At 39.1% G+C, this 288,358-nt stretch overlaps 12 protein-coding genes across 26 annotated transcripts in view; 6 read left to right on the plus strand and 6 right to left on the minus strand.

Annotated features, from left to right (window-relative positions):
- Window positions 1-278: 278 nt before the first annotated feature.
- Window positions 279-13,900, minus strand: LOC121904723 (outer dense fiber protein 2-like). 3 transcript variants are annotated; one of them, XM_042422605.1, is made up of 17 exons: window positions 13,429-13,898; window positions 12,391-12,507; window positions 10,950-11,089; window positions 10,117-10,246; window positions 9,870-10,001; window positions 9,703-9,777; window positions 9,550-9,621; window positions 9,303-9,419; window positions 8,166-8,366; window positions 6,677-6,786; window positions 5,784-5,919; window positions 5,372-5,482; window positions 4,130-4,393; window positions 2,552-2,652; window positions 2,277-2,439; window positions 1,596-1,721; window positions 279-1,352 (listed from the first exon to the last, which is right to left on the minus strand). In XM_042422605.1, the coding sequence occupies exons 1-17, from the start codon at window positions 13,531-13,533 to the stop codon at window positions 1,206-1,208; spliced, it is 2,247 nt and encodes a 748-aa protein (XP_042278539.1). In that variant the 5' UTR covers window positions 13,534-13,898; the 3' UTR covers window positions 279-1,205. The 3 variants fall into 3 exon arrangements, with proteins under 3 accessions (XP_042278539.1, XP_042278540.1, XP_042278541.1); XM_042422606.1 differs by having other exon boundaries at window positions 12,412-12,507; window positions 13,429-13,896; XM_042422607.1 differs by lacking the exons at window positions 279-1,352; window positions 1,596-1,721 and having other exon boundaries at window positions 2,331-2,435; window positions 13,429-13,900.
- An 86-nt stretch (window positions 13,901-13,986) lies between these two features.
- Window positions 13,987-16,056, plus strand: si:ch211-51h9.7 (uncharacterized protein LOC558400 homolog). The gene is made up of 2 exons (XM_042422612.1): window positions 13,987-14,786; window positions 15,803-16,056. The coding sequence occupies exons 1-2, from the start codon at window positions 14,366-14,368 to the stop codon at window positions 15,955-15,957; spliced, it is 576 nt and encodes a 191-aa protein (XP_042278546.1). The 5' UTR covers window positions 13,987-14,365; the 3' UTR covers window positions 15,958-16,056.
- A 6-nt stretch (window positions 16,057-16,062) lies between these two features.
- seta (SET nuclear proto-oncogene a) lies at window positions 16,063-20,016 on the minus strand. The gene is made up of 8 exons (XM_042422611.1): window positions 19,783-20,016; window positions 18,626-18,683; window positions 18,304-18,446; window positions 18,065-18,168; window positions 17,862-17,975; window positions 17,388-17,558; window positions 17,069-17,200; window positions 16,063-16,986 (listed from the first exon to the last, which is right to left on the minus strand). Exons 1-8 carry the CDS (start codon window positions 19,853-19,855, stop codon window positions 16,963-16,965), a joined length of 819 nt encoding a protein of 272 aa, XP_042278545.1. The 5' UTR covers window positions 19,856-20,016; the 3' UTR covers window positions 16,063-16,962.
- Window positions 20,017-20,161: 145 nt separating this feature from the next.
- On the plus strand, window positions 20,162-45,388 carry LOC121904722 (serine/threonine-protein kinase N2-like). 5 transcript variants are annotated; one of them, XR_006098286.1, is made up of 23 exons: window positions 20,162-20,404; window positions 20,636-20,769; window positions 20,893-21,721; window positions 22,020-22,179; window positions 25,488-25,639; window positions 27,212-27,428; window positions 28,410-28,538; window positions 30,067-30,176; window positions 33,272-33,415; window positions 34,109-34,184; window positions 34,279-34,471; window positions 34,563-34,698; window positions 35,210-35,262; window positions 35,379-35,436; window positions 35,517-35,608; window positions 36,935-37,111; window positions 37,270-37,332; window positions 37,413-37,489; window positions 37,920-38,062; window positions 38,736-38,843; window positions 39,784-39,864; window positions 40,128-40,389; window positions 45,372-45,388. XR_006098286.1 is itself a non-coding variant. In XM_042422602.1 (23 exons), the coding sequence occupies exons 5-23, from the start codon at window positions 22,026-22,028 to the stop codon at window positions 40,329-40,331; spliced, it is 2,367 nt and encodes a 788-aa protein (XP_042278536.1). In that variant the 5' UTR covers window positions 20,162-20,404; window positions 20,636-20,769; window positions 20,893-20,962; window positions 21,144-21,721; window positions 22,020-22,025; the 3' UTR covers window positions 40,332-41,231. The 5 variants fall into 5 exon arrangements, 3 of the variants coding, with proteins under 3 accessions (XP_042278536.1, XP_042278537.1, XP_042278538.1); XR_006098285.1 differs by lacking the exon at window positions 45,372-45,388 and adding an exon at window positions 41,124-41,231; XM_042422602.1 differs by lacking the exon at window positions 45,372-45,388 and having other exon boundaries at window positions 20,893-20,962; window positions 21,144-21,721; window positions 40,128-41,231.
- A 1,068-nt stretch (window positions 45,389-46,456) lies between these two features.
- LOC121904724 (palmitoyltransferase ZDHHC12-B-like) lies at window positions 46,457-53,494 on the minus strand. Of its 2 annotated transcripts, none has more exons than XM_042422610.1 (5): window positions 53,148-53,494; window positions 50,610-50,743; window positions 48,936-49,025; window positions 47,838-48,004; window positions 46,457-47,016 (listed from the first exon to the last, which is right to left on the minus strand). In XM_042422610.1, exons 1-5 carry the CDS (start codon window positions 53,263-53,265, stop codon window positions 46,701-46,703), a joined length of 825 nt encoding a protein of 274 aa, XP_042278544.1. In that variant the 5' UTR covers window positions 53,266-53,494; the 3' UTR covers window positions 46,457-46,700. The 2 variants fall into 2 exon arrangements, with proteins under 2 accessions (XP_042278544.1, XP_042278543.1); XM_042422609.1 differs by having other exon boundaries at window positions 47,838-48,007.
- Window positions 53,495-55,296: 1,802 nt separating this feature from the next.
- Window positions 55,297-64,692, minus strand: slc25a25a (solute carrier family 25 member 25a). Its single transcript, XM_042422240.1, has 10 exons — window positions 64,434-64,692; window positions 61,724-61,850; window positions 61,497-61,584; window positions 61,290-61,401; window positions 59,594-59,752; window positions 58,636-58,788; window positions 58,441-58,548; window positions 58,130-58,297; window positions 57,548-57,698; window positions 55,297-56,813 (listed from the first exon to the last, which is right to left on the minus strand). The coding sequence occupies exons 1-10, from the start codon at window positions 64,593-64,595 to the stop codon at window positions 56,629-56,631; spliced, it is 1,413 nt and encodes a 470-aa protein (XP_042278174.1). The 5' UTR covers window positions 64,596-64,692; the 3' UTR covers window positions 55,297-56,628.
- Window positions 64,693-70,074: 5,382 nt separating this feature from the next.
- Window positions 70,075-76,971, minus strand: LOC121904365 (zinc finger protein 568-like). 2 transcript variants are annotated; one of them, XM_042422070.1, is made up of 4 exons: window positions 76,540-76,971; window positions 76,291-76,386; window positions 74,859-75,242; window positions 70,075-71,753 (listed from the first exon to the last, which is right to left on the minus strand). In XM_042422070.1, the coding sequence occupies exons 1-4, from the start codon at window positions 76,709-76,711 to the stop codon at window positions 70,918-70,920; spliced, it is 1,488 nt and encodes a 495-aa protein (XP_042278004.1). In that variant the 5' UTR covers window positions 76,712-76,971; the 3' UTR covers window positions 70,075-70,917. The 2 variants fall into 2 exon arrangements, with proteins under 2 accessions (XP_042278004.1, XP_042278003.1); XM_042422069.1 differs by lacking the exon at window positions 70,075-71,753 and having other exon boundaries at window positions 73,620-75,242; window positions 76,540-76,953.
- Window positions 76,972-80,972: 4,001 nt separating this feature from the next.
- fam102aa (family with sequence similarity 102 member Aa) lies at window positions 80,973-118,226 on the plus strand. Of its 3 annotated transcripts, XM_042422430.1 has the most exons (12): window positions 80,973-81,107; window positions 81,200-81,510; window positions 104,206-104,326; window positions 106,595-106,624; window positions 108,058-108,174; window positions 110,249-110,295; window positions 111,533-111,684; window positions 113,106-113,210; window positions 114,203-114,398; window positions 114,531-114,652; window positions 115,733-115,802; window positions 116,784-118,226. In XM_042422430.1, the coding sequence occupies exons 2-12, from the start codon at window positions 81,368-81,370 to the stop codon at window positions 116,827-116,829; spliced, it is 1,149 nt and encodes a 382-aa protein (XP_042278364.1). In that variant the 5' UTR covers window positions 80,973-81,107; window positions 81,200-81,367; the 3' UTR covers window positions 116,830-118,226. The 3 variants fall into 3 exon arrangements, with proteins under 3 accessions (XP_042278364.1, XP_042278366.1, XP_042278365.1); XM_042422432.1 differs by lacking the exons at window positions 80,973-81,107; window positions 81,200-81,510; window positions 104,206-104,326 and adding an exon at window positions 105,121-105,154; XM_042422431.1 differs by lacking the exons at window positions 80,973-81,107; window positions 81,200-81,510; window positions 104,206-104,326 and adding an exon at window positions 105,135-105,161.
- Window positions 118,227-135,749: 17,523 nt separating this feature from the next.
- On the plus strand, window positions 135,750-139,974 carry LOC121904491 (C-X-C motif chemokine 10). 2 transcript variants are annotated; one of them, XM_042422265.1, is made up of 5 exons: window positions 135,750-135,958; window positions 136,834-136,948; window positions 138,396-138,476; window positions 139,244-139,303; window positions 139,466-139,554. In XM_042422265.1, the coding sequence occupies exons 1-4, from the start codon at window positions 135,892-135,894 to the stop codon at window positions 139,299-139,301; spliced, it is 321 nt and encodes a 106-aa protein (XP_042278199.1). In that variant the 5' UTR covers window positions 135,750-135,891; the 3' UTR covers window positions 139,302-139,303; window positions 139,466-139,554. The 2 variants fall into 2 exon arrangements, with proteins under 2 accessions (XP_042278199.1, XP_042278198.1); XM_042422264.1 differs by lacking the exon at window positions 139,244-139,303 and having other exon boundaries at window positions 135,790-135,958; window positions 139,466-139,974.
- A 6,347-nt stretch (window positions 139,975-146,321) lies between these two features.
- cnot6l (CCR4-NOT transcription complex, subunit 6-like) lies at window positions 146,322-166,681 on the minus strand. 2 transcript variants are annotated; one of them, XM_042422046.1, is made up of 12 exons: window positions 166,544-166,681; window positions 162,844-162,965; window positions 160,596-160,782; window positions 160,013-160,098; window positions 159,828-159,917; window positions 159,581-159,649; window positions 156,555-156,712; window positions 155,090-155,244; window positions 154,814-154,965; window positions 152,539-152,766; window positions 150,400-150,602; window positions 146,323-146,708 (listed from the first exon to the last, which is right to left on the minus strand). In XM_042422046.1, exons 2-12 carry the CDS (start codon window positions 162,953-162,955, stop codon window positions 146,487-146,489), a joined length of 1,662 nt encoding a protein of 553 aa, XP_042277980.1. In that variant the 5' UTR covers window positions 162,956-162,965; window positions 166,544-166,681; the 3' UTR covers window positions 146,323-146,486. The 2 variants fall into 2 exon arrangements, with proteins under 2 accessions (XP_042277981.1, XP_042277980.1); XM_042422047.1 differs by lacking the exon at window positions 166,544-166,681 and having other exon boundaries at window positions 146,322-146,708; window positions 162,844-162,961.
- mrpl1 (mitochondrial ribosomal protein L1) lies at window positions 165,756-180,116 on the plus strand. The gene is made up of 10 exons (XM_042421174.1): window positions 165,756-165,760; window positions 167,912-168,039; window positions 169,710-169,818; window positions 169,989-170,256; window positions 171,194-171,277; window positions 171,644-171,715; window positions 172,928-173,039; window positions 173,133-173,233; window positions 173,867-173,948; window positions 179,962-180,116. Exons 1-10 carry the CDS (start codon window positions 165,756-165,758, stop codon window positions 180,063-180,065), a joined length of 1,065 nt encoding a protein of 354 aa, XP_042277108.1. The 3' UTR covers window positions 180,066-180,116.
- A 7,059-nt stretch (window positions 180,117-187,175) lies between these two features.
- Window positions 187,176-288,358, plus strand: part of fras1 (Fraser extracellular matrix complex subunit 1) — a 294,733-nt gene continuing 193,550 nt past the window's right edge. For 2 of the 3 annotated variants that reach the window (XM_042420806.1, XM_042420807.1), the window contains exons 1-5: window positions 187,176-187,624; window positions 192,887-192,918; window positions 277,803-277,910; window positions 283,297-283,389; window positions 286,874-287,033. In XM_042420806.1, coding sequence (XP_042276740.1) covers window positions 187,558-187,624; window positions 192,887-192,918; window positions 277,803-277,910; window positions 283,297-283,389; window positions 286,874-287,033 — 460 coding nt within the window. In that variant the 5' untranslated portion in view covers window positions 187,176-187,557. Of the gene's footprint in view, window positions 187,625-192,886; window positions 192,919-277,642; window positions 277,683-277,802; window positions 277,911-283,296; window positions 283,390-286,873; window positions 287,034-288,358 lie in introns of those variants that run through there. The other variant, XM_042420808.1, reaches the window with a different exon arrangement.

Here is a 288,358-nt window from a genome sequence, read left to right on the forward strand (position 1 = left end):
TTTAGCCGGTAATACTTCTACACTTTTAATGCAGGATTTTTACTTGTAATGAAGTGTTTTTACATCGTGTTATTGATACATCTTAGTACTTCTTCCAACACTGCAGGTCACAGAATCTGATGGGTCACGAAATACAATGTAACACCGGCCCTGACTATGGTGGTACCCAAGGCGAGATTTTAGATTGGAGCAAAATAGATGATTAAATAATACACAAAATAAATTATAATTAAGCAGTAAAATGTTAATAAAATATAATACAACAAACCACACGTACATTAAAGTTATACACATGTTTTATTTGAGGTGACAGAGGTCCATCAGTCCTTTTTAAACACATTTTACAGACACGTGCAAGGTTACATACAGTGCTTCATATGGGATCAGGCTTTTGACTCTTATTATAACTTGTTTTGTTCTTGGTTTAATAATCTCACAAAATGTTATTTTGTGATAAAAATGAAAACTATCTAATTACAGTTGGGTTTCTTTAGCTTCTGAGAGTCTTTCTGGCATTAACATTTGCTCCACATTATAATATAACACTCCCTTAAACTCTCTTTTTTTAAAAATCTGCCTGTTTATTATTTATTTGCTCAATTTGTACAAATACACACTTCTCATCCAAAAACTTCAAATCTAATTCCAATATGAGACATTGCAAAATTCAGCATTAAAGCCACCAGCTGGCTTTTTAATTGTCATTTCACATGCTATATATATATATACTAAATTGAAGAACAGACCTGAGTTATTTAAAAAATATCTTAGTTTATCTCCTATAAGGTTTTTATGAGAAAGAATATCTTGAATTACCAAACTGGTTAAGGGGATTTGGTGGGAGTAAGTCTATATTCTATCTAAAATATTCATATTTATTTAATATAGTATTTTAAACCTATGGTATTCATATAGGAATTACATGTGGGCCATTCAGTTTGGCTGCGTTGAATGCTAAATATGTTTATATTTATTATGTAGTTATTTTTTATTTTCTGTACATTTGAAAGGAAAGTAAAATTCAGAGACATAAAGTGTCAAATCTCATCAGAATCAACAACTGTGCAGAAAGGTTTTTTTATTCAAAATCATATAAATACATTCCAATCAACTAAAACGTAAAAACTTTCATTTTAAAATTCACTTTATTCATTTCATAGAGGTTATAAGGCTCGGATGCCTGTTCGAACTGGACGATTTAGTGGTCAGCTTGCGAGCAAAGAGTCACCAAACACGTTTCCGTATGAGGTTTTGAGAAAATGAACGTAGTTCTGCAGACTGCGGTTCGTAGCGTCCGACTGCTCCAGTCTGTCCTTCAGGTTCTGCAGCTGACTCTGGAAACGACGCTCCATCTGAAGAACAGAAACACACAGAAACAAAACATCTGTAAGATTTTTAATTTCCCTTTTTTCAGCTCTTCAACGTTTGTTTGTGGGCCACAGATTCACACGTGTGTCCAACATGAGAACCAGTGGATAACAGATAAGTTTATATATTCATTTCTCCACTAATTTAATCCTGTTCAGAGTTTGAATCTGTCTAAACAGTCACTGACTAGTAATGGAAGCATTTTGCAGAGATGCACAGTGACGTACCTCCTGCTTGCTTCGCTGCAGTTGACTCATCTCTGATTTGGCTCGGCTCAGCTGACTCTGCAGGTCCAACGCTTTCGACTGAGACGCTCTCTCTTTGGCCAAAACTCTCTGCATGCTGTCGTCCACCTGCGGGGCCGATATTAAACGATAAGTTAGCAGTTTTTCAAATCGGTCTTCAAACAAGAGTCAGGTGCCCGTTTGTGTATCGACACAGAATAATTACAGAAAGCAAAAACTGTTTCAATGTACATCCTGTACGTAAACGTGCATGTGAGTAATTATTGTGGCCTTTTGCAGATTTGTATAAACGTGACACAAAGGTTTGAACTCTGTTTTCTTGTTGCTCCTCATTTCTGATCATCTCTCTACTGTCAGCTGTCTACTGGAGCCAGAAAATGCTCCAAAAATAATTTTAAAAGTTTTAAAAGCAACGCATTTTAAGGTATTTAAGGGGTCATGATAACATGACTTCAGGCCTTTTCTGCATTGACAAAATACAAGCAGGATGAATAGTGGAGGAAATGAAAAGGGAAGGGGAAAGGGCCCAGACAGTAGCAGGTATAACAGAATCCAAACATGTGTAAACCATCAGACTGACAATATCCTATACTATATCTCAGCAGCTGCTCTGTCACTCTTAAGATTTGAATCAGGTAAAGATGTGACTTCATAGTTTCAGACCTGTCGCTGTGCGTCATCCAGAGTATGTTGCAGCTTCCTGGACAGGACGTTGCACTCGCAGACCTTCTCCTCCAGCTGCTGTTGAACACTGCGGATGGTCGCTTCCTTTGCAATGAGAGTGTCAGACATCTCTTTGTTTTCTACCTTGAAGTCCTCCAACTTCCTTCACAAGCAGACAAATCAACAGAAAATGTAAACACGTCTGTGATTATTTCAAATCACAGAAGTGTTTTGATGCTCCAGCGATCGATTTGCAACCGATAAAAGTACACTACCTCTCTAAGTTGTACATTTTCTCTTTGTGAACGTTGTTCTCCTCCTGCAGCAGCGTGTTCCTCTGCTGAAACATCTCCAGCTGAGAGCCCTGCTGCTCCACCTGTGGATGAACACAATCAACAGATAACACAGTGTCAGTCATGATAGAAATCCACCTCCGCTGACCATCCAGGAGTCTAAAACGCTGACCGTATAATCCCAACGTCCAGTTCAATTTATTTATTCATATAGCACCAAATCATAACAAAAGTAATCTCAGGGCACTTTTCACATAGAGCAGGTCTGGACTGGACTCTTTAATTTACAGAGACTCAATATTCCCCCCATGAGCAGCACTTGGCGACAGCGGAAAGGAAAAACTCCCCTTTAACTGGAAGAAACCTCAAGCAGAACTGGACTCTAGGTGGGCGGCCATCTGCCTCCACCGGTTGGGTTGAGAGAGAAAGAAAGAGGGAAGGAGAGAGACAGAGAGAACCATAATAACAACATAAATAACAATAACAACAATAATAATAATAGAAATATGACTAGTAATAGTAATACCCCAGAGTCCAGCATGTTAAAAGCTGCACATCCTATCAACTCTCACATTTCTCATTTCACGCAACGGTGCAGTGACAAAACAAAAGAACCGGTCATTAACACATTAAACACACCTGACACAGGACTGAACACAACCTCCATCCACAGCAGTAGAACAGGTCAACAACTTCACATGTTTTGGACCCACTTTAGACAGTAAACCCAGCTTTGATTGATTGATTCCAAACCATCCTGCTGTACTGTTCCCCCTGTTTCTTTATCACGTTAGACATCTCCGACAACAACAACAACAACAACAAAAAACTTACCAGGATCACACATGCTGACGTGCGTCTCAAACCCCTCGTGTTTTACAGAAGCGTAATGTGCACAGATAGCTGTTTATATCACACAAATATCCTGCTGTATATATGTATAAGCCTTTCAATCAAGGCTCCCAGTCTGTCTGTGAGCTGCCTGTTTCACTACAGGTTCCCCTCACTCGCTACGGTGGGCGGGGAAATAAAATCAATGAATCAATTAATACAAACACTGTCGATTTCTTCCCGCGGAGCCGACATGAAAACTATTTTTTTCAGTCAATTTCTGCTGTCAGTCAGTCTGGTGGAGGCAGTTTGTCCGGCTGCTGTCCTCTCAGCTGAACGCAGGTCGGAGTTGGTGTAGATTAAACAGTTAAAATGCTCACGTCTCACTTCATATGTGGATTCCCAGTGAGGGTGAGTGAGTGTAAAGGAAAGGGATGCGCTGGATTTATAACACAAGACAAAACGAGGTCATCATTGCGAAACGGAGCGCGGCACAATAATCATTTTATCTCGATTATCTTGTTTTCATAATCGTTTGAAGCCAAAATCGTAATTGAAAATAACAGAGGACTTTGAAAAGGAGAAGAGCTCAGTTTGGCAGAAGTTCTGTCCCTTCTGCCATAGCAACACTGAACAACCTGCTCGCTGACTCATCTGTGGGTGTGCGTGCAGATACGTGTGTTGGGATACAGGCGGGAGGAACGAGAGGTTTATAACAGCTGTCAGTACCTTGTGTCTAACTTCAGAGAGGGTGGCGCTATGCTCTACGTTCCTCCTCTTGTGGACGTCGGCCTCCTCCTGGACGTCTCGCAGCTGCTGCTCGGCCCTCCTCAGTTTGTCGGGCAGCGTCTCGAGTCCTCTGAGTCGGTCCAGCAGCTCCCTCTTCACCTGGTCCTTCTCCCTCTCCAGGCTCACCGTCACCTCCCGCGCCTCCTTCTGCGTCGCCTCCAGCTTCAGGCAGCACTCCTCCGATTCCAGACGAGCCTGCTGGACCTGCACAAGACAGGAAACAGCAAACTTCAAGTGTCTCTGTGTTTCCATGTAGAGATTATTATTTCTTAATGTGTGCAGATAGACATGCATGGATAAATACCATAAAAGCTCTTTTTCTTTTGTGATTTGAGTGTATTAAACCTTTAAAGAGTGAAAAGTATAATATATGTATAAAAGGTCCGACTCATTGGCTGACACAGTATGGGGTTTTTTGTTGTTTTTTTTTTACATACAAAAGCACATAAATCATGCAGATTTTTAGCTAAGATAATTTTTTTTTTTAGGGGTATAACAGTGATTCCCAACTGGTGGGTCGCAGTCCAAAAGTGGACCCGGGGCTCATTCTGAGCTTTTGGGTCAAAAAATTCACTTTTAAATATATCACAAATTTCTGGAGCAACATTTTTTATTTTAAAGAACCATTTCCTGCTTCCTATTTAGCAGCGGCACTACAACCTGCAACTTTACAGTGAAGTTCGTGGGTCACATGACCGTCGCCTTGCACGTCTGTTGACTGTAGTGCGCTTTTCAGAGACGGAGAAGACTTGGTTTTACTACACTGAACAAAAAAAAAAGAAGAAGAAGAGAAAAATATTTTATGCAGTGAAGTTCTGAAAAGCTTGAAAGCAACTTTTCTTCTCTTTATCATTTGCAGCTGCAGTCGTTGTGCTTCTTTGTATTTGTCTTGTTTACATGTTATAACTGCTGTTGCAAAGCTCCTAATGTTTTTAAATGTTTTTTTTGTCTTGCTGTAATACTTCATATCTGATTGAGCTTTAAGCCTCAGTTGTACTTCAGTTATCTCAGTTTTCAGGTGGTGAAGCTGCAGCAGTGGTTAACTCTGCCTCCTCCGCTGACAGGAGAGATGGATGGACGGGTGTGAAGATGGTCAATGTGTGAACCGTGACCTGATGTCTGAGGGTAAAATCTGGACCCTGACGTTAGACTGAGGTTAGTCAGGAACTAGTCTCTCTGTACCTTCTTCTTGTATTTCTCCACCAGGTTTTCATGCTTTTTGATGGTTGATTTCAGCCGCCTGGCTTCAGACTGCAAACCTCTGAGCTTCTCCTCAGACGACGTCAACTGGACCTAAATATGATGCATGTTTATAATAAATGTCACCATAAAACACAAGAATTATGACATGACTCCACATTTCATAATTACGCAAAGTATTATAATACTGCAATTATATTAATAACAAAAAAAGAGCTCTAATAGTGATAATAAGTAATAACAGCAGAAGAAAAAGCAGTGAAATACCAGAAATGAAGATAATTTCAACAAGATTTTGTGTAATAACCACATACGCTTTCTAAAAACAGCCGATTCTTCTCATATATATAAATAAGGAGCTACTGTTTGTTGATGTAGATTTGTATGAAGGTACCGTGAGTCTTTGGTTGTCCAGCTTGGTGGAGGCGTTTTCAGCGCTGACGTGTTGAAACTGATCCCTGAGCTCCTCCCTCTCCGTCCGACTCTTGTCCTCCGCCGAGCGAAGCTGGGAGCTCAGCTCGGCCACCTGCCTGTGAGGGCGGCAGGAACGTAAAGACTGTGTTATGTTGTCATCACAGTCCCCAAAAATCACTTTATAGTCACATTATTCCGGTTTTTCTAAACCGTTTTACTGCAATGAATTTAATGACATTGAAAATTTGTTGTGTTTTACTCTCACAGCGATCGTTTTAACCTCCTCATTTTTTGTCTTTTCTTTAAAACTGGTTTAGTTCATTTAATTGTTTATTTGTTGTATGAATTACAGAATCAAAATAAATGTATCACACTTTCTCTGACCTTCTTTGTCTGGTAAATGTAAACATTTAATGATATTTTAGAAATTCAATGAAACTACAGTGGAAATTTAGGCTTCGCTTTGCAGACTTTTCTCTTTGCTTTTTATTAAATTAAATTTAGGCTTTTTATTCATATCATGCAGTGCAATTTTTATTCTTCTGTTTTACTCGTCTCGTCTATACTCGTCTATTCTATTTCAGCTTGTTTTTATTTTCTATTTAACTTTTTAAACTTCTATTTAAATGTGTCTTTTTTATGATGTCTTGGGTTTCTTTCACATTTTTGCATTTATGCCTTTTATGTTTTATGCAAAACACTTTGATTTGCCTTGTTGTTGAAAAGGTGCTATTCAAATAAACTTGCCTCGCCTTCACAATAACAAAATATTGACATATACGATAATGACTCTACTACTGTTATCTGTACTGTTAGTGATGTGATGCGCTAGCGATGTGTTAAAGCATCAAACTGGACTGAATGCGCACTCACAATTTGAGAGCAGATACTTCTTCTTCTAGCTGTCCTTTAGCTGTCGCCTCTTTAGAGTGGCGGAGGCACCAGTCGCTGGATGTGGACAGAGCTTGAGCCAGCTGGGTTTCCTGAAAGATAAAACACAAACACACGCACACACACACACACACACACACACACACACACACACACACACACACACACACACACACACACGCACACACACACACACACACACACCGTCTTATTATTATTGTTCATGTTTTAGCCTTTTAAGAAATTAATTTAAATTTTGAGGAAGTCTGTCCAGTCTGTACTGCAGCCTGCTGTATGTCGTAAACAAGCTCAGCCACTCTGCAGCTTCACCTCTGTGTTTGCTGCTGGTTGAATGTTTGACTAGAATTCTGCCACTGAAGCAAAAAGGCCGGCTGGACTTCCTTTGAACTTGATTTGCATAAAAGCCAATGATCAGACGAGGAGCCGTCACTGCTGCACACCGCAGTGTCTGTGGATGATCCTGAATAACAACGACTTTATAGAAAGACATGATGTGTGTAATATTTTAATGCTGTGTGAAGCAGAGAACTCAGAGGGAAAATATGTTTGTTTATAACATATAATGCGAAGAAACCTTTTATTAGATGGTAAAAAACTTTTTTTTTTTACCACCATTTACCAAAAGTCCAACTGAAATCACATTTAATCATCTCTCTTCAAAAATAATGTCAGCATATTTGTATTCAGTGTATTGTTAATAGTTTTGCATTATTAGAATGAAGAAAAAAGGTCTTCAGGAAAATATCAGAAATGTTTTTTTTTGTGTCGGTGTCTGTGTTTGATTGACAGCAGCTGGCAGGCTACCAGTGTTAACCTGTACAGAGAAGAGACAAAGTAAACAAACTGCTGTAGCTACAAGTCAGACAGACGGCATGTCGCTAACAGAGATTTTGAAGAGCAACGACCAAACCAGCATCTAACGTGTCCGAAGCGACGTTTGTTTAGATGCTAGTTTAATGCTAATTAGATATCTTTCCCCACACTTCTCCCCAGTGAGTGTTTGTTAGGCTGCAGGGCGACACGTGTGTTCATGTTTGAAAGTTAGATAAGAAGGAGACTTTAGCAGGTTGTTGTTCAGAGTCTGTGGCTCTTGTGTTGTGTAGCAGGATGCAATCAGGCTCAGTGTGACTTTAAGCAAGATTTGATTTGCTGTATCGACTCCAGTAACATAGATTAATAACATAACGGTATTTCATCAAATTAATAAAACTAGGGGGCACCATCATGAATTTCAAAAATAAATTTCCCCCTTTTAGTTTCAGATTTTTTTCCAAAGGAGAACACGGGACAAGTGATTTATGAAGCAGATATGTTGCTGTAGTAGTTGGACATTAAGACAATAATAAACAGCCACTGTTAAATTATTACAATGTAGAGTAACATATTGGCTGTTGATGGATCTAACAAGCACTTGTCATGTTACAGGAGAGTACCTCTGCTCTAAACAAACCTTCTCCTGCAGTTTGGCGGCGAGCTGCCTGGCCGATTCCTCGGCTCGCTCGGCCTGCTGGGTCAGCAGGGCCAGGGCCTCCCGGTCTTGCTGGTCGTGCTCCTGGTCCTCCTCCTTCCTCTGCTGCTGCTTCACAGTCTGCAGCTCCTTCTGCAGAGCCTGGAGCTCCTTGTACTGTTGGTCGTAGCTCTGCTGCATCCTCTGCTCCACACAAACATTCACAAACCACGTTTAAGATGTAATGAAGATACGTTATTTATAATTTGTAGACTGATTCTCTTCAGTTTCTTCAGTTACAACAGAGACCCAGTTCTTATAAAATAAAAATATCACCGTCTTATTTCTTTGGTAAAATATGGAAGTAAATCATTGCCATAATAATTTGAATTATGTCAACAACTGAACACCAAATTTTGAAATTTAATCACTTCTGAATTTATTGAACTGAAATATTTGACTTTGAAAACAATCTTTCTGAATTGATATGGTCACAATACTTACTTTCAAGTTGTGCAATTTCAAAAACTTAATTCCCAGTATATATTTATTTTAGGGTTCTCAAATTCAGAAAGTGTCTGATAATCAAAAACTATATTTAAGTTGCTCTTTTTCAATAAGCTCAATTCAGATCTAAAAATTCAAGTCTCAGGTTGCTCAAACACACTTGGTCAAATTCAGACGCTAAAATTCAAGATATGAAATTCAGACCTGAACATGAGGAGCACAAAAGAAAAGCAATCGAGCCTGAACGCAGTCGATCCGAGCTCTGGCCTATTGGCTTACCAAACGTCACTGGGTGCATTTCACACCAACTGGTAGCGATGGCAGAGATTTTAGCCACGCTAAAAATATTTTTGTCCTCAGATTGCTGTCATTTCTTTAAGTTTTGACATTTTTCCAGGTGAGAAAGCAACCATTTAGATCAGTTTATCCAAATAACGCCTATTTGAAAATTTGCTCCACCGTTTTTGGAGATATGAGGAGCCAGGAATTTGGGTAAACTAGTCCTTTAAGGATTAGGGTTTATAGCCCACATCTGAAATTTGTTGCGACACCGACGGTAGCGCTCATTTCAAACGGTCAGTATGATGTGCTGATGTATGTGCGTTTTTCTGTATTTTCTTTATGTTCACAAACCTGAATCTGAGCATTCAGATGTCTTTTTTCAGTCTCTGCTCTGCTCAGCTGAGACTCCAGATGGTCGCGGGTGGACTCCAGAATTTTTGAAAGCTCCTCTGTCGTCTTTACATTTTCCTGCAACGACAGAATGAAGCAGAGGATGAATGGGATCACCTTTACTGTACATGAACCGGTAAATGACCGTGTGAGAAATATCAAACTTTTTCTACCAAGCTTTATGTTTAAATACAGGTAAGGTTTTAACCTTTTCAAAATCCAAATGCTTAGCAAGCTTGAAAGCCTCTTTCTCTTTGTTGGTGAATTTGGCTAAAAGTCGCTGTAAGAGAAGAAAAAAACAACATCAGATGTTATTTGGCAGCAAAACAACACTGTATGTGACCTGGTGATAGTTACTCACAGTGTTCTCTGCTTCACTGTCGGCCAATCTAATCTTCAAGGCATCTTTCTGTTCTGACCACACCAGCGATTCTCTCTGTCGACAACACAGCATTTTAAACAAACAGTCAGAAGAGAATTATTGCATGTTGACACTGAGTTTTTCTTTGGCGCGTAAACTTCCCGTACCTCGTGTTCACTCCACTCTCTGAGGAGCTCTCGAAGGCTGTGGTTCGTGTGGTCAAACATCTCTATCTTCTCTATCAACAACTCCTGCTGCCGTCTGAGTGAAGCTGTGTGTAGCTTAGATAGCCGCTTGTCCTAAAAAAAGTGATCGAAAATAAAGAAACGTGATCATCCATCCTGCATTTATTCATCATCTTTCTGACCAGCTGTGTTCTCAAAATGATGACCTGGTGGACCGGTGTCTGATTACCTTAGCAAGGCTGTCGATAGTTTCCTTCAGGGCTGTCAGCTGATTGGCTACCGCTACGCCATCGATCTCTGCTTCTACGAGCGCTCTCAGGAGCACATCCACCTTTCTGCCTTCAGCTCCAGCATCCGCCCTGAAAGCAAGAGAAGAAGAGACATTTCAGTCTTTACAGACATCTACAAGGATGATATGAAGCACTACCTGTGTTTCAGCTGTCATCACATATGGAGTGTTTGCAACCTGCACTTTTTCGGTTGGTTGGAGCAGAAAAGCATCTCTTCCACACAAAGAGTTGGTGTTTCATCTTTATAAATGACAAAGCATTTAAACCCAACAGTGCGTTTTACCACAATCAGAAGGTTTTATGTCATACAGCTGTTCTCAAAGAGAAACTGCAGCGCTCAAATAAAACAGCACATTTACAACTGTTTTTCAAAGAGTGAACATAAAGCACATGTCCAGTAACAATTTATCAAACACACTGTATTGCTTTCTGGTCTATTTGCAGCAACAGGTGATAAATAAATCTATGTTTGTGCCTCATCTGTGACAGATTTCTCCCTGTATGATGTTTAACGACAATGAGAAACAGTGACCCAGGAGAGTAGCCCTTGCTTTTTTAATTTTGAGGGGACCTGACATATATCACTGCTACAATAGTTGCAGCTGTTAAAACTGTCTGGATGGGATTTCTTGTTGTCTAAATTTGGGCTGTTAACCACCTAAAGATAACGAAATGTCTCCAGAAATGAAAAGTAGATCATCTAAAGTCGTTTTGAACTCTAAGACATTAATACAAAGCTTTGTAGTTTCCCAGCTGCCGAAGCGTCTCTTACTTCTTTGATCGACGGTTGCTTTCTTGCTCTCTGAGCAGGACGCTGAGGTTTTTAGATACTGCATCCAGCTCTTCTTCCTGCTCCTCTGCGTCACGCTGGAGGCCAGTCCCACCTTCTGACTGATGCTGAACTCTGCTCCTCTGGTTATAAAGACACAAACAAAGAGAACCCATGTTCAATGAACACACACAAATAAGGCTGAACTTGATTGAAGGATTTTTCAATAAAGTGTAGATATCTGTGCTGAGCTCTGCAATTAAACCAGGTGCTGGAATATTTTCTTACATGAAAAGATTCAAGTTATGAAGAAGGGTTGCAACTTATGATTATTTTCATTATCCATTAATATGCTGATTTATTTTCCTTATAAATCAATGAAGCGTTTGTCTATAAAATGTGAGAAAATTGTAAAAAATGTCCGTAATTATTTCTTAGAGCCCACGGTGACGTCTTCAAACGTCTTGTTTGATCTAATTAACAGACCAAACTCCCCCCAAAAATTCATTTACCATCATGTATGACACAGAAAAGCTTCAATCTTTACATTTGAGACGCTGCAACAAGCAAATATTTGGCATTTTTGTTTAAAAAATGAGTGTGTTTAAACGCACACCGGTATCCTGGTTATGATCAGGTTTTTGGAGTATCCCGGTTAGGTGTAGAGCACGTACAAACACCATATCCTGGTTTCAGAAACCTTTTAAGAAACCTGGATATGATACCTGGAATACTCCAATAGAAACTGTGACATACTGTAGAAACACCTCATGCAGGTGTCTAAACATTCTCTGTTGGTAGAGAAATGAGTGACTGAGATGAGGAAACAGGGAGCTGAATGACCACGTTTCTCATGTTCAATGTAAACACCATCTCCAGGATTCTCTTGTGTATGGAAACGCTGTCAATCATTAAAACAATTATTAAATTATCAAAATAGTCGACGATTGTCTATCGCTAATTGTTGAAGCACTATTCTGAAGTATTCAAAGTGCTACCAATAAAATGTGCTGTGTATCAGTGTATATTTTTCATTTCATTCAGTTGGAGCTTTAAAATCCTTTAAATTTTTTTGGTAACTTTTTAGGTGCTTAATTATTTGCAAAATATGCAATCACTCTGCTAAAGTGCTGCAACAACATTCACTGAATTAGGTGATTCCCTGCCCATCATCAGTCTGTCTATTTTACTGCAGGGTTTCTCACAGGAGTCAATTATCTGCTCGGTGTGTTGCACTTAAAAATAAAATTAGCATTCTTATTCTTTATTACATTCAATTTGGTTTGTATTTTATTAAGTACTTTCAGCACTAAGTGTAAAATACTTCTCTAACAGTGAAATCTTGTCAAAGAAGCTTTGTGTGTATGTGTGTGTTCAGTAGCATATTTGTTGGTTTTGATTGAAAGTATAGCATGACAGTGAGAGATAAACACTATAAAGAGACCTGACACATGTATGAACCCACATCTCTTCTGGAGGACAGTATTCCTGGAGGAATCCAAGGCGCCCGACTCTTTGACCTCCCTCCTTCTCCCTTCGCCTGGGCATCTTTTGTCCTGTTCTGCAGGGAAAAAAAGAGGAATTCACAAGTAAAATATCATCTTCCAATCTTTATAATTTAGTCTATTTAATTGTAAACTATTGCTTGGTTTTAGCGTGTTAAAGGGGAACAATTACAATGTGCTGTGAAGAAGCTAACACATCAGTACTTGAAGGATAGGTTCACAATTTTACAAGTGTGTCTTAAACCAGCAGTCAGGTGTCCGTATGAACAGTGAAAGAGGTTTTCCTCGCTGTAATCATTCCTCCTGTTCATACTGGATATTAAAAGATCCTTCCAATGTACTTTCAATGGAAGTGATGGAGGCCAAAACCACAGTGTGTCCACACAGTCATTTAAAAGTTGATGTGAAGCTTATATGAGGCTTCATCAGTCTGAGTTAGTCATATCAAGTGGATATCTGACACATTTACAGTCTTTTTAGCATGAAATTCCCTCTTTGTGTTTCCTCGGACAGTGTTTCCCTGTTGAGCTGCGGTGGAAGTATAGTAACAAAAAGAGGGACTTTGGCACTAAAAAGACTGTGACGTTGAAAGATATCTACTTGATTTGGCTTATTAGGACAGCTGAAGCTTCATATTAGCTTCAGATAAACTTTTAAATACATTTTTTGCACAAAAGTGCATTATGAAGGGATCTTCTAATGGTCAGTATGAACAGGAGGAATGATTACAGCAAGAAAAACATGTTTCAATGTTTATTTGGGCTCTTGACAGTTGTTTTAAGACAGACCTGAAATATTCTGAACCTGTCCTTTAAGACAGGTGATGCATTTCACACATTTGTTTACATTTTACATTACAAACGTACTATGCATGTGGGATATTTAAAATGTCAATCAAAAAGTGACCTATGACAACGTAACATAGTATTTCCACTTTAATGAACCAGTGTAACTCATGGTGTAACTGTGTTGTTTACCTGCGGGGTCTTGCTGGGACTCCTTCTCATATGAACGTGTACAGGTGTGGTCTCCGGTACATGGACATGAACCGGCGGTGGCGGCGGTGAATCCCGGGTTTTCATTCTTCCCCCAACGTTAAAACTGCCCTCAGAACGCTTTTAGGGCCAATAAATGCCCGAAACAATGAATATAAACAAACGACAGCTCATTATTAGCGTGTTAAGTTACATGTTCCCAAGATAAATCTCTACTTGTGTCTGCGTGGAACGGACGGTTGTTTGGGGAACGACAAACGAGCCCGCTGATTGGCTCGTTTGCAAGATCTCGTTCTGTGATTGGTGGAAGGGAATTTTTGATAAGCGTTGCCCGTGGTTACCATAGAAAGTAACGGTTAATGTTTAAATCGACTGTTAAAAACGCATTTAGCTTATAAAGCTATTTCCTTTAAAAAAAAAAGAGAGAGAATTTAATTTTCAAACGAAAGACTTTCTGTCCGTCTTACTATTGTTTTTTTTTATTAGAAAAATACCAAAAAAAGAAAGAAAATAAAAACACAAAAATTAATCTCAAAATGACGGTGACACCACTAAAATGTATTTTGTAGTTGAAATGAGACTAATGTAAAGCTTAAATTCATTTTAATGGTTTAGTTATGTAACTGTTCAGTACGCAGTTAAAAAGTAGGAAATGGTTGAGATGACTGTATTTCCTGTTTTTCTGCACGGCACTTCCGAATATTCGCTATTAGTCGCTGCCTAAGTTCACTAATCACCATAATAGCGGTATATACATATCCAACAAGTCTGTACTTCGACGAGTTAAAGGCGAAACTGTTGAATCTTGGGTATTTTCGATTGGTATTTCGATAACCAAACGGCACTGATCGATGTTTCAGTCGACGCGCTGTCTCGGGTAAAAACAAAGCTAGTTAGTTTGCAGGTCCATGTGCGTGCAATGAGATGCAAACGGGGCCTGCTGCTGCTCGTAAAGCAGCTGGAGAGGTTCATAATAATCCAGTACATTTCCTTTGTACTGCTGTTTTACCCTGCTGCATACCGGCCCGGTGAGGCGTGTGCTACCGGGACCAGCGCCGACACGCTGCTGCTGTGCAGGGCGTGCGGACACGAGCTGGCTGTCGGGACGGACATCCACTTCGTCCCCAGCCGGTTGGCGCTCTCCAGCCGCAACGACACGCTGCTCGGGGGCCGGAGGGTTAATGTCCAGCTTTTCGAAAACCCCCACGGACACCGGTTTGAGGTGATCACGTTCAGAAAAGCGGACGTTACCCAGCACTGGCCGGCAGATAAGCGCTTCTCCTGGTTCCCGGGCTATTCATGGACGGTGGCCACCTGTCCTCGGTGTAATTCTCATTTAGGTGGGTATAAACCCGTAAACATCCTGAAGTACAGTACACATCTTCAGAAACTTTCAAACTTATAAACAAGTTTGCGTAAACTTAAAAGTTTCAAGAACTTTTAGGTTAAGTCGTGTGTACTCTGCTATGACACATCACTTCTACAATTAAGACATAACGCAAAACAAATCTATGAAAGCCTTTTCGGCCACATGCCATTTTTTCCCAAATATTCATAATCATGACAAAGCATAAAAAACTCTTAGAGTCATTCTTTCTTATAAAATACTCGTATCTATATTTAAATTTGATATAATCCGGATGTAGTATATCCCAATTAAAACTAACTGTCTCAATTATGGAGAAATACTTTAAATATTGAGCCAAAAATAATTTGAAGTCAAAGGGCTCAAAAGTTTGCCACATTAAATTAACTGTGGAAAAGTATTCTTATGAAATACTTTCATGTAGAGCTGAAACTATTATCAGCAGATTGACAGAGCATCAATCAGTTACATTTTTGAAACTATTTGCTGGTTTTCTTCACATTTAATAATAGTAATATGAATATTTTGCAGTTTAGGACTGTTAGTCGGACAAAATAGAAATTTTAATATGTAATAATTTATTTTTTTTACCAAGATATTGTGTAGTAAGTTCATTGGAGCAAGTAATAAATAAATCAAGTAATAATAAATTATTACTTGCTTACTATGTTGTTACTAATAACTTCAGTGTTAAATCAGTCTACATAAAGATTTTAATCTCAAATTATGCACATTCATGTAATTTAGTTTTATGAAATACTATTAGTGTGTATCATATTGACATCCAGTATTTGGCATCACATAATTTACAAGCAAAATAGAGGAAAATTATACTCGCCGAACAAGCTTTCTTTGTAATCCCATTCTACAGACTTTCCACTTGAGTTTAGAGACCCTGTTTCGCATTGCTTTAAGTGATATATAGTGTGGTGCCCATTAAAACATCTTAACATGTGTTTTAGCTATTGATTTGTTTCTTTCTCACTCCAGGTTGGGCCTTCCAGCCCATCGATTGGCCAGACACGATCACAAAAACCAGATTTGAGGAGTCGGAGCACACCTTCCTGGCTTTAATCACCCATCAACTGTTAAGAGAAGATTTTGCCTCGAGCCTGCTCATAACCCCAAAATCCTTTGTGAGCTGATGTGCGTTGACTGTACGATTTAACCCAGGCGCCTTTGCTGCTACCTAAATCTATTTTTTAAATAAATTTCTATGCACCTACTTGGTTTGAAGACTCCCACACATGTATACACAGTAAGTTTTATTATTGTAACAAAGCAAGTTGTACACCTCAAATTTAAAACAGTTTCTTCCCCCCCCAGCGGAAAAGGAAAGTGTGATTAAATGTAAATTCTGTGAGATAACAGGTTTGTTTTTTTTTTTAAACCCATGAAGCAGTGGGGGCCAAAATTTACAAGCTTGTTTTTTTTTCCATTTTGTTCTTTATTAGAAATGTCATTCAATTTTCATGGATATCTGTAAAACAATACAATGAAAAAAAAAAAAAAAGTCCCATAGAAATGGTGTCAAAATAACCACTCTCCCCAATAGCCAACATACTCCTGCCCCTCCCCAGCTTACCCCACCCCCCTCCCCCTAAACATTACAAGTCAAAGGAATGAGCTGGTACTTGTTAACCACATAGGGGAAAATAACAGTTTTTTCAAGGGATCAAACGCCCAACTGAAAAAAAAAGGAAAAAAAAAAAATTATGGTAAAAAAAAAAAAAAAAAAAAATAGAGGTCTGCTAGAGCTAGGTCACTACACCATGGCTTTAGTCAATTTACCACACAACCTTTAACAGGAGGAAATATGTGTGAATTGTCTTCAAATTCTACTCAGGATGCCGTGCTGATTCTATTTTTATACTTTTTTTATTATTATTTTTTGAGATGACTTTGGGGGATGGTACTCACAATTCAGGGCAAAGTGCCATTGGCCTTAGATGAGTCAAAGGAGAACATAACATGGCACCAACAGGTGAAGAGGCTTCAGAATGTAAAATGAAGCACACACGGATTTAAAAAAAAAAAAAAAAAAAAAAAAAAAAGTTTAAAAAAAAAAGTAAAACCTTTGCTCCCGAACATGAGTGGAAAAACAAAATAGGGAATAGAAGGTTGAGGGTTTGGGTAGGTGATGTTTTATCTTAGTCGTCTTCTCCCTCGTCATCCTGAAAGATCAAAGACAGACAGTCAGTGGATGTTGAAAACACAACTGCTGCAACACTACTTCTTTTCTTAACTTTGCTTTACCTCTCCATCTTCTCCATCATCCTCTTCATCCTCCTCTCCGTCTTCATCACCCTCCTCATCTATGTCCTCCAGACCCTCCTCGTCTTCTTCGTCATCCTCACCTTCACCCTCTTCATCATCCATGTCAGGAACCTATGGATGAGAATCACTTAGTGTTTGCTTTTCAGTTTAAAAACAGACAAAGTTAAGTGTCCTGCTTTGGTTGATCCTTAAAATAATTTCTGCCCACTGAGGGAAGTGAGAAGGTAGATAAACATGCCACAAGCAGAGCCACATCGACCAAAGTAGCAACCATTCAGTTTGCTGGCAGTTAACATACCAGGTAGTACTGCAGCGGGTTTGGCCAGATGTCGTCCTTGATGACCTCCCCAAGCTCATCAGCGCCGGCATCGGCGTGATCAGTGAACCAAGTGAAGAAGCTCTCTGGCTCTTCATGTTGCCTCTTCCTTCCTGCTTTGTTCTGTGTCTGGCTGGAGCGCTTGGTCAGGTCCTACGAACAAACGGAGGACAATTAAGTGTCAGGTTATTTAAAACTTCTCAGTATGCAACCTCTGGAGTTAGGTCAGGTCAGGCTGCTATAATGTCAGTTAAGAACCTAAGGCTTGCAAAGCAATTCTGGAAAAAAAGACGGGAACTCGATATATTAAGAAAAAACTAAACAAAAAAAAAAAAAAAGGTACATATGTGAAGTGGATTTTAAGAATGCTACATAACTGGTTACAGGTTGTTAAAAAAAAAAAAAGTTCCAGTTTACTTTACTGACAACACAAAAACTTAAAAAACACACACATACCTTTCCTGATTTCCATTTGATTTCTGTTGACTTTGAAGATGGGTCTCCGCTCTCGTTCAGATGGAATTCTTTGGAAAGTACTTTGTTTTCGAAGTACGGATTTTCATCGAAATACTGTAACACAGAATATACCCAGGTAAGAACACATACACAAAAACAACCTGCACCTCCTCCTTGTCATATGTGCAGCAAACAATACTTACAAAATCTATTCTGTAGCCTGACTTGATGTCTTCAAACTCTGTCACCTCCACTCGGCTCAGGTAATGAAGTGCTTCTTCATCTTCCTCCCCCAGTAGGGCAGATACTGTGGAAAAGATTTTGAAGATAAAACTTTAACTCCATATACGGTCGGAATCATACAAAAAAAAAAAGAAAAAAAGCTTTCATTATTTCCATTGGCCAGACTACAGCAACGTAGACCTAAAGTTGAATTGCTTACCTTGTGGATGGTTGACAAACGTGGTGACCCAGAAGTTGGGGATTTTGGCGATCAGTTCTGACCTCTTCTGAAAGAATGGCTGACGGAGTTTGTTGTATTTCTGTTCTACTTTGAGGATCTCCTCACTGGCTTGCTCGTTCAACCTGAGGGAGGAAAAAAAAAAAGGTTTTCATGCAAGCAAGTTCCCCTTTCTGTCAAAGATGTGCTAATCACCTGTAGTTTTCTGATGGACATAAAATCTCAGGCATACTTTAAAAACAACAACAACAAAAAAACAGTCTCTCACAACCCTGACTTAAATCAATGTCACAAATTTTCTTACCTGTCAATTTCATTTTGAACTTCGTCAATGTGTTCAATAGCTTCTTGCTGCTCTTTCTCTGCAGAGAAAAAATAACAAAAAACAAGATTTAATACAAATTAATTCTGTGACGAAGACAGATTTTTTTTAAAAATAAAAAAACGTATTTTTTTTAATCTAAACTGAAAACATAGCGTACCACCTCATGTCCACATACAAAATTAAGAAAATATAAATAAGTTTTGTTTTTTTCTTGCTAATCCGAAGTTGCTTTTAATACCCGCAACTAGTTTTTACTGTGATCTGAAAATCCACCGGAGCAGCAAGGGCGGTTTTGCGGCACTTTCGGTGTTTACAGCAGCTTAAGCCTCCGGTCCTCCGGAGGTTAGTGCACTGTGAACGGCCAATGGCAGCAGCTCTAGCGGCTCAGACACTCACCGTTTCCTGCCGGCTGCGACTGACGAGGCCGCGTGGTTTAAATGTGGGACATCTGACTGCACACACACACACGGAGCCGCGATAACGTGAGACACCAAGCGAGGACACACGCCAGAACAGACCCCAAACTGTCAAACTCCTGCTCATAAAAGGCCTGTATTCAGCTGCCTAAATACATAAAACAAGTGGCAGGTGGATTTAAATGCATCTTGATGACTAACAAAACATAACGTCGTCAGCTAGCGTTAGGTAACGTTACAACAACAACACTAGCTTGCTAAATGCTAACGCCTAACGTTAAATGAAACGGCCAACTTTTCCGGGTATTAAACTTCATAATTAATAAAGTAAGCATGAATTGCCAGATTTTAGGTCATATTACACCAGCACACTGAAGAATGATCCTCCAGCATCGCGCACGGCCACTCAGTCAGTATCCATCGACACAACTGGCCACGCTGATGATGCTAAATGAGCTAACATGGCCTCTCAGCACCGGTGTGAATTGAACAACAGCAGCGGCATGCTAACCAACGAGCTAGCTGCTGCGAGCTAAATGTGAATACACGCAGCAAAACACTGAGGTGAGCCACAAAGCAGGTCCCGGAGCGTTAAGCAAAATCAAAGCAACACACACAATAATTATTAACAATATTGCACCCCGGTGGTAGCAATGCAAATTATGTTAAGAGAAGAAAGTGAAAAATGGCGGTGAACGGTGAGGCCGCCATTCCCCTTACCGGAGGTTTCGTCCGCTCCGTCATGGTTCGAGTTCAGCTCCTTTTTACTCACTTTTGCCGCCGAGGCCGACATGTTTTCGCAAGCTGGGGTAACTTACAGACGTCTGAGAGAATAGCTGGTGGCTCTGAATCTGGTTTCTCCTTGAACAGGAGAACGTTAATTCGGCGTAAAGTTCAGCGTTCAGAAGCCAACAACGTGCTGCTTTCCGCACAATGTAGCTGCCGATGAGCGAGGAAGTCACAGCAACCGCCGCTCACGCGCTCCTTTCATTACGAACGCGCCTCGCCGAGTGGAGCAGAGACGAGCTCCGCCTCTCAAAGTAGGTCTCACTACTCCGCTCCAATTTGCTGATTTACTACTCTCTCCTTTCTCAAAACGACACCCAAATTGATCCAAACCTCAAATTGTGAAATACATTCAAAACATTACTGTTTTCCAAATAAAATTTCGCCCACAAAAAAATGCGTTTATTCAGGCCAGGCCAAACCTTCAGTTGGACCGACTCTCCGCACTTGCGCACTTATAAAAAAAGATGCTGAATGTCAGTTGGAAGTAGGAGTCTCATTTGGTGGTGGTCAGTGCTAATTAGCCCGTTAGGCCCGAGCGAATTGTTTATTTTAGGTAAGAAAAAAGCCGAATATACAAGACGTTTATGTCGAGTATATGTCCAGTTGGCTGGCGTACTCATTCATTGTGTTTATCAACAAAGCCACGTTCGCCTATTTTGTGAGGAAAACCGAAGTAGCCTACCTTTGTAGTTAAAGGACGGGTTTACAACTCTTCAAAATGAACATTGAAATAGTTTTTTTTTCTTGCTATAGTCATTCCTGTTTTTCATACTGACCATTACAGGATCCCTCCATAATGCACTTACAATGTAAGTGATGGGGGGGACAAAATCCACAGTCGTGCCAGCAAGGCTAAGACGGTCGCTTAACGGGTTAAAGCTAGTGGACGTGTAATAGCTTAATTACGACAAGTGCACGGTGAGAAATTACAGTCTGTTCAAGTGTGTCTTTTCATGTCGACATGTAACTCATATTAATGGCTTTCAATCAATCAATCGCTCGTCAACTTGAGCTCACCGGTCTCCACTCTCATTTAAACAGGACAACACACAGCTGACAAGAAGAGGACAACAGCAGCCACAAAAGCTGTCATGTAGTCATGCTGACAAGGGTACATACATGTACATGCAGAGCTTGGAAAAAAAATCACACTGTGTTTGTCAGTAAACCCATATGTCCAAGATCATGTTCAGGACACCAGCAGTTACTCTTACATTCCCCCACCTCCTGTATATATGTTGACTGCTATCATTATGGTTATTATTTATGTCTCTCACACCCCTCCTTGTCAGAGCATGTTAAACAAACCTCCTAGACCCTGCAGGCTGGTTTCTGCCTTGTCCCGAAGAGAGCAGCAGCAGCAGCTCTGTGTTTGTCTTTTGGTTGGTGACAGCACAGGAGCATGTGGTCATGCAGCGGCCAATGCCGAGCCCAGAGCAGGCGATCAACACTATCAGACTAGCAGCAGCAGCAGTGCTGGCACCGGAGAGGAACTCTGCCGTCCCCCTGCAGAAAACCCCCCCATAAAAGAGAGAGAGAGAGAGAGAGAGAGGGAGAGAGGGATTTGGTTACAGAGCGGATGATGAGGATGCAGCGGGAAGGGGATGTTGCAGAGCAGGCTGCAGGGAGGCAAAAACAAACAGGAGGACAGGCTGTGTGATCCAGGACCTCAAGATGTAGGAGCCGCATCAGAAGAGCTCTCAGTCAGAGTGTGTGTGTGTGTGTGTGAACGCACCATAACATCAGGGGACTTGTTGTGTTTCAAGGATAGTGAAGGTGGAGAGGCGCAACCTGAGAAGTCCCCGCTCCACCTCCACAGAGGATGACAAATTAGTCCTTATTCAGCAAGGAGTACGAGCATCACCCTGAGGTTAGTGAAGTGCAAAGTCATACTGTTTCCAGCTGATGTGAACATGTTGTTCTCACTTATTCCATCTTCTCTTTGGCACTTGTTTTTGTCCCGTATGAAAATGAGTTGTGTTTGCACGTAGCCCAGCTCTGTTGCCGGTGATTTCCTCATGTTCTGCCACTTGTTATGATAAACTATGGCTCAGTCAGTGTGTTGTTTGTGAATGTGCTCCCATCCCAGCTGACCTGTCCATGGGGGGGGTGGAAAGCGCGGTGTTGAAGTGGGGCTTATTGTCTCTTGATGTGATGTCGTTATCCAGGATCAGATGTTGTCCACAGCTCAGCAGATGCTGCAGGATAGCCGCTCCAAGATCGAGCTGATCCGACTGCAGATTATCAAAGTCACCCAGGCTGGTAGCAGCAGCAGCAGCGGCGGCGGCGGAGATGATGGCAGTAACCAAAACAGCTCCACTCATGGAGGTCAGAATCATTGGGCCAAGAGTCCCTAAGAGGGTCACTGGATGTGAAAAAGCACATTTTGAAAAGGACATTAATTGTCAGAATTTCTTTTACATTCTCTCCTTCTAAAATTATGGATATGCACAGCCTCTGAGCATCTCCTAGTATGTAAATTAGCTTGAAAGAGACATGAAATCATTTATTACAGTCATCAAATTCTGTCTGTCACCAGTAGCAACTGCAACAACATCGACACATCTGTGATACAATTTATGGCTTTTTAGTTACAGTTAGATTTTCTAAATGTGAGTGAGTTGACTGGCTCATTAAAACAGAAATCTACCAGAAATAAGAAGTGAAAACATAATAGACAACAACATATTGGAATAATAAAACTCTTGTTGGCTTGAAAAAAAGACTTTTGAACCTCCAAAGCTCATTAAATCATTACAAATGTGTTGGGAGTTCGAGCTGGAAGAAGCCTCAGCATCTGGCTAAGAAATCAGAAATCAAATCAGCCCTCCAGCACATACTGTATGTCTCTGTACATGTTATTTTATTTGCTTTGGGGGAGTAAAAACCTCCCTTGTTTCTCTTAGAAAATGACTGTCTGCTGTCAGAGGTCACTGTCCTCTTTCTGTTTTGGAGGACCATAACTTACGAATATGAATACTTGGTGAAATTGAAACAGTGAGACCCCTAAATAACAGTTTTCAAGCTTTTACAGTTGATGTATCTCGAGGACCTTTGCCCAACAACACCAGTCTTAATCTTGTTTACTTCCTGCCGGTGTTAATCCTAATATGTTGTTTGAAAATGAATCATTCAGTTATTATTGGGTATAAACATGCCCGAGCTTTCCTCTAACTGACTAGGTGTGGTGGTATGGGTCGACCTGTTGTAACAAGCTGCAAAATAATTTGGTTTCAGTGTAGAGTTTAACTGTCACAAAACTCCAAAAAGATGGTCTTTGATTTGTGAAAAAAAAAAACAAAAAAAAAAAACAGTCAAGTTCAAAGATACTGAGTAACAGAGGAAAATATCGCCTATTAGCAACTTCAGTTCACAAATATCAGAGCTAGTATCAAAAAGCCACATTGGTTGAAACTACGCTTCCTGCCAACTGCCATCTTCGTGGGTGTTATTTGTATAATGCGGAAAGTGAAACCATTCTGGCAGCATTAACAGAGACAGAGAGTAAATGTGACATTTAACCCTAAAATGAAATATGTGCCATGTGAAAGCTCTGAAACTAAAAAAAATGACAAAAGGAGTCCTGGCTTGAAAGTAAAACGATATGAAATACGAGTCCAGTAACTCTTGTACCTCATTTCCTCGGCTCATATTTCCGTTCCCTGACCCCCGACCTCCTTTCCTCATGATTGATTCTTTATGATGTTGTTTGATCTGCAGGAAGCTTAAGCTTTCTCAACCATTGCAGGCAGTTTAATTCACCGTATCCAAGTGTCAGCTATACATGAAAATGCAAATGTTAATTCATTAAGGCCTCATTACACTCATTGCTACTCACTGCTTCGTTCACATATTTATCACCTCTACTCAGGAAAAGTAACACAATCAAAAAGAGGTTTAATAGAGGACTGCTTTGTCAGAAAATAGTGGAAATGGGCATTATAATTAAGATAAAAGTTAATATAATTTCATCTTTATGTGTTGTTTTGTCCGACCAAAAGTCTGAAAACAAAAGATAGCTAGTTTGCTATCATGTGTGACAAAAAAAGGCTTTAAATTCTTAAACTTATGTTTGACATTTTTGCCTATAGATGACTAAAACAATGATTCGATTATCAAAATGGTTGCCTTAATCTTTCTCAAATATAAACTGTTCCTAAAATAATTATTTGTTAATAAATAATTCAATTAATCTACTAATCTTTGCAGCTCTAGGTGAAATAACTGCTGTTTTTGCCTGTAGTGAGCAGCACCGCTAAAACTTTGCGCTCACTTTAAGCAGATGCATAACCTGACTACAAATGTTGAGAAATTAGGTAGAGAATTAATGCTATTTACCACATAAACAAGACTAAGGGTCTGCAGCCATGCTAGCGGCTGTGTGAGGCTGTAGTTAGGTGCAGTGACCTTGAGCTAAATGCTAATGTCAGCTTGCTAACATGCTCACAATGACAATGCAAGTATGCTGATGTTTAGCAGGTCTAATGTTTGTAAACCGTGTTTACCATCTTAGTTTAGTCTGTTAGTGTTCTAACATTTAGTTTAGAGCTGCAATGATTAGTCAATCAACTAAAAAAAATTAATCAGCAACTATTTTGATAATCAGTTAATCGTTTTGAGTAATTTTTAAAGAAAAAATACTAAAATTCTATGATTCTAGCTTCTTAAATGTGAATATTTTCTGATTTCTTTAGTCTTCTATGATAAAAAAACTGAATATCTTTGAGTTGGGACTGTTGGTCGGGACAAAAAAAGACGTTACATCTTGGACTTTGGGAAACAGCCATTGACATTTTTCTGACATTTTGTAGACCAAACTACTAATCGATCGTTGCAATCCCGATTGTGTTAGCATGCTAACATTTGCTAAGTAGCTAATTAGGATAAGTACATCTGAGGTTTTGGGGAATGTTATCAGTTTTGCAGGTATTTGGTTGTTTAAAGAAATACTGGACAAATAAAATTTTAGACCTGATGATGACGCTAAATGAAAAGTCAGGGGAAAATCAAAGTGTTTGATCCTTAGGAGGAAACATAAATGTCCAAATTTCATGGCAATCCATTTAATAGTTGAGACATTTCACTTAAAACCACAAATATAAACTTCACCGTGGTGATGGAGGAACACCAAAGTCAGTAAGATTCTCTGGGGACCATGAACGTCTGCACAAAATTTCATGGCAATCCATCCAATAGTTGCTGAGCTATTTCAGCCTGGAGCAAAGTGGAGGACTGACCGATGGACACTTGCATCTCTAGAGCTACGATAGCATTGCAAAAAACCATGCAAACATGCTCAGAAAATGTTAATTGGTGTCTTGTTATATTAACTTTGCAACATGTGAAATTTTCATCTCGCTATTTAGGGCTTTTATATATTTTAGATAAGTGTCACATAAATGCCAGAAAGGTAACAAATGTAATATTAAGACGTTTGCCTGGAGCACAGTGACATTTTAGAGAAAAAGGACTCACTTCAGCTCTATAAATATTGATTGCGGGAATGAAAAGAGTTTCAGTGAGGCTCTATGAGGATCTGTAGCTCTTCTGAAATGAATGCCTTCATACTGAAATGGGTTGAAGTGCTTTTACAGCCTCTCTCACCCTCCCTCTCTCTCTCTCTCTCTCTCTCTCAGGGATCTCTCCACTCGCTGTCAGTCCTGTGGACGCCCGATTAGCGGAGTTGCAGCACTACATGCAGAGAGAGAAGGATGCGTTGGTGCTGGCCAAAGATGTGGTGAAGCAGCTGGTGGGAATCTCATCGCTTGACCAGAAGGCACTGGCTGAGGTAGTCATCTCAATCAGTTTTCAAGTAGCTCTAGATCAGAGGAGCCATCATGTTGATTTGACTTAAAAATAGATACAGACTGGCAGTAGTGTATGCAGGCGTGTAATGTTATGGTTTATGATTGTTACCAAGTTTGGAAATTGTGTAAAACTTTGGAAACATTTGCAGATATTTGACTTCTAACACTGGCCTTTTCAACCAGCTAAAGAAAAGACGTCGATACAGATATTTAGGGATTTGAGCTCATATTCAATATTTAAAAACTGCTCATTTTCATGTCAGAAACTTCAACAAGAATTCATTTTTTTTCCTAAACTGGATTACTGTCAGGGTGGAAAAAGCCTCTGAAACAGCCTTTAGGTCATCTTGGGGCATAAAAACTCTAAACTGAAACCAGAATGATGAACTTCTCTTAGTGTTATCAGCTCTTCAAAACCAGAGGAAGGAAAATATATTTAACCTAAAATGACCACAATGGTTCAGCCCTCATTTTTTTTTGTTAAATGCTGTTTCCAAGGTCGAGAATGACCGTCTATGCTCAGCTGTTTTTAAAATGTTTTTCCGTCTTTTCAGGGAACCAATAGTTTCCATTTATTTTAATGTATAAAAATAATTTAGTAGACTCTTGCTTGAGTTGTGTAATCTATCACATTTAACATCAAGTCTGCATTCATTATTGTTCCCTGGTTTAGCAGTTTAACTGTTAAATGACATGACATCATGCTGTGCAGCCAAACTCTGTTAAAACCCACAAAATTTAAATTTTTAATATTAGTACCAAAGTCCCAAAATCTATTAGAACTGAATTTCATGGTAATACATATTTCCATAAAAGGTCAACTGATGGTGACACTACAGGAAAAGCCAAGTGATCACCAAAGGTATTGATTAATTGTCTGGGAACCATGAATTTTGGCAGAAAAACTGGTGCCAGTCCATTAAGTAGAAGTTGAGCTATTTCACTGTATAAGTAAAAACTTATGTAGCAATCTATCTAATACTTGTTAAGGTATTTCACCTTGAATCACAAATGTCAACCTGCTGGTGGCGCTAGAGGAAAACTCAAGAGAATCACTGAAGTCCAAAGGATTCATCATCTGGGGACCATGAATGTTTGTACAGACTTTCCTGGCAGTAAACAAAAGTTGATGAGTTGTTTGAATCTGGACCAAAGTGGAGGCCTGAGAGCCATGTCGCTTGCGTGGATCAAAAATAAATATAAACAAATATGAAAGGCTACATTATGCTTTCAGAAATAGTCAGCAGTAATGTTAAGTTTTTGTATTAAATGAGCTAAAATCTGCAAAATCCCTTTTAAGGTCCCAAGGAAGTAACTGAAAACATAAAATATGCAAAGAAAATAAAGTTTTTGTAAGGTTTGGTCATGATTAATCTATGTATCATACAAGTATGAAACTGTTTAGCTAAAATACTGATATTTGATAAAAAGCCGAAAATATGTTTATGTCTGACAGGGAAACTGGAGCAATACTAATCCTGTCCCAAAATACCAAACAACTGTGTGTTTTAAAAAGACCAAATATAACAACACATTGTTTATCCTCCCGCCAGGCTCAGTCCCGGGTGCAGGAGTCCTCCCAGAAGCTGGATCTTCTGCGGTTGTCCCTGGACAAATGCCTGAAGGAAAAGAGCCAGGAGTCTCAAGAGCAGCCTGGCGGAGAGGTCGACTCATCATTGGGACCACCCAAGTCTCCCCAAAACCCCAGATCCGGATGCCCCCTGTCCACATCCCCGTCCATCTTCTCCATTAGACCGGCCTCTTTAACTGGTAGAGATTGTGCTGCTTTTGAACAGTGCTGACATAAAAAAACATCAGGCTGAAAATGTTTTTTAAATGTGTCTGGAAATGAATTTTTCCACATGGGTGAGTTTTCAGACACTTAAAATATTTAAATAAGTCTGTCTGTGTGAGAAAGAAGGCCATGCTGATACTTAAAATGTGTTCAAATCTAATTAAGTATAACATTGTCTCTCATATTCAGCCTAATTTGTAGGTCAGGGATTCTGCACAGCAGCAGTTTACCTTGTTCAGTAATTACCAAAACAATGTTTTCCCTCTAAAAACACATTGCAAGTTGATTTTTTTTCGCAGGCTTTTCTCTGTAGTATCACAGATCCCCTAGTGTTTGAACGTGATTTATCATACGCTGACTTCTGGCACTATATAATCAGCACATGTAATCTGTTGGTTTTGGATGGTTCAGTTGTAAGTCAGTTTCTCTCCCCTGCATGAGGTGGAGGAAAAAAAGAAAAAAAAAAAGGTGAAAAAAGCCTTTTGATGATGTAACAAGGAGACAAATCCCGGAGTTGCTCTGTTGGCAGCGAATAATGAGAGCGAGTCTCAGAGCGGTGAAAACACTCGGGGTGATTTTCTGCTCCACAGCTGTTAGCACTACAGCGAAATGAAGAAAATGAGGATGTGAATACTCAGTGTGCAGCTCCAGACAGCGATGATTAGAGACTTTGAGTCTGGAAGATTTATTCATGCTGACAAATCAAAGGTTTTATTTTAAAATGCTGTGTTCGCTCGGTTCAACTGTCTTAACGGAGATTCATTACTGTTTACCATTTAGAAAGACACATAGTTTCATGCTGTAAGGTTTAACTATTCACTGTAGTAAGAAAAAATGCTGCAGAATCCTGCTTTTACACTTGATATAATTTAATTTAGTAGACGTCCTCATTGTAAATTGAGAGTGGAATATTCTATTATTTAAGTGGAAATGAACTTTTCTTCATTATTTTTCAGGGAAACTTGAAGTGAAGCTTCTTGGATGTGAAGATTTACTGAAACCTCTGACAGACTTGGAGCAGGAAAACCCTCCGAGTCCCTCTGAGGACGGTTCACCAGCTGCTCACAGGATGGACGGACCCTGTGGTCAGTGGCCATTTTGCATTTTTAAGCCATTTTGATTTTTTTTTTGAGTTGTTTCCCAGTCGTGTTTTCTACTGAACATACAGTAACATGAAATATTATTGATCACTCAAGCAAAATCTGATTCTTGCAGCTGCAAAACGTGCATGAATAATGAATATGAATGATATTATAGTAACAGTAAGACTTTAAAAATGACATTTAATAAAATAGTAAAACACTAAAAAGAAAGGAAGTATAACTAATGAAGTATAAACACACGCTTGTTCATTTGACAGTATGTGAACATGAGTTTAAGTGAATTAAAAGCATGTTTAGACGTGAATAGAAGTTTGATAAAATAATCTAAACTCAATGTCCATATACGAGCTGTTTCCAGGGCTTTCAATAGCAACTTAAGTTCTTCATCGGTGCATAGAGTTTGCTTAGTTGCACGCTGTTATTTTGACAAACGTTGGATTAGTTTGACTACAATTGTAACATACGCTTGTTATAAAGTCTGAAATACATGTATAAAGGTTAATCTAATATTACTAATAGTATACTTACATTTTATTACATTATATCTTCTGCCCTCGATGGTGGAAGGAGGCTATGTCATCTCAAAAAGTCATTTACTAAATGGCATGACATTTCCTAGCTATTTCCTCTAGATTGAGCAGAAAACATTATACTCGATTAACAAGTATAAACTCAATATGCGTCTCTGCGTCGGAAGCAGGACGATTGTTCAAAACAGGAAAGAAAATCCAAGGCGCTCTGAGTCCTGAGTACTTTGTTTGTTTCTCTTTAAAAAATGACTATTTGCTGTCACCGTACTCCCTTTGATCACAACTTAAAAAGATGTTTTTTGGGAGTCAGAAGCTAAAACGGTTGAGTACTACTTAGTAGAGGTAAAAGGAAGGTTATGGGTGTGAATACTTGGTGATATTGTAGCGGTTTAACCTCTAAATAACACATTTTCAACTTTTATATTTGTGTTAATCCACATATGTAGTTTGAAAATGATTGATTCAATTCATTTTATGAGTTGATAATCACCAACCTTATTTAATATTATTCAACTGACACCGAGGCCTACACACGCTCACTTGAGGATTTAGCTCGAACCTTAAATATTCCCTCCAGACATGTTTTAAGACATATAAAAATATGATTCGTGTCTTGTTTTTCCACAAAAATAATCTATGAATATGCAAATATTTTTAGTTTCAAAGGTTAAAATAGTAGACATAAAATATTCATCACACTTGTGTAAGTTGCATACTGGACCGTGATTGGCTCCAAACTAGTTGTGATGTCACAAAATCAGAGCACAGAGAAACTTTCCAGTTTGAACAAACGAATGCGAAAACAAACTGCGACATCATTCTGCACAGAGAAGAGAACGACGTCCAATTAAAGGGACAGTAAGCAAAAACACATGTTTGAGTGGACGGGGGGGGGGGGACTGAAAGTTCAGCCTCACAGAGACTCTTTATGTCATCGGTTTCACGACGGTCTCGGTCACGTGTTACTTTATGTCCCACAGCAGAGATCAACGCCGTTCTCAGGCTGGACGGCCGAGTGGTTGGCCGGACACGCTGGGCGGCCGTCAGCAGACTGAGCTGGGATCAGACGTTCTGCATCCAGCTGGAGCGGGTGAGTTCAGCCGCAGACGTGCAGTCAGCCAGTGAGTCAATCGACGGAAAATTTATCTGCAACTATTCTGATAATCGATTCATCGTTTTAAGTCGTTTCTTCAAGAAAAATGCCAAAACATTTGATGGTTCCAGGTTTTTAATTATGAGAATATGATTCTTTTCAGCGTCCTACATTGTAGTGAACTGATTTTCTTTGGGTTTTAGTCTGTCAGGGAGACAAAAAAATATATTTGATGACATTACCTTGGGCTGTAGGAAAGGATTATTTTCACATTTTTTCAGTGTTTTACATTATTTTCATTATAAATTAATCTGTCGATTATTTTCTTGATTAGTCCATTACTTGTTTTGTCCAAAAAAATGGTGAAAAATCTCGATCACTGTTTCCAAAAGCCCAAGATGATGTCTTCAAAGGTCTCGTTTTGTCCCGGCCAACAGTCCACAAACCAAAGATATTCAGTTTACTTTGGAGGACTGAAGAAACCAGAAAATATTCACATTAGAGAAGCTGGAACCAGAGAATTCAGACTTTTTTTTTTTAAAGAATTACTCAAAATTATCAAAAGAGTTGGCGATTAATGTAATAGTTTACAGCTAACAGATTAATTGTTGGAGCTCTAAACAGCTCCAACAATTAATCTAGAAAATAATCTGCAGATTAATCAATAATGAAAACAGTTGTTGGAGTTTGAGCCCTAGTTGAAACACATCCTAGTTTTAATTTATTCAGTATACAGTGTTTACATGGAACATAATGAATCCAGCTCCTGTAATCAGTCTTTGACTCGTTCACATCTCGATCACTTTCTGTCACTTTCCCCTGCAGTCGACGATAAACCCAAATTTGGCTTCTGGCCATTCTGGTCTATATAACTTCATCAGTGTTACCATTGTCGCACTTGAACTTTTATATCAGCACGCAGATCATTATTACATTGTTTATGATCATAGCTTTTGAGCATATAACTTTATTCTTGACCTTTGGAAACATTTATGTTGCAAAGTACTTTGGAGCTTTTCTGACCTTTGAAATGCATATCACAGTCTTCTTCTGCAAGTGAAGGAGGCTCAGGTGTCAAACTGTTCACTGTAGAAGACTGTAAGATGTGTTTGTAAGCTCTTGTTACACATAATATTTTGGGTTTTATTGACTAAATGCTACTGTATATCACTCAGGACATACTTGCAGACACCAGGATGTTTTCATGCACAAAAACATATTCCAAAAACCGAATGTTTTTACGTCCCTCGCCCCTCCAATCATCCCTGAACCTGAAATTAGTCGAATTACAGAAATAAGTCGCCATCGCAATATTGTTCCCTCCCCCGCAGCGGTGCTCCTGGCAGGCTAGAGGAAACAAGATCAAAGTCGACATGTTCTCCTTGTATGATAAATGTACATGCCGCCTCAGTGACATTGGCGCAGATACAAACAGCATCAGCAGCTTACAGGCTGTAGTAATACTGTATATGCTGACACACATAATACAGCAACCACAGGACCTTATAGACTGTACAAAGGCACAGAGCAGGACAGACAGGAAACACACACACACACATATGAAGAGTTACATTTGTAAAAGATATCCCGCTGTATCAGATCAATAGAAAATTGCAGGTAGTTTGACTGAATACTGTCTCCAAACATATCAGCGTATAACTCAGTCACGGGAGAACCTTAAAGTTTCTTAGATAGAATATAACCTGACACACCAGATGGTTTGTTACACAGAACCATCTGAGAAGTCGTCCTGGGACGCTGTTTGGGAAAAGGGAAGGCACTTTCACAAAATACCTCGCAGGTGATTGGATGAACCATCTGTCTATCACCGTCTTACCTGGCGAGGCAGCTGGATTCACGAGATCAGATTAGGACGCTGATTGAAGCCTGACGAGATGGATTCTTGCGTGATCTCTCGAATCCTGCTGCCTCGCAAAGTAAAATAGAATTAATGAAGAAGTTTAGTCTTTTTTTATTTACAGAAAAAAATGTTTTGAATAAATGTTTGAAAAGCAAAACCTGCTTGAAATTTTCCTACAACTGTGTCTGTCAACTACAGAGTAATAAAATGTTATATCTCTGCACCAATGCAGTTGAAAATGACCTCAATGACATGAAAATTAAAATATGACAACCTAATCAATTCATACATACAGCATATTATATGTTCATAGTCATGTGACCAGGTAGAACAGTAGGTTTAAAACATTTTTTTTTTTACAACAATTGTAATAATTGAGTAATTGTTTAGGTCGTTTATTAAGCAAAAATGCCACAACCAAAACATTTTGTACCTAGCTTCTCAAATGTGAGAATTTTCCTCCTTTTATCTATTTTACATTAAGTTTTCAACTGCTAGTCTGACAAAATTTGAAGACGTCACCTTAAAATAACAGATTTCTCAATAAAGATATTCACAAATATGGTCGCAGTCCTATTCTGCTCTAACAAAGAGGTTACTGTCAGCGCTGTAGAAGTGACTGCTGAAAAATAGATGAAGAGACAGTTGTTTCAGGAAGAATCTGTTAGCAGGAGGAGCTGTTGTACAACATTTTGTGGCAGGGATACTTTGGTGGTTTATTATTGTTGTAGTTCTGCCTTCGACCAGCAGGTGGCTCCCTCATACCTGCAGATTCATCACAGAATCTCAGACTTATTTCAACAAAGTACAATAAATGTTCAAGAGGGTTACAAACAAATAAAAGTATGTTCAGTGCTTAGAGAGCGCAGGGTTTCACTCAGTTAAAACTGGTGATCCAATTTCAGAGTTTACTGAAGTTTATTGTCTCTGAGTGGAGAAATCTGTTTTAAATTTGGGAACCTACACAACAAAAACAAATTGTGAGATCTAGTAAAGCAGTGAGATTGAGTTTATTTCTGAAGAGATGCAAGATATGCGTCAAATCTAAGAAGTGAGCTGCGTTGATGTTTATTGGAATATTACAGGCAAAATGAAAAAAGTCATACTGAAGACCAGCTGGAATCCTCAAAGCAAATCAAACCAAACTGGTATCAAAAACTCACCGGCTCAGTCACTTTCTATGTGCGGGTAACTTCCTGTAATGGTTCTTCTATCCGCTGGTTTCCGACAGTCTCGAGAGCTGGAGATCAGCGTCTTCTGGCGGGACCGGAGGGCGATGTGTGCCGTCACGTTCCTGCGACTGGAGGAGATGTTGGACAACCCGAACCGCTCCGAGGGTTTGAGTCTGGAGCCGCAGGGCCTCATCTATGCCAAGGTACACACACACACACCGCCCCGCTGGAGGTTTCATAACAGAGATTACTATACAATCAAGCTTTAATTCTAAAAGGTAATTTTATTTCAGTGGAAATTCTCAAAAAGTACGACAAAATGAGTTTCCAGAACTTTAAACCTGATTTTTCTGTCTTCATGAGTGGACTGAGTTGAGCAAAAAGCCTCTTAAAGAACCTTGACTTAAGACTTTTATTATTAGATTATTATTTCCATCATCAAAAATTGAGTTTATAAAGGTTAGATTTTAAAAAATTAGGAAAATGTTTAAACTACCTGGAAAATAATGTGGAAAATCCACCTGTTACACATTTAATGAAGCAGTGAACCTGTTTTCATTTTACACTCCACAGTTTAGAGGAATAATACTCAGCTTTAATTTTATATCACCTAGTTGTCATATTCTAATTTTTAAGCACTGAAACATTTACTCATATTTTTCTTTTCCTTAATGTTTTTTTTATTCAATATCACATTTAAAAAATGTATTTTTTTTCTCTAACAAACCATCTCAGTGTCATTTTGTGAACCTCATGCCCTAAATATGTTTTTCTCTTTTTTCTAGGTAGTTTTTACTTGTACTGTCACAATATCACATGTTTTTTACTGGAAGTCTTGACTATAAACAACTGTAAAAAACTATAAAACAACTTTCTTCTTGGTCTTGATTTTAAAGCTTCAGTTCATCGCCACTGTCGTCGAGCGGCAGCCGAAACTGAGACGTCAGCGATGCATCTTCACTAAAGAGAGAGGTACTGACAGAGTTTCATTAGTACAACTCGTGTTTGTGTTCATCGCTCCGTCTACTCTTCGTCGGTTGATTTGTTTGTTTACTTCCTTCGTCAGGGAAGAACTTCCTCAGAGCCGCCCAGATGAACATGAATTTTGCCACGTGGGGTCATGTGATGATGAGCATCGTCCCTCGCTACAGCTCCTTCACCACGTTCAGCTCGTCTCTCTGTACGACCCCCAACCTGGTGGCCAATGACACCCCGCATCCCACCGAGAAGGAGCCTCAAAACACCACTCCACTGCCAAGGTCACACGTCATCTTCAGCGTTATAATTTAATTGAATCAAGTTTAAACTGAACAGTAACCTTATTTTGTTTTTCTCTTTGCACGTCTGCAGTGAAGCTCCAGTAATCAGACTCAGCATCACTGAGGATCAGCCGTCTCCCACCAGCCTCGACCAGGGAGAGGACGTTCCCACCATCATCACCACAGCACACAAACCATCATCCGTGCCTGCGCTGCAAGAAGATCTGGTGAATAATATGATCATAAATCTGCCAGCATACAGTTTAGATACATTTTAAAATGATGTATTTTCTCTTTACTTTCATCCAAAGTGAATTTAAACAAGTGAAACAGTCGCAGAAGCTCCTTCAAACATTTGCTTTGATTGCCAACATTATAAGAAATATAATAAAAATGTGATACTATTTGATAAAGCAAATGTTTGAAGATGGTTGGAAGATGGACAAATCTCACCTGCCGGCCAAAATTACTGCCGTAGACCAAGCAAAACAATTCCTAAATGTTCCCAAATGAGGTTTGCATTTCGGTGAAGATGAACATAATCTACCTCAAACATAAAAATGGACATTTTATAGACTTTATAGAGTTTATATAGTGATTTTATTTAATAAAGGCCGATAAATACTAGAATACTAATATACTACACTAGAAATAGAGAAGAACATTTGTAAAAGTATTGTCATCAATGTTGGGATGTGATTTATGTATTTATGTTCCAAACTTTGTTTCTGTTTGCAGTCATCCATAAACAATACAGAAGAAAATGAAGATCAGCCTGTATCTGCTCTGAAGTACACACACACACACACACACACACACACACACACGTGCACTCTCCATCATACAGTAAATGTCGAGTTGAGTCGAGAGGTAAAGCTTCATTTTTCTGTTTTTGTCTTGTCATAAGGATGCAGATGGAAGATTTGAAGTATATTTCGGTTCTGGGCAGAGGACACTTTGGGAAGGTAACAGTTTCATAGTTTTTCATTTGAGCTCCATCAAAACTTTTTTCAGTGTTGGTTGCAAATGTTTTTTTTTTGTCCAGGTCCTGCTAGCAGAGGTTAGGAAGACGGGAAAACTGTATGCCATCAAAGCCTTGAAAAAAAGAGACATAGTGACTCGAGATGAAGTGGACAGGTGAGTGAAAGGATTTGGAAAGTTTTAAAGGGTCAGTTCACTCAATGTACAAAAAAAACTAGACCTGACAGCAGGTATACCAGAGTTTATGCAAACTACACAACGTTGAGCTGCATAAATTCCCTTCACCTCTATTTCAGTGTTTGAACCACGGCATGTAATACAGACTCTCCATGGCTAAAATATATCAACATGTTAATTTGGTTGAACTGACCCTTTAAACTTAACTTATTTAAATTAACTAGAACTGTTATTTATTCTGTGATCTGTTATGTCTGCCTGTTTTATTCTGTGCACAGAGTGTTTTTGAAGCAAAGTGAAAATAATAAAATTAAAACAAATCAATAACAGACTAACACACACACACACACACACACACACACACACACACACACACACACACACACACACACACACACACACAGGTAAAAAAAGCACATTTTTCTTCCAGTTGTGCTTTTTTCAATCTCAACATATGTGTCAGTTTTTTCCATCATGGTCATTTCTTTAACACCTGCCAGCCGTTGGTATTTTTAAATTTCTTATAATTGCTTTTTTACTTGCTGTTAAGAGCATTTTAATCAAGTATCTGCCCCATTAATGCATTTTACTTCATTAAAGTCTATTTAACAGAGTGAAGAAACTTTATTGGATTCTCTATTAACCAATTAGTGATTCTACTACAGCATAATAAGGACAAATTAAACACTTGCTGCGACTTAAATGAGTCTGAACATAAATGGAGACAGAGGTGTGGATGTACCAGGAAGAAGTGGGCACCTGCCCAACAGTATAACGGTTTGTTATAATTTGATTAATTAATAATTAGTTTGGAAATATGAACACAATATTAATTGAAAATCTTAAAATATGATCTAATCTTGTTTTGTTACAGCTTGTTTTTGTGCTTTTATTGTGCCTGTTTTCGTAATAAATGTGTGTTTAATCAAATTATCTCAATCAACTTGACACATATCAAACCTTGAGCCGTGTTAGTTTGAAGATGCCATGTTTATTCTTCTGTTTGCACTCTATATAATAGGCACTTGAAGGCCCCAGCAGGTTAATCTGGCTCTGGGTTTAGGGGCCCATTTTTGTTTGAGCAAAGAATTTAAACCAGTCAGAGTAAATTCACCTGTAGACCGAAGGTCACGCTGAAGCAGAAATGGGACTAGAGGTTTCTCAACATGAGACAAAACTTAAAGAAACAGTAATATCACCGTAACACATTCAAGCAACATCTAATAATCTAAATGTAGCAGACAAATCTATGAAATATATAAAATCAAAAGCAGCTTGTGTTAATCTGAGGCGTTCACTCTGCAGCCTTATGAGTGAGAAGAGGATCTTTGAGATGATCAACGCGTCCAGACATCCGTTCCTGGTGAACCTCCACGGCTGCTTCCAGACCAGCGACCACGTCTGCTTCGTCATGGAGTATTTACCAGGCGGAGACCTCATGATCCACATCCACAACAACGTCTTCACCGAGGCCCAGACCAGGTCAGTCTGTTCTCCTGTTCTTTAAAGACGCTTTGAGCTTTGATCTGAAAGCCAAATACCTGACAGCTACTTCCTGTCGTCATATCTGCTGGTATCTAAAGGCTCCACGAACTTGATTCTGTCCAGTATTATAACCTTAAATCTGTTGTTGTCTGCAGGTTTTATTCAGCATGTGTCCTGCTGGGTTTAGAGTTCCTGCATCTTAATAAAATCATCTACCGGTAAGTTCTGTAACATTTCAGCTGAGCAGCAGCTTTTCCTCTTCTTATCATCTCAGTGTCATTATTATTATTTCACACAGAGATCTGAAGCTGGACAACCTGCTGATGGATGCAGATGGATTTGTGAAAATCACGGACTTTGGACTTTGTAAAGAAGGTGATATAACTTTGCACGTTGTACATCATTCAGGTTCATCTTCTTTCTTGCCAAAATACAACTGATGCAACTTTATTTCTGTTTCATTCACCGCTTCAACTCAGTAAACTCCTGGAAGATAAACCTGCTGATTACTCAAAATAATTATTCTTCATTTTAATTTATGTTGAACTGTGATATAATTCTTCTTTCACAGCACATGTAGATTTTATTGGATGCTTAACATCAACGTATGAGAGCATTGTGTGTTTAATTTTTTAACTTATATTCAATATAAGCTGTTTGACATGTGTATACATTACCTTATATTGGTTTGCTTTCCTTTTCTTCTGTTCTTCTTGCCTCTATAGGTAATATCAGTCGAGTCTTGTAAGCCCGGCTACCTTAAAATAAAATATTCATTTTAATGGAGCTGTTATCATTTCGGCAGGGATGGGTCATGGAGATCGGACCTCGACTTTCTGCGGGACTCCAGAGTTTCTGGCTCCTGAGGTCCTGACAGACGACAACTACACCCGAGCAGTGGACTGGTGGGGGATGGGCGTCCTCATCTTCGAGATGCTTGTGGGAGAGGTTATTATCACATATTCAGTTCTTCATAGACAGAGTTGAAGGCCCACACTCTCTCCGGAAGTACACTAGCATCTTTAAAGCTGCTATAATTGATATTTTTTTATAATAACCGTGTGTGTGTGTGTGTGTTACACGTTGATTGTGACAGACACAGTTAGTTGTAGACTAGCTGGTGAACATAGTGGAGCATTTAGCAGCTAAAGAGCCAGATATTTCCCTCAGGAGTTGGTGGAGAACAGAAACAGAGCTTAAAGAGAGTGAATATTGGACTTACATTCACCAGGTGGACAGAAACACGACTCCACATGAATGATAATGTTGCTCCGTACCTGCTGGATGTGGAAATAAGCAACTGTTTGCTAACAAGTTCAACATATAAAAGATGATGATGTGTCAGTGTTGTGTTCACTACTTTCCGTTGATACCAAGTGGATGAAAAATCAGTTAATGCAGGTTTAAGTGAGTCTATTTTGTTGTTTTTTTTCCATAATTTTCTGTTCATATTCTAAGATAATCAAATTATCTTAGTTTAATTTTCTGTCTAATACAGTTGTAAATCAAGCAAGTCAATTATAAATGTTAAAATCAAATATCTACCATCGTTAAGATATTGTCTGGTCTTGATTTCCACCTGTGGAAACACTAACTGAGCATCTTTCTGCCCCGCTGTTAGTCCCCGTTCCCTGGTGAGGATGAAGAGGAGGTGTTCGACAGCATCGTCAACGATGATGTGCAGTATCCAGGGTCTCTTCCTCCAGATGCTGTCTCCATCATCCAGAAAGTAATTATGATCTCTAATCTGTTGTTCTCAAGTCACCAAAACATGCTGAATACACACAATATCAGGGATAAAACTCTTTACATGAAGTATGATGATGAGGTGAATCCAGGTGTGTTTCCTCTTTTTAAATATCTGCTAATTACTGCTGATTTTATCCGTTAATTTCCTATTTACCAAGTTTTAGAAAAAGATTATTTCCTCACTGTATGACCACTTAATTTAAACTATATGATGTTATATATTACATTACATTTCTCCTTTACTTCAGCAGAAAATGCAGATATTTGGTATCTTTGGAAATGTTGATATCTTGAGTAAAATATAAGATCATGTTTAGGGTTGAAAAGCTAAAACTAAATATCAAAAATCAAAACCTGAATATCAGGATTATGTGTAATATTTGTTCTTTCAGTGCACACTGTATGTTGGATATGTGTATTTTATTTTATTTTTGGCTGGTAGAAGTTCTTCCAAACTTGGAGTTTAAACTCTTGATACATTTTTCTGTTGAAGTCCAGCCTTATAAAATATATTCTGCTCAGAGCTGCAACGATCAGTCGATTAATCGATTGACAGAAAATGTATCGGCAACTATTTTAATAATTAATATTGATGAAAAATACAGCATATATATAATACAGTAAAAATGCCGATAATTTTCTGGTTCCAGCTTCTTACATGTGAGAAAATAAGAAATGTCATCTTCAACTGTGGAAAATTATAATGAGCTTTTTTTTTTACAATTTTCCTTCATTTTACAGACAAAATGATTAATCAATTAATCCAGAAAATAATTGTCAAAATAGATGATAATCGAAATAATTGTTAGTTGCAGCCCTAGAATACATTTGACGGTTTGTTCCTTTAGCCGGTCGTTAAATCCACCAGATTATCATCTAAAAAAAAAAACAACAAAAACAAACCGACCGTCTCTCTACAGCTGCTGAAGAAGAACCCGCTGAAAAGACTCGGAGCTGGAGAGAGAGACGCTAACGAGCTGAAAGGAGAGAAATTCTTTGAGGTAAAACACTTTCTCTCACTTTCTTTGACATCATGTTCTCTCTACAAACATGTTTCACTATTAATCCTAAAATAAAAAATACCACAATCCCTTCAGAGTATTGATTGTTGATCTCCTCGTGATTGAAGACTGTTGATATTTATTTATGTATATTACATTTTTGTTCAAAATTACACAAATTTGGGGTCAGCAGTTCATAAAAACATATGAAAGTGCAGCAACACTTTATTACTGTGATAACTATGTTGAACTTTGTCTCGTAGACCATCGACTGGGAAGCCCTGCTGGCCAAGAAAGTAAAACCGCCGTTCCTGCCGTCGATCAAAGAGTCCGTGGACGTCAGCAACTTCGACAGCGAGTTCACTCGACTCCAGCCGGTCCTGTCGCCTCCCTCCAAACCTTTCAGCCTCTCCGCCGAGCAGCAGGAAGCCTTCGCCGACTTCGACTTCTGCGCCTTGCACGGATGACAGACGAGATAAAAAAAAAGACCAGGGTGGGAAATGAATCACCACCAGCCAAACATTGGTAATTAACCGTCATTATTTATATTCATACCCCCCCTTCTGGCAAGAAAAATACTTCTTAGTATACTTAAACGTATACTTATACCACAAGCTACTTTATTTATAATGTTTTGGATAAAATCATTCATCATTAATAATCAATAAGTCCTGTTTAACTGTGAGTTAAACAGTACAGATGGCAAGTATATTGATAGGATTTCATGAAACTTAAATGCTGAATTACTTGATTAATTATTATTATATATTCTAAAAAAATAATAATTAACAATTTTCATGATTTTAGTACTTTATCGAATACAAATACCAAATATTTGCTGATTACAGACACAAATTTGAGGGTTTTCTCCCTTTAATTTACTGTTTCATATAATTTTATGTGAATACTTTTTGCAGCTGTTGGTAAAAAGATTTTTTGGAGTTGTAGTTTGTTTCAGAACAGAAAAACAGGTTAGAAAGTGAGTTTTGTAAGCCAGATATCTGAACTGCGGAGCTATTTATATTGATCAAAAAAACCTGCAGATATACAGTACATGGTCACGTTTATCGTCCACTCGACTGCCACTTAAAGAACATTTCCTGCCCTGGTCTTGAAGTAGTTACAACCAGACGAATGCAGCTCATTTATTTTCAAACAGGACAATGCATACGATCCCATGGCTGATTTTGCTGACTGTTTGCAAATCGTTGATCAAATAACCAGGCAGCATCTTTTTTTTTTTTCTTTTTTTTTCACAGAGTAAAGAAAAGTGATTGTAGCCCTTTATATTCTCTGTGGAGAGTCGATATTTTCTGACTGTTTGAGCGCAGTGTCAACCTGCAGCAGTAATACAACTGTACCTTCAACTGCTCCTGCTATGAGATTTTATTTATGAGACTTTATGTGCAGTTTTGTGCAAACAGGTGAGACAGAGTTGATGGAGGCTGGATACAGAATGCTTGGAGAATTTACAACATTATCACCTCTTTCTTCCACAACTTTATTGATATTTGTAGTTTAATTTCAGTACTCTGCAGTTATTAAATAATTGGCTACGTAATGATTGATTGGAAGTAGTAAAAACCAGTTTGTTGAAGCCCATGAAGCTGGATTTTTAAGACATCATATGAGATATTGAGTCAATTAAGTCTTGAGGTTATAGTTTGTCATGTTGTTAAGAAATACTGGTCGTTGCCAGTCCTGTTTTCCTGTTTGACGCCATCGTTGTCTGCCACTTTTCCTCTTGCCACATCAAATAATTTTGCAGTTTTTGCACCAGATGTTGAGGCAGCGACTGTGACTGGCCTCTGAACCCTCTGCAACCTGCCTTATGTTGCCTCAAAAAACTGTATAAAATGATTGTCGTTACGTCCCGTCTATCAGAGCTAACATATAAAGCTGACTGGTACTCAGTTTAATGATTCAGTTGTTTAGCAGCATTTGGCTTCCTCAATCGCTGGTGCACCAGTCACAAACGTGGCACGATTATGTAAGGTGGCAAGAGGAAATGCCTCATAAATCATGATGACATTTTATCAAACAGGAAAACTACAACAGCAAAGAGGAACATTTAGCAGACTGAACTTTACTTTGTGAAAGACACTTAAAAGGATACATTAAGCAATGGAAAATTACAAGTGCATTTACTGCAGGTTCGAGGTGTATTTAACTGAAATATTTCCATTCTATGCCACCTAATACTTCTGATCTACTACTTTCAGAGGGAAATATTGTACTTTTTACTACACAACTTTTGTCTAAAATGAACCTTCGGATTAAAATTAGCATCTGAAGATTCATTCAGAAGCTTGAGTCAAAGTGAACAGTCTCATAAGTTAGATTTTAATTTGTCTTTAGCCCAAAATAACAACTCATAAAAGTTAACCTGAACCAAATATTAGTGCTACCTAATCTAGCTAACCTGCTGCTAGCTAGTTAGCTAACTAGCCTGTAGCCTCATTTAACCAAACAAGGACACAGATGTTAATATGCTAACGCAAGTGCTAATCAAGACTAATAATAGTAATAGAAAGCTAACAGATTAATGTGGTTTGCTTGTTAACTAGCTAATTAGATAATTAAATCTGAAACATATCTGCTAACATTGGGCTTTGAAAATCCGGGAGATTTTCCAGGACCCACTTTCAGATACAGTTGTGGTGAAAAACAAGCAGATTTTGATGTGTTCTTTGTGGCTTCTTGGGCGCGCTTAACAGAGCTAGCATGCTAGTAACATCATTTTTCCAAGTGCATGCAAACTTGCTTTTTGTCAGGAATTGGAAATAGTCTCCCAAGTATTCAAATATTTACACAGATCTTTTGTTTTCTTTTTTGCTGGCGTCTCACCAATTTCGTTACCCATTTTTCACGATGTCCGTCATGACTAAAAGAAGACAGGAACACAGATGCTGCTTGCTGTACGCTGCCACCTGCTGGACAGGTGTGGATATACTGGAATATACCGTATATCCAAGTCTGTGGATCTCACTGAAACGACTTGATGAAGCCAGTTGGGATTCTGTATAACTGTAAAAATTTAAAAAAGGAAAATATGGGAGATTTACAAAAACGGGAGTATGGTAGGAGAAAGAATGAAAATACCAGAGAAACCCGGGAAAAACCGGAGAGTTTACAGGTGTGTGAAACGATTTGGTTAGCCAATAAAAAATGGACAATTTTGATTATTGGTTAATCTTTTAAGTGATTAATTAGCGAAAATGCCAAATATTGTCTTGCTTCTGCTTTGTAAATATTGTTGTAAATTGAATATATTTTGGTTATGTTTTGTTGTCAATCCGAAGACAACAGCTTCGGCTCTGGGAAATTACGACGGACATTTTTCACATTTTATCGACTTAACAACTAATTAAAAAGGATTCAGACGACTAATCAATAAGAAAAACTGTTGTAGGTAATACCTAAACACAAATTCAGTGTCTGGACTGGTGCTTAAAAGCACATTTATAAGCATTTCGTGTTTTATTTTGTCAGGGAAGAAGGTGACGATAATGTTTTATTTTAGTGCTTTTTTTTTTTTTTTTAAATTCTTCCAACATGGCGGAGTGTTGCTGTTAACCAGTTGTAGCCTCCTCGAGCATCCTGTGTGCTGGAGACAGATTCAGCTTGCTTTGTGGCCTTTGCTTATTATATTTATTTATTACATTTCTCCTTCAGAGAGGTACAGTATGTGCTGCCGTTTCTATGCATCACTGTGACAGGCTTCGCCCACTGCCTTGACCTAACAAATGAAACAAGCTAACCCGATTTATGAGTGTTCTTTTTAAAAAAAAGATATTAAATCCAAACATGGAAATGTTACATGTTAATCGTCAAGTCATTCCCTCGTAGCAGAGACGTGCGTATTCAGACATGAGTTTCCTCTTGACCAACAGTTTTCTGTTACAACAGTAGAAGTGCATGGCACCGTGGTGAACTTGTGCACTAGGAATCCTGTAATCGCTAGCAGTGTAAAAGAAGCCATAGAGAATCTAATATAGCCATAATAGTAGGAAAATATCTGTATTTTGAATTTAGCAAATCATATTCTGTGATACTGAGCTCTAATGATGTCAGTGCAATATAAGAAGAGGAAGAAGAGGAGCAGCAGTTTAAAGATACAGACAAACAGATACTGGATTTCGAAACTTGGGAGTTTAAACAAGCTGATAATATATTGGCCAATAGTATTTTTTTTTTTTAACATAAACAAACAACCTTGATAAAGATTCCATAGATATTAGTTGATTTTTTTACTGTCACCATTTTTTTACAGTTGAAAAATCAACTTGTTAGCGCTCTGGGTGGACAAACCTGTTTCTATATTACCTTTAACTTAGTACAGTTGTACAGTAGTGCAGTATATTTCTGTACTGCAGTTTCTTACTACTTATACACCAAAACCGATATATCTGCAATATATATATATACAATTATATATATGCAATAATATCGGCTAATATTGGCTGATTTATCAGTCTAACCATACTTATAGGTACCTAAAAATCCCTAAATTTAATTCCAGTTCATTGTTGATGCTTTGAAACTCATATTTTAAGAGGAGACTATTTGTTGATATGGATGAACTATTGGTCACTATTTCAAAATCAGATAGGGGACTTTAAAGAGCAACATAACACCAGATCCACTATTTCAAGTCAACAGTAGTGTACAGTAGTGTCCCTTCATGATGCTATAAACTGATTCTGGTCCCAGTCTTTAGTCTTCATAACAGAAGTTGTTTTTTTTTTGTTGAGAAAAATCAAATAATTTTTCCCTCAAAACTAAATAAATCTGAAATATATGTGACCTCGCTTTGCACTCACGGCCAGATGAACCCCCAGAATTTGCTGTTGGGCCCCTCTGCCCCCCCCCCCCCCACCTACCGCCCTCTGTGCAATGTATATGTACCCTGTCCCCATCAAGTTCCCAGTAAGTCCAGTGCAACCAGTACTCCTCCTGCTGTAGACTGGCGTAATACTTCAAACACAACTTTATTAGGAATTTGCATCATGTGACCACATTATAAACTAAAATAATAAAACTCTTGAAACTAGATTTTGACATATGTGGTTCTGCTAAATGACACGACCACAACTTTAGTGGTGAATATTCCCCCGATAAATCTACAGTTAATTAAATTATCATAACCAGTTGACATGCGGTGGACCTACGGGCTTCTGGGACAGGTGGAATTAATAACATTAACTGCATTTCATTACGGTGAGCTTGTCCTGCTGTGAAAACTCTCCTTAAAGAGGCTTAAAACTAGATTTGAACTTGAGCCAATTAAGAAAACTCTGAGACTACAGATAGAAAGGAGAGGAAGTATGTACATGTTAGAGAAAGCGGTAGGTTGCCGCTAGGGGTTGGTGGGTGCCATACTCTCAATTTTAACACAATTTATTTGTAAATGTGGGTGTTAAGTTTCTCTTTAAAGAAAAACAATCACTATCCTGCACTTGAAAGGTCACAAGAGTGAATCTCCTCAAATGTCCATCCATCCATAGATATCTGTGTCCTGCTGAAGTGTCCCTGAGTACGACACTGAGCCCCCCCCCCCCGCCTGCTCTGGATGTCAGCTACATAAGAAAACTGTAACACAACAACCAGCCGTTGTTGATTTAGCTGCTGTAGCACTTTAAGTTCATGCTGCTGAATATTACATGTTACTGTATGTGTCCCGTTACTGTATGTGTCCGTATGTATGTGATGCTTCCTGACCAGGAATGTTAGTCTGTACAGATAATAACAACATGCATATCATCAGTGTTTTAATGTATTCTTGTTGTCAATAAATACAAACAGAACAAAGTAAAAAAAAAAAAAAAAAAGTTTGTTCAATGTTTGACTCTGAATGTGCAAATTATCTCAAAGTTAAATACATTTTTAACAGTAAAGCAGTTACATCAAACCAAAAGGTACAGTACATGAACCATCAGCTCTCATCAACAGTAAAAAACATTTACAACATTAACATTTTTAATGTATTTCCGTGATTGTGGACGAACGATCATCACAAGACTATTCGTGTTTGGTCTTGTTACCTCGATTGAACTGAACCCTGCGTTATTCAAGACATACTGCGATCAGAAAAGGATCTGTAGTGAGTAAAGTGAGTGTAATAGCACCCAGAAATAGCTCCCTTTAAACTATTTTTACTAACTTTTTGCTTATTCTTTTGAACAGATACGTTTTGGATCATAAATCTGTTCTTTTTAACTGTAACTGTAAAGGGCAACACAGGTGATTGGCTTCATTTGTTAAAAGAAAAGTTTTATTTAATTGTAGAAAAATGTGTTTGTACTCAAAAGTTAGCAAAAATTAAGATATCAAAAAAAAGAAATCTTGTTATCTGTACCAAAGTTCAGGCACAGTATTTGCATCAATAATGAACGAGGTGCTAAAAACTGTTATTAGTTTTGTCCATAAACAGAAAATTATTGCCAACAAGTTTGATAATTGATAATAATTGAAGTCATATGTGTAGCAAAAATGTCTGATTTGCTATTTTTCATTGTATTATTATTGTAAATTGAATATATTTGAGTTTTATAAGGTCAGTCGGATAAAACGAGACATTTGAAGACACCACCTATAATTTTCTGCCATTTTATAGAGTTAACTAATTAATTAATTGATAAGAAAAATCATGTTTAGTTGCAGCCCTTGTGTTTAAAGATTTATAAGCTTTAACCAGCTTAATGTGCATCTGCTCTTCTAGACAACAACGTTTGCAGGTGCTGAAAATCATTTTATGGTCCAATTCAGTTTATAAAGATTTCAAAACCTCTGGAATTAAGGATGAAAAGTTATCTCGTATGTCATGTGGTTGGAGGTCAGACTGGATTCGGGGTGTTTCTGTGGTAGACCTGCTCCCACATCACCGTGCCGCAGATGCAGAAGAAGTCCCAGAGGTTGCAGAAGACTCCGCGGTCGAAAGGGTTCTCCTCGTCCCCGCAGTGCTTCAGGTAGGAGATCCTGTGCCGCGACATGAACTCCCAGGTGGTGCAGTTGATGGAGACCAGGTAGAGGTGGCAGCCCAGCAGCAGCGCCACCACCACGGAGAAAACCCCGATCACGCCAAGCGCCGCCAGCAGGAAGCCGTTCACTCTGAACCAAAGCTCCCACGTCACGCTGGGTGAGACGCCTGACCTGGAAGATCAACATCAAGGTAGATAAATTAACAATAAATTAACAAACGGAAGAGGAAGCACACAAGACAATGAGAACACACAAACATAAAACCGGTAGCACACATCATGACGCCAACAATCATAAAATAGAAAGTAGTAAAGTAAAAAGTAAACTAATGTTAACGAGCAACTGGTGATGATGTTCATTTTCATCATTACAAACCGCCCGAATGATATAAAAAGTAGCCAAAAATGATCCCAACACGCCTGCGAAAGCATTTTAATCCACCTAATTAAACAATAAGAAGCCCAGTCTGGCAGCAGTGATTATGAGTCCTCCCACAAATTAAACTGTAATGTTCCACCACAAAGGATATTTTTATTTTTAACTATGTGTTACGTCCCAGTTTGCTTTCTATGTCTTGTTCTTACACTACAGCACTTTGCTTGACTTAACTACACTTTACAGAGAGGGCTTTTTAATTTGTTTTAGATCATTTAGACTCTAATTAGTTCTTTCTTTGTCATTCAAGTCCGACATTTGGTCTAATTTGACTCAACTGTCGTTCTTTGACTCTGCTCATTGAGGTTTAAACCCGAACAGTGAGATGATTTCTGCCTCCTATAATCTACAACACATTTCACAGCAGTTTAAGGCATCTGCTAAAAAGTTGCTAAATCACTTGAACTTTGAAATAGTACTTGAGCAACACATTAAAGTAAACAAAGATAAGTCTAATCAACGTTGCTGCTATTCTCAGAAACTCACAATGTTACCGAATTAGGCCCTAATGTTGCAGAGATAAACACACACACATAGATCACGTTCAGCAGACGTACAGAGCGATGTGAAGGGCCCACAGCAGAGCCAGCAGCTGCACCAGCAGGTAGACGATGAACCAGCGGTGGTTCCTCTCCCCGACGCAGTTCTCGATCCAGGGACAGTGATGGTCGAAGCGACGCACGCAGTGTTTACACGTCTGACAGTGCTTCGCTCTCATTGGCTGCTGCTTGAAACGGAAACAGGAAGAGAGAAAAGGCCGATGAAGATAAACCGGGACTGATCAGACATCGATGTCAGTCGTTCTGCTGTTTCAAGCCACTAAAAATGCATTTCATCTTTTAAAGTTTAGAGCTGCAACGATGAGCTGATCAACAGAAAATTAATCTGCAAATATTTTGATGATCAAATAATTGTTTTAGTCATTTTTTTAAGTAAAAATGTCTTTGTGTGTGTTTGTGTGTGTTTGTGTAGCAGTAGGTAGACCGGAGAGTCTCTCTAACTATGTCTTGTTTGCACCACATGGTGGCGATAACACATAGCTCATAACACACAGCACTGAAACATTTTTATTGTTTGCAGTGTTCACTGTATGCATTTAATCTCCTCTTTGATTGGATTAAAATGTAAATATCCTTCCTGTTTTATGTTAACCTCATGTCTTAGAGTGGAGGGAATGATTGAAAAGTGTTTTTACTGTAACTGATGCAATATAAGGACATTTGCAGGGAAACAGTGATTCATGACTCAATAAGAAGAATGTGGGAGGAGGGTAAAGCGGGAACTGAAAACAATGAGATGTGGTTCACATGGAGTCAAAGTTATTTTGTCAAATGACCATGACATTCTCATAAATTACTCAGTAATGTTTATAATTATATGCAACATGTCATATTTCTGTTGTTGTCTTAAAAAAAAAAGAGTTAGATCTCCTCTTCAGGTGGACTGATTGCTCTGATCTGAATCACACTGTTGTGGTGACAAAATGTTCCATCACATGCTGTCTGACTGTACTGTATGTTTGGCAAAGTTGCATTATTGTTGCACATCAAGGGGGGGGGGGGGGGGGGGGGAGAAAACCTGTGTTTGAGCTTTAGAAACATTAGAGAGGAAACAGAGTATAAATCACTGAGTGTAAGTTAGCAGCAGCTGGTTACCTGCAGCAGACAGTATCCGCAACGCCGCAGCCGAGGGGTCGAAGACTGAGGAATCATGGACTCCATTTCCTCATTTGAACCCTGAACGCCCTGCGCAACACACACACTGATGTGGGTCACACATATACACACACACGTCATCAACTGTGACCTTCACTTAAAAAGACTAAACACATGTTTTTCCATGTTTTAGCTCATTTAGTACAAAGTCTCGACACTTTACATCACTGATGACCGTTTTTCTAAAGTATACAGTTGGTTTCTAGTTCAGTTCCTGCACAAAAACAACTTCTTTTATTGATATGTTTATTTATGTGTGAGCTTTTAATCAGGTTTATAAGAACATATTGATGAACATTTTAATGAGAAACTACATGTTTCGCATGATAAACATCAGTAACTAAGTAAAAATAGAACTTGATATTAAATAAGGGAATAAGAATAACATTAAACAACATAAAGCAACAACAGGGTGATAAGATGTTCCGTCGCAGCGAACATCTTGTCTGCTTGTATTTTTGTCAATGTTTCATTATTGTTGCTCAGTCATGTTGCTGAAAGCACAAACTGCCTTCATGTGCTAATGGAAAGTATTTTTAGAGACCAGCGAGCCGACTCGGTTGTATTTTTTCTTTTTAATTATATATGATTTGAAGTGAAAATGGACTAAATGCAAAAAATGAAGATGCTTTAAGTTGATTAATGCCTTTAAAATCAGATCAAGACAAACAAAACAGCACTGAGATAAAACTAGATTTGAATATTAACATGAGTCTGTGACATGATGCGTCTTCTTTATGTTAAATATACACCAAACATATCTTTATACTGTTCTACAGTATCTAACTGCTTTACAAGAAACCATTTTCATTATATTTAAATGTCATTTAGGTTTATATTATGTGCTACATTTACTTTAAGTCTAAGAGCATCATATACAAACAAACAATAATGTTTCTGTACAAGTTATATTTATTCTCTTGTGTTGTTTTCAATGTTTTTCTGACTTTGATTTGATCAATAAAGTACTAAAAAAAAACTAGAAAAGTTCTTTACTTCATCCGACGCCCTTTTTGAACATTGAAAGGTTTTTATTTGTGCTGCTTACTGAAAGTTTGCTGTTATTTTTGTTTTGTTTTGCTGCCTATATTATTTATTTTGTTATTTTAACAGGTTTGAAATAAAAATAACCTAAAATCTATAAATCTAAATCTAATCTAATGCAGCTACTATTAATTTACTTTTTCAAGTCTACAGTACATGTAGCTGCAAAATTAACATCTGCAAACTGAAATATAAATGTGAAGAAAAAATATGTAGTTATTTTAAAGATTTTTAACTTAACATACAATAAAACAGCCATTTATACGAGGCATTTTAAGTCGATTTTGTCATGTTTTGTTTGATTTATGCTTCAGTTTCCTACCGTGATAAATACAGTGGAAGTGAATATTGTGGTTGGAAGCTCATAGATTGAGTTTAATAATGAATCAATTCAGTGACTTGTGGATTGCAAAATGTAATTTAAATCCAAAGTTCAGTCCGATCAGGTTCAGCAGGTCGTAGAGTGGTGAGAAGTTCATTTTTCAACAGTAAAACGTTCGACTCTGCAGCATCAATATCAGAATCGGTGTCAAAAGCTCCTTTTAAATTCTTCCTCTTAACGAATCTCACCTTGACAGCGTCGCTGAGGACGAAGCCGGGATCCATTAAAGAAACTGCAAAGTATAAAAGCACCGACAGAACGACCAGCAGGAAGAACAGAACCGGCAGCAGCAGCTCTCCTCGCTCCTCACACTTCCGCAGATCTACACACACACACACACAACAACACACAACAACACACAACAACAGACAACAACACACAACAACAGACAACAACACACATCGTATCAGACGGAAAACTTCATAAGAAACAAGCTTATACATACAGAGTAGAGTTAGGCTTTATTAACAATATTAAATATAATGTTTTGTCTCAGTACATTGATACTGAAGTGATAATATATTGACTATCAGTCCCTCCGGACAGTAATATCAGTAAACTATGTTTGGGTCACAGAAATGCAGATATGATGCTTCAGTGTTAAACTGTAACAGACGCTGTTTGTTCGCTGCTCTTGTCTTGTTTTGGTTCACTAGTTTCTATTTATGAATTCATTTCTTGTAAAACTGGTTTTACTGGTTTCTGCCTTTTGTTTTCATTCCTGTGTCTTTGTTTTTATTGCTTGTTGCGTGTAAAGCACTTTGTAACATTGGTTTTGAAATGTGCTACACAAATAATCATTATTATTAATAATAATAATTACATATATACCCTGAGGCCTCTAATCTCATGATCTATTCAGTTAGTAGAAAAAGGCCTAAACAATTATTAAACGGCATTTGCGGAGTGAAATTGTGCTTCTGCTCTTTTTCTTTAAGGGATAATATATTATTTCATAGAAGTTTGTAATTTTTTTGGAGGATAACAGGGGTAGAGCTGCAACGATTAGTCAATTAATCGATAAGTTGTCAACTATTAAATTAATCGCCAACTATTTTGATAATTGATTAATTGTTTGTCATTTTTTGAAGACAAAATATCTAAAAGTTTCTGATTCCAGCTTCTGAAATGTGAATATTTTCTGGTTTCTTTAGTCTTCTATGACAGTAAACGGTTGGTTGAGACTAAACAAGACGTCATCTTGGGCTTTGGAAACAGCGACTGACATGTTTCACCATTTTCTGACATTTTATGGGCCAAACAATTAATCGATTAATCAAAAAAATAATCAAAATATGAGATAATGATGGAAAAAAATTGATAGTTGCAGCTCTAAACTATCAGTCCCTCCAGACAGTAATATCAGTAAACTATGTTTGGGTCACAGAGATGCAGATATGATGGTTCAGTGTTGAACTGTAACAGACGCTGTTTATTCGCTGCTCTTGTTTTGTCTGGTTCACTAGTTTCTGTTTCTGTATTCAATTCTTGTAAAACACTTTGTAGCACTGGTTTTACTGGTTTCTGCCTTTTGTTTTCATTCCTGTATCTTTGTTTTTGTTGTTTGTTGTGTGTAAAAGCGATGTATCATTATATATCCCAAGGCCTTTAGTCTCATGATTAATTCAGTTAGTGGAAGAAGACGTAAACAACTGACAATTATCATGCAGCGTTTGCAGCATGAAATGTTGTTTCTGCTCTTTTCTCTAAAGAATATTATATTATTTCATACAAGTTCATGTGTTTTTTTTAAGGAAGATAACGGACGTATTCTTCATTTCAAAACACGTGATATTGAGGGGAGAAATATCTCACTTCTAAGCACAATTTGATGCTGCTTGCAGGTAATAATAATAATAATAATAATAATAATGATGATGATGAAGTTTATCCATATTAGGGCTGCAACTAACAATTATTTTCATTATCAATTAATCTGTCAATAATTTTCTCAATTAACCTCTCTCCCTTTCTAGTGTTTATTCTCAGGAAGACTTCATGTTTACAAAAATATGAAGTCCTTTTTGGAAATCCACCTGCACCTTTTCATGAGTGAGACACCATAGAGCCACATGCTGCCCTTCACCTTCACAGACAAAATCACAAACAGTTATTTGGACTGAAAAGCATTCAGGTGGATTTCAAAGACCTTCTGCTCTGTTTCTGAATCACCTCGAGTGTTTCTGACGCTTTCACGTGAAACTTTGGGAGGTTTCCTTTCCGGCAACATCAGAGTTATGCAGACAGTCACTGTGGTTGAAGAGTCATAGGAGCTACAGTAATTCAAATTTGGGTGTATCATTTTTTGTATTTGCTCCAAATCAAGGGTGGAGTGGAAGAGAGAGAGTTATTGAGGTTGATGAAAAGAATTGTTAGTTGCAGCCCTACTATAAATAAACTTAATTATTATTATTTAAAAAACACAGAAAAAGAAACTAGTGAACCAAACATAAGATAAATATATAAAAAGTGTAGGCTCAAAATGATTAATTGATTATCAAAATAGTCGATTAATTCAATAGTTGGCAACTAATCAATTGACTAATTGTTGCAGCTCTAACAAGAACAAAGTATCAAATACATATATTGCCACATATGTAATATTTTAAAAACATATAAAAATAAGAAAAAGCACAAATAAATCTCAATGAAGTTCTTTCCACTTTCCTGGTTTCCAGCCTCTCTCCTCATTAAACAGGTAAAACGTCCCAGTTTGAAAGACTTACCGGTGTTGTGCAGGAACAGTATGAGAGTTATGACCCAGGTTAGCAGGGTGTGTGTGGCCCGAACCAGAAACCCGGTCCGGAACATGTTCTGAACCATTTTTATAACAAAATCTTTCATTAGCACCGCTGCTAACTAGCAAGCTAACTGATAGCTTCGTTAGCTGTATTTAAAAAACATAACTATCCAGCTATGGCTTTAAAAAAAATTATAACTTTTAACTATGCTAGGAAAGTAAAGTGTCATTTATAAGCCAAATATGTAGCAAGTTACAGCAGTAAAGACGCATTTTTATCAAATTTTGACTGATTCTATTTATCAACCTGGTCGCCGCTTCCTTGTTTTGATACGGAAATCTGCGAGGACAAAATACGCGAAGTTAACCTTGTGTGAAAAAGCCAAACGAGTAATAATAATGGCAAATCTACGTCCAGTGATGGAAATGTATTCAGAGTCTTTACTTAGTCTTAACTAAGTATATTTAATCATGTACAGTGGAGTAAAAAGTACAAAGTAACACAAAATGTAAATAATAAAGTAAAGTACAAGTACCTAAAATATGTACTGAAGTACAGTACTTGAGTAAATGTACTTAGTTATTTTCCACCATTGCCTGCGTCAATTACTGTTATATAACATGTTGACTGTTACACTTTAATCCCGTCCCAAGAATCAGACTTTGTTTGCTTTACATTTAATCTAAACCTACGTAATCCCCATATATGTAATAATGTTTTAAAACCTCAAGGACACAAACACACACACAAATATTCACTGAACGCAACATCTTTACTAAAATGTCTGTTGTGTCAATAACATACCAACATATCCCTTTACACAGTGTCAGCCAATTTAATTGTGTCTTTTAGAGTACAGAGCAACTAATTTGACTTTTATCTCTCTCTGCCAGGTCACAGTAGTTTGTGGAAACCTCCTGACACTTCTAGGAACAGCTGAACCCTCCCTGAACCCCCCCACCCCCACCGTCAATTTAGTTGTAAACTTGCCAGTGTGGAAACAAGCAAGTTTATACTCTGACTATATCTTTGTGTAGTTATATTGGACAATATTATCATGAGACAAGTTGAGGTAAAGTAGAATTATAATAATTTAATTGTAAAACTCTTAACTCCTCTTTTGCTCTTAAAGGATTGGTTCACCCAAATTACAAAAAAAATAAAATGTTTTATTTACAACTGCTGATATCAAGAAAAATGCAGCTAATCTTGGTTTTGCTTTATCTTAAATTTGTAGAAAAGAGTTTATCCACAGAACACACTGTTGATAGTTTTCATTAGAAATTCTTATTACCAGACAAAAAGCCCTCATGAAACTGTCCTGGGCTTTAATCCAGAGTAACACTGTTTCTGGACGGAGATGTTGCTGTTAAATTTGCAATTTTGGCAATAAAGTTAATGCTGTGACCTGCACAGCTGCCTCCATTGTGTTAAGTGTAAATAATAAAAAATAATCCTTATTTATAGAGGACTTTTAAAAACCCACAAAACAAAGTGTTTCATAAATAGCAGCAAATTAAATACAGACAAATCATAAAATATAGTTTTTATGTTCTAATAAATAAAATCTAGCTCCATAATGTAAGATAAAACAAAAGAAATAAAAACGGAAATAAGACAGTTCAAACTAAATAAAATCAGGAAACATTCTCTGATAAAAGCATGTTTTAAAAAGAGATTTTTAAAAAAAAAGTTGCTACAAATAATATAATCAATTTGTAAGATTCACTATCACTGATATTTTTGTAATTTGTTTGATCCGACCGTCTAGTTCAGCTCAACAATGAGCCTCGATTGCAAACCGATTTCTCAGTATCACAAGCTGTAAAATATGATGGTGAGAAAACTTGTTGTCTATAATCCAGCCTGCAGCAGCAGCATACATGGCTTCATTAAAATACTTTAGTTTCAAATACTTTAATTATTCACCTGAACTGTTTATGGAGAAAAACTGAAACACTTGTATTTCCAAGACAGACAAGTTTGACTTAAAACTACAGCTGTTGATTAAATCAGCTGCTTTAGTTTTTGGTCGTCTGTGACATTTTAACACTGATCTTAACTCGATTACCTTTTAAATTCATTAACCACACACAGGATTATGCAGATTAAGAGAGACATGACACTCAGAATAAACAAGAATTTGCATTTATTTGCATCAAAATGGTCCATTAAAACAATACTAAAAACTGATTCTTTACAAAAGAATTATTACCTGCATTGATATGACATTCAGAGGCTCTTCCAGCTTTGATTAAAGTGCATTATGTTGCTCATCTTTTTAAAGCCCTTTTTTTACTTCCCCCTCTGAGTATAAATGTGAAAAGAAAACCCACGAGTGCTCTTCTGTGAATTAAATAATTATCTAACCTGAGGTGAACATGATCTAACCTGAGGTGAACATTAAGACATTTATACTTTTTCTCTTTTTAAAAAGGGCAAAAAACATCCTACATCTACATGCAGACATCTGTTTGCACTGAAAAACGTCATCCTTCAGTCGATTAAGTATCAACCAAAGTGACTAACGGATACAAACTCCAACACCCCTTTTATAGCATTTTACCAGACAACTACATTTAGTGTTTGACAGCCACTCAATAAGGCTGTTGCCTGGTGTTAACTTTCACACCCTGAATAGAGTCAAACTGCATTTTTTAAAACTGTTAGCAATCACACATTTGGCTACTCAGACAGGAAACATGCAGCATTTATCTCCTCCTCTAGACAATAAAAATCAATAAATACAGAACAGATGGAAATAAATAATCTGCAGCCAGTCGTTCGTTCGTTCATTCATTCATTCATTCAGGACAGGGGTGGAGAGAGATCAAACTCACATGTGCAAAACCCTCTCTCTCTTTTTCCAGGAACACAATCTCTTTTTCTTCCTTACAGGCAGAACCGTTAAAGAATAAAACTTCTTAAGAGCTTATTAATGCTGTATCTGCCATGTAAAACGTGCTCCATCTTCAGTAGATTTATATAAAAAGGGGGGGAGGGGGGAGGAGGTGGTGCATGTTTAACGGATGCTGACTGACCAAAGCTTGCAATGTCACACCAACATGAAAAAAACAAAAACAAAAACATAACTGAACACTTCCTCAGGCACCATAATACAAAGTGGCAGGAAGAGCATTTGGTCCTCGATTTACAGTCTCTTACATTCCACGTGTTTCTCGTTTCCAAGCTCCTGATACTTTAAAACATAAATAGCAGCGGTCACTGTCCCGACAACCTGAGCTCACAGAGTCCATATCCTCCATCTTTCCAACGTTCAGTGTCCTTTCTCGTCTTTCGTCAGCTGACATTCACAGAATGAGATCGCTCCACGAACCCCAACAGGTCCCTGGGATTCCCTTAGCATGAGTCCTTGACTGGAGGAGGTGAGGTGAGGGGAGGGGGGGGGGGGGGTTTGGGTATGTAGGGGTCACTTGTCATATGACAATGAGAAGGGGGGTGAGTTTCAGCGTGAGGTCACTCCCAGCTGTGTCTTCATGTTCTCGTACACTACGTAGCTAATGCTCACAGCGGGGATGACTTTTAGGAAGTTGGGGGCCAGGCCTCTGTAGAGCCCCGCGGGGCCCTCGGTCTGCAAGATCTGCTTGAAGAGACCCGTCATCGTCATCTGCTGGCTGCCTCCTGACGCCGCTACAAAAGATAACAAAGATTACACTCAGGAGGATGTCGCAATAGAGGATGTTGCAATAAAGAGATAAAGATTATGAGCCTCCTAGTTTGTTTAAAACTCTCTGGACTTAAAATCACTTTGGGTTTGATGGTCAAATAAACTTTTAAACTTGTATTTTGTCTGAACTTCACTAGTTGGATTTGATGAAGTTTCACTTTTTTAAAAAGTCTAGTATTAAATGTGTCAGTTCAGCGTTTGCTGCTTTATTGAGCAACAGCATCACTGATTCATGTCTGACATGAACTTTCCTCCCTCTGACTGACAACAGCTGTGGAGGCTTTTCACAGAAATAAAGTAGGTGCGGTGCCTTAAAGAGCAGCTGACTACATTTCCAATTAATGTCTAATATAGTTTTACAACAGCGTATTGATGCAACCGTGACGAAATATTTACTCAGTGTCACATTTTAACAAGATACTTTTCACATTAAGTTTCTCATTATGAGAAGAAACTGAGCAAATATTTTTTAATCATGGTGGCTGTGATACACTGCTGTACAATTTGATGCATTTTCCCTGTAAGAATAATACAATTCTCCAGGAAAAACTCAATATTTGGAATGTCTTAATAGGAAAAATGGTCAAATTTAAGACGTAAATCTCCTCTCAATGCATTTGTGACACGCAAAGTCCGTTTTCTACACCTGAAGTAGTCAGATTACTACGAACTGGTATTTCGGGAACTAAGGCCTCACCTTGTGCTTGCATGCGGGTGCGGATGAGAGCGAGGGGGTAACTGGCGAGCTGACCGCAGCCGCTGGACACGGTGCCGCAGGCCAGCAGGACGAGCACGCCGGGGTCGTGGCTGTTGATGCCGTACTGCTGCAGGTAGCTGTTCTTCAAGGTCTGACGAGAAGAAGAAGAAGGACAGGATTGATTAATCATGTTCGTGTATTTGACCGTTTTTCCCCCCCCCACACACACAGTATTATGTCATTTAGATTCTGTTATATAATCCAGTCATGTGTTTGCTCGCCATCTCAAGTTTTATTCATGTCGAGGTAAGATGTTGTAATAAAACCTTTTGGCTTTTTAAATAAACACTTCTCTTGTATTTTATATTTGGTTTCATACTCATGTTTTATCAGTGTGCAAAGTTCACAAAAAGAGAAGAAAGAAAGTGTAAATGTGGTGAATTTTCAGCCTGAAGATTAACATTCCTACCACAGCGATACTAAAAAACACAACTCGATACTACTGACAGGAATGTGAGAAAACTAAAAATAGACTGGAGGGAGTTTGATAGGATAAGAGTCGGTGTAGTGGCGACGTCTCACCTCGTACACCGCCAGGTCGATGCCTGCGTAGGGGATGATGCCCAACATGTTGGGGACGTAACCTTTGTAAAACGCTCCGAGTCCTTCTTTCCTGAAAATCTGCTTCGCACAGTCTGCGATACCCGAGTACTGACCCGTCGTCCTCAGAGCCAGACGGGTTTTCAGCACCTGGAGACAGAAAAAGAAGATAAATTAGTGCATTGATACCAGGAATGTAGGCTGTGTTCTAAACTTTATTATACATATAAACAAAAAGTCAATTTATTAATTCTATGAAACTTGGAGAGGAAGTTTCCTGAACTGATAATCACCTCCATGGGGTAGATTGTACTCTGGGCGGTCAATCCAGCCAGAGATCCAGCGACAAGTCTCTCCAGGATGCTCAGAGTCTCCTTATCGCTGCCGATCAAACGTTTGATCTGGAGAAATCAATCGAGATGAAAGATGTTATTAAACTGCCATCAGGAAGTGTTTCATTTACCGGTGTATGTGTGTTTGTGACGTACCTGCTCATACGCCATGAACTTCAGCGCCGACTCGGGGGCGATTTTGATGATGTTCACTCCGTTGCCTCGCCACAACGACCTCGTGCCGCCTTCTTTGATCATCTGCATCAACCCGCTCATGATGCACATGTTGTTGGTTCGGGATCCATAAACCTGAAGACCAACAAAAAAAAACAACAACCAATCAATAAATGTGATGGGAACGTTTGACAAACCCAAAGCTGGCAAATTCTGGCCGCGTCCGGCAGCTCAATCTTGGAATTTTGGGATGAATTTGGATCGGCGCCATGTGGGCCACGAATGTTTTTTTTGGTAAATAACCCAAATGCATCATTAACAAATCAATAGGGCACACGGTTGTTTCAAAGTCGACCTTTACACGCGACAGCTGACGCAAATCGGGGCCGTTGACACAGATTCTGACTCTGCCTACAGTTAAGACCTTCAGCCCGTCGTTGACGGTGGATCTGACACAGGATTACGCAGTCAAGGGTGTTACGGACGTTTGTGAGCCGCCATTGGTCGGTCAGGTGGCCTGGCTCTGATAGACAATCAGCCCCTGGACTCCGCCCCCCCCCCCTGCTCTCTATTAAACATTAACTTGTTTATGGGATTAGGTAACTTAGGCTCTTGAGCAATTTCTTTCAAGTTTCTCCTTGTTTAACTGATTGTGCCACCTGGAGTTACAAAAGAGGTTCAGATTATTCCCTCTAGGAGAGTCTTATACTATTAAAAATTTTAAAAAAAACAAGTTAATCTCTAGATTGGACTTTAACATGATGCCTCACTGAGCCAAACAGCTGACAACTGGGTCACAGCACCCAAAAGCTGATGATTATTCTCCTCTGCAGCAAATAACAAGCGAGATAAGAGTTTCCACAGTTTCCTCTGCACACTGTTCTGCTCCCAAACTTTCCCCGTCTATTTAAAAAAAAAACTCCCTGCAGACTTGTCTTACCTGCATCATGACTTTGACTCTGTCAAGCGGAGCGGTGCAGGTCCTGGAAACGGCTCCGGCTCCTCCACCTGCGACCAGGTGCCTCCACCACATTCCAGTCATTTTCTCCTCGTGGGTGAACTCATCAGGCACCAACAGGTTATCACCCACATCGAATATCTACCAGGAAGAGAGAGACATGAATTATTAGATTTACAGAATTTCAGAGGTGGCTTCCTGTCCTATCTGGTAGATATTTTTAGTAGAATAGTTTTTGCTAGTTAAAAAAACTTGACAGAAGACACTTAAAACTGCATCTCTGCACGTGTCCTGTTCAGAACATTTTTCTCGTTAGCAGCGCGTGCTTGACAGCGGTCGCATGACTGAGTATACATCACGGGCCTCCACCGCCACAGTAAAAAAGGTCAAACTGTGCGACTGTCACGGTGCACCGGGTTTCTTTTCCACAGGTGTTGCAGTTCGTGTCAAGTTAATTGATTTCAGTAGATCGTCGTGGACATAGTGTGCTTCTTTGAAATCAGATCTTAATGAAGATCCCCCCCTCGGCAAAAGGTCAAAGAGTGCGAGTGTGTAAGGAGAAAAGTTTCCAGACGATCTGGGTCAGCAGACACGGCTTACAGCTGGATCGGTGTAAAGCTGCAGCGGTGGATTGGTGCCAACTGTGGTCACCATGTCTAAATTTAAAAAAGACTACCCCCCAAAAAAAGCAGTTTTGGACGGTCATAGAACAGCAAGATTCAAGAAAACTACTCTATGTGAAAAAAGGTCTTAATCTGTGAGATCTTTACTGCATCATTGTTATATAATTTTAGTGAGTCAATAAAATTTGCCATTTACCGCCCTGTCCTAATCAGAAGACATCAATCACCTCCTGCTCATATCTGGTAGCAGGTACAGAGCTCCAGTGTCACTCAGGGACACCAGCTTTGCATTCTGGCTCTGCTGCATGGATTGAACCCATGACCTCCCAGAGCATTCAACATCTTTTTTTTTTTTTTTTTTTTGCTTGCAAACTGGTATGACCCAGCAGCTCCAGTTTCATCAGTAACTTAGCTGCAATTTGCTTGGCCTCTTGGGGAGGACAGGAGAGTTAAACTCTAGCTGTATTCTTGGCCCTGGTTCAGTCTTTACTCAGTGCCAAGTTGAAGCTGCTTCTCATTAGCTGAATAGCAGTAAAACACTCGAACATCAATCAAGATCAGGCCGTTCTCCCGTGGGAGCTGTGCTACATCACTCAAGTCGCCACCGGCTCTGATTGACTGCTGCTCCTTTTACATAACAGCAAATCCTTCTGACATAATCCTCCCCGAATGGGAACAATTCCATTCACGGCCTAATGGAGCTTAATTGCTGACGCACGACTTGAGCCTTTTATGTAGTTTGCTTTCCAACTGACCTGTTTGTTTCAGACAGGAGGGAGGTATAATGCCTTAAATACTTAGATTAGGTTGAGTTTAAGTGATACTATTATTGGATCTGAAACTGGGTGAAAATATGACATCAGAAAATTTACGCAACACCAACTCCTAATAATAAAAGGAGGGAGTTTTCTGGAAGTTTGCACATTCGTGATTCATGATTCAGAACTTCCTTGTTGGCTGTTGGCGGTGAAAGGTCAGCATTGTTGCGGCTCAGCTGTCTGTACAGTTTCCTCCTTTTGGGGGAAAAACGTTTCAGTGCAGACGGCAAAACTAACCGTGGAGTGTTTCCAGTAGAGGATGATCTCAGGAATGCTCTCAGCCTTCTCCTCCATGGGATAGTTGCTCCATTCTTTACTGCTGATTGTAATCATTCCATTCTTATCCATGCTTTTAAAAAAAAGGAAAGATAAAAAATGTAAGATATTGAGCCCCTGAAACCAAAACATCAAAAATTCCAGAGTATGAAACATCAATAAAATTACCTCTGAAGGGCTTTCTCCGCATGCTGCGGGGAAATATGCACCCCGAGTTCCCAAAGAGACTGCATTAACTCCTTAGGATCAACGCGACCTTTAAGACAAAGGATATAAAGACAAGTTGTACGTTATTCTGACTCGAAAAAAATGACACAAAGTGAGAAATGAAAGGAGCACAGAGACGTGTGCAAGGAAACCGAAACCTTAAATTTGCAAGGCATCTGCTTTCGCACCTGCATGCTTCCTGTCAAGGCTCTTCACCACAAGTTTGAGGTCTTTCTCGTAATCTTGAAGATAGTGAACAAACTCCTCAAAGTCCAGCTGTCCGTCTGAGTCATGTTCTTCCCTATGTAAGGTTTTCTGCAAGAAATAATAAAAAAAAAATACAGGCAATAAGAAAATATTGTCTTGTAATGTCTGATAATAGTATAGTTTTATTGAAGCAATGAAGGAAAACAGCAGCACTCCGCTGCATCAGACTGTTTTTACTTAGTTTCAGGTAAAAACATTAGTTTCAGCAGTGGGTGACACTTTACAGGGTGCAGAGGAGTCACCTGTGTTGATACAGCAAACCATTTTTTTTACAGCCAAGATTATGAAACCGGTACAACAAGTTCTGATATGTACTCTATGTTTAAAATTAGCATCCATGTTTAAATTTAGCATCTAAATCCGCCAAATAACGAACGCCAAGAACATTTAGCTACAGCCTTGAATGTTAAAAAGGTGTGCCATCTTGTGTTTCATGGCCCCACGGGAAGCCACTGTGACCCATTTGCCAAGTTTCTCTGCTCTTGGCATTCTTGAATGACAGTGATGACATTGGTTTTTTCAGGACAGCCAGGTCTATCTTTGACCTCAACTGCTAACTGACCTGCCAACTGCTTTAATCCTGTCTAAGCTCAGGGCCTCCGGGGAGGTAAAACAAGACGAGGACAGAGACTGACCCGCTGCCCACAGCGCAGGCATATGACTGTCACGCAGTAATCTATACCTCAAGACAATCCTGCGGCCTCTCCTCCTGTAGCTCATGCCAACCTGCCTGCACAAGTACATAAATGTGACTTACAGCATGTTTAAAAAGGGGGAATGCCACGTGACCAATTTCAAGTATTTACATTTCTCTACATGCACTCAGTCCTCCAGCGTTTGTGTGCTTGTACTTTACCTTTTTTGTCCAACGGCCAACTGGCTAGTGAATGTTTAAATTTTTATCAGCCTTTCAATAGATTACCATAGTTGTTTTGCCTGGTGAGTGAAGCATATCCACCAGCAACTTGCAGATTTTACCAGCATTTTGCTGGTGCTAATTTTGTGGCCTGTACTGCCCTTCTCCAAAAAGGTCTGAAATTCAAGTGAGAAGGCTGTAAGCTGTTGTAACTGCTCTATTGAACACAAACAGGACAATGACAGTTCAAGTGAACCCCCGCTGAGTGCAAGAACTGCACAATCTGACAGGTTACAAATGGGCCCGTGTCCTATTGATTGTTGATGGAGCAAGAGCTCCAAGTACAGCAAAACCTTTAAATACAAGAATCAAGGTTCAGGTTTCAAGTTTACACCATCAGGAATGTTTACAAGTAATACATGAGCGATTAGAAGATGACATTTCATTTGCACTACTTGAAATCTGATTTCCAACTGAGAAGGAGCGTGATGGGGGCCAAAGTCCAGGAGCATCCCTGTGTACAAAAAAATGTATTTAAAAGTTTATCTGAAGTTTTGAGTCAAATCAAGAAGATATCTTTCAACATTACAGTCTTTTTAGTGCCAAAGTTCCTCTTTTTGTTACTGTACTTCGATCACAGCTAAACAGGGAAACACTGTCTGAGGAAACACAAAGAGGGAATTTGATGCTAAAAAAGACTATAAATGTGTCAGATATCCACTTGATATGACTAACTCAGACTGCTGAAGCCTCATGTAAACTTCACATCTACTTTTAAATGTATTTTTGCACTAAATGACTGTGTGGCCTCCATCACTTCCATTGAAAGCACATTTGAAGACCTTTTAATAGCCACTATGAACAGGAGGAATGATTACAGTGAGGACAACCTCTTTCATTGTTCATATGGACACCTGATTGTTGTTTTAAGACAGAGTTGAACAATTGTGAACTTGTCCTTTAAAAGGAATAAGGCATGAAGTCCCTGCAGGAAAATCTGACATTTTTTTAAAAAACAAACAAAAAAACTATTATGTTTTATTTCCAGTGTTACTGTGCATAATCTGTTGTCATATCTGTCTATTTCACTTTTTAAATATCGTTTTACTGTTATGTATTTATTTTCTAGTCTTGTAATGTCTGATAAGAGAATTGTTTTATTGATGAGAATTGTTTTATTGAAGCAATGAAGGAGCACAGTAGCACTCCACCGCACTACATTTGCTTTTATCTAATTTTAATGCCGAAATGATTTAATCTAATGTTGTCATGCAAAGTACTTTGTTTATATCGCAAAATTACAAAGTTTCATACTTTCGTTATGACATCAGATGCTGGCTTTCTCCTCCAAACCAAAAAAATGCACCAGACTGCAGCCTACATTCCTTTTTAGGGTGGATTTTCTCTGCTAAATGAATGACGCCGGCTTCAGGCGGTGCTGGCTCGTTCGCCGGTTTTTAAAAATGAGCGGTAGCATTAGTTTTTTAATAAACAAAAACAGTGTAAAGTTAAACATGTGTTCAGTGGTTACATCCAAGTATTCTCAAAAGACAGAAATATTCTCGTGGTGACTTTTCTGGAAGCCGGGCAGCTGTGCGGCCTAGTCGTAGAGGCTTTTTTTTACTACAGCGCTAATCTTTCCGGCGCCCGGAAAGAAAGGATTTAGTGGCGGTCAAAGTAAGTTAACTGGATTTAAAGAAGTAGGTAATAGTACATGCTGAGCCAGGATGTGTTTTGACATTTAAAAAAGTTGACTTTGAGTGTTTTCTTCTTACCTTTCGCCACCTTTGATACGTTGTGAACTCTTGCGACGGCAGAAGCACGCTCAATTTGTTGAAGAGAGACTTCAGCTCCGACGGCAGACCATTAGACTCGAAATACTCCACCTCAACGGGGTCTGAGTTAGACACGGGGACGTAAAGGCACAGGCTGAGCATGTTTGGCTCCGTAAAATTTAAAAAGTTCTACAATAAATAAATAAATAGCACAGCGAGATGTTAGCCCGCCGCGGGTGAGAACTGAAATGCCGGTAAAGAAACGCCGGCTCCTAAAAGAATCTCTGGAAGTCACGCCCCTTTACGGAGTATCGCTACGTCATTGGCTGTTGGGAACGTTGTGGACGTCATTTTACTACCGGCCAATCGCAGAGCTCGCCCATTGATGGGCCCGGCTCGGTCCCGCCTTCTTCTTTGTCAAAGAAAGGAGGCCTAATCGACCAATCCCGTCCTTTTATTTCGTCCGGCTCGTGAAATTTTGACCAATCTCATTCAAACCGTGGCAGAGGCGGACACGGAGGGGCGGGTTGGCGGCACATGTGCTACTGCGAGCTCAAACATCCACAACAAAATCCTTCAACCTTATAAAGCAAGAAACAGATACTGATTAAAAACAAACCTGGTGAATAGTAACAGCTGGTAGATAACCTCAGTGACACAAAAATAGATCCAAAAACAAACTCGTAAAGAGAAAATACGAACATTTATATTGTTATACTAATATAATAATATTAGTTCAAATATCAAGCACACTAATTATGAAAGCAAGCACTACTTGGTTTAATAACAACAATAATAATATTAATAATGATTTATTTGATTTTACTCTGTCATAAAATAACGTGCACATGACATTAAACTGAGAAAATGAAAGGAAAACCAAAACATGAAAGACAAATTCAATTCAACATTGGACATGGGCATGACAGATAAAATGTAAATACAATAAAATAACGTGCACATGACATTAAACCAAGAAAATGAAAGGAAAACCAAAACATAAAAGACTAATTCAATTCAACATTGGACATGGGCATGACAGATAAAATGTAAATATAATAAAAACTATAAATAGCATGCATAATGAACATAATAAGTAGTCGAAGCAGAAGCTGAGCAAGTCTTTATTTGTGCAACACCTTTAAAAACAAAGCAAGCAATGGAATTTATAACAGGACAAGTCAAAATAAATCAAATCTGTCTTGAAATTTGTTTACCATCATGACATCTCATTAAAAATCAGCTGCTTTCAAGTGTCCTGCAGGCTCATTTTGCACAAGAATACCTAAAACATACTGTAACAGTCAGATGACCTTGTCAGGGATCCCGAGCCAAAGATTAGTTGTTGGGACGTCGTTGATCCTGCCTCTGCAATACAGGGCTGCAACATTAGCTCATAGGCCACAAGGCCATGCCTTAGCTGATTTTGTACTTTAGTGGTGCAAGTTTTCCTAACAAATTTGCAATTAATCGCCAAGCACAGAATAAAACACACAGTAAACATGGAGCAATGCTGCTTTCAAAGGCTAACAGGGTGCAAAAAAAATACATTCAGATAAGTTTTTTAATCTTGAATATCTGCAAAATGTGTAAAGTTCATGCACTAGTAATAACAATTTAGCAACTTTAACTTGAACCTTATCATTATCTAGAAGAAAGTTTGATTTTCAGCCCAGCATTAAACACAGATTACAAAAAACACAACAACGACAGACATTAATCATGAGGGCTTTACTCTAGTTTCAGTTCAATCTTCACTGTCCTGCATGAGAAATTTGTCTTGCAGCATGTCAAAAACAAAACAGACTCTCCTGCAGTAAAACAGAAGAAAAAGAAATGTCAGTTAGAAAAAGTAACAGACAATATAAGTGAGTGAGTTTTATAAAACCTCTTGTTCAGTTTGTTCCCTTGTTTGATTTCTGTCACTGAAGTTCTTAGTTTAACATTTTCTACTTATATGTTTTACTTATTTAGTATTTATTCTCTGCCAAAATGCTCTGTGGTTTTGAACTTTGTTGTCACTGACCCTGCAGCCGACAGCATTGCGTCATGTTGGCATCTGCTAGTGCAGTAACTACATCTTGTTCTCTGTAAAAACCACCTTGAGGGATGAAGGCTGTAGAAATAAACTGGGACAAGGATGAGTGCCAAAATCCAAAAAAAGCACTGAAGGAACGTCAAGACCTGCAAGAAGCCCCGAGGCCATCAGCTGATCCTGTCTGGGTTTACATACAACACACACACACACGCACTCACACAGACCTTTGCGTGTGGATTAACTGTCAGCCAGAGCAAAGTTCTGTGTCTTCTTGGTACTGATGCAGTCTTCACTAATTTACTTATTTGTCTGTTTCCTTCAAGTTGGTTTAACTTGAACCTATAAAAGAAGTTTCCATGCAGGTTTTTGAAGTTCTGGATTGAACCTGTAGGCAGATAATACATGACGGCCAAAAAGTATGTGGAGATAAAGAGAAAGAAATCTATACGCATGTTTTTGTGTTAAAGCATGAGTTTGCACCTTTTCTTATCTGTCTTATAACAACAGTCAGGAGCTAAAATAAACATTGAAACATGTTTTTCTTGCTGTAATAATTCCTCCTGTTCATACTGGCCATTAGAAGATCCCTTCATAATGCACTTCTGTGCAAAAAATGTATTAGTATAGTTTATCTGAAGCCAATATGAAGCTTCAGCTGTCAAATCAAGTAGATATCTTTCAACGTTACAGTCTTTTTAGTGCCAAAGTCCCTTTTTTTGTTACTATACTTCCACCTGCAGCTCAACAGGGAAACACTGTCAGGGGAAACACAAAGAGAGAATTTGATGCTATAAAGACTGTAAATGTGTCAGATATCCACTTGATATGACTAACTCAGACTGCTGAAGACTCATATAAGCTTCACAGAGACTTTTAAATGACTGTGTGGACACACTGTGGGTTTTGGCCTCCATCACTTACATTGAAAGCACATTTGAAGGATCTTTAAACAGCCAGTATGAACAGGAGGAATGATACAGCGAGGAAAACCTCTTTCACTGTTCATACAGACACCTGACTGATGTTTAAAGGCAGAAGGCTAATTGTGAACCTGTCCTTTTATTTACTTTGGGGCTGTTTCTCTGGTTTGGTTTTTGTTTTATCAGTTAGAATTTTATTTTTTCATGTCTGCTGTTTTTATTTTCTTCTAAGTTGCTGTTTATTAATGTTTTTTTGTGACTTGTTTGCTTTTATTACTGTTCTTTTGCCATGTTTTTTGTCTTTTCTCTGTAAGGTGAGCTTGAGTAACCTGAAAGGTGCTTTGAATTAAAATTAATTATTATTATAATGTTTAAATCTGATCATTTTCAAGCCAGAATGCTCATATTCAGTGTTACTATCAGAATGTATTAATTGAAATTAAACTTGACATTCAGGTATCTTGAAAGTGATATTGGTCCAAAAACATATTATTATGTCAGTTATCAGTTATATAAAGTATATTTTATTAAAACATATATAACTATATCTGTTATTCATTGTAAGGTGTGTCTTAATTGTCAAATCAAAGTCTAAGAGTGAATTAAATCTTAGAAACAAAGTTAGTGTTGAAAAATGTGGTAAAATAATTTTATTAGTGCTCTTTAAAAACAGTTTTTTGTATTTTTAAAGACCTCTTTTATGCATTAGATCAGAGATATATTCTTCTTCTTCTTAAAACTGGAGATTAGATCCAACGTGCAGAGTCGACATGATAAATTTGTCAAGATGTGACTTTTTATTTCTTATTTAACAAACCAGAGAGTCTGCTGTATACAATAATATAATCAACACTGTACCAACCTTTTCTTTTTTGTTTTAAAGCATATATTTGCACATGGAGTTTATTTCCTTGTTTAACTTGAAACACCAGCTCTAAAAGTGATTCTGAAATACTCACTGGTGTCCTGAAAAAACAGAAATATGAGTAGTAAAGTCGTTTGAAGGAGAAACAAACAACCTTTGAGTTTAACAAAACATGCTTGTATGAAATCTTATCTTATGTCTTTTCTATTCAGGTAGAATTTCTCCCCACAGGTGTTGCAGTTATTTGGCTTCTCATCTGTGTGTTATCGAGTCACCTTTAACACAGAAATCTCACCCATATATTTTGCAATTATATGGCCTCTCATCTGTGTCGGCTCTCGTACTGTATGTTCATTCAATTTGGACTTTTGACCTGTGTGAGTATTCAGGTGAATCTTTGACATAGTACGGTTACATACATTAACTGTTATCAGTGTCTATTTTGCGGTTTTATCTCTTCATTTCTAGTCGATCCTGAGTCTCTGTGTCTGTCTCATTTGTGATCTTTGCTCTCGGCTACATGAGAGTTGTGAGAGAGCAGCTGCTCGTCACGGTTCGGTTCTGGTACCACGGAGCTTTTAGCTGACATGCTGACAACATGCTCTCCCTCATGTTATGAAACCTCATCTGTATGAATTCTTATGTGTCTTTTCAACGTAAACATCTGACAGAACTGTTTCCCACAGCTTTGATGATGTCAGTATTGTTCTACAATAGTAAAAATAAAGAATCAGTAATTTGTCCAAACCTTTGACTGTTACTGTACATATTTTAATCACTGCAGTGAGATATAGAGCTATGGAAGCACATGGCATTCACCAATGAATAAACAATCTGAGGCTTTATCTCATAATTATGAGAAAATACCTCAAAATTACAAGAAAAGATCTCATAATTGTGCCTTACTATCTCATAATTATGAGATCTTTTCTGTTATTATGAGGAAAGTTAAAGGTGGTTATCAATCATTATTTGAGAAGACAGAGGCATGATGACCTGATTTAATTCGCTTTTATTTATTCTCAACAACGTATAAATGTTGATGTAGTGCTTATAATATTGTCATTCTATGAGTCATTGTTTGTCTCAAGTACGCCTACATAATCCCTCCGGTTATATGCGTCACCCACTGATGCTTCCTTCTTCTTCTTTGGAGTTTTACTGACACCTTCTGGTCTTCAAAAAAACCACACAGCCGTCGTCTGCCCTCCTCTTGTACCTCCACTATTTTTTATATTGATTTCTGATAATAATCCTAATTACTGTAGTTGTGCAACCTTTTCTAGGCTTTCCTCTGTGTACTTCCTGAATGATATGACAACATGTTACAGTCTCTGCTTCCTGACGCTGCTCACAATGTGCTGTTGAGATTACTGTGTCTGATTCTGCTCTTTGTGACCGACTCAACCTGCTCCTACTGCTGCTGTATTTCATGCACACGGACCCATCAGGACGTCTGAACTAATAATGATGATGATTGATAACCACCTTAAACTTTTCTCATAATAACAAGATCACAATCTTGTAATTACAAGAAAACTATCTCATAATTATGAGATCTTTCCTCGTAGTTTTCAGATCTTTTCTCATAATTATGAGATGCTGAAGTCATAAATATGTGATAAGGATTTTTTTTATTGGTTGATGCAATTCTACCTTTGGAATAAACCTTTTTGAAACACTGCAAATATTTCTTCAGCAGCAGCAGTTAGTTGCTCGCTGATTAACTCTCTCAAACACTGAACTGATATATATATCATTTACTGTATGTGTTGTAACTTTAGTCTAAACTTGTACTCCCAAAAAAGATTGTTAGAAACGGGTTCCAGCTTTTTATTTATTTATTTTTTATTATGAACAAAACTCTGAAAACTTTGTGTCACATCTGAAGCCCCAAACAACAAAAGTTGTATCAAATCCAACCAACCGCAAAGGACATAAAAAAATAAAATATAAATTCTGCAAACAAAAAAAAGGACCCTAGTCAACAAGGTGAAAACATAACTGACTGAACATCACCAGAGAATTTAAAATCCACTCATATAACTGAGGTTGTGTATAAAAACAGTAAAAAGTTAAAACATAAATCACACCATCAGTTTGACAGCCACTACTGTGCACTCTTGGATTCTTCCAAGATTTGGGATATTATGACTGTTTCATAATTGATGGCATGGTTGGAAATGTACGACTTCATTACACTGAGATATTGTGACCTTTGTTTATGTAAATCCATAATCAGTTCAATCACAAAGATGTAACTACTGCAAACCTGTATTCGTCTTAGTTCCCTGTATGCAATATAATATGCTTCACACTGTTTCCCCTACAATATTTTTCGGGCCCGGTCGTACGAGAAAAACCCTAAAGAGACGAGGCACTCACATCGCGTCAAGGGTTTCCCTGGCAACGACACAGAGGTTGACTCACATATTAGAACAGACACATATGATTATTGATTTCCAAATGAATGGATATTTAATGTTATTTTTGGCATTAAAGAAAAGATTTCTTTGGCCCGGTGGCCCACCAAGCCTGTGCAGTTATAGGGGAAACACTGCTTCACCACTTCAGACCGTGGTACATCTTTTCCCTCACGTGTTGTACGTCTTCTCACTCTTGTGGACTCTCCTCATGCGGGCTGTCAAGTCACCAAAAAGTCTAAAAGTTCTCCCACACATTCGTGCAATTAAACGGCTTCTCGCCTGCATGAATTCTCATGTGCGTTCTCAAATCTGGCAGTTGAGAGTATCTTTTCCCACAGGTGTTGCAGAGATACGGCTTTTCACCAGCGTGGGTCTTCATGTGGACCAACAACCCGCTACTAGACCTGAAATCTTTCCCGCATGTTTTGCATGGATACGGCTTCTCACCCGTGTGGATTCTCATGTGCTTTTTCAACGCTGACATGTGACGGAAGTTTTTCCCGCAGGTGTTGCAGAGGTACGGCTTCTCGCCTGTGTGTATTCTCATGTGCCTTTTCATATCCGACGTGTCACCGAAGGTTTTCCCACAGGTGTTACAAAGGTACGGCTTCTCACCTGTGTGTATTCTCATGTGCTTTTTTAATCCCGACAGATCACTTAGGCTTTTCCCGCAGGTGTTGCAGAGGTACGGCTTTTCACCTGTGTGGGTTCTCATGTGGCTTTTCAAGACATTGTGAAGTCTGAAATCTTTCCCACATGTTTTGCACGAATACGGTTTCTCACCTGTGTGTATCAACATATGTCTTTTTGACGCTGACAAGTCACTAAATCTTTTCCCGCAGGTGTTGCAGAGGTGCGGCTTCTCACCTGTGTGTACTCTCAAATGTAGATTTAATTTGTACCTCTCTTTGAAAGACTTCCCGCAAGTGTCACATATTAAAGACTTCTGACCTGTGTAGGTGTTTAAGTGAATTTTGGTGGAGTTGCAAACATTGTTAGTTTGACTTTTGCTTCTGTCATGTCCCTTCTGTGGTTTTGTCTCTTCATTTCTAGTTGATCCTGAGTCTTCATGTTTGTCTCGGCTCTCAGTTACATGAGAGTTGTGAGAGAGCAGCTGGTTGTCACTGTTTGGTTCTGGTACCACAGAGATGTTGACAACGTGCTCTTTCTCTGCTGCACTCTGAGCTTCATCAGGACTCAAGTCCAGAGTCTGATCTTCACTGTTGCCACTTTCCCCACAAGTAGGAGTCAACATAAAGGTTTCAGTCTCCTGCTGCAGTACCAGCTGCTCTCCCTCCAGACTGGTGCAGAGTTCCTCCTGTTCCTCTTTAATCTGTGGAGGCTCTGGGTCCTCTCGGTCCAGACTGGAGTTCCTCTCCTGGTTACAGAGCTGCTGGTCAGCAGGAATCTCCTCCTCCTTGCAGACATGCTGCTGCGGGAGCTCTGGAGGGACAAAAAGGGAGAAAGGGTGAAGAAAAAATGCAACCGGAGCAACGTAAGTACATTAATATATATGTGTTATTTTATAGTTGTCTTCAGTATTGTTCTACAGTGTAGAGAATAATATAAATAGAGAAAAACCTTTGAATGAGTTGTTCTGTCCAAACTTTTGACTGTTACTGTACATGGCATATGAAGCTGACTCCCCTGTTTCTAGTTTTAAAATATTAAGCCTTTACAAACCTGTTCTGTGTAACTTTATTTCTGGTTTCAGAAGGATATCCAGCAGTCTGCGCTGACGGTAGATCTCCTCCTCATAATCGACGATAGTTTTTTGAAAAACTGCGAATATTTCTTCAGCAGCAGCAGTTAGTCGTTCGTTGATTTCCTGTCTCAAACACTGAATTGAAGGCATTGTTGCTTAATTATTCGTAAGATGTGTCATTGTCCTGCTGAGGAACTTCTTCCCAAACACAAGACACCAAGCGACAAGCTCCTGTGTTGTTTACTTCCGCGTTCTTCTTCTTCTTCTGTGGTGTTTAACGGCAGCTAGTCTCCATGTAGTTGCATTACTGCCATCTTCCGGAGTCCGTCAGCTACTACAGTGTTTTTCCATCAGTCCTGTTTCCCTCAGGAAGTTGATGAAACATTTATCTTCTGCCCTGTTTACTTTCACCCCGCTCCAGTATGCTCTTTAATTCTCTTCCTCTCATCTCTAATCTTTACATTTCCTCCATCATGTCCTCCCTCTCTGAAGTATATCTATTGCAGTTGGGGATAACATGCTCCCCTGTATCTTACACTGCCTACTTTCCTGTCTCCTGATCTCAACACTGTTGATATTCTCTGTTGTTATTTTTTTTTCCCATACAATCCCCTTTCTTTCCCTCTGGTTTGGATAGTTTGATACAGATGTCTATGATTCCTTTCCTACGTGCTTGTTTAGCCAGTTTGTCCACTTTTTCGTTTCCTCTGACGTCTATGTGAGCCGTGTGAAAGAAAATTGAATAGTAGGATATCATTTTATAAATCTTTTGTATATATGTTACAAATGTTTTTAAACTAAAGAGTCAATGTTTGTTATCAACTGAATGTGATGTAATGTCATTGTCATTTTGGGGACTTTGCGGAGACTTTTTCTTTATTAACTTGTGCCTTCCTTACCTCGTCTTCTAGACACGATACTGAATCCAAAGTACCCCTGCCTTTCCTAAATCCAATCTGTCACCCTGCTATTTGCTGTTGATTCTCTACATAATACATTAACCTTTCGTTTACCATGTGTTCCATACGTTTACATATATGCAATGTTTGGGTAATTGGCCTATAACTTGATGGGTTACTTGCATCTTTCCCTGGCTTCCTTACAGGAACAATAACTTGCTGGTATGCTACCTTCCTCCCACTGTTCAGCTCCAACAATGAAAATGTGTTTTTTTAGTTCCAGATACAATTAAACGTGTTTTTAAGCCAATAAGCATCAAGGTTGACCAACAATTGATGAGTTGTCTCATATACATATTTTTTATTTTAATCAGGCAGTCTCATTAAGATCTCTTTTTCTTCGATTCGAGATCAAGAAACATTCATAAGACAAGAACACAATCAAGCAGACAGAAACAACACAGCTATACAATCAATAAAAAATTAATAAAAATGGTTACAAGAATCATAAAAAAACATCAGATAATAAAGCTTTAAAATCTCCAAGAGGAATGAAAGACTCAAGTTTTGAAGGCAGTTTGAAGTTGATTCCTTTTAAAAAGGTGCAGAGTATCTGAAACCAGTTCTGCCAACATTAGTGTGAACCTGACAGACATCTATCTACTAAAGGAACGTATGTTTTTTCACTCTTGTGGACTCTCCTCATGTGGACCGTCAAATTACCAGGAAGTCTAAAAGCTCTCACACACAACGTGCAAGTAAACGGCTTCTCACCTGTGTGGATACTCATGTGCGTTTTCAAATCCGCCATCTGACGGTATCTTTTCCCACAGGTGTTGCAGACGTACGGCCTCTCAACAGTGTGGGTCCTCATGTGGTACAACATCCCGCTACTAGACCTTAAACTTTTCCCACATATTTTGCAAGGACACAGCTTCTCACCCGTGTGGATTCTCACATGGTTTTTCAATCCTGACAAGTGACGGAAGTTGTTCCCACAAGTTTTGCAAGAATACGGCCTCTCACCTGTGTGTATCCTAAGATGCTCTTTCAATGCTTGCACGTGACGGAAGTGTTTCCCGCAGGTGTTGCAAAGGTACGGCTTCTCACCCGTGTGGATTCTCATGTGGATCGACAGCCCGTTACTAAACTTGAAACGTTTCCCGCATGTTTTGCAAGAATACTGCTTCTCATCTTTGTGGATTCGACTATGACTTTTCAACTCTGATTCATTCGAGAATCTTTTCCCACAGGTTCTGCAAAAATGTGGCTTCTCACTTGTGTGGATTGTTAAATGAGCTTTCAATGCTGATGTTGAACTAAATCTTTTCTCACATGTATTGCAAACGTAAGGTTTCTCACCTGTGTGGACTCTCAGATGTGCATGTAGACTGTACTTGTGCTTAAAAGATTTCCCGCAAGTGTCACATTTTAAGGACGTTTTCCCTGTAACGGTATTACTGTGAATCTTTAACGTGGTAGTGTTATCTTGATTGTTAGTGATATTTTTGCTTTTGTTAAGTCTCTTCTGTGGTTTTGTCTCTTCATTTCTAGTTGTTCCTGAGTCTTCATGTTTGTCTCCTTTGTGATCTCGGCTCTCAGCTACATAAGAGTTGTAAGAGAGCAGCTGGTCGTCACTGTTTGTTTCTGGTACCACAGAGATGCTGACAACGTGCTCTTTCTCTGCTGCACTCTGAGTTTCATCAGGACTCAAGTCCAGAGTCTTATCTTCACTGTTGCCACTTTCCCCATAAGTAGGAGTCAACATAAAGGTTTTAGTCTCCTGCTGCAGTACCAGATCTTCTCTCTCCAGACTGGTGCAGAGTTCCTCCTGTTCCTCTTTAATCTGTGGAGGCTCTGGGTCCTCCCGGTCCAGACTGGAGTTCCTCTCCTGGTTACAGAGCTGCTGGTCAGCAGGAATCTCCTCCTCCTTACAGACATGCTGCTGTGGGGGCTCTGGAGGGAGAAAAAAGGAGAGAGGGTGAAGAAAAGATGCAGACATCCAAGGAAATAATTACAAGTACAGTACCAGTCATAAGTTTGGGCACACCTACTCGTTTAAGGTTTTTCTTTATTTTGTGACTGTTTTCTACATTGTCGAACAATACTGAAGACAACACAAAGTGGCCACCTTTTACTTTGATCACAGCTTTTGCACACTCTTGGCATTCTCTCAACCAGCTTCATCAGAATGTTTTTTCAACAGTCTTTAAGGATTTCCCACATATGCTGAGAACTTGTCGGCTGCTTTTCCTTCGACTCTGCAGTCCAACTCATCCCAAACCATCTCGATTGTGGAGACAAGGTCATCTAATGCAGTACTCCATCACTCTCCTTCTTGGTCAAATAGTCACTTATATTAGCCAGGAGATGTGTTGTAATGATGGCCCCACTGAGCACAAACCAGGAGGGATGGCGTGTTGCTGCAGATAGCCATGCTAGTTAAATGTGCCTTGAGTAAAAAAAAAAAAAAAAGAGATTTCCACTGGTCTAATATCCATTCCTTGTGTTTCTTGGTCTAAACAACTCTAGTCTTATTATTGTCTCCTTCAGTAGCGGTTTCTTTCTCTTTACTTAGTTAAACAGTTCTTGCCATAATATGGATTCCTACGGTAGTCAAACAGGGCTATTTACTGTATACGAACACATCTTGATGGTCCCAAACACATTTTGAAGGCAAGAATTTCCACCAGTTAACTTTTGACGAGGCACATCTGTTGATTGAAAACCATCCAGGTGACGACTTCATGAAGCTGGTTAAGATATGGCCTTAAGTATGAAAGATATTTGTTTGTTTACCATATCATTTCTTATGTGTTATTTCACAGTTTTGATGTCTTCGATATGGTTCTACAATGTAGAAAATAGCAATAATAAAGAAAACCTTTGAATGAGTGGGTGTGACCAAACTTTTGACTGTTATTGTACATCTTTTAACTGCTGTGATGGTATATAAAGCTGACTCCTTTGTTTTATAGTATTAGAATATTAAGCCTTTACAAACCTATTCTGTGTACATTTATTTCAGGTTTCCAAACAACAAAACTTTGCTGTTCAGGGAGAATCTTCTGCTCCTTGCATACATGCTGCTGTGGAAGCTCTGGAGGAACAAAACACATCACAAATGTGTTACTAGTGTCGTGACAGAAAGACGGAGATCTGAGCAAATAAATACAAGTCTGGATCTGAGACAATAGGATCTCATATTAGTCAAATTAAACTGTTTTTTAAAGATCATTAAGGTTTTACAGACCTGTTCTGTGTAACCGTATTTCTGGTTTCCAAACGATATCCAGCAGTCTGCGCTGACGGTCGATCTCTTCCTCGAACTCGACGATAGTTTTTTGAAAAACTGTGAATATTTCTTCAGCAGCAGCAGTTAGTCGCTGGTTCATCAACTCTCTCAAACACTGAACTGAAGACATTCTTGTTTAATTACACGTTAAACATTTAACTGCGCTACGACTACGTCGTTATCTTCCAGCTAATTCGATAGATACGCGACTAGCCTTTACTTCCGCTGGGTGTCACGCTGTTAAGTTCCGTCAGTGGAATGAGGTAGTATTTTGTTCCGTTTCCGCTTTTTTTGCATTGTATTAGGAGTTTGAGCCCTGAATCTCATCACCAGGGGTCTGTTCTCTTCACACATCCATGGGATGAACAGTAGAAGTAGTACAGGCGTAGCCTTTTAACGAGCTTCGCTATTGGTTTACCCTGTGAGGCTCCACCTCGGCACCTGGAGCTTTGCACTCACCGCCCAATCAGGAGGCAGCTACCGCGCTGCACCCTCCCGCCATAAAGACCCAGCGCACCCGCTGCTCGCCCCCCTTTGAAACTCAGCAACGACAACTGGGACCAGCTGGGTCTGAAGCATGTACTCATAGAACTGGAGTTACATCCAGGTACGTGTTTCGCCCTCTGACAGGCTTCGTTATTGGTTAAAACCTATAAGGTGAAGGCCGTTACGGATGAGATGTACTCCCAGCTGGGCCTGAACACACACACAACCAAAACATACAGCAGTCCAACACTGCCTGCCTGAGGGCCTTGCACCAGACTGCAATAAGCCGGAAATATGCTGGGCACTTACCAAAAAGCTCAGATGAGGTCCCCCGAGACACTGCACCAAGCACTGAATGAGATACCGAACCAGCAGTCAAGTCCCTGAGATAGGTTGAAGTGGAAGACCAAGATGTGGCCAAATGGATGTCCTCACTGAGACACCCCTGAAAAGTGCCATAGGGGACATGATGCCCCTGGTGGAGTGCACTCTCAGACCTGCTAAGGAAGGGTAACCCGCCGCCTCATAACTTCTGCGGATCGTATCACAGATGCAGTGAACGACTCGCTGCTCAGACAGAGGTTCCCCCTGAGCTTGACCAATGTGGCAGACAAAAAATGGTTGGAAAATGGGTTGGAAAGCCGCCATGTGCTCAACATAGCAGATCACACGCATGGGGCACAGGTTGTGAAGATATTCCTCATCCCTGTTGGCATGAGGAGGCGGGGGGGAGCCCTCAGGCAACCGACCCTCAACCTGAATGAGGAGGTGATGACCTTAGGTCAGAAGGACGGATTTGGAGGTCGCTCCACCAACCCCCTATTGTCACTGATCCACATACAAGAGGGCTGCACAGACGAGGTGCACAGGTTTCCCGCCCTCTTGGCTGATGCCAAGAGGGTTACATATTACCTCTAGGTCCATCCGAACCAGAGGCCCAAAATGCCGACCCACTAAGCTGTCCAGCACTATTTGAAGGTCTGATTGAGGAACGAAGCGTCAAGGGGGGCCTCAGCCTGCAGGCCTCTTGCTATCCCAGTGGATGGCTTCTGGCCAGACCACATTGATTTGGACCATTGTGGTCTGCCATAATCGCAGCTGCAAACACCCACAAAGTGGAAGCAGCATGACGATTATCGGATAAGCCCTGCAGGAAATGTAAAATACCCTGCAGGGGGCAGGAATGTGGATCGAGGTCTGTGGCCTTGCATCAGTCCGCAAACACCTGCAAATGTGCCATGTAAACCCTAGAGGTGGACGATGCAGGGGCGTTCTAAATCGTAGAGACCACCGCGGCCTGGAGACCCAAGCTGCTCGGTCTCACCGTCTCAATTTTCAGACCATGAGGTGTCATCTCAGAATCGGGCATGAGAGCTGTGAGCAGATCTGGCACCGGCCATGGGCGTGCCACCACTAGTCAGACCAGGTCCGGGAACCACCTGGCACTCTCAATTGTGAAACTGTCCTTTAATTTTTCCAGAGTATTCTGCAGATTGATCCTGTCTGTGATGGATGTCGTCAATCTTCAGCTTCCTATATCCATGTTTTGGATATGCCCCTCTTTGCATAACTCTTAGTTGAAAGTATTCAATACAATTTCACAAATTATCTGTGTCTTCGTCAAATCATCTGCAGTTACTGTCTTATTTGGTCGTCAACTTCACGCCTGTAATATCAAATCATATGAAAAACTTTAAAAGCTTTTGTAACTGGACGCCTGATTCTTGTCAGGTAGAAATCTGCTCTACCTACCCATCATGCTTGGATTACAGATATTTTATACTTTAAGATGCAAAAAATGAGATTTACTACTCCACTACACATGTGTAAATGTATGAATGTATGAGAACACACATATAGATATTTACTTTTATATTTTCCATGTAACTACACAACTATTTATTTCTCATAGGTGACCAGTTTTGTTTTGTTTTTTTGTTGTTGTCTGATTTTGTTTCTTTCTCTCTTGTCTTCTAAATGCTCTCTTTTATAATGACAATATCTGAATTGAAGCTCAATATGCTATTCATCTGTTATTTGATTGGAAACCCAATAAACAAAGTTTCTGCAGGCAAAGTGTGGTCTACAGAAATCAAAAATTTCTGATCTGCTTTTAAAAAAAAGATGGATGAATGTACACACTCATTCTTTTCATTTTACAAGCTGTCAAAACATAATAATTTGTGTTGTAAGCACAAAGTCTTCGTCCACAAGTAATTGTCTGTATCTTCTTTAGACTGAGACATCAGATCTATAGATACAGTGTCTGCCTTCATTGATCCTTTACTCCAGTACTCTGCTGCTCTCTGTTGGCTGAACACAAGCCCTTGTTTGCATTAGTGCTGTTATGCATTTTTCTTCCTCTCATTATAGAAAGTACATTTTCTGACCATAGCAAACCTTCAAATGTCATATAAATATAAGTATACGAATGTTACAAACTAAAAACATTATTATTATATCAGTATTATTATGCTGATTAGCCTACAGACATACTGTAATTCCATATTCATTTAAATGAATATTGTAATATGGTTTATTTTGCTTTGTTGATATGTTTTTGATGTTATTAGTGGTTTTAAGTTGCAATAAAAAAATTTTAAGATTACTCTTTGCAACAACATGAACGCAAGGTGTATTTGTCGCCTTCAGGTGACGTCGGAAATATTGTCATTACAATTTAGGTGCACGTGTACGATCAAATAAAGTGATAAATGCCTAAGATGTTATTTATGTTGGGTGGAGAGTTTTGAGGCCTTATTAACATCTAATGGCAAACCTGACTGATTTTTATGTTCAACTAAAGCTGTAATAAAACGCTTCTTCATGCTGTTGTTGCAGCGCAAAGAAACTCAATGTCAGCTGCTGCTCCATTTCCACTAAAACAACATTAATTTTGATCTCACTTCAAATCAATAGAACACATTTGAAATGCTTTTTTTGGTGGTGAGAGTTTACTCAAACCTCACACTTTACAGACAATGAAGACAACGTGAGTATGTTCGGAAAGTCACCACACGGCGGCGCTGTTTCTCGTCTCCGAGGCTGCAGATCACTGGCAGTGAATGGAAGTCCAAAGAGTAAAGTCAAGATAACAAGAGTTAGCCAGTAAAATCCCGGAAGTTAGACTATTTGCCTTTAAAAATAAAATCCATAAATTTATCCAGAAAATTTTAGAAAAAAAACTTTTCTAAATTAAAATATTTTTAAACTGTATAACTCTAACTTTGAACTCTGACCAGTTATCGTTTCATCCTGTAATCTATTTGTGTTGGTGTTCTAGTAAGTAATGTTAAAAAAAAAAAAAAAAAAGTTTACAATTTATCTTAAATTGTCTAAAAAGGAAAATCAGACACTTTAAATCAGTATAACTAGTTCAAATACACTTTCAAAATGTTCAGGTAGCCTTTGGTTTAATTTAATTTTGCTGAAGGTTAGCCTTCTATATCCAAACCAGTCTGAAGGACTGATTGTGAACAAGTGTCATCATTAGAAATTTTATATTAACAAGGAGAACATTAGAAAAAAAAAATCTTAAATAAATTCTTTTTTATTGAAGAGAGGACACAGATTACTGCCATTACTCCATCTTTACATAGCAAATAGTTGTTTGCATCTAGTGAGGCTGAATATCATATATTGCACTTTTAAATGTACCTTACAGGACTTAATAACATCCATTACAAAGGACATTTCTAATCAATTAATTAATTTTACTTTTTTAGGATTTTTTTGTTTGCTCAAAGTGTCATTTCTAAGAAAAAGATCATATGTACCTATTCCTGTATATTTTGACCTATATTTGACATGTATTTACACTTTTCTTTCCTCTTCCTGTGAATTTATGTGGATTCGCCTTTATTTTGTAAAAAGAGAACCCGGAAGTCATCTTATACTTTTTCCGCTAGCTTGACGTAATGCCGCCGCTGTAAAGTTCCTCCTCTCGGTACCGAGACAAGAAGACGTGAAGTGTCTTTTTCTGTCATTTTATGTTGTTGAACCGCTGCGGACGAAACTCACAGGACCCGAGATGTCTCCAGGTTGGTTCTTTGTCATTTTTAAACCAGAAACGTGAACATTTTCTCTCCGTTTCAACGCATATTTTTAACCGAACTCCTTGATTTGTTTCCAGATTTCTGTGCTGAATCATGTCTGAAGAAGCGGAGTTCGCATGAAAACACGAATTAAAACAACAGTCGTAGGGACTTTTCATTTAGCCAGGGTTTTTTTAAAATAAGTGTTTACTTCGCTCTTTTGTTAGTTTTGGTCGTGTTTTTATGCGAGTGGAGACAGTAAAACAATGGCTTTCTTCGTGAAAAAGAAGAAATTCAAGTTTCAGACGCATCTGACCCTGGAGGAGCTGACCGCTGTGCCTTTTGTCAACGGAGTTTTGTTCTGCAAGCTGCGGCTGCTGGATGGAGACTTTGTCGCTTCTTCTACCAGGTAAAAAAAAAAGAAATTAAACATCCACAAACATCACTTCATGCATGCAAAATATATTTAAGAGGCATTTTAGAGCGTTTTTCTTTCAATTTAATGCAGTTTGGAAATTATGTCCCTCAACTTAAGTCACTTTAAAGCACCTATAGGACCTTAAAGAGCATTAATGGAGCTATATAGTGAGTTTTATTGACCTTTTTTTGATTCATGAAGTTTTCCATCTCCTATGTTATGACTGTAATATTCTGTATGATACTCAAACTTCTATATAACATGTTTTTTTATGCTAAATATAGTAATATTGCAGTGATTGTATGGGATTTCTTATGTTTTTTTTACTTCATTAGTTTCACTAAAGTCCTCCAAGGACTAAATGCTTTGCTGATGCATCATTGCAGAATTTGCAGTAGGATTAATATTGCATCATTAGGGTTTTAGAGCTGCTACATTGCAGTTTTAAGTATTTCAGGATTGCATTGCACCAACTTTTTAGCCAGATCAGCTCCAGCTGGATAATGAAAGACTTTTGGTTTTTCTCTGAGTCAGATTTAAACACAGGGTGTTGCCGTGTTAAGTGTCTGTGTATCTAAACTGGCACCTCAGCTGGACGACCAGACTAAACACAACAAAACCTCTCCAACCAGCACACACTGCTTACACTTTCACAGCTTTAAACTGCCTTAAACTCAATGTTTTTTTTATGTCGTGGTTTCTGTTTAAATAACACTAGAATCTGATGAACTAGACCGGTTTCTGGACTTTTCATCTCCTCATTCATGTCCAGATTTTCCTCCTCAGACATCGATAACATCAACAACTTTCATCTCTTATCCCCCTCCTTGTATTTGATTCTCCAGATGAGATTATATGACCTTTAAACACACATCAGATGTCTGTTCCACTGTTTTACACTTGTTAACGAGCTTAGATGGAGAGTCTGAGAGACAGTCTGACCTTCAAAACCTCATGACGGATGTGAAAAACCAGGTTGCAGCATGAAAACAGTTTCCCAAATGTCACTTGTGTTACAAATGAATGTGTCGTCCTGATGTAAAGTGAAAGTTGAGCTTATTTTAGCAGATTTCTCTAATCTCATAGCATGTTTATGAGTGTTAAAAGTACCTCTGGATGCTCACTGTGTCCTAAATAAGTGGGCAAACATCACACGAAGCTTATTTTGACACTTTTTACCCTCCGTACGTCATTTCAGCTCCTTCTTTTCAAACCTGAAGTGAAGCACAAAGACAGCCTTGCTCTTTTCTCTTGTCTGCTACTCTCTCTTAGAGACTCTGACCCACTAAACTAACCTCAACTTGTAAAACAACACAAGGCATTATATTGTTAGCTGGCTAAGTGTTTTATTGGCAGAGAGTCTCTGCACCACCACTAACCCATTTTTCACATGAAAGGATGGGCCTGATTTCGATTTGGACTCGGTTACGTAAAGGATGCCCCACTTCTAGTGCTTGAGTCATCTCAGAGTGTCTGGTGATAAACAAGAGGAAAGTGAATCCATGTTTGGTGTCAGAACACCTTAATAAACTCCTTTTTTCTTCCTTTTATCGAGGCGTTTCAAACCCAGTCGGTACCTCGAGTCCATACAGACCTATTATACTTCAAATCCCCGAGCTGACAGACAAGTACGTGGGAGTTAAAGCAGATCATCCTCTTCGTATGCGCTTGTCCTCCCTGTTCTCACGTAAGCATCGTCCTGGCGCAGTTCGTCTGTGTGCGAGGGTCGAGCTGAAGGAAAGTAAACACACACTGACAGATCATGTTAATCTCAAGTGGGTTTCTCATCAGCGCTTGTTATCGTTGTCTTACCTTTCATCAGCAAGAAAAGAGCAGATGGAGAGTTTTAGTTACACAAAAACTTCTGAGAGGCTGATGTAATCTCACCGGTGGAGCCAAAGAACTACAGTTTATAGCTGTTGTTTCTTCTACATAGAAAACTTAGAAAATGCTCATCCCATGTTCCCAGAGCCTGCAATGGTGACTTCCAGTTATTTATTTGTATAAATAGCAGCTAAAAACCTCCAAATGTTTCAAACCTTGAGGTGAGGTAGGAAGAAAAAACAACATATTCTCTTCTTTAAAGATGCTCTAACCAGTATTGTAATATTTAACACACTTAATAATTTATATTTAAAGGATTAAATGACAATAATCACCAACTCTGCAGCTCTACAGAGTGTTTTCAACCCCTTTTAGCTCATTGTTTTGGTTTTATGTGCGGTTCAGTCTCAACACTTTTCATCATCCTTGTGTGCAACAGCAGCTGTTTCCAGCTGTAATGTTTGCTGTCTTATTGCAAAAAACTGGATAGTTTACTTCTACAGGGCTCTTAAAGAGATATAAATGCAAACAAACCTGAGAAGTGAATACTTTTCAAGTCACTCTTTTTGCTTTTCTCATCACAACTCACATGCAACACCAAAGGGTCAAAAAAACAGGAAGGCACAGACGACAGACCACACACACAGCTCCAGTTCTCAGTTCTACCGCTGATAAGGACGTGAGCGTGTCACTGCAGACGTGCGAAATCATATGTTTATCACACACAAGCGTGATTAAACAGTTTCAACATGTTATCGCAGAATGTGTTTTAGATTTCAGTGTGTCCATGGTTGTGAGAACATCATATTGTTCACTTTAATGTATTTTTAATAAGAAACACTCAGTAATAAATGTGAAATGTTGCCCTATAATAGTTTATTGTTAGTCATATGTGGATCAGAGTCTCTTCTTTCAACTTTACCAGATTGTTATGTTACCAAACATTGTGGTTCTTTGGCTCCAACCTCCGAGGTTTAGCTCATCCAGTGAGATTATTGTTCCTGCCTCCAGAGGATCACAGCCTCATAAAAATGTTTGTTTGTCAAAGTAAGACTCCAATCTGCTGAGAAATAACACGCTAGATCTCCCCCCCGCTCTGCAACCCCCCCCACCCCCCTCTCCTTCTCAGCTCCTGTCCTCTGCAGTGAGGACAGAGATGTCCGAGGTCACTCTCCTCTCTGGACGTTATATAACAGCTCAGATTCCCTCCCTCCCATCTCAGTTATCATCTCTGTAACTGAAAACAAGGCTCTCTCAGAGGAGGAGGCGAGGGCGCAGGGAGGCTCCCTCCGTGGGGGGACAGAGATTAGGGTTATGTCACAGATCTGACAAACCGGGTCTTTGTGCGGGCCTGGCCGGGGCCTCGCCTTGTTGTGGGTCGCGAACAGTGGAGGAATTAACAGCGAGCTTATCCAGCGGACCGCACTGCCTGGCATGAAAACCCTCCCGGAGTGAGTCCCTGTTGGCTCCGAGTCTGGAAGCACAGAGGATCACATGCTGCGAATGTGACCGATGCGTCAGGGCGAGTTTTGTTTGGCCTGTCTGATATCGGCCAGTCATTGTGTCCCACCTTTTGATATGACACAAGTTCAACTGCTGAAGAAAAACTCTCTGGAAAACGTGTCATTTCTCATCAGTTATGGCTCTTCCAGTGTCACTAATGAATCCCAGTGTTTCCTGCATTTAATACATGTGGTGGATCATGACCTCACAGGCCTGCTGAGAGTTTAGAGAGCTTTCTTTTATCATCCGACTGCTGCTACAGAAACGTATCTACTCTGTAAATCACTGGTCTTGTTTTCTCCTTTGAGAAATAAATCAGAAACCAAAAGGAGAAGTTTATATTTTTTGGTTTGGTATTGATTTGTCAGGATGCTGTCAGTTCTCTATCTACATACATTAGCTGAGACCTTATTTTGATACAGTAAATCACATCTTGTGTAAAGCCATAAGGTTGTGTTTGATTGAAGGCAGAGCAGATGGTCACACTGAGCCTGATTGCATCCTGCTACACAACACAAGAGCCACAGAGTCTGAACAACAACCCACATTAGCTCTTCTGCTAAAGCCTTCTTCTTATCTAACTCATGAGGCGAGGACGCACTGGACCACTAAACACTTTGGCTGGTTGGTGGCGCTGTTTCCTCCATGATCATGATGGACCGCTTTTTTCTCTCTGAAGAAATGACATAGCTTACCACAGAAACACAGCAGTTGATTGGATAGACTAACTGCGAGTTGGGCGGTGCTTGGTTTTGACTTGTTTGTTTTCATGCAGGAAAAAATGGCGGCCTGGTCAAAAACTTTCTCAAATTACAGCTAAACAGTACACTAAACTATGTCTCTGAAAACATTTTAGATGAGAAATAGCCAATACATAACATAATCTTGATTCATATTTGATCGGCACTGCTTAGTTTGACGGTTTGATCTGAGTTTCGTGAGCTAGGTGCATTGCGCTGAACGGACTCATTTGCATAAAGTTGAGGTTGTGTTTATCTTCAAATGCAGATATGGCAAATAGTCCATCAACTCGCTGTGCCGTATCCATTGTGCATCACGCACATCCAGTCCACGTGTCGCATTACATACATGAACACACGCTTGTTGAACAAACAAACATTCACTGGGGAAAATGCACCGCTAATGCTAGTTAGCAGGTTTGACAGCTAATTAACTGCTCAGCTGTAGCACATTATGCAGCATGCAAACATACCTGCAAATGTCACTTCGGACCCGTTAGATGCTGCTTTGGTCGTCGCTCTTCAAAATCTCTGTTAGCGACACGCCGTGTGTCTGACTTGTAGCTACAGCAGTTTGTTTACTTTGTCTCAGTTCATACGATGTAACACTGGTAGCCTGCCAGCTGCTGTCAATCAAACGCAGACACCGACACACATCCCCCCAGCTCTCTGAGACAAAAAGGAGCATTTCTAATCTTTCCCCAAAGACCTTTTTTCTTCTTTTAATATACAAAACTAATATATTTAAAAACCTGTTGACTTTATTTTTGACAGCAAATAGGGATGACTAAATGTGATTTCAGTTGGACTTTAAATAGTTTGACATGGAAAATATGCTTATTTGCTTTCTTGCTCGTATACCAGGTGGTATACTGGGGGCAGTACATCAGGATTTGAAAACCCATCAGCAGCAGATAAACAACAATGATGGCAGAGAAACTGCATGGCGTTATCTCAAAATTATGAATATAGTAACCTCCTTGAGTGTCACCATATTGTTATGCAAAATCAGACATTCTCAAGGAAGATATGATGGTATCATTTGGTTGAAAAAAGGATGTGTGACGTCTTCAAATTGCTTGTTTTGTCCGACCAAAAGTCCCAAACAATTTACAAAGATCTAAAGCTGAGAAAAAGTGTCAAATCCCCACATTTTGAGAAGCAGTAAACGGTAAATGTTAAGCATTTTTCCTTTGTAAACTCAAAGCAAACATGCCATGAGCATCAATGTCCTGAGATGATCTAAAGGTTGTTTCAGGTTTTTCCATCCTGATTAGAATAAAATACAGAAGAAAATTTAGATAATTTAATAAAGATATCTGCTGTCAATACAAAATTTGTCCCGCTGCTGTTCAGTCTAAATATAAACAGTAAATCCCTGATTAATACGCAGTTGTCTTGTTTTTGATGATGTAACCTATTTATTGACTGATGGAGCAGCTGACAGACAGAAAGGCCTTTTGTGATTTGTCCCCTCGGTTCAACTCGTGGGTTTACAGTGTTAGTGATATAACGTGAAACAGTGCTGTGCATTTATAACAGTTGGACACGGTAAACACAAAGAATAGCCAAAGGCAAAAGGAAGAGTTACATAAAATCCTCAGTACATGTAGTTTTCACTTCTCAGAATTGCAGCTGCAAGAAGTTTAACACTGGAATACTGGGAAGAAATTACATAAGCTGATCTGATTTAAAGAAGAAAAAATACTTGAATAATTAATAGACTAAATCTCCAGTCATATCTATTGTTAATTAAGTGTAAACATTACTCAAATTAGTGCCTGTCCTGCCTTCATGTAGCACAAAATCAAAAGTATTAGCTTCAAAAAACCTGGAATCTGCCAAATCCCTTTTTTTTCCTCCACCACTTTCTTTCAAAATCTTTCCCAATGCTGCAATATATATTTTCAAAAAGTAATATTTGAGACCTGATATTGCATTTTCAGTATCAGGAGTGGTATCAGCGTTGGAAAGTGTGCAGTATATCCAGCCAGATTTACAGTATATCCACCCAGTCAGATGTGCTGATGGATCATGTGTTTTCACCCTCTGCAGCTTTAGAAACCATATGGTCTCCATCGTGTTTTTGGCAGAGAAAACAAGACTTTTCGCCGCCGCACGAGTCCAGACTTAGGCTTATGTCTTTGTTTTTGTTTTGATGTTGACGATGTGCATTTTGGACAGTTTTTGGACACTTTTCATGACATTTCTGGATCCCAAACATCGCAACGAAGCTGTTAAGGTTCAGAGCAACGACAGCAACTGGGTGTAATGAAATGTTCCTCTCGTCCTGCAGTGGTCATGTCTGATAGAGAAGCAATAGGAGAGGAAATAAGAGCCAAGGGAAGAAGATAAAGAGGATTTTTGTATCTAAAGGTCAAGAAAAAAACAGGAATGTGGGAGCAGTTAGAGAGGCTAAAGACACCAGAGAAAGAGGAGGGTGTGACCGAGTTCAGAGAAATATGAGCGACATCGAGCTCCGAGAAGCTGCAGTGCGAGTGTTTCTGATGTGGACACATTGTGACTATTTCCTGTTCAGATACTGATTCCATTGGACAGGAACACGCATACGGCGTTTTCACATTTTCACCAAGAAACACACTCACACATATACATATAAATACTGCTGTGGGTATCGCAGAATGGAGTCAAAAGCTGGAATTTGCTGCCAAAATCAGTTTTGTTTGATATATATTTTTTCCACAACTAAAATCTAATTTACTCAGATGATGATTTTTATTTTAGGGCACATTTATAACCAGTACAAACAAATAGAAATACTTGTTACACCATGTACAGTATTTCAACCGATTAATTGATTAGTTGCCAACTATTAAATTAATTGCCAATTATTTTGATAACTGAATATCTTTGGGTTGTGGTCTGTCAGTCGGGACAAAACAAGACATTTGAGGACATCACCTTGCGCTTTGAGAATCAGTGATCAACGTTTTTCACCATTTTATGACATTTTATAGACCAAACGACCAATCGATTAATCGAGAAAATAATCGAAACTGTAGTCGACAGAACGATCTCACCGCAAAGTTCACATGATCTTCCTCAGAGTCCTCTTTAAGGCTGCAATTAATGATTATTTTCATGATCAATTGATCTGTTTTTTATTTTCTAGATTAATCAATTCATTGTTTGGTCTTTTAAGACCAATAAAATCAATAAAGATTTTCAAACGTTTTATAATGTATGTTCCAAAAAAACTATCTAAGCAGCTGGAACCGGAGAATATTTGGCATTTTTGCTTGAAAAAAATGACCAAAATATGAAATTGATTATAAAAATAGTTGGTGATTAATTTTCTGTTGATCAACTAATCGCTGCAGCTCTTCAACACGGACAAGAAGTCTTTAAGGTGCTCTGAAAAATGAGAATTTGAACATCTTCAGTCTCGTGTCAACTCGGCAAACTCCATCTGCTCATGAAGATCATGTGACTTGCTTGAAAGCTTTAGAGCAGCTACTAAAACGCCTCGTCGTGAGATTGTTTTGTCAACAGATTCCTGCACGAGGAGCCATGTGCTTTAAAACTATCAGATATGTGAACCGTCCAATCAGGAGCTAACAAGGAGCGAAACTGTGCGCTAGAAATTCATCCAACTGCTAAAAACTCAGTATTTTTGTATTTTTTCCTTCTTTTTTTTGCCCTAAGTTTAGTCTTTCAGGGGTCCATATTAAAAAGATGAGCATATACAGTATATTGACACACAAAATTATGATTTCCCTTCTAAATTAGGGTTTTATATAATTAGGTTAATCTGGTGCGATGACTCAGTCTTTGGTTAAAGTTATCTAGAAGCAGAAGCTACTTCAAGTTGGGTCACTTCCACCTTTTCTCAGAGTGTCTGCAGTGATATTAATGAGTAAAATTTTCTTGTAACTGACATGAACAATAGCCAGAACAACAATGATCACATACCAGGTTATGAAACAGTTGAATTTCCCTTATGACTACTGCTTGTACCTGATGTAACTGAAGGAGAAAAGGACCAGTAGTGCGCCGCGTTGTCAGACTGTGTTCACAGGTTTCCCAGCAGGACGGTTCAGGATGTAGTACTCGGAACCCTCAAGAATACCGGGAACGTTAAGGCGCAGTTGACGTTCGGCTTCCTGACTGACTGTCTTCAGGCGTCACCGACACTTGACTGGAGTGAATTGTTTTGAATAGTCTAAATTATTTAAATGCTTCTCGTCCGAGTTGTCATTAATCTTGGATTCATCAACAGTAATGTGAAAGATGATGAACAATTTCCCAGACACTCACATCTCCTTGTAGAAAACAATGAGATGTGTTTTCACGTGTCGTACGCCGCCGTTGTGTGTTTCTGATGAAGTGTGATTTATAGTCTCCACATCCTAGAGACCGATAACACAAACAAGCTGTCGTTGTCGCCTGCTCTCTTGAGTCTGTGTGAGTCTGTGTGTGTGTGGTTGTTTTAATCTCACGGGACCTGACCTGGTTTGACCGTCGCCTTCTGGGATCTACTTTGAACCAGCCTGACTACAGATAGTTTCAGTTTCAGCTCTGTAGAAGAATCACGGTTTCCTTGGCGTGACGCCACAGAGGAACCATAGTCGTTACTTCATTGGCTGTAGGCTGTCGGTGTAGACGGTGCACCTTCAGGTTTTGATGGTGATGTCAAAGCCGTTGACCAGTTTGAGTTTGAAACATTCTACTTTTTCTAAATGTAATAAAATATTTACTTATTTTTGACTCGGCACCTGGACAAAAGAGACGTGTTTTACATACTGACTGCTTAAAAAGAAAATACAGAAACATTTTTCAGCTAATATTAATGGATTAGTCAACAGGAGATTGAACAGCAATTTTCACAATTAGTCATTTCAGACATTTATAGAGCTGCAACGATTAGTAGATCAATTAGTTGATTGAAATAATTAATTGGCAACTATTTTGATATTTTCAAGCAAAAATGCTAAATGTTTATGGTTCCAGCAGTCATATATGACAGTAAATATGATATCTCAACATTTAGGACTGTTAGTCGTATCAATATTGGCAATAATCTTTAGTTGCAGCCCTATATTCATCAAGCAAAATGACTGATCTGTACATTAAAAATCAACATTTTGGACTGTTAGTCATACAAAACGAGCAAATTGCATAATTAATGTCAATAATCTGTACATTTAATGAGCAAAATGACAAAAAATATCTGTTTTCAGCTTCTCAAATGTGAGAATTTGCTGCTTATCTGCAGTTTTATATAAATATTATATATTATAAACTGAGAATGTTTATGTTTTGGACTGTTTGTCAGACAAAACAAGCAATTTAATGATCTCATGTTGGATGTGGAACTATTTTTTCACTTTTTTGACATCTGTAGATTAAAAGTTTTGTTAATCAATAATGAAAATTAGTAGTCGTTAATTTTATGTGACTGCTGTTCTTGTGGTCCGTCACCCCAATGGATGGCCAATTGGGGGTTTTTTTTATTGTGGTTTAAAAGAGCTTCATGTAACAAAGGAAACCATCTCTATAAGTTTTTGTCAACCGACTTATGAAGTTTCCTGCTAATTTTTTTTTTTTTCCCACCTGGTCGAAACTCTTTAAAACGTGAGCGTGAACATTCAACCTTTGCTGTGTAGGTGAAGGGAAGAGATGAGTAAAAAGGAAGGAAGAAGTCCGGAGAATTTGCGAGAGGAGAGTGAGAGATTGACCGGGACGAGCAGCTTTTCAACAGCTGTTTCCTGTTTTCCTCTCACTTTTCCAGCCGCTAGCGTTTTGGTAGGGGTGTGAGTGAGGGGTGTGTGTGTGTGTGTGTGTGTTTAGGGGGGGGGGTCTGGACATTATTCCTCTGGTATCTGACCAGGTAATCAAAATGAACTTCCTCCATAGAAGGGAATTCCTGTTGAATTGATTATTATTGACCTTTTTATTGACCTTTTTTTTTTGTGAGGTTTTAGTTGCCTCTAAGTGAATAAAATGCAACATTGTGACATCATTTAATTGTGTTTAAAAAAAAAAAAAGTTAATTTCAAACAAGATTTACAACCATACACATGATCTATGCCTCATGTTTGGTCGAGTTCCAGCTGAAATGGCACAGCTCCCGTTGTTTCCCTCTTCTTAGTCATCACAGATGTGGAGTTAACTGCTGATAACTGACCCGGGGGGTACCGTAGTATATCTCCATAAAAGAATAACTTAGATCGCAGCACTTAAACTTCAGAGGAAGGAAGACATTCATGTATTTTAGCTGATTTTGTCCAAACTCATAACGCTCAATGAACAGGATATAAAGACAAGTGAGGTGTTGACGTACTGCTTGAGGCGTCAGTACAAGCTTTAAGCACCTTCAAAGTTTCATTTAGGTATTTTATTCCTAAATTGACAAATAGAAATGACTCGGTAAGCAAGCAGAAGCAGAAATTCCAAACATGCACTAGTTTCAGCTTCATAAATAAGAGAAATTACTGGTTTTCTCAGTTTTAATTGTAAATTGACACTGAAATATGTCACCATGGGCTCTGTGTGAAATTAACAACTAAATGATTCATTGAAAATAATAATTGAGAGACTAATCATTAATGAAAATGAGAGTTAGTAACGTTCGTTGTAGCCCTACTTGACGAGGACCAATGACAGTATCACTAAAACAACATGCAATGCTACATGCTAACATGCTAACTTTGGCTAAATCAACGCATATCCTGTCCGACAAATATGACACCAACTCAGCATCTCCCTCTATCTTGTGCTGCATTGATGGTGACAAATGAAAAAAACAAAACTATGCACATATTGCGCAGCCTGAGGTTCAATAGGCCAACTATGAACTTTGTGGAAGCTTTTGGGGATCCAAATAAAGAATAAATAAAGAACTGTGCCCTTTTTGGAGAGACAGTCAAACATTACCAATAGCAAAAGAACAGATCAGTAATTTTAGTGTTTGTTAAAGATGGAGACTTGCAAGAGACAGATAGGAAAAGGAACGGTCAGAATCGATGCAGCAGAGGCCAAGATTTCCTGACTTTTAAGTCCCTAGTTTGGGTCAAGCTCAAAAATACTCGATCATACATTTCCCATAATGCAACTCGATAACGACTTTTCCAAGCGGCAACCTCCGGGGCTGAAAAATGAAGCCAACGCGGAAGTGCCAAAAACTGCAGTTCCTTGAATGGCCACTTGTGGCTCCAAAAGCGAGTCAATCCCCATAGACCCCCATGTTAAAATGCCCAACTTTACAGCAGAAATAAACATGTTTACGGCCTGGTACAAACAATGGAAATTAAACGGTTAAGTTTAATTTCCTCTTTCATGACAACTGTACGGGGGGTGAATGTTTTTATAACTCACCCGTTTAAATTTTATTAAGCTGTAAAGTTATGCATAATGAAGGACATGGCTGCTTTGAGTGACAGGTCCGCCAGCCGCTAGGTGGCTTGTTTCAGCCTCTTTGCCCATTTTTGATTGGCTGGGAGTTAGGCAGACTCAGTCATTGCCAAGATGGCGACGGCTGGAGTGGCTCACTTTGAGCTTCAAAACCGCTCTTCAGAAACCAACGGGTGACATCACGGTAACTACGTCCATATTTTTATACAGTCTGTGGTCTTTCCTCTGTTTGACCCTCCCTGCCTGGTGAAAACCAATCTCTTCCAAACTACATGCCTCCAATTTGTATTTCAGGCTTTGCTTTATTATAATAATAATTATAATAATAATTTATTTATGTAGCATCTTTAAAAACACAGTTTACAAAGTGCTTTGACAGACAAAGCAAAAGTAGTACAATGCAAAGCAAAGACGCAACACAAAAAAAAACAATAGAGAGATGATAAAAAGATTAAAAGACAATACAAAGATGCTCAAAAGACAACATTAAATAAAAGGAAGTCTGTAAAAATGTGTTTTTAAGATGTGATTTTAAAAGAAGTCACTGATTCTGCGAGCCTTATCTCCTCAGGCAGGTCGTTCCAAAGCTGAGGGGCCCTGACGGCAAAAGCACGGTCACCTTTAGATTTAAGCCTCGACTTTATACAAAACAACTGGACTTGGTGGACTTCCCCTTTTTAAATGACATTTATTCAGTTTATTTCATAAAGTTTCTATTCCGTGAACAGGCAAAAGGATTTTAGTGTCTTTTCCCTCTTTGACTTCTTCACGTGGTCGGTTGGGGTCGAGCCCCTGACGTTCTGCGTACAGGAACATCCCCTCTGACTCTTAGCGGCCTCTTGCTGCCGCCCGCCGGTCTGTCCTGACGTCACCATTCCGCCGCAGGATCCGTCTGCTTCCTCAGCACTCTGCTGCCGAGCTGTTTATCTGAGCCCTCGATGTGACCCGACCCGGCCCAACGGCTGCTGTTTGTGTTTCTGCTGCAGCCGGGGCCCCCAGGAGCCACGCAGCCAGGATGGGAGATAAGGATCCTATACGGCTTGCACTGCTTACATGTTGAGTCATCACATGCTGGGGGTCCTGCAGGGGGGGGGGGGCAACTCAAATCAGGGACTTCATGTTTACATTTCAGGCTTTCAGCTGACTTTAAGGATACAATCACAACAGCACTTTGTCTTCTTCAGCCTGAACTGGAGCAGAGAAGTTCACCTCGTTGTTGCATTTGTTGTGTTTCCTTCATTTAGTCTCAGTTTTCCCAAATAACAAACCAACCATGACGTCTAAACAGAAGTCACATGGAGGCTGCAACAGCTCCATTACTAGACAGAGTTTTAATAACCTGTCGTCTCGCCAGAATGCAGATTTTCCTGCTTCTAGTTCCTGTAACTTGAGCCCAGCATGACAGACTTTATTTTATAATGAAAGGTTTTCCAAGCAAGCGGGAGCAGCTGATTAGTAGACGTCAGTACGAGTCAACCGGAGCCCCAGAAACCACTGAAAACCTCAAAGCTTCAGCCGTGTTTCCACTACATGATACCGGCTCTACTCGCTTTACTTTTCTGGATTTGGTTTTCCATCGCAGATAGCAACCCCCTCAATGTAGGGCGGGGTTTGCAGGACTGCAGGTTTGATGGCTGTTGTGGATTGGTCAAGCACACAACGCGCCGCTTCTTTGTGTGTTTGTGTACCACTTCATTCATAAAGCAAGGAAGTAGTCTAGTATTGATTTCGGACCAGTTTAGGACGTTTCATAACGTTAAAAGTAAAGGCTTTGTTGTCACCCTTTAGTATCAGCTCAGCTCGCTTGGAACCTCGATGCAGGTGATGCCAAAAAAAGTACCAGATGCCAGGTGCTATCCACTATTTTTGCCTGAAGGAAAACCAAAAAGAAGAGACGAGTAGAGTCGAGTTTCCATGTGGTGGAAAAGGAGCTTTTGTTCTCTCAGGCTGTGATTTGGTTCCACCTAAATCTAATCACCTAAATCTGGCTGAAGAAGCTGCTCTTAACTAAAGAAGTAAACACTCCAAATTTCAAGAAAAACTGCTTTATGCACGGTTGTCATAAACTAATCACTATTTCACATTAGATTCCCTGTCTGCTTGGAAAAAAACAGTCAATCCTCAATCTTCTGTTTTTAAACCTTTTTATTTAAGTAGGAAAGTCTTACTGAGATTAAAAACATCTTTTTTTTTTCAAGAGGCCACGACTAAACAAACCTGACCAAAACTCTTCATAATGAAGTCACCCAGTGCAGCGGTGTGACTCATTGACATGTTTTTAATCATTTGGAGGTTTACGGCACAGGGGAATAAGATGAATCAGGCTTTGGATACACACACACAATACTTGTTAGTAGATCAGTTCATTGTTGGTTTGGATCCAAACATGAGATTTATTGACAGAAAGAAAATCTCCAGCCTTATCTTTTAAACAATATGCAATTGTAAAATCATAAATACAGTTGCCAATAAGACTAATATAAAAGATCACAACATAAAAACAACAAAAAAGCTTCAAATTGATGCTCCTTAAAACACTTGCAGACAGAAATAAGGTAAATAAAAATAAAAGTTTCTGAAGCAATGATTTAAATGCACAGAAGAAACCAATTTTTATTGTTTTAAATATATATGTGATGAAGTTTCTTTGTTTTGTAAGCTGAAAATGGGTTTCTTCCATAATTACTGTATATTTGGGGTGTCCTGGTGGCCTTGTGGTTACGTCGCATACCGTAAAAAACCAACGCAACCGTTTTTTTTGTTGTTGTTTCCTGTCTGTGTTTCCACAAAAATAATCTTAAGAAGTACTTCACATCCTCTATTTCTCTCCCCAATTAAAACCTTGTCTCCCATTTTTTTTTTTTTGTCTCTGTTGGCTCCAGTCTTGGATTCTCTGAGGTTTTTTACTTTCTTCCTCAGTCCTTCAGCTTTTATTTGCTTTCCTACCACTTCCTAATCTATCTACTGGATGTTACGTAGTCGCAGGAGTATTATGTTCCATATCTTGTCGGCCTAATTTGCCTAATTTGACTCTTGGCCTCGTTACTTTTAATTTGCGTGTAATTGTCGATCATGTAGCAATACTTCTACTTTTTTGCTCTACTTTCAGTGAAAGGCAGTAAATGTAAATGGATTATTAATCAAGCTAAAGGGGGAAAAATCAGCCTGCGTGACGACTTTTTTCCCTCTCTTCTTGCTGTTTTTATGATCTGTGTGTGTTTTTTTGGTTTGGTTCTGGGACAGAGATGATTATTGCGTGCCGTCAACACTGGACAACATCTGTCCTGATGTTCTTTTTCGGTGAACGTTTAACAGTAGTGACAGTGAATTAAATACAGATTGTGTTGCTGTCGTCGAAGTCGCGCTTTTTCCCCTTTTAGTTGCTGCTGCTGCTGCTGCTGCTGCTCCGTCTTCAGGATGACGTGTGTGGGAAACATCAAGTTTTTTGCTCTACTTTCAGTTCAGCTGTCGGGAATTATGTTTGGTGGAGGGGCACGGCGGTTTTCTGTTTTTTTTTTTTTTTTTTTTAAATACACTAATTTGCTTTAACTGGACAACAAGATGAAAGGATGGGCCCCGCAGGACGAATGCGTGGAAGAAGAAGGACACGCACAATGACGGCCTTTGTATCTCTTTGCAGGCGTTTTCATGCGTCGGCCTTCAGTCGTTCTGTTTATGTGAGCTCTGTTCAGCTGTGGTGGGAGCAGCTCCAGTGTCTGTCTACTGTCACTGTGGCCTGGTTAAAGTTTGCTGCTTGGCTGCTTTCACAGCTCGGTGCTGTAGAGCCGCTCGTATCTGGTCTTCTATTTTTGGATGAGGAGAGTTTCTTTCTGAGGTCTTCAGACAGTGTTAAAGCCTCAAAATGTGTCAAAAACATCCAAATTACTTCCACTGAGGCTGCTGCTCAGTCTGAAAAATGTGTCATTTTAGAAAAAGGTAACAACTTCTATTAAATTCTTGCACACTATAAAGCTTTACTGATAAGTGCAGTAAATAAAAGACAAACTCCTGACTGAGCAGACTACAGTCTAAGAATAAAAACATTATTAAAGAGATTACAAATATCAGACAGCATGTGAGATTATTTGGTGCCTTTTTTTAGTAAAATAGAAAAGATCTTTATTGAAATACACAGAGAAAAAAATAGGCAAACACTTCTAAAACTCAAAAATCTCACTGTTAAGATAACTCTAATCTGCACCAAATACCTGTCACTTGTTCCTTGGCTCATGAAATTTGTCAAGGTTTTGCGAGATCCTGCTAACAAATAAAAATTGTCAGGTAACAAAATATTGAACACATAGTTCTGCTCTGATCAGGCTTTTTAGGCCAGACTGAGTCATTTGTGTTGAATGTTGGAGCTTTGCTAGTAAACAACAACCCCAGATTGAACAAGCATCTGCTGATCAGTATTTTACTTTAAACTAACTTCAACTAGATTACCGTATTTCCTCTAATAGCGGCAGGTAGTCAGTTAAAATCCGGGTCTCTGTTAATGTCCGGGGGTATGGTTGACAGTATGAACTTCAACTGCCTTTATAAAGCACATAACAACTGGGACGTACTGCTTCATCTGTCGTTGCCCTGTCAATGTCATCTGTCAGTCGATGTGACTGATCTTCTGCTGCTCAGAGGATTGTGGGTCAGAATAGCCTGAAAAGCATGCTGGCCTACGTATTACACAATGTGACAGGATGTAGCAGGACATCCTGGTATTTTTGGTGCACTATGTGTTGGGACATAGAAAATCTTTTTCTGGCGTACTTAATAGTACGGTTGTATCAGAACACACCCAAGGGTGGATAAACCATCGGTAGCCGGCTCGGCTGGTGGAAGTCTCTGGTTCAGATTACCGTAATTACTGGTAAGCAGTAACACAAATTTAACAAATGGAAGCAGATCAGAAAACAAGGCTTCGAACTAGAATATGAGCAAATGTACTTATCAAACAGACTGAATTAAAAATAAAGGCCCGTCTCTAATATAAGCCTGCTTCCTATAAAGGCCTGGTACCCTCTGCAGTTGAGGTAAATAAAGGCTCAGGCCACTATTAAAGGAAATACGGTAAGTCTCTACTGGGTGAAACGTGTATCCAGCTCGTGTTAAACTTCAAACTACATGCAGCTCTGCTTGTGTTGCTCAAACATCCTCAACTGATTGTGACAGATTCAGCTATTTGTCTCTACTTTTCCCAAACTTTTAGAAACTTTTCTTTTTTTTCTTACATTCATTGCAACACGCTGCTCTGATTAATCACCGTTGAGTAAATATTCTCTCCGTTGTCTCCTGACCTGAACCAGAACCTGACATCTCATCCTGTGATTGATTTTAGTTGCGATAACGGCGTAAACAGTTGCCTCACTCTTTAAATATGTGCCTTTTGCTTTTCCCCTTGAGGGTTTATGTTGCATTTCATAAAAGTTTAACAACGTCTCTGTGACTTTGGGTAACAAATAATGATTTAAGTGCTAACGTACAAGTCATATGTCGGCTTCATGCCTTAGAATACGATTGTTAGAACTGAAACAGTTTGACCTCGTACAGCTTTTTGTTGTTGACACTAATTTTAAACCATCAGTTCTTAGTAGGGTTGCAACTATGTATTATTTTCTTGATTAATTGAGTAATGTTTGGTCTATATAATGTCTTCATAGCATGTAAAACCCTTAAAAGGTGTCTAGAACATCCAAATTATGCAAACTAGAAAGTGTAGCTCACTACTAAAGTTGCTGCAGTCTTTTAAATTTGTGATTTTAGCAAAAGGGAACAATTTCTACTAAGATCTTGTACACCGTGAAGTCTTACTGATAGGTACGTAGGATCAAAAGGTCTCGATTGAGTAGAAATTAAAGTATTAATTTCACTTGACAAGCCTCTAAGGACTGAAACATCATTTTTAAGTGACTGATAGCATGTGGGATTCTTAAAAAAGGTTTGTAAAATCTGCATGTGGATGCTGATCTGCATCAAAATACACAGTGAAGTCAGAGTTTTGGACGAGCGGCTGCAGTGTGAACAGAGCCAGTGACTCTCTGCTGAAGAATGTTTGTTAAATGTTAACAGCTCAGCTTCGTCCTGTACGAAACAGTGAAAACACTGTGATTAAAAAAGAGACAACAGAAGAGATACAAGTGTTGCAGGTGAGATTAAAAACAAACGTCGGAGGGCTTATAAAAACGTCTTGAGGCTGAAAGAGAAAGTGTTGGTGTGTGAGCGTCTCCTCCTCCTCCTCCTCCTCCTCCTCCTCCTCCTCCTCTGAGCTGCTGGCGGAGCGTCGGTGGATTTTTAGGAGTGTGAGGTTTCCATGGAGCCTGAACAAAGCCATCTGGACTGAGGAATGTGGTTTGGGAACGTTCGCCGTTATGCACACTGGAGGACCAATAGTGTGGGGGTCCTGATAAGAGCTGAGTGTGTGTGTGTGTGTGTGTGTGTGTGTGTGTGAGCTCGTGTCTTTGTACACTTGTGAGAACGTCACATGTTTCCATTGATAAAAGGACAGAAGGATAAATCCTCCAACGTGACATTCTTACCTCTCTTCACTTTATTCAAGGTTAGGACTTTGGTTTAAGTGTAAAAAAAGATTCACAGCTTGTTTTTGGAGTATTTTAATTGTGATGTTTTTAATCGTTTTGTTATGAATCTCCAGTGTTTTACATCCATGATTTCTGGGTAAGAAACTGGAGACATTTAGATCATTTGGATGGATTCTTATCAGGAGACGTTACTGCTTAAAAAGAGGGAATAAAAGAACAAAGTCAATTAATTTATGATTTTATTTTAGGAAATTAAAGGTAGAGGGAGAAGGGTTAGGAAACAGGGATTAATATCAGTTATACTTTTTAAATTAATTAATAATTTAATATAAACATACAAATAATAAATGTCACTCTTACGTTTCTGGAGCTGAAAATCATTTTAAAAACTTAAAAATTTTGTCTGACCAGCAGCAATAATAATTATAAGCTATAACCAGCAAAGGTTTAAACTTTATAAGTATCATATGTGAGAAGTCACCCAGCAGATTAATTTACTAATTAAAAACTAACATTTAATAAAAGAGAAAAGAGACTAAACTAGAAAATAACCGCGTACCTCATCAACACTATGAACCATCCTCTGTAACAGGCTGCCCTTCTCTTTAATATAACACCTGACAATAAATAACGATACAATAAAATATTGTCAAAATCATAAATATACAGTAATAGCAGTAAAACCGTTACACACACAATAAGGATGCACATCAAGTTATTTTAAAAACCAAAGCAAACGTGGAAGAAGCTCAGCTTTAATTGATATTTTGTATTTAAATGTTTTGTCAGAATACTAACAAGTGTTTGAAGGGAAGAAGTAAAGTGGTAGAAATCACACAGCACAGTGTGGAGGATGGTGGATAGTGGTGAACAAGGGGGGGGAGGGGGAGTGTGAGGACCAGCTGCTGCTAGTTTGCACTATAGATTGTGTATGTGTGTGTGTTGTTGTTGTTGTTGTTCGTGTGTCATTTGCACCTTCTGTCGTTCTGACGTTAACCCACAAACTGCCTCATGTACTCTGAAACCAAACAGAGCAACTGCAATAGAAATAAAAGTTAAATATGAATTGAATTACGGTTTAATGACAGTAGCTGGCTTGATTAGTTGATCGATGAGTCGATCGCGACAATCAATCAATCCATTTGATCTTTTAAATGTCAGAAAATGGTGAAAAATGTTTCCCCGGAGCTCAAAACGCAGCCTAAAATTTCATGTTTTATCCTGACGGACAGTCCATAAATCAAAAATATTCAGTTTACTGTCATAGAGGACCAAAGAAACCAGAAAATATTCACATTTAACAAGCTGGAACCAGAGAATTTAGGCGTTTTCTCTTAAAAATAAAAAAAGACTTTGGGAATAGTTGGCGTTTATGTCAGAAAATATCCTTCAGGATGTCCTGAAGACCGCAGTGATGTCTTCAAATTACTGTCTTTGTCCAACTAACAGCATAAAACCCAAATATATTCAGGTCACCGTTAAATATGACAAAGAAAAGCAACAAGAAACTGATAACAATGTGAATGAATGCATGTTTGGCATTTTTGCCAGAAGAAACCACTTGAAATGATTAATTGATTATTAAAATAGTTGCCAAATAATTATTTTTAGTTGTTTCAGTTCGAGTTCTCAGTCCCCAGACGATGAATCTTGCTGGTCCAATGACTTTCCCTCTAGTCAAGCTTTCAATTAATCAATAAGTTGATCGACAGAAAATTAATTTACAACTATTTTCATAATCAAATAATTGTTTTTAGTCATTTTTTTAAGCAAATATGCCACAAAATGTGCTGTTTTTAGCCTCTCAGATGTGATGATTTAATGTTTTCTTTGTCATTTAAATGACATTTAAATGTCATGTTTGACGGTCATTATAACCTTCATTATAACTGGCATTTTCACTATTCTCTGACATTTTATGGACAAAATATTTAAAATTATCGTCAGTTGCAGCTCTAAAAATATCCATTTGTTCTGAAGAATAAACATCAAATCTAAGGGTCAGATTGACATCAAATGTACAAACATATTCATAATCTCTAGAGGTCCTTATCTGCAAATAAATACTACGTTTGCCAAAAAATATACAATTTACATCTGGTGTCAGGTTGGGAGATTACATTGTTGGATGTTTGGTTGAGTAGCAAAGCTGAACTTGTACTTAACTTCTTGTTCCAAAGTAGCTACAATGGAAACAAACTGCTCATCACAACCTTCCACCTTCAGTAACAGTCAGTCACGCCTCACTGTGAAACACTCTGTCTGTGATTTATATGTTAGAATTAAAGAGGCGTCATGCAGTTTAAGTGAAATTGTTCAGCTGATTCTGTTTCTCCTCAGCTCGCTGTTGGACAGAATCCAATAAAAGTTCCTAAATGAGCCGTTTTGTCATTTAGGAGAAGAAAAAACTCTGTTGCTTGGCATTTACTGTGTGATTGACAGTATATTTAAACAAATTATAGTGCTCTTAAACAGGATGGTATTTAACTTGAACTGTCTGGTTAACAAAATGACGGTCATTCAAAAACAGAAAAGTGGAGTCTTATAACTTGGCATTAACAGTCATGTAAGGATTTTGTAGTGATTTCTTTTTCTCATAGTATGTTGTATTTTAGAGGGAAACTTACAACTTTCTGGCTTTGGTTTCTTGGATGTTTCCCTGTTTTAGCACCAGAGATGTTCATAATTAACTACAAATTAACAGTCGGATTATTTCTGCAAACAGTGAACAACTCATTTTTAGGCACACTAACAGTTTTTTCTACCACTTTGGTTCATATCGCAATAATTTGATAAATTTCTGTGGAATTTTGTACAGACGTTCATGTTCCCCAGAGGATGAAACCTACTTTCCCCTGACTTTTCCTCTAGCGCCACCATGAGGTTGAGTTTTGAGGTTTGGAGTGAGATGTCTCAACTGTTATTAGATGGATTTACATGAAGTTTGGTTCACACATTTATTTTTTTTAATGACCAAATACCTGCAAAAACTAAAAACATTCCCATCAGGCTCAGTTGAACTTCATGTTTAGTGCTAATAAGCAAACGTTAACATACTAAAACTCTAAATTAAGACGGTGAACATGATAAACATCATATCTGCTAAATATCAACATGTTAGCATTGTCATTGTTAGCATGCTAGCATGCTGAATTTGGTATTTAGGCTCTGCGTTAAAACAATGCAAGAAATATGATTCAGGAAGTCGAGTTGGAGCTAAAGATTAATGCGTTTAAAGGCTCATCGGATGTCAAACCAGCACACAGTGGTTTATAATACTCACAGACAGAATTTTACAGCTTTGGAAACTTATTGCAGAGGCAACTGATGTATCGTTTGTCGCGCAGATGGCGAGCTAAACCTGTTGGATGATGTTGTGTAGCAGCGCAGAGCTAATGTCGGTCTGAACGCCACCTTAAGCACAGACTCACAGAGCTGCTGGCGCGGCTGTAGACTCTTAGTCTTGTTCTATTTTAAAATCTTCTACTTCACTTAATTTGTTGACTAGATTTAAAGACTACAGATCTGTAGCTCAGCTCTGTAATGACTGTCATAAAGGGTGTATTACTCTAAACTAAAGGTCTAATTGTTGGCTTTGAAAGTTTGGGATAAAAATGGAAATGGTTACTATAAATACACATTACCCTCAAAGACAAGCAAACATTTTGGTGCCTAATTTTACAAATTAAATGTAGGGCTGCAGAAAAACAGATTTTTGACAAGAATCTTGACTTGGAAACACAATGCATGCCACACAGTGCTTTATTAAGCAAATTAGGTTGCCTTCTTTTTCAGAACATACCACACAAATCTAGAGACACACATTCCTCCTCCTCCTCCTCCTCCTGCTGCTGCTGCTGCTGCACACTGCAATGTTTCTAATGACATTACTTGGGAATTTCTTGAACTGCCAGTCACGTCAGCTTTTTGTTTTCAGGAACAAACAGATCAGCGATCCGGTTTGTTTTTACACCTCTTGCTATTTTTCCCACCACTTCACCAGGATGCACGGACACTTAAAGGCTTTTTAAACAAAGACAAACTGTGTTTTCACAGAAGTTTCCTCGACAAATTTGCTGTCAGAGGAAAAAGTGTCAAACTAGTTTACATGTCGGCTGTGAGGTCCTGTAAACCAAATTGTCACCAGTTGTGTGACAAATGCTGAATATCTACCCACCAAAGCACTGAATAAATCATCTAAAATAAAAGCTGTCATCAGTGTCAGAAGCCATGGGAATTAGCTCAGTAATCCAGTTAGTTTTGGAAAAACTTGCTCACAACATGTTTTCTTAGTGTTGTTCTGATGAATCTGATCCTCAGTGGACAGACTGGTCATGAGGCTGTGAGACAGAGTGGGGGAAAAACTGATGTCGGAGAACATGGCGTGTAGAAAATCATGTGTTGCCAAGTCTTAAGAATGTTTGGATTTGACCTAAATGTCAGGAAATGTTTGGGAATAAGTTCTTGTTTATCTGTTTATAAATACACTCTTCATTTATGTTTTTTTTCCTTGTAAATCAACCGTCATTCTACGTGATATGTCTCAACTGCACCATCATTTCCAGTATTATTCCCTCAGCAGGATGAATCATATTCATCATTAACTGAATTCTGCAACCCACAAAGCATTCTGGAAATTAATAATTCATTGGAAGTACGTGAATGGAGGATAACAAACTGGGTTTTTTTTGTTGTTTTTTTTCTGCTTACAGAGAGGAGGTTCAAGAGAACTGTGTTCGCTGGAGGAAGAGGTTTACGTTTGTTTCCAAAATGAGTGCCAACCCCCACACCGGAGTCCTGGATCCTTCTGTCTGCAGGGTGTCAGTCAGGAAGGTATGAATGTCAAAGTGACCTGCTTAAGACTAACTGGAGCTAAACTAGATTATACAATGGGCTTCATGCAGGAAACACTCATCCAACAGATTCGTTCTTAAGGGGCAAAATTTGTGGCTTCAATAATTTTCTTGTACTTAAAATTTTCTTTAAATTTACAAGTGGTCCAGACCTGTCGTACGAGTCAGAGAAAAACTTGTTTGACTGGATTATAATGTCTGAATCTGAATACATTTGGAGTTTAATTATGATACTAAAATCTAGGGCTGTAGTCTGCTGGTCGACTGGTCGACTAATTGGTCGATATGCTCTCGTCCGACTAAATTCTCATTGGTCGAATAATCTCCGTGTTATTTTTATAAGGAGAAAAGTGCTACATCAATAGCTTTCCATGATTAATCCACTATTTCTTGCGGCGGGAGGGACAGACTAACAAATTACCTGTGAAAACAACGGGGGTGTATTCAAAACACCCCCGTTGTTTTCACAACTTTGAACTCGCCCAACCTAATGGAGACTGCTGGTCTAACTGTACTCAACGTTTACTGACCGTTTACTGAATCTGTGTTTCTCCATAATGATACAACGAGAACCCCCGCCAGGCTAAGAAAATATTTTTTAATATTTGATACGCGAATGAACATTAATTAATTCGGAAATCGATAGCGTTTGGGAGTCTGTGCAGCGCTGTTCCGGTACGTGAGTCAACGTCTGTTGTTGCCTGGGAAACCACTGGTCGCGTGGCTCCGTTAAGGAGTATGTTTGCGTAGCTAGTGGGGAAAGAGCGGCAGAGAAGTGACGGTGGATGCGAGCGGGGCAGAGGAAAAGGTTAGCAGTAAGTTGTCAGTACAGTACAGACTACAGTGTGTCAGTTAATAAATGCTAAAAAGTCGCATCTGTTGTTTCCCCAAATGCTGGAAAAGTAAAGGGGGTTAGCTCCAAAGTTAGCAACAATGGGTTAGCATAGCCTGAAGACACAGAACAGAGAAATGTGTGGCTGCTGAGTTTACTGTGAACTCTGTCCCAATCAATCAACTAAAATTTAAGGCAAAATTGACATTCTCTGCACCACATCATCATCATGGCTGCCAGTTTACATTTAGATTTTATGATTTTTATTGGCATATATCGGCGCAGCAGCTTCTACATGTCAGTAGCAGTAAACAGCTGCCTCAGAGTGTTTCTGCAGCTCTCCGTCCAGGATCGTGTTGTGTGTGTGTGTGTGTGTGTGTGTGTGTGTGTGTGTGTGTGTGTGTGTGTGTGTGTGTGTGTTGCAGCTGACAGTGTAACATCACCTACTGTAGACTATGATATTCTGTCACATGACATGTCATATTAGTCACGGAGCGATTCGCTTTAGAAAGATGTTTTTAGCGTCTAACTTCTCGTCAAAGCGTTCCCTCTTCATTTATTTCTGTCACGGTGCAGAGCTGCTCTGATGACACATAGTTGGCAGCTGGATTCATATTTTCTTACTGTTTCTTATCCGCTGATCTCTGACAGCAAGACCTGAAGCTCTCCGGTGTTTGGTGACATTTTTGTGAATGAAACTCGCCTACAAACGGAGCAGAACAGTTCGCCTTATATGGACATTTTTATAAAATCTCACCAAGGCTCATCTCCTCATGAGAAGGTGACATTTATCAGGCTGAAACGAGCAATTTACCACAAGTTCTGGACAGTTAAATCCGACTTTGCAACACTCATACGAACAAACCTCACAGACAAAATTTTAGGAAGGAGTTTTAGGAATGCGAAAATGTTCTTGCATGAGTCCCAATGTCTTGAAAATTTTGGGGATTTTCACCAAAAGTAAAGAAAAGTAAACTCTTGTTGAGTTAGAACATTCAATCATGTTGTTGTTAGAGCTGTTTGGTCAGTTTTTATTATTCTTTGATCAGATATTCGCTCATTTAAATCATATTTTAGAGTATTCTTTTAAGGTAAAAGCTTCTTTGTAATGCTGCTACAGAGCACAGGTACACAAAAACTCGCCAAACTCATTCAAAGAGTCTTGAGACACCCACAGGAATGCCCGCAGGGTGTCATCATGAATTTGATTGATGCTAAATACATGTATCCCATGCGAACGCCGCCTCAGTGCCGTGTTCTGCTGCTCGCTCAGTGAGCTACACTGAAGCATGTGAGTGGTCTCGGCCTGTAATTTCAGTTCTCTTGGTGGAGCCCTGTAATTGGAGGCTGGTGTAATGTAAATTTGGATCAGTTGGATCACAGGGTTCATTACTCTCTTCCTGTTTTCCCCTGCAGGAACTGAAAGGAGGAAAAGCATATACGAAGGTAAGAGCCGGCGTCTGCCTCACCTCTCACGTTCATAAACACATAGAAACAGTTACAGATGAGTCTAAGTCGGCCTTCTGCGAAGCTTAATACCACATCGTGTAAATATTAGGATTTTCCAACAAGCGTACAACTGAGCAGAGCATGAACATCAATCAGAAACTTGTCTTCTTCCTCACATTTGCCCGGAATCTGCAAAACATCCTGCCAGCCAACACCTCTCTCTTACCGTAACGGTGGGAATCCCTGACAGATGAGTCACGTCTCGTGAGTGAAAATACAAGGTCAAACCCCCCACCCCCACCCCCCACCCCCCTTCCAATGAAGACAAGAGTCTTGTCGATCCGTGGACCGTTGTTGCATGACAGGAACCGTTTCCTCTGTTTTCGCCCATTCTCCATTTAGATTTCCTTTTAGCTAAATATACCTCGTTTCCCTCCTTAGAAGTCAGCTTCCTTAAATACACACCTATGAAAACAGAAGCCTCTTAAAGAAAGGGAAACCTGGAGGAGGAAGAATGGGGAACCTTTCGCTTGCGAGACCTGCAGAGTTAATTTAAAATAACATCGCAACTGTAGTACAGACAAAGACAGTTTCCACATTGAAAGAAGCTGCGAGGGTTGTTTTTAGAGATAACAGCTTCCTTATCTGCAAAATCTGGTGCTGTATACAAATCCCATTTACAAGTTTTAGAGACACCATGAACAATGCTTCCCTCTAAAGTCTCCCCGAGACTCGTAAAGAGATTTTAATGTGTAACACTGGTGGAGTTTCCCCTTTTTAAGGTATATTTCAGTCTGTTTTTTGTCAGTACTCTCCTGAAATCTCTCTTTTTCCCCACTGTTTGTTAACATCACAGATATTTTCTGTATCTGCTCTTTCTTAAGTGTCATTCAAGCTATTTTACACTTATATTATGTAAAGTATTTCATTCCAAGATGCCACGTTAGACATTACGTTACATCTCGATGAGAAATCGTGACCTTGTGACCTGTCAAACTGTAGAGCACATTGTCTCACCTGAAATCATTAAAAGTACTTTGAGTGAAAACTGACATTGAGGTCTGAGGATTATCCAGAAAACCCCAAAACCACCTGATTAGATACCAACAATCATATATATATATATATTTTGTGTGTGTGTGTGTGTCTTTGATTTGGGTGAACTGCCCCTTTTTTAAATATGTTTTCCTTCATCAAAGCCATTTTAAAAATACAGGTTTCCCTTCTGAAGTGTGTTTTTTGCACTCTGTCATCCACTAAACTTCAAACGCTTGTGACGTTAAAGATGTAAAAGTGCTCCTCTTGATAAATGATGGGTGTTGCAGAAATCTAATCTTTCTAAACATGTGCCAAAAAAAGGGGGGGGGCAGCCAGTGAAAACCCTCCATTAGTGAGTCTAGAATTACTCCTCTCTCTTCTTCACCCCTCAGCTGGGCTTCACAGACCTGAACATGGCGGAGTTTGCGGGCTCTGGCTCCACTGTGCGCTGCTGTCTGCTGGAGGGATACGACACCAAGAACACACGGCAGGACAACTCCATACTGAAGGCAAGGAAACGTGTGTCCGGTGATAGTAAATAACTGGAAAAAATGAGAAATAAAGAAGAAGAAAGCAAGCCGCTCTTTGAAAAATGTCTTTATTGGGTATGTTATAAGGTGATTCTGCAAGCTCAACACATGCAAAACAAAAGCAAATCAAGAAATTAGATAAAACAAGTGTTTAGAAAACTGCTGCAAAGTGAGAAAACACAATTAAATACAGAAATGCAGTTGAAATTGTGCCATTTTTTTTAACAAATTTCCACTGCAGTATTCCTGTATTGTGTTGTGTTTTCTGTTTTGTACTGTTTTTTACTAAATGCTACATGTGTTGTCAAATTGATGAAGATATTGTTTGCATGTGGGTTTATAAGCTGCGGTTCGTTAAGCTCTCTGTTAGAGCTTCAACCAACGATCATTTTCATTTATTGATTAATCTGAAGACTGTTTTCTTGATAAATAGATCAGCTGTTTGGTCTATAAAATGTCTCAACTGTGAAAAAATATGGATCACTGTCACTCAAGACTGAAGAAACCAGAAAATATTCACATTTTAGGAGCTCGAATCAGAGAATTTGGACATTTTTTTTCTTAACAAATGACTCGAAACGATTATTTGATTAGCAAAATGATTCATTTTTATGTCGATTGACTAATCAATTAATCGTCACAGCTCTTCTCTCAGGGCCACCGTAGTATTTGTCTCTTGCCAAAGACGGAGTGATATTAACATCATAAAGAAGATGAGAGATATATTTTTATCTCTCCTGGTTTAAACAAGAATTTTAATGTGCCATAAAGTTTATAGCTTCCAACGCCTAAAGCAAGCTTGATTATTAACTCTGAGAGTTCGACCTTTGACCTTTGACCTTTTTATTGATTGCTTCCTTTACTCTTCACTCTGTCCTCTTTTTGTCATGCGAAACCAGTTAGAGACTCGTTGAAATGCTTCGGTTTTTATCTTTAATGCATCTTAATTTAAAACAACAAGGTAACAACAGTTTCGGTTTTTCCTTCGAAGCAGAAGAAGAAGAAGAAATATTGAGTTCAGTTAGTTCAACTAACTGTTGTCATATAATGAAAATTTGAGTTTGTTAGCTCTATTTACAATGAAAGCAGATAGAAAACTCTAATTATCTAATCTAATATTTCCAGTTGATGCCTGCAAAACTTTTCATTTGACATAATAAACTATATTTCTATGAGAAACTGAGATCATCCTCTTCTGACTTCACTATGTCTTGAGGACTTAAACCTTTTTATTGGCAGCCTTATTATGTTTGTTAGGATGTAATTCATTAACATGTACAATATAGACAAAGACCACTTGGTATATCAATATAAATCACCCATCAGAGCTGAGTGTGAAGTTACCAGAAAAGAAAGAGACTCCTTTTTAATGTCACTCTGGGTCTTTGTGGCTGAAGGAGCTCCTGGTTTACTCACTGAGGAGTTGAAGCTCTCTGTAGCGCCTCCCAGAGATCATCAACACTAACTGCTCTATATATGAAATAAACGAGAGCCAAAACAGTCATGAGTGGTTCTGTCATCTCATTCCTCTCATGGACTTGTACGTAATTCATGCGTCAGTAAGCTTACCGGGAATTTACTCTTGAGCTTTCACAGTTATTTATTTATTTATTTTATTATTTCTCAAGTAGCCAACATGCTGTCCAGATGAAATATGTTCAGCTACTGTTTTAGGTTTTCACAGGTTCTGGTCTGAGTGGTGATAATGTTTCAGGTCCTGATGAAAGCAGAAACAGTTCTGATATGCAGTATGTTGATTAAACGCTGTGCAGGAATGTAATCAGGTGAACAGGAAAGGAAACAGGAAAGGGAAGGAATACGATGCTGCACGACAGAGGAAAAAGGTTTCACAACTATGGAAAATAGATGTCATAGATTTAGTCGTTTCTGTGGTGTTAGCTCAGAGTGTGAAAGGTGATAATTCGGCAGTAAAACAAATATTTTTGTCACTTTTAAACTCTTAGGTAGTTGCTGCTGTTTGTCTTTGGAGGTAAAAGAAATATCTCAAAGAAAAACTGTACAAATATTGTTTTGTTTTGTTTTATTTTTAAAGGTGATCATCGGGATGACCCTTTTGTCTGGAGATCCGTGTTTTAAAACGTGAGTAGTTCACATTTCTTTATATCACAGTGATTTCCACAGTTTCATAGTTAACAGATGTTTTTATTTCAGCGTCATCTTGTTAAAAGTGATTAAAAGTGATTGTTTCTTTATTTCATTTTGTGTTTGATGCATGTTGTTTGACATTTTGGAATCTTTTTTTGTGTTTCCTTTCCCATTTGATATTTAAGTTCGGGGCTCGACTGATACTGGATCTTTGGGGTCGATACTGATATCACTATATCGGCCGATAATCTTATATATACAGAATATATACATAAACACACATTTTTTGCAATTATCTCTCAAATCAAACATGTAATGGAGGCATAATATTTTACAGTTTAACAATAAACTTTATTGTATAAAATGACATCAGTGCACTGAAATGCCAAATTCCCTGGGAATTTAATGATTATAAATAACTATAAATGAAAAAATATGTATATATATTAGACTTGAATTAAGAAAAAGGATCAAATATACATAAAATGCTGCCTATATAACTTTTTTTTTTTTTTTTAAATCAGCGCATATTGGACGACATATACACCCATACCAATATATCTGTGAAAGGCCAATAATATCAGCTGATCCATTGGCTTTAATTTAAGTACCCAGCCTCTGTCAGTTAAACACTCCTAATCTCTCTTAATCTTTACTGAACTGTACATTTACAAGTCGGTGAAGTACAGATGTTTTGTACATCTGTAAAACTGTCAGCAGGCAGTTTTTCTTTCATTCTGTAAAACTAATTACAAAAAAGACAAATTATCTTGGATAGTTTTTGTGCTGATGGAATGATTTTAACAAAACCTGATAGAAAAATGCATTTTATTTTTGTTTTACAGTATTTTCAAAATTGTACTAATTCACTCTAGTAGTTCACAACAAATGAACAAATACACTCAACACTTTTGAGCTCAAACTTCAGGAACATGATGCATCTCATCAATGCTCCACAGTTTTATAAATGGTGTTGTTTATCTCCAGTTGGCTGCTGTTTGTTAGAGGAGTTCTTCATAGAGTCCGCAGACATTCAGTGAACGTTTTTAACCTTTTCACCCAATAAACACTTTGACTCTTTCCTCTGCCCTTTGTTTCTGCGATGACTCAGTTTCCCCGCAGTCAATAAAGTAAATCTTACCTAAGCCTGCCAAACTAAGCTGCAAGCTGCAGCTCTGAGCTAATTTAATTTTCCAGACTGATAAGTTGTGTCTATTTTTTTCCCCTGCAGTCCTCCCAGCACAGCAAAGTCCATCTCCATCCCTGGACGAGAGCACACCCTGCAGCTGGACTGTAAGGGGGAGGGAACGGCCGAGCAGGGGCCGGCCGGAGGGGTTTCTCTGGGCCGATCCGCCAAACCTCGACCCTCCATCATCAGCTCAGGTACGAAACACGTCTGGACGGATAGATTAGTACTTCAGTCACGAGCAGAAAGGAGTCTTCTTGGTAGAGCTGGCTCCTGATAGGCAGTTACATTCTGGATCCAGTTTCAAGCTGGTAAAAAAAAACCTGATGTTTTTAAGGTCATGGTGCAAGAAATTAGAATTGGAAATGAAAGCTGCAACGATAGTCAATGGAAAAATAAAATCAAAAGGAAAAATGCTGAAATTCTGTGGTTCCAGCTTCTCAAATGTGAATATTTTCTGGTTTCTTTAGTCCTTTATGACAGTAAACTGAACATCTTTGAGTTGAGGACTGTTGGTCAGGACAAAACAAGACATTTGAGGACGTCATCTTGAGCTTTTTTCAACATGTTTTGACATTTTATAGACCAACCACACAGATTAATCAATAATAATAATTGTACTGAGTATTTGAATGTCAATCATCGATTTTTAGCTCTTAAATATGAAGTTACTTATGATTTTTGTTGCCTAAAGTTGTTGAAAGCTAAACCTGAAAAGCGACTGGTGATAGAATTAAGACTGAGACCAGAACAAATGTCTTGTTTTTCCTGTTCAAACTATATTTTTGTCCCATACAAAGACCAGTAAGCAACACTTGAAATGTCAAAACAATTATAAAAGGTATTTCTGATAATTTTGAAGACTGTTTGACTGTCTGAAGACAAGTTTGAAGACTGTTGACCTCATTTTTCTTATTTTTAGAACAGATGTGAAATTTTTTTTTTTTAAAAATCAATAAAATTATCTCCAAGTATCTAAAACATCAGAAAAAGTCATCTGGAGACTGAACTCATCCAGTGTTTTAAAACTTGGCCTGACCTGCTCCCCCACCCCCCCCCCCCCCCCACCCCACCCCCCTCCCACCCCCTCTGACTCAGCCAGATGTCTTTCAAAACAAGAGCCAACACCAGAAGTTTTTCTTTTTTGAGAAGATTTTCCTTGCATGGAAAACTAGTTGGCGATGTTTAAGTTTAAATGTGTTCATTTTGAAACGAAATGAAAAGAAAAAAAAAAGAAAACCTGTTTCGTTCCCACTTGGAAATCAGTGCAAAACACCTTTTTTTTTTCCACGAAAAAGAAAAAGTTTGATCTTGTTCAAGTTCTCAGCTATGAGTCATCGATGTCCAAGAAAGTCCAAAGTTTCATTATGAACTAAAGTCTGTTTACAAAAGCAGCTGGTTTGATTTGTTTGAATGAAAAGCTGCCAACTCTTTGACTTTACAGGACCATAAAGTAAAATTACAGCCCATATAATTTTGAAATGATCTCTGAACGCTACCTCTCTTCTCTGAAAGTAAACAAAGACTCTTCTTGATGTGTGGTCTTGCAGAAGACATGACGGGGGGGAAATGGGGAAATGTTCTGAGAAGAGTTTTTACTTTTGATTTCTCCCTTCAGGTCTCCTGGAAGAATCCGAAGCGAACCAGTCCATTCCTGGAGAAATCTTCCAGTCTGGTCACTCTCGTAACTCCAGCTACGCCAGCCAGCACAGCAAAATCTCAGGTTTGTTCCCCCTCCAGCCTCACCTGTGTTTTTCCCCTTTTTAAATATTCAGACATGTCTCTCAGTTTCTTTCCAGGACAGGAAATTCTGTCAATGAAAAAAACTCCAGTGACTCTCTATCTTATCGTGGTGAAGGCGGCTCGCAGGCCAGAACCCTGCAGGTTGTGTTGATGGTGGCAGCAGCTTCTAAGGGAAACTGATGGTTTCCCAAGGAATCGAAAGTTGTGTTTTGAGATGTGCATCATTCAAACAACAGTGACTCCAAGTACTTTTTGCCTGCTGAACAAATCAAAAGCTGTGAGAAAATGAAATACGATCCAGGAAGGTTCGGTTTGACTAACAGAATGATGTTTTTTAAAGCTTTTATCAGACATCAAAAATGCTGCACAGCGGTTTGTAAAACTCACAGGCAGAATTTAACAACTCTGGAAAGTTATCTGAACTTAACTGTTTCATCTTTCTTTTGCGACATAAACAGCAGAAACACTGCATCGACTCACTGACCCCGTTCAAAGAAATGAGAGAGCTGCATTATTTCTCCTCCGTGAATTATGAAGGAATGACTGCACTAGAGGGAAACCAGGTTATAAACAGCTTGTAGGCACTTATGTTAGGTGTTTTAATTGAGTAAATGTACTTTATTCAAGTCCTGAAAGGCCTTAAAAAGCATTGAATTCAGTTTATTTAGATATTATAGTCTAATTTCTTGCTGTAGGCACTATTGTTAGTTATATAATGTTTTCATATCTGATTGTAGGCTGTCGGGAGATGATATAAATCAAAAGTGGGGTTGTTCAAACAGTGGATTGTACTGCAGGAAGCACAGTCAGACCTGCAGCAAACTCTGTCACTCCTGCAGCTACAGTAGCTACAAGAAGCTCATCATCTCATCAAAAAGTCTTAAATTTAACTCGGAGCTCACAGCTGAGCCTCCTCTGATGTCTCCTCTGATCTTTTGATGTTCTTCTTCATGTGTCCGTGTCGTCCCGCAGGCTACAGCACCGAGCACTCCTGCTCCTCCAGCCTGTCTGACCTCACGCATCGCAGGAACACCTCGACAGGAAGCAGCACCTCCGGGGGCCTTGGCTTCATCGCAGATACGCCTACAGAGGGAGACAAGGACGCCGGACGCCCAGAAAGACCACCACGGCCCCCGCGGCCTGTTCTACCCCCTAACAGGCCTCCCAGGTACAGACATAAACCTCCTCTATCACTGCTCTGGTGACGGGAGTCCTAGGGTTTTACACTCCTTACATAAAAGCACAACATGTAAACTAGTTTAGACCTGTTCTGACTTTGTTCTTTTTTCTTGTATGTCAGGAGGAAGCAGGACTCCGTGGAGAGTCACCCCTCCTGGGTAAACGATACTCGGATAGATGCCGACGACATTGTGGAGAAAATCGTCCAGAGCCAAAATTTTGCAGACATCAACAACACTGAAGGTACAGTAGGAACACTGCTGCAGAATAATAGCTAGTAGATTATATGTAGTGATTTATAAGAACAGAACAGCTGACACCCCCCCCTCCAAAAAAAAGGAAAATTATTGCTGGAGGAAAAGGAGAATGAAAACTCAGATTGCCTCCCTCCACAGTAAATAATCTGCTGAGCGTTTGATGGGTTTTTTATTTCTGTTTTAGAACCAAACCATCATAAAACAATCAGAAAACACTGATTTGCCGTTTCCTCTCTTTCACTCACTCTCACTCGTTCCTCCTCTCAGCTTCTCTCTGCCTCTCTCTCTCTCTCCCTCTTCATCATCTCGCTCCTTTTTAAAACGATTCAGGAGACAGACAACAAAGCCAAACTTTGCTTTAAAGTCAACAAACAACATGAAATGCCCTCCCATCCTCTAAATATCAATACCAGAGTACTTCATTGTTTTATGAATGAAGCAAGTCAAAGCAGCCGCGGCGTCGTCTGTGTTCAACCAATGAGCGACAGTAAGTCCAGCAAACCCCCCCCCCCCCCGGAGCCCCCGGGACTATCCTACAGGAACTACACGTAGTCCCTGGTTCTTCCCGTTGACACACAGGTTTATTCCCGAGTTCCTTAAAAGGTTCTCGGTCTACTGGGAAAGTTCCAGCAGTGGAAACACCCTGCAAGACAAAAGAAGACAAAAGTCTCTTGTGTCCCATTAAGGCTAGTTTGGCTGCAGCTCTGAGATTTCTGGCACTGGGAGATGGACGTAGGAGTGGTTTATGGGAAACGTGGTCTTGATTTTGAGAAACATCAGCGCTGATGATATCACTGGTGAGAAGCGGAGGCATTCGCTTTCCCAACACGGTCTCATTTGTTTACAGTGAATCTATTAATTTTACAGTTAGTTTGACAGAAGCTTATTGATGAATAAAAGTATTAGACGCAGCAGCGCCTGTAACCACTACACCATGTTTGGACTGAGCTCTCCCTTCAGTCTTCCAGCTCTGTGTTTTGTCACTTTTTTATTGTCAGGTGTGTTGATGCCCTCTGGTTTCACTCAGCGCTCGTTAAGTCGGTTTTCTGTGTGTTCTCGCTTTCAGACAGCAACCTGCGACTGTTCGTCAACAGAGACGGAACCACCGCGCTCAGCGGCATCAGGCTCGGAAACAGGTGATTCTCCTTTTTTTTATTTTCTGTTTATCTGTCACTTCCTCCTCCCGTTGTTCCTCCAGTCTGCGTCTGTGTCCTCCTCTCTCTTCCTCTTTTCCTCCCCTGATGTCGTTTTCACTTAACTGACACCAGATTTAAGTTTTACTGATGGAAACAATTCTGCTCTGGAGGCAGAAATACCAGTTTTTAGTTATGACCTTGATAGTTTAACCAAAGTACAACAGATTATTTTAGTAGCAGCTAAGAACTACAACTTCCATGAGGCTTTTAGTAGCTCACTCACAGCTAAGAGTCATGGGAGCTGTAGTTTCTCATACATAGGCTCTACTTCGGCAGCCCACCCAGGTAGATAAAATCCAAATTCAATTTTTTTTTTTGTCCCCCCCAATTAAGACATGCAGGGTTTCCCATTAAACTGTGGCAGGCTGCCACAGAAAGCCCACAATTGCAAAGTGTAAGTCTTTATACATCTGTCGACCTCATATTTAGTGTCAGATCCGACAAATAAGTTACTTAAAAACTAGGGGTGTGCCCGAATACAAATAGAATATTCAGCAAAGCACAAATAATGTTTTTTTTTTGTTTTTTTTAAGCCTCTCTCCACTTTTATTCGAATACAAATACAAATAATTTTGCTGCCTCAAAAAATACAGATACAAATACAAATACTGGGCTTTCTGCACATCCCTGTTAAAAAGTTGAGGAAACTGTGACGATAAACCATCTCATAATGTTGTTAATGCCTTGTAGGACATTACTCATTGTGAAATGATCAGACTTCAACAAAACCAATAACCAGGTTTAAACATTAGTTTCTCCTTCTTACAAAACTCATAAGCATCAATCTACATACATACAAAATACATTGAAACAAAAATACACAAATCTAGTGTAAATATAGTGTAAATAAACATACATTGTAATGATGAAAGTGAGCGTTAGCGACACACATTCTGACTCTGTTTGTTTGGATCTTTACAGGGTGTCTGCAGGCGGGTACGAGCCTGTGGTGATAGAGAGCCATTGAATCGGACGGCAGCAGAGGCGACTTGTGACCCGCCGATCGTCTCGTCTCGTCTTCTGTCTCGCCGGTTTTCCAGGAGCTTCGGCTGGTCTGAAGCCATGAAAGGGAAAACCTTGTCAGTTTGCACTTTATGTGAAATGTGTGACGGTCCTCGTCTGCACTCCGTTCAGCTGTGTTTGTTACGTTGAGGGCGTCTTCTCAGACTTGTGGTGTGTTTACCTGCTGCTGTGGTGCAGTAACTCATTTTTTGGATCTAAGTCCAGAGATTATACAGCCAATTTTATCTGTTTAGAGATGAAGACACAGATACTAAAATCATCCATGTGTCCCTAGTTGATCTTTGTAACTGATGCGACATGCTTGTGGTGATAATAAACCATCAGTTCCTCTAAAGGATAATTAACTGGAGATGTTTAAACACTATTTCCAGAATCCTCAAAGACTCTTCTAACCATCTGGATGAAAAAAAAATAATGATAAAAGATTTTTTAACCTGTTTCCCAAGTGGTACCTCTGTTTCAGAACCAAAACAAAGCTGGCAGCCTGCTGGTTAACTGAATAGAAAACAGAGACACAACAGGATAAAACCTTTTTTGTTGTGCAGTGAACAGAATATTTTGTCATCCAGATGTTTGGAGGAGTCTTTGCCAAAACAACTATAAGACCTTCTGGGTTTTTCCAAACCTAACCCAGTTATTCTCTTCTTTCAGAGAAACTGATGGTTATATCGGCACAAACTGGTGCGAGGAGCCATTTATGAATTTATATTAGATAAGATGAGTGTTAATTGATGCCCATTTTTAGGGGTTTTATACTTCAGTGACTGTCTTTAATATACAGTCTTACTCACTGAAATAAAGAAGCTGGTTATATATTCAGGCTTCAGTCTTAAAAAGCACATTTTAGCCCGACTGTTTTATTGTCAGTACAGTTCATTCTACACTTACTCGTCTTTACTTCTTCTCAGACACTTAATATATCAATCTTAATTAAGCTACTCGACATTTCTCAGCAGCTAACGTGCACATGAACCATCACTTCACCAACTGAATGAACGATTTAGAAAAAGTGTCTTTGAGAAGAAACGAGTGAAGAGTCAGAAACTGATTATGGTACAATTTGGGCTAAAGTGATCTTTTTAGGTTGATTAATAGACAGAATGTGTGGACAGTCTTTACGTTGACGTGTAATGAAACTATATTAAAGCCAGTTAGACTCTAACTGCTATAAAGTCAGTTAGAAGAAGTGACTGAGGCTACTCAATGATGCACCAGGGACGTATGGATGATGTTTATAGTTATATGTGAACTTCTGCTAAAGGATAAATCTGGTGATTTTCTATATTTTTCTTATTGTCAGCAAATCTCATGTATTTACAAGTATTGTGTGTATATTTAAAGCCTGATATATCTTATTCCTCTTTGCCGTAGACCTTCATTGTTGTCCGGAAACTATTAAAAACACGTCAGTGAGTCGCACCGCTGCACTGGGTGACATGTTCCTTCATTACGAAGAGTTTGGTCACTTTAGTTTGTTTAGAAACGACTTTATACTGAAGTTATTTACAATGAAGTGCAAAGTCAAGAGGTTATGTTATGTAGCAAAACAAGCTAGTGAAGCTGTAAGCAGAACCGCGTTCCTGCACATGCTCAGTAGCGTCCGCCGTACACAGAACTACTCTCCAGAGACTGAAAACGTGATCGCTGTTATTATCTTTGGAGCCGTTTCTAAACAAACTAAAATGATCAAACTCGTCACGATGAAGGAACATGTCACCCAGTGCAGCGATGTGACCCACTGACATGTTTTTAATAGTTTTTGGACAACAACGGAGCTCTACGGCACAGAGGAATAAGATATTTCAGGCTTTAAATATACACACACACACAATACTTGCTAGTAGATCAGTTCATTGTTGGTTTGGCTCTGTGCATGAGATTTATTGACAAGAAGAAAAATATAGAAAATCAGCAGATGTATCCTTCAAACAAACAGGCCACTTTAGAATAAGATTGATTTCTTCATCTCATGTCATAATAACATTATACCCGTAACTTCTGCAGTATGATATGCTCTCCTGTACCAACAGTCATTGTTGGCAGGTTATAGTAACACTTAAATTCGGCCTCATGTCTTTGATCACAATTAATCTGTGATGCTTTTTTTTTTTGGGTTGCTGCAAATTCCAAAATACAAGCAAGGCTCCAGCTGGCTTTTATGTGCTGAGATAAACCTGAAGGAATTTAGTTCCTGTGTAATGTCGAACAGAACAAAATTTCATCATGATTTTGATTCAGGAGGGAAACATTTAAATTCTTAAAACTCAACAACTGAGACACAACAACAGAAACAGGATAGAATAACTGTACGTGCAGTTTACAGACACATAATCCGCACCTAAAAATCTCTGAATCTGAAGTGTGTTATCATCCACTGAAGGGCAGCACAGCCAACACTGAATGTGATCACGGGTTTAGAAAAAACCACTGAGCAGCTGTGAAAGTGCAGAAACTCTGAATCGCTTTAGTTTCTTTGTCTCTGTTCCCTGTTGATCAGGGAACCACAGTCGAACCACTTTTGTGCCTGTGACGTGTTAAAGTTTCTCTTGAATGACCTGAAAGCACCATGAAAACTGTGATAAACAGAGTGCTAGTGATGGTGAGGAGAGAAATTATTGTTCTTTCTTTTTTGTTTATTCTGATTTCTTTTATCACTTGCAGGTGTAGCCATTTTGGAAATCCCACCGTATTCATAGAGCACGCTTAAAACTACTGCTGCGCTCCATCTCCATGAAGGATTCGTTGTAAACATGTAGTTCTTTCTCCTCGGCCATTAGAAGTAAAAACAAAACATGTGGTCAGCTGAACGGCGTTAGTTCTGCGGTACAAACTGTTCTGGTTTTACTCTTGAGGAAAGAGTTAACTCCATGAGGAGGGATTTGAAAGTCTTTGTTGCCCCCTGGTGGAGCAACAGCCTACCGTCAGGTTTCTCACAGGCCCCCTTTTTTTGGGTGTTTACAAGGATGTTTACATCGAGGTCAGGCTGGTTTGTTTACTGCATTCTCAAAGATGAACAAACACCAGCGTCAGAAAGAGGATGAATTTTGTTGTTTTTTTTTGAGTTTCTGTTGCTCTGACGGACCCAAAAAACAGAAGAAGAAGAACTGAAATGTTGGCAACCAGCTGGCTGGTTGATGCTGTTTTTGTTACTTTTATAAGAAAGTTTTCTGTTTTGGAGTTTAAACTCTGCAAACACGTCCACCTCAAGATAGAACAGCAAAGATTTTTATCTTTTATAGAGTCTTAAAATCTTAGATTTCTGTTTGTAAAACAATTTTTTTCAAATTCAGATAATTTCACAAACCTCTCAAGTTAAGTTAAATGAACAAGGATGTTAAGTCTGAGATGACATCTTCAAATTGCTGGTTTTGTTTGGCCAACAGCCCAAAACTTAAAGATATTTGATTTACAATTAAATAAAATTGAGAAAAGCAGTAAATCTGCATGTTTGAGAGTCTGGAACCAGCAAATGTTTGACAAGTGCCTGATAAATAACTGATTAATCATTTATCTAAATAATTAGCAATTAATTTTTCTTTTCTTTTTTTAATCTTTTCAGCCCAAGTGTTTTCGCATTAGAGTTTTCCCCCTTTTTTACAAGAAAAATCAGATTTTAAGACTCAGTTCTTTTGTCGGTAAATTTGTTTTTGTGGAGTTTAGTTTTAAAGTGAAGCTGCAGTTTTCTTGCTTCTCCTCTTCATCACACTACTCTTGGTTGAATCCAGGAAAAAAATGTATTAAGTTGAATCACTTTTCTTTACACTACCGTGTTTGTATTTTTTCAGCTGTATGTTTATTAATCACATGGCGTCGGGTTAGTTATTCTCACATTTTGGGGATGAACCACTGATCGTAGAGTCTGCATTTTGGGTTTACGTCCCCGCAGCCCTTAGTATTCTTTTAAAGCATTTATTTATATATTTTTGTTCCTTTTTTTCTTTGTTTTTTTTTTGTCTGGAGGTTAGTCATAAGCTATGCACACAACTTGCCTCCCTGTGCTTTTTTTTTCTATTAGTAATTCTAACAGATTATTCTATTGTAACAAAGCTAGTATAATCTAAATTTATAGAGAAAACGAGTTGGAACTGTTCTTCCAATCAACACGTAGTTACTACAATTTATTTTTTTCTGGCATTTCAGCAGAAATGACTTCTAAATAATAAAAAGCTAATCAGAGTTTTTATCTGTCATGTTGTTTTTTTTTAATCCACAGTGTTGTTTGTGTGTTTGTGTGTTCATTCAGGACCAGTTTAAAGAGTCTTCTAAGGTTTATTGACAATAGACTCTCTGGTGTTTTCACAGACTTTCAACCACCAGAGTTCACTGTCTGACATAATGTGAGATATCACAAGACAAACACAGAACATAGTTGAACAGACAGTTGAATCCCAAGAAAAGGCAACAGACTCATATAACATCACATCATAAGAGACAACAGTTGTGTAACACTAGTTCAAAGTGCAGTAATTTATAAAAAAAAAGTGAACAAAATCAAATCAAGGTACCATAATTGTATTCAGGAACTCTTGTCTACTAGTTTAACTTGACTTAAAGCTGGAAGGATTTGACTCGTCTTTAATTAAAGGATAAAAATTATGAGGTGCAGCTCTAAAAAAAAGATCCCTTGTTTCTCCATGAATTCACAGCCAAACATTTTTAAATATTTAAATCTTTCCTTTAGATTCTCTGTTGATGAAGTGTTATTTCTATTTTCGTCTGTTCATTTGATCCAACAGCAGAGGGCGTCTCTACACATAAATACTTCATATAACAGACACTGCATCTGTATAAAACCTGCAGGTAACAAGGAGGATGTTTAAAGGTGCAGTGTGTAGAATTTAGTGGCACTTAGTGGAACCGGCTCAGCAGAAATTAAATATAATATTCCTAAGTATGTTTTAATTAGTGTATAATCACCTGAATCTAATGTGAATCCTACACAGTGGTCCTTTTAAAGTTATACAGTACGGCAGCTTAACACAATACTAGTAGATTGGAAATGAATGCAACAAGTACAATAACTACAACATGAAGAGCGGTACAGAAAACCATCAAAGAACATACAGTTGAATATCAACAAGGACACACAGGAACAACAACATACAGTTAAAAATGTTTAAAATTAAATGTATTAAATTTAATGTAAAGAAGAAGTGTCTATGGGAAAATACACAAGTAAATAAATACATAAAGTAAAAAGATAAGAATGCCCAAGAAGGTCCTTTTCTTGGTTCTTCACATGGCTCACAGAGAATGACTCATCCTCGTGCCTGAGAAATGGTTTTATATAAGTATAAGGCTCATTATGAAACTGTCAGAACGTCTTTGCCACAGCATGACAAAAAAAAAAAGATGAGGAATAGAGTGTTTCTGGTGATTTACAAAAAGTACAGAGATCTGCAATGTCCACATATTTTGCAATACATGAATCAACAGGATTCATACAGTGTAGTAGTTTAAATTGATGGCTTGGTTTTTGATGATGTTGGAACCTAAAAAGACATCAAAAGCCAGATTTAGAAACAAAACTGAATCCACATGATCTAAAGATGGTGCTGTTGTGTTCTGACAAACCCTTTCACATCCCAGGTTTAATCATCATCTGTGGCAGAAAGTAGATTCTCACGCTACGTCTCTATGCCAAACACAGCGGTGGAAGAAGTATTAAGATCATTTACTTAAGTAAAAATACCAATACAGCAACGTAAAAATACTCTGTTACAAGTTAAAGTCCTGCATGAAAAGTCCTACTACAGTAAAAGTACATAAGTATTATGAGCTTGATGTAGTTAAAGTATTGCAGTAAAAGTACATGAGTATTATGAGCTTGATGTAGTTCAAGTATTGCAGTAAAAGTACATGAGTATTATGAGCTTGATGTAGTTCAAGTATTGCAGTAAAAGTACATGAGTATTATGAGCTTGATGTAGTTAAAGTATTGCAGTAAAAGTACATAAGTATTATGAGCTTGATGTAGTTAAAGTATTGCAGTAAAAGTAGTGGTTTGGTCCCTCTGACTGATATATTATTATATATGACATCATTAGATTATTAATAGTGAAGCATCAGTGTTAGAGCAGCATGTTACTGTTGTAGCTGCTGGAGGTGGAGCTAGTTTCAACTACTTTATATACAGTTAGCTAGTTTAGTCCAGTGGTTCCCAACCTAGGGGTCGGGCCCCTCCAGAGGGTCAGTAGATAAATCTGAGGGGTGGTGAGATGATTAATGGGTGAGGAAAGAAGAAAAAACAAAGTTCTGATACACAAATCTGTTTTCAGTTTTTTTGGACTTTTTCTCTAATCTTTGATTTTTGCTGAAATATTGGATCATTTGAACATTTATTGAAATGAAAGCATGTGAGAAGTTTAGAGGGAAAAATCACTATTTGGTGGAGCTGTTAACAACTCATAGACATGTGAAATGTGACCCCGACTACACACTGCTTTTTGTAAGACGTCAAAAGCCAAAAAGGTTGGAAACCACTGGTTTCATCTTTAACAATGTGTTGTATTTTAAAAGCTTGTTATATTATCCATTGTGTCAAATCTTCAACTGAAAAGAAACTAAAGCTGTTAAATAAATGTAGTGGAGTAGAAAGTACAATATTTCCCTCTGAAATGTAGTGGAGTGGAAGTATAAAATGGAAATATTCAAGTAAAGTACCTCAAAATTGTATTAAAGTACAGTACTTGACTGAATGTACTTAGTTACTTTCCACCACTGGCCATGTATTAAAAATATAATCACCAAAAAGTGGGTTTTCTTTACAAAATATTAAAGCTACTCAAGTATTTATTAAAATGATGAAACCTTTGGCTGCCTCTAAGATCAGATCAAATTAACCATACAGGTGTTTTCACTACCTGATTACACATCATCGTTGTAAATTCTTCCCATCACAGTATATAATTACAAGCTTCATCATTATGTTTGTTATTCATCTAGGTCTTCCATGATGGCTGTCTTTTAATCCCTTAATTGATTAATTAGGAGGGTGGTTGGTTTTACAGAAGTCAGTGTGAGTTTTTTCTTCTGTATTTGAGATACTTGCTTACTTGTGGATAATAACATCCATACTGAGCTGTTTTTGTTGGATGTTATTTATGCAAAGCCTTGTTGGTGAAACTTGTGGAGGTTTAATTAGCTGCTAATGTTCAGCTGTAGTTTAACCAACTGGTTATTGTCTATAAATGTTGGGTTTAATTTATAGATAACTGATTAAACACAATATTCTTAGTGTTTTAATCTCAGAAACTACTGTATATATCTTTAATGTTACAGTTACTGTGTAGCAACATGGCTGGATTGAGCTGAGACGCCCTGGGCCCCTAAAATGAGCTTTAAAAGGTGCTTTAGTGTCTTTCAGCTCACTGATTTGGTTTTTACTGCCCACATTTTTTTTTTTACCATTTTACCAAAGTGAGTGGTTAGTTTGTGGACATGCTGGATATTTTATCCTCAAGATTTGGTGGAGACCAGTACAGAACCAAAAGGTGAGAGAATATTGGACTTAAATTGGCCAAAACAGAAACAAATAAATTCAACTGGGCTTGATTTGTGTCTGCTGGATGTACAAAACTATTTGCCCTCAAGTGGCAAATGTAAGTTTAATATGCGCTTTCCTTCTAGCTCCGTTTCTTGATCTCCACTAACTCCTCAGGGAAATATCTGGCTCTCTGAGCTGCTAAATGCACCACTATGTTCACCAGCAAGTCACTAACTGTGTTTATATTCTGTTAAGTGTTAGGCACTTGAGCATACTTGAACTACATCAAGCTCATAATACTTATGTACTTTTACTGAAATACTTGAACTACATCAAGCTCATAATACTTATGTACTTTTACTGAAATACTTGAACTACATCAAGCTCATAATACTTTTGTACTTTTACTGCAATACTTGAACTACATCAAGCTCATAATACTTTTGTACTTTTACTGCAATACTTGAACTACATCAAGCTCATAATACTTTTGTACTTTTACTGCAATACTTGAACTACATCAAGCTCATAATACTTTTGTACTTTTACTGCAATACTTTACATCAAGCTCATAATACTTATGTACTTTTACTGCAATACTTGAACTACATCAAGCTCATAATACTTATGTACTTTTACTGCAAAACTTGAACTACATCAAGCTCATAATACTTATGTACTTTTACTGCAATACTTTAACTACATCAAGCTCATAATACTTATGTACTTTTACTGCAATACTTGAACTACATCAAGCTCATAATACTTATGTACTTTTACTGCAACACTTTAACTACATCAAGCTCATAATACTTATGTACTTTTACTGCAATACTTGAACTACATCAAGCTCATAATACTTTTGTACTTTTACTGCAATACTTGAACTACATCAAGCTCATAATACTTATGTACTTTTACTGCAATACTTTAACTACATCAAGCTCATAATACTTTTGTACTTTTACTGCAATACTTGAACTACATCAAGCTGCTTTGCTCCCCATTGTTAATGGTTCCTTCCATCTACTCCAGTACAAAATCTGTAATTTCTAACCATGTTACTGGCACTGTTCAGTTGGTTCCTGGCATAACAGTCAGCAAAACAAGGACTCAAAAGTTTTGCTTTTGTTTCGGTGAAGACAAAAGGAAATATCATATTTCATATTTTCCTCCTGCTGTTGCTGCAGAGCAGGCTTGTGGTTGACACCTTAAAATGATCAAGGTATCAGTTGTGACTCTTATCTCCTGAAACTTGACAGCTCTGGTAAATATAGCATTTAAGATTGTATTTTTTCCTGCTTCTAGTGCGTCAAAAATACTTCTTGCAAACATCAGATGGCAACTTTGACTGACAGTTACAGTCAAATAAGACCTGTGACCTTTTAAGGAGCAGTTAATGGAGCGCACAGTCGGCAGTGGAAAGTTTCCTCGAATGAAGACGCAAACTGAATACATCCTTTTGTTGATGGAAACGAAACAACTATAAGACTTAACTGTCCAAGATGGAATATTTTTCATGTAGCGAGGCTGTTGACACTGTACAGAATATGTACAGAAACACTTAAAGCACATTAAAATGAAAAGTGGAAAGAGAAAGGGATGGAATAACCAGGGAAGTGTGGGCACGTGAAGGAGAAACTGTCCATCACATCACATGAGTGCAGTTGACTTCTTAGAATTTTTTTCCTTTTAGGAAACTCTGCTTTTAGGTCTCAAAGTAATCTTTATAATCTTTTTTTAAGACACAGACTTTCCTCTTTTGACCCTCCGAAACCGTGTCATGATAATTCTGGGGCCTCCAACCTGATGCAAGCAGAGTTCAGTATTACTGCACGTGACAGAGCTATCTAAACATAATCCTGGAATCTATTTTTTGTTAACAGGAACCTCAGTCTAATTTGGTGAGGATAACAGCCCCCCATTTAATAACAAGAAAAGGATGTGGTCATTGGTCAGGGACCTCGTTAATACAGAAGTACAACTCTGCTTGCAGCTTGATTCTGGGTACTCTCCAATGCCTTGCAGCGACAGGAGTTCCTCAAATACGCTTTAGATGACAAAGAAAATGAGGAGAGAATTGTTATATGTATGCACTTCGAAAACCTTGTGTTTTAAAACTTTGTATGAATGATTTTTGTATGTTGGTTCCTTTAGAGATTCTTTTTTGCGATAAAAATCTCTGACTGTCTTCAGACGGTCCTAACTAAACCTTATTTGCAGGTCAAAAGACATCTAGGTTGACCCAGGAATAAATTTTGTTGAAAAATGTGAGGATCTGCTTTACATTAAACTTTTTACATTTTAATGTTGTTGAAGCAACAGATACATGTCATCTAGATGCAAACTTTCACTTTTAAAACTTTAGCTCAGATTTAAATCTGCAATAAGTTATTACAACAAGTAGTGAACACAACACTGACATATCACAAACCTTTTATGATATGATATGTTAAACTTTTTAACAAATAGTTGCTTATTTCTACATCCAGCAGTTACGGAGTAACATTATCATTCATTTGGAGTTGTGTTTCTGTCCACCTCGTGGATGTAAAGGCCCCTTCACACTGTGTGATTTTGGACTGTCTGAGACAAAAATTAATGATCATGAGAGGATTGTGGTGAAATCTTTGGTCGTCAATCCAAAATGGTGCACCGAAACCTCACTGTGAGACTCATTTACCGACGACTGATTTGGATTTAGGGGGAAAACACACTCATTCTGTAACACACAAACCAAAATGATGGTGAAATAAAAGTGTTTGTGATTGCATTTTCAAAATATAAGAGCCGCAGACATGAGCTGTGTGGTCCATGTCTGGTTTCATATGCCTTTTTCTCTTTACATTGTGGCGCTTTCATTGTCTGATGGCCTTAATCTGACACTGTGGTCTGACACAGATTTTGACCTAGATTTTATCATAGGCGTCTTGTTCAATGTGACATCAATTAACTTATGCGGTTGGTGTTGTTGATGTTGAGCAGGTAGTGTACAGTGGCTTTTTAGAGCTTTTTCTCTGAAAACAGCTGCCTGCTGCGGCAAAACAGTAAAGTTTCAGCGGGATAGCTAAACAATGAGCTGAAACTTGCTATAAAGCTCCGTAAAACCGAGGGGAGCTGCAGAGTCACTGATAAGGTTTATCACTGACCTGCTGGCAGTTAAAAATGCCCATATAGGTTACAAATTATTTTGTTGTTTAGGTCTGAGAAATGTTGTAAAATCTAGCTGAGATGAGCGCTTAACTTGTTGAAAATTTGAATGGGTCATTGATTATGTGGATACAAATGTTATTTTCTTCATAGACATGAAGACAGTTTTTTTTAAAAAGCACACTCTTAAACAAGTTAATTAACAAGTTATCAAGTTTATCAAGGAACCATTAAAACTCCTAAGGCCCTCGACTGGTTCCTTGAGGAACACTGTGCAGGTTTCATGAAGGTTGATGGCACTTCCTTGTTTTTTAGAGAATATCTGCATTATTTCAACAGCTAATGAATTATATCACTGCGCTAAAGGGGGAAAAAAACTGATGATTAAACACAATTTTGAATCCAAACACTAAACAGACTTCAGTATCTCCAGTTATTTACTTTACTTATCAGTGTCTGTAGGAGGGGTGACCTTTCTTTTCTGATGTAGGAAGTCAGGAAATTTAGATTCAGTGGTTGACAGATAGGTTTCACTTGAGAGGCTGATAAGAAAGCCTAAATGTGTCAATAATAGAATGCGGATGGGTTCATGCACTGCCTGTAATGAGGAAGCATCTGCAGTCTTTCTTTTTTTCTGCTGTAGGCATTACTTTTGCTTCTGCAGCAGTCTCAGCAGAGGTCCTTACAGTTTCGCCTTATCTTGAAAATTCAGAGAAAACAAAACAAAGTCTGTCTATTTTGCTTAAAGGCCAAAGGAACTTTAGTCTCGATCTTAGTGTTGACATGACTTTTTCTAGTCAGGACCACACAGTTCTTATTGGAAATCTCCTCTTCCACATGCAGTTCCTCTAACCTCTCTTTTATGAGCCTGTATCATACATCAAAAGAAAAAGTTTTTCACACTGCAATAAGACACAGTTAGATGTGTTAGTGTTGCTCCTTCATGCACCGTTAATTTTGCTGCATCAGTTCCGTTACCGTATCTAGGCTTTATCAGATTTCCTGGTATATGCTCGTTTGATGTGTGATAACATTTCTGTGTGCATGAACCCTTTTTCCTTTCAGTGACTTTTTACCTCATCATTATTGGTTGCTTATTATAATGTTGATATAGGACTTTATATCATAATGTGAGGATTGTGTTTCAGTTAAAAGTTAGCTGATGACACAAAATATGAAATTAAAACTCACAATATGAAACCAAAAATCAAGATCGCCCTATCTTATTTTGTTGTTGTTGATCTGGTTTATCTTTAAACCCTGTTACCAAAGTGCTTTTATTTGATTTTATTGCTTTCGTGGTGCGAGACAATGTGGTGATACAAACTACAATACATTGATAATGTTTTTAAAAAGTAGTAAAACTAGTACAACAAAATTGTGAACTTAATTGACCTCTGACTGGCAGCAGCTTTAAGGAGATGACATTGTGATCCTACAGATCCAACATTTTTTGATAAATAATTCCCTCAAAGTAATACGTTGTGTGCTCAGCTACACCTCAATTACCTTCAAATTACTTACTTCTGTTCCCTCAAATTAATCATTTGTGCTCTTAAATTACTGAATTGTGCTCTCAACTGATGTAGTTTGCTCTCTCTACTTAGGAGTGATAGACTTTCACCAAGGGAAATCCAAGATAACACTGTTGTGCTGAACAGCCAAAACACAAAGTATATCCATATATCTCAGTCTAAGAAGAAAATAAAATATTATTAAATCCACGCGTGCTGCAGTGAGCGTGTCAAGAACAAATGGAAGTCAAAGGTAATTTGATAGAGGGAACAAAAATAAGTTACTCATTTCAGCACCGATCAGGCTTTAGACACATTTGGAGAATTGACTCATAAAACCACATTACACACAGTGTAAAATGTAAATCGGTGTATTATATGCACAAAATGCATCATGTGTGATGAAATGTACCCTTAAAAAGTATTTAAAATATATCAGGTAGGTTTAAATTTTTAAAGTTGGTCTTTATATTTCTTTAAGTGTTGCTGGAGTTTTTACCTTTTTAGACTTTTTTCCTTCTCCATGCATCTAGGATGTAGGTGAAGTCAGGTCAGAACTCTACTTTTAGGTCTCACAGTTATCTAGTAATCTTTTTTTAAGCATGATGAACTTGATATATAAATATGGAAATATAATTAATTTGCCAAAAAAAAAGAAAAAAGATGTATGTAAAATTCAACCACAGACTTTCCTCTTTAGACCCTCCGAAACCATGTCATGATAATTCTGGGGTCTCCAACCTGATGCCAGCAGAGTTCAGTATTACTGTACATGACAGAACTATCTAAACATAATCTTGGAATATACATCTTATTTTTGTTAAGGGGAACTTCAGTCTAATTTGGTGGGGATAACAGCCCCCCATTTAATTATAAGAAAAGGATGTGGTTATTGGTGAGGGACCTCGTTAATACAGAAGTACAACTCTGCCTGCAGCTTCATTCTTGGTACTCTCCAATGTCTTGCCAAGTATTTTCTGTTCCTGATTCAAGCTTCTTTGAACCCAACTTGGTAAAATCATACTTAATTTGTCTAGATTTCTTTTTTAACTCATAACTCTTAACATTTGATTCAGCGCTTTGCAAACAGCAACTTGAGCTCCTCACAGTACTGAATCTGCATTATTGAAAATAACCAATGACTTCCTTCTAGCTGCTGACTAAGATAACTGCTCTGTCCTTTTGCTCTTAGACATAACTGCAGCCTTTGCAGATTATTCCATTCTCATTCACAGGTTAAACCAGTGGGTGGGGGTCTCTGGTTCTGCCTTAAACTGGTTTTCTTCATATTTATCCAACAGATCCTTCAGTGTCTCTATTAGCAACTCATCTTCTTCCTCTGCCCCCATGTCCCGTGGTGTCCCCCAAGGCTCCATACTTGGTCCAATCCAGTTCTCCATCTATTTGCTTCCGCTAGGTCACATTATTCAAAAACACAACATTTCTTTTCACTGTTATGCGGATGACACACAAATCTACCTCCCCTACAGCCTAATAACTGCAACAAACTAAATGACCTCAATAACATCCTGGATGGATGCAAACTCTCTTCAGCTTAATGAGAATAAAATCGCAGCACTTGACCAACATTATTTCTCCTCATCTTGGCCCATTGACTCCATCTGTTAAATGACATTGCAAAAAATCTCGGGAGTCATTTTCAATTCAGAATTGAAGTTTGACAAGCAAATCAATCAGGTTGTAAAAATAAGTTTCATGCATCTCAATATCATCTCCAAACTCAGTACTCCAAATTCTCTGTACCTCTCTACCTGGCAAAAGTCATCCATGCCTTCATATCTTCCTGCCATGATTGTTGCAATTCGTCATATTTTGTTATCACTCAGTCTTGTTTATCACACCTCCAACTAGTTCAAAATGCAGCAGCAAGAGTTTTGACAAGGTCAAAAAAGAGGGAACATGTCACTCCCACTCTTACCTCCAAACACCCCCTTTAAAATCCTGATGTTTGTTTAAAAAGTGTTAAATGTCTTTGCCCCCCTCTTACATTACAGAACTCCTGGTCCCATATAACACTGTCGGAGAACTGAGATTATCTGACCAAAGACCTCTGTCTGTCCTGAGATCCAGGGCAAAGTGTTATGGGGACAGGGCTTTCTCTATTGCTGCTCCAAAACTATGGAGTTCTCTTCCTTCCACCATCCAATTCTCCCCCACTATTGAGGTTTTCAAGAGTCATATCAAAACATACTTCTACTCATTAGCTTTTAACTGTGACTAACTTTATCCAGCTCAGATATTTCTCTTGAGGCCTCTTTAGGTCTGTGTTGCCACTATGGGCTCTGTGTGACCATATGCATTTACTTGTATTATTATTATTATTATTATTGTTGTTGTTGTTGTTGCTGTTGTTGTTATTATTCTTATTTAATTTATTTTTCTTTTCTGTTGTTTTGTTTTTGTCTTCTTCTCTGTGTTCTTTGAAGCACTTTGGATAAACTGTGTTGTGCGTAAAGTGCTATATGAGTGAGTTTTTCTGTAACTGCATCTGAAAGCAATACTGGATTTAGACGGAAAAATAAAAATAATTTTGGATGCAATCAAAACATGCTATGAAAGACCCTAACCCTAACCCCTAACCCCTAACACCTAACCCTAACCCTAACCCTAACCCAAGCCCTAACCCTAACCCTAACCCCTAACCACAACAAAACACCATCTATTGGCTGCATTGCTTTCTGGTCTGTTTATGGAAACTTTGTACAGACATTTATGTCCCACTCAGGTGAAATGCAAAAACTTTGGTGATCCCTTCCTTAACTTTTCTTCAAGCACCATAATCAGGTCAAAATCTCAGTTTTTCACAACACTTAAATTTATGGCAAAATACTTGTAAAACTACATTTCCATGAGCCTCAGCTGTACTTTGTGTTTTGTGACAATTAGCAAATGTTAGCATGCTAACACGCTAAATTAAGATGGTGAACATGGTAAACATTATACCTGCTAAACATCAGAATGTTTGTGAATGTGAGAATGTCATTGTGAGCATATCGCTGTTCTAGCATTGGCAAATAGCTGAAAGAACTGCTGTGCCTAAAGCTGTGCAGACAATGTACAGATTAGCCGGATTTTAACCACAAGTAGGTCATACCAGACCAATTTTAGAATTGGGACAAATTTCTGCCACATTGGTTGTTATTTGACATTCAGTTTGAGGTCATGACGTCTAATTAACCCTTTAACATCCACCCTTTTTATAGAATTTTCACCTACTTGGCACACCCAAATGGAAAAGCTTATAAAAGAAGAACTGTAAGGCCATGATGCATGTATTAGGCTTCATTGACAAGTGATATCTTCTAGTTTCTGGAAATGTGTTTGTTTAGCATGTGGCTAAAACACAAACAAAATTACATCAGTTCAAATAAGTCTCAAAAAAGTGTTTTTGGTCCTCATCTATAATGAGACATATTTGAATAACAATAATTAGGACATGCTTTATGCCACAACTGTGCAGAACACCTTATACCTTCTACATCTTGTCAACCTGTATAAAATTCCAGACCTCTAGGCCTAACCTTATGGGAGCTTGGGAGTTTTTAGTTTGTGGTGTCACTGGTGTCCCTGAACCTCTCCAATCATCTCCAATTGGCCAAATTGTGCCGATTGCTTTTACTCATTACTGTGTGATGCTACCGCTTACAACTGACTTAAGCTGGTCGCCAGCGACCCGGTGGATGTTAAGAGGTAAATCACCTGAACAATGATCAATTACCTAGCTGCTGGATGACTGGTTGGATTTCTGAGAGGTCAGAAACATTTCCCACATGGCTGCAGTTGATACATCTGCAGCTCCTTTTTTTGCATTCACTTTTTATTCATAGTAGGATTGCACAAAGTAACGCCGCCTTTTTCTCTTTTTGTCAACATTTTTGGGGATGCAGTTGTCTTGTTTGAATCAACAAAACCAACCGGCCAGTCAATTCATCCATACAGTGTGAGCATAAAAGTCACAGGTTCAGGCCATGCAGATGGTAAGATTAAAATGTGTAGTGTAAGTTAACACAATATACAATATAAACAGTATAGATTAATAAAAATGCACAATGTCTGCCCAGCGTTAGTAGAGCCTCACAGAGCTGCTAGCATGGCTATAGATAATTAGTTTTGTCCTATCAGGCATTATAACTTCAATTAATAACTTAAATATATAAAAATAATTAATTATAATTAGTTGTAATTTTAACTTCATTAGATGTGCACCAGAGATCAAAAAGAGTCTCTTTCTCATGAGCAAAGTCTTTGTTTTTTCAACCTCTGAAACTTTTGACGGTATACTTCAGGCACCAGCTTGTATGCTGTAAGCACAGCAGCTTTTATTTTGTCAAAATCAAGACTGTCTTCCACCGGAAATGATGAGTAAACCTTCTGTGCTTTACCCATAGATGTATAAAGAGAACTGGATACAGGAAGAGAGAAGCAAATTTGACATAATGGTCAAACCGTGTAAGTACAACATCACATGATGCACACTGGCCCAAAAAGACTTCTTCCTATAGACTTACATTGTGAAAGAGATGTCTGTAAATCAGCAGATACATTTTTTTGACTGTCACAACCCAAGTGAAATGACTCGTTTCACTGTCATAATTTGATCCGTTCGGTCTGATCACATTTTGAAAGCCTAGAAGAGCCGCATGATTGAATTGTTTTATCCCAATTCAAGTTAACCGGAGGACTAAACTGGAAGTAGCCAGCTTGGCCAGCGAAAGTCACTAGTGCACTTGCTCTATGGGTCCCACAGATGCAGAAGCAACGCGGAGGAAGTTGAACTTTTTTGGCTTCATGCACCACTGAGGAACTTTCATAGGAATGAATGGGGCCCTGCCTCCAACGCTGTATCCAGCTCTAATCCATGGCTTTACCACTCAGGATGCATTGCAACAACAGCATCCACACTTTTCGGCCACTTCAGTGTTGAAGCCACCCGTTCAAACATGATGAAATATTTGTCAACATCCCTTGCCATGTTTCTACAGTAGCCAAGAACAGACAAACCAAACACTGGCTCTAGAGAGGGCCTGTCTACTACACGCTTGAAAGAGGAGGGTAACAGGAAGGGTATTCAGTTGGTTGCAATGATGTCACTAAATCTTACACACTGGTCCTTTAATCTGGCACAGAACAGCACACAGCAGGGAGTTGATGAGGCTCTTAATGACCCTGCTCATATACAGATTTAAAAAACTTGTCTGGGGTTCATATCATGTATTAAGAGAGCTGCTCTTGCAGTGTTACAGTGAAAAAATCCCCTGTGGCCCAAAAAGCATTTTCCCCCTATAAAAGTCTATAGTCTATAAAACAGTTGACAAGACACTTTAAACTGCAAATAAGGTCAATTATTAATCTTTGTAGTATGAATTTTTAATTCATGAAGGTTTTATATTTGTAAAACTTTCCTCCGGCCTGGAAAAGAGATTTTAAAATTTAATCCCAATGTAAAGTCTGTGGGCCGAGCGGGAACTCGCAGGTGGGGCCAGTGGAAGATACACTACTGTGCATATTCAGTGGGCCACACAACGCTGTAGCAAACCTGGAAGCTAGAAAACTTTTTAAGCTTATGCGCCAGGCAAGCAATTTTCATTTGAGTGAACAGGTGCCATCTTTGAGTCCGGTATCCAGTTCCTATAATACACCGTAATTCGCATGGGTCGAGTTCCTTTGTCTAGTGTGCCAACACCTTACCCAATAGTTTCTCAGTTCCAATGAAAGTTAGCTGAGAATGTTGCAACTATTCTCACTAGAAAAACATCAGCATTGGTTGTTTGCTGAAACACTTAACACGTCCTGTTTACATTTTCAAGACAGATAACCTCTTGTGGCTGACCAGATGATGACTGTAATTTTTGAGATGCAAATACAATCATAATGTGACTTTCATATGTAGGCTGCAAAAAACCTCATATGGGGGAGGTTTACGTAGATGGTTAACTTTGACACCAAATCATTCTCTTCACATCCTGTCTCCTATCAGCAGTGTTTTTGTTACCCGACCACAATCTTTTCCTTACATATCTAATTTTTGTGCCTGAACCTAACCAGACGTTAGCCACAGAGCTTTCACATCAAACACTGATGAATCTTTTACTTACGATAATCAGTTGTTTTGTAAGACACTGACAGACAATGTCGTCCTGCCAACGATCCTATGGGTTGTTTTGGAAGGCAATGACAAAATAATAATTATAATAGTTAAAATTAATATAAACAAACATCAATAAAACTTTTGAGTTGTGAACTGTAATGTAATGTCAACAACCAATTGGTAATTCATAACAGGAATTTGTCTTTCTGAAAGTTTAGACATATGACATGGTGGGGAATATTGTCTGAAAAGCAAACAAACACTGATGCTAGTGTCAATCATTCAAGGCTTAATAAACTGTATTTAATGCCAGTTTTTTTTTTTTTACCTCATCATTGGTAAAATCAAAATAGTACTCATTGTAATGTCTGTCATGAGTTGTCTGATGGCATGCTTGCACATGTTTTGCAAGTGATAACTATGACAAGCTTTCCTATTACTACCTTCATGCCCACATGACATGCAGGTAATATGCTCAGTAGATGAACAAACAAAATAATTTGGGAAATTATTTTATTTGGATTATGAAAGAAAAGAAAAACATGATCAGTGATTACGCATCAGTGAAAATGGCCCCCTAGAGGAAAATCACATTTTGCTCACTCAGCAGTAAACAACCCCCTCCTCCTCCACATCCTAAAAAAAGGACTTCCTTATTTGCTGCTTTATAAACCCAGACTCTACTACATTCACTCTCAAAGACTCTCACATCCTCATTGGTGCTGAAAGATCAAAACAACCACCAAGATGACAACTAAACCGCTGCTCCTCCTGGCTGCACTGATTCTCTGCTGTTGCTTTGCCTCTCTGCATGGTGAGAGATTTTTCTTTTATATTATATAATTTTTTATCATCATCTCTTACTTTTACTTAACTCCATTATCCAGTCAACAGGATTTATTCTTTCAGTTTAATATTTTTGTAAGTTGTGCAACTAAAGTTAATGAAACAGTAAGATGTCATCTGCATATAGTGATATTTTTACTAACCTTCAAGCAGGACAACTTAAGTTACGCCTTTTAAGTTGCTCTAATTGATCAGATACTTTATACATTAATTTTAATATCTTGCAGTAGGCTCAAGACATATCTTTTTATTTTCTGTATTAATGATCTCATATTATTAATATTTACTTTGTTCAAATGTATTGTTCCTGTTTTTTGTGTTAACCTTTAATGTCTAATTTTTATTTTTATTTTATTTGACCTGATTTTATACTTTTTGTCATTCCGTGGTACATTTAACTACACTACTCTATAAATAAGGATTCTACATCTATATTAAAAAGCACAAAACCTTGTTAAACTTTTAGTATTATGGTTGAAAGTACAGTTACCTTGTGTTCAAAGTTGATTCTTGAGTTTGGAAACAGTAGTTTGACAAAAAAACAAACAAACAAACAAACAAAACAAAACAACTTAACTCAGGGTTCACTTAGAAGCTTTTTCTAGAGCTTTCAAGCGTACAGTCTTTCTCAGTGACGTGAGTTTGCTGAGGTAAGACCACATATTTTCACGAGGTTTCATACTTTGGTTGAAAGCTACTGAAAAAGCTAGTAAGCTTTTTCATTCTGATTTTCAGGTTTTAAAATGATTTGAAATGTGTTGTCATTTTGTGGCTTATGACAGTCAGACTGTTGTTGCCTACCATAAATTGAGATACACATTAAACTTCATCTTGCATTCACAGCTGGGCCACAGGGATGTAAATGCATACGGACCACCACTACCAGAATCCGTACTCAGTTCATCAAGAAAGTTGAGGTCATTCCTATTCAAGGACGCTGTCGTCACACTGAAATCATGTGAGTATTCATGATCCATCAAAGATTGCAGGAATGTCTTGTTATGGCCTCTGTCAGGACGCTGTAGTTCTCACCTTAACCTCATGTGAGTGAGATATATTTTGCCACAGTGGTGGAAGAAGTATTGAGATTGTTTTCTTATGTAAATGTAACTATATGTAAAAAATACTCCATTACTTTCAAAGTTTTACCTGCAAAATGTACAAAGTGAAAGTTGCTTGTTATGACTTAACTTCAGTTAACCCATCTATTGTAGTGGTCAACGTAAGTAAAAGTAGCAATAATGCAATGTAGGAATACTCCATTACAATTAAAAGTACAACCTATTTCAGAAGTACAGAAGTTTTATTATCCAAATGTACTTTAAGTATCAAAAAGAAAAGTACTCATTACGCAGCCGAATGACCCTTATTATCATTATATTATTATATTGGATTTTTGTTATTAATTTACCACTATTTTATAAACTGTTGGGTATTTTGTTTATAGTAATTTATCGTATATTATGAGACAATCATATGTTTTATTTGTAAAATCCTATTGTTCAAAGTAACCTCTAACTGTAGCCATGTAGTGAAATAACCAATACAATATTTCTCTCTGAAATGTAGTGGAGTAAAAGAATGAAGTAGCAGAAAATAGAAATAGTCATATGATTATTTTGTTATTATAAGTGGGAAATACGCTTATTCGTTCTCTTGATGAGAGTTACATGTGAAGATGATACCACTCTCATGTCTGTGCTGTAATTATAGAGCTAAAGCCTGGAGGTAGTTAGCTTAGCTTAGCATTAAGACTGGATGCAGTGGGAAATAGTTCACCTGGCTCTGTCCAACATTCAAAAATATGCCCACCAATATCTCTAAAGCTCACTTATTAACATGTTGTATCTCGGGTTTTTTTTTTTGTATTTTTCAACTTTGGAGAGAGTAAGGCTAGCTGTTTCCCTCTGCTTCCAGTGTTTATGCTAAGCTAAGCTAATTGCTCTGCACTTAACGCTCTACTCTTGGAAAGAAAGCAAGTTTATTTCCCAAAGTCCACTCTTTAAATTACATAAACTCATATTCTTTTCACAACTGTTGTGGTGTAACATTAGAGTGATGATGAAACATGGAAGTGTCCCATTTGAATACACACATATCCTTTTAAACAAAAACTCACCTCTGCACTGCATCATAGAAATGAAAGTAGCAGAGAAAAAGTACAAAATTGCACAACATGAAAATTGTCAATAAATGATTAACAATGTGCGTCATAATAAATATTTGCAATACAGTATTTCAGTAGAACTTCTGTTGAACTGAAACATACTGTGGCTCCGGATGGGAACCGCAGCTGAGAACCATCTGTGAAGATTTGAACTTCACTATCACTCACTAGTTTTTTTCCATGATTATAATGTTGGAATAGCTCCACTGTTAAATATAATCCATCTTTTTCTCCACAGAGTCACCAGGAGGGACAACGTCAAATTTTGTATTGATCCAAATGTGGAGTGGCTGAACAGCCTGTTGGACAGTTTGAAAAAGTATGTTTTTTCTTTTATTTATTTATTTTTTTATCAGTGATTGTATCGTTGTTTGTCACAGAATATTAATTTTTCTAACCTCAGTGAAAGGATCAAAAAATCCTGCACACTGTCAATCACTTGTACTCACTTTTTCCATCCTCAGACCTTGATCTGGCAAGATTCAGCTTACAATATCTTGAACAGATTTCTTGATTAGACGATTGTGCCAAAACAACAACAACAAAAAAAAATAATAGTAGGCTAGTGTCAAATCATTAATCAAGATTATACACCAAATATTCTGATGCTTTGCTCTGTATAACATTGTGAATTGAATATCTTTGGGTTTTGCACTGCTGGACTCACAAAGCAGGGGATTTGAATCTATTAATAATGGATAAACAAAAACTCAAATGTGCAATGTATGGTGGTGATCATGGAGATGTGAGATTAAGTTTGTTGTCTTTGGTCGCCATGCTTTGGAAAACGTTCAACAGCTTTTTGATGGCACCTTAAATTTAAAAAAAAAAAAAACTTGCTCTGATACATTCTCCAGTTTTATTATAGCAGCCCCCAAATGTCCTCTAATTACCCTCCAGCTTACTGTGGATGTTTTGAAACTGAACTGTGAAACATCAACAGTGAGCTAGCAGTTTTTGGAGATACTATAATTGATTTTGAGGAACTATAGTAAAAACAGGCAGTGTAATTTTAATTGAAGATTATTTTCTCCACTTCCTGGCATGACAAAACGTGTATTGACCGAAATGTTGTTGTGTCCAAAGGAAGGGCTGTGGCAAAAGGAAGGCTCCCTCTTGTGTTCACTACCGGTTATTTGGATAACGGTAATAAAAAAACAGCACTAAAGTAGAATTTTCATCTTGGTTATCATCACATCCCTGATCACCATACAGCACTAAACTAATGAATTTGTTACTACTGCTTGTATTAATATTATTCACTCCAGTTTTTAATAATTTCTTCTTGTCTTTTTGTTTTATTAACAGGAAAAGTATGCCCAACAACTCAACTGCTATGCCACGCACTTCCACTGTTGGCCACGACCAGACCAGCAGTTAGATCAGTTCACATCACATTTGACTTCCTTTTAGGAAGACTGGGCAGCTGTCAATACTTCTCTTATTCAAATTACTTGCTGTTTACCATCTTAAGTTGTTTTCTTCAGTTGATTGACTTCTCTAGTATTAATCCTTTGGTACAGACCCTTTACCTATTTCTACCTATTCATTAAATAAGCAAAAAAGCTTTATTTTCAGTCTTCATATGCTGATTCCACTCTGGAATAAAAGTGTTTATGTTGCAATTCAATTATCTGTAAAAAAAAAAAAAAAAGTTACTAATAACACAATAAAAACAAAATACAGAATTCTTTCCAGTAAGACTGACAACATAATGTGCATTAAATACATTTTGAATGGTGCTGTAACGTCTGACATGCTTCTGTTGTAATCAAGCTTTGTTCTCTCATGAAGAAATAAATGTGCAGACAAAAAGACTCTTCAAAAAAATGACATTTTTATTGCCTACAGGAGGTGGGGAGAGTCAGGGGGTGAGGACACATGATACAAGTGCTGCTGAGCATGTTTGGTTTTTAACTGAGGTGTAACAGCTCACATATGAAAATACAGCTGTAGCCTTTGTAGAAGTCCATCATTCATTCATGTAAATATCACTGCATCGATACGGTGGGGGGAAACGTCTACATATAACAGTGTCTTAACTGTAGTTTGTGTCAGAGCTGGGCCCCCGGGAGCCACTGTGGCCCCCAGAACAGCTACTATCACATCACTTTTGTCTCCAAGATTTCAGTTTTGCATGAAAACATTGGTTTTTATGATCTTCTTTTTATTTGCATTTGCTTTTATGTCATTTCCCCCCCCAGTATAGCACTTAATAACTTCAAGAAAAGTGCTATACAAATAAAGTTACTTATTTTCGTGTCTTTATATTTATTATAAAGAAGATAGCATAAGTCAATTCATAGAGGGAGATGTAATCCTTAAAATTGAAAGTGAATGCAAACATAGGGGGTTCCTCATTGGTCGGTGGTGAAATTGTTCATTTATATTTTAAGTGGAGTTATCTCATCCTGTTTTTGTATAGTTATAAAAATAGGGTAATTTTGCCTATTTGACCAATTTTAAACCTTTTTATTTAGTACTTTATGCAGTTTTTCTTATTTTTTTGGGAGAGTGTGGAGGTGTGAAATTATGTTTCATCCGGCCCCCATGACTTCAGAGAGCAGACTTATATTGACTACCGTGCAGTAGTAACCCTGCAGGCACAACACAAGCCTAAAGGATCTCTATAAAGGCTATATCTGTATCTGTATCTGCATTTGTTTCGTCAGCACCGCCATCTACGACTGACAAACTTTCACTCATCCTCGCAGGCCAACAGTAACTTAATGTCACCGCAGTTTCGCACCTTTTTTTTTTTTTTTTTTTTGACATTTAACTGTCAAAACATGAAGCACACTTTGGCTTCCATAGTACAAACTCTGCTCTGGCAGCTCCACACCACACACAGCTGCTGGTTTTCATTCCAACCAAACACTCACTGGCTGCTTGCTGCTGTCTGCGCTGGAGGCTAAAGGTTGGATTGGAAACAAAGGTGGTGAAGAGCTGCCGGTCTGGAATCTGAAACCAACACAAAAATGGTTCTGACATATTACAGGTGTTAAGTCTTTCAAATCCTCTTTGAGAAATAATGTAGCACCTTGGTTGGTGACTGCTGGTGGCTGAGGATCCTCGCCCAGTTTCACTTCACCACCATTAGCACACATGAATAAAACAAACTTGCTGCACAGTGACGAAAGGCAGCAACTTTTAACTGTTTTTCTAGCAAATCTTTGAGGAAATTTCTAGAAATAACAGCCTTTTATTCCTTGTTCTTGTCGCTCTTTTGAGCTGACAGATGCCTTTTTTTCCCACCAGATTTCAATTGTAAAGAAAAGACAAGAAACTAAAACATTATTTTTCCAACTTCTACTGATTGGTTGAGCTCTTTGAAATTTTGGTCATTGACATTGTTGGTTTTGATGCTGACGTTGCTGCCTTTATCCTCTTCTTTTGGTGTCACTTTATTTCATCAAAGTCCTTTTCCCCAGAAATTTAAGCAGTGTATTAACCTGTGGTCGATATTGTAAATACCGCCAGAACTTACTGAAAATATTCTAGACACACAACATATTCGACTCAGATTCACATGTGCATAATCTCATTTTTAATCAGAGATATTTGGTGTTTGTTGTGTATTTTAACAGGTTAATACACTGGGAATAAAACATTTACCCTGCAAACTTTCTTAGTTCAGATGCAGCAACCTTGGCCTGGTTGATGGCCGTCAAATTCAACTTATTGGAGCAGATTAGAGACGACAAACCCTTCGTGCAAACGCTAAATGTTTTTTTTATCAGAGAATCCTCATTTTCTCCAGAATCGTTGGTGTCTCATCGGCCACCAAAAGACTTTTTAAAACAACCAGCTTGCTGTAAAATCTAGACTACACCTGAATGCACAACTTAACAGTGTTAAGAAAATAACAAAAATTAAAAAAAGAAACAAACAGGGCCAGATATTGAACAACAGGATTTTTTTTTTTTTTTTTTTTTTACATTCAGAAATTGCATGCGATGATGGCTGTGATAATCCTGTGGAAGATACAGCGAGCTCTCGCCGGGGGGGGGGGGGGGGGGGGGAAACCACTAACAAGTAAGAGTGTGCATTTTGGACATCTGGTAGAAATTACTGATAGAAAATGAGGAGGATTTGTCCTTAATGTTATGGGTACAAAAAAGCACTTCGATTCTTCTTTTTTTTTTTTTTTTTTAAATGGAAGTGAGCAATAATTTTCCTGTTTCAATTCTTCATGATCTCATCCCGAAAGGTTTCAGAAAGGATTGGAGGGACGAATGGGAAGGATGGATGAAAGGGATAGATAGATAGATGATGGATGGCTGGATGATGGCGCTGGGTTAATCTCTGAGCGTCTTGGTCTCATGGGCAGTGCTGCTGTCAGAGAAATTGTACAAACTAGGCACGTTGTTTGTAGAAAAAGTAAGTGAGGTGTGCTCTAAAAGAGACAAAATTAACAGGTCAAAATGCTTACAGGTAATGATGGTTGGATATTGTTGTTGGAAAAAAGTAAAATAAGTGGCTGTAGATGTTGGATGACGTGTGTGAATGTGGAAAAACCTTTTTTTTTTTTTTTTGGGAAACATTAAGCAGACAGAAGAAGAAACCAAAACAGTTTAGATTAAGCGTCATCTCAGAGCGTTAAAAGCTTTGAGGTGACACTTAAAAATGAATGGAGAAATAAAAGCCATCAAGACAAACTGCTTTCAAACCTAGAACATTTATCTTTTTTTTTTTTTCTCAAAAACTTGGTAATACTGATTCGTACAAAGTACCAATTGAAAGACTGTATGTTAGTGAGAGAGACACAAAATGCCCGTCGTTCAAAAACAAAGTTGGACAGAGATGTTTTTTTGTCTCTACAGGAGTGACAGAGACAGGTGGAGGTGGTATTCACATATGAGCTCTTAGTGCACCGGGCAAAGAAAAAAAAAAAAAAAAAAAAAAAAGTACAACACCAAGTATATCTTTGATTTGTGAGAAAAAATACACCCCCTTTTTTTTATCGGAGGTGGTACATTCCCCTCACAGATGTGAAAAGACGCCCCGTCATCAAAGACAATTTAATTTTTTTTTTATGTACACTGTTGTACAAAATCAGAAGAAAAAAAAAAACCCTGTGAGGTGAGTTTAGGAGTGAAGTATAGGCCTCAAACTGCTCACAAAGATCAACTCCACCAAAAACCGGAGGGAGGTTGTATCCGTCAAAGCGTCAAATCATGTGCAAATGAAGCAAAGCCGATACTGCCCGTCCAGGCCGGTTAAAACTGATCCGACTGCGGTTTAAAGCTGAGGTTACAGGGTGCCGTGTTGTGCTGACACCTTTCATCCCAAAAATTATGGCTTTTTTTTTTGTTTGTTTGTTCAAATACTGAACAGAGAAAATGTAAAAGTTTTTATGATACACTAATTCAATCTCAAAGAATCAGGGCTTCCTAGACACTACAGTGTGAAGCGTGTCAGATATGTTAAGCACTGTGAGTGTGTGTGTGTGTGTACAGCTGTAGGCAGCTATTGGAGAGTCCCCGTCCCCCCACCCCCCTGCATAGTTAGGGCTGGGTGTCGAACCTCAATACTGTTTTTTTTGGCACCGACCAGAATGTGTCGTCATAGCACCAAATATCAAAGACTGCCATTGCTGAAAGCTGGTATCGAATGTCCGGTCAAATCTGTGTTTTATTTGTCGGATATTTACTGATTTTAACTGATATTTTTTAGACTTGTATGGCTGTTTGTCTTCAGACATTTCACATTTGAGAATTTTTGTTAAATGGGGGGAAAAGTTTTGAAGAAAAACTTTTATATTATTGAAAAGAAGGTATCGTTTTAGTATCTGAACCAAAAAACTTCTGTCATACCGGCAGTAGTACTGAAAAATTTCAAACCCAGCCCTACAACTGCATTCATTTATCTCGTCCATCCCACATTGATACTTGAGTCTTTTCTCCACGATTCGTACAGCAAAACCAAATAACTACATTTTAAACTTTATCTGAACGTTTTTTGTTTGTTTTTTTGCACCTTCTGACGGCTCAAAACTTGGACAGAGTTGTTTTACCCAAGTTTTTTTTTTTTTTTTTTGAGAATGGAGCAAAAGTGAAGTGCAGCAGTAGTAGTTTTTTATCAAAAACGCACTCAGACGTGGGACTTTTGCAACAACAACAATAACAACATACTGTCTGTCAGTACATACATTACCTGTGCTTATAAAGGATTTTCAGAATAATAGCTTCCTGTTTGGTTTTGCTTGTACGATGTGAGAGTATTTCATCTGAGAGGTACTGCTGAATGCATAGCATAGCCCTGAGTTACAACTTACATAAAGGGCTATTAGTTCTAATCATCTGACACAAATATACAAAGTTTAGTCCACAGGAATCTAGCATTAAGAGGCTGCAACAACCAATTTTATAGTGAGCCTTCGGTAAATACATTCGACTCCTGGTCACAAATCATGAGCAGATTCTTCTCAGGAAGTTTTTTTTTTTTTTTTTTTTTTTCTCTTTAAACATTTTCTGCCACCAATAAATAAATATTGTCTTCTTTATCGACAGAGCATAAGTTACTCATTCTGGGAAGATTTCTTTGGCCAGTTGGGTGAAAAGTTGGGAAACAGGACGATACTGTTTTAAGACTGTAGGTGTTCAAAAAAGCACGACTTCAAAAGATAAAAATCTAAAGCGTCTAAATTGTCGGTCGATGTCAGGATTGTGTTACAAATATATTAATATGTATTAAAATATTTTTTTTCAAAGCAGGTCAATAAGTAAGGGGCTAATTTAGTTCCGATGCTTATAAAAAAATTTGAAATTTGAGCGCTAATTTGGTCTTAATTTCCTGTTTGATTACTTCAACGATGCTGCAGAAAACTCACGAGTTGCATCTTTTTAAACTACAGTGAGCGTGAGACGGCCGAGAGGAACACTGATACGTACTGCAAGTAAAAATATTCAGCAATGATAAAAGAGAAAGTTACTGCAAGGTGCAAGACCCGTATTATAGAGGAAAACAGATAAGACGTGAATGCAGTAGCCCAGTAACATCCACGCAGCACGGTGAGGCGGCTTTCAGGTTGAAATTTGCTACTCAAGATAACGGATGAAATACTTTTCAGGTTGTTTTTTTTTTTAAAAAAAAAAACAAACAGTAGATCGGGCAACATAATCCCAAACGATCAGGAAATATGATCCAGAAAATAAAAGTAAATCGACAGACACGTACATGAGATACGATCCATTATTTTCCACAAGGCAAGTGTCAATCTGAAAGCCCCTAAAAACAATACATCATCAATATTATCAGTGCTGTTGTGTGACCAAACATTCATAAGACTCACAGCTGTGACATGAGATGATTTCATATTCTAGTTTCCATATGAAATATACCAAATTTAGTGTTTTCATGACGTTACCTTACATGTAAAGGACCAATTAACTTTTTTTTTTAAGCTTAAAAATGGCAGGTAATTTCTCACGTCATTCAGTTTGACTTCCAAATTATAAAATTTTAAGTGTATTTTGGTGTTTCTTGGCTGATCGGAATTTGAAAATATAGACCTGTGTTTACAAAAATGTACTGATGTAAACAAACCTTTCGCATTAGCAACATTCATAACATATGATCCAGTTGTTTGTAGTGTTACTCCTCCTTAATAATAATAAAAAAAAACCTGTCAGTTAATTTGGGAGTCATACTGTGACTGCAGCATTAATAATATGTTATATGTGTTCACTCTTTTAAAAAATATGATTTCACAACTACGTGAAATGAGAAAAACAAACCAAAATGAGATGCAGCCAATCAGCTGGAATCTGTTGTTGTAAATTTATCTTTAAAAAAAAAAAAAAAAAAAAAAAAAAAAAAGGTTTTAGTTTAGGTTTTGTTGTTGTAGGAGCAGAATCTACAAGCTGTCATGATCATATATATCTAAGGCAAAAAAAAAAAAAAAAAAAAACCCAACAAAAAAGAAACATGTGACATTGGGGGTTACCATGGCAACGTCATCCCAAGCCCAACATTTGGTATCAAGCCTTTTAAAGGGGAGAAAAAAAAAAAAATAAAATAAAACATTTACAGTGTGCAAAAAACACAAAAAGGAGCAACAACAGGCGAATACTTCACTCCTTTTGGGAAGGTGTGTCTGAGGGTGGAGGGTGGTGGTGGTGGGTGGGGGGGGGGGGGGGGGCTGGGGGGGGGTCGGATGGTGTCTGAGTTTTAACATGATCGGTAAACTGTACAGGGTCCTGTATAAAGCTGGAGAAGGAGGAGGAGGAGGAGGAGGAGGAGGGGGGAGGGGGAGGAGGGAGGAGAGTGTTTAAAAAGGCGAAGAGGAGGGCGGTAAAAAGGGTGGGCGGGGCTCTATCGGGCTGCACTACCTGTGGACCGGCAGGTGCAGCCCGTTGAGGGGGTTGAGCGGGTGGGGCAGAGGGGGGTGCAGCTCCAGCTGGGCCAGCAGGGAGAAGTGGTCCGAGGGGATGTGGGGGTGGGGGCAGCCGGTGATGTTGTTGTCGATGAGCCACTGGCTGTCCAGCGGTCCCAGCAGGCCCAGGACACTCATGTGGGTTTTGGAGAAGAAGATGTAGTCGATCACGCCCTGCAGACAGGAAGACATCATGTCATCACAATGTAACGTTCAAGGCCGCGTGTCAAACTTAAATACTTTTTGAGTGTAATACTTTACTGAATCTGAACTGATATGTCCCTTTTCAAACAAATTTATAGGAACACGTGTTAATGTTAAGTACCAAAGTATAATTTCGGTATTGATGCCTCGTTAGGGGAACTGTCTTTACATCATTATTTAAATCCTTCAAATAAAACGCTGAACTGATGATTTGATGCCTGTAGGGAAACTCTTTGTATCATTTGATATGACTGATGAACATTAATTCCAAAACAAGAGACTTCAGAAGGCACAGAAACTTGTTGTTTTACCTAAAAAACCACCACAGGATAAATAATGAAGACTCTGCAAAATGTTTAAGGCTGACAAACCAGAACAAGTCCCGATACCCAGTGTTTCCCCACTAATAATCGTTTGTGTTTGGGAGCTTTTGTGCAGCGCTGTTCTGAAACCTGAGTCAGCCTTTGTGTTGTTGCCTGGGAAACTCTTGATGTGATGCGAGTGCCACTCACTCACTCACCGCAGAGCGAGAGAGTGAGCGTATGGGATGAATGCAGGTTAGCTAACATGAGAAGAGAAGAAGCTGTAACGCGGGTGACGGACAAACAAACACATCATCGTTTTACTCCAAAACTCTGGAGCCGAGCAAAAATACAGAAGTGGAAGAAGGGGAGTGGGGCAGCTTACTTTTATGCAATAGGCTAAATGCAGCTTATTATGTCATCCTCTCCTTGACATCACTTTTGTTTTAAGTCTTAAATATACCGAGCAAAAAAAAACCTTGAACACAAATACAAATTGCTGACCGAAGCCGACCACGCAAATATACCATCCAACACGCCTCGTCTCTTTGGGGGTTTTTTGTTGCGTAACACCAGGCCTGAGAAAAATTATAGGGGAAACACTGCCGATACTAATACCGATACCTGACCTTTGGGTATCGGCTGATACCGAGTACTGATCCGATAGTAATGTTTAATTAACAGGCTGTATAACTAACTGTGTGGAAGAGACTGGGATCATTGTTTTATGTGTGAGGCTTGACTTAAACACGGTTTTCCTAACGTAACAAATAAATACATAGATATAATTTACTGAATTGTTATATATTAAAATAATGGTATCTGATACCAGATCAGCCCATTGTCACCAATACCTGATCCAGCTATTTGAGTCAGTATCTGACCGATATCCGATATCACTATTGTTATATCTCTAGTAAGTAGGGAGACCTGAAGAAGAACCTTGTTCAATTAAAATGTTTATCTGTATCTATCAGTTTTTTTTGGTGTGGAAAACATCAGCCGAATCAAATCACAAAACAATTTGAACTTGGGAGTTGTAAACTTAAGATGAAGCAATGTTCTGCAACTTAACGTGTACTCAGAAACAGATCATGTGAAAGCAGAAAACTGGAGGCAAATATCAATGACAGCTCAGCCTGCGGTGTGTTTTTCAGCAGATATAAAAAGAGATACATGTTGATGTTTGCATAAAGGGACACACTCGTCAGTCGTAAGAGTCTTGTTCACTTGCCAGCGATCCAATGTTGGTCTACGATCGCTGGTAACGTCACCAGTAAAAAGCTGGTCTTTCCAGACCAAAACGAGCAAAAAAAAAACCCTCTCTGACCAAGATTTGCAGCTCAAATCAGGTTGGATGACACCAATTAGCTTGATTCATTTCATTCAGTTCTCCAAGGAATTAATTTGTTTGTACCAAGAAGTACACATGTACTAAAACATTGTGAAATACCGACATACAGAGAAAAACCGAACTTCTTTACGAAACAGAAACTCTTTGTGGGTTCCTGAAGTTCCACAAAGGAGCCAAGAAACAACAGTAGAAATGTGGTCAATGTTTCTGTAAGTGCGTCTGCATGTTACAGGTTTGGGTAAAGACGGAGCAACGGCTTATGTGGCAACTTGGCTGCATGACTCATTACAAACCAGAGCAGAAACCACAATAACTGTGTGAGAAGTGCAAATCTAAACACAATCGACCACGCTTTTGCCACCAACGCATCTAAAAAGTGTAAAAAAGAAAGTTGTGCTGCTGCGTTGGAGACGCTGCAAGTTTTTTTTTTTTCCATTTCCAGTTGGATAACGCAAAGCAAGACACTCTCATAATGACAGCAAATATTTCACATACTAGTGTATTAATTAATCAAATGGAAAATAAAACTATCACGCCATCTCAACACGAGTTTCTACCACCCACCCTTACACTGCGAGTCCTCGAACAGCCTCTAACTGTCAAATGCAGAGATTAAGATCCTGAACACCCACTCTGTCTTTATTGAAGTTTATGGCAACTTAACTGATTCTTGGCACCAAAGCAAATAAGTTGCAGTGTATTTATTAGGGACGCACGCTATCAGTATCGGCCGATAAAAGCTCTAAAATCAAATATCTGCATCGGCCTTGAAACGAACATCTCTGCCGATTATGAGAGGCCGATTTTGTTGCCGTCTCCTCCTCCGCCGCCGCCTGACTGTGCTTCCCTCCACGGACTGTTAGAGCTGCGATGTTCGGCTGCACAGATAGGAAACACGTTGGCTGACAGGATGTACCACTCTGTTTGGGGGGAGAGGGGGGGGGGGGGGTTGGTTTACAACGGAGGTCGGCAACCAAGCGTATTAGGCGCATCATCGCCACCTTCTGCTCCGGAGTGCGGACCAGAGATTTAATCCTGAACATTAAAAACTCTACTGCTGCAGCCCACTTGGCAGGTTCATCAAAGTTTTAATGCTTCCTTCATAAACTGTCTTTCTTGATCATATTTAGTGCAATCTATGCATCTCTGCTTGCATGCCAGCTGGAAAAAAATATGTGCATATATCGGTATCAGCAATCAGCCACAATGAGTTGGAAATATCAGCATATCAGATATTAGCAAAAAAAAAACAAACCCCACTTATCTAATAATCAGGACATCTGACACAGTCTAACGTTACACTGAGCCTCCAAATTTAACTTCCTGCCTGTAAATCAGGCTGAAGAATCGCACCAGTGGTTTCACATGTTCTACACAAATTACTGATAATCACATTATTTTCATTATCGCTAATCATTCTGCAAAAACAAATTTGAATTGTTCCATTGATTTCCAATTTTATTTTTGCGCACTTAACAGGAGCTGCAACTAATGCTTATTTTTATTATCAATTAATCTGTCGTTTATTGTCTCGATTCAGCATTTGTCGATCACTGTTTCTCACTTTTGTCCCGACCAACAGTCCACAACCCAAAGATGTTCAGTTTACTGTCACAGACTAAAGAAACCAGAAAATATTCACATTTGAGAAGCTGGAATCTGAGAATTCGGACATTTTTCTTAAAAAAAAAAAGCCTCAAAATAATCAATTATCAGAATAGTTGCTAATTAATTTTGTGTCAGTTGACTAAACGGTTAATTGAAGGAATTGTTGCAGAAAAGTTACATCACTGACGGTGATGCAGTGCATTACCACGCTACTGTAATGTAACTTTGACATAAATTTGGTCATTAAAAACTTGCAGCTGGAAGCTGGAAGAGGCTGGAATCAGGGAATTTGGACGATTAATCGATTATCAAAACAGCTGGCGATTAATTTAACAGTTGGAATCTGATCGATGAATCGTCGCAGCTGTACGGTGCAACGCGTGGAGGCTGTTTCTACCTTGAAGTCATATGTGTAGTTGGTGTAAGGCATCAGATTGCTGTCGTAGGCGCTCTTCAGCTGGAAACTGTGTGTGATGCTTCCGTCTGAGTTGCCGTTCTTGCCGTTGCAGCTGAAGTTGGTCAGACATTCATTGTAGCGCAGCTCCTTGAAGTCCTTGTGGTTCTCGGCCACTCCTCCGTTGCTCAGGTATTCTACCACACCTGGATGACACAAGAAGTAACGTGGATCACATTAATAAACATTCATAAACAAATGGAGGTCGAGGTGTCAAACAGTGCCGCCATCTGTTGGTAAAAAGGAAAATTGCAACCAACGATGAGCGAGAAAACAAATTGATACAAATTTAAGAAACATTTAAGTCAAAATACCAACATAAAACATTACATCACATTATTTAAGCCATAGTGACTTCATGCAGCTTCACCCTGCACTTCATGTTATTCTTCATTAGCTTTTAATAAATACATTAAACTGTATTTGACAACACAAACTCATTAAAATTGATTTAATGGCGTCTGTATAAACAGAAACCACATATCTGTGTCATTTCATTATGTGTTCAAGTGAGTCAACCCACAACCACAATTGAAACTAACAATTATTTTTATTATCAATTAATCTGTAGATTACTTTCTCAGTTAATTGATGAGTCATTTGGTCTACAAAATACTAGAAAATGGTGAAAAACACTGTTTCTCAAAGCTCAAGACTTCCTCAAATGTCTTGTCCACAACCCAAAGATCTTCAGTTTACTGTCACAGAGGACTGAAAACAATTAATGTATTATCAAAATAGATGACGATTCATTTTCTAGTTAATCGAGTACTGGTTGCAGCTCTGGCCCTCACACTGTGGCAGCTCGGTGCTACGCTGGCATGACGTCATCGCAACTCCTTCATTACACTTAATGTGACAAATAAGTTGTTAGACTTATGGCCTCTGGAAACGTGGCTTGAAATCATAAAAATGCATATATGATATCAAAGTTGAGTGTCTCGTTAAGCATCCACAAAAATCTGAATGAAAATAAACATTCATAACTATTAGAAAATTTCTCAGGACTGTGTGGGCGTTTCCAGATAATGTTTGATTGACAGCTCACTTGCAGCTCCAGTACCACTTTATTTTCTATTCATTCACTAAAACGTTTTACTGATATGGAATAAAATACCAAATCTATCAAATGGACCCTACATGGTTGAAAGCTTGAATAATCCACTAACTAACAAACTAGGTTAGACCACCTGAAACTGTGTTTTTATTTAACTATACCTCCAGGAGTATGATGCTAATCGTTTTAGCATCTTCCATTCACATACATGAAACGGTTAGCATTAGCTTAAACGTTTTGCTATTAACTACCAAATCTATCAAATGGACCCTACTTGGTTGAAAGCTTGAGTAATCCACTAACAAACAAACTAGGTTAGACCACCTGAAACTATGTTTTATTTAACTATACCCCACGGAGTATAGTGCTAAACGTTTTAGCATCTTCCATTCACTTACATGAAACGATTAGCATTAGCATTGCTATGCTACACTTTTGAGCTACTTATCCACTCCGTGATTAATACAGATTTGGATGGTGTAGCCAAGTCTGCTAGTTAGCTTAACACAGTAACTTTCAAACCAAATCAGGCTAATTTGAATTCTCATTCTAGCTAAAAGCAAAGAAAAGTGCAGTGCATTGTTTTCTCATGAGGGGAGATGAGAGTAAGTGTTGTGAAGTCAGCTTGGCCGGATAGCCACGTCAATCGTCTTTCTCTTAAATATGATTGGGCAGGTATTTATTACGTAATAAATTCCCTAGTTTAGCCCTGCCTAACTGCAACCCAGTAACAAGAGAAGGGAGAGAAACTTTCTAAAGAATTACATAGACTATGTCAAAGGCTATATTCTCATACTTTTTAGGTGTTTACTATATGCACATTAGATCCCAAATTACATGATTAATGGCAAATCATGGATTTGCCTTTCCAGGGGCTTTAAGACTATAAAATGAAAACTCACTATTTAAGTTATTGTTGAACTTGTACTGCGGATTCTGTGAAGAAAAAGTGTTTCTTGTCTTATTTACAACCACAACCAGCATGAAGATATTAGACAGTGAGATGTAAAGTGAGACGGTCTCACCGGAGTCGGGCAGCGAGTTGAGGTCAGCACACAGGACGATGGGGATGGAGGATGGGTCGGAGGTCGGCGAGCCGGTCGCCATGGAGCCCGAGGCCCTCTCGGCGATGCTCTTCAGCTCCGACAGGAACATCATGGTTTGGATCAACTTGACGTCCGAGTACTCGGGGTCCCAGTGCATGTGGGCGTTGGCCACCAGGACCAGCTGCCTCTCCAGCGGCGGCTTCATGCCTGAAAACACAAGAAGAAGAAGAAGAAACTGGATTTCATTTTGAATGCAACAAATATGCAGCCAATGAAAAAGAGAAAAAATGGAGCAGAACTGAATAAAAATCAGTAGCAATATATATAACTGCACATTTATAAAAGACGTCAAATATTTAAGAAAAGAAACAAACTGTTTGTAGGCGAGTTAAGAAAATAATAAAAATGTCAAAACCTGAAAAACAGTTTGTAAAATCCCCCAAACATCCCAAATAAAACCTAAACATGGTCTTGTTTTGGTTCCGTAGCTCTGATGCAACTTTAGAAACCCAGAAGTGCTGAGACAGTGAAATTTAATAATTAAAAGGGAAGAATGGGATTTACGTGGTTAAAGTTACTGCATGTCTCGTGCTGCAAAACTGAATGAATTAACTTATAAACAGTGATCATGTGATCAAACCACAACAGAACGGATTTACGGTATCAAACTGATCTTGGTGGGAAATTAAACTATTTTTGTACATCATCCTGCAAAAAGGGATGTCCTGAAACTTACCGAAAGAAATATTCTGCAGCTTTATTTATAAATGACAAACCACTCTTTTGTGATATATTATTTAAAGGATAGGTTCACATTTCTTCTTTTTTTTTAGATTATTCTTTTGGCATTTTATTGGATAGTGAGTAGTGGGTATGACATGCAACAGTCAGGTGTCCATATGAGCAGTGAAAGAGGTTTTCCTCGCTGTAATCATTCCTCCTGTTCATACTGGATATAAAAAGATCCTTCAAATGTGCTTTCAATGGAAGTGATGGAGGCCAAAATCCACAGTGTGTCCACACAGTCATTTAAAAGTTGATGTGAAGCTTATATTCAGCTTCAGCAGTCTGAGTTAGTCATATCAAGTGGATATCTGACACATTTACAGTCTTTATAGCATCAAATTCCCTCTTTGTGTTTCCTCGGACAGTGTTTCCCTGTTGAGCTGCAGGTGGAAGTATAGTAACAAAAAGAGGAACTTTGGCACTAAAAACACTGTAAAGTTGAAAGATATCTACTTGATTTGACTCATTTGGACGCTGAAGCTTCATATTAGCTTCAGATAAACTTTTAAATACATTTTTTGTACAGATTGAGGACTGTGGATTTTGTCCTCCATCACTTACATTGTAAGTGCATTATGAAGGGATCTTCTAACGGTCAGTATGAACAGGAGGAATGATTACAGCAAGAAAAACACATCAAGTCAACTAGTGACACCTTGTGGCAAAAAGTCTTTACTGTAGACAAACTTTTTCTCTATTTTTGGCTGCACAGTTTTCCTACTGTGTAAACATCGGTCCAAGTATGTTATTATACATTAATAATACGACCATGTGTGGTTTTAGAATTTGTTCAACTGGAGAAACAGATGTTTGGAGATCGATTCAGATCTAGATCAATAAAACCGTGAAGTTATTTAGTGGGTAGCAGAGCTGAAACAACTACTTTACAACTATTTTTTAATAATCAATTTAATTCATTTTTCCAAGAACAAATGGCAAATATTCTTTGGTTAAAATGTGAAAAATTGCTGGTTTTCTCTGTTTTATATGTTTTGAATTTGAATGTCTATGGAGCTATTGAACAAAATCAATGAAGACAGCACCTTCGGCCCTGGGAACTTGATATTTCTGACATTTTATAAGCTAAATGATTAACTGAAAACAATAACCGACAGATTATTCGCTAAATGTTCATATTTAATTCATTTTTCCAAGAACAAAATGGCAAGTATTCTTTGGTCCGAGCTTCTAAAATGTGAAGATTTGCTACTTTTATTCTGTTCTATATGTTTGTAAAATCAATGAAGACGTCACCTTAGACTCTGGGAACTTGATATTTCTGACATTTTACAAACTAAATAATTAACTGAAAACAATAACCAACAGATTAATAGCTAAATGTTGCCGTCCCACATTGTTATTAACGACCCTGGATGCTTTCTGGGATGCTGGAATACACGGTTGAGTCTCCACAGGTATTCGATGTGTGATATTCTGAAGATATTTCACTGAATCAAACCGTTCTTACCGCCGGAGAACATGTCCTTGTTGACCTCGAGCAGAACGGCCACTCCGATGTTGTCTTTGGTCATCACTCTGTTCAGCATGACCTCTGACCCCTCAGAGTTGGCCATGGCCACCTGGTTGAACTCCACAGTGTGTTTCTGGACCAACGTAAACCTGCGGAAACACAAGAAATCCAAACATAAACACCTGCCTTCACCACAAACACTCAACTCATAAATCCAAACAACAAATATGTATAAATATTCCGTACAGTACGTTCTGTAAAGTATAAACTCACTTCTCGGTCTTAAAGAACACAGCGCAACCGTCCACGTGTTTCCTCTCCTGTTCTGACACCAGTTTGGCACGAGACTTTGGACAGAAGTAGCCGTCGTAGCCGCGTTCCTTTAGTGTTTCCAGAAACATGGTGTAGTACTGCTCCGTCTCGACCTCCTGCACACACAAACACACACACACACGGCAAGAAACATCAGCTAAAAACACTCAATGAATTGTGAGTGTACTTTTAGACAAACTAATAAATAACTAAAAACAATTCAGCTATTTCTCCGCTAGAATTTTTATGCTTTCAAGCTAAAATAAACTTAGTTTCCTGTCCTGAGGGAGGGAAGCTAAACTGAGGACAGTTAGTCGGTATTGTCTAACTCTTCATCTTCTTCTGTAGACAATAACTCGGTTGTGTCGGCCGGGAGGAACAGTCGCCAGATCCATGTGAGCAGTTGATAGCAGCCGATGCAGAGAACAGTCTGATAATTACAGCGCTGAAGAGACCGAACAGCGCTCTGCTACGACGGACACGCTCTGATTGGTCGTTACATGACGAGCGGACGGCGGGAAGAGACGTCCATCTTGTTAAAGGTCACAGAAAGTGAGCAGCGAACTGATACAATCATGTGAAATTATAGCCGGTCAAAAGCAGGTTTCCCTTTTCTATCAGATACTGATGAAGTCAGACAGTCTCTCTTCTAGTCTAAGAAGTTACTAACGAGTATTGATCCTGTGTGGCCCAACAGGAGGGTTGCAATTAACACTTATTTTCATTATTGGTAAATCGATTAATCATTTCGGCTATAAAATGTCAGAAAATAGTGATAAAAAGACACTTAAAAGCTTCAAATTCTAACATTTAAGAAGCTGCAAAAATCAAACAAATCTACATAATTGCCAATTTAATTTTCAGACAATCAACTAATTGATTAATTGATGCAGGTTTACCTAATAGCACTTTGTCTAGCTAAGTGTTACTTCAAAATAAAACATGACGAGAGACAAGGTTGTGAACTTTTCTTCAAAAATTTTCAAAATAAAAGTTTTTCAAGAATCCCGAGAAAAAAAAAAAGTCCATTAAGTCCTGACTGTCAGAAGATTGATGTGAAATGAGGAAATAATCTCAAAAAAACTTGCAGCAAAGACGTGACAAACAACAGATATGAGGTTTAGAAGTTTACTTACAGTTAAGACCTGCAAATAAAATATAATAATAAAGAATTGAAATGTCTCTTCATCAGTAAAGTGTCAGAAACTTATTTTGTCCAGATGCTGATTTTGGCTGTTTTTTTTTCGGGTAAAGCCGGAATGTAATAAAGAAATTATAATAGACGCATTTGATGGTGTTGGAAATCTTTTGAGACAGAACTTTATTAGAGCAGCCTACAAAGAAAAATCTTCCTCTTTCATGCTCTGATTACTGTCTGCTTTGTTAAAGTGGAAAATGTAACGAGGGAAAGTGAAATGCCTTCTACCTGCAGGCTGATGATGTCAGCGTCACAGCTGGTGATCTCCTCCATGATGCCTTTCTTCCGGTATTCCCAGTTGAGAGCCCAGGATGGGCAGTAGCCATACAGCTGTCGCGTGGCGTATTTGTCACACAGCACGTTGTAGCACATGACTGTGAACGTGGCTGCAAGAGAGGAAGGAAAAAAGGAGAAAAGACGATGACCAAACAGCCCCGACCCATCGACAGATAGATAGATGGAGGAGAGTGTCGGTAAAATTATCCTCCAGATCTGTGTTGGTTTTATTTTATTCTTCTAGTGTTTGCTTTAGAAAAGCAAATCTAAAAGTGTTAATTTACTGAGTAAAGCAGCCAAAGAGAGCAAAGCAAACATTTATTATTATGCAAATGCTGCTGCTTTTAGAAAGATATTTGACTGAAACATTTAATGCACTTTTTGTACTTTAGATGAAACTGGACATGAATCTTGATCCACAAACCTTCAAACTTCATGAACTGATTTCATCTCAAAAGGACAGAAGACTTAGTTTTAAAGCTGCAACAACAGAATTTATTTCAATATATTGATCTTCTTAGTCAGTTTTCAAGCAAAAATGCTCAAACCAGTCTAGTTCCAGCTTCTAAAATGGGAAGATTTGCTGCTTTTCTTTGTCATATACAACAGTAAACTGAATATATTTGGATTTTTGGTCTGAATACAAGTTCCTGAGCTGGAGGCAATTATAGTGAGTATTTTTCACTATTTTCAGACTGTCATTCATAGACTAAACATTATTTATTGATAAAATAATAATCCACAGATTTTATTGACCTTGAGTCAGAGCGCTGTGCCTTTTTCCTTTATCATGTCAGCAGCTTCTTCTTCTTGTTTTTTAGGCTCCAGTCTGTTCAAACCTGCGACTGAAACTTACGCCGAGGCTCTTTGTTATCTTTTTGGACCTCTAAACAGTTTTTTTTTGGTCAACTTGTGAATGTGTTTCATAAATAAAGAATGAGTTTGTGGCCTGAGTTTCATCGTACTTGGCAACTGCCTACAACAACTAAATGAAACTTCACACCCCCACCGCCCCCCTCCCTCGGATCACTGCTCCAATAAGCCTGCAGCCTTTTATGTTTTGACAGTTTTTTTTTTTTTTTTCTTTCCACGTTTTTGTTTTCAGACCAAACTGACGCCCGACATCACAGCTGCGATGCTCCGGGCAGCTTTACATCTTGGCAAGTGACAGTAAAATACTTCCAAACCAAAAAATCCAGTAAGGTGATGTCAGTGAGCTAAACACAGCACGCTCGTGTTCACCGAGCCAGTCGGGTTTGTGATTTACATCCAAGGAAATCAAAAGAATGAGAATAAAAAGATTGAGCACTACTGAGGGAAGCCATATAAGACATATAAAAATATTCTGCAGTTTGTGTCTTTTTTTCCACAAAAAGTTCAATTACCTAAAAATCCTTAAAAATACATAAAAAGAAAAACATGTTGTTGAGTAAACGGGGACTTTAAGGAAGCGGTTCCCAAAACCTGTTATGCTTACGACCCTGAAAATTAAACAACCCGACAAGTTGGAGTCTATTAGTTGTCAGCAGTTCAACCAAATAATTATTTTTCCTTCCAACATTCTTTCATTGAAGTGTTTTTAGGGGCCTGAGGAGTTAAAAAGTATCCCGTATTTCAGAAGGAAAAATATAAAAATAAAAAAATGTTTTCCTTTCTTACCCTTTCATCTCATGAGAACTTGTGTTTTTATATTTAAATGTTCCATCAGAAACTCCAACAACTATCACAATTTAAATTGGACAAAAAAAGGAAAATGAATAGTTTGTCAGTTAGTGAGGATAATATATCGTATGTATGTGATTTAAAGGAGCAGTGTGGAGGATTTAGTGACATCTAGTGGTGAGGTTGCAGATTGCAACCGACTGAATAACCCTCCCCTCCCCCCACCCCCTTCCTTTCTTTTCCTTCCTTTAAGTGTGCAGGAGAACCTACGATGGCTGCAAAACTCGCAAAAAATGCAAAACACCCTCTCTAGAGCCGGTGTTTGGTTTGTCCGTTCTGGGCTACTGTAGAAAAATGGCGGTGCAACATGGCGGGCTCCGTGGAAGAAGACCGCTCCTTATGTAGATATAAATGGCTCATTCTAACCCCTAAATTCCACCGGGGCACATGTGTGCCGCGTTCCGGCTCCGACGTGGCTGCTGGAGCTGATTGCGGCCGCTCTAGTCAATGTATCTGAGTCCACAGGGCGCGACGCAGCGTGTTTCAGAAGCGGCTCTCCGCTCCGCTGCGCTAAAGATAGGCGCCTCGTCTATTTTTTACGGACGCCGCGTCAAGCAGCACAGAGCAGATCGAGCTGGGCAGGAAGTCAGACACAGAAACAGCATTGAGCATCCGGTCAATTTTCAAAATAAAACACCCTGTGCAGACTCCTGTTCCTAAATCAACAATAAACACAATTAAAACAGATGAATAAAGAAACCATTTATCTACGTAGCCTACTTTACCATAGCAGAAGCACAATTATCAAGGAAAATGACCAAATCAACGAAAGCTGAGCAAGTTAACAAAATTGGGCAATTTAGTTGCCCTGCTACTGCAGTAATTACGGTAGCCTTAAGGGACTTGATCAGCTTTGGCTAGGCTGCTGTAGTTACTGTAGTAGGAGTGCAACTGACTTTAAACGACGGAAGGCTTGCCCGCAGTGAAGACGCTCTGCTTCTGACACGCTCCCGGTGGAATAGGGCGCTGCGCAGAGGACGAAACAAAACCGGACCGGAACGCGGCGCACAGCCGGGGTCAGGTAACAAAAACACAATGATTCTTATTTTCAGGTGATTATACACTAATTAAAACATACTGATGAATCTTCTAATCCATTTCTGCCAATAGATCCTAAATCCTGCACACTGGTCCTTTAAGCTGATAGGAGACTCTTACATTAACATTAATCCTACTGCTTAAAAAAGTGTTTATTAAATTGTGAATGAGTCCAACAAGACGCTGCAGGTGTAACTCGCCCCTCCTGGTGAACATACCTGTGGGAATCATTTGGTCTCGCTCTTTCAGAGTGATCCAAGGTCTTTGGGGGAGCTGCTCCGGGTGCACTGGAAACAGGATAGGGCGGGAGGCAAATCCGGATTAGTGCTCATTAGTCCGTGACAAACACAATGAGACGATTTACCTGCGGTGCTCAGGTTAACAATGAACCGCCGGTAAAATATGCATGAGTCCTGACGAACGGGGGCGGGGCGCGTTGTAAGGCGAAGCCGCCAGGACGTTTACCTGCTAGATTGTCGAGCATGTAGTTCAAAAGCTTTCTGGTTCCGTCCGGCTCCTGGTAGAGATTGAGGATGTCTTGGGACAAAGGGTTTCCTGCAAAACAACCACATGAAAAATACTAACTAAATATAAAGAATCACAAGCATTTTGGGGGGAAAGCTGTAATAATAACGTAATAAAAGACTCACCTTTTAGCCCAAGGGTTTGTAACTGGAAAAGCCTCCCAAGTTCATAAGGCAGAACTCGTAAAAGATTGTTGTTTAAAAGCAATTCCCTGCGAGAAACGACACAAAATATACATCAGTCCTTTGGTTTCTTCACATCTAAAAAGGGGATTTTCTTTGTGTATTTTGTCAAACCATCTTCTACCACATTGTGCTTTGTTGTCACTTCAGTTTATTCATCTGGTCAAAATGTGTCTTTACTTGTCATCTTCAATTTTTTTGTTTCTGGACCCAGGAGGATGTAACTGTTTCTCATCCATGGATTTCATAATCTTCGTCTTTCTTTCTTCTGTGAGTGTTTGATCTGTGTGTTTGGATTTATCGTGCCTCTCATCACTCTGCTTTTAAGCTTTAGGCGGTTTGGAACATAATTCCTCTCAATGAATTCATTATTTTTCCAAGTCAAAATAAAAAAAAAAAAATACACCCTTGTGTGAAATTAAAGTTTTGTCCAGACAAAGTCATTAACAGAACCACCTCCAGATGTCTGATCGCCGCCGTGATGTCGGCCATGTTTCTCAAGTATCTCAGGATTCTGTTGACCTACCTGAGAGAGACCATGTTGCCCAGTTCGGCGGGCAGGCTGCGGAGCTTATTGGACGACAGGTTCAGGTAGACCAGGTTGGGCAGCTTGGCGATGTCCGGCGGGATGCGGGTCAGGTTGTTGTCGTTGATGTGCAGTGCTGTCAGGTGGGTTAACGTCCATAACGAGCTGCTCAGATTCCTGACCCGCCCTGTGTGAAAAACACACAACTGTAAGCAAATACAGGTTTCATATCTGAGCTTTGAGATCAACCGAACCAGGAGACAACCAGACTCACGCTCTTCAAGACATAACAAGACATTTATTGAACATTTCTGTCAGTATTGATATTTTTTATCCAGCAGCAAATCTGGCTAAATTTAGACGATTTTCATGCCACGATTCAGTTTTTATGATTCTTTTCAGGGTAAAAAAACCACACAGTCAGCATTTGGACCACCGTGTGACACAAAAGAGATGTTGAAATCAAATTAATTAGACATAACAAGACGTTTATTGAACATTTATGACAGTATTGATATTTTTATCCAGCAGCAAATCTGACTAAATTTAGACGATTTTCATGCAACGATTCAGTTTTTATGATTCTTTTCAGGGTAAAAAACCACACAGTCAGCATTTAGAGCACCATGTGACACTAAATAGATGTTGAAATCAAATTAATTAGACATAACACGATGTTTTATGAAAATTTATGACAGTATTGATATTTTTATCCAGCAGCAAATCTGACTAAATTTAGACGATTTTCATGCAACGACTCAGTTTTTATGATTCTTTTCAGTAGAAAACCACACAGTCAGCATTTAGAGCGCCATGTGACACTAAATAGATGCTGAAATCAAATTAATTAGACATAATAAGATGTTTATTGAACATTTCTGTTAGTATTGATATTTTTATCCTGCAGCAAATCTCCACCTTTTAAAGTCTTTTCATGCAACGATTCAGTTTTTATGATTCTTTTCAGGGTAACAAAAACACACACACTGAGCCTTTATAGCACCATGTGACACTAAATAGATGTTGAAATCAAATTAATTAGACATAAGAAGATGTTTATTGAACATTTCTGTTAGTATTGATATTTTTATCCTGCAGCAAATATCCACCATTTAAATTCTGACTAAATTTAGATGATTTTCATGCCTCGATTCCAGTTTTTATGATTCTTTTCAGGGTAAAAAAAAACCACACACACACACTCAGAGCACCATGTGACACAAAAGAGATGTTGAAATGCTAAAATTATTTTAGGGTTAACCACAGAGTGACCTACTTATTCACCTGTAGATCCTGTCAGCCTTAACTGCTCGTTAATGTAGAATTTACTCAATTAATAACATGAAAAGAAGGATTTTACTGGTCTAACTTACTGGTTGATATATCTAATATTAGATTATTGACATTATTGGCCTGATAGATCAGTTTCCCTTTAACATTTCCACCCTGTAACTCTCATGTCCGAACTGCTTGTTTGAAATCAGAAAAATGAAAGAGGAACCTGACAGACGCCTGTTTGGATGTTAATTATTAACTTTTCCTTCTAGTCGTGGAAAGTTACCTGATCGTTAATACTTGTTCTTTTTCTCTTTTCACATTGGTTCAGTCATAAACATTCATGCCTGGGATTGTGACACTGTCTGAAGTTGTCAATTCACATCTGGCTTTTTCAGTCAAGAATATTTTAATTATGTGGTTTCCAGATGTTGCTCTTTCTTTTCTTCATATTTGCGGGAAAAGTGACCTTTCTAGTTCGAGTTTCTGCAACACCAGAAGTTATAAAAAAAGTGAAACTTTAGCTAGTGTAACGTCCAAACTGTGAAAAACATTTATCCCTGAACACACAGTGTGTGTGTGAGTGAGATGAAAATATGTCAAGGAGCTCATTGAGATAATAAAAACAAAACAAGCTCACACACAGAGAGGAAAAACACAAGATTATTTTCATATTCTGCTTCATCTCTGCTTCATTAAATCCTTCACGATTCACTTTCAGTAATAAGGCTGTCATGTCAGATTTGTCTTTATGTTCATATTTCTGCCATTTTCAATATAAAAATGCATCTTTTTTTCTTTAATTTAGTTCAGTCCAGGGACTCGGAGCTCTGCTGGTTTTCACTTTTAATGATCGAATCCAGATTTACACCTGAGCTACGAGGCCTCAGCTGGGATGTTTTTATATGGAGGCAGACCCACACACAGAGAGAGAGAGAGAGAGAGAGAGAGAGAGAGAGTTAGTTAGACTGACCAGATATCTCGAGCTCAGCCCAGTGAGACTTCTTCCCATTGGCCGCCTCCTCGGTTGACATGATGGTGTAACATCTGCGGGGATCTGGAGGATCATATTTTTCCTTTGGCATACCTGTTAATCTGAAACACAAGAACACACACGTTTCAGGTTAAATTCAGCTGGCACTAATGGGTAGAACTGGGAGTCCTTTAAAAGATTACAATACCAGTATCGATACCAGTACCCTTAAAGTGATACCGATACCAGTAGAGTTCTTCACTCGATACCCATCACGTGAATGGAAGCGTAAAATGTCACCACTCCTCCTCATCCAAATGATTTTCACAGGGATAAACTTTCAAAGTGTTCAAATTATTGAAGTATTTATTAAATAACTGAACAAAACTGAACAATTAAGTGTTATCACCACAGACCGTTTGGCTTGTAGCTGCTGCCGTAGTGAGCCAATCACACGTCGCAATATATCGTAGAACGCTTGCAGTAAAATAGTCTTTTTTTTCCAAGATCTGGGTAGAAAAAGGGTCGAATGCAGGTATCGATTAACTTAAAGGTTCTGATACTCAGCCCTACTGAAGGGCAGATATTCTTCCTTAAAATAAAATGATATAAAACAAATGATACTGTAAGTGATACTGTTTTTTAATGTTTCTACTTCTGTATTAATGATGTATAACGTAGTAAAAGTGACACATTTTGGAATTAGTTTGTCTTTATTGAGGGACGTTTTAAATCATATGTTCAGTTTGATTTAGATCAGAAATCTGTGCTTTATTAAGTCAACACTTCCTGCTACTGACAGTTATACAATCAGCACTGTGAAGCATGAAGTTAACACGTAAAAGTTGATCAGCTGTTAATTTTTCACTCTGCGTGTGTTTAAAGACAGAAACACAACCTGCTCCGACTGATCACAGAAACAAGTGAAGCTAAATTAGATTTTATGATAAAACAGCTGAAATGAATTCCAGTGATGTAAGATGAAAAATGAGGAAAATTAAATATAAAAACAGAAATAAAAGAAAGTTCAAAGAAAACTGAAAAAAGCAGGTTGTGGGAAAGAAAATTCTTCCTCCAATCCCTCCTCTCCCTCCCCTGAACATTCTCCATCCTGCTGCAAAATATTTTACCACCCAAGTAGATTATTTCATAACTCAGAATAAACAAATAAATGCCTGTCTTTTCTTTTCAAGTGGCCGGTGGAGTCAGCGGCCTGAGGCGGCGTTTACCGGCACACACACACACACACACACACACACACACACACGGCGGCGGCCGGCTGCAGGTGATTTCCCCGTCCTGACAATGACACACACACAAAGTCTCTCAGAGCCAAGAACCGAAACCACCACAGGAAGCACCTGGAGGCCGATTTCTGACAAAAAACACCCCCCCCCAAAAAAACTGGCATCTGTGTAAAGAGCTGAGACGTCATAAATCTAGATGCTTTGATTATCAGCGTGATGGCGTTCATTATGTGATTTATGTGGACGACTTCTGTGACGAAGGCAGAGAAACCAGCTTTTGATCCGCAGATGATTTAATCCAAAAAAATGATGCCACGATGTTCAATAACTGGATGATTAGAGCAGAATGGAGACGTCCAATCAGACGGCTGCTGATCTATCACAAGTCTTACGTAAGAGCCGTGACAACTAACTAATGAAAGAAAATATCCTTAAATAAATGAATGTTTCTTTGATGCATCTCCTGCACACAAGCTTACAATTATCAACAAGTTTTATAGCTGCAATCAACAGAAAATTAAACGCCGACTATTTTCATAATTAATCGTTTTGAGTCACTTCTTAAGAAACAAATAGTAAGATCGTCTGGTTTATTTCGTCTTTCTGTGACAATAAACTGAAGATTTTGTGGACTGTTTGTCGGGACATTTGAGGGCGTCACCTTGAGCTTATTATTCTCATTATCAATTAATCTGTCTATTTATTTTCTTGATTAATTTGTTTTGTCTATAAAGCTCAAGGTGATGCCTTCAAATGTCCACAACTCAAAGATAGTAAGTTTACAATCATAGAAAACTAAAATAAACCAGAAAATATTCACATCTGAGAAGCTGGAATCAGAGAATTTGGATGTTTTTCTTAATAAAAAGACTAAAAACAAGAAACGAGTTATCAAAGTTTTCTGTCAGTATGTTGTTGTGAAGTCTTAAAAGTTGCATTACAGTTGTAAAGGTGATAAAAATGTGTTGAACTGAAGCCACACGGCAGCGCTGAACAATTAATCGAAAGTTTATCGGAATCGCGGTATAGCCGGAGGAGGTGCAATATTTCTTAAAAATACCTTTTTAAATTTAATATTATTGCGCTGCAGAGACGTCACAACCTACACATCATATTCTACAAACTTCAGAAAACCTCTTTGTTTGGCACAGATCCCTGCAAACATCACACCATAATCACTTTAATATGTTTTTCAACGAAAATCAAATCGCAATATCAGTCCTAATAATCGCAATTAGGTATTTTTTTGAAAACGGTGCAGCACATGGTCATCTTATCAACTCATGTTGTCCCGGGTCAGACTGATTATTGTGTCACAACAGTTTCACTCAGTGCAAAATATTATTTCCGTTTCTATTTACATGAACCTGAACAAGCAGTCATGCAACCTTCACTTATCAGGCTTTAAAGCAGGCAGCTGGAGGAGGTCTGTCCACAAACCACTCAGCTTGCAAAGTTATTTTAACTGCCCGGCCTGCCAGCTGTCAGTCTGCAGCTCTGGTTGGAGGAGGAGGAGGGGGGGAGAGGAGGTGTGGAGGGGGGGCACATATCATAAAAGTTATACTATATATGCATGACATTGTTATTAACCATTGACTTTCTGAGCAGTGTGCATGCATAGGAGCAATAGGAATAAGGTGCAAGATGTTATGCAGCTGAGCCACCATGAGGTTGGTTTTGAGGGGGGGGTGGGGGCGGGGGGGGTGAACAAGTTTGGAGAAGACTTACATAACCTGTTTACACGCTGCTGGGTCACAAGTAAGCGGCAGATATACAGCCAGCTGGCAGCGGCTCATATCAGACACACAGGCACGAAAACTCAAGTTGCAACTGCGACGTGAGATATCAACATGTAGGTTTGTAGAGGGGGGGGTGGGTGGGGGGGGGGTGTTGGAGGGGCTGTCAATGGTCAACCCTGTTGCCTTGGCAACTGGGAGTGATTATTTTTTTTGAAAGGCGGGAGTTTTTTTTATTTTTTTATTGCAAGTGGAAAAAATGTAGCGATGGCAACTGCACCAACAGCTGAGAGAGAGGCGAGCATCCAAACATAGCTGAAATGTCAAAAGTGACAAGCGCGCAGCACAACGTACACGGACCGGACGGACGGGCCCCGTTCAGGAGAAGTTCAACCCACCGGCCACCCAGCTGTCACACCTGACAGGGAGGTAAACACGCCCTCTGGATATGTCTAAGAATACATATTCCAGTATTAAATCTATTAAAGTAGAGTCAACACAAAGCGCAAACAGGTGAACCGTCCAGCGCGCTCGAAGCACGGCGCTGGATTTGTTTGGCTAGCGGCTGCAGGGCGCACGCTGCCCGGGCTCACCGAGTCGAGCTGCGGGGAAGAAGGGAGTTGGTATAAATGGAAGCGGATTTAACGCGGAAATTTAACCCGGGACAGTCTGGACAAAGTGTCCGCAGCTGAAGAACAAACTCAGGATTGACATTACCTTCATTCGTGGGCGGTAGAAGACGGTTTGTTGAGTGAATTGGTAGAGACATGCAGACGCGGCTGGTGAACCCGTTCAGACCCTGAACGTCTCGGAAACAGAAGGAAGAACAACAAACGCAGCTTCCGCTCGTACCCGCACACTGCATCCACCCCCGAGTCATCCCGCACCACAAAAAAACATGTTCATACTGACTTTATAACATACAGAATAATAATAAAAAAGGCTCAATAAACTGCCACAAAGCCCCAGTTTACAGTCCCCACTTTATTAATTTTCTGTTTTAGTTCCAAATGACTGAACTCCATTTAAATCTCATTTTATCTAGTCAATGTTTATCTGTTCAGGGACAAGTATAAATCATGATTTATGCCACAGCATTTATAGCCTAGGCTATATATACCGTCCCTATCAATCAATTAATCAATCAAGTCAATTAAACTTTATTTATATAGCACCTTTAAAACAAATCAAATGCAATTCAAAGTACTGACAAGAACGTACAGGATGTTAAATATGGATTTAGAGACCAATGCACACCGACATAATTAAAAAGCAAAAGAGTTAATTGAATAAGACAACAATAAAAGATGGGTAGTTAAGATAATAAAAGATAAATAATAGAAGATAACGCAAGAAACAATCGAAAGTATAATTATGAAATACTATACAAAATAAATAGATTATAATAAAACAGTGAAGTGTTAATGAAATAAAATGGAATAAAATAAATAACAATGGTGATAATAAATCAAATAGGTATATAATGATAAAACCATAAAATTATAAAACACTACATGAGATTGAACAGATGGGTTTTTAGTTTACCTTTAAAAAATATCAATATTTTCTTCTCCTCTCAGACGGGCTTTTAAAATACATACAGAAAAAAAACAGAAAAATACACACGAAACTGTACAAGACTCAACAACACATATGCATACATTACAACACGAAACTCAACAACAAAGTACATACAAAGCAGCAAAACACACAAACAACTCACAAACAAACAAACATACCATAAAAGTTTCATTAAACAACAAGCAGCACTCATAACTACATGACAGATCCCTCTTTAAACTCTGTGTCAGTTTGAGTTGTTGTTTTAGAATATATTGGAGGCACCGAAAAAATCAGTATGCAGTTAAAACATAATTTCTTGATCAATAAAATTTAAGTTTTCTCAATTTCTCATTACATTTTGGAAATGACTCGTAATCCCTATGTCAAAGGTTTACTACAATAAGGCGAGTTTAGTATATCAAACGTATGCCGATGATGAAAATGGACTCTAAAAATCCTATATAATTACTATGAAATTTTCTATAAGTTTTGTATATTTACTAATAGGAAATAAAACTGCAGATTGTCAGTTTTTGAAAGGAGATTTGGTTTTCCGTCCCAGGCGGAACTGATTAGCACGCGTCGCTGTTTCCACACGGACCAGCGTCATTTCCCAGACATGGCAACGTGCACGCGGACCGTGTGGAAAGGTCAGTTGTTTTTGTGAAATTTACCTTTTGTCTTACTGTCAGTAATAATATTATAACTTAATAATAATAAGAGGGATGCACATTAGCTCTGTCAGACTTTCTCGCGGCTTTCTTGTGGGACTTAACGGCCGTTACAGCCTGTTAGCTTGTCTGCTGTTCGTTTAGCTAACACCGGTGAACGACGAGAGCTAATCGCAAAAATGTGAAATTTTATATTTCCCTCGGTTACTGAGGGATTCCAAACATGACACAGCATGACTTAATATTTCATTTGAATTATTGGGATTCTCAGTTTAATTCGGCATCATTCCAATTAACCAGATATCTCGTAACTTAATAAAAAGCCCAGTTTTATGATTGATTCATTAGTCGTTACTTAACGTCCTTGAACCAAACACAGCGTGGTGGGCGGTGACGAGCAGTGAGCACAAGTTATAAAAGATTACTTTCTGTTGATTTAAAGTGTTTCTCGGTGGATTATATGTATGCCGAATTAAAGAGTTGACGGTAATAATCCATTAAAAAGTCGAAATAATGTTATTTTGAGTATGCACCTTTGTTGATAAGATGGGGCGCGTTTAACTGTCAGATTTCTGAACACAGTTTCTGCTTAAAAAATACGTTAGAATAAAAGAAAAGGGAGGATGCGAGGGGCTGCAGAATATGCCTGCTTTCTGTAGAGAAGACATCCATAACGTTACTTTACTGTATTCATAACTTCTATACTACTAGAAATGATCAATAAAATAATCAAAGAGTTCATCTTCAGAGCAGTTAAACCCAAACTTTGCACAAGTATGAATTCTCTCTGTTTGCTCAGGATCAGCTCCAGCTGTACAATGTCCTCTCTTTTATTATTTAAAGATGACTTGCTTAAATTGTCTTTCAACCTGCACAGCCAGTCAGTGAAGCTGTATTATTTTTTTTATTTTTTTTACAGATGTACAAGCACATTTAAAAAAAGTGAGTCAGCTTTTCCCAGCACACATCTCCCGGAGGCATCCAGAGATTTATAACATGCTGTTAACAGCAAGATTTAGATTCTCCCAACTGTGAGACTGTGAGATTGGAGAAAAAGTGCTTTTGATGGTAAAACTTTAAAGCAGCACTGGGGGCACAAGTTTCAAATCTGCAAAGCATGTTTTGACTTGCAAATCAGTGAACTCGGTCACACCTTGATAAAACATTATTTAAACAGACAGATTTTTTCTTTGCAGTCAAATATTAGAAAAATGAATCCAGTTTCATGCAAATAACCCAAAACACTGGCTGCAGTGTGCTTTAGTCTGGTAGATTACAGCCCTGATGCAAACTGATCTCTTTCTATAGGTAATAAACTAATGTCAAATGTTTTTCCTTATTTCCCGGATCATTCGGAGCACATCTGAAACACCAATCTGATTTAGTTTTGTGAAGATTTACAGTGTCTTTGTACTTCTTTTCATCAGTTTGCATGGCATCCTCTGGTGGAATCTAACTTTACTTCTTGGTGTACTTGCTTCATGCAAAATTAAACATCTCAAGCTCTGTTATGCAGTTTGATGTTGAATCTCACAGAAGGAGAGAAGGAGCTTCTGTCTGTGTTAAACGGAGGTCACCATTTGTACCCTTTGTCTTTGTTCTCCTTTCATAAACATAAGCTTCTTTTTTTTTTCTTTTCTCTTTTCTAGTTTTAGCAGGATGTCAGAGGCAGCTGCTGACTGCCGGTGGTCCCGCCTACGCAGGCGTCTCACAGAATACACCGAGGAATATCCCCGTCAGGAGTTTAGCAGCTGTCAAGTGAGTTTACAAGCTTTTTAAACAAAAATGAACTTAAAAGAAGACATTTGTATGACTTTGGAAAATGTTTTTCATAATCATTCTGCTTCACCTGCGCTCAGTTTTTCACATTTACCCCCATAGAGTTGTCCAGCAGAATCAGTTTGTTTGTTGTTTTTCTCTCCTGTCAGGGTACTAAGGAAGGACAAGAAAGAGGACGCAGAGAAGGAGGTGAAGAAGGAGAAGAGGGTCATCGATGACAAAGACAGACACAAGCCTTACGGCAAGACGGCGTGGGGGCCCGTGGACGACGTGTACGTAATGAGGTACTACCCCAGAACCGTATACGACGCAGCGGACGCCATCGACCTGCTCAAGAGCTTCCAGGCGTTGGACTTCACCCCCCACAATCAGCCCGTTTACATCGATCTGAGGCTCGACATGAAGCTGGAGAAAAAGGTAACAAGGTCCAATAGCTGTTGAGACATTTCGCTCAAAACCACAAATGTCAACCTCATGATGGCGCTAGAGCAAAACTCAGGGGATCACCAAAGTGGGTTGGATTTATCCTCTTGGTATCGTTAATATCTGTAGAAAAATGGGTGCCAATCAATCTAGTAGATGTTGGATTAGTTTGCAGGAGAAGTGAAACGTTTGACCTGCTGGTGGAACTAGAGGAAGAGTCAGACAATCAGCAAACTGATGGAAAATTTGGTTTTTATGCTTCAGTTTGTGACGTCAGATATTGTTAACTCAAACGGAGGCTTTAAGGCAAGAGGCCAACTTTTTAGTCAATCCCAGAAATCCCCAGCTGCTTTTTTTCTCATTTTTACCATCATCAGAATAGAACACAATGTCCCGATTACCAGCTGTTCACCTGCCAAAGTGTCTCTTAAAGTCTAATTTTAAAAGACTTGGCAGTGTTTTACTTTTTGGGTTATTTTTCCGCTCCGGCTGTTCAACTTCGCCTCCGTAAGTCTTGAGTGTTATTTACAGCGTGGAGCTTTGCAACATGAGCAGTTTTATTTTTTAAGGTTAATCAGCTAAAAACAGCGTGACACAGAGGGAATAAAAACCTCATGAGTTTGTTTCCACATCACAGGACGAGAAGAGCTGCCGCGACGTCCGACACAGTCCGCGTGAGACAGACTCCGTTTTTACTCTCGTCTCTCTGTCTCTGCAGATCTGTGCGGACCTGATGTTCCTGTGCATAATGAATTAGAAACACTCAAGAGAAATGAAAAATGAAAGCAGAAAGCAGAATGAATTTAATGCTTGATTATCATAAGTTTATGCTGTGATGGACGTTCCTTTTCTTTTTTTCTTATGTTTTCTCCCAAATCTTTTATTTGCAGCTGATAACTGTAATAATTTAAATCTTATCTTCTCCTCACAGAGAAAAGTCGACCCCTTCGTCAGCACGGTGCACCTACCTCACCCCTTCAAGACACAGATGAACAAAGTTTTAGTTTTTACTGAGGTAAAGACTTTTCTTCTTCTTCCTCCCCCCTCCTTCAGCCTCACTCACTCTTAATTTCATAGCCAATCGACCGCATGCTGTTGATGGATTGTTTTAATATTGTCTGAACATGATTCAGATGCGCAGCAGAAGCACCTTTTCTATTTGTCACCCTGTTTGTCTGTAATAAATGGGCCGTTTGTGTCACAGAGACTTAAAAAGCAGCGTTTGATTAATACTCCTGTCGAGCAGCAGAGGTTGTGGGTTGTAACTTCGACACGCACGTTAACGACCGCCGTAATGAATGACGCCGGCACGGCCTGACAGACTTTGACACGCCCGAATCAGATTTAAATGTGTAACGGCGTCTCTGTTCTCTCGCCGCAGGATGCTAATCAAGCTAAAATCGCCCAGGAGAACGGAGCTGCGTTCGCTGGAGGAGCAGAGCTCATACAGCCGGTGAGTCGCTTCAACAGGTACATCACAACAGTTCAGATCAATATTCTCACTTATTGTCTTTCACAGGGATCATCACAGTCATTATAAACTTATATTATGTTATTTTCTACAAAAAATATGTAATGATTCCAAGCAAATTGTAAATTGGAATTCATTAAATTAAATTAAAGCTGCTTTAATCAATATTTCTATATTAACGATGGATTAAATGACTCTATGGTTCCCTTCCACCTTACAGCATCTTTCAACTTTACAACAACCATTAATTCACTCTCATCTAGAGCTGCAACGATGAGTTGATTAGTCAACCGACAGAAAATTAATTGGTGAATATTTTATAATCAGTTGGTCGTTTCAGTCATTTTTTAAGCAAAAATGCCAAATATTTGATGTCTCAAGCTTCTCAAATGTGACAATTTGTTGTTTTTCCTGTTGTCGTATATGACAGTTAATTAAATATCTTAACATTTTGGACAGTTAGACTGAAACTGAGAGATTATAAACACTATTTTTTTCATAGTCTAAGCAATTAATCGAGAAAATAATTGTTAGTTGCAGCCCTACTGTCAACACTCTCATCTATCGTATTTCCAGCAGCAGCAGGAGGCTTATTTCAGCTTTAAAAACCCAAAGTACACAACCTGTCGAGCACCAAACGGCACACAGACAAAGATAAACGCTAGTTAGTGAAGTAAGAGGAACATTTAGCAGCTAAGGAGCCAGATATGTTTCTCCAGAGGTGGTGGAGACCAAAACGGAGCTAAAAGAAGAGTGAATATTGGACAAAACTCCACTGGGATGATCATGTTGCTCTGTGTCTGCTGGCCATGTAAAATATATTAGAAAAATATATTCTTGTTAATGTCATGATATTGTTTTCAGCCTTATTGCTCAGGCCTGTTTCCCTTGTGATTACCAATTTTAAAACATTTGTTTTAGTCATTTTTTAACTATATTTGCTGGTTGCAGCTTCTCAAATGTAAAAGTTTTAAGCTTTTTCTATGTCATACATGACTGAAGTGAACATGTTTGGATTTTAGACCGTTGATCAGACAAAACAAGACATGAGAAGATGTCGCCATCAGTAGATAAAACAGTTAATTGAGACATTAATCAGCAGATTAATTGATGATAAATAGTTGCTAGTTGCAGCCATATTTCCTTCTGTATGTAAGAGTCATCCTAATTTAATCCGGTCTGATTTTATTCCAGATCCTAGACGACGAGATTTCAGCAGACTTCTACGTAGCAGCGCCTGATATGCTGCCTAAACTCACACCGCTGAAAAATAAACTGAGGAAGAAGTTTCCCAAGAGCAAGAGAGGTGAGCCGAAGAGTCAGAGCGGAGTCGCCGGACGGACTGTCGAAGCCGCTGCGGATTTATAATCTATGCTTTCATTTCTCTGTCGACACTCAGGCTCAGTCGGTGTCAACATTCCCAAGATGCTCGAGTTGTTTAAAACGGGTCACGAGTACCTGGTGGAGAACGACTGCTACGTCAGGACCCAGATCGCCACGGTACGTCATAACAAACCGGTACCAGAGCGGTAGATGAAGTGTGATTATTAGAGCATCGATGTCTGAGTATGAGTTTATATTTCCAACAAGAAGCTGTCACATCATCTGTAAAATGTCAGAAAACAGTGAAAGATGTCGATCCCCAAAGCCCAAGACGACGTCTTCAAATGTCGTCTTTTGTCACAATCCAAAGATATTCAATGTACTCTCATAGAAGTCTTAAAAAAGCAGAAAATACTCACATTGAAGAAGCTGGAATCTCAAAACGATTAATCGATTATGAAAATATTTGGCAACTAATCTATTAATTGACTAATCGTTGCAGCTCTATATCTGTATGATGATGAAATGCAGAAAACAATAAATCATATTTGAAAAGGAAAAATAAGATGCAGTTTTCAGGACTAAAACCAGTCAAACATTGTTTATTGTGTATTTAAGTTCCCACGTTGAAAATGCAACATCATGACTTTGATTTGAAGGAAACGTATCATGACTTCAGTGTATTTAAACAAACGGCAAAATCTGGAGAAACTTCAGATTAAAAAACTAAATTCTATCGTATAAAATACATTTTTAGTGTTACAGTAGATTTAATTTCATGCTGTTTTTATTTTTTTTTTCTCACTACAGCTCGACTTCTCAAAGGAACACATCTTCGCCAACCTGCAGACTATCCTGATGGATGTTTGCTCCCATCGGCCGGCTAACACGGGTACGTTCACCACAAATCACAAGAAGAAAATATCTGATCACACTTTAAGCTCCTCTTAAACTCTAAAATACCTTCTTTAACTGTCTCAGCAGTTCTTCAGTATAGAATATCTTATTGTTGAGCTTTTTAATTGTGCCAGCTTTTGTCTGCTTGCTGGTTTTAATCTCCCTCACTGGTTCAGTTAACAGCGCTGTCAGCACAGGTGATTTTTTTTCAGTCAGCTGATGCATCTCTTCAGTCTTTAATTGCTCTTTTCTCTAAAATGAGAGAGAAGGCAGAACAGTCTCCTTTCCTGTGGTGACTCGACCAGATTCAGACTGGATCAGTGGACAGAAGTGGGCTTCACGTCGGTCCAGATGTGGAGGGTTTTAACATTCTGCACACAGTGGAGCGGACCAAAACGTTTGACTGAAAAAACAACACATGCTCTTATCTAAATGTGCCCGATAAGAATGAATTAAATTATTTTGAGCTGAAACAATTAACCGATTAGTCAATTGACAGAGAATAAATCAGCAACAGTGTAATAATTTGCATATTTCCAGGTCTGTATTTCTATTCTGGGGCTCTACTGGAATATCTTTGCATGATTATCATCATTATCTTGCCCTTCAGTTCAGCCTCTGTCTGAAACAGGCTGTTCTAGCTCTCGTCTCTCGTCTCTTTTCCTTTTGTCCTTCAAACACTGAATGAAAACAACCTCAGTCCTGCAGGCAGTCGCTGCTCCTCCAGCGCTGATGTGAACTAAAGCAGAGCGAGCAGCTTCTTCATCTCTGATCTACTCTATACATTTACTTCACTGTAAGTTGTGGCAATAAGATGCAGAGCGTAATCATCAGCTAATGGAACCTCGTTAGACTGTGGCGCTTAAATGATCTAAAAAAATAATTGATTCTGAGCTTCGCTAAATAAAATGTCGTTAACATTAACGCCTCCGCCGTTCTGGAGTAATCTGCAGAGCTTTCAGAAACACTGACTGAAGACGCTTTAAAACCAGCAGCCCTTTGTGACCTGAAGCTTCTCATATCAACCTCTCTCTCTCTCTCTCTCTCTCTCTCTCAATGACCTTATTACCAAAACAGCATTCGTCTCCTCCGCAGACCACTGAAGAATGTTTTTCTTATTAGATGTTCAGCTCTCATCAAGTCTTACGACACCTCTGAACTGTTGGCCATTTTCACACCAGGATCATCAGTCTGGGATCATCTTTTAGACTTCCTCCTCTCAACTAACTGCAGCAGTTTCCAGAAAACAAGATCAGTGCAGGATTTACGTACGCTTCAGTGCAAACAGAACTACATGAAACATCGTCCAGTATCACGTTGGCCTCATAGGTTATTCTCTTCTCGTTCATCAGTGACACATGTTTTCTCGCAGCGTAAAAAAATCACAAGAAATGTTTTCATTACATGCACTCTTTTAATTTCATTACTGTGAGGGTGCAGGGTGCTGGTTTTGCTCCTTGGTGTGATTCATGTGGGCAGATTTAAACCCAGCAATCATACTCAGACCAAAATAACCACACACAGACCCTTCAGAGGAAGTGGTCTCGGTCTGGTCATGATCGAAATGTGGATTGGTTTGTTTGTAGCAGGAATGTAATCTCGATCTGAGCCAACTTCAAGGTGTATTTTGCCGTCTTGACATTCAGGCAGATTGGACTTTTTTACCGGTTCTCGTCCCAGACACGTCTTAGGTGGCTTTTTGGATCGCTTTAATTTTGTTTTATGTGAAAAGAAACCAAACTAAGTGGAAAACTTAACAAGTTCACCAAATTATCCACTGATTCAGACCAGAGCAAAGCAACTGTACTGTAGCTTTGAAAAAAGGTCACTCAGGTCCAGTTACTTGATGTGCATCCAGGTTTGGAAAAAATGTTAATTTTGCCAATTTTTTTTGGCAAATTGCTTCCAGAAGCAAAGTAAAAATCTGGTGCATGATCTCATCCGCTGGCAACTGTGAGCTCTAATACTGGTTCTGTTTTTCATTTCCAAAGAAGCACAAAGTTGAGCTTATATGCATCAGAAAAAAGTGCTGGTTAAGCTTTTCCATGTGACATAAACAGCAGTGGCCAACAGTGAATGAGTGAATGAATGAATGAGTGATTCTTGTCTCTGCTTACACTGCTGGACTTTTATCTACATGCTCTGGTTCCATTTTAATTCGACCATCAGAACCTAAATATAATCAAAATAAAAGATCTAAAACCAGAAAACACACAGGAAGTTTACTCCTCCACCGAGGCTACAACATCCATAACTGTTATTTGATTAATATCAATAATGAATAATTATAGCTGTTTGTTTTTACTCACTGTTGAATGAGCCTGATCTTGCTTCTCTTGGTGTTGATGGTTCGATGACGACGGCTTAGAAACTAACATAGATGAAGTGAAACTCAAAAGCCAATATGAAATAAAATGATTTTCTGTCACGTACAATCAAAGCTAAACTATTACTGGATCAGTTACTGGCCAGAAACACCTCCTTTTATTCTCAGGCCTGTTGGTGCTTTGACATCATAATAATAATAATACATCAAACTCATATATTCAAGATACTCAGAGACACTTTACAAAGGAAACAACAAAACAAAAAGAAATAATGTCCATGAGTAAAGTGAATGTATTAGAAGGGAGGAGAAGACTGTTTGTTAGAGATTATAAGCAGTTTTACTTGAAAGTGGAGGAAGAGTCTCTGATGTTTAGAGGGAGACATACGTCAACAACAAACATAAATGACTCCAGCAGGAATGTTTAATCTGAAAGTAAATATGCAGGTATAAGCAATCACAGAATACATTTTTCATGTTTTTTTTAAGTGCTATGAGAAAATGTCCATCTGTTCATGTTAAGATATCCATTGAAACTACTGGATCCACACCAAAAAAACTAATCACTTGTTTCTTGGCTTCTGTGCTTAACTTTCCACCCACTTTGATTTACAAATGGTTCAGGTTGATGTCATGCTAATTATACTAATTACCAAACAAACAAACCGAGAACAAAACTTTCTTTGCAGATAGATAATTGAAGTTTTTCACAGCCAGCAGTAGGTGTGTGACTGCGCTCACAACAGATACATTGTGTCGAGTGTCGTTTCAGCGCGGATGATTCCTGCGGGTTAACGCTCTGCAGATACAGTAGCTGAGTGAAACGTCTCACTCGGCACCTCGTTCCGGCTCTGTAATTTTCAGCATTCGGTGATGAAGGCGGCACGTCGAGCTGAGCCGAGCCGTGCCGTGCCGAGCCAACTGGGTGATTCAGCGGAGAGAGAGCCCTCTGAGAGTTTGTGCCAGCAAACATTACGCAGCGGTTCACCTCCCCGACAAGAGGCGCACAAGGGACTCTGAGCAGAATTTAATTACCTCTGCGCCCAGAAGTCAGGGATCAGATGATGTGAAGATCTGGAATACTTACTGTTAACTCGAATTAACCGGCGTGAAGAGCTGAGAAGGTTTTTCTTCATTTCCATTAACGCATCTTAAAGAGTCATTTGGACAGAAGCTAATGGCTGCAGCGTGGGAAGAAACTGCACAGATAAACGCTTAAAACTGAGCGGAAAACGCAACGTGTGGGTGAGGGATTGAAACCCCCAAAGGGGTTTATGGGAATTATTCATGACAAAAGCACCGACCATATGCTGATAAAGACCTGAATGCAGAAATAAAGGGGGGACAACAGGGGAAAAAGATGCTGAAATAACTAATTCATAACTAAGTTAAAAGTAAATACGTGAGAGAAATAAAAGACTACAGGGAATTTGAGTACTTGCATATTTTCAAATGAGCTGTTAAACATAATCTCATGCAAACAGATGCTCAGTCTGATATGTAAAAGTTTTTAGACTCTTTGTTTTTTTTATTTTCTGCTGTGTTATCCAGGGAGACTTGTTGTTTTATGTCCTAAATAACTTCTCATAACATATTTTTATAGTCATGTTTCAATTGAACTGGTCCCTGGGTGGATTTACTCAGGTTTACCAGGATTATAATGACCAAATATCAGATATTAAAAGTGGATGCTGTTACAGAAAAACTACAAGTAACTTTCTGTCTTTGTTTATTTGTCATTTTTGATTTGAAATATTCAGTGTTTTTGTTTGAATAGGTTGATTTAATTCTTTCTTTCTCTTGTAGTAGTGTAGTGTCCTGGTCGACTAGTCGATTAGTTGGTCGATATGCTCTCGTCCGACCAAATTCTCATTGGTCAAATAATCCCCGTGTTATTTTCATAAGGAGAAAAGTGCGACATTAACAGCCTTCCTGGATTAATCCATTATTTCCTGCGGCGGGAGGGACAGACTAACAAATTACCTGTGAAAACGGGGTGTATTCAAAACACCCCCGGTGTTTCCACAACTTTGAACTCGCCCAACCTAATGGAGACTGCTGGGTCTAACTGTACTCAACGTTTACAGAACGTACTCAACGTTTACTGATTCAGTGTTTCTCCTATAATTACAACAACAACAACTCCTGCCAGACCAAAAAAATATTTTTTAATGTCAAAAATAACACCAAATATCCATTGATTCGGAAATCAATAGTGTTTTGGGTGTGTCTGTGCAGCGCTGTTCCGGTACGTGAGTCAACCTCTGTGTCGTTACCAAGGAAACTGTTGGTAGCGCAACTCCGTTAAGGAATACGGCATTGCGTAGTACGTTTGCGTGGTGAGCGGGAAAGAGTGAGCGACAGGAAAGTGACGGAAAGCAGAGGAAAAGGTTAGCAGTAAGTTGTCAGTCTGGCAGTAAATGTACAGTACAGACTCCAGTGTGTAACAGTTAATAAATGCTAATAAGTCAAGTCTGTTGTTTCCCCCAAGTGCTGGAAAAGTGAAGGGGGTTAGCTCCAAAGTTAGCAACAATGGGTTAGCCTAACCGACGCGGAGAAATGTGTGACTGCGGAGTTCACTGTGCACTCTCTCCCGTTACAGCCGATCATCCCAACTTTCTTTTGTGACCAAATTTTAATTGGATTATTATTTATTGGATTTTTCCTCTTGGAGCGGAATGGACAGACATGTGATTATTTTATTTGTCCGTAGTTACATAAGAATAGAAAAATAAATGAATAAATAGATGGAACAAAATAATAAACAAACATGAGCATACAAGTACCGACATGTACGTGTATATGTATACACTCATGAGCACTTTATTAGGAACACCTGTGCAATCTAATGTAATCCAATACAACAGTTATACCATAAATTCTACATTTATGAAGTATACATTTTCAGTTTTTGTTGTCAGAAAGGTGATAATTCTACTTGTTCTATGTTTATTATTATTGAGGTCGTAATGGGTGGCGGTGGTGTAGTGGAGTTAATTAATATGACAAAATGTTCCTAACATTTTGTCCACCCCATTAACATACACGAGGGGAGCAAAATATCATAAACACATTTTCAATATAAAGCTCTGAAACAGCCGAATAAACAATTATAATGAAGATAATTCTCGCTTAATTAAAACCGCTGTTCAGGGTGTTATTAAGGAAATGTGCATGAATGTAAAGATTTGAGTGTTTGTCGTTTTTATGAAATGAGCAGTTTGGGGGGTTTTTTGGGCTGCTGATCAGACTTTAAAGAAAACTAAAGGCTCTGATAACTTGTTATTTGTTATTATTTGTGACATTTTACAGACTGAACCATTAATCAAAAAAGATAATAGTTTAATCAGCAATGATCAATAGCCATCAAAAAATTGTAGCTCAGTTCACAATTATTACCAAAACCAAGTTCTATACATTCTGTTTTGATTCCATTTCTTCTAGTCTAATAAACTCTTCTTTAACTGTTTTGAAAAGTGTTAAGTAAGATGTTTTTATCCACATCCAGCTTCTCACCTCACACCTTCCTCCTCACCAGATCAAAAACAAGCGTGCACATAACGAATATTTACTGCCATCGGTTTGTGGATGATTGAAGTGTGAAGATGTCACCTAAATGTTTTTTATCTGGATGTTAATGATGACTCTTTTCCTCTCCTCTCATCCACTCTCCTTCCTTCAGGTCCTTTCATCGAGCGAGCGATCATCGCCAGTCAGACCAGTGAAGCTCTTTGGTTCAAGAGCGAAGACGTTTTACCAAAACCAGCAGAGAAGGAGGAAGAATGACCTGTTTCACATTGTATATATTCACTGTACTGAATAAAGTATTTGTTCTGAGTTTGGTTTCTGAGTTAATGTTGTTCAGAAGAATCCAGGAGAATAAAAGGAGAATTCGACATATAAGGTGACTCACTCACAGCCCATAAATCAGTTGCTACTGTTGTTTTACAAAACATCTGTAGGTCCATAAAAAGGTCCATAAAAGTTATAAAAAGGTTGATTCCCAGAAATAGCGCTGCTACATCAGGAGCAGGTTTAGCAGCACACTTTGTTTAGTAAATGAAATCATTACAGTTTGACCTCATGACCTTTTTTTCTGTTCATGTTAAGTTCTATAAACCCTGTTTGGTCAAAAAATATCCTGATTTTGACACTTTCTTTGACAATTATTTGTCAAAATCCTTATAAAAGATGTATTCAGTGTTGAGTTTGTCGTGCTAAAACCTGCAGATAGCAAACCTTGTAAGACTGAATGAATGAGTTTTCATATTTAAGACTTCATTTCTTTCTATTCTAATAATATAAAGTACAGTCTTCATAGCACAACATTCAGTTTTGGAGATATTAAAAGAATAGAAATAATTTTGGTATAATATCTGCTGTAAATATTAAACTTCTATCTTGGATGAATTCATGTTTTCACCCAGAGTGAAGACGTCTCCCTTTAATTATCTTCTTTAGTTACTTTTCGGAGCCACAAATTAAAAGAACACAACGTCATACTGTTTTTATTATGTATGAAAAGACCAAACTGTTGTTGTTATTGAGATATTTTGTGCTGTAGTTTTATTTTGCATTCAGGAAAAAACTCCTGCAACCAGAACTTTAGATTTAATTGGATCAAACATGATGAATATGTGTGTTTTTTTTAGAGCAGAGAGACCTGCAGCACAGTTCTAATGTTTTTAAAACTATGTGGACGAACCTGTCAGAAACCCTCCACTGAAAAATGTGTTTTTTCTTCTCGTTCCTTCAGTTGGATGTTTGTTCTTCTTCTCTGTGCAGAATGATGTATGTGCAGAGTTTGTTTTCACATTCATCTGCTGAAGGAGGAAAGTTTCTCTGAGTTCACCTTAAATCTCAGTTTAACACGTGTATTAAGAGCAGGATCTGTGACATCACAACTAGTTTGGCGCCAATCATGATCCAGTATTCATAACTTACACAAAGTGTGATGTGGAGACTTGAAGCCTCCAGTTGCACAAACACTGAGAATGAACTTTACAGTGAAGGAGGAGACATCTGGTGTCCAGCAGGAAAACCTTTTTGCATATTTATAGATTCTGGGTTTTTCAGTGAGAGAGAAGAAGGAGATGTGACTTTAAGAATTTTTAATAAGGTAAGTGAACCTTTTGGTAATAAAAAACAAACAAATCAAGCACAAATTAATATTCAAAACTGTGTTTTTATGCATCTTAAAACATGTCTGGAGGGATTAAAGAAAATATTCATCGTCAACAGTCTTCGTTTCTTCTCTCGTGCACAAACTCAGCTCCATAAAGTTTCCAAGTTTGGTGTGGAAGTAACAGACCCGTCCAACACTGCTGTGAGCCAGTCCTCCTCATCATCATCACCCAGCATCAGTGTTGGGACCTCACTGATGCTCTTGTGGCTGAATGGGAGCAAATCCCTGCAGCCAGGTCACCCTATTTCCTCACAGAGTTCAGTGGAGAGAGGGCCGAGGGGATGAAAAAGTATCTGTTAGTTTTTGCCAATGAGAGGTAAGACATGAAACTGAGAATGGGAGCTGTCACCCTGAATTAACTGTCTGTTAAACAGATCAGTGATTTCCCTGCAGACATTTAAATATACCAACAGATAAAAGAAAACATAAACACTGATTCATAGTCGGTCAAGTGTCCACATACTTTTGACCACATAGCATGCACCAACTTGTTTTACTCAGCTGTAGTTACTATGTTTGAACATCAGGGGGCAGTATTGACACAGTCCATGCAGCTGACCCGTGAAGGCTTCCCGCCACCTGTTGCAGCTAAAATCCTCATAAATATGAACATTGTGACAAAGTGGAAGTTTCCATTTTCTCTTTCTGTCATGTTTCACTCAATATTTCATAAAGGCCCGTAGAGCCTTAAAGCATAGTTATTGATTTGTATGTTAGGAATATACACTTTCTTAATTTATAAACAATCTTGTGCATGACCTTCAGTATATATATATATGTGTGTGTGCACAAAGGTTTCTGCCAATAATGAAAAAACAACAACATAATTTCTGGACTTGAGGAAGACAAATGAGGCCTCAAAAATTGCTGAAAATGACTAAATTTCCTCTAGAAGTTCTCATCAGGTCATCAGTCCGCCCCCCCTCCGGCTGTGTGGGTCAACATTTACATCCTCAGAGGAAACAGTGATGGAGATATATGCTGATATAGCAGCAAGTTTAAACTGGGGAAGTTCACCAAGATTTCATTATAAGTAAGACTGAAGCCTCTGTGATGTCTTAACTCCCCCAAAAAACTGCTGAGTTCAGGTCCATTTTCAGTGGATTTTTAGCCCTTGAATTTGAGCTCCTCCAGCTCTTTTTTTTCCTGCATTAAGTTATATCTTCCAAATTCATGGTCAGGATTAAAAGCTTGAGGTTAAACCAGTGAATCTTTAACTGAAACCTGTTTTATTTTAATCAGCTTAATATCCTTGTAACTGTCTCTCCACCCCATAAGGGCCTTCTGACTGCCCTTAAAGCATCATTTCTGCACTCACAACCTTTCCAAACAACATTTTAACATCTGCTAACAACATAAAGTGTCATTTTTGGAAGGTAAAAACAAGACCGTGACGCCTCAAACTCCAGAGAGAGAGCGGAGACGTCTCCTCAAACAGTGTGCGCTGAATTAGTACAGCCAATTACACATTCATCCCTGATGCTGCGCAGGTTGATATTCAGTGTAAGATTGAGATAAGTTGGAACTTTTATCAGTCCCTGTGGGGAAATTAGGCTGTTGCAGCAGCTAATGTAATAGGATTTGGCAGTAGGGAGGCGAGAGAAGAGAATGTAATGAAAATTGGGGAAATAGTAAAAAAGTGATGAAACTGACTTCAATAGGTTTCCTGTTGACAGGCAGGAGCTTTAAAAACTTGTTTGTTGCGTCGCTATTTTGACTCTAATAGGCCTCTGGGAACCTTCAGGGATCCTGGGAGGGTTTGATGGGTTTTGCAGCATTAATATGATATTTATTCATTCATTTATTCAACCTTTATTTATACAGGGTGGTCCAACAAGAACAGAAACACTATATTTTGCATGGTCACCCTGTTTATATGGAACAATGCAAGATTAAGACAACCCTTAAAATTTAAAATGCAAATAAGAGATATGGATACACTGATAGAGGATAAGAGTAAAGCAGCAGTAAATACACTTGAATGCAACAGTGAGCTTACACTTCACTCAGATGTGACCACAGCAGGTACAGGTGTAGTCAGTGGGGGGACTCAATTAAGACTTTGAAGGATTTGGCTGATGATTTTCTACATTCTTCTGATTAAAAACATGTCAGCGAGCCACAGTGTTGCACCGGGTGACATGTTCCTTCATTATAAAGATTATGGACACTTTAAAAGTCAAGAGGTTGTGATATGTAGCACAATAAGCTAGTAAATGCTCAGTGGTGTCTGCCGTACACAGAACTACTCTCTGGAGAATGAAAACATGATCGCTGTTATTAGTCTTTGGAGCCGTTTCTAAACAAACTAACGTGATCAAACTCTTTATAATGAAGGAACATGTCACCCAGTGCAGCGATGTGGTTCATTGATGTGTTTTTAATAGTTTTTGGACAACAACGGAGGTCTACAGCACAGAGGAATAAGATATATCAGACTTTGGATGCACAAACAATACTTGAATTTGGGGATTTCTTGAACAAGGCGCTCCTGAGATGTGGTAAAGCAGTGGATTTGCCTATAACTGCAGAGGAGAAGTGAGATATATTGGCTGTTTTCTTAAAATGGCTTTATAAATAAATATTAAAGAGCTTATAATATATTTAACTTCAATAAATTAGTATAATTATGTTTAGTGTTGCGTGTAAAAATGCCTTCAGGCAGGTTTGTTTCACAGTCAGAGGGTCATTGTCCTTCCTTCCGGGGTACATGATTTGCTTGACCTTTGACCTTACTGAAAAAGGAAAGAAATAGCAATAAATGTCACGTTATATTTGGAAAAGAATAACTTGCTATTTGTTCTTTTTATGAAAAAGTATTTATAGTCATTATAACCATAGCTGTATTAGAGGTTGAACCCACATTACATCAGTTTACCCTCCTTGTTAAATCTGACCTCAATGTGAGAATAAATCTGTCTGAGTTAAATTAGCGACAGACTCCACATGAAGTGTCAAAGCGATGTAGCTCCTAATGGAGGAAACCTTCATTCTCGCTAACTCATATGGATCACACACTGAAGGTCAGAGTTCTACTTTTTTTTTTTTTTTTTTTTTAAATCTTCCACTGTGTCCTGCTTATAAATAGTTGCTGGGTGCAGACAGCAGCATTAAAAGAGGCAGAAAGAAAGCTCATTCAAAGGCAAAACTGATTCTGATCCCTGTTTCTGGCAAAGGACAAAAGGGCCGAGTGGAGATCAGGTTACTGCCATGTGACACTGAGGAATCTCAGTCCTGCACTCCCTCTGATTAAACATTACACTCACAAAGACAGAGCTGCACACACACTCTGTAATACTACGACCGCTTAGAAGGTTATTATACAGACATCAGCTGACTTAGACAACCTGCAGCTACTAATAAGGCCACCAGAAATCATATAATAATACTTCATGAATGAAGGTCACTAAAAAAACTGTCCACAGTCCTTATAGGATTATTATAGTGACACTATTGGTGATAAAAATAAAATACACAACCTCTGAGAGTAAGACGAGAACACTTAAACTCAATATGAAAACATCTTGATGTTAATAGTGGTAACCATAAATTATAAAAATGCCATTAAGTGAGTCAAAGTAGCTTGCACCAGGGATGTGATAGTGATATAAAGGGAATAAAACTATTGTAAAGTATATTAAAGTTGCGCTGACTTTTAATCATCATCAGATATTAATGGGAAAGAATTCCTCCGCTAAGCTTATAGCAATTATTAATGAAACTAAAGTCATAACTTTAATAAATACAATATATCATATCTGACGTACCATAGAGTCGGATATCATTGCTGTAACAACATAATATGAATATTATATCACAATAGGTGATAAAAATATGTTTAAGTCACAATAAAAAAGTGTGTTCCAGCTGTAAATGTGACTGAAGTAGATCATCTGGATCATCTTTATCACCTGTTTCCCAACTTTTACATGACATGCAGCAACTATGAATGAAAACATGTTTCTCTGAGAAGCTCATAGCAGTTCTTTGTGAAAAATGACATAAGGTCACTAAAAAAGCTCAATGAAGTCCTCGTAGGATTATTAAAGTGATGCCGTAACGATGGTTCCCAATCTTTTATGGTTTGTGACGTCTTCATACAAAGAAACGTCTACTTAAGACCCCTCTGCACATGTTGTATATGTCTGTGAGAAGTTCAACCAAAGAGTAAATATCTCATCACACATTCTTCAGAAGCCTGAAGAAGTTAAACTGTCAGTATTTTATGAGGAAAAAAAAAAAAAAATAGTTTTTCCTTGTTTTCCAACCTTGTTAATCACCCTGTGACCCCTCAGGAAGTCCCGACCACCAGGTTTTAAACTTCAGCCTTATAAGATATAGATCAACACATGTAGGAATTTTAATTATTGATTCACCTGTTGGTCTATAAAACATCAGAAATCAATGAAGAATGACAATCACACTATCCTAGAGCACAACGAGGCATCGTCAAGTGTCTTGATATGACCGACAAAAAGTCCAAAACCCCAAAATATTGAATTCATTGTAATGTAAAACCAAGAAAAGCAGCAAAAAGTCCAATTTAAAGAACCTCGATCCATCAGATATTTGGCATTTTTGCTTCAAGAACTGCTGAAACCATGAGTGGATTATCATAATAGTTGCAGATTAGTTTTCTGTTGATCAACTAATCGATTCATCGTTACAGCTTTAAACACATATTTAATATAAAGTGACATATAGCATGACATCATCGCCCTGAACTCACTATTTAGTAGAAGATGTTGTCAGTCGGTTCTGGACTGTCTTTGACTGAACTTCATACCTTTTTAATTTATAAAGTTTCTCTTCTTTTAATTTACATTTTAACTTTTTTATGCTGCTTTAATGGACTATATGAAGCACTTTGAATTCCCTTTGTGTATGAAATGAGCTCTACAAATAAACATATGTATAGATATATCCATAAGAATAAGATTAGATTATAATAAAGCTAATCATAGAGGATAAAAATGCCATTAGGTGAAGTAAAGTCACCATACACTCCTCACAGGAGACTGAGAATGATATAACCGGGGATAAAAATCACCATAAACACGCCATAAAAACTTATTAAAGTGAGTATTTAATACCACAGACTTACCAAATGCCCCTAAAGCAATAAACAGAGATATTATAATGACATCACAGGTGATAAAATTGTGTTTTTATGATAAGCTGAGTAGAAACTCCAGAGAGTTTGTGCGGAGGAAAACAGTTATTTATTATTTTTTATATATTTCAAAACTCGAGATTGCAAACTGTAAATGAGATTACAGCCCCCCCCCCCCCCCCCCCCCCCCCCCCCCACCAAAAAAAAAAAAAAAAACATCTCCCATCATATAAGATTATATATGCGAGGTGGAGGTGGAGGTGGTGGAGGGTGGGAGCAGCAGAGGAGAGGTGGGACGTCCTCCTGGAGAGAGGAGGGGAGGACGAACAAGAAAAAGAAGAGAGAGAGAGAGAGAGGTGGGGGGGAGGAGGAGGAGGGTGAGGGAGGAGGAGGAGGAGGAGGGGGGGGGGTCTTGGGGAGGACAAGAAGACCGCTGCACCGCAAGAAGTGACTTCAAACGCCGCGCATGTCCCGCCGCTTCACCTTCTCTCGCCGTCATGCTTCTCGGTTTTTAAACCGGCTGCTGGTGAAGGAGGAAAAAAAAAAAGCACCTTGCATCTGGTGATTTTTTTTTTTTTTTTAAGGGGGGGGGGGAGGCAGAGTTTAGTCTTTAGACCGGCAGAGCAGTGAGTGAGCAAGCGGAGAAAGAAGAAGAAGAAGAAGAAGAAGAAGGGGGGGTGGATTACTTCTCCAGGTTTTTCGGGACTGCGCCGCATTCCTACCCGGAGCGCAGCGCTCAGGAGTCGGACCCGGTGCGCTCCGTGCCTCCGCTCCTGCTCCGCTCCTGCTCTTTCCATAACAATTTAAAAGATTCTTGCACCTTTTCGCTGCTTGTTTTCTGGCAACGTCGGGACACTAATAATGCACAGCTGCTCTCATTAGAGCTACAGAGATTAAAACACACATCGCGCGTTTTTTTTACCCTTCTTCCTGACTGGATTTTTTGGATTTAATTCCCCCTTTTTTTTTTGGCTGCGAACATGGATGGATGGTGGATATTTGTTGGCGCTCTGGTTGGGATCCTCACCGTCCCCACTGGGATACATGGTTGGTATTTTTTTTTTTGGGTCTCTCTTTCACCAAACCAGTTGTTCGGGTTGTTATGCAGGTCAGGGGTTGTCAGGGACCACCACACACACACACACACACACACACACACACACACACACACACACACACACACACACACACACACACACACACACACACTGACATTACAGCTACACACCCCAAATTTGTAAAACAGAGTAAATCTTTAATGACCCGAGGGGACAGTTTCATCAGATTTAGCCCGTAGCTTCTACTTTCAGCTGTGAATCATAAATCTGTTTACAAGGAGAGACTGGTGAGAGAAAGTTGTGATCAGTAAAATAGCTGTTTACTCCTTCATCAACTGAATGAAGCACTGGTGAATATAAATGATTCCTCACGTTGCTGAGGACATCCCGGACCTCCTTCAAGGACCCCTGGAGGGGGCCAGGACCTTGCTTTGGGACTCCCCCTCAGCAGGTTATTGTTTCCCAGGGTTGAGAGCAGAGATTTAACAGAGAAGTTTGTGTGATTCCAGCCTCAGGATTTGCTCCAGAAAGAGAAGGAGCGGATGTGAAGGAAACTCTTTGATATCACACAAAGAATCATTTGATGGTGGGGTTTTTTTTGAATGCCTCTACCTCATCATCAAGTGGAGCAGGGAACTTACACCATATTAGTTAGATTTATCCCTTCTAGTATGTTTACATCCCAGGAGGCATTGATCAGGTGATTAGCAGGGCTGAAAAAGTTGTTTAAACAGCATTTCAGTGACTATATTCTGATTGTGAGGTTAGAACCTGCTTCACATTGAAGTATCACCGTAGCAATGCTGTTGAAACAACACTTGTGTGTCCTCTAGATGCATTAAAAGACCTCATTTATCCCAAATCTAACAAGAAATCTATTACATCACTCTGCAAATCACCAAATCGATGCTTAGCGAGATAGAAAAGTCAGTTTGAGAAAGTCTTAATTTAAAAGAAGTGAAGAAGAAATGTCAGGATATTTATAATCAACCAGAAGAAACTCTCCTGTGATTTTAATCTTTTCTACAGACTGTGAAGGAATCTGAATAGAAAAAAGCAACACGTGAAGTGAGTTGACCGACCCCCCCCCCCCCCCCCCCCGTTGTGAATATGCACTACTTTCTTAAATATCTAAACACGTCTTTGAAACCGATCCTGCTCTGTAGCCTCTGTGCCGTTTAAATATTCATAACTCTGCATCAAATCTGGAAAGGTCTGACCGTGCACAGCTACACAATTCCCATCAGTCAGGAGCAGAATCTAAAGCAGGTTGTGCTGTTACTGAATTGACCCTTTCAAGGTTTCAACCCCCCATTTCCTCATATCAAACTTATTAATATTAGAGTTCGGCACGAGTTTCCCTTCGCTCACATGCAGCAGCAGCAGCAGCAGCAGACTCCAGATATTTATCAGAATCATTAGCATCCTCTCTTCAGCCGCTTGGCAGCACAAACTTTCATAAAGAAAGATGCTCCTTCGCCTCCTTCAACAGCACGTGGGTGTTGGCAAGCAGAGCAAAACAGTTATAAAAGTTGAAATATTACTGACGTTAAGTGCTGGATGCTGAGATGAGGAGGAGAAGATGATCCGGAGGGGAAAGTTTCCTGACAGTGAGGTGTTCAGGCTGCAGCATTTTAATGGTGATTCTTCTGAAGTCGTTACAAGTTTGTCAAAAGATGAAATCCCCCCCCCCCCCTGATCTTTTATTTCTCTTCGGGAGGCTTGTGAGAGTTGTCACTGTTAGCTGATAATCTGACGATCTTGAGATGATGATGATGATGCTCGCTATCCGGAGATATCGGATGATGATTTTTCTTGCGGTTGCGACTTCACACGTGTGAAGCCTTTGTAGTGTCACGTCTCTCTTTTAATGATGAAACCGAAAAACAAGATGATGAGACGTTTAAATGTGTGATCGCAAGAAAAAATGTGATGGGGAAAAAAAGTGTTTGATATCTGGAGATGATGTTAATTAAATCATTATCTTGTGAAAGTGGGTTTTAAAAAACTAAACATTTCTTATGCTGAGATGCCTCTTCAATCCTCAACCAGTTCTTTCGTCTGGCAAACTATGACACATTCAAAATATGGAAGAATGTGTGAAAAAAGAAGATTTTGTACTTTTTAAACACAGTATGAAGAGAAAATTAGTGTATTTTTTCACTGAGGTGTCAATTCATTGCAATTTTTTTAAAGAAAATCTAAAATCTTGCAGCATTTTGGTCAAAGTTCACACCAAAATGCACACACTCGCACAGTAAAGTTGTTATTTTATTCCAAAAGTTGCCGTTTTTGACCCTTTAAGACTGTTTCTCTTCTCCGTGTGGCGTTGAAATCCTGACTCCTGTTAAAAATGGTCATGAGAAACAGTTTACTCCTGCTGCAGAGCTTAAATGTTCAGCAAACTAGGGCTGAGCGATGTGCACAAAATGAAATATCACAATATTTCTGATCAAATACCTTGATATCACCACAATATTGATATTGTTGCTTTCACAAAATATTTACACAATGAGATTTTTGATCAATAATCATCAGAAATGTGGATAAAAAGACTAAAGGCAAGTAGAAAATGACATCACTTTACTGTAAATCAGCCTTTAAAACCAGGAAAAGACTAAATTTACGCCATATCGCGATATTACAACATGCAAAGACGATATCTAGTCTCATATCATATGATATCGGTATCATATCTATACATCGCTCAGCTCTACTGTAAACCATCTTTGTACATCTGCCAAGAGTTGTTTCAACTGCCTGATTACATTCTGCAGTAAACACGATCTCCTGTTCAGAGAGATAAAGATACAACAGCATGAAGCAGTAAACAGTCTCTGTCTCTGGCATCTTGTATGAGAATTACAACTGTATCTCTACTCTTGTTTTCCCATGTGGACCATTATGGTAAATGTTTACCTCTTGCTGCACCCCCCCCCCCCCCCCCCCCCCCCGCCTTCCCGAGGCATCTCACATTTCTCCAGTCTGGGTTTTAGTGAGGTTCAGACCTCAGGTTGAGGCGCGTGTCCGTCTGTTTTCTTAACATTTAGCCCTCAAATTGAGCAGAGATAATCATCAGTGCCTCGCTATTTCAGTCTAGAGGTTGCATGTTTCTTTGTTTTTTTTAAATATCTACAGGCTCCACATGATGATAATACCCAAGATCTTTAGTTTAGTTTAAATGTGGCTGAAAGTTTATTTCTCACAAAACAAAATATTTACGATACTAAATATATATTATCAGGGGATTATATCAGGTGTTCAGACACCACAGGTAAAAGATGTGTGTATATTAGGGTTTGTGTGTCCTTATTATGAAATTAAAGGATAAGTTCAGTTTTTTTCAAGTCTGTCTTATTATAATACATGCTGGTACGTGGAAATTAATATTCCCTCAGACTGACACCTCTTCCTAACATACAGCGATTGATTTTTCAAAGAAGCGACACGTCGTTCAGCCTGTTTGCTGACGCACGGAGCAGGTTCAGACATCTTCACTGGGAAACATTGAAACAATCTGATGTTCGCTCGTTCATATTGTGTCCATTTAGGAACCGGTGTGAGACTTCTGTAAGAGATGAGGGACAAAGTTCAGCTGAAGCTAATAACATTAGCAGTCTGACTGAGCTAAATCGAGTTGTAGTCACGTCTTCGTTTGTCAATGTAGGGCTTAGCGTGACAAACTGAGTCTGAGAAAATGACAATAATCCAAAGCTGTGTCTCAAATCACATACTTCTGTTAGTACACTTTCATGTAGTACACTGTGTACACTATGTATTTACTGGCGTAGCGCATGAATTTCTACAGGGTCGTGTTGTCTCAAATCAAACATGCCTGTTGTGCACTTATTGGAAATGACGATCGCAAATTAGCATTAGCTAGCGTTAGCATTAGCTAGCGTTAGCATTCGCGTTATCGTTTGCACACCAAATCATTACAGACTGCTAAATTAACCCAAAAAACATACTGATGGCTTATATCCGACAACAGTATAGTGGTGCTTAGTGCTAAAAAACACATGTATAACTTACATTTGTATAATGTGGTGATGTTCACCGTAGTTAAAACGTACTCGGCCGCCATTTCCTGTTTGAAAAAAGGTCTCTCCCCTTCCGCTACGTAGCCAAGATGGCGACCATTGAGGGCGAGAAGTGTCCATAGTTCCACACTCAACTTTTTGACCGTTTTGAGTGCACCATCCGGGTTCTCACAGTGCATTTTTCCATACTTCTCAGTGTGAGCGCACTCATGCGCTCAAAATGTTAAGTGTAAGTACAGAAGTATGTGATTTGAGACACAGCATGAGACATTATTGATTATTAGGAGAGAGACTCTCCCATTAATCATCTCACGACCCCTCAGATTTATCTGCTGACCCTTTGGAGGGGCCCCGACCCCTAGGTTGGGAACTACTGGACTAAACTAGCTAACTGTATATAAAGTAGTGTAAACTAGCTCCACCTCCAGCAGCTACAACAGTAACATGGTGCTCTAACACTGATGCTTCATTATTAATAATCTAATGATGTCATATATAATAATATATCAGTCAGAGGGCCCAAACCACTACTTTTACTACAATACTTTAACTACATCAAGCTCATAATACTTATGTACTTTTACTGCAATACTTTAACTACATCAAGCTCATAATACTTTGTAATCGTAGGATTTTTCATGCAGGACTTTTTGGAGCATTTTTACATTGTTGTATTGATACTTTTACTTAAGTAAAGGATCTGAATACTTCTTCCATCACTGAAATTTGACTTCTTGTAACAAAGAGAACTTTAAAAACTATGATAATTTCATGTATTAGCTTCAAGTCAGGGAGATTTTGACTTTGTGTCCCTGAATTATTCTCCTGTCTCCCGCTGCGATTCAGACGTTGTTTATTCACCTGACCATTGTGTCCGTGCTGCGGAGACGTATCGACCACTTTTAGAGTTTGACGGCAAAACACACCCACACACACACACATACACACACACACACACACACACACACACACACTCAGAGGTCTTACAGGAACTCACATCCTACAGTTTGAAGGAAATTGATTCCTCGTCCTCTATACGGCTGATCCGCTGTTTGACCCGAGTGTCTGCGAGAATGATAAATACAGATTTTTACATAATCCGTACCAAAAAAAAAAAAAAAAAAAAATACTGTCACATGACATATGAATACCAGACGTGTGATCATGACTGGACTCTCTAATGCTAATGCTGTTTCTCTCTGTCATCCTAGGAGCTTGTATCTACGAGGGATCTCTGTATGCGGTAGGTGCTCCCCCCCTTTTTTCTGTCCTGTCCCATTTTACCTCTCTAGTATCACCGGTTTAAATTCCCTCCTGTCTGCTCGCAGTTTTAGGATGATGGGTATTTGCTCATGTATTATTCACAGGGGGACATTACCAGGTTAGCATGACTGACGGATGGAGTTGTTGAGAGTGTGTATATGCAGAGAAAGGTGGTAAAAGCTGTATGTATCATCAGTAGGGATTGCTGCACATCCCTCTGTTGTCTGAGTAGATGTGTCTCATTTATAATGCATGCCGGATACTGACTTTGTGGATGATAATGGCAATGAGAGAGCATGATGCAGCTCGGCAGCGGGCCCGGCTGCTAAAAAGGAAAAAAAAAGCTGCCGCCGCCGACTCCCGCTGCCTCTGCTGAGAGAAGGTTGAGCTCTTTTCAAAGTTAGAGAGAAGTTTGTGATGAGCTTTATTCACGTCGTTCTCTGCTGGGTTATTGGCGAACATCCAGGGTTTCGCTCTGAGGTGTTCTGTTGTTTTACATTCTTTAAACCCCGCTGTCGGGTTCCTCGTATCCCGGCTCGTGACTTATTTTGATGTTTTAAAGTTGTCGTGTTTTGCTCGAGGCTTTCATGGGATGTGAAGTCGCCTCGTTCCTCTGTTCAGGAAGCTGAAGCCCACCGACGTTCTTATTTAGGAGATTTAAAACTCAATGAGTTGGACTTTTGAGACAGAGATAACTTGTTTGCCAACATCTTCTTTTAGATATATTTTATATTGAGAGCATATGCAGAACATGGACAGATCTAAGATCATTTAAATGTATTTAATGTTGCCCACATCCCCTCTGTAGTTTGCCAGTTTGTGATCTGATGCCGTTAAGATGGAAGCTCCTTCCTGATCGCAGCTGTGTGATAAAAATGGGTTACGTTCAAACTTCTCTTTGCACTTTTTATTCATTGAATTAGTTGTTCAGATCTGTATTTGCTCATAAATAATTCATTTGAAGGCCCTGTCAAAGAGGAGATGTGGTGGCGGTAAAAGAGATGTGAATCCTGACAGAATAACTTCAGCCAGGTTGTAGTTTCTGCATCCAGCGATGGTCTGAATGCTGCTTCAAAGCATTTTTCCACTGTGAGGAAGATAAACAGCCTGTTCTCACAAGAAAAATGACAGTATAGCTTTAAAATTCAGGCCCGCAAAAACAACCTATAGTTATGTTTACGCCATCCAGCGGCTGTAGGAGTTATGACCCGGGGAAGTGATGCAATTCAGATGACGTCAATATAAATTGACTTGATATGATGATTTTGACTTGTTAGGAGGAACAGGGTTGGGTGGATAGCTGGATAGATAGTCTAGACTCTGCTGCAGGAGACCACTGTTCACATCCCATTTTCCAACCGCAAATTCAAACCATAGACTGTATAAAAATATGGACGTAGTTACCGTGATGTCACCCGTTGGTTTCTGAAGAGCGGTTTTGAAGCTCAAAGTGAGCCGCTCCGGCCGTCGCCATCTTGGCAGTACGTGACTCTGCCTAACTCCCAGCCAATCAAAAATGGGTAAAGAGGCGGGGCCGAATGGCTGAAACAAGCCACCTAGTGGCTGGTGGACCTGTCACTCAAAGCAGCCATGTCCTTCATTATGTAGAACTTTACAGCTTAATAAAATAAATAACGGGTGAGTTATAAAAAAATTCACCCCCCGTACAGTTGTCATGAAAGAGGAAATTAGCTACAGAGACCAAAACCGTTGTTTGTACCAGGTTGTAAACATGTTTATTTCTGCTGTAAAGTTGGGCATTTTAACATGGGGGTCTATGGGGATTGACTCGCTTTTGGAGCCTCAAGTGGTCATTCAAGGAACTGCAGTTTTTGGCACTTCCGCATTGGCTTCATTTTACAGCTCCGGAGGTTGCCGCTTGGTTCAAACCGCAAGTTGGGACATTTTAAAAAAAATGTAATGTTGTGGTGTTTACTGTTGCCATGACAATGAAGGTTGCGTAACTTAAAGGGAATGAAAACCAGGTTTCAAGTGATCATTTTGACCCAAACCATGAGCTTTCCCAACACTAACCAAGTGGTTTTTGTGCCTAAACCCAACCAGACCTTAATCACAGTGTTGTCACACCATAAAACATCACTATTTTCTAAACTTGATTTGTAAAAGTTTTGAAAAGCCATTACTACAGTCGCTAGATGGCGTAAACGTAACTATAGGTCGTTTTCGCCGACCTGAATTTTAGACCTACTGTAGTTTTTTTTTATGAGGATTTTTTGGGAAGAAAGATGAAAAAGATTTTCAGACAGTATCAGCATAGACGATACTTTTGGTGATTCGAGCCTTAAGATGTCTCTGTCTCCATTTACGGGTCGAACTGAAGTGAAAAGGAATGAAATTTGCTGCTGTGCACTTCAGAAAAACACCACTTGTGTCTTGCAACAACTTGTAATCTCTCTTAAAAAGCCTTAAACACGGTACTCAGCAGTAGAGCTGTGATTCCCAGGCAGAATAAGGACGAACTCCTGCTTCTTTCCTGCTGTGTTATCAGTATAATTACAGTAAAGCTCGAAACAGCAAGCTGTGACATACCTACAACCACCTCCAATCCTGTAAACGCATGAGAACACATCCTGCCTCGCCGCTTTACGTTTCCCCTGCCTTTGACGGGGAGGATAATTTGTTGATGTGAGGATGTAAAGACAGAAATGGTTGAGTCAGTGTTTTAGGAGGAGGGGGAGGGAGGAGGAGGAGGGGGTGGAGGACAAGGGAAAGGAAGAGGAGGGGGTTTGTGGGAAAAAAAGGAGACGGCAGGGAGACAGGTGGGATGTCCCGGCATGTTCGAACACAGTCGGGTAAAGGCCCTTCTGGAGTTCAAAGTGAAGAACTTCCCCCCCCAAACACCTGGAGTGGTCGGCAAGATAGGAACAAATGGAAAAAAAAGAAAACACCCCCGTACAGATTAAAGTGCAGGTCTCTATAGAAGCCCTCAGGCCTCCTCTCTGTGTGGTTTAGGTCTGTGGTTAAAATAATCATAAGAGCAAAAAACAGTTTCACACACACACACAGCGTCAGGCTCGTCTTTCTTCTTTTTCCAGACTTGAATTTCTTTATTTGATTAGATTTGGTTCTCAGCTTCATTTATACCAACAATAACTCTCATCATCCTTCACATCTAAATTAAAAAAGACAGATATTTATTTATATAGAGGCACAAATATATGTGAGATGACAGGCATATAAAACCACAGGCTACATGCACGTAACTGTGTTTTCCATTCTTTTCTTAAAAGCAGGCTTTTAGATCTGAACATAACCAAATTATTCTTCCAAGAATTTTCTCTGCAATCCTTAAAAACTAGAGCTGAAGTAGCTGATTGACAGAAACTTTAATTGGCAACTATTTTTTATAATCGCATAATCGTTTTTTGTCATTTTTTTTACAGCAGAAATTCAAAAAAAAAAAATTGGCTGTCTGCAGCTTCTCAAATTGGAGGATTTGAAGCTTTTATGTGTCATACACGACGGTAAACTGAGTATCTTTAATTAAACAAAACAAGACATCTGAAGACAATATGCTGAAAAGTCTGCTGACACATTTCTGCATAAAGCAGTGAGCTCTCTTTTGATAAAGGACACGTCATGTGATCACCAATCAACACCTGTACATGTGAGAGGAGGTCCTCTACTTCCACCCACATCCACCAAAAAAACAACATCCATAACCACCAGTTCTGCATTGATAACAATATCCAAAAACAGTACTGGGAGCTGACAGCTTTGAAAAAATGAAAAAAAAATACAAATTTTCTGACATCTGTCAAATTGTTTAACCAAATCATTAATTGTTTGTTCAATTAATCCAGTGTTGATTCTAAAATAGCGATAGCAAGTGTTAAAATTTGTCTCTGTGGGCACAGCTAATTAGAAATATTCAATAAAAACTGAATCAAATACACTGTTTTTCCATCAGTGTGGGTTATTCTCTGCAAAAAGTAAAATTATGTGGGTTAACTTCAAAAACTCGTTAATCAATGCCCCGGTGATTTTACATGTAGCACATCATGTGAGATGGATTAAAAGACGGACACAGGAGAGTGGATCTTTACATTTTCCCACAGAGAAGAGTCGACTTCTCATTGATTAGACCTTCACGTCGGTTGAGTTTCTACTGACAAGTTGTCGAGCGAGCCAGCGGAGATTTGGTGTTTGACTGATGTTCCACAGCAGCACTAAATCATTCACCAGTCAGCTGTCTCGCAGCTTCAGTCCTGTAACCTGATGAATCCGATCAGACCCACAGAAAGGTTGCGCTCAGAGGAGCCTGTGTCGTCTGGGTAATAACAGAGGTCTTAAATGACGTCACCCTCAGGTCGTCTTAGACATCCCGATCTTGTCAGCTCATGTCAGCGTGGACTCTTACATCACGTCCTAAATATAGCTGCCGGTGGTCGAAGACGTTCTCAGATTCTTTACTTAAAGATCAAGTGTTATAGAGAACAGGAAGTTCATGGTCTTGGGGTGAGTTTTGCAGTTATTGATGCTATTTAAAGGATAAGTCCACAGTTTTTTATACCATATTCATATGGCTCAAATGAACATGGAACGTAATCTTGTTCTCTTATTCAAACTGGCCATGAAGATCCATTTCTAACATGATTCCGATATAAGAGACGAGATCCTTGTTTTGTGTAAAAATGCATTAAGTAGAAGCAAAGCTGTGTGATTTGGTCACATCAGATGGATATTCTCTGTAACTTTTATAGTCTGTTTGTGTTTCCTCAATATTTCCTTGTGGAAAAAAAGAGTCTAACTTTGGAAGACGGTCATCAACCAATAATTAATTCTGACTATTTCAAATCTGTGGATGTAACAATTGTTTCAAGACAGATTAAAAAAATGTGAACCTTTAAAACTGTGCTCCACCAATTTAGCATTGCACTCCTGTAACATTTACAGTCTTTTTTTATTCCATACATTCCTTGTCATAACCTGGCACCTACATTTCCCAGAATGCAATAGTAGTTTGGTTCGGAGTTGCAGGTGTGTTATGCTAGTAGCAGCAAATGTAGCCTGGAGCCGCTAGCCATCTTTGCTAGCCGAGATGAGGAGCTAATTTTTTCTAACTCAACACCTTCAGATTTTTTTTTTCATTATCAAACTTGTAGTCTTCAGCACCAACCAACCAACCTCTGGAGACACAGAAGGTTTTATACTACTTTCTACACATATAAAACCTGGAAAAACACACGCTGAGGTGCAAAATTAGTTCCCCTGGTTAAGTGTTTAAGCATTTTACCAACTTTTTGAAGTAATGAAACAGCATCATTCAAACAAACCGATTCTGAAATGATGTCACAACATCTTTTGATATTTATTATCTAACTTTTCTAGTTCAGTTTGAAGCAAGGATGTGGGCTAGCAATATTATAAGCCAGTTCAGTGGATCATGAATATTGATGTTTTTTATCACAACAAAGCCCAAACAGTAGGGGTGCGTGTGTGGAGCTCTGCTTCAGGTAATCGTCCATTTTTCCACAATGCATCTCTAATCATAAGAAAAAGAAAAACACTTTAACAGAATCTCAAATAAAGTTTGGAAAAGTGAAGAAGTAAAAAAGACTGTTTCGACCCCTGATTCAGCACACACAATCATCTGAACAATAATCAGACACTCAGCAAACAATACAGGCAGTGGACAGTCACTGATACTGAACTGTGCTTCAGTGTCGGTCCACTGATGGCTCACATTCGACTCGGTGTTTCGGGACCATAAAAGTCTTTTGACAATGTCTGAAATGTAATGTATTGTCAAGCTAAAATAAGTTTACTTAATGTGCTTATCTCATGTTTACTGCAATCTCTTAATCTGCTAAATAATTAGAAACAGCTGCAAGAAGATTCACTCAGAAAGCACCAGTAGTTTAAAACTGTACTTAGTTATATGAGTAAATATTGTTGCATCCTTCTCCTGCACACAGGAGCCCATGTGACTTGTCATAATCACCCGAACACTGTACAGTATGAAGCTAAAGAGGCTTGCGGGTAACGTGTACTACATGCGTCCTGACAGATTGAAATAACAACAGGCTTATTGTACCGGAGCAGTGTGCCACCAAGCCCGACACGCTGGTGAAATACAACAGTGAAGGACAGCAGGGCTCGGCAACATGCAGCACCATGTCCAAATATATCACCTGCCCCTCAAGGCTTGAATTCCTGGCATTGCAAGTCGCCGTTCCTGTAGGGAATCAAAATGTAGGGCACCTCGAGAATAGCACCATCAGGACGGAGGTCCGGGCAGTAATGCCAAGGATTTCAAAGAATGAGTTCTGGGATTCAATAAAGAATTAACCTGAGCAGAGCTGAAGCAGAGTTTTTACTTCAAAGGATAAGTCTGGCAATTTTCTACATTTTTCTTCTTGTCAACAAATCTCATGCACAGAGCCAAACCAACAATGAACTGATCTACTTACAAGTATTGTGTGTGTGTGTATCCAAAAGCCTGATATATCTTATTCCTCTGTGCTGTAAACCTCCGTTGTTGTCCAAAAACTATTAAAAACACATCAGTGAACCACATTGCTGCACTGGGTGACATATTACTTCATTACGAAGAGTTTGGTGAGGTTAGTTTGTTCAGAAACGGCACCAAAAACTAATAACAGCGATCACGTTTTCAGTCTCTGGAGAGTAGTTTGGTGGGAATGCGGTTCTGTTTACAGAGCTTGGCTTTGTATTACATTTTACACTGCAAATAAATTTAGTATGAAGTCAAGAGGCTGTGATATGTAGCACAACAAGCTAGTAAAGCTCTGTAAACAGAACCACGTTCCTGCTGAACTACTCTCCAGATACTGAAAACATGATCGCTGTCATTAGTCTTTGGAGCTGTTGCTAAACAAACTAACGTGACCAAACTCTTTATAATGAAGGAACATGTCACCCAGTGCAGCAATGTGGCTCACTAACTAGTTTTTAATAGTTTTTGGACAACAATGGAAGTGTACGGCACAAAGGACTACAGACGGGTGACAAATTAAAGGAAAAACTGGTCCAGGCCTGAATGCTTGACCCCTACAGTGAGGGGATCCGGTGCCTTTGTTATGCTTTGGGGGGCATTTTGCTGGCATGGTTTGGCCTTAACCTCTCAGCCTTGGCATTGATTGTAAAAGTCTCTACTGGAGGGATGAACCATTCTTCAAAAAGATATTCCTTCATTTGGTGTTTTGATGATGGTGGTGGAGAGCGCTGTCTGACACGTCGGACCAAAACCTCCCAAAGGTGTTCAACCGAGTTGAGATCTGGTGACTGTGAAGGCCATAACATATGATTCACATCGTTTTCATCAAACCATCTAGTGACCCCTCGTGCCCTATGGATGGGGTCATCCTGGAAGAGACCACTCCCATCAGGATAGAAATATTTCATCATAGGGTAAAGGTGATCACTCAGAATAACTTTGTATTGATTAGCAGTGACCCTTCCCTCTAAGGGGACTCAAACCATGCCAGCAAAATGCCCCCCCCCCAAAGCATAACAGAGCCACCGGATCCCCTCACTGTAGGGGTCAAGCATTCAGACCTGGACCAGTTTTCAGTAGTCAGTATATCAGGCTTTGGATGCACACACAATACTTGTAAGTAGATCAGTTCATTATTGGTTTGGCTCTGAAGAAAAAGATAGAAAATTGCCGGGCCACATCCTTTAATATGTTTAGTATAAACCCTTTTAATCACGCTGGGCTTTTCAGGGTTCATAACAAAATGACATCATTTATTGCCAAATACTAAACGTCATTAACGATGATGAGATGTAACTGCTACATGTGTGGTAGAGGGTTAAATTTCCTCGTAGTCCTGATTGATCCCAATTTATCTCTTCCTCTTTCATCCGAATCCTGCTCCTTTTAGTCCCGATCCTGTTTCATTTCATGTTAAGCAATATAAAGCTCCGACCTAAAGAACCAATGAAGCAGTTGTGAAATTTGTCATCGTTTCTAAATACATTAAGTAAAGGAGTTTTTTTTGTAAAGATGCTTTTTATTGATTCCCCAATACAACCTTTCAGTGTTTAATTTCGGACTTGCTGAGCTTCCAACCGTATCGCCAGTTATGCATGCATCAGCGCACATGTGTAATGTTTACAATATGGCAGACTGTAAAAGGTAATGAATTCTGCTGCTCTACATTCTCCACTACTTATGTCTCAGTGAAGCACCGTGATCTCACAGAAAAGTCTTAACCGCAGATCTCTGAGTGCAGTTTTTATGACTACGTTTGATTTTTTTTTTTTTTTTTTTTAGATTTATGTTGAGCACATAATCTTTTATCATTACCACGTCCTGAAATTGCTGCAGCGTATAAAACTGTCACATGAAAGACAATAAAACAAATAAATATCTCCTGACCTCTGTGCACTCCCGAGGTCCCCGAACCTGATGGTTTTATTTTACGTGTCAGATGTTATTTTCTATTTCCTGCTTAAAACGATGTCACCACAGAATTTTTGCAATTTATAAGTTTGCTTGAGTTTTGTTTCATTAGTGAGAGATAATGTGAAGCCTCAGTACTGTTGCTATGGTTACTGACAGCCGGAGTTACCTGGAGCTGTGTGTGGAGGTATTCAGACACCTTCCAGCCAGTAACAAACCAGTATTCTGTGTCTCCATGGTATTAAACCTCCTTATACAGGACATTGATACTTTTTTTACACTGCATTATGGATTCTTAAATGAGCTCACAAGTTTTGGTTATTTCACTTGAGAGATTTCTCTATTTCGATGGCCGAAGAGCAAAACCTCCCATCTGAAAAATGCACTTTTTTGAGAAAACTAAAAAAAAAAACTTGTTGTTTTCTTGCAGAATGCTATTTGTTAAGGATACCCAATATATAATACACTGTGTTTTTGGACTATATTACTATATTATGTGTTAACAATACCGTAATAACCATACAAAGATACCGTAAAAAAACACCACATAATATAGTAATATAGTCCAAAAACAGTGTGTTATGTATTGGGTATATTTTAAACAAGTTTTCTCAAAAAAGTGCATTTTTCAGATAGGAGGCTCTGCTCTTCGGCCATTGATTTGTGTTTATCTAAAAGATAAGCTGGGTTTGTTAGTGATAAGAAATACTTATGCATGTTATTTTTCAAAACTAACTGGATTGTGAACAAACAATTGATGCATATTTAGTCAGAATTTAAAGTCCCCCCTCCACTCCAAAAATACATTTTTCTTCTTGTTACTTCATGTGGGAACCAAGTTACATTTATGCACGTTCAGTTACATTTTGTTAAACAATTCATGTAAATTGAAATTACGTATAAGTCATTGAATAAGTTAATCAATAGTAATTTGTTAAAATTCAGCTAATAATCATTTGGTTTAATTGATGTTGATGTAAACGTATTAAAACAGTGAAGTAGTTTACTGTCACTTTAAGAGATACGGGTCCCTTTTGTTTTTACGAGGGTGAACCTGTGGTTTCGAAGAGTTTGAGGCTCTAGTAAGGACCGAACCACACGGGTTTCTTACCGTAGTACAGTTTGCTGATTAAGAGAACTTGGCTTTGAATACTCCTGTAAGAAGATATTACAAACTGTGGAAGTTTTTCCTCCTCAAGCTAAACGTACACGAGTTAAGCTGAGGCCCTCGTTGAGCTTTAACCAGCCGCACTTAAGTTAGTTAAGTTTGATCTTCTCTGTGCAGAATGATGTTTGTTTTCACATTAATCTGCTGAAGGAGGAAAGTTTCTCTGAGCTCACCTTAAATCTGAGTTTAACACGTCTACCTACGAGGATGATTTGTGACATCACCGCTAGTTTGGAGCCAATCGTGGTCCAGTATGCAACAAAGCAGATGAATGACTAACTTTTAAAAAGATTACATAAATATTAGACAGTCGTATATATTATGTCATATTAAAGGTATTGTTGACCTTTTGTTGACTTTTCATCTCAGTATCACTCTTTAGTCCACATGTAATTTGCAGTTGCTGACATGCAGCCTCAGTGTGACTTCAGCCCACCAAGGTGATCTCTCTCATGAAGAAAAACACTTTTTGCAGAACATTTCAAGCCACCGCCGTCAGAAAAAAAACAATCTCAACAGTACGTCTGATTGCTGCTGCCGCTGCCCGACATGCTTCACAACTTGAGTTTGATGACACTGACTGGAAAAAAGAAAGAAAGAAAAAACGTCAGCTCAAACTCAAATTAAAAGAGGAGCACAGTGAAGGCAAATACCGTGAACTCGTTTAAAAGCGACTATCTCTGACTTCCTCTGTGCCGAGGGGGTAATATCCTCAGCACGGGTATTCATATCCGTCGACATTGTGCCCATTGGGGTTCAGCAGTGAAGTATGACATTAAAAGCGCTAATAGGATCTGACTGCTGTTGGACAGAATATGTATATTAGCGGAAACTGCCTTTTCCAAGGCCCCCTTAGTGGATTAACGCTCAAGCCAAAGTGATAATTCCTCTGTGGTGACCGGGTCGCCGCTGACTGGTGTTCACGCTGTGGTCCCCCCCCCCCCTCCCCTCCTCCCCTGTGGGGCTCAAAACCACCCATGTGATCAGAGGAAAAGGCCAAATCAGAACCCCCTGAGGGATGAGACATGCACTGCGGGCACGTTTTGGTGCTGCGGGAGGGAGCCAAGAGGAAGAAAAATACTGAAACTGGAGGAAAGTATTGAAGAGGAAACGAGGCAAAACAGAGAGCGGAGTTTGGGGGGAAAAACATCATTTGATGGATGACAGTCTGGGGCAAAATAAAGGCAGGAGGGATGATGTCTGAGGAAAAACTTGACAGAAGGGACCTGACTTCACTCAGTCCTATGAGACAGAAAGTCTGTGTCAGCATTTTTCCCGCTTTCAGCCTGATAAGGACAGGTAGGGTCACCTGACATCAGCACAGGGAGGGAGGGAGGGAACGCAGACTGCAAACTAAACTGGATGAACGGTGCAGCACTTTTCACTCAGTGGCTTAGATGAAGAAGTTCTGAGCTTTTTTAGTTGCAAATGGTAAACTTTAACTTCAAAGTGGGGGATATAATTGACCTGATCAGGCTAGAAACAAGACATTTAACCTGATATTGAATCCTAAAGTTTCCTACAACAAGCAAAATAATCTGGATTTTCACCTGTTTTCAGTAAAACTACACTTGTTTTAAGAAGTTTATCATCAAATGGCATTTTCTTCAAAACCAGCAATATGTTAAATCTTTCTGACCTTCCTGTCTGTGTCTCTCAACCCCAAACCCAAACGTTTTTAGATGTAAATCTGTAAAAACAGCTCAAAAACATATAGTTTCATTAAAAATTCAAGACAGATTTTTTATAGGGGACTATTGGGGACTGTGGTGCTCTAATGATTTGGTGCTCTAACGAGTATTTCTGACAGCAGGACAGTGTATGTGGGATTAACTCGTGTAAATCTTTTCCTTGTTTTATAAAAAATAATTCTTGAAGGCTCATTATGAGACTGAAGGGTATATTTACAATCAAATAGCATTTCCCCTTATTTACTGCACTTAACCAGGACTGCAGGTTTTGTCCTGGTTAAGTGGAAGAAAAACTCTGAAAATCACAAGTTTGGTCTCATAAACTATGTATTTTAAGGCTTTCCTGTATGAGAGGAAGTTTAGGGGTAAATGTCCTAAATAGTTGTTAAGGCTGATGCTAAATCTGCACACGTCTCTTTTTCTGTTTGTTTGGTGACATTTTTGGTGGCAAATGGTCATTACTGTGTTTATATCTTCTCAGTAAGTGCTAGTGTTAGGGTAGTTAGTAGTGTGTTAGTATTGTGGCAAAACTGGTTTCTGCAAAGTTAAGTGGACAGATCAGAACCCCTGACAGCAAATTTTACTTATAAACTAACAAAATATGGTATTTTAAGGTGGTAAGTAAGTGATTTCTTCCCTCTGATTTCATGGTTAACAGATGAACTGTTCACTTCATTGCATATCAACTACAATTTTATGTGTAATTTTGCAAAAGACAGTTTGAATTCCAACAAACTATCAGCACTAACTTTACAATGCCTGACAAAAGTCTAGCAGCGTCTTGCATCTGTGTGGAATTTCAAACTTTCTTCTGCACATCTGTCTACTTGTATAGCATCACACAGCACTTAATATGGGATTTGGCAAACATTTGTCATATTGTAATTTGTTTTATTATCTTTTTTCTGGCTTTTTTGCTTGACAGTATAGAGAGACAGGAGACATGGGGAGAGAGAGGGAGGTATGATAGGTGACGAGGGTCGAGCCGAGGACGTTGCTGTTATGCAACTTAACCGTTAGGCCACTGGGTTGCCCTATAATATACATTAACATTGGAAAAATACTCTATTTGCTTTAATATAATGAGTCTGATTTCACCCAGCCCTCAACAGAGTGTTTAGAAGTACAAATGGGAAAACTGTTATTGGCCATAGGTTGAATCAGTGTTGGGATATTATTAGTTATTTGGTAAAAATCTCACAGGTTATTGCTTTAACAGTGACACAAAACTACAACATTGGTTCATTTTTACAGCATTTTGCACCCATTTGGTTTTTCATATCAAGCGACTCATCCGATGATGATCTAGATTCCTGTACCTTATCTGTCAGAAATTCAAAAATCCTGTGGCCATTGGGGCTCGGTTTGTGTGCCAAACGTTTGACTCAGTCGGAGGTTGTGGGAGTTCAGTGCTCAGCATCAACATCACATCAAAAAAAAGCAACTTCAAGCACACGATGTCGTTCAGTCTGGGGATGCGATGTGTCTTATCTCCAACCGCTGCCACCGTTCAAGTCAGGTCAAGGATAAAAGCTTTGTTTCCTGCCCTAGCTTATTGAGTGTTGTTTTTATTTGTTAGACTCTGAATCCCGATCTCTTCTAAATTAACTCCAAACTCGGCACATCCTGTTCTTCCCCACATTTATCCCTTTGAGAGGTTTTCCTGCTCCTGCGATGTGTGAAGTTCCCGACATAATGAAGTGAGCACAGACCACACCGATGTCAGGAGAATAGGGCTTTTCAGAAGGACTGTGGCCCAGCACACACAAAAATAGATTATTCGAGGACTTGCCATTCGTGGCTCCACCACATCTGAATTATTAAGAGGCCTGAGGCTGTGAAGTGCCTACACTGGCTGCTCTTTTCAAGATGCTTTTAAAGCTAAACTGCATCTTGCTTCTTGAATCCCTCCGTACTTCTGAGTCAGAGCAGCAGTTGCCCATTTATTTTTCCTCCGGGGGGGAAAAACGTATAAAAACAATGCTGTTTTATTTTCATATCCATCACTTTGGGTGGTTTATGTTGCATAGAAGCATTAAAGTTTCAAGACACTTTGAGACTTATTTAGTGAGGTGCTACAGGTCAGAATTCCTAAAATCTTAAAACTCAGCGATTACCATGAAAAGACGGCAAAACGGCACTTCAGAACATTTTTGAAAATTGACCCCACATCTCCTTGTTTTGGCCTTTCATCGACAGTAAGCATAAAAGATGGTGCTTTCCTAAAAGTTTGGATACATTTGAAAACACTGATCACAGTTTTTTTTTCTTTTTTTAATTTTATGAACACTTTATTTCTTCATTTTTTCCCAATTCAGTAAAATATGAAACATTAACAGTAACGACAACCAACAAAAAACCCAGAAAAATACAATATTGACTTGACAATTACAGACTCCCCATGTTGCAGGTAGCAAAAGTGAATCTGAGCATTTTAATGACAAGCCTGTTAAATTACAGCAAACCATTTCTATCACAAATCCATGCATGTGAGTGTATTAAAAAAAGGATCAGGGCAAATATACAGCGTCCAAACTTTTGACTGGTACTGTAAATATAACTGTAATATAACTAAAACAGGATCCATGAATACAATCAAAATAAAACAATACAATACAGGAAGCACATACATACATGTTATTTGCTTCCACTGAAGGGAAACCAGATGATCCATACAGACATTGAAGACACATTACCCTGATCGATTGCATAAAAGAGTGAAGACAGGCAACCTTCCACCTAATGAGGATTAATCATCACGCTAACAGTGAAGCTAACGCTACAGCATTTGACTCATCGCGGGTTTGTAGTACGGACGGGGGAAATCTTATTTTGGAAATGAAGATGTACAGTATACCTTCACAGATCGGCTTATATAGCAGAAACAGCTTTTTGTCACCTTGAGAAGGGAGAAGAGATGGAAGAGGTCTATGAAACTTAATGAAGGAGGCAGATGAATGGATGTGTTGAAGGTTAAGTTTTAAGTGAGTCTGTGCAAAGACTGAAAACAGCACTGTGTTCAAAAAAAAAAAAATGCAAGAGGCTTTGTTGGTGCAGACGTGTTGCTACAGGTGTTTGTAAGAAGAACCGAGGAGTCCAGTTGGAAGGTTTATCAGACACTAAAACACTGTGCAGCATTTTATAATACTATAAGATTCAAGATCAGTTACCAGTCTGTAAAGTTGGGACGTAAACGGCTTCATGAACTGAATTAGCACCTTCACACCATGACGTTATCCACCAGGGATGTGTGTTTACATGGATTTGATTAGCCAACGTTATGTTTTTCTGGATGTTCTTGCATTTTCTTGCAGCAGATTCAACCTTTTTGCTGGACGGCTCTGCGGATTTTTTGCCAGATCTCTTTGTTGGGACCCACCCTGAGCCAACTGAGTGGTCCCATTGAAATGAATGAGAGGACTGCGTTTTTATTGCAGCGCTAATGTTGATCTGACCAAGGCTTTAAGAGGATCGATAAAGAGGGAAACAGACGGAAGTAGAGGAGAGGATGGTTAACCAGGTATACGCAGGCTTCATTTGAAAGTAATGGAAACATATTTCTTCCATCATTCTGTTTCGTTTGTGTAACGACCCCTCAAAGGGCCCTTCGGGTTGAGACCCTCTGTTTGACACTGTCCCATGCCTCAGCAGAGCTAGTGAAGCTAAATGAGAGCTCGCCATGCTCCTTCGAGTGGAACTAAGCCTTTTTTTCCCCCCACCAGCTCTCTGCAGACATGCAGAGATGTGGAGGACTGGAGTGAAATGGTGCAACCTTTGGCAAACACCCAACCAGTGGGCTAATGGGCAAACAAACATGCTAGCTGCTTCCTTTTCTCATCAACAGCCCCACCTCTGAACCCCCCCCCCCCCCATACCCCCCCAACCCTCCCTTCCATCTGGCGGCGGCTTTGACAGTTTCATTGCCGAAGGTCCGGGAGGTCGTCAGCCTTTTGTCTCTCACTTCATTCAGTGTTTGATTCCCGGCTCGCCATTCAAGCCAGTTTGCCTCTTATCTGCAAATACCAGCATGCGGCCCTGAGCTGTGGTTTGTCTTTCTTGCTCTACTTTTTCCTTCTGTCTGTGCCTGCAGGCTCTTGGAGCTACAAGTGTTTAGACAGAGAAGCTTTAAACTGAGCCAAGTCTTTGTCCCCCCCCTCGGCTCAGGCGGCCGTGTTCACACACGCTGCAGATCTCAAACCTGTTAGCCACAGGGCTCATTTTTTTTCCAACTTCATCTGTGGGTTTCCCTCCTATTTTCTGTCCTGAATGCAAAAGAGGGAAAGAGTATGTCTTCAGGGAGTACTGCTTAAAAATTAATTCTTTTGTCTGTAAGAAAAAGACTGAAGGAATTCAAATAACTGTGAAGAATGAGTGCACACCGGGGAGTTTTCATATTTTGAGAGATATTTACTGATTCTCTTGAGTTATAAAATGAAACTAATTTCATTATAAAAGCTATAAAATCAGCCCCTCATGTATCTGATGTCTTTTTTTTTTGAAAAGTTGAATCCCTAATTTCTTTTTATCCCCAGAATGCACAAAGTTTATAACGGTGGATGGAAAATATAAATCCAGTTTTCCTCGTTTGTCATGTGGAAGAATATTCTAATCAGCCTTTTTTAGCTCATCTGCAAAATAAGAGGGAAAAAGTAAAACTCACAGCTAAATTAATGTCACTCCAACATGTGAATAAAGCCTGACGGTAACCTTCAACATTCATACCAGAAGGACTTTGAAGTTCTCAAAGTGTACTAACAAGTCTTTGTAGTGTGTTATCTGGTCTGCTGGCTTCACATTCTGCATTTAAAAAAAAAAATTGATGTCATTATTTTTACATTTCCTGGATTTTTTTTTCTAAAGGAAAGTTCACTTGTAAGAAGAAAGCCTTGAAATTGAGGTTTGATGTATTTGATGTTTTTTTTTTTTTTCCTGGTGTATATTAAAAATATAATAACACATGGCTGTATGCTGTGTGGTTCATTAGCACCTATGAAATGCTAATAGAGGAAGTGAATGAGTGGAGATTCTGTTTGTTTCAACAACCGCTGCTGAAGCCATTTAATAAGGCAGTGATGAGACAGTTAAATTATGTTTTCGGGGTGTCTTTCTTCAAATTTTGCACAAACGTCCTCTTGGACTCAGGGATGAACTGATTAGATTTTCGTGGTCAAAGGTCAAAGTCACTGTGACCTCACGTCCGTGCCATTCTCGTGAACACGATATCTCAGGAAGACCTGGAGGGAATTTCATTACGTCTGCCACAAACGTCCTCTTGGACTCGAGGATGAACTGATTAGAATTTGGTGGTCAAAGGTCAATTAATTATAACAAAGTTTCACACAAATGTCTAACAGGATAAAATGATGAAGTGATGACATTTTAGAAGTTGATGACATTTTATATCCAAAAGGTCAACTTCGCTGTGACGTCATAATGTTTTCTGGCCGTTATTCAACACCGTAACTCAGGAACAGAAGGAGAGATTGTGACCATATTTCATATTTGGTCGGATACTGAGTTGGTGACACTAATCTTGGTTCCCACCTTGAAACTGTGGTGATTGTTTAGATCTTCCGTGTGTGTGAAACGTCCACGTTTTAGTATTTTGTAGGTTCTAGGGATGTGCAGAGAGCCCAGTATTTGTATTTGTATCTGTATTTGTTGAGGCAGCAAAATTATTTGTATTTGTATTCAAATAAAAGTAGAAAGTTTTTGTTTTTATTATGCTTTTAATTTTAGAAAATTGAAAGTGTTACAATTAGTGTTTATGAAGTGTTCCCTTGGGAGCACTTCATTTGCATTTGTGTCAGTAGTTCAGCTTTATCTCTGGGGAACACCCCCAACTCCAGGACTGATGTCCAAATAAGGAAATGTGCGTCATGTAGCAGGTGGATGTGACTCCTGTGACTCCCCTCGTTGAGACCTGCTGATAGACATCACAGTGGAGCAGAGGAGAGAGATAGCGATGTAATCGACCTGCGCGCTGGTATACATGTTTTTTTTTCTTCCCGGAAACAAATAATTTTTAAAATATTTGTATGAAACAAATATTCGTAAAAAAAAAGCCACTATTTGTACTTTGCCAAATAAGGTATTTGTATTCGGGCACATCCCTAGTAGGTTCTCTGCAGCAGCAACATCTGTATCTGAAGCATCGTCTACTGTCATGGCTACAACTTTGTGTTCAATCAGAATCAGCTTTATTGGCCAAACATATGAACACATACAAGGAAAATACATTTAATACCTTTTATTAAATCCCTTCAAAGTCTTTACAACAGATATTATATGAGTCTGGATGTAAACTGCAACTTGACTGGTTGGTGGTATTTCTAGTTCTTATTGTCAACAAAGAACATTATTGATAATCGTCAGACTTATCCTTTAACTGGAGGAGTTGCTGCTTCACTCCACTCATTCACTTCCTCCATTAGCGTTTTATAAATGCTTATAAAAAAAAAACAAAACAAAACACACAGCTGTGTTCTTGTGTTTTAGAAAAGCACCAGCCATATACTTTAAGCAGCTGTGACGTACTACACTTAAAAAGTTGGAGAAGTTGGAGAAGTAAAGGTCAAAAATCATCTCGTCATGGCCCTGTGGGAGGCCTTGAACCACGAGTTGAGAACCAGCGCTGATACAGGAGTGCTCTGACTGAGTGCCCACTAGACTTAACAAACTCCCCGCGGTCCAGTCAAACGTCTGGTCTGTTAAGAGCACTGACAGGAAGTTATAGAGGGATGGTGGTGCTCTGATGGAAGCGGTCTTGGAAGCCTCCTTCCTCCTCCTTCACTTCTTTCTCTCTGCCGTAGGTTTTTGGCTGGACCGCAACATGAGGGCCAATCCTACATATGCGGTTGTCCATGACTGACTGAGTGATAAAGTTACACCATTGACTGTTGCTCTTTCAAAATAAATCAGCGTTAACAGTTTTCTATTACGTCATCAGGGTGCGTTTACAGCGCTTCCTCTCATAGCCCTAATCGTACGGGACTAGTATTACCTGAGGACCTCATGTGATTTAGAAATTACCCCCTGTGCTTTTTATTTCTTTTGACGTTTTCACATCACAAACGATGAACAACAGCATTAAAATATGAGTCTTGCAGTTAAAACATGAGACTCGTGTAGCTGTTATATCAGTTTTAGTGCAGTTGTGCTTGCTGTAACTGGCTGGAGATGAGCCTCTTGTCAACACTTTCATTTATAATTTCCACCGCAGCCTCCAGATGAACATTTAATATTCAGACATTCACATTATAGACACCACCGCTGACTATCCCTGTAACAAATTGGCTACAATTTTGCACAACCAGACACAGTCCGGCCATATACTCGGGGTTTTTCACCTAGTCTTGTTTTTTTTTCCTACCACCAAAGTCAATCTCTGGTCAACCACATTTTCCTTTGTGTCTGTCTGGATTATTGATGAAGCAGGTGAGGCGAAACCCGACAGACTGCAGGCAAAGTGATGAGTTAAAGAGGTTCAGAGAGAAGTCAGAGTAACACAAACATTTCATGTGGAAGCACTTTGAAGTTAATGCTTCAAATGGGCATGTCTTATTTTAGGTTGAAGTCTGCATTTACTCTTTTCTTTCATTATCAATTAAAGAGCGGATTATATATTTTTATGTCTTCATATTGCTTGTTTTGTCCGACCAACAAGATATTCACTTTATTCACAACAGAAAACAATAAATTTACTATCAAATTTTTTTAAAAAACCTGAAGGACAAAAGCTAAGCAAGCTAATTTTGGCAATAAACTCCCACCAACATATATCTAACGCACCCTTTTGATTGATCCTGGTGTAAATATGCCGTCAGTGCTCTACTGCCATTAATCAGGAACTCTTTTTAAGCAAATACACCAAAAAGTTCCCTTGTTTTAGCTGCTCTTCGTCATTCATTACGGTAAATTGATTAGCTATCGGTTCTGGACTGTTGGTTGGACAAAATAAGAAATTATAACGAGAATTGTTCACTATTTTTAGTCCTTTTATAGACTAATAGTGCAAATTATTACTCTTATTATCTATCAATGAAGTCCATATGACAGTTTCATTGCTTTATTACAGAAAGTGAATAGTTCAGTACAAAAATGGAAGATTTCACCTCCTCTTCTTGACATGAATAGATAATCAGACGTCTACATTAATTCTCCTCTCACACTTTTTTTGTGTATGATTGGCATAAATCTCTAAAACCATGACAGGGGAGAAGCGTTGGTGTAAAATTCCCTTAGATTGAAATCTAAACGGCATAATTAAGCCTCAGTCTGTCAGATGGAGTTTCATCAGTGCAGTGTGATTATTTTTTGAGTCTGCGCTCATTACCCTGCGCTGTTAACCTTTTACTAAGATGAGCCCGGTGGAATCGGCGAGCTGAAAGATAAAGGGGATGATGACAGGTAGAGATGGATGTTTGCCTCGGGGTAACATGTTGGAAGCCGGGCCGAGCCTATCGATGACTTCATTTCCTCTCCTCACCTGGACGCCGCCGCCGCCTCTCTCGGCAGAAAAACAAAGCAGGTCTCCACTCCCGCTTCTTGACCTCACAGGATGCTGGGATCACGCTACAGATCCCTCCACCCTGTGCATATGTCTCGGCTCTCTGCCTGACTGATAAGATAGGAAGAATATATAAAGACTGTTGGGTTGTTGCAGAGGAGGCGATTGATCTCTTTCACTTCCTGGATGTTTTTCTGAAGCTGTAGATGAGATTTGTGGCGGCAACCGAACTCGCTCTACTAACTGTCTTATGCTTCAAGTCCCGCAGGTTTATTCTGAACTTGGAAAATCTGCCTTTTGTGCACCAAACACATTGAATTTTCATCCTCGAGATCAACACTCTCGCTACCCCTGCACAAGTCAAGACTGTGATCTCAAACCACTTCGCCTCAGCGTGCAGCTGTATCGTCCTCTTCTGATCTATTCAGCCCTACGTATTTGGCTTCTAACTCTATCTCGACATCGCTGCAAATGAGGGAAACCTCAATGATTTTTCGAGGCTTTAAGGGATAGTTTGGACTTTTTGAAGTGGAGGTTGTATGAGGTAGTTATCCATACTCAGTGTTGTACCTGCAGTAGATTTGGGTCGGCACACAAAACGTATTTTAGCCACCTAAAAAAATCAATATCAGTTTGAGCACATGCTATATTTAGAATATTTTCACTGTTGCTGTCAGACAGCCCTTTCCTTTGGCACTACATTTTCCCAACCGTAGAACTTCCTGCTCTGTTCCTACGCATGCCGTGCACCGTATTACGCCACAGCGGCAGTTTCTGACCCAAACAGCTGATCTGCGGTGCGCGCAGCTTTTCAGATGTAAGGATTTGAAGCTTTTCTGTGTCTAAACTGAAAACATTTGGATTTTTTACTTGTCAATCAGACGAAACAAGACGTTTAAAGGGCTTTAAGAAGTTATAACGGGCATTTTAAACCAAATTTATTTGAAAAGTCTTTGTTAGAAAAGTGTAAAAGTGTTTTAATTACTATATTTTGATGAGTAGTTGAAGTAGGAATAAAATATAGTCACTGCAAAACTATTTAAACTATACTATACTACTAGTTGTTACATGAAATCTAGTTGCACAGTTTTAACATGACATCTAGTTGTCTTCTGACCTGCAAATCACTAAACCAGTCCATACTGGGAACTGACCGTCGCACACCTGAGCTGGATTTCAAACCAGCAACCTTTTTTTTTTTTTTCACAGCTTTGAACTAAGTTGCTGCTGTTCTTTAATCAGCTCTCTCTGAAACACTTTAATGCCCTTTAATGACTTCTCACAACTTAGACTTGCTCTTTTCAAACTAAATGACACAAGGAAACTCCTCTAATATTTGCCTTTGTCATTGGCCTTTACTGACGTTCATGAAAAGACACCGTAAAGACCGTCCAGCTGAAACTTAACCGTGCACTCTCAGGTCTGTTTAAATGATCTTTGCCCTCTAGTTAGAGAGGAAACATGCCTCAACTTGTTTTATTACAGGCCAGTCTGAGGTAAAGACTAAAAGCTTTGGTCTCTTTGTTTTGCCCGTGAGAGAAACTCAGTGGTCAGAAATTAACATAATGTGAAGCCTCGAGACTTTTTTAAGTGCTGTGATAGTAGTTCTGCCCTAAAGGGAGGCACATACGACTCCAGATGACAGTTAGTTAAAATCTGATCCATAATCCGGAGTTGATTTTCTTGCGAGAACAAGAGCTGACACTGTGTTTGACCCCATCCGCTCCGTTTATTGTTCCGTCCGAGTGTGAGGGAACGAGCGATGTGTGACCGAACGAGGACGTTAAACGTTTATTTTAACAGTCGCCTCTTTGTCCGGACGACGCGGCTCTTTTGTCTCGGTCGTTATTTCAAGGCTGTAAAGAGCGAGAGTGAGATTAGTGTGATTGGTGACTGCGACGGGAAACAAAAAAAAGGGACATTTTTAAAATTCCTGTGAGAGGAACTTTAACAGCAAACGGAGAAGTTTAGGAAGCTTGTTGTGTAAACATCTAGTTGTTCGTCCCTTTCACTTGAGTACAGTGTGTGAAACAATGACTGTATGCTTAAATATGATAACTAGTTTACTTTGTTAAGCAGGAGCAAAAGGCTTTTTGTCTCAGAGCCAGAACGTGGGATGAATTTTTGATGAGGACGCTGCAGTTTGATCGCTCTGATTCGCAGATGAACATCAAATAATTTCATTGCAATTAGACCGGTGGTGTGAAGCCGCGCCGCTCTTATCGCCGTGTTTACGTAATATGGGGAAAAGAACATTTACATGTCCCCGTTTTTTCCCGCTTTGTCGCCCTCGCTGACACCATCGGCTGAGTCAGCTGTCCCCCCCCCCCGTATGCTCGGTGACACCCGCCGGGCGTTTTGACAGCTCTGTCTCCGGTGGGGCTGTCGGGGGTTTTATTGAGGGTTTTCTTCCCCCTCCTGCGACGCTGCTGCTCGGTGGGGTGTCTGTGGTTTTAGAGCCGGGGAGACAAGCAAACAAAGTCCTGACTGGAGGAGGAGGAGGAGGAGGGGTGGGGAAGGGGGGCAGGAATGAGGCTTCAGAGTTAAATGGTGACCTGGTGCATCAAGGTTTTTTTTTTAATTTCATGAAACCGCAGGAAGATGCTTTCAGACCTGCATATTTGTCATTCTATGGAGGCCCACATGAGAAGATCTTTGAGGTCTTTTTCCATATAGGGAGAGATCAGAAGAGGCAGTCATTCATAAGCACCCTCAGTATGTCTACTAGTGAATGAAATAACAGCGAGGCTCATTACTTAGAGCTGTTAGCAGTTTTTCTATCCCCTGTTTTGTGTCCCCACACATCCAAGAGTTGTATTTTTTAGCTGAAAGGAGACCAAAGTAGTTCATATTAAACTATCTACAGCAGGTCTTCAGGTAATAAGAAGTGGAGATAAAAAGCACAAATGAGCTGTTGATTATGCACCCAAATCCTCCCCAAAATAGATTGTTTGTTGAGAAAACAGTCTCCCCACTAGGTCTATTTAATAGCTGTTCTGGAGATTTTGATCTAATTGCATGATCTTTATCAGCAGATGGAGTTTTCCCAGTGGTAATGGGACTGTAGATGTTCAAAATACCATTTTCTTGGCACTTTTTGTCTCTGAGAAGTCCTTAACATGCTCAGAAAACGGGACCTGCTGTTCCTAAGGTCAACAATGCACTTTATATCTCAATAAATGGTTAAACTTTATGGTGGTTGTGTTGCAAGTTTTTGAATTATTGATATTTTTTCATCCATTTGAACTGAAAAAAAAAAACAAATAATGAGCTCAAATGGACTTTTTCTGGAGACTATAAAAGAGCCTCAAGGACCCCTAAGAGTCCACGATGCTCAATTTTGGAAACCTCTTTGTTGCTACTTCATGCAGAAAAGACCGTGATGGAGCACGGAGAGCCGAAATGACTGTGAGGTTGCATGATGGGTCGTCTTTTTCCTCATACGGAGTGCTGAATTTTTCCCACAGTGCCGGTAAAGTGCTGCAGTTTACGGGAGCGTGGTTAACATCAGGGCACATCTGTTGCCGCACAGAAAGCACGAAACAAGCCTCACGAGTGTTAGGACTGATGTCTGGATGGATTTTTACTCAAGATGTTTTAAATAACTCTTGGCAACAAGTACTTGCGGACAAAATAATCCAGAGTCCATGTCTTTTTTGTTCATAATCATTAGTACAATACAACAGGAGTCTATCTTTGTAGAAAAGTCTTCATTTGCAGTTGTATATTGTATATATATCGATGGCCGACGAGCAAAACCTTCTATCTGAAAAATGCACTTTTTTGAGAAAAAAAAACTTGTTGTTTTCTTGCAGAATGCTATTTGTTATGGATATCCAATATATAATACACTGTGATTTTTGGATTATATTACTATATTATGTGTTAACAATACCGTAATAAGGCAAGTTTATTTGTATAGCACATTTCAACAACAAGGCGATTCAAAGTGCTTTACATAGAACATAAAAGGCATTAAAACAGAATATAAAAGCAACACAAGTAATAAGACATATAAAAACTAACTAACTCTAACCCTAACCCTAAGTAAAAAGTGTTAAATTTGGAAATAAAAAGAAGCTAAAAAGGGAATAAGACAGATAAAACAAGAGAATAAAAGTAACAGTGCAGTGTAACCATACAAACCATACAAATAACCATACAAAGATACCGTAAACAACACCACATAATATAGTAATATACTCGAAAAACATTGTGTTATGTGTTGGGTATCCTTAACTGCAAAAAAACGCACTTTTGTTGCAGAATGCTATTTGCATTCTGCAACAAAAGTGCGTTTTTCAGATCGGAGGTTTTGCTCTTCGGCCATCGTTGTGACGACTTGTTTCAACCTTTGACTTTGGTTTGGTGGAGTGAACTTTCATCCAGTTTATGGTTGTTGTTTTCCTTCCAACCATTAAAAGTGTACGTAAGATATATCTTTGGCCTTCATTATTTACATCTTTAGGAACTCTCAAAAGTATAAATGACACTGGGTCAACTGGGTTAAGAATCCCATCGTTGTACTGGACAATCCCAAAAAATAACCCTAATCCTACCATCCTACAATTCCTCCAACATAAAGCTGTTGAAGAAGCTTTATCAAATGTTGACACTATTGCTAATTTTCAGCTTCCAATCAAATTCTTTTCTATCGATGCCTTCTGAAATTTCAGAGAAAGATTCAGTTGTTTGGATTACAGCCTCTCCAACAACAACAACAAACAACAAACTATATTATGGCTACACATTCAGCAAGTTTATGACAGCTTAACGCTTAAATTTCCACTCTCGTATCACCTGCGCTGAATAAATATTTTCCTTGTCAACAGGCGTCCTGTAAAATTTACTGCCTCTCCCTCCGTAACATCATAAAGCAAAGAAACCATTTAACAAGAGTTTCCACCAGACTCTCATTTAATTCTCCGCTCTGTCAGATTTACATGATGCAGATTTTATGGGTAAATCATATATACAGGAAAAGCCACGGTGGACTTGAAAGTTAAAGTCTGATGGAAAAAAAAAAAAAAAAAAAACTAGAGGAAAGGCACTATTCCTGTCTCCGCAGGGTTACAATGTCACCAATAAGCTTGGAGGCACAATAATAGCAGGCAATTACTGCTACCCAGCGCCCCTGGCCTCCCACGTCTGAGCCCGGCGACATGGGCATCTTTTATCTTGTCCACTGGAAATAGCAACAGCGCCCACAGTGCCTCCTGCTTGGCTTCAGCCTCCGCTGGCGATGGGTGTAGAGAGGTAAACACAGTCTGGCGCGGCTCCCCGTCACCTCCTCACCTCCTCCTACCTTCCTCCTCCCCGGGCACAGAGGCCCAGCAATCATTAATCTAGAGAGCGTAAACAGTGCCACTGCATCGCCAAAGCAAGTTTGGTTCGGGGATTGCCGAGTAGTCGCTGCACTGTTTCCTTCCTCTTCCTCGTCCTCTTCCTCCTTCTTCTTTCCTTCTCCTTCTTTCATCACACCTCCACCCACACTTTTCTTCTTGGCCTTTCGGCGGAAGAGCAAAAGTGATGTTTTCTTTAGAAGAAAATTATAGAAAGGAGAAGATGAGAATAATGGAGAAAAGGACATAAAAAATCTCAATCTGCAAAGTAGCATCAGCTATAAGAGAAATGTAGTTTAGCTAAAAGTACAATATACTGTAACTCTGAGAGGACAGAGAGAAGAAAGTCTCATAAAGTGGAAATATACAAGTTTTTATTTAAAGTGAGTCGGTGATGTTTGCTTAACAGCAGCCACAAGTCACAATTAAAGGAGAATCATAAGTGCTACAAAACTTAGTAGCACAATTAGAGACATTTAACATTGAACTCAGTCAGTATTAAAGTTTACTAGCGTTAGCCGTAGCCACCTGGTCATACCAGACCCAGTGAGGATGTAGCATCAAAACTCCTGAGTGTATTGAGAAGAGGAAGAGGAGGACTGTGTTATAGTCTGACTTTAAATGAAAATGATGGTTTATTACAATGTGGGCCTTATTTTCCTATCAGTGATGATAACATTGTATTCAGCGAGTGAACTGCTAATATGTAGAAACATGATATCAGCAGTTACTATAATCAGTATCATCATAACTGACGATGAACTAAATTACAAAGACACAAGCTGAATGAAACCTGTTTTTTTTCATGTGAGACTTTCTTCTTCTCCTCCTCTAGCTGGTGTTACTTTGCACTTTCAAACTCAACATCCAATATAAGCTCAGAAAATATCATTACTATGACCGTTTTCGTCCTCTTTCGTTCCACTTCTTCTTCTTCTTCTTTCTTTGCATATTTATCTCCTTCTTGTCTTCCTTTTCCTCTTCTTCCACCGATGTGAAAACATTAAAATCATCCAGATACAGAAGTCTACAAACAACAAAGCCGAACTCTCCTCTTTCCTCTGGTGCTTCAGTACTTCAGGGCTCGGCTGTGGCTCAGGAGGTTGGAGCCGGTCGTCCACTAATCGGAAGATCAGCGGTTCGATGCCTGGCTCCCGTCCCCGGGCGAGATACTGAACCCCAAATTGTTCCCGACGGCTGTGCCAGCATTGTGAGTGTGTGTGTGTGAATGTGCATTAGATTAGATCTTGATGAGCAAGTTGGCACCTCACACAGCAGCCACTGGCACCAGTGCATGAATGTGTGTGTGAATGGGTGAATGTTGCCATGTATTGTAAAGCGTTATAACTGCTTTCTTATAGTAAGTGAACATCTAGATGCAAGACTTTTTACCTGACGCTAGATGCTAATGGAGATACACGGTGTCTTTGAAGTGCAAATTATACTTTACGTGTCCGCGTAGCTGGAAGGGGTTTTGCATGATGTAGATTTTGTTTTCTTCCCGTGTCTGTGAGGGTCTGAGAGGAACCCGAGCGCAGCCCAAAACATGTGACTGCTCTTGAAGGCCAAAAGATTAAATTGAAACAACGTCTGTCATTTTTTTCAGGAATGAAATCGTCTTTATATTTGAAAAAAAAAAGCAAAGAGTGGAAAGAAATATTCAAATAAAAGTATCTTGCAAAGGATTCCCCGGAGTCCTTTAAGTGCTACACATCTACTGTATCTCCTCTCCTCCTCCTCCTGCTGCTGCTGCTTTTAGGCTCTCACGGCAGCTTTGTGCTGACTTGAGCTTTGTTTTTTTTCCTGTCGTTATCTCCTGTGGTTTGAATAAAGAGACATAAGCTCTCGCGCTCGCCATCTTTAACCTGAATAATACATCCTGTGGTCTGCTCTGTGCTAACATGTAGACACATGCAATATGGCATCAGGGATAGGTGTGTGTTATGCAAAAAAAAAAACAGACCGAGGTGGCCGCAGAGGCTTGCAGCAGCGCTCCTCCCATTCCTTCAGTTTCTGTTTGGTCATAATTTGATAGTTTGTTGAAAGAAAATGGGCCAGCACCAGGCATTCGTCATCATCTTTTATTTCTCACCCGTCAGCCCCCTCCTCCTCCTCCTCCTCCTCCTCCTTCTTCTTCTTCTTCTTTTGCACGCTCTCCACAACAGCTCGACGACTGGCTCTTTGTTGTGAGGAATGTCCTTGTTCTTTGTGCAGTCTGTCTTCTGGCTCAGGTCTGTGTTGGCAGATAGCCAAGACCGCCGAACTCTGTGAGTTCAGACAACGCACAGAAAAAAAAAAAAAAAAAAAAAGATAAATGGATAGATAGCGTGATAAGGAGACAACCTTCTGATACAAATCAGCAGCTTCAACAATGACGTCTCTGTGGATTCAGTTTCATCTTATCACAAAATCTAATTTTTTTATTTTTTTTTCATCTTTACATTTTCCAGTTTTGGAGAGACATGAAAGCAGAGTGTCATCTTTTATCCAGATCAGATCAGTAGTATCACAAGCTTCATGAACAGAAGCAAGAAAAATGGGATAATTTGTCCTGAGTTGTGTCTGTCAGGTGCTTCTCAGACCTGCAGGTATAAGACTGGTATCGTTTGAAGACACTGGACATCTTACATCGTTCCCAGTTCAAGTCTCTACTGTCAACTAAAGACGAGAAACTTACCAAATGTTACGTGTTGTCTGAACGTCCACAACCATACAAGAACTTTGCCTAAACAGAATAAAGTAAAAAATGAGCAAAAATGTAGATTAAACCAGGAACTATCTGATCAAAGGATAAGAAAATGATCTGACCAGAGATTTGATGCAAACTTTGAGCACTTTTCAACAGTGGGGACTGAAAAGACTTGAGGTTCAACCTTGAGGATCATTTTTTTTGTATATGAATTATCATGTGTGTAATAATGTGTGAGCCACTGCAGTAAAGCGTGCAGTGACCTTCTTCATACACTACTTAAAGTTACTGTATGTATGTGTTTTTATTTGAAATATCCACATTTTCTGCTCACTATGGCTCACTCAAAGGCCAGCGAGCTCCTCATACCTGCATTAGTAGAATCAAAGAGCTCCGTTACTTCAAGTCCCCGGAGAGAAATCAATACATTCACCATCACAAGGACGCAGGTGGAGGGTTGGATGGAGCTCAACAGAACAGTGGAGCGGTCTGCTCTTGAGTGTCATGCATGGATGTATTATAAGAGCTGGATACCTAAACTAAAAATGGCGCCCATTCAGTCCTGTAGGAATTGCTCGCCTGGTGCATACGCCAAAAAAAGTTTCTAGCTTCCAGGTTTGCTTCCGCGTTGTGCGGCCCACTGAATATGCGCAGTAGTGTTTCCCCTGCTTGGCCCATAGACTTTACATCATGATGACATCACAGATTTTTAAATTGCTTTTCTTGGCTCGTGGAAAGTTTTACAAATATAAAACCTCCATGGATCAAAAGTTCATAATAGAAAGAGTCATAATTAATGTTGTTTGCCTGTCAACAGTTTTACAGGCGTCTCTGTTATAATGGTGGTCTATGGAGGAAATCCTTTTTGGGCCGCAGGGGGATTTTTTGCTGCAATACCGCGAGTGGCCACTGGGAAAAATTTGGCTGCAAGGCTGAGCGGCGGCGCCTTATCCAGCTCTTATTATACATCCATGGTGTCATGCTAGCGCTAGCTTGATTTCCAGAACTTGCATATTGTAGCTTTAAATAGGATCGCAACAAACATGTGTTTTGATGATTATCATGATAATTACTTTTGATTGTTTAGTCTGTAAAACTGTTTATTATTTTCTGTCAATTGAGGAAATCACCTGATCGTTTCAACTCTAGAATAAAATGATTTCAAGTAATTTATAGATTTGAGTTTCATTAAAATATTGAATTTAAAGTCCTCCTCCACTCAAAAATGTGTTTCTTCTTGTTCCTTCAGTTTGAAGTTTGTAATGACGTATGTGCAGAGTTTATTTTCACATTAATCAAAGTTTTTAAGGGGCGAACCTACGAGCACGATTTGTGACATCACAACTAGATTGCAGCCAATCGTGGTCCAGTATGCAACTTACACAAGTGTGATGTGGAAACTTGAAGCCTCCAGTTGCACAAACACTGAGAATGAACTTTACATCTTGTGTCCAGCGGTTCAACTTCTGTAATAAAACACAATTACATATTCATATATTCTGGAATTTTTAATGAGGGAGAAGGAGGAGGTGTAATTTTAAGCATTCTAATGTAATAATTATATTTTTATATGTCTTAATACATGTCTGCAGGGGATCTTTTTCCACTTCTTATGGGTGGTTGGGGCTTGTGGGATCTGCTGGCAAAGCACTCTCTTGTCAACTAATTTACAGTTTGCACCAGCTTCTCTTTTTTTCCAAATGTACACCTTTGGAAATGCTTAAAGCAAATGTATTAAAAACGGCCAATAAACTCTTTGATGCATGAAGTCCTGTACAAACACAATCTGTGAGGCTCTAAGCAGCAAAGGACACACACACACACACACACACACACACACACACAGTAAGAGGAGTTTTAAGTTATACCTACAGTTATCTCACAGCAGGAGAGCTGCTCTGCAAACAGCCACTTTAACTCTTGAGTGCTGCAATTAGTGTTTTGCGAGCGCTGCGGCGGAAAAAGCCAGTGATATAATGCGAGGCGTCGTCGGTGACGCTGCGCAACATCTGGACCGTGCATCGCTGAAGTCGACTTCCACTGTAATTTGTGAAGGAACAGCAGTAAAAAAAATAAAAAAACAAGATGAGGTGCACAGCCTGGAAAAAGACAGAGAGAGGTTGGGTTTCTTGTTATCTGTCATTAGTCCGCCGAGTCATTCATCTCTCTGGCATGTGTAGGTGAAAAATACAGGTCGGCAGTATCCTGGAGAACCCAGGAGATGTCTTTAACGCTGGTGGGAAAGAGCTACGTCTGTTAAGAGCAGGTGGGAATGGAGCTGAGACAAACAAAAAGAAGAGTGGTAGTCCAAGGGCGAGTAGGCCACAGGGACTTGAGACACCAGGTTTCTGCTATATGTCTGGTTCTCAGATGTATCGCAGGAAGAGCTACGATCAATGCTAGAGGGGTTATTGATCCCGCTGATAATAGTCTATATGAGAGGACTTTAACAAGCTGGTTCTGGATCTAATGAAGAGCTGGCAGTGTTGTGTCCTCATGGTGACTTTGGTCTATGCCTATGAATAGGAGAAATAAGAGCTTGTGGTGGTGATCATTATTTCTGAGGCAGCGGACGGAGAAAGACACTTACATGGCTGCGTTTCTGTCGGCGGGGAACCTATTCTGAGCCTTCACTTATATATCTGTCCTCACTGCACGGCCGAGCAGAGAGAGAGAGAGAGGCCGGATAGAAGTTTGACAGAAAGCTGTCGATCAATTCATGCATTTCCGCAGATCTGATGAAGATCTCGTCAGTAGTTAAGTTGTATTTTATGCTGCATTTAAGACCAGAGAGGATAACATGTTAAGCACAGAAACCTTGTGAACATTTGCAGTGATGAGTCTGTTATTTCTTTTTTTTCGATCAATTTTTTTATTGTATATCAGTTTATCACACAAGTGTAAACATTATACATTTTACATGTTTTCTCCTCTTTTCCACTCTTCCCATAATGTCACATATGTACAATCTTAAACTTTGTGAGATCTACTATGGAAAAGGTTACAATTGTGTCATCATAAACAATTAACAGTCGTAATAACCGAACTCTCCCCCATCCCTTTACCCCAGTGGCGACCCCTGAACCCCCCCACCTACCTTGGATCCTTTACTAAATTATAAGCCTCCTCCCACATTTTAAGTGTCTTAAGACTTAAGGCCCCATGCATTTTAGCCACTGACTAATGAGAAAAGTCAGCGTCGAGAGGAGCGAGACCTTCTCAAGCTGCACTTCCTGATCTACTTTCTCATGTCAGGAGCCAAGTTTGACACTGAACTTTTAAACGCTGGAAGATCACATCAATAAAAGAACCAGATCAAATATGATTGACGTCGATTCTGAACAGAAACACTTCACGTTGTTCTAGTGCCTCAACAAAAACATGAAAAAAAGTTTAATAATGCTGTAACTGCTACTGGTAGGAAGGAACATTTCACTCAAACATTCAGTATAAACATTTTTACAACTTGCCAAATACATTAGTCATCATTTTCTCATTATGTTGAGAGCAAACATAATTCAGTGAGCGTTATGTTTATAGCAAAACAAAATTTCTAGGAGGCAGGATTGAACCTTTACCAAGTGCTGCTGGTACCTGAACACAACCATAACAAAGTTTAATAGTCTCTACCAGCAGATGTTGTACCGCAAGATCAGATATTTTGAAAGAAAACGTGAACATTTGCTGTTTCAGGTTAGTAGTGTTGGGTTAATGTTAGACATAGAATATGGGACACAAATTCTGATCTCCTGCCATAAAGTCTGATGTGTCCCGACCTTCACACTCTTGCTTCCCGCCTCGCTACACGAAGGGCGCCGCTACTACTTCCTGCATTGGCACTGAACTCTGACATTGGATGTAAATTATGAGGTGTTGAATCATCCGACATGGACCAGGATACCGAGCCGCTGTCGTGATTTATAGCTTGAATACCTTCACGTAGGAGGAAGTTTCCTTAAATAAGACCTGCTGTTTCCTCTCATTTACATCTTTAACAAGTTTTTAGGAGTTTTGTTATGTATGATATTTGCACCAAGTCTCTTAAACGACTGAAATTCTGTTCCTGAGAGATATAAACTCTTTGATTGTCTCTCTCTCTCTGGTGTATCACCCTTTTTTCATATTTTTTTTTTCCCGAAAATATATACACTCATTCTTTTTGTAAGTCTCAAATGGATCATTAAGCAGAAACATCTTACAAATCTGTCAGCAGTCTCGGGGAGTGGAGGCATTTACCGAAGAGATATCAGCGGCGTTCAAAGCGCTGAATGCCAAAAAAAAAAAAAAATGCAGATATCTAATCACAAGTTCATTGTCTTTATCTCTCCTGAGGGCGTTTTAGGAAGAAGAATTCAGATGTAATGATCCTAAATTAAAGAAAAGAGATAAAGAAAAGGTCATTTTAAAAAATCACACTCTTGAAGCTTATCTTTATAGACGGCTTTTTTTTAACGTGTTTGTATCTGTTTTATTGTCGAGTGCTGAAATGTCAGTTTTGTTCCTCAGCAGCTCTGAATGATAAGCAGTAAAAATCCATTTCTGACTTTTATTTTATTGCTTATCTTTTCAGTTTTCAGTCACTTTTTTTGTCTCACCTTGTGTAAAGCACTTTGGAAAGTCCCACACAAATGAGGTTTATCCTTCTTAGTATTAGTGTGCTTGCACGCGGATATTCCGATTTAGGATTAGTCCTTAAGTGTAGAGTAAGCAGAAGCAAATATCATTATTATAATTCATACGTGGGGTTTGCTTATAGTTTTTAGATGCTTGTCTCGACAGATTTCATCACAGGAAGATGTCATTGATGGTGACAAACTTCTCGTTTTGGTTCTCGCAGCACGTTTTCAGCTGTGCACCACCGAAGCTCTCGGCTCGGGGGGCTTTAAAGCGACCACCTCGCATTAAGAAACTGCCCTCTGTGACCTCCGGAAAAGGCCAGCGTCGACACGGCTCGGCTCACACAAAAGGCCGGTTGAATGGAACAGGTGAAAATGGGGCAGCTTTGGGTTTTATTGAGTGCAGCCATGGACGCAAGAGGGAGGAGGAGGAGGAGGAGGAGGTGGAGGAGGTTATGGAGGTGGAGGCCACTTGTTGTTTTCTTTTCATGGGGTCTGGGGTCTTGTTAGAGGGCAGTAATGCCTTAACTGTCAGATTAGGGTGTCTAACCTGTGGCCCAAAGCCTCTTAAAGGGGGGAAAGTGTGTCAGTTTGTCACGTATTCGAACATACCGATGGTAATTTGGGACGATTAGTGAGGCAGCAGGGGGGTTAAAGGTCAGAGGGATACTGTCCTGCAGCAGAGGATACAGATTCATCCCTTAAACCAGAATCTGCAGTGAGAACTGATTATTGTTTAAGTCATTTATGAAGCAAAAATTCCCTGGTTTAGAGGCTGCAACTAACGATTATTGTCTTTATGGATCAATCTTCCAATTATTAATCATTTAGGTCTATAAAACATCACAAAGTGAGTGATTTGATGATCATCAACATGTTATTTTTATGCCCAACAGTCCAAAAACTAAAGATATTCAATTTATTATAATGTAAGGCAAGAAAAAGCAGCAAATTCTCAAATTTGAAGATATGAAACCATCAAATATTTGTGATTTTCCTTTAAAAAATTACCTAAACGAGTAACTGATTATCAGAATAGATGCTGATTTTCTGACAATCGACTAATCAATTAATCAACTAATCATTGCAACTCTTTCTCTCTCAAGGATTTGCTGATTTTCTCTTGTTTCTTTCATCATTGTAAACTGAAATTTATTATGATTTTTTCTGATTGACAGAAGAGTAACAGACAACAATGTTGGTTGTTTAAATCATTTATGGAGCAAAAATGCAAAATATTCTCAGGTTCTAGCTTTTCAAATGTGAGGATTTGCTGCTTTTTATCTGTTTCATGTCATTTTTTAATTGAGTATTTTGGGATTTTAGACTGTTTTTCGGACAAAACAAGCAATTTGAGCCCTGAGAACTGAGCACTGTGCTATGTATAATGAAAATGATCATTAATTGCAGCTCTAATACAGCTATATAAATAAGAATGACCTGACATTTACTCCTGGTAGAAAAATACCTCGAAGCTCACAAGATCACCTCATGTTTTTTGAATATCCTGCATTTTATTATTCCATATCTGTTCTCTCTGCATGTGTCTCCATGCGTTTATTAAATTCCATCAGCAGTACATCTGATCCGGCTTAATAATATATTGATCAGGTATTGATGGAGCATGCCGGGAGGACGTATCAGAGCTGTCATAAAGAATCACCAAAATGATTCCGCCATATATCGATCGTTGAGCTCCTCCCATATCGGCCGGAGACATCGTTATTATTATGATTTATCGAGGAGGACAAACCTCTTTAGTTTGCATGATTCAGTGTGTAAATGGTTTGTGTATTTTCTGCAAGAGATGACGACAATATTTCTGTTGGAACTTACTCTCACATTTGATCGATAGCTGTAGAAGTTGTAGAAACTTTTTACTAAGGCTGTATATGCATCATAAAGCCCCCCCCCAACCCCCCCTTCTCCTCCTAATGCTGTGAAAAGCAGATGAGTTGGTTTGCAGGTGGCACAAATATGGCGGTCGTTATGTGTTTACAAGGGAAGGGTCATCTTTTATGACACAGGAGGCGGTGACGATGGATGGTTTTTGCAGGAGTTATATATGTATGTATGACGAGAACTGAGTAAATCCTGGTGGACTGTGCTGGAGTGATTTCTGCATGTTGCATGTACAAAAACACTGTATGCAGGGCTGAGCAATATATCACCAATTTGGTTAATTTGATTTTTTTTATTTTGCATGATGTGTAAATGTCTAAATTGTGAAAATTGAGTTATTAAAATATGCATAAAAAGGTTATTTAGAGTCAAAATGTAACGTAAATGATAGCTGCTACATTAGCCGTCTTCAGTCATGGCAGTATTATAAACTGTGGTGTGAATAGTTACACTGTTGGTGCATCTGATGCATTTTATGTGAAGAAAATATAAACAGTGGTAAAAGTTCCAAGAAACTTGCATAGTTTCAATATTTGGCATCAAATGTTTTCGTCAGATTCTTGAACTTTCAAACTCTACATTTGTGCAAAACTTCTCATAGTTAAGACAACATGAAATACTGATATTTCCACGTGATTTGTCATCTTCAGCCAAATTTAGAAAAGAGCTGGGCGGCTGTAAAAAAAAAAAAAATCCATGTTTATACTCAGCTGAAGCTCTCTGTGTCCGCTCCCTGAACACCAGTATCTATCAGCTAAATGCCTCAAATGTAAATGTGAAAGATGAAACAAGAAAAGGCTTCGTCTTTGTAGCTCTGCAGTACATGGAAATGCAGAACTGCGATGATGAATTATTCATGTTTCTCTCCAAAAAATGAGGAGTTTGAAAAACTGACAAAGTGGAGGGATTTTTTTTTTTCCTTTAGTCATATTATATCACTTTGATTCTGATTTGTCCAGAGCTTTAATTTCAGCTGCACAAAGCCTTGAAACCCATACAGTCTCTCGTGAAGATCAATCGATCTTCTTGAAGATCAGCAAGCGGCCGTTAAATTAGTTTATCACACGTTTCTCCAGGATAAAGATGGCACTGTGTACTTTATGACTGATCCTCTTGGGATATTTTCTCTTCAACTCTTTAATTACACAGTACTCATTCCAACTCCTGCGCTCTGATGGGAATCAAAGCACTGGAGGGCAGGAAGTTTTTAAGCAGAAAGTATAGACCCGCTCTGATGAGTCAGTTGTGACCCTGAGGCTACCGCTTCTCTTGTAAATTAGCCTTAAGAGGCCCGAGCAGCCGGAGCCTCCCTGCCCTGCGGCGCCTGACGACGATGGGACATTAATTAGCGCCGAGGTGCCCGAGGGCTGAGCCTCGTACAAAAGCCTCCACAGTAACAAGGACAAAAAACTCTCGATTTTTGTGAGCCTTTGCTTTTCTGCAGCACTGAACCATGGCCGAAGCTAAAGGTAGCACGTCACTGGCTTAGTTCTCTTCTTCCTCAGTAGTCATGGGAGAAATACTCAAAAGTAAAACTAAACTGCAGTAAAATGTCTCAAGTATTAAGTAGTCATAGTGAAATGGAGTCAAGTTATTCATGCTTTCATATGATTTGCAAAAACAAAGAGGTGACGAAGCAAGGTCAGAAAAGAAAAAATAAGGAAAATAGGAAGGAAAGATTAACGAAAGGAAGCGAGCAAGCCATGAACCTGAATCATATCTAGATAACTTTTCACTGGCTTTCCTCTCTCTCCTTCCCCAACCACAGCTGGGAGAAGAACTCAGACCCTTAAAAGATTTTTGGAAATAGGCATATTTGCTTTCTTTTCCGAGATTGCAATGAGAACATCAGTACCACTAAGCTTAGCATAGCATAAAGACTAGAAGAAATCCAAAGTTCAGAAATACACCTGCTGTTTATGACAAACTGTTCTTCATACCAACATAATTACACACACCTCCCTCTAAAACCACAAAATTGTTGTTTTTACATTTCTGTTTGTGTAGGATCAAACAAGTGAGATGTAACATGTTAATTTACGGATCATTAGAGCAGATTTCTGAAGTTTAGCTTCAAGACATGCAGGCTAGCAGTTTTCCCCCTGCTCTTTTATGCTAACCTGGGCTAACCATGTCTTGACTTCAACCCAATACTTAAAAGAAAAGTCAAGACATTTTGGGAAACACAATTATTGACTTTTTTAGATGAGGAGATTGATATCACTCCCACGAGTGTACGCTAAATATAGGCTAAAGCTTTAGCCAGCAGTCGGCTAACGTAGCTTAGCACAAAGGAACGTTGTAGCCTACTTTTTTTGTTTAATTCGTACAAAACAAACCACAGTTTTATCTACTGGACTGTTTATTGGCTGGGGGACTTAAGACCTGATTCTTTTGTCTTTTGTAAAGATTAAACAAACAAGATACAACATGTCTTGTGCTAAGCTAAGCTAGCTTGCGGCTTGTCTAAATATGGCCAGCTTTATATTTAGCATAGCCTACAGACATGTGAGTAATACTGTAGTATTAAACTCTTATTCGCAATGAAGCAAATAAGCATATTTCCCAAAATGATGAATGTTTTTACTGACATCTGAGAAAACAAACAAAAAAAGTTAAACTATTACTTTAAATAGTGTCATGATTTAACATCAGTTAAAGAGAAAAAGACAAACAAAAGAGAAAGGAAGTCAGGAAATAATAAAGACATGATCCTGAACCATGTCTTTCATTTTAGTTTTTAGTGAAGTAAAAGTAAACATAATCACAGTGAAATAAACACAAGAATCACACGAACACATAGTAAAGGAGAGTAATAAGAGTTTTCTCTTAATATAGTTTGCAGTTTTGTGGATTTCCAGGCTTTCAGGTCACTTGAGGAAACAAAGAACGAAAGAGCAAAGGGAATAAAGAAAGAAAGTAAGCAAGCCATGAACCTGAACCATGTCTAAAGCTAAAGGTAGCACTTCATTGGCTTTCCTCGCTGCTTTCCCAAAAACCTCCTGCAGCGAAGGAAGGATTAGGGAAGTCAACCAGGCCCGAGCCCCAACAGGAGAGCTGGATAGAGGCGCTGGGAGGGAGGAACGGGGCTTGTTGTTGCAGCTCGGGCCTTCAGCTGTACTTTATGCGTGTCTAAAGTCAAGTGAACGAGGCAGGAGGAGCTTTTCTTTTTTTTTTGTTCCCTCTCAGCTCCTGTCGTCACGGACAGGAGCTGAGAGGGAAGACGCTGCCAAAAGAACAGTCCCACACATCCTTTCTGCCCTTATCAGACAAGACGCTGCTTCTCCTCCATCTGTTACCTCAGATTGTCTTTTTGTAATGATGCTCTTTTTCTTGTCAATGTGAAGCTGTTGCTAAAAAACAATAAGACAAGAAGACAAAGAGTTGTAGTGTATATTGTAGATTTAAAATGTTAATTAGCAAAAGCAACACATTTAACCAAAATATACTGTATGTCAAAATGCATATTATGAAGAAAAAAGGAGTTTAGTTTTGCTTTCAGATAAGTTTAACTTTGTAGAGGGAATGAAGAAAATAAACAAGGAAAATGAGTAACAAGGAAAGATGGATGGAGAGAAAGAAGGGAAGAACAAAAGAAGAAGAAAGAAGGAAAAGGAAATAAGAGTGGAAGGAAGGAAGGAGGAAGGAAAGGAAGGAAGTAAACAAACAAGGAAAGAAAGGAGAGAAAAGAAAAAATGTAATGAGGGAAGAAGAAAGTTGGAATGAAAGAGGTAGGAATAACATTAGGAATAAAAGAAAAAGCAATTGAGAGAGAAGGAAAGAAGAAAGGAAATAAGGAAGGAAGTAAGGAGGGTAGTGAGAAAAGGAGAGGAAAAATTGAAGAAGACAAGAGAGAAGATGAAGGAATGAAGAAAATAAACAAGGAAGGAGAGAAATAAGGAAAAAGAAAAGAGAGGAAGGAGGTTTAGGAAGAGAAAGAAGATCAGAAAGACAAATGTAAATAAGTAAGAAAGAGAGAGATGAGGAGAGAAAGATGGAAAAGAGGAAAAATAAGGAAAGAAGGGAGGAAAGGAAAGGAAGGGAGGAAGGAAAATAGGAAACAAGGATGGAAAGAAGAACAGAAATAATGATGTAAAGATGTAAAGTTGGATGTAAAAGTAGGAAGTAAAAATGAGGGAAGGAATTAAGAAGAAGGCAAAAACAGAAAGATAAAAGTATTTTATGAATGTATCTCACTGTGTTGGATATAAAATCTGACTCGTAGCTGCACTTTTCAGATATAAAAACTACAACATCTCCCTGTAAAATCTGTTAGAGGACGAGTATGAAGAGTCACCTCCGGTTTGATTGTAGCACCGAATGTATTTTTGTTTACCGTCTCTGGAGTCCTTGTGTTAGAAACCAGCGATCGCAGCCCCCCCCTCCTCCTCCCTCCCCCTCTCCCCCCTCCGTGGAGGTTTTTTTTGTCTTTTGGTCTCTCTGCAGGCCGATCATCGCCTGACAAGGACTCACAGCTAAAACTGTCAGAGCTGTTGAATAAGTCGCCGGTGACCTTCACAAACCGGCTGAAACAACGGCGCTCCATTAGCGCCGTACATCAGCAGAGTGTCAGACGGGGGAGGAAGAGGAAGGAGGACTGCGGAGCGCTGACAGGGGATGCGAGAAATATACATTTGGTCTGTTCTCAGGTCCAGATGGATTCACTGCAGCGTCCAAGGACAGAAGTCAGACAAAACCCGCCTGCAGAAATACGATAAAAAAAAAAAAAAGAGGAGTGAATGACATTTTAAATGAAGTTAATTTAAAGTTAAAGAGTGAACCGAACACATCAGGACTCAAATCATTGCTCGCTGAAGCCTTAAATCTCAGTCTGTGATGTTGGAGCTTTACAGATTCAGATTTTATGTTTGTTCAACGTGAGATAAAAACCTCAAATATAGCAAATATCTTTCTTTAATCCCGTCTTTTCTTCTTTTCCTTTTTCTGTCTTTCTTTTGTTTTTTTGTTCTCGTCTTTCTTTCTCCTTTGCCCCTTTTTTCTCACCTTGTTCTTCATCTTCTTTCCATCTTTTGTCCCTCCTGTAATTTTCCTTCTTTCCAAATATAATCTTTCTTTCTTATTTCCTTATCCTTCCCTCTTTCTCTCTGTCCTTTTCATTCATTTTTGCTTTACTTTTCCTCTTACCCTCTGTTCTTCATTCTTTTATTTGATTATCCTTTCATTCCTTTCCTTCCTTCTTTTTTCTATCCTTCTGCCCTTGTTCTTGTCTTCTTTTCTTCCCTTTCTTTCTTTCTTTCTTTCTCTCCAAAATTAATCTCCTTCATGTCTTTTTTCCTTTGTACTTTCTTATTTTTTCCCCTCGTCTCTCCTTTATTTTCCTCAGCTGATCTAACAACATGAAAACCCAAAAACTGAACCAAACTGCTCTTCGTCACTTTGACTCGTTGGACACTTTGAATATTATTAAGATTTGAATGCAAGACGTAGTATTTCTACACATTAGTACTTTATCTTCCTCCACCGCTGTGTTACAGTCATGTAAAGATGGCTGACTGACATGTTGCTCCCATCAGGGGAGTAAACACGTCTTCTCCGAGGCATCTCGTGTGTCGTTAAAACTTATTTTCCTCCAGATGACAGTAACGTGATCGGGTTCGGCTCGGATCCAAGCACCAGTCGTCCTGTCTGGAAAATTAGGGACATCAGAAAAGACACGATTGAAGAAAACGCTCTTTCATTTCACCTTGTATTCATCGCACACACTTGGTAGGACAAAGGGATGTTCGCGGATGAGCTCCGACCAAAAAACCTGGCCGTCGTTGAACGGAGGCCATGAATGAGGCCATTGTGCTCCGCGAGTCCTCCCGGCGCTTCCAAAGCGACCAAACGGCCTCCAGAAACATGCTTTTGTCTGGCCTCATTTGTTCCACTGTTGGCTTCAGAGTGACTCTGCTTTCGCTGTAAGAGGTTTACAGTGTCGGCCTGCTGCTGCAAGTCAGAGCCAACCTGCAGTACCTGTGTCGACCCTAACAACACCTACACACACCTTCCTTCCCTCCCTGCCTGCACACACACACACACACAAACACAATGAAATTCAATGGGTGGCTGATCTGCAAGGCTCCACGTTTGCGAGGAAGCTTTGAAGGAATTCACTTTGTTGTTTACACCCACAACACGGCCTCGTCTTTGGAGTCCATTCACCCCCTCCTCCTCCTCCTCCTCCACCATCATCATCATCATCGTCGTCTCCATCTCAGCAGGGAAGGGGTTGGGGGGGGGATTTAAGCAGACGTGGTCCTGTCTGCTGACATCAGTGACCCAGCTTTGATTTTGAATTTTTACATAAAACTACAGTCTCTAATTAAAGCTGAATGCTGCCCGACAGCGATTCAATATGTCACAGAGTTGTGGAAGTTCTAATTGGAAGTCAAATTCAAGCAGTAATTACATCACGGAGTTGTTATATAATTATTGGCAGGATTGCAGTCTTGTACTTGGTTAATTGGGTTCGTGGTGGTGTTTGTATTTCAAATAGAAAAAAAAAGTTTTAATCTGAAATCCTTCCTATACATATTGCTCAAGTATCTCTCTGAAAAAAACATCCTTCACTCTTTCAAATTACTTTGACTTTTAATTATTTTTGTGATTAATGTTAAAGAACTCATGAGTTTCCCATAGCCCAAAGTAACATCTTCAAATTTCTTGTTTTGCACAATCAGCAGTTCACAGCCCAAAGATATTCAGTCTGCAATGATATTAAACAAAGAACTGCAGCGAATCGTCACGTGTGACGAGCTGGAATCAGCCAAATGTTTGATATTTATGCTTTAAAGATGACTTAAAGCTGCTCTAACTGTTATTTTGGCCTCATTGAAGCAACAGAAACAAGTAGAGAAGCTTTTATATGTTGAACTTGTCAGCAAACAGTTGCTTATTTCCACATCCAGCAGTTACGGAGCAACATTATCATTTATTTGGAGTTGTGTTTCTGTCCACCTGGTGAAAATAAGTCCAATATTCACTCTCTTTTAGCTCTGTTTTTGGTCTCCACCAACTCCTGAGGGAAATATCTGGCTCTTTAGCTGCTAAATGCTCCACTATGTTCACCAGCTAGTCTACAGCTAACTGTGTCTGTTTGCTGTTTAGTGCTGAGCAGTTAGCATACAGTGGATTTTTACAGCTTTTTCTCTGAAAACAGCTGCCTGATGCAGCCAAAAATGACTCTATGAGAGCACTGAGAGTGAAATAAAGCAGTAAAGTTGCAGCCGGACAGATAAACAATGAGCTGAAACTCACTATACAGCTCCGTTAAAGCCGAGAGGAGCTGCAGAGTCGCTGATAATTCTCTGTAGGTTCATCACTACGAGCCACAACCAACACATTACACATTGACTCATACATTGTTATTGTAAAAATATTGATTATAGCTGCTTTAAATTCTTAACTGTTGACATATTGACAAACTCACAACCATTAAAGGAGCTCTCTGAAACTTTTTATTCTCTTTTACCTCAAAGTTTTGTTTTTTTACTGCGTCAGTCTACCTGCACAGCATCAAACAGCAGACAAAGTTAGACACTAGCTGGTGAAGAAACAGTCGCTAAAGCCGGTTTAAAGTGTAATATCGTTGTTTCATACTGTGAACAAACCAGGCAATCTCCACCACATCACCTTCTGTCACTCAACAAATATTGTAGCTCATATACCTTTAATAATAACTTTGGGTTTTGCCGGCTGTGATTTTCATCAAATGTGGATCTAATTTGGAGGACAAGTTCTCAAAGGATCAAAGTTTTTTCTGAACCAAGACTTCCTGCAGTGATTGTGCAGCATTAGATTTCATTGTTTATTCAAATATATTTCAACAAGAGTTGCACCCGGTGAGCGTAATTCAATTTTAACGTCGATTTTTGCCTTTTTTTTTTATTATTAAACATTTCTCTTCCTGACACTAATGCAGAGCATCAGAATCCATCTGGCTGTGGTCCAAAGAGCCATCTGTAGCACATCCCGGCTGTTTTTGTATTTCGGTGCACTGCAGGTGGATGTGTTTGACCTTTACAGAATCAAAACCATGTAAGCCTCTCACGTAGCTGAATTTATTACTCACCTTCTGCACAGCTGGTGGGCTTCTACTCAGCTCTAATTACATCCCCAACTTCCTACAAATGCTGCTGTTGCCCCCACTCAACAGTTTGACTCCCAATTAAGTCTTGTCCTTCACCGATATGGATGAGACGAGGCCTAGAGTTTGTCCTGAGCGCTGCCAGATGGAGGAGATTTTTAGCCATTGTTTTGTGGATCCGCAGAGCACTGAAGCCATTCTTCACTCTGACACTTGCAGTCGGTTACAGACAGTCGTACCTGGCAGCTAGAGGCCGACTGGCTGTGTATATGTGGAGCAGTGGGAGGGTTTTTCCTCCAGGGGATTGCAGTGAGTGCAGAAATGTGGATAAGAAAAGCTGAAAAAGCTGAAAAAGAGCCTTAGGCTGTTTGGGTTGTTAGTTAGTCCCATAGACTGGCTTCAGGTGACTCTTATGTCATGGCTGCTGAATATACTGGTTTCTGATTGGTTGACAGGTGTTCATTAAAAACAAGACAGTTTAACAATTGCTGTAAATCAGAGTAAAAGTTATATTTAACTGTGAGTAACTATAGCAACAAGACTAATACTAAAGACTAACAGACCTAATCTCGGGTTAAACTTCACAAAATAATTTTAACTCAAGGTCTACTTTCTAGCTTTTTCTAGACCTTTTCACCACATCTCAAGGTCTTCATAAGAGGATAGAGTTTGCTCACTTGTCATGGAGATGGCCCAGTTATCATTACCTGACCCAAGTATGATAATTACCAGTTTCCAAGTTTCCTAAATTGTTTTATTTTAACTGGGAAACTGATGAACATGGCACTTAATAACACAGAAGTACCTGAAAACCAAACAAACATGGACGCCTCACTTGGACCAAAGTCCATCGTTCAATGTAATGAAACCCAAATTTAATGGACGTAATGTAATTTCGTCAATGCACAGTATTTTAAACCCTCATGTGACCAACTCAGTCATCATATTACTGAGTTGTCAGCAAGTCCTTAACAATCTTTCCCATCCTTCCGATATATCATGAATGCGGCAGTATATGTGTTGAAATCTTAAGAAAAAGCTATTAAGTGGACCTTGAGTTAAGATCAAGTCACACTTAACGGATTTCACAGATTCCATTATGATTGTATCATGTGTGCTGATCTATTATTGCTTATTGCTTACATGGCACCGTATTATATATGACAACAGAAGGAGGTATTATTGTGCCTACATGGTTGTTATTGATTTATTTCTACACTTATTCAACTGTCTTTGAGGCATTTAGTTGTAGATTGTCTCTGTAAAGCCCAGCGCCTTTTAGTGTTTAATGACAAGCGATGCAAAACAGAAATAAATGTGCTGCTGTAAATGGAGTCGGTTTGAATTTCACATCCTCTGATGTGTGGAGACTTTGTGTACCAGAAGAACTCCTCAGCCCCAGTACGGCTTACCTGTCGAATCTCTGTTCCTACGCTATATGAAACTGTCAGACGGGTACTATTTCTATAAATGAAAACAGACACAAAGGATGATTTCACAGTTTTGTCTCTTTCCAGACCCAAGTAACCTGACACATCGGGTTAAAACTTCTGTTGACAGCAGTTTTTGTTTGGTAACTCAGATTTGCCCAGTTGGCTCTCAAATCAGAACCCCTACAGTGTTGGTGTCACATTTACAATACCTGTGACACGTCCTGCCACCGGTTTATCCCTCCGGCGGACCCTGAGGCCCTGGGAAATTTGCTGCAGTCACCTGTCAGGTAGCCTCTGGCGTGAAGATGATTTGTGTCGACACGCTCGGTCGTTTCCTCCCACTCTCTCTCTCTCTCTCTCCGTCTGTCCTGCTCTTTTCCTCCCACAGAGAGGTCACCGCCACCGCCGCTGCTATTTCAGCTCCGTCTCTTCTGTCGGCAGAGAAAATGTAAGATGGGGTGAAGGTGCGGTGAGGAACAACAGGTGGATATCCGCCACATCAGCCTCTCTGTTTGACAGCAGGAAAGGACGTATGCGGTTGACTTTCACATTCTCGTCCACCTCTGGGATGATTTTTTTATGTCCGAGCGTCGCCCTTTCACTGGAGTTTCTGAACTTGTCCTCAGGTATTATAACAGTGGTGGGAGAAGAACTCAAATCCTTGACTTCAAATCCATTTTTTAAAAATATTTATGGACAATGCAGATGAATATGTTTAAAGTGAAAGCTGTTGCTCATAGTGACGAATCCACAGATATTCATCACTGACTTTTTGGAGAGATAGAACATTTGGCTGCCAGATATTTCTTTCAGGAGTTGGTGGAGACCAAAACGGAACAAAAAGAGTGAATATTGGATGTACATATGTCAGGTTGCCTGAAACAAATGAGCATGTCTAGACTGTACGCTTAAATTTACAGAGAGCCAACAATTCCCCCCATGAGCAGCGCTTGGCGACAGCGGCAAGGAAAAACAAGCAGAACCGGGTTCTAGCTGGGCGGCCATCTGCCTTGACAGAGCACAAGCATAATAACAACAATAATAACAATAACAACGATAGTAATAATAGCAATAACAGTAGGAGAAGGTGTCAAGGCAGGACCACGCCACCATCACCTGTCCGGTTTTCCTATGAGAGGAGAGAGCACAAAGACTCCAAATAAGTGCTAATGCTATGTCCACTGTAAAAATAGGCAAGCTAATAGGCAAATATGTTTGCCATATCAACTTTAAATATAAGTCAAGTCACTTTACTGCGACTTAAAAGCGAGTCAAGACAATCCAGCGTTAGAGGACAGTCACAAGTGCAATATTTACTGTTTTTTAACCCTCCTGTTGTCCTCCTGGGTCAAAATTGACCCGAGGTGTCATTATGTGCTGTCATCCAAAAAATTGAAATGGTTTTAAAACAGTATCCTAACTAAACTTTTACATATAGCCAGTCTGCCGTAATCCATCAACATATTTTCCTCTGATCTCAACTATAGTTAAAATAATTCATAATTTCTTAGTCAGTCCTCGGGTCAATTTTGACCCGAGAGTACAAAATTGACCCGAGAGGACAACAGGAGGGTTAAATTATTAAAGTTAGAAATGACTGGGAAGTAGACAAGTGCATATAAAATACCATAAACAAAGTAACCGGTGAAGCTTGAATTATACTTTTCATGTCCACCTAACTGCGAAGGTAAATTTCATCATCTGCTAACATCCACACAGACGGTCTTTGTGCAGCCTGTACATGCCATTGTGTACAACATAGTATGAGCGTGTGCACATCTGCTGTCCCTGCATCTGTTTTAGAGTGTAAATGGGCCTTAACTCCAGCTGTCAAAATAAGATATTTTCTTCTGAAATGTGAAGAAGGAAAAGAAACTTTAAACTTTCTTACTTTCCATCCCTTTCTATAGATTAATATCTCTGATGCTGTATAAGTCTGTCTCTTTATAACCTCAGGTATAAGATGTGATCCGCCAACATCTCTGATGATACGGGGGTGTAGCTCTCAACAGAAATGATTACTAAGCCTGTGTGTGAAAGTCACGCCTCCTCTTCTTTCTCACCACACACACTTCTCCATAAGGGATTAGATCTAAGCCGGCGTGTGTCGAGTGGGATCAACGCAGGGCGTGCCATCCCCTCTTTTACTTTTTGTCTTTCCCTTTAGCCCTTTCTCTCTCTCCTCTCTACCTCCTCCCTCCTCCTCCTCTCTATCCTTCACTCTCTGCTGCTGCATGTTGTGCTCTGATAAACCCAAGAGGATGGTCGAGGAGGAGGAGGAGGAGGAGGAGGAGGAGGAGGAGGAGGAGGAGGAGGAGGAGCGGTGGGGTCAGGAGTTCCCTTCAGCAGCTACATTGAGCCTTTTGACATCAATAAATCATTATCTTGTTAGATTTGGGATATTAGTGCAACTAAAGTAAACAGATGAGACATCAGTGAACAGAGTTTCAGGGTCTCGAGGCCTCGACTCTGAACTTAATGTTATAAAACGCAGGGTTCAGTTGGGAGTGAATCGCTTAGCGGCACAAAACACACTTAACAGAGCTCTAGGAGAAAGTTTCTGTTCAAAGCACAGAGTCAAAAGAATGAAAGGCCAACAGGAAAAAGAAGAAGTTGTTTGTCCTCTTTAAAGAGGGCAAAGAGGGGCGGTCGGTGATGAGGTTTATGGGAAATGTCGATGGCCGAAGAGCAAAACCTTGTATCTGAAAAATGCACTTTTTTGAGAAAACTAAAACTTGCAGAGTGCTATTTGTTAAGGATTCCCAATATATAATACAGTGTGTTTGGACTATATTACCATATTATGTGTTAACAATACCGTAATAACCATACAAAGATACCGTAAACAACACCACATAATATAGTAATATAGTCCAAAAACGCTGTGTTATGTATTGTATCCTTAACAAATAACATTCTGCAAGAAAACAACAAGAATTTTTTTAAACAAATTTTCTCAAAAAAGTGCATTTTTCAGATAGGAGTTTTGCTCTTCGGCCATCGATGTAGTCTTAATTTTAATGGATCTAATAATACAGTCAGCTCCTGGTTTGGTTTCATGAAAAATACAGAATTCTTGGCTGGGATATTCTTGAAAATGAATTTTTAATACTAGCAATGTTTTCATGGTTAAAGATGCCCTGTTGAGTTTTTGACCACTAGGAGCGCTGTGGAGCAATATTTTTATGAGCGAGACCTCGTTTAGTTTAATCCTGTGCAGCCAAATGAGAACGCACATAAAATAACTCAAGCACACAGGCGGCGCAATTCACACATCCTGTTTTTGGTTTCATACTTTTCCACTGATCTACAAGTGGCAAGAAATATAGAAAGGCAAGAATGTGCCAGCAAAGGCAGGAAAGAAGAAGAGCAAGTCAATATGGATGTAAACACTGCAGGTTTCTAACCTTTAAAGAAATGTCGGCTCTGCAAATGTTTTATGAGGAAAGAAATGCATTAAACACATTTTTTTTTTTTTTTTACAACTCAAGGATTCACATGTTTTGGTGAGCAACACTGAATGTACAAAGAAACTTTGTTTACAAGAAAATCAGAGTTTCAGGGTCTCGAGGCCTCGACTCTGAACTTAATGTTATAAAACGCAGGGTTCAGTTGGGAGTGAATCGCTTAGCGGCACAAAACACACTTAACAGAGCTCTAGGAGAAAGTTTCTGTTCAAAGCACAGAGTCAAAAGAATGAAAGGCCAACAGGAAAAAGAAGAAGAAGAGGGCAAGGAGGGGCGGTCAGTGATGAGGTTTATGGGAAATATAGCCTTAATTTTAATGGATCTAATAATATAAATAATGTAATATAATTAGCAAAACCTGCCTTTCTTGGCTGGGATATTCTTGAAAATGGATTCTTAGTATTAGCAATGTTTTCATGGTTAAAGGTGTCCTGTTGAGTTTTTGACCACTAGGAGCGCTGTGGAGCAATATTTTTATGAGCGAGCCCTCGTTTAGTTTAATCCTGTGCAGCCAAATGAGAACGCACATTGAATAACACAAGCACACAAGCGGCGCAATTCATACATCCTGTATTTGGTTTCATACTTTTCCACTGAGAAATGTAGCGATGTGCCAGCAAAGGCAGGAAAGAAGAAGACTGCCAGCAAGTCAATATGGATGTAAACACTGCAGGTTTCTAACCTTTTAAAAAAAAGTCGGCTCTGCAAATGTTTTATGAGGAAAGAAATGCATTAAACACATTTTTTTTTTTACAACTCAAGGAACTCAAGAAATCCACAGGGCACCTTTAAGTAAAGGTTAAACAGAAATGGGAAAAAAAACAAACTAAAAACAGCAGAAAACTCCTTATTTATTCCTCCTTATAAACAAAATATGCAAAAATGGCTCCACTATCATTACAATTTTTTATTGCTTATTTTCTTTAAGATATTGATTGAAATCATTCTTATCCTTATAAAACTATGAACTAGGTCAGAAAGTCCTCATGAAGATGGTCGGACTAACGTTTTCCCATCACCTTCGCTGGTGTTTGGATCCATTTTAAAGTACCGAAGTTAACAGAAAGATGCAACAGCTGCAGATCTGCGATGGGGCGACGCAAATATGACGGCACGTCCACTGAAGTTGAGGATGGTACAGACCTGACCAAGACTCTATGAGCGTAGACAGAAGCAGGAAGCAGATGGTCTGGAGTTCTCGGTTAATTTTGACATCTTTCTGTCTGAGCTATCACTCATCGCGCTCACACAGCTGTCACCATTACAGCAAACGTCTGTCTTGTCAATCTGTAGTCTCATCCGCTGACAACTTCTGCAAAAAAAAAAAAAAAACAGTCCAGAGGTCAAAAAATATAAAATTCACTTCACTCTGGATGTGAACGCAGCCTCGCTCGCTCTCGGGATGAAACTTTGAACATACTTCACAGAATATCGTGTCACTGTTACTCCCACTTTGGGATATACTGGTAATTTATTCATCTAATCATCTGCAACCATGCTCTCTCCTTTTGTTTTCTGTAATCATGTCAAGGTTTAATCATCAATTTAATGCTCAAATCTGTAGGGAAGTTTAAATAAAAAAAAGCTTCATGTAGCACATTTAACTGCATCAGAGGGAGTCAGCTGGTATTTTGGAGAATCATCACATTCCCACTAAAAGAACACGAGGCCCAGAAAAAGCATTAGATACCATCCTCCCTGAACTTCAACACATCCTGACAGATGAGAACGTTTCCACCCTCCTCTTTGATTTTTTTTTTTCTCCTCCATCTCTTTGAATCCAAGGCCGTTCTGCTCATCTAAAAGCCCAATTTATTCCTCAGCAGAAGTTGAAAGAGACTTTTCCCCCCCTTAGAGCTCTTTTCCCAATGTGAGAGTGTGTTTTTTTTTTTTTTTTTTTTTGAAGATGAGGTTTTTCATGAAAGAAAGACAAATCTCAGCTCGTCAGCTTGATTGTGGCAACACTCGCCTGGGGTCGAAGAGCTGGGATTTCTCCTCCAAGAGCCGGATCTCTGGCTCACCTACGCACGTCGAGGTGCAGAAATGATGTACGAACACGGAGAAAAGCAGGAACGCCGAGGGGTTATGATGATAAATCCGTCTTTGTCAGAGATGTTTAAGGGAGGTTTATAGAGTTTCGAATGATGTATAATAAATATGAGGTCAGATGTGTAGTTCTGTTTAAATGTAGGAGCAGCCCACTCTGTTGTAAGCTCGTTTTGTTTTTTTCTTTCTCGAAGGCACAAAAAACAAACTGTCATGTAGTTCAGGTCTGCAAGAAGAAAAACGAGCGGTCATCAGAAGCTGCTGGCATGTGGCACACAGGGTGATTTCTCCAAAACTCAAGAGCAGAGAGTCTAAAGATCAATTTTCCTTTCGAGCCACCAAGCAGGAAGCGGGAACAGAAAAGCCCTGCCTGGGAGTCAGAGAGCTGTGACTGGAATCTGTTTGGGTCTGAGGACGAGAATTTATGAAGCATTCAGAAGACATTTTTTTTTTGTTTTTTGGTTTAGATGTGTCAGCTCTGATGCATGAAAAGGTTGTGTTGTTGTTGTTGTTGTTGTTTGTTTCTTGACGGTGCAGTTTGACTCCATCACTGAAGCTCCTCTGTGACTGGACTGGTAATGTTTAGTATTTATGACAGAGGAGGTCTATCAGGCCCTACTGCTTTTGAGAGGTGCAATTTTTAGTTAATAAAATATTACAAATGAGTAATTATAATATTATTGTTAAAATAACATAAGTTATTAATATCATTTATTTGATTTTTAAATTTTGGTTCGTTTCAGTTACTATCATGACTATAAACCCATTATTTAGAGCTGGAACTGGATGTGAGTCTTCATACAGCAGCTATCTCCGTCCTCACGACCTGCTGTGTCTGCTCATAGAAAGACTACTTGGCATAAATAAAATAAACCAATCAAAATTGATTTCTGGTAATTGGGACACCTGCTTGCAGGCCCCAGGTGATGTCATCATATCAGTCAATAAGTGTAGGTATTTCTTCGTGCTGTGTGTCTTTATACTGTTGGGAACTGAGAAGAATGGCGGCTAACGAAGAAATGGACATCATGACATCAGATGAAGTTTTCTTGATAAAAAAGAAATAATCTAAAAGGTAGAGACCAAGATCTGAGTCCCGAGGGCTCACGCAGGCGGGCACTTTAAGCTAAGTATGAACGCTACAGCTGGCTAACAGCTGGCTATGCTAACTCTTCAACACAGACAGTGGTCCATAGAATACGACTGGTTTTGGCAGTCTGAACACCAGAAGTCCTGTTGTATTAATTATTTATAGAGTTGAATGAGATTGTTGGCAATACTTGAATCTGCTGCTGTGAGATATACGGCCTAATTTCTATCTTTCCAAAAATCTTTCCTTTATTGTTGGCTGATTGTTGAGCAACATGGTTTGGCAGTTTTGCTAATTCATTTGTCTTAGTGGGAGAAATAACGAGGTTTGAATAGTTTCAGCTTGTTGAGCCGGTGGTTTGAACACACGAGTTAACAGGTGTCAGAAGTGGACTTATTTTTATGTGGAATTAATGATGTAGTTTGCACATTGTTTCGATTTTAGTGGAGCTTGAGGCAAGTTGCTGGTGATGAGTGTGCTGCGTGTGTGTGTGTGTGTGTGTGTGCGTGTGTGTGTGTGTGCGTGTGGCGGGGTCATCAATCTGACCACTGAAGGTCCAGTGCAAGACCCCGCGGTCACCTACAGTCCAGACATACTCATAAATTTTATGAGCGTGTCTGGACACTGTAAAACATCCCAACATGCCATGAAAAGAACAGCAAGTGAACCTACAGTTAGTTCATGAAAGCTTCTGTTTGCTCTTGTAAACACTCAGGATTTTATTTGATTTATGTTTTTTTAGACAAAGCAGTTGGTAGGAAGATTGAGCAGCACTACAGCCGAACTGAATAAAAGTGACAGACAGGCAAAATACAAGTCAAAATCATTTTATAAATTTAACAAAAAGCAGTCAAACAAACTGAAACTAGTGTCTCACATGTCACATTTTGTTTTGTGCAAAAACTTGCATACTAGCCAGTATTATTTGGGAGTTAAATGATTAGTTTAGACTTTAAAAGGGAGACATTTGCATATTTACAGGTCTATATTTATATTCTGGGACTCTACTGGAATATCTTTGCATGATTTACAGAAGAAAAAACTCCTTATTAATCTTATACTGGTCCTTTATGCAGCCCCTTAGTTCAGCCTCCATCTGAAACAGGCCGTTTTAGCTCCTGTCTCTTTAAGGCCCGCCTCCCAATGAGTTCACTCTGTTCTGATTGGCCAGCTCTTGGAAGCTGCCCCCTTGGCAGAGGTGACGTAAACAACCATGCAACATACTATAGTAGTAGGATTTCACTACTTTTTCTTATTCTTTACTTCAAAATGTCAACTTCTCAAATACATTCATGCATGTGCGAGCCGAAATATGAGAGCGGAAACAACACATAGAAAAACCATAGCAACAAAGACGACGTAACGGGCGGCCATTGATGGGCATGCGTGACCTGCTGATATCAGCTTGTAGGCAAGGTAGAAAAAATCATTGCAAACGAAGTGTTCAGAGCAGGTTGAAGCCCTGGATTATGACTTGCAGGGAGCATTTCTAAATACATTCACCTCAAGTTTTGGAACTTTGAGCATGTTTAGCATTTAGCAACATCATAACAGTATATAAATAAGAGGAAAGCCACAAAAAGAAAATTTATAATAGTATGTTTACAGTATTTTAGGAAATATGCTAATTCAGAGTGAGATGAGAAGATTGATGCTATTCTCACGTCTGCTCTGTAAATATAAATATTTAGCTGGAGCCAGTAGCCGGTTAGCTTAGCTTAGCACAAAGACTGGGAACAGGGGGAAACAGCTAGCATGGCTCTGTCCACAGGTAACTAAAGCAGCCTACCAGCACCTCTAAAGCTCAAAAGTTAACATGTTGTATCTCATGTTGCATAAATCGGCTTTAAAGTAAAAGTAAAGTATACCACAATGGGACAGATGTTTTATTACAGACAAAAACAAGTCCTACTCAACATTTGTTAATTATTTAGCTGAAACTTGTCCCTTCAAAGCCTGAAACTCCATGTATGAAATGAGTTTATATAAGCTGCAGTTGTTCCCTTCAAATGATCTTTTTGTTGCTGAAACAAGTGAAAAGCAGTCAGCTGTGTATGAAGTTTTTAATCTGTGGTAACAACAGCGAACTTACGACCTTCTCATCACTTTTCTATTTGACTCACCCCATTAGCCGCTGTTTTCAGTATGTAGGCATTTTAATTTATTGAACTTCATGTGGGAGTTTTTCAATATTTTTTGCATCAAACAAGCTTTCTGCATACATATTGGTTTGAAATGAGCTCAGGATATTTATGTTGTCTTTGCGGCGGAGATGACAGTATCTTATTGATTTTCTCTCTGAGTCTGAAAGGGAGTTTTTGGCCTCGGTGAAGCCTGCAGGAGCAGAGACCAACACGACTCTGCTAACTCCGCCTGCCAATTGTTTACATATTTCACATAACTTCTGCTGTTGTGCCTCCAGGCACCTGCTGCAACTCTCCAAACGCCTCGCCGGGGGCAAAATATCCAATAGTTACTCTGTCAGTCTGCATCTGCTTAACACCTGAAATTACAGTTACAGTTCTCCGCCTGTCTGCCAGAGGACGTCCGCCGGGGCCTTCATGGTCTTCTCTGCAGGCCTGACTGTTTTTGAGAGGTTTAATTTTTAGCTATTAAACAATTACAAATTAGTAATTATAATGTTATTATAAATATAATTTTTTTGATACTATCATAACCATAAACCCATTATTTAGAGCTGGAACTGGATGTGAGTCTTCATACAGCAGCTATCTCCGCCCTCAGGACCTGATGTGTCTGCTCATAGAAAGACTACTTGGCATAAATATAGAGTGACAACAAAATTAACCAATCAAAATTGATTTGTGGTGATTGGGACACCTGCTAGCAGGCCCCAGGTGATGTCATCATATCAGTCGATAAGTGTAGGTATTTCTTCGTGCCGCGTGTCTTCGTACTGTTGGGAACTGAGAAGAATGGCGGCTAATGAAGAAATTGACATCGTGGCTGATTTGCTTTGGATTTTATTTTACAGGCAAAGTTTTCAAGATAAAAAAGAAGTAATCTCAAAAGTAGAGACCAAAGTCTGCATGAGGCACTTTAAGCTAACTATGAACGCTACAGCTGGCTAACAGCAAGTGCTGAAAAAATAAACTATTTTGCCGGCCATGCTAACTCTTCAACACAGACAGTGGTACATGGAATATGACTGGTTTTGGCAGTTTGAACACCAGAAGTCCTGCTGTATTAATTATTTATAGACTTGATTAAGATTGTTGGCAATACTTGAATTTGCTGCTGTGAGATATTCGGCCTAATTTCTATCTTTCTAAAAAATCTTTCCTTTATTGTTGGCTGATTGTTTAGCAACATGGTTTGGCAGTTTTGCTAATTCATTTGTATTAGTGGGAGAAATAATGAGGTTTGAATAGTTTCAGCTTGTTGGTTTGAACATATGAGTTAACAGGTGTTGGAGGCAATGAGTTGCTGGTGATGAGTGTGCTGTGTGTGTGTGTGTGTGTGTGTGTGTGTGTGTGTGTGTGTGTGTGTGTGTGTGGGGTCATCAATCTGACCATTGAAGGCCCAGTGCAAGACCCCACAGTCAGTTGCTGCTGTCTGCCTTCCTGAAGGCCGAACAGCACGCGTCAAAACAGCCGCCTCTGTTGTTTTCTATGTACGACCCCACACCGGCCCTGCGACACTTCACGCCACTGTCCTATTTCCAGCCTCACCGCCCCCAACTGTTTCACTTGTGTCTGTATCTACAAGGCAAAATTACAATAAATAAATGAATAAATAAACTCCAATCGCTCCCTGCTTGTACATCTCGGCTCCCGTAGCAACTCTTCTTCTTCTCACCTCTCGCTGTCGCTGTCTCTCATGTGTGTAGAACAACGGATCGAGAAATATCCGGAGCTATACGACCCACGACATCATCATTACAAAGACAATATAAGACAGAAAAGATAGATAAGTCCTGGTGAGCCAAAGCTCTGGAGATCGGCTCTTCAGGCTCTGTGTGTGTGTGTGTGTGTGTGTGGTCTTCCTGTTGACGCGCTGCAGCGGGACGCTTCCTATTGGTGCTCGGGGCGGCACTCGACGCACATCGTATTATGTGTGTTTTCAGCTTCCTGTCTATTTTGACAAGCTGCGGACAGAGCTGTGCTGCTGCTCTGTGTTTACTGTGTCTATAGGCAGGAAGGGCTTGTCTCACCTTGTTCTTACCTTCCCTTCCCACCTTTGAACTTGCATTGATTTGCTGACAAATGCGCACTTGACATTTAACACTCTGAGAGGCGAACGTACCAGTGGTTTTACATTCTTTATCCAAGTGAATGAATGATGGTTTTTTGGGGTTATACCACTGAATTAGCCCGTAATAGCTAGTACATAAGAATAAAGAGAAAAAAAGTGACTATTTTGATAGTTAAATAACCATTTTTGTCACTTTTCAAGGCCAAATATTCTCTTAAATTAATATGTTTTGGTTTTGTGTTGGTCAGACAACACAATAAATTGAAGACCTGATATGATTTTTCTACAAAAAAGCTGAGTTTGAGTCCATGTTACAAATTTAATCAAACCAAACAGAAATCATGTACAGTATAAAGCAGGCAGTCATGGTGTCATTTCACTTCAATACACTCTGAAAATCAACATGTAGACGCTTAAAACTCCATCTCACTGAACATTTTGTTGCCTTTACAGCTTTTCAAGGTTATTGTTGTGTTGTAAGTGTAAAAGTATCTGACAGTCGGTGCGTTCAAGGACGGGAATTTGTTAAAACTACTGCAGGTCTTTCAGCAAAAACTATTTCTTCTTTCTACTTCTTCCCTACACCGCTACAGTCCTCCAGTCATCGGCATGCACCCTGTATGAAACGACGACGTCGGTCGTCGGTCCCTGAAGTGCAGACTAATGCCCCCGTTTTCATCCCTGCAGTCCTCCTCGCTGAGGCATTTTGGGCATGCGTGTCACATGAGTCTGCAGTGAGCTCCATCAATCAAAAGTAATGTCACACAGTCGATTCTCGGTCCAGCTGTCTTAGATAGAGAGTGTTTGTGTCGGCCGCCGCCTGGGAAAATATAACATTATTGAGCGGAGAAACATAAAAGCTCAAGTATCATGTGTCAGATTTAACATGATAGTGAAAAATCCCTTCGTCATATCTTCACATTTCTTGTTTTTTGCAAACCCAAAGACAATACTTTACCCAAACAGGAAGAGTTTTCAAATACAAAGTAATCAAGTGTTTCCTGTTATGTTGACAGTGAACTAAAGCTTCTTCTTTATAATCTGGATTTTTACTGACGTGCTTGCTTGATGATTATCCCCAGATTTTCTTTCACTTCAGTGTCAAAAAGTTTTGTTTGTCTTGCACTTATCGTTTTGCTTTCTGAAGAAATCTTTCGCTAATCTGGATCTTAACAGACTTACAGTGACAGAGCACTCGAGTTTCTTTGTTCTTTCCAGATTGATTCAGGCAGGAAAAGCACAGTGGAACTAATAACGTATCTGAGGATCCCCTTGAAAAGACATGGTGCACCTCAAGGGGCTTATCCTCAAATTAAATTTCAAATAAATAGAATAACGTTAATTAAAACTCCAGCAATAAATACATTGAAATGCAGCAATTAATAATGATATTAGTTACACCTGTGTTTGCTGCACCAAGTTCAGGGAACCAGAAAAAAGCAGAAAATCCTCACATTTGACAATCTGGACCCAGCAGATGATGAACCAATTATCAAAACTGATTGATTGATCGACTCAGTTGAAGGTTTCAGCGCTACGAGGAAGGTCAGGATGATGTATTGTTTAGCAGATATTGGCTTTGTATGAAATATCAGATGTCAATCAGTGTGTGTTGTTCATCTCTGATATGATGGAGGTTCCTTCCTGTTTATAGCTGCAGATAATGTTGTTTTCTTTTATTGATAATTAAAGATTAGATATGTATGTACTTTCTGAGGAGGAGAGAGAAAATTGTTATGTCAAGTTCAAAATTGTAAAGTTTGACATGAGGAAAGTTTAGTCGGCACTGTTAAAAACTCAGCAATGTTAAAGCGGCTATAATTGGTATTTTCTGTAAAATAAAATTACAGAATGTAATTTGTTGGTCATGGCTCGTAGTGATGAACCTACAGAGAATTATCAGCGACTCTGCAGCTCCTCTGGTCTTTTACGGAGCTTTATAGTGAGTTTCAGCTCATTGTTTATCTGTCCGGCTGCAACTTTACTGTTTTGCGTCACTCTCAGCGCTCTCATAGCGACGTTTTCAGAGAAAAAGCTCTAAAAATCCACTGTACACTACCTGCTCAGCACCAAACGGCAAACAAACACAGTTAGCTGTAGACTAGCTGGTGAACATAGAGGAGCATTTTGCAGCTAAAGAGCCAGATATTTCCCTCAGGAGCTGGTGGAGACCAAAACAGAGCTAAAAGAGAGTGAATATTGGACTTATATTCACCAGGTGGACAAAAACACGACTCCACATGAATGATAATGTTGCTCCGTAACTGCTGGATGTGGAAATAAGCAACTGTTTGCTAACAAGTCCAACAAATCAACTGAAAAGGTGATGATACGTCAGTGTTGAGTTCACTACTTGTTTCTGGTGAAAACAAGTGGACAAAAAATCAGTTAATTCAGGTTTAATGATGCTCCTAACTTAGCATAAAAATCTCTCGCAAGGAGTCAATTTAGGAATATTCTCAGAGCATCTTTGAGCAATGAAGGGACAGAAACTTTCACATTAGTGAGGACGTGTTGCTACATATGACTCATTCTTTAACAAGGTGTGATTGGTTAATCAAAAAATCATAGAATTTAGTCTCCATTAAAACATGGTGTAATTATAAATACTGTTTTATGTAATGAACATCTCTGTTGAATGAATTGTTGAATGGTCATTTTAGTACTTAATCTATTTGATATTAACGAGGGAAAAAAATCTCTCAGCTTTCATCAGTTTCTGTGATTTCTGGTCAGCCTATAAGTAGCAGCGTCGGTTGACATGTAAATCTGTTTTATTCCAGCTGCCAGCAAATTCCAAGTTTTTCCAGTTGCCAAATATCTCAGTGTTGTCATCACTTTCATCTCTGGCGTTATTGCGTCGGATGGTAGATGTGATCTTTAATGAGATCGACCACAAACGTCCCCGCACAATCTAATCTGAAGCGTTTCATTAACTTACTGTCATTCAGCGTTTGGAGAATATTTAAAAGTCCTCCTCTCTACTCCGAACAGTTTTTCACTTTAGGAGCTCTCGTAAGGACCGAGATGCTTTATGAATAACTTTACCGGGATCTAGTATTAAACTGTATGGATGAAATTCTCAGAAAACGTCATAATTCTAAGAATTTTCTTAGAAAGCTGACAAGCTGAGAGAGTCATCCTTGATTTCATCTCGTCTTCATGTTGTTTCTCATTCGAGTGCCTCGGGACTCTTTGTGGGACGCTCTCGGTTTTATGCTTTACAGATATTGCCTTCATAGCTTACATGTTTTATGATGTTGTCACTTTTAACTGCACGCCGCTCCGTCTCTAAAAGAAACTGCAAAGACAAATTATGTTGTGCTTCCTTTTCATCTGTCAAAAAACTGCAGTGAACACTTCACTAATGAGACGGTTGAAGGACACTGTAGGAAAAAAAAAAAATTATTACAACACAACCGTTCACCAGAAGCTGTAACGCTGGAAACAGACAAAGAGGTAAGAGACTGAATTCATGTGAACGGTGGGTTTAAATTCCCTTGATCTTAATAAAAAAAAAGAAAAAGATAAGAAGAAGCCTTGTTGAACAAAACACAAGAACATTAATGATGCTTAAACTGATTTACTTTGAACTTAAACGCCACTTCATCCACATCAGATACTTCACTACTTGTGCAATAATGACTCCACATTTTCCTGAACTTAGATTAATTTTGATTTTAGCCTTATTATGCTTCCAACCCACCTCACACTGATTTACAGGATGCTTTTTCACCGACACAACCAACATGTAAAGTTAAATGTTACATTTCAGTTGAAGAAGGTGTATCTGTATTCACTTATATCACAACAGATGGACAGTTGATAGCCGTTTTTAGATTTTTTTGCCATCAATTTACAATAAAATTCTATATTTCCCCAAAACAGCCAATCTCTCTATGAAAAATAACACTTGTTATTCTACAGCATGGCTGTATTTTTTCGTTTTGTGTTGGAAAAACACAACAAGAGATTAACTTCACATTCTGATTTTATAATGAGACCAAAAAATCCCAAAACACTTCCTGTTATAAATAGGGCCGATGCTATATATATATGTATATATATATATAGAGTACTGTGCAAAAGTTTGAGGCACTTCGGATGGTTAGATTCTTTCCATACCATCAGGGAGGCGTCTGATCGGTCCCAGATTTATTCTGCAGCATGACAACAACCCCAAACATAGAGCAAGGGTCATAAAGTCAAGGCGGGTTTATTTATACAGCACATTTCAGCAACAAGGCAGTTCAAAGTGCTTTACATAAAACATTAAAAGCATGGAAAATGCGAGAGAAAGCTCCTACAAAAAGACAACCAAATACAACCAAAAACAGTCATTAAAGAGCTGAAGCTAAAATAGAATAATACAGGTTCAAAATACAAGAATAAAAGTTACAGTGGCAGTGTAAGAAATGAATAATTATTTGATTTAGGAACTGAGAGCCGCAGCAGACCTGCAGATATGTGGAGCACAAAAACTAAACGCTGCCTCTCCATGTTTAGATTTGACTCTGGGGACAGAAAGCAGACCAGATGCCATTCAGCGCTTTATAAACTAATAGTAGTAAAGTAGTAAATAAACAGTAGTAAATAAAGAACTATCTTCAGCAACAAGAAGAAGAAGAAGAAGAAGAAGAAGCAGGAGTCCTGCGGCAGATGGTTTGGGCCCCCACAGATCTCAACATCACGGAGTCAGTCTGGGATTAACATGAAGCAGCTGAGACGCTGAAATCCACAGAAGAAGAAGAAGAACTGTGGCAACTTCTTCTCGAGCTGCCAAGAACCTGAAAAACAGGTGTGCAGGTGAACCGAGGAGAACTGCTGCTGCTGTTTTAAAGGCGAAGCTGCTCACAGCAAATGTTGGAAACTATTCATGGCATTATTTTTCTTTTAGAGCATACAGCATAGATGCTCCAGGAGATCATTTAAACTACTTTTATATACCGTTTTTTTAGTTTTAACAGTGCAAATATGTTTTTATAAGATGATCATATGTTTTTGAAAAACATTAATCTGCAAACTAGCTAGTAATTGCAGCTGTCAAACAAATGTAGTGGAATAGAAAATGCAATATTTCCCTCTGAGATGTGGAGGAGAAAAAAAAGAGTTTCATTCCACCGCTGCTGTGCAGTGTTCCACATGCCAAACATTCAGTCTTCACTGAGAATGAATTTCAAACCATCTTCCTCCTCCCTCCTCCCTCTCCTCCTCCTCCTCCTCCTCCCTTCTCCTTCTCTCATGGCTTCTTTCCCTGCGGCAGAAAAAAACATTTGAGCCAAGACGGATAAATACAGTATGGCACATTGGCAGTTTCCTTTATGAGGCCAGAAATAGTTGGCTTGCAGTATCATGTTTTCAGCTCCAATATAGGCCACAATACAAGCAGCTATCATCTGATTCATAACGGCTGCCTGCTTGTCCGCCGCCGCCGCCGTCTGATAATCGGCGTCAAGAATGTTTTACTCCACTGACGGCTGTTATTAATCCAGTTTTGTGTGAACATATGGGTTTCAACACTTACAAAACATATTTGCATGTACATTTTCAATACATGCCCAAATAACTCAACGCCTGGTGGCTTTATTCCCCCCCCCCCCCCTCCCCGCTGATATTCAGTTACAAAGTGAAAGTTAAAATAGCTGCCGCATTTTCCTCATGGCGCCCCGTCTGCAGCTGTTTTTTTTTTCGCTGCTGGTGCCTGGAAAGCCTTCGCCACCAAAATAATCTGGGTTGGAGGCAGAGGGACAGTATGTGGTGCCATCATCACAGAGCTTTACTAAATATGGTTCCCGCTGTCATAGATTCACACGAACACCTGCTCAGACCCGCCAGCAGCCCCCCTGCAGCGGGATGAAAAGTTCAGCTAACTGAATTAGCACGACGGTCACGCATGAAATGAAAAGTGTAGAATACAGAGATAAAACACGGTGATAAAGAAGAGAAGATGCACAGGAAGAAAATCCTAAAGCATGTCAAAGACCTAACTGAACAATAAAACATGGTAGGGGGAGAAAAAAGGAAGCAACAAAGCTTGAGTTTCAATAAAACCGTCAATACATGTTGTCTAACCACCAGACTCCTATTTTAAAGTTTTAAGGGAGATGTCTATAGGTCAGGAGGAGAGTTGTGAAACTGCCAGATGACATTTTAAAACACTGCCTGATAGAAAGAAAGGCATGGAGTCATTTCAGGACAGCAGAGCTACTTCCTGTCTCCCCCCAAATCTCATCTTTTGAAGGATTACTCAACAGCAACGTGCCCCACCTGAGTCACACACCCCTATTCTCCCATGTCTTCCTCCTCCGCCGGCTCTAATATGCTCTAATTTGTTCCTGTTGTGAAGTAAAAATATCTCTTCCACCTTTTCCACCTTTTTTCATCTCAGCTCTTTATTTCCTAAGCCAGCGCTTTTCTGCCGTACACGGTTTCCTGTAGGGTCACAGGAGTCTTCTGTTACACGTATTGTCAAGACACAATGTTGAGGCTCCGACTCGCACCCTCCTGACTATTGATTTGATGTAAAGGAAGTAGTACAAAACATTCTCAGTCTACCATTACACTGTAGATTCTTCAAGTGATTATTGGTTCAAAAGTAAGTGTGAGTGATTTTTTTTTTGTTTTGCTTGAAGCTAGATGAACAGATTTTTTGGCCACTAGGGGGCAGAAGAACATCACAACAAGCTGAAAAACACAAACCTCTGATATAAAGTTGCCTTAATGCCGTTTGGTGCTGAACAATTAGTGTACAGTGGGTGTACAGAAAAGCTGCTTGCTGGGAACAAGGTTGATGAGAATGAACCAAACAGTAAATGTGCTGCAAAACAATGGGCTAAAAGAGGCTAAAAAGCTCCATAGAGCTGCAGAGTTGGTGAGAATCCTCTATGGGATCTACAGCTGAGACGACCAGTCGATTAATTGATTTGACAGAAATTAAATGGGCAACTATTCTAATCAAATAATCATTTGAGTCATTTTCAAAGCAAAAATGTCAAACATTTGCTGGTTTCAGCTTCACCAGGTTGTGTATTTGCCGCTTTTCTTAGTTTTTATATATATAAATATATATATATATATATATATATATATATATATATATATATATATATACATATAACACACTAATAATAAAGACATTCAAAGAGCTCTGGGGAACTGGCGGGAATTTTCTGCTATTTTCTGTGACTTTATAAACCAAACAACTCATCGATAAATTGAGAAAATAATCAACAGGATTAATTGATAATGAAAGGAATTGTTAGTTGTAGCCCTAGTAGGATTGTCGCTATTGTACAAGTGACTCCTTTAACATTATAATGAGTAATTTATTCCATTGTTATTGATATTATTATTGATAATATTGATAAGTTGCATCTTTTGACAGTCAAACAGTCTGTCCAGCTATGATTGGTTAAGGGTAGCAGTGTAGAAACTATGATGGCTGCTTGGCTGTTTGATACAATAAGTACAGATTATAGAAAAGCATATGAAAATCCAGCTGCATGTTCCCCAAACTAGTGAGACGACTTGCTTGCCAATCTCACATAGAGTCTGTCATGAATTATGACTCAGTTTGTGCAGACAAGAATTGTTCAAAACCACTGAAGCTTATTTAAATTAAAGTTTCCAGAGATGACAAATACGCCAAGCTGAACAGCTGCAAAATGAGAATGAATAGATGCAGAATATATCTACATCTTCCCATCTAGTAGTAGTTCAGCTATGAAACAATACATAAAATGTGATAAATTCTAGCTTCAATGCAGAAAAGGAACAATAAGTCCAGAATACATATGTGAGAAAATGTACAGTTGACATCAGTTCAAACCTAAAATGCCAGTTTTTATTTTGCTGCAGCACTACTGGACATCAAAAGGAAAGCCTTGAACGCCTCATTGTGGTTGTTAGACGTTTGTTTTTTCCCTGTAATTCAGCCTGGCACATGTACTGTAGTATCTTTGTAAAATTAGCATGCTCAACTAGCATTGAATTTAAAGTTGTAATAGCTTTAACAAAGTGCAGCTGTGTATCGTGACTTTGATTGGATGGACTTAAACAGAGATGGAACTTCAATCCTAACACTGAAGCTGTATGCACGCAGCGGGAGGTTGGGATGATGGAAACATTTCAGGTCCATGTTCTTCTTCTTTCTGCTGTTATGATTTGACCAAAACAGAAAACAACACGTCAGAATCGAAGAAACCATGTTGACAGAGTCGGGGCATCTCCCAGTCAATAACCTCCAAAGTCAAAAATTGATGCTTGTGTGGTTGTGAGGATTGCCACAGAGAACAAGTTGCATTCACTGCCAACGTCTGACTTTCAAACTATTGTAAAAGTTTGTTTTTTTTGTGCAACATATGGGGGATGTTACAGCATTTTTTTTTTATTTGAGTAACTCTCAGTATTGACTGGAAATGTGATGCACAGCGTGATGTTTTCCTGGTAATTCAAGCCCCTCCCGTAGTGGTCAAGTGTGTCTCTTCTATGATGGAGCTACGTGCGGTGGAATAAAATCTCACAGCTGCTAGAAATACACAGAATTCATTGACATTTACAGGTACAGTTAAAAATTCATAGAAAGACTCCTCTGGAAAGGGTTTGGCTTGTGTAACCCCTCTCTTCTTCTGATTTGGGATTCTCTTTGTTGCTCAGGAATTGCATGTTTAGGTTGAACATACAGTACGAGTATTGCACCATATTGCTGTTTCACCTGACTGAAGTTGAAAGGATTACTGCTGAGTGATGCCGCTGACAAAAGGCCATGAGTGTTTCATGGCGTTCTTGATAATCTTTTCATTTGTGAATTAAGTTAAAAAATGTAGAGTTCATTAAAGTAACTATCTCAAAGATCTCTGTTTTGCTCTCGTTGGTGCCACCTGTGGTGACAAGCGGTAATTACAGGTTGGTTTTTTTTCACTTCCCAGAGATGCAAACAGTGTCGCCTGTGTGACGTCAGTAACCGTTTACTCACAATGCTAGCAGAGACAGAAAAAAACAGCACAGCACTTCACACACAAGTTAGTTGAAGAGTAAGTCTGTTGCATTAGCTCACCCTGCGAGGTGATGGAAATGTTTTCAATGACACCCAGTTCATATTACTCATAATACTATAAATGCAAAGGCTTTCATCAGTGGGCCATTGGCTCAATCACCTCTGTGTGACCTCATTCGGCGATAGATAGTGACTTCCTAGACATTTATTTAAATTAAAATCTTTGTGATTATTACTTTAAGTCAAAGATCAAACACACCCTGTTACTTTTATACTTAACCCCCCTCCCCTGTTAATACTGTATATTAAGATTACAGAATGTTTAAAGTCCTGAAACGAATGAATTAGATTTGAAGAATTAAATGGTGCTTATGTCACTCATGTGGATTCTTAGTTTAATAACTTCTATTAGGTTTTGTTCAAGCAGCCTGTCCACTAATCTCGCAAATTAAGGGAAACTAGAAGCATTAAATTCACCGAATCAGACGAGCCTGTAGGTTTATACTGCATGATGATGTGTTTGTGTATATTATGAGATGGCTAAAGCATGTTGTCATACATGTTTAATGCTAGTCATGGAGCGTTTTTGCAAAATATACTGTAATTGTTTGTAAAACATGAAGAGATAATAGCTCAGTTTGGCGTTTAAAACTTAAAAGATAAGTCTACTGATATTCTGTATTTTTCTTATAGTCAGTGAACCTCCTGAAACGACTGAAACCAATAATAAACTAACAAGTATCATGTGTGTGTGTTTATCCAAAGCCTGATACATATATAGACTAATCACCTGTGCCACAGAGCTCCATTGTTGCCCAAAAACTATTAAAAACACATCAGCGAGCCAAACTGTTGCACCGGGTGACATGTTCCTTCATCACCATGAACACACACACACACACACGCTGTAGTTTATTTTGACTCAATCCCACACACACACACCGTCCGTCCTGCTGCCAGAAATACTCACTAGAACACCAAAAGGTGGATTAATCCGCAGCTGAAAATAGTCCCCAACAAATGCTCTGTTGCCTCCTGGGTGAGTAATATTGGCCGGAAACTACATCACCCAGCTGCTTTAGGAAATGATCTGGCCTTTTAAAAAAAATTAAAATACATACTTGTGAGCAGTTTTTCAATAGTTACGTCTAAGGGTTAAAGTCACAGATGTGGTAGGGAAGTCACAAAGTATTAAGAGACAGACTAACATGTTCACATCTACAATAGTAATAATTACAGCCACAACAACTACATATGGGCATATTTTCAGAACCAATCATATTAGGTATCGATATTCACTTTTTAACACTGTTTTTAGCCTATATTTGTTCATATTTTGGCAAATCCATTAAAAGTATGCCGAATTAGCTATTAGCAGTTCCTGTTTTCAGTGTAGCCAAGGATGTACAGACAACCGTCACTGGATCACTTTGATACTGAAGAAAACTTAAATATATGAAGATTCTTTTACATGTTCAAGCTGTGATTTCTAAGCATTTATTGGCGATTGACATTTGAGATAACGATATCCTCAGAAGGTGTAAGTCACTCTTGATATCAATATGTGTTTCATGTCTTTGTATTTGATTTGACTGACTTATGCATCTAATGTTAATCCAATGCGAATGGGGCTTAAACTGAAAGCTGTGACTTCAGAGAGTCGGGGTTCCTCGTTACAGGAAATATGTGTTAAATTTGTGGAAGTACCTCAATCAACTCTACGATGGAGGCACTTTCACTACTTTAAAGCAATCTTTGCCGGTTCTCTCGGGGTCTGAAGCCTGCGGAAGCCCTAAAGGTTCCTCGAAGCTCTTGTACTGTCTCATCTACTGTCTTAATGTCATCTTTGCCGGCTGATTTGCCCAAGCGGTCTGGATGCTGCGTTCACTTGACAGTTTGACGACTGCGAATGGCTCTCTGAGGAGTATTGATTGGAAGCGATGACCTTTTTAGAGTAAAAGGTGATTGGACTGATGCAGACACTCAGTTTCCCTCTACAGTCCTTTTGGGGCTCTTATGCAGGAAGTCCACGTCAATCATTTCTAACACTGGTGTAAAGATTTATGTGCTTCGGCTACAAGTGCCGACGGTTGTTCACACTCCTACTCACACACACTGACACTCTCATGTACGTTCATTCAGGTCATGTTATCTGCAGGTCAATGAAATGTCTGAAAAAGTTTAAAAACATGTAGAAAGAATGAAACTTTATCCTTACTCCAGAAGTTGTTCGGTCCGATGGTTGGTCAGTCCAGCACTTTGATCCAGACTAAAATATCTCAACAACTACTGGACGGATTACCATGAAATCTTTTTAATCTGTTAATATTTATAGTGGCCAAAGGATTAATCTTACTGACTTCGGTGATCCCCTGACTTTTCGTCTAGTGCCACAATGAGGTTGACATTTGTTTGGGTGAAATGTTTCAAGAACATTTGGATGGACTGCCATGAAGTTTGGTCCATGCATTGACGTTCCTCTCTGGATGAATTATAATCACTTCTTTTCATCTAGCATACTTTATGTTAAGTACTAATTGGGCAATGTTAGCATGCTAACAGGCAAAGCTAAGGTAGTAAATATGGCACAGAACCACTCCCTTGGCTGTAGACTCTTTGTGTTGTTTTTCTCCATCTGCTCTCAGGATTATGGCTTTAACATTAGGATTATTATCTTGTATCGTGTCTTATGCCAAACATTGTTGGACTTCTGGACTGTCAAATTAGGCCGTTCCAGCCCCTTGTCCTTCTTATATGGATAGCTCGGTCCTTTTAAACATTTAACATTTAATTTCAATATTGCAAAAGAAGGCAGAGGTCTAAATGCAGGAAATACATGCTTAATGCAAATTAGGGCAAAGTTCACCTGGAGTCTTTTTAATGATTCACCAAAAGAAAAAGTGATGCAGTCGTGGACAACCTCTTCTGCAGCTTCACATCCGGAGGGTCCTGACCCTTTGACTTACCCAACGCTACCATCCTCAGTCACAGCGGGAGAGAAAAAAAAAGTGAACAACATCGCCAACACCATCCCTCGCTTGTCGGTGTGGGCATATCAGCGCTTGCAGGCGAAGCTAGTATTGCTCACGAATCAAATCATGCTTTTCTATCTGCGGTCTTGGAGGCAAGGGTCATGAATAAGAGGGCAAAAAAACAGGAATAATGATCAGACATTTTCACACAAGATGATGAAGTTGGTGATTTCAAAGATTCTCCCACAACAAACTTATTTTCCTAATTCATGAACACAAGCATACAGATACAGTTTGATTTTTTGGGGGGCGTTTTCACCTTTATTGGACAGACGATAGTGAAAAAGCAGACAGGAAACAAGGGGAGTGATTGGAATCAAATCTGGGATGTTGTGGTTATATGGCATGTGCTACACAAAGATATTTTATTAAAAGATATCCCATCTCTTCTAATTCATAATGCCCCCCATTCCTCATTTTCAAATCCTCATTTTCATATTTCACCTTATCTTCGCCCCTCTCTGGGTGACAGATCAGGACCATTTCGACTGGACTCAAACCTCAACCTTGTCCTGATCCGTAGAGGCGTAACGGCCTGTGACAATACAGAAATTAGGGGGCCGGCAAAGCAGTCATGCCCCGTCTTTGTCATAATTGCGGCTGTCAGATCTGTTTCATGATGTCTTCTGCCAAATAATTACCCCGGCGCTGTGCTCACTGGAGGGAGAGAAAGTGCACGGGCAGACTACTTCTTGGCTCTCATTTCACAGGTAAGTCATTTAACACAGCACAGTTTGTTGGCCGGCTTCCCTTCGTAAAGACTCTTGGAGCCAGCTCTTGCGACTTAAAAGGCTGGCAGGGGAGATGGGCGAGCGTGCGATGTCTAGGATCAAAAGCTGCAGACATGCCGATGCAGAAGTCCTACTTTTTTCACTGTGTGCTCCTCGAGCTACAGCTGCACCTTTGCTCAGCCTGTGGGAGGAATAAAACAAGCACTCCCTGCCTTTTATGTCATCACACGCTAATAAATCCATACATCTTCCATATCTTTATCTCGACAGCTTGATATTAAATTAACTGTAAAAGCAAAGGACTGGATGTAGAAACATTGCAACACAAGTCTGTGTATCCAGTTGGTGAATAACATGTTTTATTGCCTGCTTGGTAATGTTTTACTTCACCTACATAAACGGGATTATTTAGAAAAAGCAAGTTAAACCTGTCAGACATGAAAAAAGCATTTTCAGGAGAAGGTTTTGTTCATTTTAAAAGAAAAGTTTCAAATAGTTACTCAATTTTTTCTGGAGCACTAATGGAGGTGCAAGCTGTACTGAGACTTTAAGGTCTTTGATTGCACTTATTTACACATTACACATATTACACACATTACACAGACACCCTGCTCTGCTGATACAAAAGAGCCACAGGCCTTAGTCTAAAAGAAAATGAGGAAAAACAAAAATAGCAGACAGACCCAGGAGAGTTTGGCTGACAAACCAAATTGCATCCAGACTCAACATGGATAATAAGATTCTTAAAGGCTGAAATGAAAATGAAAAGAAATACATTTTGAATGTGGAAAACAGGAAATGGGTTTGATGCAGTGATGCTGATGTGAGCATTTTCAACTTTTTTAAGCTGAAAAATGATTTTTTTTTTTATACAGTTCAGACAAAATAAGCAACTAGAAGATGATACCCAAGAGACTCTGAGAACCTGCGTTGGGCAATTGTTTTTTGGGACATTTTTGATTGACATTTTGATGAATTAAGCAGTTATCAAGATAATCAGCCCTGGTTCAGTGCCAGTTGATCAAATCCAGGAAGTGTGTGTGTGTGTGTACTTATTTTAATTAAATACTTCTGTCGTGGGAACAAATATCTGATCACACAATTACTTTATTGGAACTCATGAGACCAAAAATATGTTGGTCTCAGCACAGTAAACCATTATATTTTAAGACTTGGGTTAAAGGGGATGTATCATACACATTTACAGGTCTATGTTTATATTCTGGGGCTCTACTGGAATATTATTGCATGATTTACAGTTCAAAAAACTCCTTATTTATCTTATACTGGCCCCTCAGTTCAGCCTCTGTCTGAAACAGGCTGTTTTAGCTCCTGTCTCTTTAAGGCCCCGCCTCCTGATGAGTTCTCTCTGTTCTGTACTACGTACGCAAACATTAGTAGTAGGACTTCACTTCTCTTTCTCCTTCTTTACTCGAAATGGAAACTTCTCAAATAGGTATGTTGGAGCCCAAATATGATCCAAAATATGTGAGTGGACAACAGAAACAACCCATGGACCAATGATAGCAACAACCAAGGTGGAAGTAAGAGGTAGCTTTGCAATGGAGCATTCAACCCCTGGGTTTTGACTTACAGGGAGCATTTTTACATACATTCACCTCACGTTTTGGAACTTTGACCACGTTAAACATCTTATAGCAGTATAGAAATGACAGAGGATCCCAAAAAGCATGATATGTTGCCTTTAAGGGTTTAGATTTAGGTCAAGGTTAGGGTCAGGATTTGGTTTACCAGTGTAGCAGTTATAGTTAAAGTTATAGCAGATCTCCAGGGATTGAATTGAAGTCCTCCTAAGTGACAAAAACAAGTTTGTGTGTGTGTTAGGGGTCTGGATTTCCCTGCCAGCGCAAAACTGGAAATGTTCAGATAACGTTGGATTATCAGTCACCCTAGGGGGTAAAGCTACATAACACACACACACACACATACACACACACACACACACATGCACAGTGCCAGCCAGCCAGCACTCCCGTTAACACCAGTACACAGCTTGACGCTTGTAACATCACATCTTGCTGTGTAGAAACTGTAGAAGTATCTTGTTGGCGATGGCAGGGGGTGGGATGTGTTTCGAGAGCCCATGTGTATGTGTGTGTGTGTGTTTCTAGGTGTGTGTTTGTTAACAAGGCAGGCAGGGGGTGTGAAGGGGTTTCTGCAACGTGCGCCAACTCTCTCTCTCAAAAAAAAAAAAAAAAAAAAAAAAGAAGACAAAACCTCCCCAAAAGGAAGATTCAGCCTGGGTCTGAGCTGCTGAGCACAAAACCCAATTATAGAGCAGGGAGAAGGGAGATTGGATTATACACAAACACACAAACACACACACACAGAGTGCCACATGCACACTTTGGCCCATTTAGCTTCTTTAACAGTAGCCGTGCTCCACTTATCCTAATCAAGACTCTAATAGCATCCTGAGAAGAGGAACACCAGGCTGTGTGAATGTACGTGTGTGGAGGGTTCTTGTTGAAATTTACTCCTGCGAGCCGTCAGAGCCACAGCGACCTCACACACCTCTCACATGCACACACACACACACACACACACTAGGTGCAGGTTTGTTTTGCAGTTTGAAAAAATGAATGAAATGTATGGTGATTTTGGTAACGCCGAGCATATGCGGTTAATCCTCTTAGTGCCTCCCTGTGAACACTCTTGCCCTCTCTTTCTTTCTTCTCGCCACAGTAACTGCTCTCACCCCTTCAGCCAGTTTTTACCAGCTGGTCTGAAGTCATGTTATTGAATTTGTATGAAAACATGCAGACGATTTTAAAGGAGCTCACCCCTAAAGGATAAGTGCGGATTTTTTATATTTTTCTCTTGTCAACAAACCTCATGTTTGGATCCAAACCAACAATGAACTAATCTACTTATGTAGATCATAATCTACTTATGTGTGTATCAAAAGCCTGATAGATCTTATTCCTCTGTGCTGTAGACCTCTGTTGTTGCCCAAAAAACTGTTAAAAAGACATCAATGAGTCACATCGCCCGCACTGGGTGACGAAACAAAAGGTTTTGGTCACGTTAGTTTGTTTAGAAACGGCTTCAAAGACTAATAACAGCGATCACATTTTCAGTCCCCGGAGAGTAGTCAGATGCAGCTCAATATGTGCAGGAATGTGGTTCTGTTTACAGCTTCACCAGCTTGTTGTGCTACATATCACAGCCTGTTGACTTTTTTACTACAATGTACATTGTAAATAACTTTAGGCAAGACAAGGCAATTTCATTTGTGTAGCACATTTCAACAACAAGGCGATTCAAAGTGCTTTACATGACACATAAAAGGCGTCAAAGACAAAAAGCAACACAAGGCAATATAAAAAGCTGTTTAAATACAATTAAAAAGTGTTGAATTGGAAAAAAAAAAAAAAGCTAAAATAGAATAGGACGGATAAAACAGGAGAGTAAATGTAACAGTGCAGTGTTAGATATTAATCAAAAGCCTCAAATCTGATTGAAAAAAAGCTGCAAACAGCCTTGATTTAAAAGAACTGAGAGTTGCAGCAGACCTGCAGTTTTCTGGGAGTTTGTTCCAGATATGTGGAGCATAAAAACTGAACGCTGCCTCTTCCATGTTTAGTTTGAACACTTTCAGTCTGTGATAATGTAGCACAACCAGCTAGTGAAGCTGTAAACAGGGCCGTGTTCCCGCACATGCTCAGTGAGCGTCTGCCTTACACAGAACTACTCTCCGGAGACTGAAAACGTGATCGCTGTTACTAGCGTTTGCAGCCGTTTCTAAACAAACTAACTTGCTCGAAACCATCTTGGCGTGAGTGCGCTGACCCACAGGGAGTGTGAAAGTGTTAGAAAAGTGTGCACGAGACTGAGCAGTGCGTGTGTTTCTTGCAGCTCTACACTACAGTTAGTGCATTCGCATTGTGTGTTTGCCAGCCTCATCTTAACTCAGCTCTAATTGCCTTCTCCTACTCCACACTAACGCGCTCACAGATACCTAATGACATATGTTATTTTTGTTTTGTAGCTCAGAGGGTAGAGCCTGGTGTTAAACTAGATGATGGCACACACACACACACACACACACACACACACACACACACAGCTGCTGCTCTTCTCATTCAGACAGCATTACGCCTTGTTTCCTGTGTCAGGTTCCCTCTGGCCGCAAAAGCTGTCAGAGAGCTGCCTCCCTGGTAATCCATACATCCTCATCCGTGTGTGTGTGCTTGTCTAAAAGAGACCGGTAGCCAGTATGTCTGGTCGTTTTAAACCCATAAAGAGTGATGTGCAAACCCTGCCTGTTTTATGAGCATAAAATTTCGTTTTTATCAACCGCTGCTTCTTGAACTCGCTGCATATTTCTGGTAGCAGATGTTTTTTGCCTCTTTTTTTTTACTATATGCTGCTTGCTAAAGTACTGCTGCACTTTTAACACCCTGAAAAGAAAGTCTTGCTGCTTTTACAGCCTGCCAAGAGGTACAGGGACCAGGATTTTTTGTCTTAAAAAGAGCTATTACACACTGTTTCAGTCTGTTCACTCCACAACACAATATGGACAAATGCTTTTCTATGTGAGCGAAGGACGGAGAGTGCGAGGAAGTGCAGGGGATGGGAGGGTTTATGTGCATCTTCAGGCCATATTTCTGCTGGTTTTATGGAAGAGTGATGTCAGAGCATCTCCTGAAGGTACGTGACGTTATAAATCGGGGTTCAGCACAAACACTAGATGGCAGCATACTGAGGCTATTCTACCAGTTGTTTGTTTGTTTGTTTATGGGATGCATGTGATAGTGAAAGGCTGAATTCCAGTCCTCCCATTCATTTGAAGGCTGTGGAGGTAGGGGGGCTGCAGGGGCGCTGCTGCGGCCTGCGGCGAGTAAGTTGAACCAAAATCAACTTTTGGAAGAACGCAACCTGTGGTGACCAATCCCAGCTGGTGATCAGACTGATCAAAGCTATACAATTCTGCTGTGAGGGAGGACAAAGACATTACTAGGAGACATATCTCTTTGTTTGATAACGTTAAATGTAAAATAAGGCTTTGCTGACGGCTTCCCGAATAAGATGAGAGAAAAAGAGAGAGAATGCAAGCGAGCTCAGAGCACCAGCGACAGAGAGAGAAGCGAGAAACCCCGCAGAGAATGTCCCAAAAACGCCTGACTTGGTCTGCATACGGATTTACTGAAATGTGTCATATCTAAAAGGATGTTGCAGTAAACTATATCTTGCTTTATCCATTTTATGTAACTTCTTGGGTTTGGAAATCTTCCTCGCCAGACCTAAAATCATGAGTGTGTGTCTGCAAGGAGCTAAAATGAACAGTTAAAAAGGTTTTATATGTCTTAATGTATTTTTCAGTGAGTTTACATGATGTTCTCTCCCTTTCAAAAACAGATGTATGATGGTACACACAGAGCGACCCGGCCACAGTTCTGGGTTAACTATGTATAAAGCTGTTAATTTAGCTTCGTGCAGCCTGTGTTTAAAGTTCAACCTTGGCTGGGAATGTGCAACATAACACTGGTTAGTAGCCAGCATGCATGTTAGCTTGAGCGCCAGCTAGTAGACCTGCCAACGGGACATCCTGTGACCTTTCACCTTTTCTTCTGTCTGATGGGTCTGAAGTTACAGCAGGAGTTTCATGAAACATTATCCAGATGGTGTCACTCAGAAACAGGATTTGCAGTCGTATTGCAGTGCAGAGGGCTCCAGCAATGTTCACAGCTGCCCCAAATTAAAATTCGGTTACAGATTCATAAGCTCCCCACAAGAAACGGGGAGGCATTTAAAATGGGTCAGAAATCACTCGTCGTCAATTTTTAATTCAAGTTGCATTTTCGACATTCCTCCAAGGTGGAAAACTGTGATTTAGAAACTTGTTCAGCCTCAAATCCCTGGTTACTCTGTAGCTGAGAGATCACCTAACATGACTTTCACCACGCCTGAGTGGAAAGCCGATGCATTATTAAAAACTAGTGCACATGGATGTGAGGGTCGAATCAGGCTCGCAGGAGAATCCCTGCAGAGCGAGACACTTTTAATGCATCTTCTTCCTCGTCTTCAGGAGTATTTAGAGGATAAAACAATAAAAAAAAAAACTTCAGAGGCTTGCTCACAAAGCTATGTACATACTAAATGAATTATTTACCCTTTGTTTTGTTAGCCTAAAAGCTGTTGTTCTTCTCTAAGAGCTGTAGACTGTTGTTTTTCCGAGCTGTTTGGCGTTGGGGGTGAAACATGTGAAACTGGAGGGGACGGTGATGTGTCTGCATCATCGGAGCTCAGGTCGGACACTGTAGGCTTATAATAGGAGCAACGAAACAGGAACAAATGAGATAGATTTGTCAAACAGGATTTTGAATTACGCAACGTGGCTTCCGACATGAAATCTTTTTTTTTTTTTTTTGGAGTGAATGCAAATGAGTTTTGTCAGATGTGAGGAACCTGTAAACTGGATAATGAATGAGTCAGCTTCCTCTAAAAAAGGCTTACAATGAAAAGAAAACAAGCGTCTGAGATTGAATACCAGCAGCATGCATTATATATCACTGCAGGTCTGTGAGATGAAAGACAGTATGTGATTCACTTTTTGTACTTTTTGTACACCTGCATCTCTGTCACTGTAACCCCCCTCCCCCCCCCCCCCCCCCCTCCCTCCTTTTTCCCCTTTTCTTTGACTCATTTTTATCTTTCCAATGCTGAAAATTTCCAAATCAAACTAAGCTTAAAGTGCAGCACAAACTGTCAGAGCAGCATTAAAACTTTCGGATGGAATTGTGTCATGGATTTTTCATTAGAGCTAATGGCCGCTGAGACAGTGGAGTTGAATTATTGAGTAAAATGCTTCTGTTTGTGCGCAGAGCTGTTTGGTAAGTTATATCACACCTGGCCTTGTCATAAACCCCTCTTGTGTTAGCTGTAAGTCTGTCTCTTTAACTTTATTTATGATTTATGTAATCTCATACCCTCTCTGCGGTCGGTTTCTTTATATTTTGTTTTGCAGTTCGATGCCTTGAAAGTCCAAAAAAAAATATTAACTGGTGAGCTATGAGTGTGCATTTCTATTCTTGACCCTCCTAAATGGGTCAGTCGCGGTTACTGCAGGCTGGAATAATCCCAGCAGAACCGCCTGTAGTTATTTTAGTGGTGGTGTCTTTTGCAGTGCGCCATTATATAAAAAAAACAAAACTGGTTTGATGTGACTCAAGTCTTTGCTATCAAGCAGATGTTTCTGTTAAACTGCATCTAAATTAATCATCTCATGAAATATACAACAAACACGCTCCTAAAATCTATTTATGAAACAGTTCTGTCTCACAAAACAATCTTTTGTTTTTCCGTTCATGATCCCTGTGGCTTTTCAACACCGATCTCTCTCTCTCTCTCTCTCTCTCTCTCTCTCTCTCTCTCTCTCTCTCTCTCTCTCTCTCTCTCTCTCTCTCTCTCTCTCTCTCTCTGTGGTGGACCCTGACTCTTTGGGCCATCTGTTTGATGATCCAGAACCCATTACGTGCTGGATGCTGATATTTGGCTGCAGGAGCGATAGCAGCCAGGGCGGGGCGAGGGCAGACAGCTGGATTTATGGGTGTTGGGAGGCCAGTGATCAGCCAGTCATTTGTCATGTCTTAGCAGCAGGTCCTCTAATTGGACCGGAGGCATGAGGGGAAAGTTGAATCAATGAGCTAAGTCACAACTTTTAAACTCAGCCTTTCCCCCCCCCCCAGGCGATTATGTGTGAGTATTAGCATAACAATGCGTACCCAGTGGCAGATCACACAGTCTCCTGCTTTACATGCAGATTCCTCAGCTGCTAAATAGCATGTATTGGGGGGTCAGATGATGGATAGCTCACAGGACAGCCATAGACATTCATGATGAGATCACATAGCAGCCAAATCCATCTCTTTACTCCTTGTGACTGCTTTCCATATTTGCCAAAGCTTCGATTAAATCTGGCTTTTTGGCAGAAACAGTGACAGTTTAAGGTGTCCTTCAGCTGGGCAGCGCAATAACTTTTCTTGTTTTCACAGCTTGCATCGCAAGGAATTAGCATATAATTACTCGGCCAGTACTGAAGAAAGTTGTGGGGTAAAAGCAATTAAATGGCAGCAAATGAATATATTTGAATTCATTTCGGCTGGGAATTATTCTGCGAAAGGAGCGACACAGCTGTTGCCCTCCAAAAAACGGCAATGTTAAGACTCCTTCTGCTGCTCGTAGTGAAGATCCAGAATGATGAGGAGGAGGCAGCTCGATAGCAGGCAGCGATAATGAGAAAGAGTGAACAGGCTACCTGAAATTAGAACTTGTTACTGCATTGTCAGGTCGGTGGTGTGCTGTGGCTCAGTATTTTAAATAAATAAAATAGGACATAGTGCAGCATTTTCTCTTTGTGTGCCGTTCGCATCAGTTGAGCTGCTCGAGTCCCTTTTTTTTTTGTTATCAAGGAAACATCAAACATCTTATTTTCCTCTGGCATCCTTTGAACTGGCTGTTCTGACAACTTTTTAGCAGCACGGGGATGGCAATTTCAGTCAGTCAGTCCACTACTTTCCTCCAGACTGAAATATCTCTGCAACTATTGGCTGAACTGCCACGAAAGTTTGCACAGACATTCATGATACCCAGATGATGAATCCTAATTACTTTATCGATCCCTTGACCTTTAATTAAGCACCACCAGCAGGTCAAAGTTTTCACTTGTGAAATATCTCAACATCTACTTGATGGATTGGCATAAAAGTTCTTAGAGACATTCATGGCTTTCATTACCTTGCGAGGCATCTGGATTCACGAGATCACACGAGGATCCGTCTTGTCAGACTTCAAGTTATGCGCTTCCTAGAACTACTGGCAGCTAGGGGCGTAGTTTACGTGCGATGACAGCGAGACGCATTAGCCTTTGATAGATGGTGATAGATAGATGGTTCCTCCAATCACCTGCCAAGTATTTTTTGAAAGTGCCTGCCCTTTTCCAAACAGTTTCCAAGGGTGACTTCTCAGATGGTTCTGTGTAACAAACTATCTGGCACTTAAGGTTATGGTTTCCAGGCAATGTATCCTAATAATGACTTTGCCTGATTAATTTAGTTTATGTCAAATATCTTAAAAACGATAGAAATCCCCACCGGCCTCTGCTGTACTTGTGTTTAATATTATGATTAGTTGTTAGCATGCTAACAACCTAAACTATAATATATATAAATATTGTGAATACATACCTGCTTCTTAGCGTCAGGATATGGCGCGTTAGCATGCTAGTGTTAGCATTTAGCTCCCTCACAGCTTTACCTACATATAGTCTTACAGAGCAGCTAGCATTGCTGTAGACTCTTAGTCTTGTTTTATGTTTATTAATCTGTTGTATGTTTTTTGTATTATTATGTATATATTATACCTGCCTCTTAGCATCAGGATATTGCATGTTAGCATGCTAATGTTAGCATTTAGCTCCCTCACAGCTTTGCCTACATACAGTCTCACAGAGCAGCTAGCATTGCTGTAGACTCTTAGTCTTGTTTTATGTTTATTAATTAGTTGTATGTCTTTTGTACAACTTAAGCAGAAAAATCTCTTTTGTGATAAAGTCTAAAGATACACTTAAATTCTCGTGGGATGATATGTGCCTAATTTGGAACAGCACACACATAAAAACAAAGGAAAAAACAACCTCAGAGCCACATTACCACATTAAATATCAGTTATCCTTTGATAAAAATGTTCAAAGTTACCTTTTTAGTTAACCCAAGTTCTTTGAATGTGCCTCATCTACCTTTATATAAGTTAGTGATGTCCTGCAATTAAAACAATAAGTTTCACAAGCCCACAGAGGACATGCATCAAGTGGTTTGCCTGAGTACTATTTTGTGAAGTGAACAGATGTGATGGTGATACTAAAAGTTTCCAGTAAAGAAGTGAGTCCCTCATCAAACCCACCCTGTCTCGTTGCACCATTGCTTTTTTGTCTAAAGTATTTCTTGTGCTATTCAGTGTTTATAGACTAAAGCCACCACACAACTCAAAAAGAGGAGAAAGAGGGCTAAAAAAAAGTTATTTCCAATGTTCCCAGTGGGTCTTGATTTCACCCTTTTTGGTCACGCGACCCTTCTCTGCTGTTAGCATGTATTACACTGATGAAACCTGACCCGGCTGTATGTTACATGTAAGCTGAAGTGCACAAAGGTTTGTGTAGTACAAGGCTTCCGTCTGATCAGCTGTAAACATAAAGCTGTGTTGACAGAACCAGGTTTCCCTCGAGGAGAAGCTCAAGCGGTTTTGCAGCCATCTCAAGCTCCTCTGGCTGCTGTAAGCCATCACGTCCCCAGATTGAATTTGCCTCAGTAATAGCTTCAGTTTCTATCAGCTCCTGGCCCAATTTTAGCCCAATTACATTTTGCTTGCCTGACAGGCTGCCTTTCTTCACACTGCCCCCGTCTTGAATGGGAGAGTCCAAAAAGCGTTATTGACAGTGACAGAAAACTGAGCCCTGTTAACGTTTGACTCTTGCCTTTTGTTCTCCAATGGATTTTAATTCAATCAGCTACTTAAGCCGGTGTATGGGGCAACCGAGTAATCCCCTCCCTCTTTATTTGTTCCGGCTGAATTGACTTGAGGATGCAGGTTGTTTTTCAGCTTCATCATGCTTCATTTTCATTCAGGAAGACACACTCCATGCTGGGAACCTCCCAGTATGACTGCAGTCTTCTTCTGCATTTTCCTCATCAGTTAACTTCCTTGTTAACTGATGAGAACACACAGTCCCCTGTTCTCCCCCGTCAAGTTAGCATATGTTGAGGGTCAATAGCAGGATCTCATTAAAGTAGTCAGGTGTATGTTATATGGCTCGTTTTGTTTTGAGTCATTTTTTAAGACAAAATGTCCAAATTCTCTGATTCCAGCTTCTCAAATGTGAATAATTTCTGTTTATTTAGTCTTCTATGATACTAAACTAAAGACCTTTGGGTTGTGGACTGTTGTCCGGGAAAAAACAGGGCATGTGAGGACGTCACGTTGGGCTTTTTGGAAGCAGCGATTGACATTTTTCAGCATTTTCTGATGGTCGGAAAAGTGAGAACAAAAAGTTTGTCTTCAAAAACACTTGAATGTTTTCTGCATTTAAAAGTCATGTTGAGGAATGAGAGATACATTTTTTAAGATAAATTATTTGAAACAACAACAAATTTACAACATTTTGATAATTGATTTAACATTTATCAACCACTAAACACTAAATATTTGCTAGCTGTCAGCTTTTATATCTTTGTAAATTAAATATATATATTTTTGGACTGTTGGTCAGATGAAACCTCAATCTTGAAGACTGACTTTGGTCTCTGGAAACTTGTAATCTGCATTTTAAAAAAAAATATTTTCTGGCATTTTACAGATAAATTACAATTACAATAAATCATTTGATTGTAAGAATAGTCAGAGGTCACAGCCCTATCAAGCCCCTACCCACCAGTGAATCATTGATATAGACTCTATTAGTAAACATGATACGTGACTATATTTGAAGGCACCATATTTCATCTGTCATGTAGTGTTTCTGTATTCACACTGCCCTACTGCTCATCACTGTCATGACATAAGCAAATGAAGAAAAGAGCCAAGATTTTTTATATAACACTTTAATACAAATATTCACATGTCCTTTAATGTGACTTCAGATTAAAATTTCTTAGATTTGATGCACAACAGCTGGCTTAGCTCAGCATGGAAAGGTGCATTCTTTATTCACTTTTACAAACCTCAAGCAGGCCCTCTATGACAGCCTACAACTAGAATATACTGTGTGTGAGAGTTATGGATCTGTTTTTGTATGAAATTAAAGACGTCCAGCCATGTAGACTGAGCCAGTTCAGTCCTAAATCAAATCTGAGTCTTTCTCCAGGGGGGGAATGAAATAAGCCCTCAACTCCTTAGACGTTAAATGAATGAATCCCAGGTACGGGTCCCTGTTGGGGACAATCTGATTGGGAGTAAGGGAGGAATTGCCGCTGCCACTCACGCTGCTGTCTGCTGTATAGCTCCCCTGGCTCGGACTTGTCAGAGCAAGGGGGGGGTGGGGGGGGCCTCCCTGGCTTCCATGCCCTGGCCGCTTTAAGAGGTCCGTGTTAACAGCGAACCCGGGGTCAATCCCATTCTGCTCATGGTCTATTCAGCAGGCAAACAGAACAAGGATTTGGAATTGAGTGCAACCTCCTGATCCCCTCCCGAGACCAGGGCTGAAATGGACTCGCACTCCGAGGCCGTGGCGTGCAGCCGAGTCCGAGCCAAAGTCTCCTCCTATATACTGTTAGCCACTGCGCTAATTTTACACAGCTCTACTCAGGAAGAGTTCCTGACATGAATGGCAGCCACAGAGCCATAACAGGAAACTTATTTCTGAAGCGACCCCATGCACACAGACTTTATTATTAACCCCGCTAACCTCCTTACCCAATTTAAGTCAAAGCGATCTAAATATTCCACATGGTGTTCTTGTTTTACAAACAACAAATATACACATGTAGGTTATCATCTGACACTCAAAGACATGCATGCATTTCAAGGGTTTGGACCAGAATTTAATTTTTTTATTCCATTTAAACCCAAGTAGGTAATTAGAAGGAAAATGGGCAAAAGTTCTTGTTCAGACACCTGTTTGCGGTTAATAATACACTTAAATGAAATTATTTTTATTTTCAACAAACTTCCTGGATCTTATCGTATGAAACAAAAGGAATTTTGTTGTTTTAAAACGATTCAAGTGTCGGAGTTTTTGCTTTCCCTCCTATAAGAGTCAAAAAATGTCATAAATGTGCGCTTAAATCCACTCGCACTTACAAGCTTGATGCACAAATGAACCTTTAACCAACTATTTTGCAGGGAATTAAAGTTTCAAATTAAAAGTTCTTGTACTTTCTCTTGTAATTCAACAGGTTTTTCATGCTGTATTCATGTACTGTTCTTTTTTTAAATAACTTTTCTAAAAAAATCAATCTTTCCTGCTTTCACTTGAGTAGAGTTTTATACTCCGGGAAGGAATTACTGAATAGCCTGAAGTTCTGCCGTTCTGGTCCAATCAGGAAGATTTTCCATTTATAAGTTTTGCTTTGAACCTCAACTTTTAGAAAGCTGTCTGATGAAGAACAAATTGTCGCCAAAAGCGGAGAGCGTCGCTGAACTCGACCCTTTTAACGGTGACCATATGGAAGATACTTTTGTATTATATAGTTCAGAAAAGGCCGGAGGACGAGGGGGGGGAGGGGGGGGGGGGGGGGGGGGCAGGTGTCTCTGACCTGTTTTATGCAAACTGGGAGATTGAGAGGAATCGTGATACTCGGCGTGACAAACTGATCTCACTCTTCCGTGTGAATTGCTCTTTGCAAAGCAGAACATATTACCTGAGAGATAGTCTCTCCGTGTAATAGCTCGGATGCACGGATAGATGCAATTCTGAGTGTCTTGTTGCAGTGAATCTTCTTTTGTACTTTTCCTGGATTGCTTTTTTCTTGAATTGCCACATCCTGTTTGGAATTTAAAAAAAAAAAAATGCAAAGACAGAAAAGTAAATGGAAGACCCTGAATGTTTGTAGAAAACATAAAAGTGTTGCCCTTCACTTTCTCAAACGTTGTCCTTGTTGGTCGCAAACGGCTAATGGATGTTGTGAGCTTCTGCACATAAATTCAGTATCATAGACATCCTCATAGGCGCCTGAGCAAGTGGAGCAAATGCATCCTTATTATTCAGTTAGGAGGAGCAAAGTTATGGTTTTGTTCCCCCACTTTTTGTCTTTTTAAAAATAACCAGGTGATTATATTTAAGCAGCTTATATCAATGATCATTTTTCTATTTTCAGCAACTGACAAAAGCAAGTTATAAAAAAATCTCACCCTCATGAGACAAACAGAGCCCCAAGGTGTCTGAATTAAGTCAAATATTCAGCAGTGGAAAGTATCTCGTTTAGACGTCTGCAGAAGACTTTGCTTTAGTTTCAGTTTTAGACTTTGGATGGAATTATTTTTAAACATGATGATGCATCACTCCGTGTAATGATCTCTCATCCGGCTGCTCTGCGCTTTGCTTTCATTATTATGATTATTTTCTCATACAGGCTAAATGAGAGCTGCAAGTTTACTCTAAGAGGAACTGAGGTCTAGTCCTTGATTAAAATGACCATCTTCTGAGTTGTGCATTAAAATAGTTCTTGATTTGAGATAATATAGTATAGTATAATATAGCATAATCTGCTTTTCAGGTTATGATTATTTATTCCTGTATAACATCACAACTACATCAGCTAGTGATGCTAATAGCTCCCAGTAGAACCAGTGTGTGGGATTGGAGTTAGATAGATGTTGTGAGTCCATATTATTTGTGCTTTGTTGCAGTTGTCGGACTTTGAAGATGCCTTGTGAGCATTGAGAATAGCAACCTTCACGTTTAACCTGGTTTAACCTGGTTTAATTATCCAAATCATATGGTGATGTGTTGTACTTATTTCATTTATATAAACTGTTTGACCTTGTTTAACCTTGAATATGGCCCAGTAGCCTTCAACCTGCTAACATTTAAGGCTACATAATGTTTTTATGAATATAATTTCAAATATGAAACAGCCATTCTTCTAATAATCATTTCCTGTCCTGATCCACCCAATTATAAACTGTTCTTGATGCATATTCCTGGTTTTCATATCACCCTCAACCTGACTAATCTAAACTGGTTTCTTGACTTAATCCAAGAGGTTAATGGTGTAGAAATGCAGAAAATTTTTGTGGGGGAGGAACCCCAAGACCCCCCACACACATTATGTATCTTTCCAAGTTTGCTCCCCCATTTTAATACATAACCAGGCTCCGATGGATATCCTCACTATAGGTGAGACAGCAGTCACCACACTCCTCTGCACCTTTTCGACTTTGTGTGCATGTACATTTAGGTTGACGTACCTAAATGCAGCTTTAAAGAGGTTTTTTAAATCCAGTTTTAATGAGGCTCATTGATTGACACTTTACCACCTAATGGTTGTTTGCTTTCTATAATCTATAGTTCTGTAGAGACCTCAAATTAAACTGGTTCATTACGATGATAAAAGCATTATTTCATGATCCTCTACATTGATTAGTCGGCTCTGCCCCAACCATTTACATACATATCTAAAAAATGTGTCTAACAATATAAACCCGATTAAGACGTCAAATTAGAAAAGTCACATAATTTTTTCTGCGGTTGCGTTTGTTTGAAAAGTGCAAAATCATCATGTAAAAAGTTTGGTGAAACATTTCAATAAGCACTTTAGTTTCATGTCTAGGAAACACAACATCAGCATCGTGTTTGTATTTAAAGGCTCAAAACTTTTCTCTCAGTAGTGAGCAGCCGTGTGAATATCTTCATAAACTCATTATTACATTTTGAAATTAATACATAAGGCATGCAGAATATTTCAATTTGTTTTGTCATTTGTAATTATTCAGGTATAAAAAAAAAAAGATACGGTGTCTTGGCTTATTAAATGTCAGCCTTTGAAAACAATATATAGCTTCAATAAAGTGTTGAAACAAACGCCTTGTTCATATTAAATTAAAGGGGGAAAGTCAAAATATAAAGATATTAATATGCATCTTCTGCATCATCTGTTTGTGTTTGACAGAGTTAATACTTATTATCATATATCTTAGCTCGTGTATATCTGTGTTAGACGGTTTCTATCATGAAAAAAAAAGCTGCAGCGCTCGGTAGCAACCCACATCTCCCCGCTAGCTCTCCCTCCTGAGCTGAAACATTAACGTTGTGTGCAGAGATTGCCCGTGAAACGTTTGCCCTTACATAAATCATGTTACACATCTGGCCCCAGCTGTGCAGCGATGCATACCCGCAAACTTGCAATTAAAACACATGTACGTATACACATAAATAGCTCATACCACCCTATAGAGATCATATCAACTCTCATGTTTCTCTCCAGGAGTGCCATTCCTCTCAGCTGGCTGCTTTCGCTAATTAAATTTTCATTCTGTGGTCTCTGTCTGTGTCTTTCAACATGACCTATAGCTACTCCCACGTTTTACTGCATGCTTACTGCTCGACTTTCCTCTGCACTTCAACTCAGTTACCAAGTAGAGTTGTTTTAAAGAATTATGTTTGGCTCTCATTTTTCACAGAAAATTAAAAGTAATGGTTTACTACCGGCGCAGAGATTGTAGCAGCCCGTTTATTACATCAAACCCTTAAAGTCCCCCCCTCCCTTATGGCATTTTGCAGTGCACCAATAGACAATGTGCAGGATTAGGCACATCTAAGGACATCTCATGATAGATCCAGCCAGGAGAATTTAAAAAAAAAAAAGGTTTCTGTAAGACCTACTGCTGTGTACCCTCTTATACCTTCCTACGTCAGCATATAAGCAACCATTTAGGGGTCCGGTTGTTACCTGAGGCTCAGGTTTCTTGTCCATTAAGATGCCCGCTTTAGTTACTGTCTCAAATGGAGCAAAGCCTCCACATGTGACAGTCACCAACCATTACGAAGTGTCCACTCCATAGGCACAGCTGCCCGTGGACATTCCCGTCATGAGAGGATTATTAATCATCCGGCTAAATCCGATTTATGGACTGTAAAATGATATACGTATCTGAGCATATGCAGGCACTGGAATATTGATTTAGCTTTGGCTTTAAGCTAGCCATAAGACATTGTCAGCTCGGTGTTATGAGCTATTGAAAAATAGCAGGCATGCTAAAGGGCGCAACCAAACTACAAGCAGCCTTTCTGCCTTTTTTTTTTTTTGTCCTATTTCATTGTCTCGTTGGCCATGGTGCTCAAGACTTTTAATCAACACCAAAGCAGTTTCACTCCACCTGCAGCAGAAATCCTTCCAGTGTTTTACAGCTTTAAGTATAGAGGATAATAAGAGTTCAAAGTGTGAAATGGTTTTCTTATGGTGGTGCTCACATTTTGTAAACTAGAGCAGTAAAACCTTACTCGGCTATCGTGGCACCTCAAAGTGCCTGTAACACAAACTGGTGCAATAAGTAGAAAGAGTTCAAATTCTCCAGACTATGATACTGATTGATATAAGCCATTGTTTCTTAAATTCAGTTTTTCTATTTCATACCTCTGCTCTATATCTACAATGCACAATTACTACATTTGGTTTCAGGGAGAAATTTAAATCATTATTTTGTGTGAATGTAGAAGATTCAAGCTTCTAGTTACTACATATTAACTGCAAAAAAGTGACAGTCTTTCAGGCAGGTATACAGTCAAAATATCTTTTTTTATCATTCACATGAATATGCACAAAGAGTCCGACATATGTTTACTGTACATTTGCCTGTTGTCAACATGAAGATGACATGTCGGTGTGTTAAGATATGATAATGAGCCGTAAGAGAGTGATTTTATTTATTTATTTCCGGCAGCGATGAATCATGTGTGCCCTCAGTAATGTTTCATGTCTGTTTTCTGCTTTGTCTTGACAGAACAACACATCATGGAGCCCGCAGTCGTGTCAGGAGTGTAGCTGCTACAGCGACGTGGCCATCTGCAGGCCCACCCACTGCCCCAACCCCCAGTGTGACTTCCAGAGGGTAAGACAGGGAACAGGAGGGTGCTTTTCATTCTTGGATATGAAACTACAGGTCATATCCAATGTAATAAAAAAAAAGTGTTTTTTTAAAGAATATATGGCTCGAAGCCAAAAACATGCAGTTTTTTTTGAAAAAAAGACATGTTAGATAAGGTTTCCAACAAGCTAAAATTGCACAAAAAAGGCAAAAAAGGACATTTGGTTAGAGTATAAGTTGTTGTTTTTTTTATAACATGATGTTTCATGATGTTGAAAGGTAACATTAAGCAGTTCAGCTAATTAGCTTAGCTGGGGGCTAAAACTTCTTTTTTAGCTTAATGCCAAATGTCAGTTAGGCTAACTTAGCTACACTGATGTGAGTCAATTTATTTTTAAAAAGTTAGCTTTAGTATCAGGCCATTAAGCTTCCAACTTTCTTACCTCTTGCTGTTTGTAACAAACAGTTTGTTGATTTCATGATGTTGAAAGACATGTACGCAAGCTAGCTTGTTAAGGTAGCAATACAGTGTAATATGGCTATCTTAAGGTAAAATGTCAGTTAGGCTAACTTAGCTACACTGATGTGAGTCGATTTATTTTCAAAAGTTAGCTTTAGTATCAGAACATTAAGCTCCCAACTTTCTTACCTCTTGCTGTTTGCAACAAACAGTTTGTTGATTTTATGATGTTGAAAGACATGTACGCAAGCTAGCTTGTTAAGGTAGCAATACAGTGTAGTATGGCTATCTTAAGGTAAAATGTCAGTTAGGCTAACTTAGCTACACTGATGTGAGTCAATTTATTTTTAAAAGTTAGCTTTAGTATCAGGACATTAAGCTTCCAACTTTCTTACTTTTTGTGGTTTGTAACAAACAGTTTATTGATTTCATGATGTTGAAAGACATGTACGCTAGCTAGCTTGTCAAGATAGCAAAAACGTCAGTTAGCTTAGTTGCCTAACTGATTATAAAGGAATTAGTGTCTAGTAGCTAACTTAATTAACATAGTTGACTTTATTCAGTTTGTAAAAGAGCACTATTCTTCCATAGAAATGGATTTTGGAGGCAGGTTTTGTGTTAACTAGTTAACTAGCTTAAAGGATGGGTTCACAATTTTTCAGATCTGCCTTAAAACAACATTCAGGAGCCCAAATGAACAGTGAAAAATGTTTTTCTTGCTGTAATCATTCCTCCTGTTTATACTGACCATTAGAAGATCCCTTCATACCTGAGTGTTGTTTTAAGACTTGCTACGAATAACGTTAACTCAATTGCTAATGCAGTAAATAATGAAACTGAAAACTCCATTATCTTACTTTCACTCGATAAAACTGTCCAACAAACAGCACAGACTGAACAGCCAAAAAAATATCAATATTTAAAGAGCTTTGTCTGTGTGAAGTAACATGGAGAAAATGTAGAAATCAGCGTAAAAAGTTCAAAAGCAGGCAAGTCAAAGAGAAGCACCGAGGTTTAAGTCAAACAATCAGAATATTTCTTCTTCCTAAGCAACTCAGCTTTTGTGAAAAAACTTTCAGAATTAAACTTTCTTTTGATTGAAAGTGTTTCGAATTGCACAAAAAAAAGGATGAGAGCCTTTGTAAAAAATGTATTTACGTCTCTTTATACCCGTGACTTATGTGTTTCTTTGTGGTTTAAAGATGAAGACTCCGTGTCATTTTCAATATTTAGATGTTGTGAAGGACATTTTTTTTCAGCTACTGAATGAGTGAGGATTATGATATATTTTATCAAAATCAACATAGCCACAGGGCAGTAACCAGAATCATCTCAGTAAAGTGAATAAAATGTAAGACCTTGAATGTGCAGGATCCTTGTTTAGTGATATTTTAATCTCCCTCTCTCAGTTTCACCTTGAAGTGCAGAACCTCTTTTAAGGGCCCGTTTAATCACTGGTCTTTGTAAGTCGTCCTTACAACAAGACTCAGTGAACTGACAGACTATTGTACAGTGAAGTGTGTTGATTGGACCACTCTATTTGCCACAGTGACAACTGTTTGGATACTGTTAGTTCCAGCCTACCCCCCCCTTTTTGTTTTTTTTGGTTCATTTGAATTCACAGAGACACATTTTCAAAGCTCTTCAAAGCTTTTTTTTTTTATTCTATCTATCCACCGGATCCTCCCCATGCTTTTTCATAAATGTGATTTAAACGTCAAGCCTGTGGTGACGGCATCAAATCCAATCCCAACTCTGAGCTAAAGCAACAATCAATGTCTAATGCATTCGCGCTCTGCTGGCTACCGATCCGATGTTAATTAAAAATTAGTCATCATGCTCACCAAGCCTTGTGCACCTTCCATTTAAAAAGCTCTTAAAATGTGATTCCCTCTCACCTACACTGTGATAAAAAGTATTAAGGTTTTCATCATCTGCATGTCTCTGATTATAGGGCTTTTTTTTCTTTTTTTTTAAACATCCACTGCCATTATCTGTGAGCATACATTTTCCTCCCGTATCGACTTTTTTTCCTTTAAAAATCCATCTCTGAATTTGAGAGGCGTATGTTAATATTTCTGCAGTCGTACATGCACTCTCTGGATTAATCATCTACCACAGATGTGTGTGTGTGTCTGGATAGGATGACTCATATCTGGGTTTGTTGTTTAAAAAACAGCATAATTGACTGATAGAGCACTATTATGCACCATTATGTTATATGACGCTACGCAGATGTTAGAGACATGAAATAAACTGAATATTTCAGCATTGTCCTTCCAAAATTTGAGACTTCAAATGTTATTTTTTTTCATTTTTCTTTCAGGCTAATCATGAATTTTACACTTTTTACCTTTTATTTTGTAATTTACACTTAAGTAGAAATTTTAATTCTGTTCGATTATGTTGTAAAAACACATTTTACACATTTTTTACCAGTACATCTATCGTGTCTGTACATATACATTAGAGTAATATAAGAACAGAGACAATATATAGGCCTGTATATGTTATAGTATGACAATAATACTATAAAACTGTACAGAAATATGCATTATTGTTATAATATGACAACGTTATGCAGGCGTAGGAACATTTTTAACAGAGTAGATGTCATTTACTGTATTCTGGTGCCTTTTAACAGGCGGCTTGATACTTTTAACTGGTTATACTGGCGTGAGGAAAAGTTATGGGTACATTTTTATAATTTCATCCGGAGGGAGTTGTCGGGCCCCCCGGATCACAAATATGAAAGATATTAAAAAGTACAGCGATTGATTCGATGACTGATTCAGAGCCGCCTTTAATAATAAGCGCTCATTGTTTATTTAAACTTGAGGATTTTTTTATGCTTGCATGCAACCCGCAATTTCTGCTAAATGAATTAATTTAATGTTATCAGGAGAAACAACTGTAGTGTCTCCGTGTGCACGATTCTCCAATAAACTACATTCATCTCACAATCATTTCTGCTACTCTGAAGAAGAATCACAGGATGAAGCCCGTGTGTCTCAGGGCTGGATTATGTTGTTAGCCGGTTATCTCGGTGGCTTTGTCTTTGTTTACACACACACATTTTTTTTTTACACACACTGCTACCGAGAAGCACTCCACATTTCACATTTCACATGACAAAAGGCATCAATATAACAAGCTATCCTGACACCTGATAACCTTTCATGAAAAGCAATAGTCTTGAATTCATAACTGTCACAGGTTTGAGGAGTGTGTGTGTGAGCAAATCCATCAAGTTAGCTGGATAACATCATAATAGCTTTGTGGCACAGGCTCATGATATATATATACCTTGTTGGCTAAAAATACATAGTAGCTAACATTTCAAATAGCAAATAACTTAAAATCCAACACATAAAACTCAAAAATCTCATGAACTATTGAAATGAATGTGACACCATGAATCACCAACAATGACTTTGACTAAGGTTGATGCTTTTTGCTGTTTTTTATTTAATAAATTTCATAACCTCACACCATTATCAGGTGCCCAGTAATGTAATGGTGGCACTGCAGTAACAGTTAAAAGAAAATAAAAGCTTACAGCTACAGCTGCCTCGCTTCCTCCTCCATTGTTCTCTCCATTAGTCTCCTTCGTCTCCATTTGTTTCTTTGCTTGTTTCATTTCTTCCTCCATTTCTCTCTCTCTCCTTCTTCTTTTAGTCTCATTTGCCTTCTTACTTTCCTCTTTCCTGTCATGTTTCCCTTCTTCCTACCTCATGACACCTGTGCAATATTACAACAGATAAACTGTATGGTTACTGTTTTGCAAAGCATAGAAATATGGACCATGAATGTAACGTGTGGTTCAAACTATGTGCTATGAATAGTCGCCAGGATGACCTAACCACTAACTAATATGGACGACAGTGTTACTGCAAGATATTTTATTGACTGTTCAAAGACTACATGTTAGTGCGATACTGTAAACGTGCACAGAATGGTTAAATTTGTTACCTGCATGAGTAATGAATGAACTCTGTTTATGAGCCATCCATCTTTATTTGCAGCAATAAAACCTCAAATTGGATCACATTCTTGTACCGCGGCCACGTTTTTGGTGATTAAATTTTAGGCAGCAGAGAGAAAAAGCTAGAGGGACTGAAACAATTTTTTTTTTTTTAAAGAAAAATGAAAAGCTCTACAGAAGAGACATGTAAATAAATATATGTAAAACAGTAAGGTTTAGAATATCTGTGTTTAATTTATGAACACAAAGTGGCTGTTAGAGGAGATACAGTTTCTAGATGCTGACAGGATTCAGCTTCATTTCGGCTAGTCTTATTTCATTTTGTGTGCTCCGGGGTTTAGTAATGATAGCAATAAGCTGAAAGTACAATATAAACCTTCAGTCTATTTATTCAAGGTGAACTACTACCTGCTGCATAGCTCAATTTCCATCTATTCCTCGTGAATCGGTGCATGTCTGTTTGTTTTTTTTCTCTTTTTCAATTGACACAAGACATTTTCTGAAGCTCCTCGGGGGTTGTTTTGTCCCACCTTACACAGATTGTATTCCTCCCCCTCCTCCTCCTCCTCTTCCTCCTTCTTCCATTTCATATCATTTGCAAATAAACAACATCTAAAGTATTCACCGGCTCAGCGTCCGGCCCTTCCCGCACTTCCTGTCCGCTTCCCGCCGCACATTCAGCCTCTTTTTAGGGCGTGTAGGCAGCGCAGCTAAAGGACCGCGTCGTGAATCTATATTATAACACATCCGGCTCGCTCGCTCTGTATTCTACATGTTGCGCACGCCTGAAAGAGTCTTTTCCATATTGTCGGTCCTGTGGTTTTATTTGTGTTGGCGTCTCGGGTTATTTACATGAAAATGGACAGATAATAATTGACAAGTTTTGTATTCATGCTGGTAAAATTGTGTGTGTGTGTGTGTATTTTGGTGTGTGTATTCATGTGTGCGTGTTTTCTTTTCTAAAGGGCGAGCGTCTGAGGATCCCTGCTAACAAGTGCTGTCCGGAGTGCCTCTCCTCGTCCCAGGGCTCCTGCCAGTACGAAGGAGTCATTTATGGAGTAAGTGGAAGTGACAGAGGAAGGAGAGAAGACTCTTCTTCTTCACATTCTTTCCCTTTTTCTCTTCTCCTGATCATCCGTCCCTTCAACCAAATATTAATAATATGCACAGACAAAGATGCAACCTGATCAATTCAAAGATATTTGAATCTATCTCCTATTTACACTTAGTGTGAACATGCAGTCTGTATCTGAATAATGACATCTGATCACTGGCCTTTGCATTTACATCTGGTATTAACAATCATTCTTGTCATATCACTGTGAGTGGAGCTAAATATGCAAATTAGATAAGTGGAGCTGGCAAACTTGGTGCGTCCAAGGTCAATAGAAGCAATCCACTTATTTTTTCTTTGCAGAGGTAGAGCTTATCTGTAGCTTTTTGACAGTTTTTGGAAGATAAAGTCAAGTGATCTTTTAACTTGATGGTGAATTTTGTTTTTTCTAAAGAATGTGGTCAAACTGTACAGATGCCATTTACACCGGGTCGAGATCCGATTACAATCCGATCCGATCACCTCCAGATGTTGTCTGGTTGATCCAGTTGCCATGTGCTCTCTATATACATTTACATTTCTCAATGACCTGTGCTCATCCTTATCCTGATAAGATATGCAGATACAGATGTAAATGACAATGGTGTTTTAGGAGGAGAATGTTTTTTAACCTTCTTGTTGTCCTCGGGTCAATTTTGACCCGGGAAGGACAACAGGTGTCATTACTGTCATCAAAAAAATGAAATGGTTTTAAAACACTATCCTGACTAAGAAATTATGAATTATTTTAAGTATAGTTGAGATCAGAGCAAAATATGTTGATGTTGATGTAAAAGTTTAGTCAGGATACTGTTTTAAAACCATTTCAATTTTTTTGGTGACAGTACATAGCGACACCTGTTGTCCTCCCGGGTCAAAATTGACCCGAGGACAACAGGAGGGACATTTTAAACCTTTTAAAGGTATACTATGCATCACTTATGACCCACTAGAAGTGTATGGCGGTGTATTTATCTGCAGAGACTCTGCCCTCTGCCTGTATTTTCTTATTTTCTTATTACTTTGCTGTGTTCGGGATGTTTCTGAGCGTCAACCTTTGGGCAGTGGGTGTGTAGCCCCCCAGGTAGCGACCAGGTTACATCGCTGTCTCCGTCTCTCTCCTCTGCTCCGCTCCGCTCTGCTCTCTGTGTCATGGATGTATGAAGAGCTGCAGAGAGGCCACAGCGGGCAGGATGAAGCTCTGTATTCACACAAAATCTGTCAATGCAGCACCTTCCTGCAGTGTTGCGGGGGGGCGTGGGCGTGTTTATTTGTGCTTTAGAACCACCATGAATCAATCAGAAAATAATGTTTTATTTATCTGATTCACGGTTTTGTTCTCGCACTGCTCTCTCTCTCTCTCTCTCTCTGTCTCTCTGTCCCTCGCTCCAGTCGAGCCGGGGGAGGAGGGTTGCGAACTTTGAACGCTGCGTTTACAAATGCCGACCGACAAACCCTGCATAGTATATCTTTAAAGGGATTCATGTGTCAAATTTGATCACTGCTGAAAAACTGTTTTCAAGAGACCTGCCCCCTCCCCCCCCCCCCTTTATCCCCGCCTCTGTCCCACTAAAGCAACAATTGCTGTCTTGTTCATCTTCTATCGGGTGGCCTCCGGCTTAACAAGCTGGACTTTTTGGCATCCATTTTGGATACAGTACAGGACATGTTGTCCTAAAAGGGAACATCTTTTTGTCTCGGCCAATTTTGGAGATTCCATTTGTGTTGCCTCCCCGGTGAAGTGGCACTTTACATGGAACTGAACTACCAGGAGAAGAGGTTTGGAGAGGAGTCGTGACCTTTTGAGGGCTTTACTGCATCTCTACTAAAAAATCATGTCTGCTGAAAGTCTTGTTTTTCCTCTTTTTGCATCATCACAAAGGACTGGCAAGGTCTTATTGTGTGTTCAGCCAATATGTTTTTGAAAGACATCCAACAACAGCAATATTTGGGGTTTTGAATCTACCAGTCTTCTATATCTATTATCTATTTTTTTCTTTAAAGATCTAACTGTAACCAGGGACTCGCTCATCAGCACCCTGGACAGCTCTTGCGACCCACAACTTTTAATTTAGCATATATAGATTGTGAAGAAATATGCAGTACAGTACTATCTGTATGCCAAAACCATAAAAGGTGTAATTGTTTCCCACAAAAAAAATCTATGCTATTCAGGGTGAAAAAGCATTTAAATCAATTTTCCATTAAAAGTCATACTAATGATATATTTCATGCAGGGTGTGAAGAGGGTTTATTGCAGGTTTCACAGCCTGACACCTCGGAAAAGGGAAGTGAATGAATTCTCACCTTTACCACTTTGACTGCAGGCGACGCTGACATGCTGACATCTCATTTAGAGTGAAAGAACAAATCTGAACTTTTACTGCATATCCGCATGTAGATTTATAAGATACATTATATATATCTATGTTTAATTAATACCCCAGAGAGGGTTGCATAAGCATGGATTCATCTATGTCTGTCAATCATGTATAGAAAATCCTCATGGTTTTATATATACATGACGGCCTTAAGCATTTTCTTAACACTAGTACACACATACAGTATGACTCAGAACGACGGAGAGCTTCCTGTTGGCCTTGAGCTGGTATCGCAGTTGAAAAGCATCTTTAGGTGGCCGGGTCACTCTGCTAAAAGGGGTTTTCGTGCAATATTAAATATGAGCACATAAGTTTGAAAATGTCAAGGCAATGCCCTCTAACAGTGCACCTTTCTTATTCATATTAAAACACATCCTTTTATTTTAATGCCTCAGCAATGCAATGACAGCCGTGGCCAGAAGCATTATGTTTTTCTATCCATTCATCCGTCCAATGTGTCGCAGAAACACCTTCAAGTTTTGCACAAACATCCACTTAGACTCAAGGATGAACAGGTTAGAGTTTGGTGGTCAAAGGTCAAGGTCACTGTGACCTCACAACACACGTTTTTGGACCATAACTCAAAAAAAGTGTCACAGTCTCGAAGTGAAGACAGCTTGTTTCTCACTGGGAATTATTCATTGGAACCAGACATGTCAATATAGTGATAACTTAATACCTTTTATTAAATTCCGTCACTATAAATATTATGAGTCTGGACAGACCTAGATGTAAACTGCAACATGACTGTTTGGCGGAGGCATAGAACTGCGAGGCGGTATTTTCTAATTTAATCTGTTTTCACTTCTTTCTTCCCGTGATCTCTTTTTGACACATCTTTCCTCCACCTTCTATCCCCCTCTGTGACTCTGTTCTCTCGTCTGCCACTCAGGCTTAGGCTTACTAAAGTTGTCTCGTCCCCAGAGAGCAAAACAGCTTCCCTCGTCCCGCTGTCTCTCTTCTTCTTCTTCTTCTTCCTCTCTCCCCCCCCCCCCCCCCCCCCCCTCCGGTTGTGTTTCTGTGTATAAATGTCTTTCTCTCTCTCTGTGTTTGTCCTTGTTCCCGCAGCATGACAGCCAATGGAGTCCTTTACCCTGTTCGGTGTGTACTTGCTCCGGAGGGAGTGTATCCTGCACCACACCATCCTGCCCCCCTCTCAGCTGTCCTGTAGATCAGAGCCCATTCACCCCAGCCGGAGAGTGTTGCCCCAAGTGTGGCCGTAACGGAGGTAACACCTGCTCACACAGCTCTTCATTTCTTTTAAAAGACTACAAAACCCTTATATTTATATTATATTGTATGTAAGGATAGTTTCACAGTTTTTCAAGTCTGTCTTAAAGGTGCAGTGTGTAGAATTTAGTGGCATCTAGTGGAATTGACTTGGCAGAAATGGAATATAATATTCATAAGTGTGTTTTAATTAGTGTATAATCACCTGAAAATAAGAATTGTTGCATTTTCGTTAGCTTAGAATGAGCACTTTATATCTACATAGGGAGTGGGTCCCCTTCAACGGAGCCCGCCATGTTTCTACAGTAGCCCAGAATGGACAAACCAAACACTGGCTCTGTTTGTCTGACCATTTTTTGCGAGTTTTGCAGCCACCATAGGTTCTCCTACATGCTTGGAAGAGGAGGAGAAGGGTATACAGTTTGTTGCGATGTACAACCTTACTGCTAGATGCCACTAAATCTTACATACTGGTCCTTTAAAACAACAGTGAGGTACCCAAATGAACATTGACACATGTTTTTCTTGCTTGAACCATTTCTCCTGTTCATACTGGACATTAAAAGATCCCTTCATAATGCTCTTACAATGTAGGTGATGGGGGACGGAAATCCACAGTCCTCCTTCTGTACAAAAATGTATTTTAATGTTTATTTGAACCTTATATGTGAGTTCGGTCGTCCAATTTAGTCAAGTAAACTGTTGTTTGTTGTTAAAGTCCTTCTACTGCAGCTGAGCAGGAAAACTGTCCGTCGAGGCATTAAGAAGGATTTTTTTTTTTTTTTTTGTTCTCAGTACATTCAAAGGCTTGTGGGATTGTCAGACTTTTAAGCTTTGAGAGTCGGCTACCATACATACATTACATCAGCCATGTTTCTTTTTTTTTTTTCATTGTCTTTGGTCCTTGAATCCACAAACACTTGAAGTTCACAACAGTACAACCACGCTGAACTGTGATGGATTATCCAAGTTTCACATACGCACAGTACAAAACGACTGAAACCGACGGCCGGCTGGAAACAAGACAACTCCGCTCGCAGGAAGTAAAAAGACACACGATTCGTCAGTGATGCTCTGCTTCTCCATCATATGAATATCACACCACATTTAGACGGGGAAAGACCTCAGGCTGCTACAACACTTCACTTCAGTTATATTCTGCTGCCTTTCTCAAGGGTCGCCTGACTGACTGTAGCTGGAGTTACTACTCTGTTAATGATGGTTGAAGGAAGACGTGCATGTGAACACAAATCTCACACACAACACATCATATATAGTGAAAAATGCATGAAAATCTCTATGAAACAGTGACACACAAAATAT

This window comes from Thunnus maccoyii, chromosome 9 (genome assembly GCF_910596095.1).
Source record: "Thunnus maccoyii chromosome 9, fThuMac1.1, whole genome shotgun sequence".
In the NCBI taxonomy this organism is placed as follows: domain Eukaryota; kingdom Metazoa; phylum Chordata; class Actinopteri; order Scombriformes; family Scombridae; genus Thunnus; species Thunnus maccoyii.

Coding starts and splice junctions, on each gene's coding strand:
- LOC121904723 (XM_042422605.1), bottom strand. CDS start 13,533: ATGAAAACCCGGGATTCACCGCCGCCACCGCCGGTTCATGTCCATGTA. Junction 9,778..9,869: donor GAGAGTGGAGTGAACACGAG/GTACGGGAAGTT, acceptor TGTTGTCGACAG/AGAGAATCGCTGGTGTGGTC. Junction 6,787..8,165: donor CCGCCAAACTGCAGGAGAAG/GTTTGTTTAGAG, acceptor TTTATCTTTCAG/GAAACCCAGCTGGCTCAAGC.
- si:ch211-51h9.7 (XM_042422612.1), top strand. CDS start 14,366: ATGAGATGCAAACGGGGCCTGCTGCTGCTCGTAAAGCAGCTGGAGAGG. Junction 14,787..15,802: donor TCGGTGTAATTCTCATTTAG/GTGGGTATAAAC, acceptor TTCTCACTCCAG/GTTGGGCCTTCCAGCCCATC.
- seta (XM_042422611.1), bottom strand. CDS start 19,855: ATGTCGGCCTCGGCGGCAAAAGTGAGTAAAAAGGAGCTGAACTCGAAC. Junction 18,447..18,625: donor GTTCAAAATGAAATTGACAG/GTAAGAAAATTT, acceptor TTCCTCCCTCAG/GTTGAACGAGCAAGCCAGTG. Junction 17,559..17,861: donor TCAAATGGAAATCAGGAAAG/GTATGTGTGTGT, acceptor GTTTGTTCGTAG/GACCTGACCAAGCGCTCCAG.
- LOC121904722 (XM_042422602.1), top strand. CDS start 22,026: ATGTTGTCCACAGCTCAGCAGATGCTGCAGGATAGCCGCTCCAAGATC. Junction 35,263..35,378: donor CAGCCTGTATCTGCTCTGAA/GTACACACACAC, acceptor TCTTGTCATAAG/GATGCAGATGGAAGATTTGA. Junction 38,063..38,735: donor TCGAGATGCTTGTGGGAGAG/GTTATTATCACA, acceptor CCCCGCTGTTAG/TCCCCGTTCCCTGGTGAGGA.
- LOC121904724 (XM_042422609.1), bottom strand. CDS start 53,265: ATGAAAGATTTTGTTATAAAAATGGTTCAGAACATGTTCCGGACCGGG. Junction 50,744..53,147: donor ACTGTTCCTGCACAACACCG/GTAAGTCTTTCA, acceptor GTGTGTGTGTAG/ATCTGCGGAAGTGTGAGGAG. Junction 48,008..48,935: donor GCGGATACTGTCTGCTGCAG/GTAACCAGCTGC, acceptor TTCCGTTTCAAG/CAGCAGCCAATGAGAGCGAA.
- slc25a25a (XM_042422240.1), bottom strand. CDS start 64,595: ATGCTCAGCCTGTGCCTTTACGTCCCCGTGTCTAACTCAGACCCCGTT. Junction 61,402..61,496: donor GCGGAGAAAGCCCTTCAGAG/GTAATTTTATTG, acceptor TTTTTTTAAAAG/CATGGATAAGAATGGAATGA. Junction 56,814..57,547: donor CACCCGCATGCAAGCACAAG/GTGAGGCCTTAG, acceptor TATCTTTTGTAG/CGGCGTCAGGAGGCAGCCAG.
- LOC121904365 (XM_042422069.1), bottom strand. CDS start 76,711: ATGTCTTCAGTTCAGTGTTTGAGAGAGTTGATGAACCAGCGACTAACT. Junction 76,387..76,539: donor AATACGGTTACACAGAACAG/GTCTGTAAAACC, acceptor TTGTTCCTCCAG/AGCTTCCACAGCAGCATGTA. Junction 75,243..76,290: donor AATAAATGTACACAGAATAG/GTTTGTAAAGGC, acceptor TTCTCCCTCCAG/AGCCCCCACAGCAGCATGTC.
- fam102aa (XM_042422430.1), top strand. CDS start 81,368: ATGGCTTTCTTCGTGAAAAAGAAGAAATTCAAGTTTCAGACGCATCTG. Junction 104,327..106,594: donor GCAGGGTGTCAGTCAGGAAG/GTATGAATGTCA, acceptor TTTCCCCTGCAG/GAACTGAAAGGAGGAAAAGC. Junction 114,653..115,732: donor AGACATCAACAACACTGAAG/GTACAGTAGGAA, acceptor TCTCGCTTTCAG/ACAGCAACCTGCGACTGTTC.
- LOC121904491 (XM_042422264.1), top strand. CDS start 135,892: ATGACAACTAAACCGCTGCTCCTCCTGGCTGCACTGATTCTCTGCTGT. Junction 135,959..136,833: donor TTGCTTTGCCTCTCTGCATG/GTGAGAGATTTT, acceptor TTGCATTCACAG/CTGGGCCACAGGGATGTAAA. Junction 138,477..139,465: donor CTGTTGGACAGTTTGAAAAA/GTATGTTTTTTC, acceptor TTTTATTAACAG/GAAAAGTATGCCCAACAACT.
- cnot6l (XM_042422047.1), bottom strand. CDS start 162,955: ATGCCAAAGGAAAAATATGATCCTCCAGATCCCCGCAGATGTTACACC. Junction 160,099..160,595: donor GGCAACATGGTCTCTCTCAG/GTAGGTCAACAG, acceptor CGTTTCTCGCAG/GGAATTGCTTTTAAACAACA. Junction 150,603..152,538: donor CAACTCGCTGCCCGACTCCG/GTGAGACCGTCT, acceptor TGTGTCATCCAG/GTGTGGTAGAATACCTGAGC.
- mrpl1 (XM_042421174.1), top strand. Junction 170,257..171,193: donor ACATGAAGCTGGAGAAAAAG/GTAACAAGGTCC, acceptor TTCTCCTCACAG/AGAAAAGTCGACCCCTTCGT. Junction 173,234..173,866: donor TCAGGACCCAGATCGCCACG/GTACGTCATAAC, acceptor TTCTCACTACAG/CTCGACTTCTCAAAGGAACA.